This window comes from Astyanax mexicanus, chromosome 16 (assembly GCF_023375975.1).
Source record: "Astyanax mexicanus isolate ESR-SI-001 chromosome 16, AstMex3_surface, whole genome shotgun sequence".
Lineage (NCBI taxonomy): Eukaryota > Metazoa > Chordata > Actinopteri > Characiformes > Acestrorhamphidae > Astyanax > Astyanax mexicanus.
Window position 1 is genome coordinate 10,609,768 of NC_064423.1, and position 269,040 is coordinate 10,878,807.

Below are 269,040 nucleotides of genomic sequence, written 5' to 3' on the forward strand. Positions count from 1 at the left end.
CTCTTAATTAACCATGGGTTTGTTTTAGGCATAGCGTGAAATAAACCAATCAGTGTGTCACCTGCCTCACATTCCCTTTAAGAGTCAGGTGAGCTCTGACTTTGGCGCATTCGTATCTTAACAGAGCGACACTTTGTGCTTCTCAGCAGAGGATTCTTGACAGGGTGTAAGGTAGCAAAGAGCATCAGGACGCACATTGCACAGGGTGTACGATAGGACCCTAAGACTTTCATAATTTCATAATTTATTTCTAATTTATTTCAGTCACCAGATATTTCCCCCACGGTTACGGTTTCCCCCATCCTACCTACTCATGCTTACCAGTCAACTTATCGAGACTCAAAGTGTGGAGCTACTTAGAGTTTGTTAATGGTGTAAAAATTAGTATTATTATTATTTTTTTGCATGGGCAACGCTATGCCCCTATGACTAGCATTGTAAGCCTGTTGGAAGCATCGGCTAAAAGCGCTGTATTTCGGAAAGCCGATGGAGGATGGGTTATTCAACAAAAGTTTATATCCGTTGTCATGTTTCACTACAACACAAGTCCATTTCACACTTTAAGACGAATTTCTCCTTTAAGATGTTTTGCTACCAATCAAAGACTTAAAAAAAAAGATGGATGCCGTGTCGCCTTTCCCATTCATTCAGTGAAAATGAAGCCAAAATCTTCCGCCATGTTGGCGATCCCGAAACCCGAGTCTGCGCAGTAGAGACCAGAGGAGAGAGAAAGACTGTGGAGAGACAGCCTACTCATTTAAATAACCCCGCCCCTGAGGGCTGCCTCCACAGAGCTCACACAGTCTATGGTCCCGCCCATACAGTCATTGGTCCCACCCCGGCTAGGTGTAACCCTTCCCTTTTACACACCAATAACCACACCTTTTAGAATAGAGCTGAATAACGCTTTAAAAAACGAATCCTATGGGGATATAAAAAATGTAACAATATAAGCAGAGGTTACACTAGCTGCTGCATTTAAATAATGGAGGTAGAATTACAGTATACTGGGGAAAAAAAACGTGATTGAAAGTTGTCCGTTTTGCCATTGAAGCCTATAGGGATGGGTGGGGTTACACAGCTTTCTCATCATCATCATCATCATCATTTATTTATTCACACACACATGTTCAGAACAACAAGGCAAACTTCAACATTTATATCATGTGAAAAGGGACACCCTAGGAAGCTCAGGAGCTTTTGAATGGGGCCCAAACACAGAGATACATGTAACCCCCCAAACCCCACCCCTCCCCCCTGAAACCGAACAGCAGGGGGCGCCCGACCTGTGTTGGCTTCACTTTTGAGAGACGATGCTCTGTGCAGCTATACACAATCTATGCTACCAATTAAGACATAAAACAAAGAGAGCCTTAAACTCACCATTATCTTTATTAGGCATAAGAACACACAGGCGAAATGTAGCACGATTGCAGTTTTCAATCAGACAAGGCGCGTTTTTTTTTAATCTGCTGCTTCGTCCTTGATTGTGTGCTACTGTTCACTTGTAAAAACTGGAGAAAAAAACAGAAGCAATTCAAGACTATCTTTGTGATTTCAGCTGAGGCACTTGATAACATGCAGGTTAGATTATAATTCTCTGCAGGTACATACGCTCATACACTAACCGGCACATGGCTGAAGGACAACAGAGGACCAAGAAAGTGGCTGATTGTTCGAGCTAATGCAAAAAAGAGCAAATTTAAAGGATTAGTTTTTAAAAGAAACGAAAGGCAGAAAGAAATGAGCTTTTAACTCCCCCCTTTGGATGTAGTTAATCACCTTTGATGACTTATACAGCTCTGAAAAGAAATTAGAGACCACTTAAAAGTAATTCTTTCAAGTTTCTTTGATTTTACCAAATTGAAAACCTCTGGAATATAATCAAGAGGAAGATGGATGATCACAAGCCATCAAACCAAGCTGATGACCTGCTTGAATCTTTGCACCAGGTGTGGCATAAAGCTATCCAAAAACACGGTTATTCCTTTAAATATTGATTTGCATTATTTGAGGTCTGAAAACTTTGCATCTTTTTTGTAATTTCAGCCATTTCTCATTTTCTGCATATAAATGCTCTAAATGACAGTATTTTTATTTGGAATTTGGGAGAAATGTTGTTTGTAGTTTATAGAATAAAACAAAAATGTTACTGAATTTTAGTCAAACATATACCTATAATTAGCAAACTTAGAGAAACTGATTTAGAAACTGAAGTGGTCTCTTAATTTTTTTTTTCAAAGCTGTATTTGATGACTTAAGTCTGCTTTCTTAGTTTTACACTGGAGCTATGAGGCTAATGTTGCTAGCTAACACGTCAAGGAAAAGCTTATGACCTAGCTAGTTTGTGCTAGTTATGCTTGTTTGCTGCTACTGTTTTTTTTTTTTTAGCTGTGTGCTGTTCTTTAGTCCACATTTATGGACGAACAAGGTGTCAAACTGTATCAAAAAACATATAAACAGGTTTATTATCAGAGAGTACCGAAAAGGTTGACATGATATGAGGCACAAGTTTACAGATGTTTAGTTTAGTCATGCGGTTTAGCACTGTGCTAACCTCTATTTCTTCATTCCAGTCTACATTAGCCTTTTAGCTCCAATGCTAAGCTAAAGAAAAACAAACTTCAGACTCTAGACATGTTATTTGTTGTCGTGTGTTTTGTAATGTATTAAAATGTTTTTCTTTGCCAAACTAGTCCATTAAAGGGTAAAGGGAAGGCGAATTTAACTTCGAAGCTCAGCTAAGAGAGTCCTGCTCTGGAGTTTGTGGAGTTTCCTGTAAAGGACCCTCCGCCATTTTTCCTGAATTGCATTCTACCAGAGCTACTATTGTCTCCTCGTCGTAAACAGGCATGAACTGCCTCTATTTCTAGGCGTAAGGAGGAGTTCCTCGTACGAGGCTGCCTTTGTCAGCATGCCTCCGAGCTAGGCTTCGCTCCGGTGCACAGCACACTCGATATTTGTGCAGTCCATCCATCATGATTATTAGAAAAATGTAGAAAAGCAAAAGGTGCCCTCAGAAGATAAATGAAAAGTCACGCAGGCATGCTGTAGCGCTCACTCTTCCTCATTGCACTTGGTGTTGTTTAAGTGTGCGGGATGATTCGTGGGCTTTCCTCTTGTCGATAGCTGCTCTGAGAACAGCCTCTCAAGTGGGCTGCGTGGTATTGGATTGTTCTGGTTGGCCTGGAACCCAGCTTTGAGGCTGTAGGTAGTTTCAGAGTTCGGAGAGAACGTAGATGGTGTGCTTTCAGTGGATGGACCTGTACCCTTCGTCCAGGCGAAGGTGCTCCTAGAAGACAAAAAGACAATACTGAAGAGGTGAAGGATGTTTTTAAGTAGTTGTAAAACCTCCCAATGATAACAGTAATAAAAAAAACTCAAAATGCACAGTTCCACATTATTAAGCAGGCCACAGGTTTCAAGCAATATGGAAAAGGTTCTCTCTGCCGCTAAAAAGCATGTAATAGTGCAGTGACTTGGAAAAATTATGAAAACTTTAGATACTTATTTCACAAAAACTGAAGTGTGATCACTTAACAGTGTTTTAAGGAATCCAATCAAAATATGCTTTTTTTATATACTTTTTATGTCCTGGGTTATAACTGTTAGCATTGCCCCATATTAGCACTGTTAGCAATACTGGTTTGATTATTTAAACACTATGGAAACATGTCCACAGACAAAACTTGAGGAGCAAATAAATGTGGCAATTAACATTTTAATTCTTCTGCTTTTACTACTGGTGCAACCATCTTGGACTGCATCTTGGGCAGCATTTAATCGTTATCAGGAGATCCTGATCCTTCAAGTCCTTAAGGTTTTGAGGTTGGGCCTGTTTTAGCATCCATGATACCCTGACCTTGTCTTTTGGTGTTTTTTGATTGTAGCATCTCAGTAATACCCCATGCTTGTCTAACCATTTCCGTTTAGCTGTGGACATTTAAATGGCTTTTAAATCTCATGTTTAGCTGTTTTTCTGAGATGGAGGACGTGGCAGAAATTATCGTTGACTAATCGACTAATCGAAAAAATGATCATCAGATTAGTCGACTACCAAAATAGTCATTAGTTGCAGCCCTACTATATTTACTATATAATACTTGCTCCTGCACCAGACTACTCTGGCCAATCAGAGGAGACTTATTGTGCTCAAGTGGTTTATTGGTGCGCTATTTGGTGCATTCAGGTTTGTGCTTGTGTGAAACCAAACCAAACAGAGGGAGAAAAACCCTAAAACTCTAAGATTATTTTGTTTGTCCATTTTTCCTGCTTCCAATACATCAACTTCAAGAACTGCTTGTTCACTTGGTATTTTATTGCCTATTTTGTATCTCCTATCCCTTAAAAGGTGCCATTGTGACCAGATCCCCATGACCTTCACTTCTCCCATCAGTTAGCTTAATGTTATCACTGAGTTTCATGATTTCCACAGGGAATTTTGAGGGTTTCAGTGTTTCCAAAGATTTCCGATATGTGCATGCACCTGCTTCTGCTAATCGTCTAGATGCTGCTCCTCCCAGGTGGAGGTGGGGATGGCGCTGTAGGGGTCCATGATGACTTTGGCACAGCGGATGATCATGGCCACCAGCAGCAGGCAGAGGAAGGCGATGCATGCCAGAGTCAGACCCTGATCCACGTCCACAAAGGCTGGGTCCGGCGTAGTCTCCTCCATCTCTTCGATCTGTCCACATCGATCCGGACTGCTGCTACCATCCTGATTGCTTATCTGCTAGAGACAGAACGAGGGAGAGAATGATATATCTCCATATATCCACCGTAATGTCCTGTGTGTAAATGGCCAGTAATGACGGCAGCAGTGCTACCAAGTGCTGACCTATTATCCGTTTATTTCCCCAAGGCCATTATGGCCGGCATAGGTCAATACCATCCATACTTCCTGTTTATGAGTGTGAGTGTTAAAGATTATTTTCAGGTCAGAGTGTAATCTATCTCTCTTTGCACAGCATAAATGAAACCTTCCACTGTCCAATGATTGTCCAACACACACTCCTCACACACACTCCTCACACACCAAATGTAATCAGAAAGCCAAGACAAGTTTGGCTTCTACTTGTATTCATTACATTATCAGACAAAAGTTTAGGGACACAACTTAAATTCAGTGTTTTTCTTTGTGTAAGTGTTTTTTTTTATTATAGATTAATACAAAAACATATGGACTTATTTAGTAAACAAAAATGAGATTATGTTTTAGATTTTAGACAGCTGTGCACATTTTGGCTGGATTTTCTCAGTTTTATGAGGTGGAGTCACCTGGAATGGGTTTCAGTTAACAGCTGTGCTGAACTTAAAAAGAGTTGTTTACTTAAATTTCTTGACCTCTTAATGTGTTTCAGCGCATCAGTTATTATGGCAAAAACTAATCAACTAAGTAAAGAAACAAATACTTTGAAAATGAAGGCTAGTCAATTTTCGAAAATTCAAGAACTTTAAAAGTTTCCTCAAGTGCTTCAAAGATCATCAAAAAGTTTTGAAAGAACTGGTTCTCATCAGGACCACCCCAGGAAAGGAAGAGCAAGAGTTTCCTCTGTTGCACCCTGTTGCAACTGCAAGTTAACAGCACCCCAAATAAGAGCACCTAGAGTATTATGGTTTGTTTAAGATTTTAAGTTACTACATCATTCCTTATGTGTTCCTTCATAATATGGATGACTTTAGTATATAGTAGTTAGTATTTATCTGGTATTTACAGTACAATATAAATACAATACAAAAAAAAACATTAAATTAGAAGGTGTGTCCAACCTATGGTTAGGATTTTGCTACATACTGTCCTTTTAAGTGCAGGAAATGTACTTGTAAACAAAGTCGAGTCAGTTCATTCGCCCACCAAACTTGCAATGAAATTGGGCGGTTATTTCTCGGCAATGGAAAACCAGCCTTATATCTGTAAGGAAAGATAAGAGACAAACTGCAGGTCAGATCAGTGTTTCAGTAACTGATTAAAGCCCTTGAACCACTTAAACCATTTGCATCATCAGCTATCAAAGTAGGGCATCCTACAGCCAGTAACAGCCAGTAGCATTGAGTGTGTTTTTGCAGGATTAACTGTGGATTTTGCTGTATAATATATGATCTATAAAGGTTATTGTGTGGTATATATGTGCTACATTAGCTGATGTATTGGATTTATCTTTTACGTGCTGTGGACATTACAGTAAGTAAGCGAGACACTATAAGGATTGTAAGACTTCAGTTTAGTGAAGCACGCGTCTGCGCTGTACTGGTTTCCACCCCAAAGAAATACTTGACCCCCCCCCCCCCCCCCCCCCAATTATCATTGTATAATTCTTACCCTGAGTTTACCCCACCAACAATTTATGCCCACCCATTTACTCTGAAGTTATAAGGACTGTAGATGTAAAGATAAATTATGATTGTACTTAGTTAGATTGTATCAAACAATGCAATTAAGCCAGTTAAAATAAGCAAAACTCATAAGAGTTCTGCATCCTGACTACTAATCTATAAAGCTAGTGATCCACACTTGGCTGGAAGTGGTGATAGACTTGGCAGAGGAACTCAAACACAGGGTGAGAGCCAGATTCTGGAACGGACACAATGGGAACACGCTGCCCTCTCACTGAGGCCAGCAGGACCAGAGTTATGAAAGAGAATAGGTCAGTTATTAAAGCCTGACTCAGGCTGTAAAACATTCAGCAGAGGTGAAGCAGTGGAAGAGTCTCTACAGTCAACGCTGTGGATATAGTTCTCACTGTGTTGTGTACAGTGCTGTTATCAATACTTCAGCAGTAACCTCCAGAACCCAACAGCGTTCAGTGCATTCAGATATTAGGCTCTACTACGACCCATTCAGAACCCACTACGAATTCTTCAGTATCTGCTATGAATTATTCTGTATTTACTAACAATGATTCAGTATCTACTACTAATAATTCTGTAACTACTATGAACTATTCAGTCTCTGCTCTGCCATATTCAATATTCAATATGTAGTATAGCATTTAATTTTTCAGTATTTTTATGAAATCTTTCAGTAACTTTATTTAGTATAAAAATGTAGTATCTACTATGAATGATTCAGTATCTACTATAAGTGATGCAGTATCTACTATAGATGACTCAATATCTACTACTAATTATTCAGTATCTACTATGAATGATTCAGTATTAATTATGAATCACTCAGTATCTACTACTAATAATTCAGTATCTACTACTAATTATTCAGTATCTACTAATAACTATTCAGTATCTACTACTAATTATTCAGTATCTACTAATAACTATTCAGTATCTACTACTAATTATTCAGTATCTACTTAGAATGATTCAGTATTAATTATGATTGATTCACTCAGTATTTATTACTAATAATTCAGTATCTACTACTAATTATTCAGTATCTACTACTACTAATTCAGTATCTACTACTAATTATTATTTAGTATCTACTAATAACTATTCAGTATCTACTATTGATGATTCAGTGTTAATTATGAATGATTCAATATATCTTCTATAAATGATTCAGTATCTACTACTAATTATTAAGTATCTACTAATAACTATTCAGTATCTACTATGAATGATTCAATATATCTACTATGGATGGTTCAGTATCTACTACTAATTAATTAGTATCTACTATAGATGATTCAGTATTTATTATGAATGACTCAGTATCTACTACTAATTATTCAGTATCTATTACTAATTATTCAGTATCTTCTATGAATGACTCAGTATATACTAATAATTATTCAGTACTAATTATTAGTATATACTGAATCATTCATAGTAGATATTAATCATTGGTAGTAGATACTGAATAATCCATAGTAGGATGGATTATTCAGTATCTACTACCAATTGTTTAGTATCTAATATGAATGATTCAGTATATACTAATAATTATACAGAATCTACTATAGATCATTCAGTACCTACTACCAATTATTTAGTATCTACTATGAATGATTCAGTAAATACTAATAATTATTCAGTATCTACTTTATTCTGTATTTGCTTAGAAAGATGCAGTATCTACTACTAATGAGTCTGTAACTACTATGAACTATTCATTTTAAATGATTTGGTATATCATTACATTATTCAGTATTTTATGAACTCTTTCAGTAAGTAAGAAATATTGAGTATTAACTATTATTGACTCAGAATCTACTAGTAATTATATAGTAATTACTATGGAATATTTAGTATAAATTATGAATGACTCAGTACTACTAATTATCCAGTATCTATTATAAATGATTCATTATTAACTATGAATGACTCAGTACTACTAATTATCCAGTATCTATTATAAATGATTCATTATTAACTATGAATGACTCAGTGTCTACTGCTAATAATTCAGTATCTATTATAAATGAGTCATTATTAATTAACCCTGTGCCTACTACTAATGATCCAGTATCTCCTGTCAATTATTCAGTATTAACTATGAATAATTCGTTACAGCTGTTATAGCTTTATGAAGCATATTTGTCTTTTATTTTGAGTTTGTGAAACTGATGGATATTCAGGGCAGTTGAACTGCTGAATATGGTAATGAGTATTAAAGTAAATGAGAGGACATGATCAGTTTATCAATTACTCTTGTTCACAGGCAGAGATACCAGTGTTAGTTACACAACAGAAAAGAGATTCAGCAGCTTCAGCAGTTTTTCTAATGTTTGGTGCTATGATGAAATGAAGGAACTTTTGGACAAAGCTCACCCTGATATTAAATAAAGACAGACAGGAAATTTGACTCATCCTGACCTCAAACTGTCAATAACACTGTCCACAACACGGCGCTTCAAAACCAAGGCCTGGAAATACATCAGAGTGCCAGTGGATCATGAACAGCCTCTGCTGACTGAAAAGGACGCGAACAAATGTACACTGTAAAAAATGATTTTTTGACTTTGTAAATACAACAAGGACAATTAAAGTAATTTCTACATGAAAACATCAATTCTGAGAATTACTCAAAAATGTAATGTATAATTCAGTGTAATACTTGGAGTTTCTGCGTAATTGTGTGTCTTCCCATTTAGTTAAATACATTCAGTAAATTTAACTGTAGTAACTGTAGTAAAAATTACTGAAATGTTGTCATCATTACATTAACTAAAGAAATTCAAGTAAAATGTTGCCAAAAGAACGCTCGTGTGACGTCAGACGTTAGACACGCCCCAACTTAATGCGGGGCGCTAGAGTGTGGCTCTGGGATAACAGGTACTGCCTGTCAGATGATTGCTGAACGCGTCTTTCTTCATCCTTTTATCCAGGTGGGAAATAAGTAAATGTTGAAGTGTATAATGTGATATGGGTATAAGAGTGTTGATATGGGTATAAGTGTGTTGTGTGTAATATGAGCCGCCCCGGTATCGTGTTAGCGTTAGCTACCGCGGCTAATTAACTCGGCGCCTGGCCACCGCTATTGTTTGCTAATTTCTCCGGATAGCATTTAGCTAACCCCCCAGCTTTATGACAAAGTGCCCTAGTCTATTCTCCCGCTAGCATTAGCTACCTCCTCTCAGTTACCATGAGGCTAGCCATGTTTACTGTGTATTATATGACTCCCGTTAGCATTTGCTAACTCCTCAGTTACCACGAGGCTAGCCGAGCTTACTGTGTAGTCTATGGCCCTCACTAGCATTAACTGCTTGCCTCAGTTACCACGAGGCTAGCCGAGCTTACTGTGTAGTCTATGGCCCTCACTAGAATTAGCTACTTGGCTCAGTTACCACGAGGCTAGCCGAGCTAGTATATGGCCCTCACTAGCATTAGCTACTTGGCTCAGTTACCACGAGGCTAGCCGAGCTTACTGTGTAGTATATGGCCCTCACTAGCATTAACTGCTTGCCTCAGTTACCACGAGGCTAGCCGAGCTTACTGTGTAGTATATGGCCCTCACTAGCATTAACTGCTTGCCTCAGTTACCACGAGGCTAGCCGAGCTTACTGTGTAGTATATGGCCCTCACTAGAATTAGCTACTTGGCTCAGTTACCACGAGGCTAGCCGAGCTAGTATATGGCCCTCACTAGCATTAGCTACTTGGCTCAGTTACCACGAGGCTAGCCGAGCTTACTGTGTAGTATATGGCCCTCACTAGCATTAACTGCTTGCCTCAGTTACCACGAGGCTAGCCGAGCTTACTGTGTAGTATATGGCCCTCACTAGCATTAACTGCTTGCCTCAGTTACCACGAGGCTAGCCGAGCTTACTGTGTAGTCTATGGCCCTCACTAGAATTAGCTACTTGGCTCAGTTACCACGAGGCTAGCCGAGCTTACTGTGTAGTATATGGCCCTCACTAGCATTAGCTACTTGCCTCAGTAACTATGCCCTTGGCCAGCGCACACACGAGCAGATTCTTTGACATAAATTGACCCAAAAAATGATTCTGAATCTCTGGTCTGAAGAAAGCAGTGTTCCTCATATGTGGTTGAATATTGTCTCGTGAGATGTTTGAGTTCATTTTATATCATTCTGTGATCAATTGTTTCTGGATTACTTCTCTTAATTGTATAGAGCAAGAGCTAAGCTAAATTGGGATAGAAGATAAAACTAAGACAGGTCAAGTGGACATTTGTTAAGCAGTTAACCAGTTAAGCAGTACTCTTACAAAATGCCCATAATTTTTCTGTGTGTTTTGTGTTTAAAAATAAAATTATATTTTGTGGATATTGTGTGTCTTCATTTTTCAGGGAGGTGTTTTAAGCAGTGCCCATTATTAACAAAATACTTGGAGTTTTTAGTGTAATGTGTACTAGTTTTTTACCAGAAATTTTAATCAAAATGTAACTAAGTAAAAAAATACTTGCTTTCAGTGGTAAATATTACTTTGGTATTACTAATAAAAACTGTAAGGAGATGCAAGTAAATTTTACTTAAAAAAATGCTATGTTAAATTTACTTAGTATTTCTGTGTGTAAAACGTGTACAAGGTTTTTACTAGTAATTTTTAATCAAAATATAACTAAGTAAAAAATACTTGCTTTCAGTAGTAAATTTTACTTTGGTATTACTAATAAAAACTGTAAGGAGATGCAAGTAAATTTTACTTAAAAAAATGCTGTGTTAAATTTACTTAGTATTTCTGTGTGTAAAACGTGTACAAGGTTTTTTTAAGTAAATCCTACTCCACATTTTTTTCAGTGTACTAACACTAATATTTTGTTTCATAAAACAAGACTCTCACTGTAAAAATGATTTTTTTAATGTAAGAACTTTGAGTAAAACTGTAAAAGTGATTTTTACAGAGTTTTCTGACACAGCATTATACGGCATTATAAATCCCATGTCTGTAGTAGTGGAGAATGTTCTAGAGGTACAGAAAAAGATATTAAAAACAGTATGTGTGTAATTCTAACTCATTTTATCACTATGTTTAATCATGTTTGTTTTTAAGTTTTATAGAGTAGTAGATTTAAACTACAAAAAAAAAAACATTTGCAAAAATGTTTTCCAAAATACATCTTTGGAAAAAATAAGAGAGCACTTAAAAATTGGAATATAATCAAGAGGAAGATGGATGATCACAAGCCATCAAACCAAGCTGAACTGCTTGGATTTTTGCACCAGGAGTAAAGGCATACATTTATCCAAGAGCAGTGTGTAAGACTGGTGGAGGAAAACATGCCATAATGCATGAAAACTGATTAAAAACCAGGGTTATTCCACCAAATATTGATTTCTGAACTCTTAAAACTTTATGAATATTAACTTATTTTCTTTGCATTCTTTGAGGTCTGAAAGCTCTGCTATCTTTTTTTGTTATTTTAGACATTTCTCATTTCTCAATTGATTCAGAAACTGAAGTCTTTTAGTTTTTTTTCTAGAGCTGTATGTGTAAATTGAGATCTATTTGTTTATATTAAGCAACACAAATCTGAAAATGGAGTAAGCAATTTCTTCTTAGTAAGATTTCCTAAAATAAGCAATAACAAAGTATTCAAATGAGTGAAGTAAGACTTAAATCAAGCATAAATTGCAGATTTTATTGCTTAAATTTGGACACTGGTGCCAAATTCAGCGCCACCGCCAAGAAAAGCATCCACTCTCGGGAGCGCACACCCACGTCTTCTTGGCGTGGAGTTATGTATCATAACTAAATTTTGGGAGTGAACCACGCCCTCACTCCTCCCACTTCCTTTCCTATTTAATCCGTCACTTCCTCTCTACCTGCTCATTGAACAAACCTCAGTAGTGTCTAAATCTGCACCCCCGCTATGAAAAGCACCCCCTCTTGGGAGTGGCTGCAGGTGACATTTTGTTCTTGTGGAGATAAAAGTGGAGATAATTGCTTTAATTAAATAGAAACTTGAGTTAGAAATGCGCTCCCAAGAGGGGGTGCTTTTCATGGCGGGGGTGCAGATTTCTGATATTGCCATCCCCCTCCTCCGGTTCCTACGCCAATGTTTGGAGCACTTCCATTGGTTGGGTCTTCAGGAGCAATACTAAAGGCCACATGAAGTGATTAAAGTATGATTTTTAATGGATGGGGTCTAGTTTATGAGACAATTCATCAATAAAAAGCCCAAAACATATTCAAGCAAGGATAAAATATGAATCCAATACAATGCTCTGTAAAATGCAGAGCAGTTCTGCTGTGATTCTGTTGTTACACAGACTCCATGTGCATTGGTTAAAACATTCAGTGCTTGGGGGGACGATGAAGACCATAACAGTGGACTACAAAATAGCATGCTGGTGGTACAAGATAACTTGGCTTACCCCTGCGGTGATGCTCAGGTAGCAGCTCGCACTTGCGTTGCGTTAGGAAATGAATCATAGCACATTTATTTATGCAACTATGTGTGAAATTTAGTCTGCCTTCCAAAGAGCTCAAAGTGTCTGCATTCACGTCATTGTGTGAATTTAGCTTCAGGCCTATGTCTTCTCAAAAATCCTACAAACATAACTGGTTGTAAATAAGAGAGGCAATCTAACCAATGGGTTTTAGGCATTTAGAAGTTGTGTTTACAGGCTTTTACACCCTTCAGAACAGCATTAGGTAATAACTGGTATTTTTGCTACACATATGGAATGTAATTACTTTGGTATTAACCTTTACTTACTTTATTACTACAAATACAAATCATTCTTTGAACTCCCCACCCTCACAGACAGCTGTACACATGCATTTTAGGACAAGCTGAAAATAACAGAAGTGGCCCCTGAAGCTGAGTTGTGGAGCAGTGTAACTGTGTTCTCTGGAATAATGAATGGTGCTCCATTCATTAGTTTTGGAATGAATTTGGGGGGTTAGGAAGAAAGTGGGGTGGTGATCATCCAACATCCTTCTTTTCTTTGGGATTAGAGACAGTTACTCCAACAAAAGTAGGATAAGCTCCTTTTTAGAACCTTCGGTTTCAGAAAAAAACACACTGACATCACTCCCTCACGCAATTACATGTTTCGGCACACGGCACCTCCAAGAAGTCAATCACCGGAATATTGATTTCACCTGTTCATGCCCATATATACAGCTCTGAAAAAGTTTCTGAATCCGTTTCTCTGATTTTGCTATTTATAGGTATATGTTTAAGTAAAATGAACATTGTTGTTTTATTCTTTAAACTACAGACAACATTTCTCCCAAATTCCAAATAAAAATATTGTCATTTACAGCATTAATTTGCAGAAAATGAGAAATGGCTGAAAAAAACAAAAAGAAGCAGAGCTTTCAGACCTCAAATAATGCAATGAAATCAAGTTCATATTCACAAAGTTTTAAGAGTTCAGAAATCAATATTTGGTGGAATAACCCTGGTTTTTATTCACAGTTTTTATGCATCTTGGCATCATGTTCTCCTCCACCAGTCTTACACACTGCTTTTGGATAACTTTATGCCACTCCTGGTGCAAAAGTTCAAGCAGTTCAGTTTGGTTTGATTGCTTGTGATCATTCATCTTCCTCTTGATTATATTCCAGAGGTTTTCAATTTGGTAAAATCAAAGAAACTCATCATTTTTGAGTGTATCAGCTTTTTTTCCCCAGAGCTGTATATATACACTCTTACTTCACACACATCTCGCACATATATTGTTGGTTTTGTATATACAATGCATTTATCCTGCTACCTGTGTTACCCTCTCATGTAAGATATTGTTTTGTTTTTTTTTCAACTTTCCCTTCTGCTTACCCTCTGATACCTCTTGCCGATGTATGTTCTTGTTTTGTTTTTTCAACTACGCTTTCTCCTGCTTGTTTGTCACCTCTGGACTAAATCTTGTTTATGGTATGTTTGCTCTCTATTGCTGCTGCATACTGATACTTGACCCTGAACATTTTGACTATCCCCTCTACCACTACTTTCTTTAGTAAACCATCTTATTTGTATCTGAGAATCCCATAGTGACTTTTAAAAATAAAGATGCTACGAAGGGTTATTTGACTGATGCCATAAAATAACCATATTTGATTTTAGAAATAATACGTTTATAAAAAGTTGTGTGTGAAGAACCTTTTAAAGGATGTAAAGAGGTGGAAATAAAGGTTCTTTATTTATATGAATGTGCTTTACGCTCACATCTCTTTTCCCAGGTAGGACACTTGGGAATTCTAGCATCTTAACATCTTCAACTGGGCAGACATTATAGACAGGTTTAAATAGAGTTAAATGAGAAACAGGTGACAATAATCAGTACTCAGGAGATGATGAGAGGGAGAACACCTCCTGATTGATGGCAGTTTGTGTAACACTCGGACCAGGTATTGGAACGCAAAGCAGAGAATCTTATTTGATTCCAGAAATATTTAATTAATAAAAAGTTGTGTGAGAAGAACCTTTTAAAGGATCTAAATACATAGAAGTAAAGGTTCTTTACTAATGTAAATGTGATTCACATCCACAACTGTTTTGCAAAAAAAATGCTGTTTATAGAACCACAAATGTGAGTGTGTGTGTTGTGTAGACTGTAACTCGCTGCTTTTGCCAGGTCACACTGTGCACACAGAGGAAACTCTGAGCTAAACAGAGCTCCTCACTCTGAGAGAACCACAGCTCATAATGCATGGAGAGCATTATGAATTCATTAAAGCTGGTTATTTGGATCTGAGTGGGCTTTATAAATTTACAGCTCTGTGATCTGAGATTCTAGAAAATTTTCTAAATAAGTGAAGCAAGTGATCCGTCAACAGCAGAATCGTGAGGAAACTGCAAAGCAGGATTTGGCCTTTTCTATCAAAAGCAGATGTGACCAGAAAGTAGTTTCATTTCATGCATACAGTACTTTCTGTATCCAGATTTTTACATACATAAATAGGTCTTTTCAAGCCACACCTTATTGCAAAAGTGAACTCAATGTGAAGCAAATAAATGAAAATAAAAATAAATAGTAAAGAGAGAGAGATTGTTTCACAAAAGCTGCACCTAGAAGTTGACAATACAGTTCTAGATAAAAGCCACTTTTCCACTGTAGGGCGAAGCACAAAGAGTAACCTCTCTGGTGGCTTTCCCACACAGAAACGTTAAATAACAACGTTGAATGATGTTGGAAGTAATGTGTAAAAAGTTTCTCCAGACTACCCAGGTAGGACCCTTGGAAATTCAAGCATCTTACTTAATGTCACGAATGACCCAGGCAGGGAGACGAGGAGGCGGACACAGGTGCAGGTAAGGGCGATATAAATACATTTATTAAATAAATAACAAAGAAAGACAAAGAAACAAGTAAACATGTAACAAAGATAATAAACCAAAATACTAACAAACAAGGAACTAAAACAAGACAGGATTAACTAAACTGGGCAAGGGAAATATATACAATGGAATAAACTAATAAACTTCAAGCAGGGGTATATACAAGGAACTAGGGAACACGTAAGTAAACAAGAAACTAGAAACATTAAACAAGATATAAACGAGAAACACGGGACTAAGGCTTAGGAGACAAGAAAACACTGAGAGAGACTATTAAACGGAGAGAAAGACAAAACGACATGGGAAGGTGCAGAGCTACAAATGAGACACAGGTGGAAATCTACTAAGACGGGAGACACAGGGGAGCACAGGTCACGTGGGGAAGACACACAGAGACACGAGACAGGGCTAAGACCTGACACTTAAACTGAGCAGACATTATATACAGGTTTAAATCAAGTTAAATGGGAAACAGGTGACAATAATCAGTACTCAGGAGATGATGAGTGGCATTTGAAAAAACAGGCAAAGAGTCAAAACTCCGGAATAAATAAACGCAGGGAAAAGAACGCTCAATAATGACACACAGTGGCAATATCTCACAGGGAACCATAATTAGCAGGTGAGCACCAGTTAAGAGCCTCTCAATAGTCTGGAGAGGCTGATCTCAGGACAGTGGAACGGTGGCTAGGTGTGACAGTTTGACTATTTGGTTTTCTGTCAATTCAGGCTCTTTATTACTGTAAATACATAAATATTGCTGTAAATATAGATTAGTATATATTTATGTAAGTTATTGGGCCCTATTTTAGTGATCTATAGGTGAGCCTTCAACCACACACTGCAAAGCTTGATTTAGGGCGTGTCAGTGTGTTTTTGCTGTTATAACGACAGGAAAAGTATGCCTTGTCAAAAGGCATGTACTAATGGTGCATGATAAGGTAATTTACAAGTACAAAAATGTTATGGTATTGTGTATTCTGTTTATTGTTGATATAAATGCTGGGTTTGTGCACTGCTGCATGTGTGTGTGTGTGTGTGTGTGTGTGTGTGTGTGTGTGTGTGTAACAAACAGGAGTCTATGAACGCTAAGAGTGTGTGGCGGGCCAGTCTTGCCAAGATAGCAATGAATGCCGGGCGATTACCTGTTGTCTAGGTTGTTTTTAGACAGTGGTGCACCTGTGTTTTCCGTGGCCAAGATAGCAATACACCAGAAATTAACCTGAACACACCTAACCTTTAGACCACCACACCCATCAGTGTAGATACAGCTCTGGAAAAAAATAAGAGACCGCAAATTTTCTATTTATAGGTATATATTTGAGTAAAATGAACATTGTTGTTTTATTCTATAAACTACAGACAACATTTCTCCTAAATTCCAAATAAAAATATTGTTATTTATAGCATTTATTTGCAGAAAATGAGAAATGGCTGATATAACAAAAAATATGCAGAGCTTTCAGACCTCAAATAAGGCAAAGAAAAAATAAGTTCATATTCATAAAGATTTAAAAGATTTTTAATCACAGTTTTCATGCATCTTGGCATGTTCTCCTTCACCAGTCTTGCACACTGCTTTTGGATAAATTTATACCTTCACTCCTGCTGCAAAAAGTCAAGCATTTTCATTTGGTTTGATGGTTTGTGATCATCCATCTTCAATTTGGTAAATTCAAAGAAACTCATCACTTTTAATTTATTTTTAGAGCTGTATATATTCGTAAGCTTCACTATTTAAAAGGCACAGTTTGCAGTGTGCGAGATAGCAATGAGCATCACAATGCCTAATGTTCAAATCATTAAACCACACAAACACATGTTCGTGTTCCTACTAAAACTTTAAACCCCCAGCCAAAATATTCCAACCAGATGCCCAAAGTCCGGTTTGGTCACACTAATTTAGACTACATTCACACTGTCACAGAGGTACAAATCCAATTTCTTGCCTGATGTTTTGAAAGTAGTGTGGACATATAAATCTTACCTGTTCAAATAATAAGATCTCAGCCACTCATTGCACTCTTGACCCTCAACAGCTTTAAGTTTTAACAACCCTGTCACCTGAAAACATGACCAGAATTGCTGAAGTGATCTGAGCAAAGAGACGCTGAGCTGGTGAATCCCAGCTGGAGTAAAGGCATTCTTATGTCTGTAGAATAATAAGTGCAGTAAAAGTAAAGGTACCTTCCCAAAGGAGCAACTCCTAGAAACTTCCAGAAATCCATTAGAACTTTACGTTTCTGTTCAGCCATGTTTGGGGTTTGTTTCTGGAGTGTCTGAAGAACCCTACCACCTGAATACACCATTCTGCCATAACATTAGCACCACTGACAGGTGAATTGGAGGCATTAACTAAAGTAGAATCTGTCATGGGGTGGATTTATAAATTAGGCTGCAAAGGAACAGTCAGTTATTCAAGACATGTAAGAATCTGAGACACTTTGACAAGAACCAAACAACAAATTCTAGATGACTGGATCAGAACTTCAAGCAGGTCTTGTATGGCATTGTATGGCGTCTGGTGTGCAGTGGTCAATACCTACCTAAAAGCTCTAACCAAGAGACAACCATTGGACCAACAGCAGGGTAATGGAAAACCAAGGCTAATACAAGGCTAATACAGGTGCTAATACAGTATTATGGCTAATTAGTATGCATGACTAGAATAAACCTTGGGATTAGTTTCTCAGGGGGACATCTGTGAAAAATATTTCACACTTCTACTCAGTGATTAAAACTCTTGCATCCGGACTGCAATCGAAAAAACAGGAGGACCAGTGAGTTCTTTGGCTTTCTCTGTCACATGACATCGCGTTCAGTAGCTGCTCCATTTCCAATCCCTGTTGTGTTTACGTAAATCTCCGTAAAAACGTGAGCCCAAAGTGTAATTACGGAGTGTAGCAGTGGACAAATAGCTACTTTATTAAAAGCGAGGAGACGAAACTAAAATGAGACTAAAATTACCAGAGGACCACAGAGTTCAGCGAAAAACAGTAGATAATTCAGCCTGTAATTTTCTCAGAGGACGTCTGAAAAAAACACATACATGGTCGTTCCAGAATGGAATAAAATCACAGAGGACCCCCCATTAAAAAGAAAATTACCCCAGCACCCCTTAAGTCATTAAAGTGTGAGTTACAGAAACAGTACAACTAACTATACACTGTAAAAACATCTGTAACAAGGTTTTATTTCGGCAGTAGAGGTGCCAGAATGATAAATTTCCCTAAATTACAAAAAGTTAATTAATGCTATTTTTTTATGTTGCCAAAAAAATTTCAATATTTGTCCCTCTCATTCAATCTCATTTCCCGTTAGAATAAAAGAAGAATAAATCCTGGGTGTGTTTTGTGCGTAACTTAAAAATAAGTCAATTAGTGTGTCACTTGCCATTGCCTTTAAGAGTGTTTATGCTGTGAAGTTACACCAGCCGCTCATTTAAAGAAACAGCAGTGTTATTTTATTCTTTATTCTCTTTGTTGTTATTGAAAACATTGGGTTTGCGCTCTGCATATATTTATCCGTAAACTGCAGCTTCATCGCTCTCCGGTAAGGATCTGTGATTCATTTTGGTAAATAATAATAATCTCTCCTTTTCTTCTGTGACTCGTTTAGTGTGTCATTTCTACATTTTTTGTTCAGTCACAAACCCGCATTCTGAAGTATACTCCAGTGTCCAGTGATATACTCCAGTGAGTTCACGCAACCCAAGGCGCCTGAACACCAAACAGAAAATATATTTATTATATTTGCAAATCAGATTTTTTGTAAAAAAAAAAATGTTTTTTTTTATTTTAGGCCGTAATCGCCCAACACTAGGTCCTAGCATTTAAAAGTGTACCAAATAAGTTAATAACTTGTTAATAACTATGAGAAAACCGTGTGTCTAATCAAAAAGCTGTTCATACCAAACAGTCTGGAACAGTTGAGTGTTGATACAATATACTGCCAAAAGTATTCGCTCACCCATCCAAATCAGTGAACTCAGGTGTTCAATCATAGACTACTTCTACAAACAACATTAGTGAAAGAATTGGTTGCTCTCAGGAGCTCAGTGAACTCCAGGGTGGAAATGTGATAGGATGCAGCACCAGTGCAACAAATCCAGTCTTGAAATGTTCTCACTGTTAAATATCCTAAAGCCATCCATTAGTGATATTATAACAAAGTGAAATTGACTGTGAACAAAATCAACCTCTGTTGATGTAAATGGATGCTGAGGAGCATACACAGTAAAATGCACAGTGTTAAAATCACAGTGTAAAACAACCCTCATGGATAAACAATCCACAGAGTTGGTGTTATTATTCAGAGTTCAATTCAACTCTCTGTGTGTGTGTGTGTGTGTGTGTGTGTGTGTGTGTGTGTGTGTGTAATATGTGTTTGTGGGTAAATGGGATTTAGTTGCAGTGGTTTTCCCTGATGGAGCGTTATTCACTCTCTTGGTGTTGGGTTGGATGGTGGATAAGGGTCTACACCCAAGAGTTATTGTGTTATAGGAGAACCACTGCTTTTTTGGCAGCTATTAATGGTCTCTCTTGTTCTAAATAAAGCTTAGATAGAATAAAAAAGTAATTTATTTTGTGATATAGCTCACATTTTATTATGTTTCATAGATACTCTGGTATATGGTATATTTTGGGTTCAGAAGTTCAGAAAATATTCAAAAAAACAAAATAAAATAGAATTAACATTTTTGAGAGTTGTTTTAACCTGTGGGGTAAAATGTGTTCACACTGATGATACAGTGCTACAAAGATTAAATATATGAATCCATATGGTGTTAAGTTAACTCAATAACTCTTGTGGTTGAGTTATTTTAACACTATAGTATAGACCATATGTTATCTAGGACGGTGTTTAAATGAACTCTTAAAAAATTCAATTAAAATGGTAAATTTTGTTGTGAAGTGCTCAGAGCTCACCAACTTGAATTGGGTTTCCATGGCTGAGCAACTCCATCCATGCCTCACATCACCAATGGCAATGTGGTTTATCTTCAAAGTGTGGTATAAGTTACATGGTTACAAATAGAAGACGTACATGAATATAAATCATATAACAATAATAACCATAACCGTAATAACTGATTTGTCTTTAAGTTTAATGTCTCTACGCAACAACCATCCTTCCATATATTTTATTAATGTGAGAATGATGCACACAACACTGCAGACATTTGAATCTAGTAAATCCAGCACGTTTCTTTTTTTTTCAGGGTGCTTACAGACCACAGAGAAAGAGCTTAAGGTGAATGATGGAGCTGAGGCAGATTGAAGTGAGGGTTATGAAAAGCCCACTCTGGTCAATCTCTCTGCACGAATGAAAGTAAAGTAATAAATAAACTCTTTATTAGCTTTAGTGGAGTTGCCATATGGCTGTGTAATATGCTGCAGGCAGGCCGGTTGAGTTATGTATCTGGAGAGGGAAAATAAGAGCCTGGCTCCACGGCACAGTAAAATAAATGGCTACAGATTGAACCTGGGAATTTGAAGAAGGGCTGGAGTGATGTGAGTAAAGACGTGTCGAGCAGCCGAAAACTATTCTCGAGTTCAGATACTGTGATGTGGACGTGCCACCCTGCAAAAATACATTTCAGGGTTTTTTTTTACCAAGCCAACCCTCACATCATCTCCACCATAACCATATATTATTCTGATTATTCAACAGAATCTACTTCCTGCGCAGTCTAAGGAAAGCACATCTTCCACCTCCAATCCTCGCCATGTTCTACAGAGGGACTGTAAAAAGCATCCTGAGCACCTGCATTACCATCTGTTTTGGGAACTGCAACATCTCAGACCGCAAGACCCTACAGCGGATAGTGAGGACAGCTGAGAAGATCATCAGAGTCTCTTTATCCTCCATCACAGACATCTACACCACATGCTGCATCTGCAAAGCCACCAGCATTGTGGACGACCCCACCCACCCCTCACAGGGACTCATCACTCTGATGCCATCCTGCATAAGATACAGGAGCATCCGAGGCTCCACTAGCAGACTCTGCAACAGCTTCATCCACCAGGCAATCAGACTCCTCAACACACAGAGACAGAGCTGAATCTCTATCTGGTCTCAGTCATCATGAAGGATGTTAATTGATTAGCAGAGTTTTATTAAAAGGGAAAAAAACATCCAAACCAGTGTTTGCCTCCAAAACATCTCACTCTTGGTGACAACAACTGCAATCAAGCTTTACTGATAACTGACAATAAGTCTTTCACATCTCTGTGGAGGAATTATGGTTCACTCTTCTTTACAGAATTATTTTAATTCAGCCATATTGGAGGATTTCCCAGCATTAACTGTTTTCTTAAGTCATTCAGAGGTGGACTTGTTTGTTTGCTTTGGATCATTGTCCTGCTACAAAACCCAAGTATGCCTGAGCTCAAGGTCGCAAACAGATGGTTGGACATTCTCCTTCAGGATTGTCTGTTAAACAGCAGAACTCCTGTTTTCATCTATTACAGCAAGTTGTCCAGACCCTGAAGCAGCAAAGCAGCCCCATCATACTACCACCACCAGGTTTCACATTCAGTATGATGTTCTTTTTCTGAAATTATGTGTAAGTTTTACGCCAGATGTAACGGGACACACGCCTTCCAAAAAGTTACACTTTTGTCACGTTAGTCTAAAGAATATTTACCCAAGTTCTGGAGATCATTAAGATGTTTGTTGGTAAATGTTAGATGGGCTGTTTTGTTCTTTTAGGTCAGCAGTGTTTTTTCTTGGAACTCTTCCATGGAGGCCATTGTGAAGCAGTCTCTTTCTTGTTATTAAATATTTAACACTGACCTTGACTGAGGCAAGTGAGGCATGTAGTTCTTTAAATGTTGTTCTGGGTTCTTTTGTGACCTCCTGGATGAGTTGTCCATGCCCTTTTAAAATCATTTTGGTCGGCCGATACATTTAAAGTATATTGTGAATGTACTACTTTGTGTATTGATGCACATATTGTGTACACATTAAATGCTACTAAAAAAGAGTATTTATTGCCACTATATACTTTTTTTCTATCAACACAATGTATAATTTAAAGCGTGGCTTAAAAATACATTTTATAGAAATACAGTGAAAGTATTTTTAATGTATTTTCATAAAGTATATTAAATTGAAAATGTACTTTTAGTATTCTTTACCTAATTTGAACACACTTTTAATGCTCTTAAGTATACTCCCTTTTTTCACAAGGGTACACTAAGTTGGGTTAACCTTTAAGACTATTTGTTACTGTTACATAATTTATTAATTTATTAATTTATTATTATTATTAAGCCCCTTTTTTAGACCACTGTCTCTGGTCAGTCAGTCTGTTTGTCTACCTTGGCCCACTTTCTTTGTCCGGTCAGTTCCACAACACATCAGTTCCGCTGGTGATCAGGAGGCATTATGTAACGGCAGTGTGAATGACAGTGAGCGGAGTGAGTGTGCTCTGATTGATGACAGTGCACTGAAGAGGCTTTTACTGTCAGATGAGCAGCAATCATGCTTGTTTATTTGATGTCCCGCTCTGCCCATCCCACAGCAACACTAAATGCACACCACGGTGATGCTGCAGATACAGTGTAGAGATATTTATCTGTAGTGAGACACTGTACTGTTGTGATGGTGTAAATACTGTTCCGACATCAGCTTTAACACGTGTTTTTTTTTTACTGATTTTTTTTCCATTTTACAAATTTTAATTTAAATGGTAGAGTTGGTAAAGGTTTAGCATTTTTTAATCAGTATTTAGTGATGTACATACAGCATCTCTACTTCTAAGTTCGAAAGGTAGACTACTTTTTTATATATTTTGATTTAATTGTATATCGTCGTTGGCAAAAGAAAAACACTTATCTCCATTTTTGTCAATTTTGACAAACTGTTTCTTATTTGTGCCAAAATTTCTTGATGAACGGACCGATAGAAACTCTTTAAAATGACCTGAAATAAACTCTTTTTACATTGAATTCCATTGAAAGATTACAAGGTTTTTTCTCTCTCCTATAAAGTTGCTGTTTTGGAGATAAGTGTTTTTCACTGGACTGCGTCGATATATAATCTTCTAACTAATTCTTACTCTTCACTTATACCACTCTTAACTTTAAAAAAAGGCTCCTTTATAAGGGGTTTATAAATAGTTTATAAAGGAGTTTATTAATGGTTACAAATTAAGTTATAAATATTTTAAAAACATTAATAAACAAGAACACATAAATAGAAAGAACAACAGTGACAATGACATTTTAACATATGTAATAAAATAATGCAGGAAGTCAGTTTAGTCATTTAATATGTTATTGTAGTTAAATTAATAAAGTTATTGACAGAAATGTTAATGCTGACTGATAGAAAAAAGATAAGAAAAAAGTAAGATAAGTATCTAGTAAGATCTGAGGTTTAACAGTATGAACGGATGTGGAATCACATTATCACTATTTGGTAAACGACAAGCCACTGCTGCCCTTTCTATTTATGTGTTGTAACTGCTTATTAATGGGTTATAACCTAATTAATAACCATTGATAAACTCCTTTAGGAACTATTTATAAATCCTTTTTAAGGGAGCCTTATTTTAAAGTGGTACCCTAAACTTATACCTCACGTCTCTTTCTCCCTCTCTCTCTCTCTCTCTCTCTTTCTCTCTCTTTCTGGGCAAGATGCGTCACAATGCTCATTGCTATCTTACACTCCGTCAACAGTCTATTTTCAAGCCTTGTGCCCACCCCATTAAAATAGTGTCAGAGTTTAGAAATAAATCTGCACTGATGGGTGTGATGGTCTACAAGTAAGGTGTGTTCAGGTAAATATCTGGCGTGTTTTTATCTTGACGGCAGGAAATACAGGTGTGCTACTGACTGATTAAAACCCTGACAACAGTCAACAGTCAGCTGCTCAGTGCATGTTAACCCCTGCTTGTTACACTTAAATATATGCACTGCAGTGCATAAATCCAGCTTTTACATAAAATAACGTTGCTGTTCCCTTAAATGAGCTGCTGGTGCACCTCCGCAGTGTGAACGCACAGATCAGTACACTCTGTTGAGACACGCAAAAACGATGCACTGTTAAGATACGAACGCGCCAAAGTCAGAGCTCACCTGCCTCTTAAAGGGAATGACCACAGGTACACTAATTGGTTTATTTCATGTTACGCTTAAAACACACCCATTATTAATTAATAGAATTAATACATACCTTTTTGAGTTTCGAGCTGCGCAAGGCATACTCTTTGCGCCCTGCCCCTAGTTTTTTTTTCCCACCAAAAAAAGGCACTTGTATTAAAGCTTAGATTTTCTCTTTTTTTGCATTGTTGTCCTTATTTATATATTTTTAAATAATTTATTAGAAGCCAAAGACACTTCTTAAGGGGCATTGTATAATCAGTTTCAGTTGAATGGCGGTTCTTGTTGCAGTGCCATCTAAGGGCTCAGAGATCAGTTTAGGCTTGTGCATTTTCTCTTTACACACTGAAATATCTACTGATTTCTTAAATAGTTTAATGATATTATGCATTGTAGAGGATATTATGCATTTGTTACAAACTGCAGATCTTTCGCCAATCTTTGTATCTCAAAATCTCTGTCTTTTGTGCATACTGTTTTGTACAAAACCATGATTACAATCACCTTTTGTGATTTACATTTACATTTTTTTTTACCTTATTACTAAACATAAAGTGCATCTTCCATATTATTATTGTGTACTATTACTTTTTCTTATTGAGGTTAAATTTCAGAACTTATTTTTTGCCCAGCAGTGTATCAGACACACTCCAGTAAGATTAGTATGCTTCACTGATCTATGTGTGAAACTGAATGTTTCTTCTGCTCTCATTACTCATCTGCCTAATGCCCTGCTTTCATTTATTTTATTCATTAGACTACATCATTTCTCACGTTTTGACAAGAGGCATTAATATCTGAGGTGCAGAAAAACTAATGTGAAAAAATAAGCATATGACTATAAGATTAAAACTTGCCAACTGGTTGTAAATCCTTCTGAATTGATTAGGTCTCATTATATCACTTATCATAAAAACACTCTAACGTATAGCATGGAAGTCTTGGGGTTTGGCCTGTTTCAAAAGACGCACTGCCATCCTTAGTCTAATCTACTGTATCATTGTAAGGTGGGCTTATAACTTCAGTGAACTGCCCTTCGTTAAAGGAAGTGGCAAAAAGTTATCCAAAAGCAGTGTGTAAGACTGGTGGAGGAGAACATGATGCCAAGATGCATGAAAATTCTGATTAAAAACCTGGATTATTCCACCAAATATTGATTTCTGAACTCTTAAAACTTTATGAATATGAACTTGTTTTCTTTGCATTATTTGAGGTCTGAAAGCTCTACATCTTTTTTATTTCAGCCATTTCTCATTTTCTGTAAATAAATGCTGTAAATGACAATATTGTTATTTGGAATTTGGGAGAAATGTTGTCTGTAGTTTATAGAATAAAACAACAATGTTCAGTTTACTCAAATATATACCTATAAATAGCAGAATCAGAGAGACTCAAAGAAATTCAGAATCTCTTTTTTTTTTTTTTTTGTACAAAAGTTAAAATAGGTCTATGGGCTATACAAAACATGTTCCTGAAATTCTTTGCAAAAAATCTCTCTCAGCTGCTCTATTCTTGCTAGTTTCTTAATTATTACTTATTAAGTAATTAGTTAAGTAATTACTCATAAAATCGACTAAATTACAGTAACATGAGTAATTATTAATTATTAATGTAATTCGTTACTTTCCACCTCTGCCTACTAGGAAAATGGGGAGAGTCTGACCAAACATTTCAATCGATTTTTTTACACATCTTTGCTCATCGAAGATTTCGCCTTTTGTGGATACTGCTTCCGTACTAAATCATGATTCCAATCAGTTTGTATGTTTAAAATCACATTATTGAAGTATTTTCTTTACAATTGCCTCCAGCTACCATACAAGTCCACCTAAATCAACAGTCTATCACACTTTGTCCTGAACCACTGGGTCGTCCTTTCATTTCCACCCCTCGAGGGAATCCCAGCAACCCTTTTTTTCCCCTTGAACTGAAACTTCTGCTGGCAGTTGTGTCCTTCTTTCTCTTGACTCCCCACATCCTCCACCACCCCGATCATCTGACATGTTCAAAGCCTGGACCCTCGGGGCCAGTAACGAATAAATCAGCTTCAATAATGCAACGGTTCCACTATCAGACACCGCTTTGATAGTTCACCTCAGAGAGCAGGACATTCTTTATGCTCAGCAGTTTCTGGGATTTACCTCACCTGTGTTCGGCTCAAACGCCCTTTGCTGCTGACCTGTCCCATCTGGACCCTTTATTTCTAGGACAATGCTTCGATTTTTATTGTTGCATTGATCAAAAGGTGATAATACAATTACTTTGATTGACTGACCTGGTTTTTAGGTTAAGGTGGTTTTATTCAAATTCACAATTGGGCTTTAATTATGGACAGGTCTTGAACAAAAAGCATTGTTTGAATGAGCACTTATAGATTCCTATCATACACCCTGCGCAAGGAACGTAACAATGCTCATTGCTATCTTACACCCAGTCAACAGTCATTTTCATGCCTTGCAACCGCACCATTAAAATAGCATCAGAGTTTAGGAATAAATCTACACTGATGGGTGTGGTGGTCTAGAGGTGAGGTGTGTTCAGGGAAATTTCTTCTGGTCGGAAATACAGTTGCGCCACTGACTCATTAAAACCCTGACAACAGTCAACAAGTGTAAGATAGGAATGAGCATCTCGATGCGCCTTGCGCAGGGTGTACAATAGGGCCCATTGAGTCCTTAATTTAGGATTTTATAGTATTGAGTGAAGGTAAGATATCCACACTGCTACTGCTTTATTACTGATTGCTGGCGCAGGAGCTTATAGCAGCAGTACCCATACCTCAGTTTATTGGGGAACTACTGCTGACTCTGTCATGCAAAGAGGAGGCGAAGTTAAGCTTTTATCTCTGAGTGAACCCTACACTACCCTCATCACTCTGTATGAGATAGCATCTCAATCATGTAGCGAAAAGGAGGAGAACACTGTTCTGTGCAGGGAAAGCTCTCTGTAAAAAGTCAGTATTTCCCCCAAGAGATCTCCTAATAAATCTAAACAAATGATATTTCCTAATGCAAGGTTTGCACTTTTGTACCAGGTTTGTAATCAGGTTTCAGTGGTCACTGTTCCTATTATCAAGCATGGGCTAGAAGGCTAAAAAGCAGGCCTGTTGCAACAGGACAGGCAAACTAAGCAATTGCCTGGCAAACTGTGTGAGAGGCCGTTTAAATTCTTTGGTGGACAATGCAGGAAAGTACAACCACACTGTTATCAGAATTAGAGCTTAGATCGGCCCAAAAAAATCCGGCCCAACCCGGCCCAAGCCTGTGCACATTCTGCCCGAGCCCAACCCTCCCATAATCAGCGCAAAACACAAAAAACAACAATAAGGCTAACCTGTGGAATTTTTCTTAAAAAAAACACAGCTTTATATTAAATAAAAATAGCATTAAAAAACAGAGGCTGACCCGAGTCGGCCCAATCAAAGTGGTGGGAAATCTTGGCCCGACCCGGCCCGAGTTCAGGTTCGGGCAGAAAATCTACGCTCTAATCAGAATTGCCCTTAAAGAGGCCCCTCCCAACAGTTACTAACAGTAGAATATAACCAGACTGGAACATGTTCAGCAGTTTCCATGCACACCAGCTGTTCACTGTCTTTAACACTATAATGGATAAAGCTACTGTCTAACTGACTTTATGTAAAATTATGTAAAACAACACACCAAACTCTCAATCTATTCTTTATATATTTGATAATATTTAATTTACTTTACATGTCCTTACTCACCTTAAGTTTACTTACCTGAACTGAGTTTTATTTGGTTGCATTTGTAGCTGCACTTTTGGCTAAACTCAGATGATGGTACAGTATGTGATGGGGTCCAATTAGCTTGGGGCCCCCAAATGCCTTGAAACAGCCTTGGAAAAAGGCCTTCAGCACTGGGCAGTGGTGCACTGGAACTGTGATACTGACCTCAATCTTGGGTTACCATGTGAACATGAATGACAATGTTTTAATAACTAGGAAAGGTAAAATAAATTTCTTTTTTTGAAAAAGTGTATTTTGAATCAGGTTGACTTTAAACGTAAAGCTCAGTAAGAAGCCAGAGAGAAAGGAGCTGAACATGGCAGGTTTAACCCTTTGAACCCTAGGCGTTTTTGTCAGTTTCTCTTTCAGGTCTTATAACACAGTAATTATATCAGACAGACACATGCCCTGATCTCTTTTACTCCAGAAGCCATACGGCTGCTCAAAAATATAATCATTTAAAATGTAAAAGGAAGCAGAATTGTTATATTTTCCTGGAACTGGCCGTGTTTTGGTAAAAAAGATTTTACGTATGTTTGGATGTATAGACTTTAAATATATTCAAACCTAAGATATATTTTAAAAAATGGTTAGAATAGAGTGTTTATGAGGTAAAAGCTCTGCCCTTTCGAACCATATATGGATTATGTTTATGTGTGAAGGGATTCCTGAGTAATTAAGCTGAGAACACAAGGTGTCATTTTGGACGGAAAATCTGTCCGTAGGGTTCTAAGGGTTGAGCCTGAAACACGAAGCCAGCTGGACCCCCTCAGCACCTCTGGTATGAGCTGAAGCTCTGGAGCTCTGAAACTCGTGGACTCTCTCCTGAGGTTGCCACTAAATGCCAGCTTAGAGAGACAGTGGCTTCCAGCTTCGTCACTGTGTGTGTTGGGGATCTGCAGAATGCTGTGTGTGACGTATTCAAAACACCACAGTCTACCCACATCTCTCTCTCTCTCTCTCTCTCTCTCTCTCTCTCTCTCTCTCCGAGAACCACAATGTATCATCAGCATATTAAATATAAGAAGTTAATTGTTATTATTATTTTTATTATTAGAAAAAATATTTTTATTATTAGAAAAAGAGTGAGACAGTCAGAGAGAGTGAGCGAGGGAGAAAAAGAGAGAGAGCGAGCGAGAGACAGAGAAAAAAAAGAGAGATAGTCAGAGAGAGAGATTAAGCGAGCAAGGGAGGGAGAGAGAGACAGTATGAGCGCTGGACCCTGTGTGCACTCTCCGGTGCACTGTTTGAAGTCGCCCATGTGCTCAGAGCTAAACCACGCAGAGAAAGGAGTGTGGCCGCTTTCTTTCTATATTCTGATTGGTTCAGTCCACTGTCTATTTTAAATATTGGCCAATGGGTCGCCCCCTCTAACTTGTGGGCCGGTCACTTAGCAAAAAAAGGAAGAGGAAAAATCAGCATCGGCCCCTGAGGACTGTTGGCCCACCGGCATTTGCTCAGTACGCCAGATTACCAGTCCAGCCCTGGTCAATACACACTAAAATGTGCCTCAGGGCCCAATTTTAGCGATCTCTATATTCAAATTTAGTCTGAAACAGTCAGAAAAGTGAACTGATAAAATTTACACTGACCATGCACTATAGTGAAAAATGTATTCGCTCATCTGCTTATGCACTCATATGAACTTGTGTGATTGAGAGATGATACGTTTTTTCTGTTTGCGAATGGCAGAAACAAAAATCTAAATACTGAAAAAGGAATAAATAATTTTTTTCTTCACCAAAGTAAATGAAAAAAAAAAAAATAATGATATAATGAAGTTTTATACACAAATTTCTATGTTCAAATGTAGATAGATAGATAGATAGATAGATAGATAGATAGATAGATAGATAGATAGATAGATAGATAGATAGATAGATAGAGCTTCCAACAACAGGTCTAAAACTTGTTAATGTACTTAGCAACTATGCTTTTGAGATTTTTGCTTTGGTTTATATGCTCAGACATATCATTAAATAAGCACAATAAAATGACCACTCAGCTTTAAGGTTCCACAACCACACTTCTTACATCACCAGCTCTTGTGAGCTACGTTTTTAACTGCTCCAGAAAACGTTCAGCATTTTTAGAAATTGAAACAAAAAAAAGGGTGGAAAGGGTTAATGTGAGCAGTCAGTGTAACAATGTTAAGTGCACCAGAAGAGAGAATATCAGGTTTAGTTTAGGTGTGTTTGGTGTATGGGTTCTTTAATGGTGCAGGTCTGGTCAGCCTGTTCTCTGCTGAGGGAGATAAACGCTCCTCAGCACCGTTATCATTTAAGCTCTAATACTGGACGACACTTTCACTATTTTCATAATTGCCTGCTGTGATGAACGGCCCAATCACAGCCTCCGCATCCGGGACCGCTCGAACTGGCTCAGGAGATAACAATGTGCTGCAGTGTGCAGTGTGTGTGTGTGTGTGTGTGTGTGAAAGAGAGTGTAAGGAAGTATGTAAGCTAAATGCAGTGATAGATTGAATTGTGATTGTGTGTGTGTGTGTGTGTGTGTATGAGAATGTGTGTGTGTGTGTGTAAGGAAGTATATGAGCAACAGTTCTCTCCAAAACTAATGAAACACCCTTTGGCACACCCAGCGAAAGGCCTGTCGTGATGCTCGTTGCTATCTTACACCTCATCAACAGTCTATTTTTATGCCTTGAACAAGCATCATTAAAATAACATTGGAGTTTAGGAATATATTAACGCTGATGGGCGTGGTGGTCTGGAAGTGAGGTGTGTTCAGGTACATTTCTGGCATGTTTCTATCTTGGTGGTGAAAAATAGATCTGCGCTACTGACCATGTTAAACCACAGCAAAAGCTCAATCATGACTGCCCTGGTGAAAAAATATATACTTTATTGTACTTAAAACATATTGAGAAATGTCTAAGTGTGCTAAAAATATACAAACAGATTTATTTACGTATATAAAATATATTAGAAGTACATTAATATCATGCTTTCATCAAATGTTTAAAAGTAAACTTTGTATAGTATATGGTGTATTTAAAAAAAATAGACTACTATGCCACTTTTTTCGTTTAATGTAATTCAATATACACAAAAGCGCTGCACTGTTAAGATACGAACAGGCCAAAGTCAGAGCACACCTGCCTCTTAAAGGGAATGACAACTGGCTCACTGATTGGTTTATTTCACGCTACGCCCAAAATTAACCACACCCATGATTAATTAAGAGAATTAGTGCACACGTTTTGAGCTGCACAAGGCATATTTTTTGCACCCTCATGATACCAGATCGCTAGAATATGGCCCAAAATGTTCCTGTACACTTAATTTTCTGAGTTTAATTTACATCAATAAAGAATAATGAGCCCGTCCCAGAATAAGCCATGCAACCTTAAACCATGACACTACCTCCACTCTGTTTTACAGATGAGCTGGTGTGTTTGAGATCATGAGCAGTTCCTTTCTTTCTCTAAACTTTAGCCCTTCTATCACATGGTAAATATGAATATTTGTCTCAACAGTCTATAATCAGTCCACAGGCTTTTCTCTGTATTTCTTGGTAAAAGCAAGCCTGATCTTCCTGTTCAGCTCATGAAGCTTCTGTACTTTTGTTTATGAAGTCTTCTGTGAACAGTAGATTGTGATTCCTTCACTTCTGTTCTCTGGAGGTTGTTGCTGATGCACTAGCAGTTGTTTTAGGGTTTTTATTTATAGCACTCACAGTCATTCTGTCATCAACTGCTGTGGAATTACTTGTTTTACCTGTTCTTTACCTGTTATTTACAGTAGTACACCAGTGACGACTTTCTTCTTCAGGACATTCTAAACAGTAGTTCTGGCTATGGACATTATTTGAGCTCTAATGTTTCTGATACACCTGAGCAACAAAACACACCTGACAGTCACATGTTCCAATACTCATTAGAAAAATGGTGGGTTCAGGCAGAAGGTGCATAATTTTCTGAACTGTGTTTCAGATCCAGATATTCACGTTTTAATTGTAAAATTTGATGATTTGAGATTCTGTGTGTGTGTGTGTGTTTGTGTGTGTGTGTGTGTGTGTGTGTGTGTGTGTGTGATGTCACTGATCACAGCCCATCTGCCACCCAGTGAAGGGGTCTAAAGAAAGAGCATCTGCTGAAACCACTTCAGCGATGGGTACACACACACACACACACACACGCACACACACACACACACACGCACACACACACACACGCACACACGCACACACACACACACACACAGCACAGTGTTTCCATAAGGAGAGCAGAGCTCTGTCTGGGTGAGATCTCCAGACTGGACCCTTTTGTTTCTATGTTTACACTTCACTGCAGGGAACAGACTCTCACTTTCTATCTCTCTCTCTCTCTCTCTCTCTCTTTCGGTCTCTATGTCCATTTCTTCCTCTCTCCCCCTTTCTTTTCCAAGATATTTCTTTATCTATATTTTTATATTTACTCTCTCTTTTTTACTTTTTTCACTCTCGCTTTCCTTTCCAGTTCTATCTTTCTTCTCTCCTCCCTTACTGTAACATAATTTCCCTTAGTCTCTTATATCTCTTTTCTGTTTCATTCTCTCTCTCTCTCTTTCTTTCTCTCAAATTTAATTTCGTGATACAGAACTGTAAATAGCAAATTATGGAACAAATAATATTGCATACATAATATAACAACATTTCTAAATAAAGTTCTTATATAGATTCATACCCACTTTTTCACACCTTGTATACTAAAAGACATATACAGCTCTGAGAAAAAAAAATAAGAGACCACTTAAAAATTATGATTTTCTTTTATTTTCCCAAATTGAAAACCTCTGGAATATAATCAAGAGGAAGATGGATGATCACAAGCCATCAAACCAAACTGAACTGCTTGAATAATTTTTGCACCAGGAGTAAAGCAGCATAAAGTTATCCAAAAGCAGTGTGTAAGACTGGTGGAGAAGAACATGACAAGATGTATGAAAACTGTGATTAAAAACCAGGTTTATTATACCAAATACTGATTTCTGACTCATACTCTTTATGTGTATGAACTTGTTTTCTTTGCATTATTTGAGGTCTAAAAGCTGATTTAGTGCAAATAAATGCTCTAAATGACAATATTTTTATTTGGAATTTGGGAGAAATGTTTTCTGTAGTTTATAGAATAGTATGTTTTTTGTATAAGTGCTGGTTAGGAAGGTAGCATGGGGGAAAGACAACACAGCGATGTGAGTGAGGAGGAGAAGACATGTTCAGTAATGTGTGATATGTACTCATCAAGCTTGCATCACCAAGCCACAAAAATGCACCAGAAAGGCACCAAAAATGCTGTCTGGGGACTGTATTGGTCAAGACCTGGATAACTAGCTGGCTTACTTTATGAAATAGGTTTTTGAAAAGGTTTTTGTCTGGTTGATCAGCTTATAAACCACCATGACCATCAAATACCAGCTTGGATCATCTACTGTAAAACCAGATGTTAGCAAAAACACTCTTAAGCTGTACTTTTTAGCAGGGTTCCTATTCAAGAACTAATTAGTATTAGTAATAAGTACACACCTCAGTGTCCCTAAAAATCCTTAACTACAAAACAGCGCAGACAATCAGGATGACAGCCCCCTGCTGCTGCTGCGGGAGATAGCTGGCCTGGTGGTCTTCATTGTTCTGTGACCTTTTCAGCGGGACGGTCAGCAGGATATTCAGATGAGTCGCACTTCTTCTGTCTCCCCTTTCTTCCTCTCTCTCTCTCTCTCTCTCTCTCTCTCTCTGCAGCAGACTGCTTTCTACAGGGAATTATACGGGTGAAAGTGATGAAAGTGAAAGTGACTGGCCTTCCAAAATTACTCCAAAAAGGGCATGAACAACTCATCCAGGAGGTCACAAAATAACCCAGAACAACATTTAAAAACCTGCTGGTCTCACTTGCCTCATATAAGGTCAGTTTTAATGATTCAATAATATTAAAGTGAGTGAAAAAAGAGACTGGGTTCCAAAAACACTGCTGACCAAAAAGAACACAATGGCTCATCTTACATTTGCCAAAAAATATCTTGATAATAACCAGGAATTTAGGTAAACTTTTTAATACCCCTGATTTAGGACGAAACAATGAATGAGCCATGGCCTCAATACTTTTTTCCTTTTAGTGTAAAGACTTCCAAGAACAGCCAAAACTGTAACAGCAGCAGCTCCCAATTAATACCACTGATTTCAGAAAAAACACCGTCCATCAGTTTAACAGGGCTAAAGATCCAGAAAAGACAAGTTTGAGCGTTTTTCACTTTATCGTTCGCCCCCAAAACTCCATTACCTGCCTGTTAGTCCTCTTATTGGTCACCTTTCTCTGAATCATAGCAATATTTAATCCCAGCCTCTCTGCAGTGATCATAGGTGTGGTTAAGAGTGGATGTTCAGAGCCGACTGGGCCACAGGCCAAAGAGTTTCATTACCGTCATATTCTCCTCTCGCCTCAGCCTGCCCTCAGTGTATCCCTGCCAACACAGCCTATACTGATACACCTAATCATCTCCTAATAGCCAATACATCCCCATACCCATCTATACTCCAGATCCTGCCAGACCATAATGTCTGCCTGCCCTCCTTCTTCTCTCTCTCTCAGTGCATTTCAGGTCAGTTCTGCTCCAGATAGCATTATTAGCATAACAATGTCGCCACAGCATTATTACAACAATGGCAGCATCAACATTGACAACAAAAATGGCAGCAGTAGTAAAACAACAAGTACAGCTGTATTGCAGTACACTGATAAAAGTAATATTTTTTAGACTTAAAGGTCTCATTCTGCTAAAATCCATTTTTTCTTTCTTGCATGCTGCATATGAAACTGTTCCTCAACCTCCAATGTCTGCAGTAGCAAGTAAATCCTAGAAAATCCTCAGAAATACGAGTTGATCAGAGAGACGTTAGGTTGTCTACGTCAGCCAGTGACTTCATGGCCTCCCCCACCTCGGCTCAGGACCGTCCACAGGAAGCGCTGAACCTCGACTTACAGCTTCTGTTTCTTGTGTAAGTAAATATAGGTTTAAATCGGATCTCCGGTTGATTCCGCATTTAACAGAGACCTGAAATATACACTAGGGAAGCACGGTTTGACAAGGCAGCACAACTCGACAAAACATCAATCAAAGTGAGCGCCGTTCACGTCGGTACGATATAGAGCTCTATAGACTCTGGGTCTTCGACGTGGTGAAACTGCCCAAGCACCCAATCACCAAATCTGATGTAAAAGTTTAGTAGCGTTAGTTTAGCTGGAAGAAATTATTTCAATGCCGGTGGGGGGAGTTTAAGGATTAACTTTACCTAGAACTCAGTGCTTTATCTTCTCATTTAAAACATTTAATCCTTTGAGTTTTAGAGCTGTAAAATTGACTGTGGGGGGAAGGCAGGTAGGTGTTCTCTGCTGCAGTGCTGTTAGCCAATCAGAGGTGATATATTTGCATGTATGAATATGCATGAGCAAGAGCCAAATCCTGTCTTTCTTCAGAGACCTCTAATTCAGTGATCTAAAGCAGGGCTAAACAGAAACCTCAGAGCACTTTTTTTTTTTTTACAAAAAAACAGCTCACATGGCATTCCTTCATTCTAGGGACCAAAACTAGATATTTTAAAATGAATGAAAAAACAATGGAACAAGACCTTTAAACTTAACATGATTTTAAACAAAGGACTAGATGAAGGACTAGAAAATGACCAACACAATGAGCTTTTGTCTCTGACTTCACTTCTACATTGTGGTATATCTATTTTACATCTACAGTTAGGTAGGAGTGGACAGTGAGTCAATACAGTGTTTAAAAACACCAGTTAATTCACTGAGGTCCATCCATTATTTCTGCTGTAGACTGAAAACATTTGAATTTGACATTAAAGGACTAGTAGGAGACAAAAGCTTAACATTTTATCTTTTATCATCCAGATATTTACATCTGGATCTGATACACAGGTCAGAAGATTCATCAGCTTCTGTCTGAACCCACCCATTTTTCGGTACCACTTTAAAATAAGACTACCTTTATAAAGGGGTTATAAATGGTTTACAATTAGTTTATTAATGGTTACTAATTAGGTTGTAAATGCCTTAAAATCATTAATAACCAGTTATAACACATAATTAGAAAGGGCAACAGTATAGATGGCTGTGGGTTCACTATTTGACAAACAACAGGTCATTGTTGCCCTTTCTACGTATGTGTTATAACTGATTATTAATGATTTTTAAGGCATTTACAACCTAATTAGTAACCATTAATAAACTCATTGTAAAACATCTATAAACCCTTTATGAAGGTAGTCTTATTTTAAAGTGATACCCATTTTTCTTATGAGCAAAAGTATTGGAATATGTGACTGTCAGATGTGTCCTGATACATTAATTATTCAAACAATAAACAGTGCCCAGTTTCAGATTTGGGTTTTATCTGTTCAGACTGTGCATTATTTATAGTTAGAGGAGTAAAACCAACATGAAAACCAGAGAGCTATACGAGTCTATGGGTGAAAAACAAGCAACTGTGAAGCTGGAAGAGAGAAAATCAGTCAGAACCATTAGAGCACAAATATTGTTCACAGCCAGAACAACACTTTGGAATGTCCTGAAGAAGGAAGTCGTCACTGGTGTACTACTGTAAATAACAGGTGATGAACAGGTAGACAGGTAGAGGTTACAGTACAACCTCCAGAGGGCAGGACTGAAGGAATCACAATCTACTGTTCACAGAAGAAAGACTGTGACAAAACAAAAGTATAAAAAGTACAGAGGATTCACCAGAAGATGAAAACCACTAATAACAAGGTAAATGCAGAAGTACAGAAATACAGAGAAAAGCCTGTGGACTGATTATAGACTGATGAGGCAAAGATTAACCTTTACTAATGTGATGGAAAGGCTAAATTATGGAGAAAGAAAGGATCTGCTCATGCTTCCAAACATACCAGCTCATCTGTGAAACAGAGTGGAGGTAGTGTCATGCCTTAAGATTGCATGGCTTCTTCTAATTCATCAAGTTTGCACTGCCAAGCCCCAGAGAGATGCGCTTAGTTCCTAAACAGATATAAAAAAAGACACAGCACATCACCATGAAAACATCATCCCAACTGTAAAGCATGGTGGAGGAAACATCATGATTTGGGCATGCATTGCTGCGCTAGGTCTTGCGAGCTCTGTGTTTGTCCTAAGGAGTCCTAACAACCACAACAACATAATGTTGTGTGCAGTGCAATATTATGAGTAAAACTGTGCTCTTACCCTGCTGATTGAACCTTCACACTCTGCTCTTACTGGTGCAATGTGCAATTAATGAAGATTGGCCACCAGGCTGCTCCAATTTAGCCATGAAACCTGCCACACTAAAATGACAGGTGTTTCAGTTTTATTGTCCAACCCTGTATATATATAAAATTAAGAAATATTTACATAAGAGTACAAATATACGTCTTGTTCCTGTCTTTTGTAAGTAGCACACTTCTAGTATCTAGTATACTTTGTTGGGTATGTAAATATATATATATATATATATATATATAAAATATATTGTCCTACAATTTTCAGCGTGTTACAAATTTATTTTAATTTAATTTACTTTCTAAAAAGTTATAGGATGCATTGTACTTGTAGTAAGTGAACTACTGTAACAGGAGTTTTTAGCACACTTTGCTAAAAATGAACAAAAATATAATTGGAAATTTATTTTTAGAAGTATTTTAGAAGTATATTGAATTACGTTGAACTAAAAGTGTACTTCATAGTAATCTATTTATTTAATATACTCTATATTATACTTTTTAGTATGATCTAAGTTTACTTTCTTAGTTTACTTGATGAAAGCATAATTTAATGTACTGTTAAATCTTTTAGTATATTTACAGCTGTTACACCTTAGCCTGTGTCTGTCCAGTGTCTTTCCTTTTTTGGTTCCTTCCTGCTCCTGTCCTCTGTTCTCGTGTTTTGTTTACCTGTCATGTTTCCCAGCCATGTGCTACTGTGTTTTGGTCATGTCTCCGCCTTAGCCCCGCCTTGTCATCTGTAACCCCTCCTGTCTCCTTTGTAACCCCGCCCCCTCATTACCTCCACAGGTGTCCCTAGTGTGTGCCTGTGTATAAATACCCCATGTGCTCCTTTGTAGTTTGTCGCATCTTTTGTCTCTATTTGTCATGTTACTCTGTCCAGATTGTGTTCATCTGTTTTGTTTAGCCACAGACCTGCTGTGTTGTTTGTCCTCAGTGTTTTAGGTTTGCTTTATTTAGTTTGTTTCTTTGTTTGCGTAGCTTGCTTGTTTGGTTCAGTATTTTAGTTTATCCTCTGTTTCATAGTGTTTTGTTTTAGTTACCTTTTCTTTTTATATTCCCTAGTGTTCTTTTCTTTGTTAGTTTAAATATGGAAAATAAAAAAGACTTGCGTTTACATCCTGCCTCCTCCTCGTTACATAAGATGCGACCCACTGAGGATGTAGCAAGTCTTTATTCGGCGATGCAGGAACAGCAGGAGTTTTTGGAGAGCCTTGTTTCCATGCTTCAAGATGGACAGCCGCTGGTATTACCCTCATTGATGTCTTCCCCCGGTGAATATGATGGGGAACACGGGACCTGTGAGGGCTTCATCATGCAGTGCTCCCTCTACCTCGACCATTTGTTGTGCCCTACCCTTCCAGAACTTATAAAGGTACTTTTTATCAAGACTTTACTGAGGGGTAGGGCTTCACAATGGGCGGACATTGTGTCGGACCAAAGGCCTGAAAAGGCAAAGACGGTGGAGGGACTCTTTGAGCTACTGAAGCTCAGATTTTCAAGAGCACCAGCCGCTCCCGCTGCTCCAGCCTCAGCTCCAACTCCAGCACCTGCTGCCCCAGCTCCAGCACCTGCTGCCTCAGCCTCAGCTCCAGCACCTACTGCCTCAGCCTCAGCTCCAGCACCTACTGCCTCAGCCTCAGCTCCAGCACCTGCTGCCCCAGCTCCAGCTCCAGCACCTGCTGCCCCAGCTCCAGCTCCAGCACCTGCTGCCCCAGCTCCAGCTCCAGCACCTGCTGCCCCAGCTCCAGCTCCAGCACCTGCTGCCCCAGCTCCAGCTCCAGCACCTGCTGCCCCAGCTCCAGCACCTGCTGCCCCAGCTCCAGCTCCAGCACCTGCTGCCCCAGCTCCAGCTCCAGCACCTGCTGCCCCAGCTCCAGCTCCAGCACCTGCTGCCCCAGCTCCAGCTCCAGCACCTGCTGCCCCAGCTCCAGCTCCAGCACCTGCTGCCTCAGCTCCAGCTCCAGCACCTGCTGCCTCAGCTCCAGCTCCAGCACCTGCTGCCTCAGCTCCAGCTCCAGCACCTGCTGCCTCAGCTCCAGCTCCAGCACCTGCTGCCTCAGCTCCAGCTCCAGCACCTGCTGCCTCAGCTCCAGCTCCAGCACCTGCTGCCTCAGCTCCAGCTCCAGCACCTGCTGCCTCAGCTCCAGCTCCAGCACCTGCTGCCTCAGCTCCAGCTCCAGCACCTGCTGCCTCAGCTCCAGCTCCAGCACCTGCTGCCTCAGCTCCAGCTCCAGCACCTGCTGCCTCAGCTCCAGCTCCAGCACCTGCTGCCTCAGCTCCAGCACCTGCTGCCTCAGCTCCAGCTCCAGCACCTGCTGCCCCAGCTCCAGCACCAGCAGCTCCCGCTGCTCCAGCCTCAGCTCCAGCAGCTCCCGCTGCTCCAGCCTCAGCTCCAGCTCCAGCAGCTCCCACTGCTCCAGCCTCAGCTCCAGCACCAGCCGTGCCTGCCGCCCACGTGGTACCCACTGCCTCTGACCCTGTGCCCGCGGCTCCGGCCGCCTCTGACCCTGTGCCCGCGGCTCCGGCCGCCTCTGACCCTGTGCCCGCGGCTCCGGCCGCCTCTGACCCTGTGCCCGCGGCTCCGGCCGCCTCTGACCCTGTGCCCGCGGCTCCGGCCGCCTCTGACCCTGTGCCCGCGGCTCCGGCCGCCTCTGACCCTGTGCCCGCGGCTCCGGCCGCCTCTGACCCTGTGCCCGCGGCTCCGGCCGCCTCTGACCCTGTGCCCGCGGCTCCGGCCGCCTCTGACCCTGTGCCCGCGGCTCCGGCCGCCTCTGACCCTGTGCCCGCGGCTCCGGCCGCCTCTGACCCTGTGCCCGCGGCTCCGGCCGCCTCTGACCCTGTGCCCGCGGCTCCGGCCGCGGCTCCGGCCGCCTCTGACCCTGTGCCCACTCCCAGAACTTTGTATGCCCCCAGGCCTATCCCCAGGCCTGCTCCCAGGTCACGGGCTCCTAGGCCCGCCCCAAGGCCCCCGGACCTCTTCCCAAGAACTGTGCCCAGGCTGGCCCCTCTAACTACCCCACAGACTTTAGCCAGTCCTGGGCATCCCCAAGTTTTGTTTGTTCCTGTATCTCTCCCAGTTGTGGTTCCTGTGTCCGTCTGTGTCCCTGTGCCCTTGTCTAGTTGTGTTTCTGTTCCTGTCCCAGTCACTGTATTGGTTTCTGTCCCCATCCGAGTTATGGTCCCTGTTCCTTTATCTAATTTTGCCCCGTCAACTGCCCAGTCTTTTGCTCGGTCCCCTGTTCAGTCCCCATATGCATCCCTGGTCCAGTCTGTTTCAACCCCTGGTTCTGTGTTCGGCCCTGTTCCACCTTTGTTTCAGCCTCCTGTCCAGTCTTCGTCTATGTTAAGTGTCCAGCCCCTAGTTCAGTCTTTCGTCCAGTCTAAGTCCCCTGTCCAGTCTCAGCCCTCTGTCCAGTCTTTTGTCCAGTCTAAGTCCCCCGTCCTGTCTCAGCCCTCTGTCCAGTCCTTGTCCCCTGTCCAGTCTAAGCCCCCTGTCCAGTCTTTGTTCATGTCCCCTGACCTGTCTGCATCCCTGCCCAACGTCCAGCCCCCTGTACAGTCTGCATCCTTGTCCAATGTCCAGCCACATGTCCAGTCTCTAGTTCAGCCCCCTGTCCAGTCTGTGTCCTTGTCCAATGTACAACCCTCTGTCCAGTCTCTGTTTCTACCACCTGTCCAGTCTCCGTTCCAGTCCAAATTAGTACCCCCTGTCTAGTTTCCTGACTCTGTTCCAGCCCCTGTGTTCGTCCCCAGGTCTTGTCTAGCCCTGTCTTTTGTTTTTCTGTTCCCTCTCTCTCGGCGCCTCTGGTAGTGGCGCCGTTGAGGGGGGGTAATGTTACACCTTAGCCTGTGTCTGTCCAGTGTCTTTCCTTTTTTGGTTCCTTCCTGCTCCTGTCCTCTGTTCTCGTGTTTTGTTTACCTGTCATGTTTCCCAGCCATGTGCTACTGTGTTTTGGTCATGTCTCCGCCTTAGCCCCGCCTTGTCATCTGTAACCCCTCCTGTCTCCTTTGTAACCCCGCCCCCTCATTACCTCCACAGGTGTCCCTAGTGTGTGCCTGTGTATAAATACCCCATGTGCTCCTTTGTAGTTTGTCGCATCTTTTGTCTCTATTTGTCATGTTACTCTGTCCAGATTGTGTTCATCTGTTTTGTTTAGCCACAGACCTGCTGTGTTGTTTGTCCTCAGTGTTTTAGGTTTGCTTTATTTAGTTTGTTTCTTTGTTTGCGTAGCTTGCTTGTTTGGTTCAGTATTTTAGTTTATCCTCTGTTTCATAGTGTTTTGTTTTAGTTACCTTTTCTTTTTATATTCCCTAGTGTTCTTTTCTTTGTTAGTTTAAATATGGAAAATAAAAAAGACTTGCGTTTACATCCTGCCTCCTCCTCGTTACAACAGCCTACTTAGACATTTCTTAATATTTTAAGTACACCTAAGAATACCGTATTTTTCGGACTATAAGGCGCACTTAAAAACTTTTAATTTTCACAAAAATTGACAGTGCGTCTTATAATACGGTGCGCCTTTTGTATGGATTTTACTCGTCAGGTTGTAAGGAGCAGTAAACACACACTCCGTGCAGCGTTATAGAGAGTTTCAGTGCTATACAGAGTCCAGAGCCGTGCAGCTCCGAGGCTGAGCAGCAATAGCATTAGCTAGATGCTAACCGCTAAGCTAGCTAGCTTATTCACTGAGATCAGTATTATCTAAATTTTACTCGTCAGGTTGTAAGGAGCAGTAAACACACACTCCGTGCAGCGTTATACAGAGTTTCAGTGCTATACAGAGTCCAGAGCCGTGCAGCTCCGAGGCTGGAGCAGCAAATAGCATTAGCTAGCTTATTCACTGTTCAGAGATCAGTATTATCTAAATTTTACCCGTCAGGTGTAAGGAGCAGTAAACACACACTCCGTGCAGAGCAGCAATAGCATTAGCTAGATGCTAACCGCTTAGCTAGCTAGCTTTTTCACTGTTCAGAGATCAGTATTTTCTAAATATACTGCTGGAGCAGTATTATTAGAGTTAGATGCTAATCGCTAAGCGTTCACCGTTCAGAGGTGAGTTATCGGCCTGTAAGTCTGTGCTGCTTTGCCTGGCTAGCATTAGCTAGATGCTAAGCGCTAACTCTCTCAGAGGTGAGTTTTATCAGCCTGTAGTCTGCTTGTTTACAGTGTTAAAACAAGCTACGGGGGACAAATCGCTAGCTAATATCTCACTGTCTTACCAGAACACGCAGGATTACTCAGTGTAACGCTGTCGTTTAAGTTTGGGTTAACTTTACTAGTTTAGGTGACTAGCTAGCGTGCTAGCGGATAGCTATGCTAACGCTGGTGCAGCAAGCCTTAGTGGACATCTGGAAATCTAAGCTTACTGTAAATAAACTGAAGCACGTTACTCACCCAAATAAACAGTTTTCAGGAGAGGAATCTGTGTAGATTAATATCCAGCACTCGTTTGACTTTGAAAGAGCTAGATTTATATATACTGAGACGCTCCACCGGCAAGCGACCACCCCCGGTGGGGGGAAGGGAAACATGGCGCCACCCCTGTTCACTTTGATATAGGCACCCTTTCTAGTGTCACTTAACGCGCCTTATAATGCGATGCGCCCTATGTATGGAAAAATAGCAGAAAATAGGCGTTCTTTGATAGTGCGTCTTATAATACGGTGCGCCTTATAGTCCGAAAAATACGGTATATATATATAATTTTTTTTTTCACCAGAGTGATTAGTGTCTAGATCAATATTTGGTCCATCATTCTACACATCCAACACTGAACCTCTGATTTTTGGCTGTATTGTAGAGATGGCGCTTCAACACAATCTGAACAAATTCCCTGAATACGGTTCAATTTTGTCCCATTTATTTCTCCCATATCAGCTGCCAAAGTTGAAGCCGTTTGTCACCGGAGAGAAGCCCCTCAGAATATAAATGAGTGAATTAACGTGTCCGGAGTGATGGGCAGCATGCTGGACTAAATCTCTTTCAATTCCTTTTTTAAGGCAGTCTGGGCAGAAATTGGTTTACTGGGGGAGGATTTAGTCATTGGGAGGCCAGTATTGTCCTTTAAAGTGGGATAATTTAACTTATGTTTTTAATAAATGTTTAATAAACAGTAATCTTAGTGTTGAGCACATGAATCAGGATTACTGTTATAATATAATAATAATTATGTATATGATCAGTTTCAGTGACCACTGGTAGGTCACTGTTATTCCATTCACTCTTGGAACTTGCAAGGGTGACAGTTTAGACCTTGGCTCATGGTTTTAACCAATGAACCAAAAAAGAACCAGTATTGGAACAGTGGGGTCAATCCGATTATTTCTGGTGCAGACTGAAAATATTTGAATTTGACATTAAAGGGTTAATATGAGACAAAATATCAACATTTCAGCTTTTATTTCCAGGTATGTATATCTGGATCTGATGCACAGTTCAGAAGAATCAGCACCTTCTGCCTGAACCCACCCATTTTTCTTATGAGCAAATGTATTGGAACATGTGACAACATGTGGAACATTAATAACAATAAACAGCGCTGAATCTCTACACACAGTTTCAGATTTGGGTTTTATCTGTGCAGACTGAGCATTATTTATAGTTAGAGGAGTATAACCAACATGACAACCAGAGAGCTTGACGAGTCTATGAATAAAAAACAAGCAACTGTGAAGCTGGAAGAGAGCAGATAGAAAATCAATCAGAACCATTAGAGCACAAATATTGTTCACAGCCAGAAATACTGTTTGACATGTCCGCAAGAAGAAAGTCGTCACTGGTGTACTGAAAAACAGGTGATGACTAAGGTAAATCCCATTACAGAAAGATAACAGAAAGAGTGAAGGTATCGCAATCTAATGTTCACGAAAGACTTTATGAACAAAAGTACAGAAGCTTCACCAGAAAGATTAAAAACCACTATTAGCAAGTTGAACAGGAAGACCAGGCTGGAATTTACCAAGAAGTACAGAGAAAAGCCTGTGGACTGATTATGGACTGATGAGAAAAAGATTAACTTTGATTTAGCAGTGTGATGGAAGGGCTAAAGTTTCGAGAAAGAAAGGATCTGCTCTTGATCTCAAATATACCAGCTCATCTGTGAAACACAGTGGTGGTAGTGTCTTGATTATTCTTCACTGATGTTTCATTAATGAGCTTAGGAGAAACATTTTGTCTGCACTGCAAAAAAATCCATTGGCAAAAACTAGACATAAAAATGTATGCAAATTAAGACAAATATATGTATATTAAGCAAAAAAATCTGCCAATGGGTTAAGCAACATTTTCTTAGTAAGATTTCTTAAAAAAAGAAGTCTCAAAATGAGTGAAGTAACACTTAAATCAAGCAAAAAAGTCACTGTTTTTGGACACAAGAATCAGAATAATTTGATTGCTGCTTGATTGTGCTTATTTTGAGTTCACATTACTTAAAATAAGGTACAAATTCTAAGTAAGAATGATTAAGATAATTATCCCTAAAATAAGCAAAATAATCTAACACTTACACAATGCTTAGTAAGACAAAAAGTCTTATCAGAGAAGAAATTAAGATTTATTGCCTTAAATTTTGAAAATTCAACTTGCTAAGGTTTAGTTTTTTGCAGTGTGTTAATTTAAAAAAAAGATGAACTCAAACTGATTGGGAGATCCTTCTTAAAGAAGTAAGATAATGACCCTAAACCCACTGCAGCCTGGAAAAGCACCACAGAAGAAGAAGAATGCAGAAGTTTAGTGATGTCAGTGGATCACAGACATGATGTTGTTATTGCAAGCGAAGGATTTGCAACTAAATATTAAGTCTTATTCACTTTAATTTACTTTAAGTTGATCAGTTCCAATAATTTTCCTCATAAGAAAAATGGGTGGGTTCAGACAGAAGGTGCTGAATCTTCTGAACTGTGTTTCAGATTCAGATTTAAATACTTGGAAATAAAAGCTGAAATGTTGGTCGTTTGTCTCATAATTATCTTTTAATCTCAAACTCAAATGTTTTGAGTCTACAGCAGAAATGATGGGAATGGCATCACTGTTCCAACAATCCAGTAATCCTCAAAACAATGCTCTAGCTTTTCATGTACAGTTGAAACAGTCACTTCAGTAACTGAACATTAGATGTTTAGATGATTAGATGAATTTATAAAGTCTATGTGTGTAAATTCGATATCAGCTTAGATCAGCTGAGCTTTCTTCCTCACTGCTACATAATGTTCTGTGATGGATTTGGTTTTCAGTCTGTCTCAAACATCCACGTTTGTTTTCCCACAAATGATCCGACATCAGACCGGCTTCATCTTCCCCACAGCAAACAAAACAAGCCCCGACAGCCGGCTTTATTTACTGCACAACTCCTGCAGACACCAGAACATCAGCAGGACAGTCACAGACAGATAAACACAGACACTAATGTTCTCTCTCAGAGTCTGCACTTCAGCGCTTCATCTCCAGTCTCCACTTTCTGTTCTTCAGACAGTGACCTGCAGCCGACAGATTTACTGCTCTACTGCAAATACTGAATTATGATCAAATATTACATACCATATTCTCCTCTTTTCTCAGTCTTCTCTGCTCAAATCCTTACTTTTCCAAAGTTGTGCTGACTTCTTAAATCTTCTCTTCTATAAAATTTTCTGTTTTCAAATTTATCTTCTTTTTTTTCTCATATATCAAGATTTTTTTCTACTGAGTCTTCTCTTTTTGAAGCTTCTCTTCTTAAATCTTTTCAAATCTATGTTTCTCTTTTTTAAATCTTCTTGAAACTTTACTTTATTTTTTCTTCTCAAATATTTTCTTTCTTCTTTAATTTCTGCTTCTCTACTCAAATATGATCAAATCTTTGCTTCTCTTCTCAAATCCTATAGAATCTTTTCCTTTCTTCTAAAATCTTCTTGAATCTTTGATTCTCTTCTCAATTTATTTTGAATATTTGGTTCTCTTCTTAAATCTTTGATTCTCTTTTTAAATCTTCTCAAATATTTGATTGTATTATCAAATCTACTTAAATCTTTGATTCTATTACCAAATCTACTTAAATCTTTGATTCTATTACCAAATCTACTTGAATCTTTGATTCTCTTCTTAAATCTTATTAAATCTTTGCTTTTCTTCTTAAATCCTCTTAAATCTTTGATTCACTTTTTAAATCTTATTAAATCTTTGATTCTCTTCTCAAATCTTATTGAATCTTTGTTTTTTTCTTAAATCTTGTTAAATTTTTGTTTCTCTCAAATCTTCTTGAATCTTTGATTCTCTTCTAAAATCGTTTTGAATCTTTGAATCTCTTCTCAAATCTTCTCAAATATTTGCTTCTCTTCTTGAATCTTTGATTATTTTCTTAAATCTTTGGTTCTCTTCTCGAACCTTCAATTCTCTTCTCAAACCTTTGCTTCACTTCTCAAATCTTCGATTTTAAATGTTTGATTTTCTTCTTAAATCTTGCTTCTTCTTCGCTTTTCTCTTGCCATCACTTACCCTCTCTTCTTCAAAATTATTTTCTTATCTAATCTCCTCTCTTTTATACTTTTCTTTGTCTTTTTTGGTCATTTTTTTTCTCATCTATGCTTTTTTGTCTTTGTACTCTTTTCTTTTATTAGCTTTAGTGAAGAGAGTGAAGCTGCTATTTTATGAGCTGTAGGTTTGTATAATAAGATTTTCTGCATTGCAGTAATGAAAACCTCCCTCCTCGTGATAAGCAGTCTTAAAATAATCCTATTCTTCCAATTCAAGGATCAATCTTTATAAATAAATCAAAACTACACCTAAACCTTCTCACTGACTGACATTTCTGAAAGGTACAGTGTAATTTACAGTCCAGAATAATCAGCCAAGTCAAGAGAATGAGCCATACTTTAGCAGTGCATTGTTATTTCTTCAACTAGAGCCGATTTTTCGTTACAGTCAGTCATAAATCTGAGCCTAGGAGCTCTTTATATTAATAATAAATCAGACTTCAGCTCCACCAGTAACACAAACACACAGTAAACTCCACATGTAATAAATCAGCAGGGTTATGGGTTATTTATCATATAATAAACATCAAAAGTGTCAGTACTAGCCTGAGAGAAGCAGTCCATCATATAATAAATACTGTAAATATATATATATATATATATATATATATATATATATATATATATATATATATATATATATATCACAGTTGTGGGTTCAGCTCACAGTTCAGCTCACCACACAATTCATCAGATGCTGTAATTTATTTAAAATTATTTTCTTATCTCATGTCTTCTCTTTTATCCTCTTATTCTAAAATCTTTGAGTCTCTTCTTAAATCTTTGATTCTCTTCTAAAATGGTCAAATCTTTGCGAATCTTTCTTCTCAAAATTGTACTTCTCTTCTCAAATCTTCTCAAACCTTTAATTCTCTTTACAAATCTTTACTTTTCAAATCTTCTTGAATCGTTGATTCACTTCTCGAATCTTTTATTCTTTTTTAAAATCTTTTTAAATCATTGATTTTCTTCTCAAATATTTGCTTCTCTTCTAGAATCTTTTATTCTCCTCTAAAATGGTCTAAAATATTTGATTTTCTTCTAAAACCTTTGATTCTGTTTTTAAGTGTTTCATATTCTTTTTGAATCTTTGCTTCTTGTTTAAAATGTTTGCAATTCTTTGCTTTTCTTCTCAAAATTGTGCTTCTCTTCTTAAATATTCTCAAATCTTTAATTCTCATTTTAAATCTTACTGCTCAAATGTTTTTGAATCGTTAATTCTCTTCTCAAATCTTTGATTCTCTTCTAAAATCTTTTTAAATCATTGATTTTCTTCTCAAATCTTTGATTCTCTTCTTGAAACTTTTAATTTCTTCTAAACTGGTCTAAAATATTTGATTCTCTTCTCAAATCTTCTCAAATATTTGCTTTTCTTTTAAAATCTTTGATTCTCTTTTCAAGTCTTTGATTCTCTTCTAAGTGTCTAAAATGTTTATTTTTTTTCTAAAACATTTGATTCTCTTCTAAAATATTCTAAAATATTTGATTCTCTTCTCAAATCTTTGATTCCCTTCTAAAATCTTCTTGAATTTCTGATTCTCTTCTAAAATCGTCTTAAATATTTGTTTTTCTTCTAAAATCTTTGATTCTCTTTTCAAGTCTTTTATATTCTTTTTGAATCTTTGATTTTCTTCTCAAATTTTGCTTCTCTCAAATGATTGATTGATTGATTCTCTTTTTAAATTTTTGCTTTTCTTCTTAAATCTTCTCAAATCTTTGATTCTCTTATCAATTTTTTTTACGAATCTTTGATTCTCTTCTAAAATCTTCCCAAATTCTAAAATCTTTGATTTTCTTTTCAATTCTTTTATATTCTTTTTAAATATTTGCTTCTCTTCTCAAATTTTATCAAAACTTTTCTCTTTTTGAATTTTCTTCTCCTCTCAAATCTTCTCGAATCTTTGATTCTCTTCTCAAATCTTTGATGCAAGACACTGAGGTGTCACTATTAGACTATTGGAGAATAATCCATGAGCCAGCAGTGTACTGTGAGCAGGATCCTGTGGGTAGCATCTTCTGAGCACTGTTGAAGAACAAGAGTTTGACCAACACAAACTGAGCAGAAACAGATGAGCTTCTGCCTATCCGGTTAGAGCAGCTAGATAGGAGTGTCTAATAGACAATGAGTGAACACAGTGTTTAAAAACTCCAGCAGCACTGCTGTATCAGATCCACCCTTATACCTGCACAACACACACTACTAGCACACCACCACCACCATGTCAGCATCACTACAGTGCTGAGAATAATAACCCACCACCTAAATACTGTAACACATGCTCTGTGATGGTTCTGTGGGGTCCAGCTTATTGGCATGGATAGGATGTTTTAAACAACTGCTGTAGATAAACTCATTTCAGAGCGGCAGCACCACCACAAACCATTAGATGATGCCTCAAGCCATTAAGACTCTAAGGATCCCAAGGAACCCATAGGTTATAAGAGTTCAAATATTCATTCCTCACATTAATAAGTACCTATTTCATAAATGGAAATATCTCATCAGCTCCTTTGTGCATACAGAAGCACTTTGAAGTCTGTAATTATTGGTGACTCCAGACCTTCAGTTTCTTTGCATCATTTTTTATCTTTATCTTTTTTTAACCTTCTTCATTGGTCAGACCACACAGGACCAGTTGTGTGGTTGTGCTGGTATGAGTGGATCAGATACAGCAGTGCTGCTGGTGTTTTTAAACACCTCAGTGTCACTATATCACTGTACCATATCCTAACCATTGCAGAACAGGGCAAAAGGAGGATAGTAAAACATGCAGAGAGAAATAACTACAGGAGGACTACAGTCTGCAATCATACAGCTCAGGAAAAAAAATAAAAGACCACTTAAAAATGATGAGTTTCTTTGATTTTACCAAATTAAAAGCCTCTGGAATATAATCAAGAGGAAGATGCATGATCACAAGCCATCAAACCAAGCTGAACTGCTTGACTTTTTTGCACCAGGAGTAAAGGCATAAAGTCATCCAAAAGCAGTGTGTAAGACTGGTGGAGGAGAACATGCCAAGATGCATGAAAACTGTGATTAAAAACCAGGGTTATTCCACCAAATATTGATTTCTGAACTCTTAAAACTTTATGAATATGAACTTTGCATTGTTTTCCTCGCATTATTTAAGGTCTAAAAGCTCTGCATGTTTTTTTGGTATTTCAGCCATTTCTCATTTTCTGCAAAAATGCCCTAAATATTTTTATTTGGAATTTGGGAGAGATGTTTATAGAAAAAAAACCTAGTATACAGAATAAAACAATAATGTTCATTTCACTCAAACCTATATACCTATAAATATCAGAATTTGAGAAACTGATTCAGAAATTTAAGTAGTCTCTTAATTTTTTTTCAAAGCTGTAGAACTGTAGAACTATCACACAATGTAGAGAATAAGTAAAACGTGTGTATATAAAGTGGGTGTACAGTACAGTATATATTGTAATAAATAGGTAGTCTTGTATTATATACAGTGTATATACAGTATAATGCATTAGTGTGTGGAATAATAAAGCACTTATTCACTTTAATTCACATCAAAATGATTTATAGTTACTTTATCAAAACAAGTGTTACAACTACAATTTAAGTAAATCTGAAATTAATACCAGATTAATGGCAGCTGTTTACCTCCACTCTACTCCACTGTACCCTTTTTTTAATACTGTAAATTCTTTTCTTCACTTAATCACCAATTTAAATATGAAACAATATAAATTTGATTGGGTTTTAAGCCTCAGCTCAGAGTTTAAAGCGTAAATTCATGCGTAACCCAGCATGTGGAGGGAAATCGCCTGTAGCTGAACCCCCCCTCATTCTCATTACCCAGGCAGCAGCAGGATGGCAGATGATGGGTTGCCCCGGTGATGGAGGGATGAGGAGAGAAATGAAGTGTCCTACCTGATCTCACATCCTGTGGAGTAGAAAGTAGTGTGTGCTCCGGTGCTCGCTGCACGGCGGCTGGATCAGGAGCGTTGAGCTGCTGCAGCATCCAGCTCTCAGCACTACTGCAGCAGCCAGAGCGAAAGAGAGAGAGAGAGGGAGGGAGCGCGAGAGACAGAGAGAGAGAGAGAGAGAGGCAGACAGATTCGACTGAGGTGTGAAAGGGGAGGGGTATTTCAGACACATGTGTTTGTACGCTAATGGACCAATAGGATGACGTGTAAGACCCCATTTCATTCAGCCACATGTGAAGACATTATCACATAAAATAAAAAAAAAGATACAGCACCTTGTGGCCTTTATCTTGGTGCAACAGTTTTAACTCCCAAAGTGTTCCAAAGTCTCCAATTTAGCAAATCATTCCATTTAGTCAATTCAAGTCCCTTTTTAATATCTTAAACGATTTAAACCTTGTACTAACACTTCTCAAATATGGACCCACTATTGTGCCAACACCTGGGTATACCTGAGTATAATATCACTGATTATAATCTGCCAAAGCTGTTGTGCCATATAATACCCCGGTTGCCGAGTATAATATGGGAGTCGGCGCAAGTTGCGTTTGCCAACACACCGGTTGCTGAGTATAATATGGGAATCGGTTCAAGATGCTTTTGCCAATTCTCGGGTTGTTAAGTGTAAACCATCAGCCCAATACCAATCTCAGCCAATGCTGCTGATTCTTCACGCTATCTGGGCAGAAGTCAGTTTTGGTTCTAAAGGGGGGCTGAGAGGGCGTTGCCCCCCCCCCCCAAATGTTAGCCACTTTGCCGCTTTGTATATGTGTTTACACACTAAGAAAAGTAAGTACAGATTTGTACTTAAAACAGTACAAAGCTTGTCGCTGGGGCTGTACCTTATATTGAGGTACAAAAAGGTACCTTTCAGTGAAAGTCCTTTTTTGTACCCATGGTTTTTGTGCCAATAAAGATTATAAAGATTATAAACATCATCATCAACTAAATACGGCTCAAAAACTTGATGATCCAAAATTGTCTGTCTTTCAAATAAACAGTGTGCAATTAAAATATATATTGTTTATTAGTACAGTGATACAGAATACTGAATGTACGTTTTGGCTGGTTAAATGGTACAAATTTGTACTTATTGCTGTTAGAAATTCCTTTGTACATCAGAGGGAACAAATCTGATCCTGTAGTAGTTAGTTAGTTAGATAGTAGGGGTGTCACGATTCTCTAAATCCTCGATTCGATTTCATTTTCGATTTGAGGGTCACGATTCGATTCGATTCTCGATTTCCTTTTTTTTTTTCTTGTTATTATTTTATGCCTCATAAAATTTAAATAATATATTTATTATTATTATTATTATAAATATTATAAATATTATTATTATTATTTATTAAGATATATATATGGTAATGCCATCTAGTGACTTTTTTTGGTAGCAACAGTGTGCACTATTAAAACAAGCAGTTTATCAGAGCTGTGTGTGGATGGCTGGTGAAACTGCTCACTTACATGAAGCTGCAGTTCTTCATCCAACCACTAGTCGGAGCTGCAGCAGCAGCACAAGCCCCGCTCTCTTCACTCAGTCACTACTTCAGTACAGCCCAGCCACGGGCTACAGGGCTCAGCCAGTCCGTTTTTACTGTTTCTGTAAACAAATAAAGGTTTTAACCCCACTAACCGGATAATACAGCTCACTACAGTTCATCTTTCAGCCCAAGCAGCTAACAGCAGCAGGTTAGAACAGCCGACACGGAGTCACTGCTCGGATTACATTATAAACAGGTCAGTTAGCGCGCTGCTAACCTCAGGATGTTTATAACTACGGAGTTTAGTGGACACACCACGGCCGCCAGGTAAGTCTTTTAAAGGCTAATGAAGACTATTAAAGGCTATTAGAGGTAATTGAAAGCATTATTGGGGGGCAGAAATCAGTACAGGCTGGTTAGATAAGTGATGTGGTGAAACTGTGACTAGCGCTGTCACAGTGATGTTTATTAACGTCATTAAAACAGATTTTGTCAGGTATTGTCTTATAAATATTTACACATAACTTATATCTCTCCTGAAAAGCTTTTATTTTAGTCAGAAACACGCTTGTGTTTACTTTATCTGAGAGAAAGATGTTTTTTTAATTCAATGGAAAGCAACAGGTGTAGTCAATTATAAGTTTAAGATTTTTAATCCACCTCACTGTGATCTATAGTCAGTGTTCTCAAGTCACACTGACACGCATTTCAGCGAGTTCACACGCTCTCACCTGCGCGCACCCACCCCTCCGTTAGATACAGATACAAAACCTGCGCGCCCAACCCCCGCCCCCCCTCCCCCGTTGGACAGATAAAAAACAGTGATCACACTCCCGCCGACACTCAAAACTTGAGAGCCCTGTCTATATTTCTATAAATCCGTTTTCAGTTTCTCCTCCGTGGTTGAAAGGCAGCTGTCTCTCACACAGCAGAACTGAGGGCGGGGCTGCGCTCATGCAGCGTTTCTCTCTATTTAAATGAATAGGATGCGCTGTGTTGGTGCCGCGCCATTTGCGTAGCGCGCTGCGCTATTTGCGTAGCACGCGCGGGAGGGATCGTCGATCCTCTTTTTGACTTCGATACTCGAGACCATGACCTCATTTCGATTCGATTTCGATAAAATATCGAGATCGTGACACCCCTATTAGATAGTAGTGTAGTAGTTAATTGAAAATAGATACCTGTTTATTTATGTGCACTTGTAATCTGTACATTATTTGTTATACTGTACAAATGTAAAAAAAAAAAAAACTGAATTGTACACGTACATTTTCCATTACATCAACTGGAAAATCCTACAATCCTTAACTAGATTTTTCCATTAAAGTACAGTAGATGTCTTCCTTATTTCTTTTTGTAAATAATTTCTTCCTTTTGTCAGTATTAAAAGAGGTTTATAATGTAAAAACAATCTGTAAAAAGAGAAATTCTGTTGCAATTCAGGTGAAAAATATGTCAGAAAACACATTAATTTACTAATCATACTATACTAATCACTTATTTCTATTTCCACTTTTGAATATTATATTCTCAGCCTATGACTAGACACCTTTTCACATAACAGAGTTGTTCTATCAGTATATTTGTAATTTAACCAAGGTGGGGTATTAAATTTATTACAATTAGATCATCTTTATTAATTTACATAATAAAAGTGTACTCTTCAATTATTTTGCCTGAAGTTTGAAGACATACAGTATAACTATCATGCCCACCCATTATGCTCTAATGCCCACCCAAGCAAAGCAGTTTAGAACTGCTTTATTTATGTAGCTTGCCATCAGCTGCCAAAGCCCTGAGAGAGCACAAGTGGCCTTGCTCTCTCTGGGTGGGTAGATGGAACTCTCTCCCCACATCAGTCCTAGGGTGATGTCGATCAGCACAAAGCGTCTGTGAGCTGATGTATCGGAACCGAGTTGCTGCACTTTCCTCAGACGTGCTGGCTGCTCGGCAGTTCGAAAAGAGGCGGTGGCTGACTTCACATGTGTCGGAGGAGGCATTTGCTAGTCTTCACCCTCCTGAGGTTGGGGCATTACTAGTGATAGGGGGAGTCTTAATGAATGGGTTGGGTAATTGGCCATGTAAATTGGGGAGAAAATGGGATAAAGCCCAGCTAGCATATAGCCACACTAATCAACACATAGTAACTTGCTCTTATAGCCTACAACACTAAGGCCAGGCAGTTATATACCTATTATATAACACATCTTAGCATTCAGCATTCTGTAGCAGATGTAAGGGGTTTGCTGGACCTGGTTGACAATGGCATCAGAAGCAGGGCAGGAGATGGTTTGCTTTCTTTATAAAGGGAACTGAGGTCCCCAGACATACAGACCTAGATCAGGCAATTGCTCCACGATACGAAGAAAAATGCAACAACTGTGGAGTGTTCTCTTCTGCCCTTACCAGAGCCCAGAAACCTCTAATCACTGGTGTCCACAAAGTCCCCAGAGTCATTAATGACATTACGCTGCCTCTCCTCTTTAACACTGTTGCTGTGATCTCAGTACTGAACCTGGACACCTATCAACGGTTCTTCCTGCACAAGCCACTATAAATCGCCCTCCACTACAGAGATCGATATTGTCGGCTCACTCCATCTGCCAGAGAGACATGGCAACAAAGCAGGTCTCAGGTTCAAATACCATGTGACACAGCATGGGGCCTTTACCTTTTCAGTGGTTTGGGTTTTACCCAGCTGGATGCCGTTGGTTCAGAGATTAACTTCACCAGCCCATGGTGAACACAGTGCAATATTCGACCCCTTTGCCATTCTCTTTAAACACTTTGACAGAACCTGTGACATTGATTAGGATTAGGTTGTGATTTCGCTACTGCAGGGGAAGTCTTACCACGGTGCTCTTTGGTGGTTCTGTAAACCACAGTGTCATCAAGATACATGTCTGCACCCAGAATGCCCATGAGGATGGAGGTCACCATCTTCTGAAAAAAGCCAGGGGGCCAAGCTTAGACAAAAAGCAATGCTTTTGTACCTGAAGATCCCGTTTGAGTGATAAAGGCGTTGAGATTGTGATGGCTGTCTGTTTGCAATGCCACCAAAAGGTAGCCTTGGTGGAGATCCAAAGTGGATCTGTGGAACTTGGCATTCCTCTTCAGTCTTCAGGATTAGGTACTTATCAGTTCTTAAGTGCACACAGATGCACTTAAGAGGAGGTTTCTGGGCTCTGGTAGGGGCAGAAGAGAACACCCCACAGTTGTTGCATCTTGAGGCATCATGAAGAAGCAGCAGAATATTCTATTAAACAGGTTGGTTCCTAGCTCATAAAAAAAGTAGAAGAGAACGTGCAAATCTGCGTGCACTTAGGAACTGATAAGTACAGGGGTTGGACAATGAAACTGAAACACCTGGTTTTAGACCATAATAACTTAGTTCTGGTGGAAACAGGAGAGTTGAGGTGAACTGGGCATTCGTGGTTTTATGTTCTTCCTCTTGCATCCACGGTTAATCCTGTTGTATGTGGTTCGTCCTTCTTGGTGGTAAGCTGACATTACCCTGGATACAGTGGCTCTTGATACATCACAAAGACTTGCTGTCTTGGTCTTGCCCACTGTACAGTTTGTAATAGTGATTTTAGCATTGCTCAAGAGGACTAAATGATTGCAAAAGGCATGTTGAGGGAAGTTAATGTGACTACAGTCTGGTCCAAGAAGGTCAGTCTGGTCAGAGTATCTCCTTACCTCAGGGTGAGAGATGAGATCGGTTCTCTTGCTGGAACTGCACCTGCATTGCGTGAGGGCTCTGCACTTTGGTCCCAAATTTGTGGACAGACCTCAAACAAGCTCTGCAACACGACAACCTTAAAATACCTCCGAACCCTGGAGGCCCTCTGCAAAAAAATAATAGGGAATGGGTTGGAGTGCTGAGTGATGGCCTTGGCTTTATCGTTCCAGCAAACGGTGTGAATGTCACTGACTGATGGTAACACTTTGCCTTTGCCACAATCTTTTGTCTGGTAGTTCTGTCATCGCCTGCAGCAAACAGTGAATCTTCTAGTGAGGGTACTTTCTACAAAGCTGTGATGAAAAATAGACCATCCTCTTGCCATGCTATCTTACTCTTACCCCATGACTTGCAGAAAGTCATCGGGTAGCAGTATGTAAATTGATCATGAAGTGTTCCCTCAGGGCTTGCGTTGGAGTCTGGGAGTTCTGCTCATTTTTTTCTCCTCCAGGATCTCACTGTAGATTCTAGAATAAAATGCCTGGCAAGCTCTCAGAGCTCATAGCAAAGTTTCACCACCTGAGGTCAGGAAACCCATTACCGAGTGGCAGATGACACAGCTTAAGCCCAGATTTCTGCATTTAAGGGCAGGAGCAACAGTGTTAAATGCTGAGCTTCCATCTATAAATAGTGTCCTACTGTACGTGTTCTAGGACAGTATATACATCTAGGAATATGGCAGGAATACCATCTAGTGCCCTATTAAGATAGTAGTAAGTGAACTAAAGTGGGTCAGGAGAGTCTGGAGAGAGGAAAGTGCAACTTAAGTACAGTAAGAGGGTAACAGGCTTTTCTAACACTTGTGGTCAATGTACTGTACTAGAGCATCTCAAAAAATAGAACATAGAATATAGATGTGTTACACACAGAGTGATCTATTTTAAGTGTTTAAGTGTGTCTTTTATTGTTGATTGTGGCTTACAGCCAATAAAAACCCAAAAATCAGTGTCTCAGAAAAAATGAATATTATTTAACACCAGTTTAGTAGTGTGGGCAGTGTGCCAAGTCCTGCTGGAAAATGAAATCTGCATCTCCATAAAAGTTGTCAGTAGCAGAGGGAAGCATGAAGTGCTTGATAAAACCCAGTGGATCAACACCAGCAGATGGTGAGACATGTCTCTCCAAACCATCACTGACCATCAGTAAATTTTACATTTCATTTAGAAACCAAGGAAGAATTAAGAGAAATTAGCGGGACATTCTAAGTTTGAAGAATTTAATAGTTTTGACTTTAGTGCTTTAGCCTTTTATTTGGTAAAGAAATAGACAAAAGGTAAAAGAATAGAATATTCCTTGTAGTACTCTGTAGAATACGTTTTTAAAGTATCTTTTTAATAAAATAAAATAAAATATAAAAAAATCATTTTATCCAATTATTCCTATATTTTTGGTCATTTCCAGTTGAAATACAGTAGCTTGGACTAACTCATCACCTCTTCCTCTGAGTCACATGAAGCCAGCCAACTGTTATCATCAAATTACTGCTGATATAACATAATTGCACAACTCAACACCGTTTCAGGAGAGCACTAACCGCCAGTTCTGCTTCTTCTGCTAACAGATGGTCACATTGGGCACTTCCACTGCTGATGAGGGGGCTGGAGAGAGTCCAGAATAGAGGTGATGTTAATGGGGATGAGCAGTTGGTGGAAGCTGCTGGACAGTCTGGCTCTCACTGTGTGTTTTCTCCTCAGAGATGAGTTGTGTTGGTACAGGTGCTGCACTGTCTACTTCTTGTCTCTGAGCTGCCACGTAAATACTCCTCCTAACAAGAACAAACAACAGATATGTCTCCAAACACCACTGAAGCAGAATTGACATTTTCTTTCTTTCTTTCTTTCTTTCTTTCTTTCTTTCTTTCTTTCTTTCTTTCTTTCTTTCTTTCTTTCTTTCTCTCTCTATCAAATCACTGTCAGAATTAGTCACTCTGTAAAAACTGGTTAGACTGTAGATTTATATTGGATTTAAATCACAGCACAGTTACTGTCAGACTGTAAAAACTGCACACTCTGCAGATTCATGCTGGATTGAAACTATTTACAGTTATTAATATGGGACTTTAAAGATTTGCACACTGTAGATTCATACTGGATTAAATCACAGCAGTTTTTTTTCCTTTTACTGCAGATTAATTCTGGGTTTAAGTCAAGTCACAGTTATTACTGTCAGACTGTAAAAACTGCACATTCTGCAGATTCATACTGGATTTAAACTATTCACAGTCCTTAGTATGAGACTTTCAAAATGTGCACACTCTTTGGATTCATACTGGATTAATCACAGCACAGTTATTACTGTTAGACTGTAAAACAAAATGCACACTCTGCAGATTCATACTGGAGTTAAACTTTTCACCATCATTAATATGAGACTTTCAAAATGTGCACACTCTGTAGATTCATACTGGATTAAATCACAGCACAGTTTTTTTCCTTTTACTGCAGATTAATTCTGGGTTTAAAGCCAAGTCAAGTCACAGTTATTACTGTCAGACTGTAAAAACTGCACACTCTATAGATTCATACTGGATTGAAACTATTCACAGTCCTTAATATGAGACTTTTAAAAAATTGTGCCCTCTGCAGATTCATACTGGATTAATCACAGCACAGTTATTACTGTCAGACTGTAAAAAAATGCACACTCTGCAGATTCATACTGGATTAAAACTATTCACACTCATTAATATAAGACTTTCAAAATGTGCACACTCTGTGGATTCATACTGGATTAATCACAGCACAATTATTACTGCCAGACTGTAAAAACTGCACATCCTGCAGATTCATACTGGATTAAACTATTTACAGTTATTAATATGAGACTTTTGCACACTCTGCATACTGAATCTATATAAAACTAATTACAGTCATTAATATGGACCTTTAAAAGCTGAACATCCTGTAGTTTACTCAGTTAACAAATGTTAGGGTCATTGTCTTGCTGTGTGACCCATGTTCTCTTGAGATTCAGCTTACAGACCAGTGGCCTGACATTTTCCTTAAGAATTCTCTAAGCTCTTTGTGTACACATATTGTTCTGTGTGTGATCTTTGTTGGCTGACCACTGCTTTTTTGAATTTCCTCCATTATACACAAACTGTTAGACTGTGGATTGCTGGAGTCCAACTCTTTAGAGATTCATATTGGGTTACATCAACAATAAACCGAATCAAAATCAGGTCACTTATCCTCTGCTGATATGTGCAAAAGCACCACCCTGTTAAAATATCAACACGCCAAAGTCAGAGCGCTCCTGGATTTTAAAGGGAATGACAAATTTCAAACCCAAAACACACCTGTGATTAATTAAGAGAGTTAGAACATGTCTTTTGCACGTTTTGAGCCGGGCAAGGATATTTTTTCGCTCTCACGATACCAAATACACAATGACACGCCCTAAATGAAGCTGCTCTATGCGTAATTGACTAATGCACTATAGATCCTGAAAATCAGGCCTGGGGACTTAATCCCTGTCTGTGAAACCAACTCTGAAGGTCTGTATGTAGGTTTATGTGTAAATTCTTCTACAGAACTTTAATGTTTCAGCAAAAATTTTTAAAAATAATTGCTGGAAAAGCCACATGGCACTGTCCATGGGAGTCATTAAGCTGAAGTTTCTTGGCTGATGCTGCTACGGACCGAAGAACAAGGAGTTATTCAGAAATACAATAGGGATTCATTTAGGAATCTATTTAACCATGACCTCTCTTAAATCTCATTTCAGAGCAATAAGCAAGAAATCTTTCGCTGTATATCATACCCTGTAGATATTGCACGACTTTCAAAAAATGTGATACCTTCAAATTTTGAACCAAAGGATAGATATTGTCTTTACAAGGGAAGAAGCTTTTCAGGTTGACCTCCTGAACCAGCAAGTAAAGAAATAGCACTTAGGTAGCTTCAAACAAGGCATCTAAGGCACCAATGGCCTAATTGCTTGTTGGGTGTTGAGGAAGCTGCCTACAGGCTCTATAGCATGGCGGACCACAAAAAAAAACTGACTAGTAGCTCTCCAGCCCAGAGGGTTGTTAAAACCAATTGAAGAACAGCTTATCTCAAAGCAGGTAAACCCAAGAAGAAAGAAAAAAAATAAAAATCGAAATTCGGGATCGAATCCGTGTTATCAGAGTCCTGGTCCAATACACAATTACTGCCCCGCCTAGTGAATTGGGACATGGCCGGGAAAAATACCCTCAAAATGAGATAGAGAGCCCAAGAACAGGCAGAAAAACGAGAATGGGTGAAAACTAAAGTCACGCCTAGAGCGACAGAGAGACAGGGGAGGAATGTAATCAAAAGTTCTCAATAGAAGCATTTTATTTTATTTTTTCATGATCACCTATTATAGTGCTGGTTCAGTGAAAAACACCACATTTCTTATAAGCTCGAACAGAATTGGTCCAAGAACTTGGCAGAAAGAGCTCAAAAAATTCTTAAGGAAAGTGATTCTCAAGAGAACAAATGTGGGTCACTCAGCAAGACAATGACCCTAAGCCTAAGTGAATAGGCTGTGTTACCAGAGAATGGTTAAAGTATAAGTATTAAGTTTAGGTTTTGGAATAGACATTTCAAAGTCCTGAGTTTAATCAGACTGAAATGTTTACACCAGATACTGAAAGCAGAGTTTTGTGTACTTTTAGTTATGTAAAATTGGATAATTTTAGTCTAATTTCAGTTTTGGTCTCATTTGCTTGATTTGGTTCTTTGTAACTACTTTTAGGACTCAATGACTAAAGGCCCTATTTTAGTGATGTATAGCGCACCGGTCAATTGTGCATTGTGCAGCTGGATTTAGGGGTATAACGGCGTGTCTTTGTTATCGTGAGGGCACCAAAAAAACACCTTGTTCAGCTCAAAATGCACAAAAGGCATGTACTAATTCTCTTAATTAATCATGGGTGTGTTTTGGGCGCAATGTGAAATAAACCGAGCAGTGTGTCACCTGCCATTCCCTTTAGGGGAAGGTACGCTCTGGCTTTGGCGCATTCATATCTTAACAGTGCGGTGCTTTTGTGCATTTTAGAGGATACTGACCTGTGCGTTCAAGCTGTGAAGGTATGCCAGCAGCTCATTTAAGGAAACAGCAGTGTTTTTTTATTCGTTATTCTGTTTATTTATGAGTTAAAAGTTGGGTTTGTGCTCTGCAGCGTGTTTACGAAGTGTGCATGGTGCACCTATCGAAATGGACTTGAATGATGATTGACTGTTGTCTGGGTTCATTTCAGTCAGTGGCGCACCTAGGTTTTCTGCCGCCAAAATACCAACAGCCTGTAAATTTACCTGAACACACCTCACTTCTAGACCACCACGCCCATCAGTGTAGATTTATTCCTCAAACTCTGGCGCTATTGTAAGAGCCTGTGCGTACGGCGTGAAAATAGACTGTTGACAGGGGTGTAAGGTAGCAATGAGCACGCTATAACTCAAGGGTACAAACTTTGTAGAGTCAGTGTAGAAAGTTAAAGAAAGTGACTGACTTAAACATCAGATCAGTTTGCATCAAGAAATATGATCTGGAACAGTCTGAGAAAAAGTAATTTACAACCCAGATGAGTCTGATGAGTTTTTATTAGAGTTAGATCACATTCTGAGGCAGTGAAGGCAGTGTATGCGTGCTGAATGTGAATTCACCCTCATATTTGAGGAAATGTAATGTAGTATGGGAGCACTGTAAAACCCGATAAGTTGACTGAACTCAAAACTTTTGTCGTAACTGATTACCTAATAAATTTTAAGTTCATGTAAAATATTTTTTAAGTACAGTGAACTTAACAAATACATACACAAACATATTTTAAATTAATATTTTCCTGAACTTGTATTTAGTCTTCTTTCTGGTTTCATTCAACTATTTGTTTTAAATACACATAGAAAAGTAGATGAAAGAAAACAGTAAACAACTAAAAGTACTGAGAGCACCGCAAAAACACAGAGTTACTGCAGCTCAGTAAATGATGCTTGTTCTACAGCTACAACACAGAGAGCAAGTATTTAATAATAATCTGTGATCTACAAGTTTACCTAAGGTAGCCCCGGGTGAATCACTACACACTGATGGTGAGTGTCAGTAACTGTTGGACACACCCAGTATGCAAATAGATTGTGACAGAAGCCAATGGAAAAGAAGCTGTTAATGGCAACAGACTAAACTCAGTTATTATAAGTTGGTTCAACTCAAAGATCTCAGTTTTAATGTATATATGTGCCCACAACTCAAAAAAGTTGAGTATTGTTTAGAAATCTCCAATTTTGTGTAAACCAGACTTAATTTATTTGAGTTCAAACAACTTCTGGGTTTACAGTGAGGGAGGAGGGTTTGGATACTGAGCAAAATTATAAATATCTCATGTTTATTCAAGTTGTTCTTGCGCAGTGGATGTGTGGTAATATTTTCCTCCAGATGGAAGCGGAAATATGTAGAAATGTGAGAATCTGGCGGGTCATATGCTGAGCACAGTGGAGGGCTGGCATTGCTCAAAGCATAAAAATCCACTCTGAGAAACAAGACCTCCAGACACTCCTGTTACTAGATGTAAGGGCTGGAGAATAGTTCACTGTAAGCCTTGAATAAGTTGAATTTACATATATTCATTAAGCAAGTTAATTTAACTGTTTTTTTGTAATATCACTTGATTTTAACAAAAAAAATTACTTTTAAGATTTGGGTTTAGCCTTATTTTTGATGTCTAATAAAATATAGATTTAAAATACTCCTAGAAAATTAGATGGAGAAATTAAATGCAATAGAGTGAGTAAGTCTGTTTTATTAAAACGTAAAATGTCGTAACATTAATCAGCTATTTTAACTCAGGTGAAATAGAGTCCGTTTAGATGACTTATATGACCAACATATTGTAAGCGTGCTGGAATGCTAACACCACGTTAGCATGCTGTAATGCTAATACCATGTTAGCGACCCTAGTGAGCAGGCCAGAGTTGGTTTAGATGGCTTAACAAACGTGTTGTTAGCGTGCCATAATGCTAACACCGTGTTAGCAGGCTGTAATGCTAACACCATGTTAGCAACCCTGGTGAGCGGGCTCAGAGTTGGTTTAAATGACTTAACCAACATAGCCTATTGTTAGTGTGCTGTAATGCTAACACTGCATTAGCAGGCTGTAATGATAACTACATCTTAGCGACCCTGCTAAGCTGGTCAGTGTTGGTTTAGCTGGCATAACCAACGTATAGCAAGTGTGCCGTAATGCTAAAACCACATTATTGACCCTGTTGAGCGGCTTAGCTCACTTTACCCAGCGTATTGTTAGCATGCTGTAATGCTAACACCATGTTAGCAACCCAGGTAAGCAGGCCAGAGTCAGTTTAGCTGGCATAACCAACATATTGTTAGTGTGCCAAAATGATAACACCATGTTAGCGACCCTGGTGAGCGGGCCAGAGTTGGTTTAGCTGGCATAACCAACGTATTGTTAGTGTGCCAAAATGATAACACCATGTTAGCGACCCTGGTGAGCGGGCCAGAGTTGGTTTAGCTGGCATAATCCTAACACCATGTTAGCGACCCAGGTAAGCAGGTCAGAGTCAGTTTAGCTGGCATAACCAATGTATAGTAAGTGTGCCATAATGCTAACACCACGTTATCTACCCTGATGAGCGGGCCAGAGTTGCTTTAGCTCACTTTACCCAGCGTATTGTAAGCATGCTGTAATTCTAACACCATGTTAGCGACCCTGGTGAGCAGGCCAGAGTTGCTTTAGCTCACTTTACCTAGCATATTGTTAGCATGCTGTAATGCTAACACCATGTTAGCGACCCTGGTGAGCAGGCCAGAGTCGGTTTAGCTGGCATACCCAACGTATAGTAAGTGTGCCGTAATGCTATCACCACTTTATCTACCCTGATGAGCGGGCCAGAGTTGCTTTAGCTCACTTTACCCAGCGTATTGTAAGCATGCTGTAATGCTAACACCATGTTAGCAACCCTGGTGAGCGAGCCAGAGTTGGTTTAGCTGCCATAACCAACGTATTGTTAGCCTGCCAAAATGCTAGCACCACGTTAGTGACCCTGGTGAGCGGGCCAGAGTTGATTTAGCTGGCATAACCAACATGTTTTATAAAGTGCCGTAGGGCAAACACCACGTTAGCATGTTAGCATGCTGCAATGCTAGCACCACGTTAGCAAAACTCACACATGATTAATTAAGAGAATTAGTTCATGCTTTTTTCATGTTCTGAGCTGCGCAAGGGATATTTATTGCATTCTCACAGTCTCAAAAACACACCAGCACACCCTAAATCAAGCTGCATGATACCTAATTGACCTGTGTCCTACAGATACAATTTATTAACATTATATAGTAATGCAACAAATAGTTTAATTAGATATACAAATCCAGACTAACAGTGTTGGAACTTCTTAAAAAAAAAAAAGGTAACACTTTACTTGGATGGTCCATTTTATGGCCTTGTTGACAGGGCTGCCGCTCTGCATACGCAGACAACGCAGCCAGCGTTAGGCCTCAACCATTTTGCAGTTGCAGGGAGCCAAATTGACTGAGAATGAAATGTGTTGAAATTATGACATTATTAAATTTAAAACCCAATGTGAATTATTTATGATACGCTCATCTTTTTTGTGACCAGTTACCCTGACCAGTTATGCTTAGGGCCTCCAAAACCTTAGCAGCGGCCCTGCTTGTTGATGCTCAACAGACATTCAACTAACACTGAATTGAATGTCCATTAAATTTAACTTAACCCTATGTTGAATGTAAATAATTCAAAATAGAACCTAACCCTACACCTAACCCTAACCTTAACCATTAATCAACCATAAAATCCAACCCTACACCTAACCCTAAGCCTAACCTTAACCCTTAATCAACCATAAAATCTAACCCTACACCTAACCCTAACCCTAACCTTAACCTAAGCTTAAAATCTAACCCTAAACCCAATCCTAAAATATTAAGATAAGCGTTTGGGTTAGAGTTGAATGTAGGGTTATATTCTATAGAGAATCATTTACTTTCACCTTTTAGTTCATTTGCATTTAATACACATGTAGTTGAATGTTAGTTGAATGTCAGTTGAATGTCAGTTGAGCATCAAAGAGGCCATCAAATGGACCATTCAAGTAAAGTGTTACCAAAATAAAAAAGAACATGAAGATGATGATCCAGCATGATGCTCTTAGATCAGTTTATGTGATTTTCAGTTCCTACCATGTGGATAATTGGCAGCCTGACTGCTCTATCAACAGTAATCTCACTGACATTAACATGTAAATCTCTGAGAGGGCTTGAACAGTGCTGGCTTTGAAGTTCTTTGAAGACGGCTCCTTCTGCTGGGCTTTAATCACACTGCCGAAGTGAGACGCCATTCAGCGCTAATCTGAAATCCTCACACCACTGCGCTCTATACAGGACAGTACGGGCTAAAGTGCAGGTGTTGCTGTATTTCTGAAACGCTGGGTGAAACCAGGTCAGAAGAAAAGTTCAGAGGAGCAGGAAGTTCAGAACTGGACCACAGAGCCTTGAGGTCGAAAGTTTCGCTCCAGAAAACAGAGTGATGATTGCGTTTAGTGGGAGTTTGGCTGGGCTCTGAGACACTGGCAAAGAGAGTGGATGTGTTCTCTCCAAATCGACTGGAAGGAAGAATGAATGAAAATTTTACACGACTGCCAAGCCCAGCTCAGTTGCAAGGGGCTAAATGAGTAGACCACATCTCCTAAAACTGCTAACGTAGCTAACGCTGAAAGAAAGTTAAATAAACAGTTCAGCAATCGGTTCAAAACTTTATAAATGTGATGGATCTCTGACACCAGGTTCAGCTGATCTTTCAAAGACGTTGCTATATGGTTGCTATCTCCAGTCATGGCCTTAAATGTTGGCGTCCTTGAAATAATTCCAGAAAATAAAGTATTTCTCCCAGAAAATGATTGCAATTACACATGTTTGTTTTACACATATTTACTTCTTTTGTATGTATTATAACAAGACAAACAAACAAGAATTGTGCCAAAATTGTGCCAATTGTGGCTAAATAACTTAGTTTCAAGCATTTAAAGCTCATTTTAAACTCAATTGTGGCAAGTAACAGGCAAGGCAAAATAAAGGTCACATCTGAAATCAAATAAAAAGGAAAGAATTGATTATTGTTTTGGATTGTGTACGTGTGTGCCACACTAAGCATGGAGAACAGAAAGAAGAGAACCCCCTCCAACCAGATCAGTTGAAGATCTGCCATTTTGTTCATTTCGGTTGAGAGACTTAGACAGTAAACTTCGCCTGACAGGAGGGATCTGTACATCTGTACCTACTGTCTGTAGCAATTCAGTGTCACGGCCTCGCTCTGTTCCCCTGTGTTTCAGCGTTTGCTAGTGTGTTTCCCCGGTATTTTTCTGTCACGTGTCTGTAATTTGTAGCTCCGCCCTTCCCCCAGGTGCTCTTTGTTTCATGTTACTACATTAGTACCTGTTAGTCTATGTTTGCTGTCGGTCTTTGCACCTTCCACTGTCATTTGTCTTGCCACGTTTCTAGTAGTTTTTCTCCACGTCCCATAGTTCTTTGTTTATTAGTTATTCTCTGTTTATTTCTCTAGTTTGTTTCCTTGTTTATTTCTTGTTTATATTTACGTTTATTTTCCTTGTATATATATCTCCAGCCCTGTTTAGTTATTATCTGTCTAGATTTAGTTCTTTGTTTTTTTCCCTGTTTGTTTATGTTTTCATATTTTCTTGTTTATTCCTTATTTGTTTGTTTGTTTATTTGTTATTTAATAAATTCGTCTGTCTTACCCGCTTTTACGTCCGCCTCCTGTCTGCTCCAACGTTACATTCAGCAGATGAGAGAGATAAGTAAGCACTTATATTTTTCTGATTATCAAACAAACTTTAATATCAGACAAAAATAACCTGAGTAAATATATAGACAATTTTTAAACTATAATTCTATTGATTAAAGGAAAAAAAAATCCAAACCAATCTAGCCCTGTGTGAAAGACTGTTTGTCCCTAAAACTAAAAACTTGGTTGTGTCACTCTTGGCGACAACAACTGCAATCAAGCTTTACTGATGACTGGCAACAAGTCTTTCACATCTCTGTGGAGAAATTTTTCTCCACTCTGGAGGGTTTTCCAGCATAAATATCCTGTTTAAGATCATCAACAATATCTCAATCAAACTTTGACTAGCCCACTCCAAAACCTTCATTTAGTTTTATTTTTTAAACCATTCAGAGGTGGACATATTTGTGTGCTTTGGATCATTGTCCTGCTACAGAACCCAAGTACACCTGAGCTTGAGGTCATGAACAGATGGTCAGATATTCTCCTTCAGGATTGTCTGGTAAACAGCAAAATTCCTGGTTCCATCTATTACAGCAAGTTAACCAAACCCTGAAGCAGCAAAGCAGCTCCAGATCATCACACTACCACCACCATGTTTTACATTCAGTATGATGATATTTTTTGTCACATTAGTCCAAATAATATTTACCCAAAGATGTGGGGATTCTCAAGATATTTGTTGGTCGTTGTGTTCTTTTTTTAGTCAGCAGTGTTTTTTGCCTTTGAACTCTCCCATGGAGACCATTTTCAATCAGTTTTTTTTATTATTATTAAATCATTAACACTGACCTTAACTGAGGCAACTGAGGCCTGCAGTTCTTTAAATGGTATTCTGGTTTCTTTTGTGACCTCCTGGATTACTCCTTTTGGAGTAATTTCGGTTGGCCAGCCACTCCTGGGAAGGCTCACCAGTGTTCCGTGTTTTCTCTATTTGTGAATAATAGCTCTCACTGTGGTTCACTGGAGTCCCAAAGCTTTAGAAATAACTTTGTAACCTTTTCTAAACAGAATTTCTTCATAATGTGTTGCTTTTTGAGATCGTTCAGCTGCTTTATGCTGTAAGACAGGTTCTATTTAAGTGATTTCTTGATTCTAGTAGTAAAATTTAACTCAGCTTTCCAGCAAGTAGGATTAATCACAGTTTTATTTAATTAATGGGGGGCGTAAACCTGGCCAAATCTTTCTACCAATAACGGTAGTATCCAGTATCCATGTAGCATTACCTCACTGGACCAAAACCAAGGACCTGTGTAGTTTTTAAAACAAATGACCATATCATGATTGTAGGCCTCATGATTTTAAATGCTAAATGTTCTTTATGCTGAGTCATCTCCAGCAAACACATATGAATTCACTCCATCTTGAAGTGTGAACAGATTTCCCAACCCACCATTAATCAGCTCAAATGGAACTCTACTGCATTAGCAGACCGGAAGCTAAATAAACAAGTCTATCATCTTTTTTATTAAGTGGTGTATTCGCAGCGTTGTGTGATGAGTGTGTTTTGGACTAATGGGGTGCGTATAATCTAATGGGGCAGTACTGCAGTCCTCAAAACACCCACCGTAAAAGAGCTAATAAATGCGACTACCTCCTCCTGTTGGGCTAAACCAAAGGAACTAATGTGAGCCATTAACACTGCAGCAAGCCCGGCTATATGCACTAAAACCATCGCTGTTAAATTAGCTCTGCTACACAGAGCAAGTTTCTCCTCCAGAGTTACATTCCATTAAGCCTGTTCTGAACAGCTATGTAGGAATTAATGCAACATTAAGGCTTTTACTGTGAACAATCCAATGAAGGCGTGGCAGAATTGGATGTAGAGGAGCTAAAAGTACAGAATTAATAGTGGAAAGAGCCTTGTTTTGCAAATAACTCATTTTAAGACTTAATTATTTGTTACATGGATTACATAAGATAAGAAGTAAATACAGTTATATACATCCAGCCAGCATTTCAACATTTTAAAATGTCATTCACAGCTGAATTAATATCATATTAAAGTCAATTCCATGTTGCATTATGTTTTGATTTTGAAATAATAATCAAAGTTGACTTTTGCAACATTGTTTTAATATCTTTTTAACATTACATAGATTGTACAATATACATAGCTATGGAAAAAAATAAGAGACCACTTCAGAGACTTTCTATTTATAGGTATATGTTTGAGTAAAAAGAGTTGAGTTGTTTTATTCTATAAACTATGGACAACATTTCTCCCAAATTCCAAATAAAAATATTGTCATTTACAGAATTAATTTGCAGAAACTGAGAAATAGTAGAAATAAAAATATATATATATTTATAAAGTTTTAAGAGTTCAGAAATCAATATTTGTTGCAATAACCCTGGTTTTAATCACAGTTTTCATGCATCTTGGCATGATCTCCTCCACCAGTCTTACACACTGCTTTTGGATAACTTTATGCCTTTACTCCTGGTGCAAAAACAATCAAGCAGTTCAGTTTGGTTTGATGGCTTGTGATCATCCATCTTCCTCTTGATTATATTCCAGAGGTTTTCAATTTGATAAAATCAAAGAAACTCATCATTTTTAAGTGGTCTCTTTTTTTTCCCAGAACTATATTTATATATAAGCACCAACACAACCACAAACCATATTCAGCTGAAAAGCCTCTTCTTCAGATTAAATCTCAAATTAGTTCACACACTTTACTTTCTCCTTTGTTGTTTTATATTTTTAACACAAAAATATAGATATCTGACATTATCTTATCTAAAGCAAAGTACTAATAAAATAGGGAATAAAATTAAGAATATCCATTTTCTGGGCAATTCAGAGTATCCAATTTGACTGATAGTGTCTTTGGAAACATGTAGAAACGAGGAAAAGATGAAACTCCACCCAGATAGGGACTTGAACCCAGGGCCCAAGTGCTGGAAGGCAGACATGATAACCACTAAGCCGCATGCCACCTGAGAAATAACAAATAGGCAAATCTCATTCAAAATGTATATTAGGAATATTGTCTTACATCATAACTTTTCAGTCATATATTAAGGTTTTTTCATTATTTTAAAATATATCCAAACTATGATATTATGTTTGTAAACAAACATGTTTTATATTTTAGATTCTTCACAATAGCACCCCTTGCTTAGATGACAGCTTTGTGCATATTGGCTGGAATAGCATTCAGTTAACAGCTGTGCTGAACTTATCAAGAGTTGATGACTTGAATTTCTTGTCTCTTAACGTGTTTAATGTTTGACAGCATCAGTTGTAGAGTTGTAAAGAGGTAGAGTTACTGGTATACAGTAAATAGCTCTATTGAAGTAATATTCTAATTTAGATTACGGCAAAAAAAACGTTAAGACTTTAAGAAGTGAGGGTCAGTCAATCCGAAACATTTCAACAACTTTGGAACGTATGCTCGAGCGCAGTCAAAAAGACCATCAGAAACTTTATGATAAAACTGGCTCTCATCAGGAACACCAGAGGGAAGGAAGAATAGAACAAGAGTTACCTCTGTTGCACTGGATAAGTTCACCAGAGTTACCAGCCTTAGACACCACAGTTAGTTAACATCACCCCAGATAAGAGCACCTAAATGCTTAAAAAAATATTAGTTTTTTATATATATATATATTAACAAATATTATCAAGTTCACCAGAAAAAAAACACAACATATCTTTGGTCTATACTTTAGTCTGCAATCCAAAAAAATATGAAGTAAATGTTACAGAAACACTTAGTTTTGCATTTATTATAATGATTCCTGCTTTGGCTTTGAGGTTGTATTATAAAGCACACATTAAAATTTCCACTTTGAAGGTCACTGGGGCATAACGGGGAATGGCAGCCAGTGAGATGTTTCAGTTTATATAGAGCTGACCACAAGCCTGGAACAAACAGCAGACTCTGTAATAAGCACAGAGCAGGACTGTGGTACAGAAGCTGGTCAGACAAACATTTCAGTCATTTATAGAATTTTGGGTTCAATGAGTTTTTTACACCATCAGAAGCCCTTTCCTCTTTCTGTGATGTGGCGTATTAAACATCACACACACGCAGATGCTCTGCTAAACTCGCTGGAAGTAACTAAAAGCAGACTAAAAGAGCGCCTGTGGATTCTGTAGGATAATGACCTCAATAAGGGTCTATTCATGGAATACATCTGACTGGATTACAGCAGCAGATTAATGAGGAAAGCCCTGTGGAAATACAGTTTAAATTGTCTTGGATCAGGTGTCCTTGGCCTCCAAATCCAAAAGAGCCCTCTTCTGTCTGAACTTGATGAGCCTAAAGTGGAGTTTAAGAGTTTAAAACTCTGCTTTAAAGTTTAGCACCATAAATGGTAGAATGAATGTACATTTTAAAATTGGTAACAAACTATCTGCTTATTCTCTACAGTGGTTAATGTTATTATTAGGACCAAGACCAGGACTAGATTTAAGATTTAGATTTAAAAAGGTAAGTTTTAGGTTTGTGTAGAGTTTAAGGTTAAGTTTTGGGGTAATTAACCAAACACAAAGTTTATTAATAAAGAAAACTAACTTACAGGGATAGTCAGAGGAGTAAGAAATAGAGAACTGAGTCTGAAACATAAGTGCAATAAACAAATGAACCACACAGTAGAAGAAATAGAACTAGATTTAATACTGGGCCACAAAGCCAAAGAAACAGAAACAGGGGGGTATTTATACTAATAGGACCAGGTGTGTGTAATTAGAAGCTTGGTGAGTTAGAACGCTGAAACGTCACATGATCAGCAATGTCCAGGAGGTCTAGTCTAGTGTTGGTGGAGTCTTTAGTGTGTGTAATAGAGTTCATTGTGGGCAGACTTTCAAAGTCTGGACTGACAAGACAGCTTGAATCTGAGTTACATGTCAATAACATATACAGTATGCTGAGTAAATAAAATAAAAACAAAAATTTACAGAGAAAATAAAAATGAGCAGAATATAAACACGTGCACATATAAAATATTTTACTTACTAAGTAAATTATAATTGTTTGTAGAAAATAATTTATTTTTATTAAAAACATGCCGTTTTATAAATAAATAACAATTTCGCAATAAATGAATTTAACACATACTGCTAATTAAATTAATAATATTATTTAAAGTTCTCTAAAGTTGCAAATGACAGTGAATTGGCCATCATTTTTTATTAGAAAATGAATAAGTATGGTTTTTACAACTATCACCAAAATAATTCAAGTGTTTGCTTTGTAAATAAAGATTTTGTTTTACTTTAAATTTGCTTATTTCAACCTTTAAAATTCCAAATTGTAAAAAAAAAAAGAAATGGCAACTGTGCTCTAAATGTTGCACTAAAAATTTATTTATATACTTTATATATTAATATAAACCTATATATGCGAGTATTTATTTATCATTTTATAATTAAAAATAATTTGATAGATTTTTGTAAGTGAATGAAAGATTTGTGCTCTAAAAATCATTTAAGTAGTGCTTAGAAAATAAATCATATATCTATGTAAAATAAATTTAATCTAACATTATTGGCGAATTTTGGCTTTTGCTTACTAAATATATAATGCATGTTCATTTTCAGAAGTAAATTAACAATTTTTGACTATGCACTTTTTTCAACACAGAATTAATTTTTCTTGTTTTTTGCTTTGTTAAAAAACAATAATTGTTTGTGAGCAAACATTTTTTTTCTTTAGAATTTGTTTTATTAATTAATTAATATGTGTGCATATGTGTTTTTTTTCAAATTAATTTAATTTTAAAATATATTAAAATTTGATATATTTTTGTAAGTAAATCAATCAGCATTGTAGTAGTGCTGCTAAGCTATAATAGTGGGGCTAAGTATATAAATAGTAGATCTTTGTAAAATAAAATAAAATATTTTTGCTAAATATATATTTTGTGCTACTAAACATATATATTTTTATTTAGATAAAAATATTTTATCAAATTAAAACATATATCAAACATGTTTTCATAAGTAAATAAAAGAAATGTGATCCAAACACGATTGTGTTAATATATTTGTACTTAAACAAAAAAAATCTGATTGAGTGATTTTAGATATATTTATATATTTTTAACACATTCAAACCTACACCAAACCCGTTACCTAATCTTATTTTTGTGTTTTGAACTGTATTAATTAGTAAATTGATTAAAAATGTATTTAACTGTTCTTTCTTACATTCTCTAAAAGCTGCACTATAGCTGTCCCGCGCGGAGCTGCGCGCGCGCGCTTGTGTGTAATGAGCGCATGCCCAGCAGGGCGCGCGGTAATGTATGCAGGCTGAAGTCTCGCGGTGTTTCCGCACCTTTCAGACATCTTGCGTTATTTTTTCTGTAGCGAAGCTCCGCAGCAGCAGAGCCAGGGCTCCGTACAGCAGGGCGGCACGGCCATCAACCCACACAGCCCGCGGTAAACACCCGCCCGCCCCTCCTACACCCTCCGCCCCGCGATCGGGCGGCTCGAGCTGCTGGCCCGGAGCTCGCCACTCGCTGCGTGCGTCACCACCGTCCAGATCCCCGGGCTTACCGACGCCGCCGCCGCTGCTGTTATTATTGTTGTGTCCGTTTTTCTCCGGCGAGCAGCGGAGCATGGCGACCCCCGCCGCGGTGAACCCCTCCGGTAAGTCTGATCTTTGATTATCGAGGGTTTGATCGGGGGAGACTGGCTCCGGTGCTCCTGCGCGAGTGACGTTTTCCCGGTAACAAAAGAAAGGATCGGTGGGTGAAGAGGGAGCATCACCCCTCCTCCTCCTCCTCCTCCTCCTGTTTCTCCTCCTGCTCCTGATCCTTCATCACCTCCTCTTCCTCGCTGTGCCAGCCCTGCTTTAACATCCACACTAACACCAGCTTCAGCTGATCACTGCTCTCACAGGCTCTGAGATGATCTTTAATGGTTGGTAAGCTGATTATCCAGAGGAGAACGTTCCCTGTACTGGTAAGCTTGGCTAGATGGTTAACCAGGTCTGAATTATAATGGTGTGTGATGGGTTTGATGTTTGCCAAGCTGTTGATGCTTGTCGACCATATGTTGCAGTTGATTTTGGTAATGGTTGGTTATAACATGGTCATTTTGGTCTTGGTGGTCATCCAGCATGGTCATCATGTTGGTCTTGTTGGGCAACGAGCATGGGCATGTTGGTTTTGAGGCTCACAACTACCAGATCCAACATGACCATGTTGGTTGCCAAACAAGACCATGCTGGTTGATCATGTTGGGTCTGGTAGTCAAGTTGTACTGCTAGGTCATGATCTTGATGGGCAACCAGCATGGTTTTGTTGGTCCACCAGCTTGGTCATATTGGTCTGGGTGTTCTATTAGCCATCTTGGCTTGCTGGTAATGTTGGTTGACCTGCTTGGTCATATTTGCCAAGCTTGGTCATACTATTTGATTAACGTGGTCTTGATGGTCAGCTAGCTTGGTCATGTTGGCTATGCTGGTCAGTCGAAGGTGTTTTATTTTAGTCATGATTAGGTATTGGTGGTCAACCACTTTGGACTTGGTTGGTATTGCTGGTAATGCTGGTCACCCAACTTTAGTCTAAATGGGCAACCAGCTTGTTTTTTTTTGAAGAACCTGCCTGCATTCATTGTCAAGCTTGGTCATGCTGGTTGCCCACCCTGTTTATGCTGGTCATATAGCTTGGACTTGGTGATCAAGCTTAGTTATACTGGTTCTTCAAATTGGTAATGTTGCTCGTGTTGCTCAACCAGTTTTTGCTGGTTTTGCTGTTTTTACTGGTCATCCAGATTGGTCATGCTTGTTGTCTAGCTTGGTAACATGGATTATGCTAATGAACCAGAAAGCCCAAGCTTCATCATATTTATAGTTGTCTGGATTGGTCTGGTTAAGGCTAAAACATGTTGATCTTGGTGGTCGAAGAACTTGAACATGTTTGTCATGTTTGGACTCATTGCTGAACCAGCATGGTCAAACTTGTTGGTTTAGCTAAATCGTCAAACTCAATAAAGAAATAAAGTAAAACGATTGGGTCTCGATATGTAAAGATATTTTCATTATGGACAGTATTTATGAGATTTTGACATGCACACAAAATGCCGTAGTTACACAGATTTATATGCATATTCCAGTAACGTTTATTACAGTTTGCTACACTTTGCTGTAATCAAATATACAGTCACATGGTGTACTTTTAAGCACTGACAATATACACTATATGCTTGTTAAAGTGTATTGTGTTCTAGGAGTAGGCAATGTGGTCCAAAAATAAATGTATATAAAAAAAATGTCTTTAAAAGTGCACAGGAAATAATAGACAGTTTTCAAGACACAATGTGGTCATTATCACAAGATTTCTGTGTCACAATAAATTGTGTATGAATAGAGTAGAATAAAATCACAATATTATTTGGGTATGTTTGTGATGACTATATTCTTGGCAATATGGCAAAACATTGATTTTTTATTATTTTCAGGAATATTCTACTACATCAAAACAATTTTGTGTAAATGAAAACAGTGTAACAAAAACAAAATATCTACCACAAAACTTCATATTCTACATACACTACAAATACAACACACAGCTCTGGAAAAAATAAGAGGCCACTTAAAATTAAAGATTTTCTTTAATTTTACCAAATTGAAAACCTCTGGAAAATAATCAAGAGGAAGATGGATGATCCCAAGCCATCAAACCAAGCTGAACTGCTTGAATTTTTGCACCAGGAGTAAAGCAGCATAAAGTTATCCAAAAGCAGTGTGCAAGACTGGTGGAGGAGAACATGATGCCAAGATGCATAAAATCTGTAATTAAAAACCAGGGTTGTTCCAACAAATATTGATTTCTGTATTCTTAAAACTTTATTAAATTAAACTTGTTTTATTTGTGTTATTTGAGGTCTGAACGCTTTCTCATTTTCTGTAAAAAAAATGCACTAAATTTATAATATTTTTATTTGGAATTTGGGAGAAAGGTTGTCTACTCAAACATATACCTATAAATAGAAAAATCAGAGAAACTGATTCAAAAACTGAAGTGGTCTCTTATTATTTTTTTTTACAGAGCTGTATTTAGTGCATGTAAACCTGAAACAAACAATTCAAAATAAATACATTAAATATCAAAATAATTACAGAACAAGCTGCTTTTTCTTAAGAAACCTATCGCAATGTCACAATATAGATTTTTTTCATCATGTCAGGATTTTGGGCGATATCATTGCCTATGCGTATGATATGAAATGGCACACACTTATTGTGTTTCATGATTACAAAATGTATCACAATATGTTAAAATATCATTGTATTGCCCACCCACACTTTATGCACTTCAGCTCTGCAGTGCGAGCTGCTCTCTAAAGTCCTCTAATGCAAATCAGGGTCTGAATACATTTACCACAATGCACTACGTGATCAGCTCTGCGCCGCTCTGCTTGGCTCTGCTCGGATCTCCATTATGGTCCAGCTGGTGGCTGGTTTTTGCTTTGTGCCTATAGAAGCCGGAGCTTGGGATTAGCGGGGCTTGCTGGCTGTGCCTGTTGATTCCTGGTGGAAGGTGGTCTTAGGCCTGCCTGCCTGTCTGGAGTATTCGTTTAGTTAAGAACTGCCTGCTTCAGTCTGTCTTGGCCTAAAACTGAGGAAACACATTTACTGTTTGTTTACAGTTGGAGGGGGAGTGCTGGAATGGTCATATTTATTTATCATGGTGAGCGTGCATATACAGCCCTGGAAAAAAATAAGAGGCCACTTAAAAACGACGAGTTTCTTTGATTTTATCAAATTGCAAACCTCTGGAAACCAAGCTGAACTGCTTGAATCCAAAAGCAGTGTGTAAGACTGGTGGAGGAGAACATGATGCCAAGATGCGTGAAAACTGTGATTAAAAAACAGGGTTATTCCACCAAATATTGATTTCTGAACTCTTAAAACTTTATGAATATGAGTATTTTTTTTGGCATTATTTGAGGTCTGATAGCTCTGCACTTTTTTCTTAATTCAGCCATTTCTCATTTTCTGCTAATAAATGCTCTAAATATTTTATTCAGAGTTTGGGAGGAATGTTGTCTGTAGTTTATTGAATAAAATGGCTATGTTCATTTTACTTAAAACAAATACATATAAATAGCAAAATCAGAGAAACTCATTCAGAAGCTGAAGTGGTCTCTTATTTTTTTCCAGAGTTGTATGTGTAATATGTAAAAAGTAAACAAAAGTAAGCAAGAAACATTTGCAGACTGTTAAAGTAGTCAAAAGAATAAGAAAAAGCAAAACAATAAAATGCACTAAGTGCACTAAATGCACCAAATAAGATAAATTGAAAAAATGTATACATTTATACTGTTGTTATAAATGTTGACTTACAGGAGATTTAGGAGATTCAAATAGGAGAACAACTGGCAATTGGCCACCTTAAATACCTTTTCTCATGGTTGGATACACCTGGCTATGAAGTTCAAAGCTCAATGAGGTTACCAAACCAATTTTGTGCTTCAGTGAGTCAGTAAAAAGTAGTTAGGAGTATTCAAATCAATAAAATGATAAGGGTGCCCATACTTTTGCACCGGTCAAATTTTGGTTTAATGCATATTGCACATTTTCTGTTAGTAATATTTCAGGATTGAAATGAGGTTTATTGTACTGTGTCCATCAGTTATTAGTAGGGGTGGGCGATATGGCTCTAAAATAATATCATGATATTTCAGGGTATTTTTGCGATAACGATATACTTGGAGATATAGGAAAACTAAAATAATTCATTCATTTCAGGAATATAGTGTAATAGTATAACAGTATAATCATAATGTGGCAAAATAAATAATATAGCATAAAATAATATAATGCAGCAAATAGGGCTGGCCCGAATAGCGTTTTTTGAGCTCCGGATATTCGGCACTGATTCGAAGCGAATATTCGAATATTCGTTTTTTAAAAAAGAGGTAAAAAAAAAAAAAAAAAAAGCAAATCACGGCCCCTTTAATCCACTGAAAAATGTTCAATTTGCTCTGACCGACGAGACATATTCACCCCGGATTTTTGGTGTTTTTATCCCGGATTTTTGTGTTTTCACCTCATATTTTTTCTGTGTTTTTAGCCCAGATTTCTTTGTGTTTTCATCCCGGAATTTCTGCTGCCCTACACCGCGGCTTATCCGCTGCGTAAGCAGGCTAGGAGGCTGCTGCTGCACGGTTTCTCCGCTGCGCAAGCCAGCCCAGTAAATTGCTGTTTGTGTTTTCACACTTAGGTTATTTGCTTAAAAAAAAACAAACAAAAGAAACGTTTGTTCAGGAAGTATTTTATATTCTTAAACATTGTTGATTATATTAGAGGACAGTCATTGTAAACTGTACTTGGTCTATTTCGGTTAAAGGATCGTGCAGGGCATATTACTGATTTTGTATTTTTGCACTTGGGCTATAAGCTCAATATTAAATATTTTGTTTGTTTAGAAATTATTTTATATTTTTAAACCATGTTAAATTATATTAGAGTAGAGGAAAGTCATTGTTAAGGACGTTATTGTACTTGGTCTATTTCGGTGTTAAATTATATTAGATAAGAGGAAATTCGTTCAGACATCATTTTTGTAGGCCAGGCTTTTGTAACCGATTTAGCCCCTACTGTTGCCACATTACCCCTTACGTTTTATTATATAAATCAGTTTCGAAGAGCCTGCATTTTTTTTTATCATGTCTGCGCGAGACTGATTTTTAAACCCACTCTTCCACGCTCCCGCGTTTCTGTCTCGTTACCGCGCCGCAAAAAAATTGCTTCTTTTAATCCCGCGCCCGCCCGCCACATACACATTTCTGCCGCTCCCGCCCCACGTTCCTAATATAAATTAAATAAACTACATTTAATGCTTCAAATTTACTTATATATTTATTAAAACAGCAGCGCTGAATAGTGTGGTCCCGTTCCTTACCCCAGTCCAAACACCATCGGTGTGTGCGTGTGTGTGTCGGTCCATCCTGCGCGTTGAGAGTTTTCTTTAGGTTTTTTTTTTTTTACAATTATTACAGTTTTCTTAACTATTTATTAATTTGCTCCCGCATCGTCTGGATTAAACTCCCGCTCCAGCCAATAACAGTTCAGTTCTGTCCCGCGCGCAAGATATTCTGACGGGACCCGCGAGAACAGAAGTGGTTAGAGTGAGGTGGAACTCTGGAAAGGAGAAAAAAAACGAATATCCGAATACCAAAATTAAAAACCGAATACCTACTCAACGAACGAATATCCGAATACCCGAATATTCGGGTCCAGCCCTAGCAGCAAATAATGCAGCAGAATATTTAGTGCATGCATATAAACTGCAAACTAAAACAATTATACAATAAATAAACCTAATGCTTCACAGTAAATAATAGACTACTTTTAAGACAGAACAGCCCTATTATCACGATATGGATTTTTAATATCATGATATTTCTGTGTCACGATATATTGTATACGATATAATATTGCCCACCCCTAGTTATTAGATATATCAAACTGAAATGGCTGTTACAAACACCCAAATATTTAGAACTAAGAATGATTAAGATTAATAGGGGTGCCCAAACTTTTTAATATGACTGTATATTTATTTTGTTTAAAGTATGGTGATAAAGTTTGGACCACAAAAGAGGATATGTAAAATTTGGTCCACAATACAGGGTTTGTAACGTTATGAGCTACAGTAAGGGCTTTAACAATAAGGAATTAAACATGGGGTGATGGAAAGTAGGTTGTTGTCAGATTTGCGGCCCAATACACTACCGCTGCCCCGGCTAGTCAAGGGGATAGGAAGCTCAAGTCATGCCAGATATAATCTGTTTCCACCAGAACTGTCCGTCACCACAATAAATTATTGTGGTCTAAAACCAGGTGTTTTAGTTTCATTGTCCAATCACTGTAAGTCACCATGTATCATTTTCGTTCCACTTCACAATGATGTGCTACTTTGTGTTGGTCTATATTAATAAAATCTCAATAAAATCCATTTAGTTTTGTGGTTGTAAGGTGACACAATGGGAAAGCCACGTTTGAAGCCACTGTACAGCTTTTCCTTAGGTAGGCCTATCTCTTTATGTGTCCGTTTCACTTACGTTGTCTTTTTTTTTTTTTTTAATTTTAACAGTATATTGTATTCTAATTCATAGTAATTGAGCTCATTCTATTTGTTTTCAGCACAGTATAAATACTGTTGTATGAATGCACATCCTGTGCTTCTGCTGTCTTGTTCAGGCTGTTAGCATATGTCATGGTAGTCACGATCATGTAGGCGTCTGTTTGGTGCTATTTTGGTCATGTTGAGTGGTCGGCTAGTGAGCAAACAGCTCCTAGGCTATGAAACGATGATCTGATATGATCTTAAATGATCAAAACTTAATGGAAACACTTGTTTATACTAACTTTTTTAATAACCTAATGCAGTTCTTGCATTTGAATACTGTTTAGAACAGGTAAAGGAAAGGAACAGGTGAGGGAATAACGGTGTCAGTCCAAATAGACCTTAAGCTAATTAAAGCTCAGATTAACACTATATGCCCAAATGTTGTGGATAATCCTTCTAATGAATATATTCAGCTACTTTATGTTGCACCCATTTCTGACATGTGCATGCATTTGTAGAGATGTTCTGCCAATAGAATAGAACTCTTTGTAGCATAAAAAACATGATGCTCCATCTAATACTTTTGTGAATTATGGAGTTTAAGACGGGATCTTTTAACATCCTGGACTTTTTTTAATTTGCTTGTCGCTGCAATCAAATTCTTACAGCAATAGTCCGGTTAAAAGCTTTAGAACGCTCCCCTTTTTTCCCCTTTATTTTTGACATTTAAGCTTTGGAAATGGATAAAATATCGTGCCATATCACCCATCCCATTTCCCATTATATATCTACTAGAGATAGATTGTATCTGCCCAGTATCATTTATTTTACTTTAATCCTGGATATATGGAGATATTTGGAGAGCATTATTATTATAATTATCATGACATTCTGGATCATTGACTTCTGTTACAAATCTGATAAAATTCTTGTATTTTTTTTTATGTCTCACTTAGAGGTGTGCAGTATTATATTGTATGTAATAATAAAATATTTTTGTTCTTGATCATTGTTCTATATATGTTCTTGCAGTATATGGTGTATTTTTTTTAAATAATAAAAAAAAAAAAGTTTTGTCATATCGCCAAGAGTATCGCTATCACGAAAATACCAGGAAATATCGTGATATTATTTTAGGGCCATATCGCCCACCCCTAATTACAATGTACAAAACCAAAACTCTTGTCTAGATTCTAGAAAAAGACACAAACACTGATAACTGTAACTATTAAAAGTATTTAAAGTCGTTTCTTCAGAAAAAAAGACAGAGGAAGCCAGAGAGTGTTAAGTAAGTTAAGAAAATTGCAGCTTTTTTCTTGCCTTTTTAAAAGCCATTTAAATGCCTGATAAAAGGCATTACTGTTGTTTTGCTGTTTACCTCTGTTTTTTTTTTATATATATACACTGCTCGGCGCTGACTAAGCTCTTGATCGGTCTGGACGTGAGACAGAGCACGGGTGGGGGTCATGGGCCCTGCATTGTTTAATATCTTAATATTTATTATAGAAAACATTTGCAATGTAAAAAAAAATACTATATTGTGCAGCTGTTGTGGGCATTAAATAGTTCTTAATCCAAAGTGTCAGGAGTATACTGGGAACATATATAGTATAGTATCAACGTTTTACGTTGCGTTACACCAGGGAATCGTGAGGATGTCTGTTCAAGCGTTACATAAAAAGCTTTCCTGTTTGATAAGAACCGTTACTGAGAGCGTAATTGTAATCGAAAAAATATATTTTTAAAAGTTAATCTGCTAATGTCACAATATAATGAGTAAAATCGTAAAATTGACTCTTTTCTGAACATCATTTTAAAATCTATATTTTTCTGAATACAAATCAAACATGTTCTCCAAACCTTTTGTTTCATTATGTGTGTAGTTTTCATGTCTATTTTCAAACCTGCAGAATTTGGGTTTGATTCCTGTTACTGATTTGAAATGATTAGTTACCAGGGATAGAACTAATGTTAGCGTAAAGCTAGTTAACATTAGCGGTCAGTTAGTCAGGGATGCTCAGAATACAGCAGCCAATTGTGCACAGCGTACTCTCAACCGGAACTACCATCCACCTGGAGGACTGCATCCAGCGTGCCAATCCATATCTGGGCATACAGTGATGCACACAAACACCAGGCTATCTGGGCAATTTCTAAGCAAGTTACATTATCCAACATACAAAGGGTTACCGTGGGTCCTCAAAAATTCGTAAAATGTCTTCAATTTAAATCTGGGTAATTAAGGTCATAAATTGTCTTAAATTTATTGTTAAAGTTGTTGTAGGTATTACATTTTCAGATGCTGCGTTTAATGCTGGTAGGAAAACACAGTGGCCCACTGTGAACATGTAATCTCCTGGAAAACAGGCAGCTTCTGTAGGAAATTTCAAAGCCCTCAAATTTTTCAGAATGTTAAGTTATTTTATTGCAGAAAAAGACCTCCAAATTTCATGTGATCTTTAAATTAGCACAAGAACAGTAGAGTGTAGAGAGCTTCTTGGAATGGGTTTCTTCCATGATCAAGCAGCTCCATCCAAGCTTTACGTCACCAAATGCAAGACATTAAATCATGAGACAAACAGCACAGGAAGTGATGTGATATCAAGGGAAAACAGTGACCAGACCACTCCCCTTTTTTGCCTTTAAGCAGAAAACACCCTCCGCCGTGTTCCTGGTGCATCTGCGGTGCTTCCTTCACTTCCACTGACGCTGCTTTCCCCACCGGACGGTTTTCTTCCCTCCTCCACCTCATTGGAAATGCAAATAGGGGGAAGATGAATAAAGAATGCGAGCGTTATTAGCACCTGGTCGAGGCTCCGGGCTGCCGAGCACGATTTAGAATGCGCGAGAGCATTCTGGGAAGAGTCAGCTGTCAGGAGTGGAACTGAAGGACACTTTGTTTAAAAGTCAGAGAAGAAGCTCGCGCTCGGCTAGCTCCTGCAGTCTGCAGACGCGGCGCTTGAGAACTGGAGGGTTGGATGAATTTAATTTAATTAGGCAACATTTTTCCGTTCAGTCTGGTGGCGTAGACTCAGCACATACTCATTTTTAGTACCTCGACATGAAATGCAGCTGCAGTTACTGAGATCATATTTTGAGTGTGTGAGTGTGAGTCAGCCCGGCCCCTCGGCTCGTGTTTTAGAGGGGCTGTGTGTTCTGTTCTGTGGTGAATGTGATACGACTGCGGTTTGAGTGCTGGCCCGTTGGTTTTTGAGATTACAGAGAGGATTGAGCAGCTCCAGTCTGCAAACAATCTGGGTTTGGGCAACTACATGACGTTTTTGTCTCTCACAATGTTCACATTACCAGCCTAAAGTGACGCGAATCTGATTTTTTTTTTTGCTCAGATCTCATTGTTTCATGACTGTGAACGTGGCAAACCAGATTTTTTTTTAAATTCAGATTTGAGTCACTTTCATATGTGTTCCTAAATCAGATATGCATCCAATCCATTGGAATTTATGCGTCTTTTTGCTTTTGTGCATGCGCTATGTGCTTCTCTCTCACACCAACACATCTCTTGGTGCAGCTGTGAGGCTTAGGGCTGGCCTGATTAGTGTTTTTTGAGCTCCCGATATTCGGCACTGATTGGTAGCAAATATTTGAATATTCGTATTTAAAAAGACGAATTAAAAACGGATTAAAGTACGGGAAAAAAAATTGGTGCCGGAAATGATCAGTGATAGGCCGTTTTTTTTTTTTTTTTCTTTCTTTCCCCCCACTCCAGATTTTTTTTGAGCTTTAACCCCTAATTTTCTGCTGCCCCACACCATGGCTTAATGTCAGACAGAAGCAGCTTCATAAAGCTATATTTGCTAGCAGGAATAATCTTGTTTTTTTACATCGTCAAGAAATAATACTTACCGCATTTAGATGGCTCCTCAAGCTTGATGTGCCACCATGATATGCTAGTTGAATATCACATATTTGGCACATATTTGGCCTTTGTCTTGTCTACACTCAATTTGAAATGCTTTCAAATAGCTAAACTTCTCTGAATTTTGCCTCTCTTATATCTTATACCGCTATTAACCTGAACAGAAGTGTGATGTTAGAGTGAGGTGGAGCTCTGAAAAGGAAAGAAAACAAATATCCGAATACCAAAATTAAAAACTGAATACCTACTCAACGAGTGAATATCTGAATACCCGAATATTCGGGTCCAGCACTAGTGTGGCTATAGCTGCAAAAACAGCAAAAGCAAACTGCATGGCCTTTTTTTTGTTTTTCTCCACCTCCTCGACCTGAACATGAACCTCAGACCAGGTATAGGAAAACTAAAATAGTTCATTAATATCGGGAAAATAGTATAATGGTATAATCACAATGTGGCAAAATAAATAATACCGTGTAAAATAATATAATGCAGCAAAAAATATTGCAGAATATTTGGTGCATGCATATCGTCGCTGTCCAATGAAAAACACTTCTCTCCAAAACAGAAAAAACATTGTAATCTTTCAGTGGAAGTCACTGAAAAAAGAGTTTATTTCAGTTCATTTTGAAGAGTTTCTATTGGTCTTTGCATTAAGAAATTTTGACACAGTGTAAGGGACAGTTTGTCTGTTTAAATTATGTAGTAACTAAAAATTAACAAAAATGGAGAAGTGTTTTTCATAGGACAGCGACGATATAAACTGCTAACTAAAAGAATCATACAATAAATACTTAAAAAAAACTTAAAACAGTCAATAATACAGTACTTTTAAGACAGAACATCCGTATTGTCACAATATAGATTTTTAATATCATGATATTTCTGTCACGATATATTGTATACAATATAATATTGCCCACCCCTACCGTCAAGATAGCTAAATCCGATCTGAGCAAAAAAAATCAGATTTGAGGAATGTGGCTTGTAATGTGAACACAGCCTAGGTCAAATTAAGCATCACCAACCAATCATCGTCCACGTCCTTACGTGAGTTTGTCGGATTCTTTTCAGCTCCTCCGTCACGATGACCTACAATCATGGCTATTGGACAGCGCCAGGGAGCATTTCACGGATCATGTCAAACTAGGTCTAATAATACCAGAACTATAGAGTTTTTTTTTTTTTTTATGCCAGGCCTAGTGATTTATATTGGTAGCAGGAATTATATATTCAATTGATATCATGGCTATTGACTTTTGTCTGTTGTTTTGATTCATACAGGCTCTATTGACGTCTGTTTAAAACAAGGACTAATGAGTTCTATTGATACCAGGCTTTGGGAGGTTTGTTGATACTGGGCCTAATGAATTATAATGAAGGCAGGCCAAATGGTGTCTGCTGTTTCCAGGCCTAATGATGTCTTTTGATACCAAGCTTAGTAAATTAGATTTAAATCAGATCTGATGAGCTCAGTTTAAACTAGGCCTAATGATGACTTTTGATACCAAGTCTAGTGAGTTCTATGTAAACTAGGCCTAGAGAGCTTGATTGATTAGTTATCAAATCTACTGAGTTTTATTGGTAACGGCCCTGTTAAGCTCCATTGAAATATAAGGCATAATGTCTATTAAAACAATATACACTCTACAGGGCCATTAAAAAAATTACTTTATTTTAGTAATTCAGTTAAAAATGTGAAACTCATATATTATATAGGTGTATTAAACACAAAATGATCTATTTAGCGTTTATTTTATTTCATTATTGATGATTATGGCTTACAGCCAATGAAACCCAAAAATCAGTGTATCAGAAAATTAGAATATTATTTAAGACCAATTGGTACTTTTATATCAGTGTGGGCAGTGCGTCATAAAATTTGTCAGTAGCAGAAGGAAGCATGAAGTGCTGTAAGATTTTGTGGGAAAACAAAACTGCACTGACTTTAGACTTGATAATAAAACACAGTGGATCAACACCAGCAGATGACAGACATGTCTCTCCAAACCATCACTGATCATCAGTAAATTTTACATTTCATTTGTAAATCAAGGGATCAGAGTCTGGAGGAAGAGTGGAGAGACACAGTTCAAACTGCTTGAGGTCTAGTGTGAAGTTTCCACCAATCAGTGATGGTACTGCAAAACTAATCGACTAATCGAACAATTGAATAATCGAACAAATAATTGGCAGATTAGTCAACTACAAAAATAGTCATTCGTTGCAGCCCTAGCTGTATGTTGCGGAGTAATACCTGGAGAGCTTTGGTTACAGTGCATTACTGGCTGATAATGTCACTCATAAAACGCCTCTCAGCCAATCACGTTGCAGGGTCGGAACTAACTGTGGTATAATTAAGAACAAATGAAGCAGATATTTTGTATAGGATCCTGCATTAGAGCATCAGAGTGAGGAGATGAATGGAGCTTCAGCAGAGACAGTGGTGTGATTTGATTTGATTGAGGAATTTTCTCAGGCAGTCGTCTGGTCCTCCCTGCGGCCTGTGCTTTTCATGCAGAATACACAATGACGCGGATTTGTCGCCGGCGTGTGTTACCGGGAAAAGGGGGGCAGACATGAAAGCTGCGGGCCTGAGGCAGCGGGACCCGTCCCGGCGGCGCGTGGGGCGTTTGGTTTCGGGGATGTGATGAATAGGAAAAGACCTCGGGTCGTTACGACGGCCAGGCTGAGTGGAAAAGCAGCCGCAGAGGCGTGACAGGAGTGACGACGGATAAAGGAGAGAGGGAACGCCGTCCGCACCTTCCCGTCCCTCAGGATGGATTAATGAGTTTGACCTGGGGTCTCTCAATGTGATTATGAAGGCATGGAGCGTATGCAGAGACTGAAAGACACAGAGAAGAGGCAGGAAGAAGATTTCTGATCCACGCTCTGGAGCCCCTGCTGTTTTAGAGATCTGATATATCTTAAGCACAGTTAATCCATGAAGTACAGTTTGATTAATCGGTTAATTTATTTTTTAAATGTAGCTAAAAAAGTATTTATATTCATTTATATTTATGAACTATAGAAGTTTGGTCTAAATTCACCTGGATCAGCATTGCACAGATCTAGCACTTATTTCTATAGGGCTATTAATGCAGTAAAATGAATAAAATCCAGGTATTTTTTCTTTTTTTTTTGTTCTTCATATCTACTCACCAGTAGAAACCAGTATATATTGTAATTTAAACACTGGTGATATGTACCCCAGGCATCAGGCCAAAATATCTCTGCATAATCTCTAAAATGTATGTATATATATCAATATACTGTGTTGAATACATTTAAAATATTTCCCTTCTTTTTTTTCCAAGGTTAGCATTTTTGGCGTTGCCTCAGGTTAGCATTTTTTTTTGTTGTGTCCCTGGTGAGTATTTTTGGCACTGTCCCTGGTTAGCATAATTGGCATTGTCCCAGGCTAGCATTTTTATTTCTGTCAAAGGTTAGCCTTTTTGACATTGCCCCAGGTTAGCATTTTTATTTCTGTCACAGGTTAGCCTTTTTATTTCTGTCACAGGTTAGCCTTTTTATTTCTGTCACAGGTTAGCCTTTTTATTTCTGTCACAGGTTAGCATTTTTGACGTTGCCCCAGGTTAGCATTTATTTCTGTCACAGGTTAGCCTTTTTATTTCTGTCACAGGTTAGCATTTTTGACGTTGCCCCAGGTTAGCATTTATTTCTGTCACAGGTTAGCCTTTTTATTTCTGTCACAGGTTAGCATTTTTGACGTTGCCCCAGGTTAGCATTTTTTTTCTGTCATAGGTTAGCCTTTTTGATGTTGTCCCAGCATAGCATTTTTAGTTCTGTCCCAGGTTAGCATTTTTATTTCTGTCAAAGGTTAGCATTTTTGACGTTGTCCCAGGTTAGCATTTTTATTTCTGTCACAGGTTAGCGTTTTTGACGTTGTCGCAGGTTAACATTTTTAGTTCCAAAAAATTTTGTGACCAAAAATGATATGGCTAATGGTTTATAGTTGCTGGCTTAATGTGGCTCTTGGATGGGTTCTGAGTGACGTGGATTATGACTATGATATTATACTATATGATAAATATTTATATAAAAATATTGTCCAAGCCTATAATAAATTGTATAATATTGCTGATTTTACCACTACTGTTGATGCATGTGAAACGTGTTTTCCCAAGTAGGAACTGGACAGTTTTAAATCAGAGCTTAAATGGAACTAGGGTTTTGAGTTCCTTCCCTGGCCTAATCCAGACCTGATCCCCTACCTGAATTCGGGTCGGGCCGAGATTTCCCACCACTTTTTCCGGGCCCTGTCAGTTTGTGCTCATGGAACCTGGTCTGTGACATGTCTGTGACATAGTCCATAGTCCAGCTGTCGGGCTGGATTTTATTTTTTGTATTTTCTTAATTTTCTCCCTGTTTAGCTAGGCCAATTGTCCCACCAGTTCAGCTCCTATTCAGCTGTATATCCCCCATCACTGATGCAGCATTGCCGAGTAGCATCACAGCGCACTCTGAGGAAAAGTGCAGCGACTCGGTTTCGATACATCAACTCACAGATGCCTTGTGTTGATCAACATCACCCTAGGAGTGATGAGGGGGGGAAGAGCACCACCTACCCACCAGGAGATAGCAAGGCCAATTGTGTGCCCTCTAAGGGCTCCGACAGCTGATGGCAAGCTGCATGACCAGGATTCAAACCAGCGGTTTTCCGATCGTAGTGTCAGGGTTTTTTTTGGGGGGCCTGATCTAAGCTCTAAATTGAACAACCGCTTAAAACCTACTGATAATCCTTGCATGAATTTTTTTTTTTATATATATTTTTGTAAAACACGTTTTGATCCACTTAAACGTGCCTTGATCATCCCAGACATCTTGCTTGTTTATTAATGCATGCTGTGGACGGTAGCATGGCGTGATCGCCGCCCCCCCGCCCTGTCCCGGACCGCCGGGTCTCCTGTGAGAGCCGCAGGAATCGTCTTGTAGTTTACGTTTGAAGTGGAGTTTGTATAAAGACGTACAATATGCTTGTGCTTCACGAATGAATTGATGATAAGGCTGGGCTGCACAGAAGCTCTTTTCTCCTCGAGTCGGAGGAGAGGTGCAGCGCTCTCCACATCAAATATTAACAGCGTTTTGAGTGAGTTTGGACGGGTGGGGTGGGGAGGAGGAGGGGGGGTGTGGAGGTAGTGTTTTAGGGGGGGCTTTTGTTGGGCTTATCAGTTGCAGTTGACTAGAGGCGCTGAAGCGAGCGTGAGCCGGTGTTGTGCACGGCTGGCGTTCGTGTTGCTTTGGGCTGGTAGATGTTTCCTCACCAGGCTCCAGGTCTGTTCTGACCGTGTGTGTGTGTTTAGGCCTGTGTGTAGAGGGTGGGGGTAGGGGATTTGGTGTTAACAGGCAGATTGGGGTGGGGATGTAATGGGGGTCAGGCTGTTGGGTGGAGAAGGTCAGGCTGTAGGTTGTAGGGGGGTTGCGTGCAACAGTGGGGGACCACATGTGTGAATGGTGCCTCCAGAGAGCCTCTATTGCTGAGTGATGTCACACATTTCTAGCATATTAACACTTAAAAGTCGCAGTTGTTGCTGCCGCCATTGAACGCCCATCGCTTCTCACTCACAGCCGGGGGTGGTACCATAGGATAAACATTTAAAGGAGAATGAAAACCCAACGGAAATGACCGTTTCATGATAGAACAGCTGGCGTTTCAAATAATGCATTCATATTCATATTCTGCAAATAAATGCTTTAAATATCTATATTTTTATTTGGAATTTGGGAGAAATGTTGTCCGTAGTTTATAGAATAAAACAACAATGTTCATTTTGCTCAAACATATACCTATAAATTGCAAAATCAGAGAAACTGATTCAGAAACTGAAGTGGTCTCTTAATTTTTATTCAAAAGCTATATATCTGTTTGTGTGCGTTAGCTAGTAATCTAAAAGCAGGAGTGTTCACTCAAATCAGCATATATGCATTTTGTAAACACTCATTTCAATTTTTTGCTAGACTAAAAACATTTAAATTTTACATTAGAAGATTACCATGCGACGAAAGAACAACATTTCAGCTTTTATTTCCAGGTATTTACATCTAGATCTGATGCACAGTTTAGAAGATATAACCTTCTGTCTGAACCCACCCGTTTTTCTTATGAGCAAAAGTATAGAAACAATAAACAGTGCTGAATCTCTACATTCAGTTTCAGATTTGGGTTTTATCTTTGCAGACTGAGCATTATTTATAGTTAGAGCCAGAACAGCCAGAACAGTAGTTTGGAATGTCCTGAAGAAGAAAGTCGTCACTGGTGTACTACTGTAAATAACAGATAATGAACAGGTAAAACAAGTAAAACCACAGCAGTTAGGGACCGAAACATTGTGAGTTCTGTAAAGAAAGATCATAAAACATCTGTTAGAGCATCAGCAACAACCTCCAGAGAGCAGGAGTGAAGTTTTCACAATCTACTGTTTACAGAAGCTTCACCAGAAGAAGAAAACCACTGTTAGCAAGGTGAATAGAAAAACCAGGCTGGAATTTACCAAGAAGTACAGAGAAAAGCCTGTGGACTGATTATAGACTGATGAGACAAAGATTAACCTTGATTTACCAATGTGATGGAAAGGCTAAATTGTGGAGAAGGAAATGAATCTGCTCATGATTCCAAACACACCAGCTCATCTGTGAAATGAATTGCTTGCTTTCATGTTGTCCTTCATTGTGCAGTCGTCTGCCAGTGGTGCTGGCACTAACAGGAAGCCCACAATCGTGGCTGTTTGGTCACACCTGTACAGTCTACGGTTCTTGTAAATGGTGGTTGACCATCTTGGTTATTATATAAGATTATTAGTGAGTTTAGGAGTTTGGTTGATCAGTCTCCCCTACCTCATCCTTAACTCTACAACTCCCAAAACCCAAAAACGTTGAAATTGAGCACAGTCGTTCCAGAGAATACAGTTGCTCTGCTTCACAGCTCAGTACTGGAAGCATTATACCCCTCAAGCAATGTCAAGATGTAATTTGTTCTATTGACAATATTTCTCTACAGGTGTAACTCAATTAATTTATTATAAAAGGGGCATATAGTGAATTTGTGTATCAAATTCTCCATAAAGATCTTTCCCTGAACTTTAACAAAACATGTGAAATACAGAAAACACTGGTTGAGGGCAGAGAAAGCTGGCTGCCCCCCGGAGAATCCCCCCAGAGGGGCAGCTGGAGTGTAAATCATCCAGACACAGTGCAAATATTTAATCAGAAATGTCTGCGCCGCACATTTTTAGATGACTGTAGCTGCGGGGAGTTTCATTCAAAATGCAGAGAGCACTTTTAAAGGGTCTCGTCTCACTGGTGTACAGTAACCTATATATCAGATGTGGTTTTTTTTTTTTCAGTTTGATTTAATAATGAATTTTAATATGTATTATAAGTACATTTAAATATTTAAATTAATATATTAAATAATTTGCACTGTTATTGAATCTAAATCTCTATGAATCTGAATCTGTAGCTTCGCTATGAAGTTCGGAATGGAAACATAACCGAAAAGAGCTGCTTATCCAGTGCAATAAATAAATAAATAAATAAAACATAATTTAATTGCTGTGTTTTTGGTAGGGCTCAAATGTGACACCAAACCATTTTCTGTTGTGTGAATAGAGGTGTTTCATAGCTCTCCTACTTACTTAAAGACGCACTCTTTAGAGGGTTATCTGGTTAGTGTTGTTGAAGTTTTTATTATCCTTCCTCCATGAGGCATGTTAATCTTTCACATTCTACAAATATGAATGGCAGAACTGGTGGAAAAAAACATTCTAAATGTGATTTGTTGGTTTGCAGAGATGGGCACAGATCTACCCGGGCCTGTGACCATGGCAGGAGCTGTGGCAGGACAGGTCAGAATGGCGGGCACTATGCCAGGACGAGGGGGCAAGAGGAGATCATCTGGGTGAGTTCAACATCTCTCTTTCTCTGACTATAATTTATTAGGGGTGTAAAAAAAAAATCATGATTTAATCTAAAGACTTACCTAAAGACTTTCTGCCTTTCTTGCTGTAAATTTCAACCAACTTATTACTTAAGTAGCACTGCTGAGATAAATCTATGATTAGAATAGCACCACTGAATGTTTGATTAAAATTGCATTTTTTGATCTACATTTATGACTACACTAGCATGACTTAGGTAATTTATGACTAAAATAACATGTCTGAGGTACTTTATGGTACTATATTATTATATGAGGTAAGTAAATGGCTAGTCATAAATTAACTCAGTAGTGCAATGTTAAATAGCATGCCTGAGGTAACTTTATGACTAAAATAGCACTGCTGAAATAATTCTATGGCTAAAATTGCACTACTAAGGTAGATTTGTGGGCAAAATTAAACTGCTGAGATAATTGTATGACTAAAGTAACACTGCTGAAGTAAATGTGCAACTAGATTGAATTGCTGATGTACATTTCTGATTACAATAGCACTGCTGTGGTAATATATTACTAACATTGCAGTGCTGAGGTAAATGTATAGGAAATTGCACTACTGGGGTAATTTATAAGTGAATAGCATGAATGAGGTAAATAAATTACTAAAATTGCACTACTGAGGTAATATATGAAGACATAAGATGCCTGAGTTAACTTTATGACTGAAGTAGCACTGCTGAGATAATTGTGTGACTACAATTGCAGTGCTGAGGTACATATGACTAACATATTATGGCTGGGGTAACTTTATGACTAAAATAGCACTGCTGAGATAATTATACGTCTACTGAGGTAGATTTGTGGCCAAAATTGAACTGCTGAGATAATTGTTTGACTAAAATAACAGTGCTGAGGTAAATGTGCAACTAGAATAGCACTGCCAAATTAAATTCATAATTAGTATAGCACTTCTGAGGTAAATGTGTTGTAATTTCTATGTATGTTTGTTGGAATGTGAACATGTTATGTGTTCAAGCAAGACTGATATATTCTTATGTCGTTTCATTTGTACAGTGGTTAGAAAAACTATAAATTTAACAAAATCCTGTGGAAAAAAAAAGATTCAGTAAGCTTTTCTATAATAAGGCACACTTACACTCCAGTCCTCCGTTCTGACTGAATATGTTTACACCTGATCCACTGAAGTGTGCAGTCATAGCTTTGAAAAATCAGTGGAACTCCTCTTTAATCTGGAGGTCTGCCTCGCAGCCGTATATTGTATTGATTGCCCCACTGTGTAATGTTTCATGGGTGAATAAATGTAAATTCTGCAATCAATGGTGTTTTTTTTTTTTTTTTTCTTCCTATATTCTGTTATATGCCCTAAACATATATCAGATTGACTTATGCTCTCTGCCTTCCCCTGGAGAGATGCTCAGAGCCGCTGACATTAATTAATTACACTCATCGCTGTTTGTGCTTTGGATTTCATACAGGAGATGAGCATTTCATCCAACACCTGTATTTACCTCATCCACACTATTCAGTCATAAATTACCTCAGTTGTGCAATTTCTCATACATTCACCTCAACACTGCAATGCTAGTCATATATTAACCTCAGCAGTGCTACTGTAATCAGAAATGTACATCAGCGGTGCCATTCCAATTATGATTTTAATTCAGCAGTTCTATTCTAGTTGCATATTTACCTCTGCAGTGTTACTTTAGTCACACAATTATCTCAACAGTTCAATTTCGGCCAGAAATCTACCTTAGTAGTTAGGGCTGCGAATCTTTGGGAATCCCACACTTCGATTCAGAGTCGATTCTTAGGGTCACAATTTTTTCCGATTCTCTCAAATCGGTTGGATGTCTTTTTTCTTTATTCTCCATACTTTAGTGGCGCCACAACAAACACCGTAACACGACACTGCACGCCCCTTTGTAGCCTAATAGGGAGAGGCAGTAAGAACAAAAACTTTCCCTGTCCTGTTGCTGCTATCTCACAACACTCACCTACTGTCCCGTGAAGCTCAGCTACTGTCCCTCAGATCTCAGCTACTGTCTTGCGGAGCATTTTAACTGTCTCACGGAGCTCACCTACTATCACGCAGAGCTTTTTAACAGTCTTGCAGAGTTCATCTACTGTCCTGCTGAGCTCAGCTACTGTCCTGCAGAGCTCTTTAACAGTTAAAAAAAAAAAAAAAATGCTCCGCGCGACAGTTACAAAAAACACTCCACGCGACAGTTACAAAAAACACTCCACGCGACAGTTACAAAAAACACTCCACGCGACAGTTACAAAAAACACTCCACGCGACAGTTACAAAAAACACTCCACGCGACAGTTACAAAAAAAGCTCCGCGCTACAGTTACAAAAAAAGCTCCGTGCTACAGTTTTAAAAAAAAGCTCCACGCGACAGTAAAAAAAAAAAAGCTCTGCGCGTCAGTTACAAAAAAAGCTCCGCGCGACAGTTAAAAAAAAAAAAGCTCTGCGCGTCAGTTACAAAAAAAGCTCCGCGCGACAGTTAAAAAAAAAAAAAGCTCCGCGTGACAGTAAAAAAAAATAAAAAATAAAAAGCTCCATGCGACAGTAGCTGAGCTCCGTGATACAGTTAAAAAGCTCTGCGCGACAGTAGCTGCACCCACAAAAACAAAAAAGATTTTTTTGAAAATGAGAATCGATTCTGAATGTTAGAAACGTGATTCGATTTTTTTCCTGCACCCCTATTAGTAGTGCAATGTTACTCATATAATTATTTCAGCAGTGTTATTTTTATCATAAAGTTACCCCAGCCATGATGCTTTAGTCATACTGCCTTCCCCCCTGGAGAGACGCTCAGCGCCGCTGACGTTAATTAATTACACTCATCGCTGTTTGCGCTTTGGGTTTGGTACAGGAGACGAGCATTTCCTTCATCACCTCCAGCTCTGGACACCAAAATAAAATAATGCTGCTGTTCCACTTTATTTAACAGCTTTAATTGACTGAAATAGACTGACAGCTGCTTGTTAGTCAGACTCTTAATGTAATCTAAACACACTTCAGTCGTGTGAACTGATGAGCGCTGAGCTGCAGTGTGAGAAGTGAAAACACTGACTTTAGATAAATGAATGGGTGTAATGAATTCTGGGGCTGTCTTTACTAAGTCCACTAATCAGTCTTGCTCGACTAAAACTCAGTCAGTGCACTAATTGTATTTAATTCCTTTCGTTATGTGGTTTTACCTCAGCCTGTGGCGGTAATAGAATCCTGTTATCCAAGTAACCACATGGAAAATAACTCTTTTTAGCTTTTTACTCTCATCTGCTTTACTTTAAATTTCTTATTTCCACGCAGCGTTTACTCTTTTTTTCTTCGGGTAGTTAATGATAATCTCTTAGGATTTCCTTAGGGACTTTTCACAGCAGCACTACTTGGTTCATTTGTAGTCTTTGTGCAGTTCGTTTGGGCAGGTATGAAAACAGTACCGTAATTTCCAGGATATAAGCCGCTTCTTTTTTCACACGCTTTGAACACTGCAGCTTATATATAACGGTGCGGCTAATGCAGTTGCAAGTGTGTGAAAAAAGTATGTGAACCCTTTGGGATTACCTGGATTTAGAAGTCTCAACAATAGACAAACACAGTCTGCTTAAACTAATAACACTCAATGTGTTGGTTAAAGCTGCCCTGCCCTATAAAAAAAGAAAACACACGCACCAGTTTTGAGTTTGCTGTTCTTAAGAAGCATTGCTTGGTGTAAATCACGCCTCGCACAAAAGATCAAGCTCTCAGAAGACCTACGTTCAAGAACTGTTGACTTGCATGAAGCTGGAAAGGGTTATAAAAGTATCTCTAAAAGCCTGGATGTTCATGTGTCCACGGTAAGACAGACAACAGTCTACAAATGGAGAAAGTTCAGCACTGTTGCTACTCTCCCTAGGCGTGGTAAAGTCCTGTAAAGATGACTGCAAGAGCACAGCGCAGAATGATCAATGAGGTGAAGAAGAATCCTAGAGTGTCGGGTGCAGACTTACAGAAATCTCTGGCACATGCTAACATTTTTGTTGACAAATCTACAAAAAGGAAAATATTAAACAAAAATGGAGTTCACATTTAATGACCAATTTATGCAGAAATCCAAGTAATCCCAAAGGGTTCACATACTTTTTCTTGCAACTGTATATAGGAGTCCAGTCTTACAAAAAAATTAAAGTAATAATAATAATAATAAAAATACAGTGATATACTGTAAAACTATAAAAATCTTGGAAAAACAGTTTTGTTGTTAGAATCAAACCTGCAGTGCTCTGGTTATGAAATAAACAGAAGCTTGTGTTTTACTCAGTTTCTGACAGATGATGATGGTATGTGTGTGTGTGTGTGTGTGTGTGTGTGTGTGTGTGTGTGTGTGTGTGTGTGTGTGTGTGTGTTTGTGTGTGTGTGTGTGTTTGTGGTGTAAAAGGAGTATTAAAATGTGAACTGAATTGAGCTCTCATCAGAAAGTTTTAAATGAGCTCAGGGCAGATCAGTCCCTTAAAAGCCATCATTTCGCTCTTCTCTTTACTGGAGTCATTTAAACTTTAATATCAGGTCGTTTGAAGGAGCCGGTGTAGACGCTGATTTTGGAACAGAGGTGTCCAGAGCCACTCTTTCCTGCACTGTACTCTCTGGAGTGTTGTTTCTTTTGGCTGCTTGTTATTTAACTTGATTTTTAGCTGGGGAAATTGAAATGTAATGGATATCATGGTTCCAGATGGTGCCAGTTGGGTGCTTTCAGTGTTTTCACTAGGGCTGTGAATCTTTGCGAATCCCACAATTTGATTTAGAATCGATTCTTGGGGTCACGATTCAATTTTTTTGAATTGTGACCCCAAATCGGTTGGATTTCTTTTTCTTCATCCTCCATACTTTAGCGGTGCAACAACAAACACCGTAACACGACACTACACGCCCCACTGTGGCCTAATAGGGAAAGGCAGTAAGAGCAAAAACTTTCCCTGTCCTGTTGATGCTGTCTCGCGGAGCTTTTTAACTGTCCTGCGGAGCAGAGTTCAGTTTGTTAAGGCTCTAATTGTTCTATTATTTTGTATTTTTTTATTATTTATTTTGTTATGTTGTACAGTGCTGTTTTAATAGTGTACACTGCTGCTACCAAAAAAAGCCACTAGATGGCATTACATTTATATCTTAATTAAATTATTTAAATTTGACCATTAGTGCTTAATGTGGTGTATTACAGATCACTTGTATCACTTTAAAAAAAAAGAAAAAAGAAAATCGAGAATCGAATCGAATCGTGACCCTAAAATCGGAATTAAATCGAATCGAGGATTTAGAGAATTGTGACGCCCCCACTAAATGTTAAATATTCTTTTAGCTTTCTCTTGCTCAAATTCCGATGGTTCACTAAATCTTGCCGTGAGCACATTTGCCATGAGCAAGTGTTCAACCTCAAGATAACTCCTTACAACTTAAACAGGTGTGGGCATTCCCAAGCCCTCTTCTGAGATAACCCTTCATGATCAGTTTACGTACTGCCATCGCACGACTTTGGCATGCTTTGAGATTAACTGTGTAAACTGCGCTTGTTTTATATGAGGGTCTTGTGAGGGCCTTTCTTTATTTTCTCTAAGCTTCTATTAACTTATTTAAATCTGATATATCTGAGCGCCTGCAGGGTCGGCACATCAGAAAGGCTAAGCTTCACTGTGCTGTGATCAGACACCTGCTGTTCCAGCCTCAGGTGAAGTGATTGAGCTCAGAACGTCCTAGTCAGTCAGAACTGTGGCTTTTTAATGACTTATTATCGTCACACACAGAAACACACGTCATACACTAACACTCGTACACACTCGTATACTCGTACGCAGTCCTGTTTCCATTGGTAACGCACTTGTGCTGCCCACTCACTGCTCTTCAGCAGCACCTCTCTTACAGTCTCATCATCCTCACAGCATAATCTCATCTGCAAAGAGACCGAAGTGTTATTACACACCCCTCTATAAGTGTGTCTCAGCAAAACACTCTAGTTTTTAGTTTTATGCCACTGCAATTGCATTGTTATTCGTCAATTAAATTCTGGTGATGACTTGGTAAAAAGAAACAAATGCCAACACTTGCGGATCTCAGTTGAAAAACCTTTGGTAGACCATAAGCTGGACTGCCACACTGAGTTGGCAGAATTTAGCTGGACTATGAGCCATGATTGCCTTGTCGTGGCAACAGAGTTTGGCTGAGATATAATCTGGGAATGTCTCATGAAGCCAACCAAGTTTGGCTGGATTATGAGCCTGGATTGCCTTGTCATGGCAGCAGAGTTTGGCTGAGATACGTATTAGCTAAGAATCTCATCAAGCTAAAAAAAGGACTGCCTAATTAAGCTAGCAGAGTTAGGCTGGACCATAAACCTGGACTGTCTTCTTGTCAAGGTTGAAGGATTTGGTTGGACCATAAGCCTGGATTGCTTTGTTAGACCATAGACCATTGGTTAGACCATAAGCCTGGACTGTCTTTATTAATGAGCAGAGTTTGTCTAGACAGTAAGCTGGACTGTCTTGTCAGGGTTGCAGAGTTTATCTAGATTGTAAGCTGGACTGTCTTTCTGTCAAGGTTGAAGGGTTTGGTTGGACCATAAGCCTGGACTTGGGCTGTCTTGTTAAGATTGCAGAATCCGGTTGGACTATAAACCTGGACTGTCTTTTCAAGGTTGCAGAGTTTGGTTGGACCATAAGCCTTGACTGTATTGTCAAGGTTGCAGAGTTTATCTACACCATAAACCTGAACTACTTTGTAAAGGAGCAGAGTCAGTCAAGTTTTAGCACAACACCAACTCTTTTTTTTTTTTTTCTCTTTTTTTTTCGCTCTACTTTTTTCGTCTGGTTTAAGCCACTACACACTAAACCATATTTTATTAGAAATGTGTTTCTTTGACATAATAAAACATACAGTCCTGCTTAAAATTTGTATAAACCTTTTCTTATCTTTAAAAAAAAACTTTTATTGTGATCATTTCCACCACTGAAGCAGTAGATCCAAGCCAAGACCACTTGTTTGTTGGTCGGACCCAATTTTAGTTGCCTGCTTTTTTGTTTAGGACGCAAATTGAGAAGTCAGAAAGTCCAGACCAGTGTAGCCATGAAAACCTCCTAAATGCAGATGTTTGAATATTTTTTTGTCCACAGCATATTGTGAAGAAAAACAGGTACAGTAAGTTTGATACAGAAATTCTGATTGAAGTCACTTTTATTTTGTATGATTTGCTGACATGGCTGTTCTCAACTGCTTGCATGATTTTGACGAGAATAATTTTGGGAATTTGATTGCATTCAGCGTCAGGAGCAGTAGTGACATTAGGATGTTGTATGATTACTACTCCGTCTCATCTCCAACACCCTTTTCCAAAAGAATCTGATGGATAGTTCTTTCTTCACGCCTCAGAACTACAGGTTTTTAAACTGAAGTTTTACAACTGATCATCCAGTAGCAGTACCTTCACTTATATTACCACTCACTGATAAGTTGAGCTCTAAGTGATGCTGAATGCAATCAGATTACCAATCAATTCACAGCATTTAATCAAGTATAAGTATAAAGTATCAAGTATAAAGCCCTTCTAGAAGAGAAGGGGGTATTATTGCAGAAAAAGAGAGACAAACATTTTGTGTGTTATGTCTCAATTAAAACTGTACTGTATAAATATATAACTACAAGTACATGCCTTTCTCTGCAGGATGGACTTTGACGATGAAGATGGAGAGGGACCAAGCAAATTTTCAAGGTTTGTATTTAGATAAACCTCAACATAATGTTGTTCTTAAAGATCAAAATGGGATATATTTATAAGTAGATATTCAGGTGCATCTCTAAAAATATTAATATAATAAAAAAGTTACTTTATTTCAGTAATTCAGTTTAAAATGTGAAACTTTATTGTTGTTGATTATGCTTATAGCCAATGAAAACCTAAAAATTAGTGTCTCGGAAAATGTTTATATTATTTAAGATCAATTGGTACTTTTGGCAGTGTGGGCAGTGTGCCAAGTCCTGCTGGAAAATGAAATCCACATTTCCATAAAAGTTGTCAGCAGAGGGAAGCATGAAGTGCTGTAATATTGTGTGGGAAAACATTTCACTGCACTGACTTTAGATTTGATATAAAACACAGTGGATCAACACCAGCAGATGACATGTCTCTCCAAACCATCACTGATTGGTGGAAACTTCACACTAGACCTCAAGCAGTTTGGACTGTGTGTCTCTCTGCTCTTCCTTCAGACTCTGCTCCATTGATTTACAAATGAAATGTAAAATTTACTGATGATCAGTGATGGTTTGGGGAGCCATGTCATTTATGGAGATGCCGATTTCATTTTCCAGCAGGATTTGGCACACTGCCCACACTGCCAAAAGTACCAATTGGTTTTATATAATATTCGGATTCTATAAAACACTGATTTTTGCGTTTTTATTGGCTGTAAGCCATAATCATCAAGTTAATTACTGAAATAAAGTAACTTTTTTTCAATTATATTCTATTTTTTTTTTTTAGATGCACTAGTATTTAGAAGTATTTAGATTTAGTATTTATTTATGAATATTCAGCAGTAGCATCACGTCCAGACCATTTAATCACAAGTCATGTATTTTATTCTTTCACTTTTGCATTTGCTGAGCAGTTTTGAGTGTTTTGAGTATTGTGTGTCTCCACGCTGTCTTCCATTTCAGGACATTTTCTCACGTTTCCTTGCTTGTGTGCCTCAACCTGTGGTTTCCTTCCATCAGTCCACGTATTCGTAATCCTCTAGTGCTGGAGAGGAGACACTGCCCTCTGCTGGCCAGAAGAGATCACACCAACACTGTGTCTCCCTGTTACAGCATTACTGCCAGCCTTCATTTATACTGCAGCGCTCCTTCAGTTTATGCAGGATGTAAAACATGTCAGCATTAAAAATGTATCAAAATTAATATTCTTAGATGTTCTGTTCAAATAAACACATTTTAAAACACACACACACACACACATACCACTGGTCAAAGATTTTGAAAAGAAAAGTAAAACCCTATTGTTGATTAGTGTTCAATAGTAATAGTAGTAGTAGCAATGCTGTATGGCCCAGACAAGCTGCTTTTATATTTTGTTTTATTTCTTTATCTCAGCGATCTTAGACTTTATTACTGCTAGTCACTCACTTCACCTATCAGATCTCTAATTCTAATTCTCTTCTCTGCTGAAAATGAGACTTAGTCCCCTAGTTTAGAATGTGTATAATGCACGTTAAGCTAAGCTAAAGGCTAAAGCTGTTGCCATGTGGGTCAGCCAGACGTGACTCTTCCTGTACCAGTTTTCTCCAGTTTCCAAGAGTTTTTAAAGGTGTAGAAAACAGTACTCACTGCTCTCTGGCTTTATCTGTAATTTCTCTTAATTACAAAAAGACTTTTACTTTTAATAGTATAGAACATTGCATTTTTTTTTTGTGAACAATATATCGTCCCAGAAATAAATGGGAAAAATAAATGAAGCTAAGTGGGGTTGTTCTTAAACTTTTGACTGGTAGTGTACATACACTGTATGTCCAAAGGATTGTGAACACACCTTCTCACAGCTTCACAACTTGTCTGGTCTCTGTAGAGAAATACGAATGTTCGGGTCACCTAATGCCATCAGATTCTCACAGTAATGCTCTAAAATTTACTATAAAGCCTTTTCTAAACAGTGTTTTTTTTTTTTTAAATGCCCTTGATTTCTTATTAAAAAAAAAAAAAAAAATAGAAGAATGAAGTAAATGCATGTTTTTTTCTATATTAGTATAATAGTGATGTCAATCAAAAAAAAAAACTAGATTAATCACAACAATGTTCTCTGATTTAAGAAGAACTAGTGCGATTAATTGTTATAAAGTTAGCATATAGTGGATATTTAAATATAAACAAAATAATTAATGTAAGAAATGTAAGACTCAATTTTAATTTTATATTAGTGGTGTCAATTTAAATACTAGTATATACTTTTCTAACTTTTCTAAGTCGCACATCTGCGAGCAGTGAACGCTGCACATTACTGCATATGTAAACAGCATGGAGCAGCAGCAGAGAAATTGTTTGATCAAAGCAGTACATTATCTGGCTAATATATATCAAATTAAACTGTGCCTTATCAGCAGTTTAGCTCTATTAAAAAGGAGTACATTTGATAGATGGGTCAGATCGAGACCAGATCACGTTCTCACCACAAGCGAACCTCTCAAAAAAAAAAAAAAATAAATAAATCTGTGCATTGGGCGGGGGTGGGGCAGATTATGGCAATTCATAAAAATCATGGATAAAATTAAATGAAAAGGTTTAGTAAGTTTATTCTTTATTCTTTATTGCCACCTTCTCATGTTAAACCATTTTATTTAGCTTTATTCTGGTTATTATTGAGTGGAAAATAAAGCATTTTGGTTTTAAAACGATAATCATTGTTTTTTTTGGACTTATTTTATATAATTCTATGATTTTAAAATGTATTTGTAAGCACTGTATATAATGCAGAATTCAAGTATTCAATTGTTCAAAATCTTTTACAGTACTTTAATTATTTACATGTTACTAAGTAAATGGTTAATTATTCAAACCACCACATTTCTTAATGCAAAATTAGCAATTCATTCAATATTCATGATGTACTGTATCTTTAACAAGGTATTAAATAATGATCAATTACTCTTCATATGGGCTTGTTATTTTAAAATGTTGCCAGTTATTCTCACAAAGGAATACAAGCTTATGTTTTGAGTGTAGTTTATGTAGAACATGAATAATCATAAATATTAAATACAAAATTTAATAAAACCGTTAGCAATGTTTGATGTCTCCAGAGTTATGAGCAGAGCTGGAGATGATTCTCAAATTATGCAGTGATGTTGTTGTTATTATTATTATATAGGAAAAAAATATGAGACCACTTCAGTTTCAGAATCAGTTTCTCTGAATTTGCTATTTGTAGGTATATGTTTGAGTAAAATATGTTTGGTGGCTTGTGATCATCCATCTTCCTCTTGATTATATTCTTGAGGTTTTCAATTTGGTAAAATCAAAGAAACTCATTATTTCTAAGTGCTCTCTTATTTTATTTCAGAGCTGTATTTTTGTATTACATATTATACATTATATTATAAATAACTTGGTGGCATAATTAACTTTCGTAAAAATAAAATAATCACGTTACTCATTCTTAACTGATTGTGTGCGTTAACACTTAAACATTGACACACCCTAAATAATAATACATATAATTAATGCATTCAGCAATTTTCAGTTACACCCATAGAATAGGAGATTCTGCAGCAGCTAAACATGAACCTTTTTGCACCATGTCTAATGCCATGCATGAATTAGAATTAGTGTGATGTTTAAAGCCCATATCCAACATTTGACCTCACTTATGCACTTGGTTCTGAATGCAATCAAATCCTCACAACAATGCTCTGTAATCTAGTAGAGACCTTCAGTAAAGAGACAGAGAAGAGTTCAGTATTTCAGATTAGAAACTGTTACTGCAATAAAAGCAGGATAAACACATTTTATATCAATGCCTTTAAGGAGGAAAACGGGAATAAGCAGGTGTCCCAAAACTTTTGCCCATATAGTGTACATGTGTAAGTGTGTGTGTATATATATGTATATGTGAATGCATTTTTGTTGTCTGTTCCGTTTTGTCATCAATCCATTTCTATTACCTTCATTTGATCATTTTGTACATATTCATCCCTAGTCTCATGCTAAAAATATATAGAATTAATAAGGAAATAGGTTAATGTTATCCTGATAGCTCAAAAAAATTCTGTATTATGAGTTAAAGACAGTTTACACTTCAGTCTTTAGCATTATCATTCTGTTCAAAATCTTACAATTTCTCTCTCTTTCTCTTTCTCTCTCTCTCTCTCTGCAGGTATGACGATGATCAAATTCCCGCTGATAAGGAGCGCTATGCCAGGTAGGGCGATCATGCGCCCGTTACACAGGATAACTACACACTGCCCCCTCTACTGGCCCCCACAGCCCACCAGCTGTTGCTGTGTTTAATCTCACTTTAAACACACTTTACATTACAGAGTATTACGTTTAAGGGAGTAATTTCATAAGTTTTAGGTAGAGTTGCTATACAGTGAACAGCCCTATTTAAGTAATGTTCCAGTCTGTATTATGGAAAGCACTAAGTAAAGAAAAAAGAAAATACTTTTAAGAAAGGAAGGTCAGTCACTCTGAAACATTTCAAGAATTTTGACAGTATCCTCAGGTGCAGTCCCAAAGAACGTCATTAACGATATGATGAAACCAAGACCAAGAAGACCAAGAGTTACCAGTCCGAGTCCCTCGCTCCATTACCTTTGCTCTGAAACCCTCGCTCAGAGTTCCTTCTTTAGAGTTCCTAGTTTAGAGTCTCTCGCTTCAAAACCCTCACTCCATGTCCCTCACTTCTAGACCCTTGCTCCGAGACCTTTGCACTGAGACCCCCTTTCTGAGTCCCTTGCTTCATACCCCTTGCTCCAAGTTTCTTTCCTAGAGCCCTTTGTTTAGAGTCTCTTGCTCTAAAACTCTCACTCTGTGTCCCTCACTTATAGACCCTCGGTCAGAGTCCCTCGCTTCATGACCCTTACATTGTGACCCTCACTCCTAGACCCTCGCTCCATGACCCTCCCTCCGAGTCCTTCACCGTTGGACCCTCGCTTTGAGACCTCCCGCACGAGACCCCCATTCCAAATGCCTCGCTTCATGACCCTTGCTCTGTGACCCTCTCTCCGAGTCCCTTGCTTCAAGACGCTTACTTTGTGACCCTCGCCGTGAGACCCTTTCCAGTCCCTCGCTCTGAGACCCTTGCTTCATGACCCTCGCACAAAAACTCACAAAAAAGTCCCCTTGTTAAGAGTCCCCTTGTTAGGAGTCCCCTTGTTAAGAGTCCCCTTGTTAAGAGTCTCTTGCTCCAGAACCCTCACTTCGTTTCCCTCACTTTTAGACCCTCGCTCCGAGACCTTCGCCCTCGGACCTTCCCTCTGAGACCCACGCACAGAGACCATCAGTCCGAGTGCCTTTTTAGAGTTTCCCGGTGCAAAACCCTTGCTCAGTGTCCCTCGCTCCACGTCCCTCGCTCCACGTCCCTCGCTCCACGTCCCTCGCTCCACGTCCCTCGCTCCACGTCCCTCGCTTCACGACCCTCGCTCCAAGACACTTGGAGCCCCCGGAACCTCGCTCTGTCAGAGTCCCTTGCTCTGAGATCTTCGCTCCTAGTCCTTGGGTCCGAGTCCCTCCTTCCCTGACCGTCACTACGAGACCCCAATTCCAAGTCCCTCGTTTAGAAACCCTCACTCCAAGTCCCTTGTTCAGAGTTCTTTGCTCCATGACACCCGCTGCAAGACCCTCCTCGCTCAAAATCCCGAGTCCCAAGTTCCGAGATCCTCGCATAGACTGTGTTTGTCACAAACTCCACACTGTACAGAAGGTTTTGAGAGTGTGTTAGGACCGCCCCGCACTCTCTTCACACTGCTCTATTCCATCACAAACAGAGCGATTGATAAAGTGTGAGATGCTTTGATTAAACACACTTTTGTTCGTTTGGATTATCCGTTATTCAACGTTCTCTCTCTCCATTTATAATTTATAGTGAACTCACAGCAGTGTGTTAACCTGATTTCCACACGCACGGATAATCAGTGCTGTTTCAGCTCTGTAGTTTTGCCTTCTGATGGATAAGTACTGTTAGAATCTACTTCTGCTCTGATGAATATCCAGTAGGAAGTTTTAATATTAATGTATTAGTTTATTTATTACAATATTATCTCAGATTTTATTTTATGTTAGTTTAAGCTGTTCTGTCTTTGGTACTCAAGCATTTTAAGTAAACAAAGAAATATAAAACTGCTGAATAACAACAATACATAATGCATGGAGCAATGTTACATTTTATACCAGCAGTTGCGGTGCAGCTCTCTTCCTGGGGAAACCAGGCTGCGTCCCAAAACCACACACTTGTGTAATTTGCTCACTGAGCACACATCTAATACTGATACACTGTTTTTAACACACTACTTAGTGTGGTTGTGTGTTGTTTTGACACATCCACAATATAAAGTACAGAAAGCCTCATGGATAACCTCCTGAGAATTGGTTATTTTCATTGTTAGTGATGGTCAGCTGCTTAGAGAAGACAATTGCTGGTGATGGTTGGGACCGTGTTTGAGGAGTTTTGCATCACCAGGCAATTAAAAATAAAAAAAGAAATGTGAAACTCATAAATTATATAGATGTATTACACACAGAGTGATCCATTTTAAATTTTAAATTCTTTTATTGTTGATGATTATGGCTTAAAGCCAATAAAAACCCCAAAATGTAGTGCCTCAGAAAAATGTAATATTATATAAGACCAATTGGTAATTTTGCCAGTGTGGGCAGTGTGCCAAATCCTGCTGGAAAATGAAATCCACATCTCAATAAAAGTTGTCATGGCTCTTTAAACCATCACTCATTGGTGGAAACTTCACACTAGAGCTCAAGCAGTTTGGACTGTGTGTCTCTCCACTCTTCCTCCAGACTCTGCTCCCTTCATTTATAAAAGAAATGCAAAATTTACTGATGATCAGTGATGGTTTGGAGACCCATGCCATCTGTTGGTGGACAACTTTTAATGGAGATGCAGATTTTATTTTCCAGCAGGACTTGGCACACTGCCCACACTGCTAAAAGTAAAAATTGGTCTTACATAATATTAAAATATTCTGAGACACTGATTTTTGGGTGTAAGCCATAATCACCACACTGCTAAAAGTATCAATTGGTCTCATATATAATTCTAATTTTCTTAGATGCTGATTTTCATTGGTTGAAAGCTATAATCATCAACAATGAACGAAATAAATGCTTAAAATAGGTCAATCTGTGTGTAATACATCTATATAATATGAGTTTCACATTTTGAAACAAATTACCAAAATATATAATGCAAATAAGATGCATCTATAAATATATATCTCAACCAGACTTTTAATTAAAGCATCTCCTGCTTTAATCAAATCCTCTATAGGATGAGTGAAGTTATCCAGTTAAATGAAGGATATCATCACTCTCTGAATCTGAGTGTAGCTATAGCCGTTAATGTGGTCTTCAATTATCCCTCAGTGATTCGGTCATGTGATATCAAAGCCCGTCGCTTTGAGCTATAGCTCTGAGCACTATTACAACAGCCCTGACACTCCCCATTTATAACATCATTCACTCGTCTCCTCCAGAGCTCACTTCATTATACAACTCTAACAATGTGTGCTCGCTAAAGAACCTGCAGAAGAACAGGAAATTTAAATGCCTGGAAGTGACATCTCTTTGGGATGTGATAGAATTTTGAGCTTATTTATTTTAATAGGGGAAGATAGATACATTTTTTAAAAGGTGTTCTAAATAGAAAACGTTATTTACAGTATCTTGGTGAGTTAATTTATGACATGGAAGGGACAAACTGTGCGCATTTAAACAGTGCTTTTCTTTAAAAAAAAACCTGAACCAAATCAGATCTGAAAAAAGAAAACTGTTGCATTACAGTCTCTGTTCTATTAGTTCATATTAGGGTTGCAAATGTTTTTTTTTTGTTTTTTTTTGTTTTTTTTTTCGGCGATATATATCACAATATTAAACAATGCAGGGCCCATGATGTCACCAGCCCTGCCCCCACCTACGCACTGTCAAAACAACAGTAATCGGCCCTTTTATCAGGCATTTACATGGCTTTTTAAAAGGTAAATAAGAGCGTTTTTTTCTGGGATTAAAAGCGTGAATTCAGCTGTAACTGGAAATATCTGTGCAAAACTGTTTCGGGCAGAGATGCACAGCTTTCCACACCTGCATTTACAAGCATGTGCCCAACCATGTGGATGGATGCCATGTGTTTTCCTCACAAAAAGGACTTTGTTTGTTGCTTTATTAGAAAACAAATTGTGATTTAAGTTTCACTTGTATGTTATACAAGTCTTTATTTGATCTGATTGTAAACAAGTTAAAAATAGAGGGGTTGGACAATGAAACTGAAACACCTGTCATTTTAGTGTGGGAGGTTTCATGGCTAAATTGGAGCAGCCTGGTGGCCAATCTTTAATTGCACATTATTGCACCAGTAAGAGCAGAGTGTGAAGGTTCAGTTAGCAGGGTAAGAGCACAGTTTTGCTCAAAATATTGCAATGCACACAACATTGTGTGACATACCAGAGTTCAAAAGGGGACAAATTGTTGGTGCACGTCTTGCTGGAGCATCTGTGACCAAGACAGCAAGTCTTTGTGATGCATGAAGAGCCACGGTGTCCAGCGTAATGTCAGCATACCACCAAGAAGGACCAACAACATCCAACAGGATTAACTGTGGACGCTGTAAGAGGAAGCTGTCTGAAAGGGTAACATCTTCTGGATTGTATCCAAAAAACATAAAACCACGGCTGCCCAAATCACGGCAGAATTCAATGTGCACCTCAACTCTACTGTTTCCACCAGAACTGTCCGTCGGGACAATAAATTATTGTGCTCTAAAACCAGGTGTTTCAGTTTCATTGTCCAACCCCTGTAGATGTTAAACTCAATAAAACACTTTACTGCAGTTGAGGTTGAATAAGTAAATAACACAACTGTAAGTACAGTGAATAGCATAACCAAGATGAAGCAGTTGGAATGAAATGAAATTTTAACTTTCACCAGTCAGATGTATGTTGGATGTATATTGGACTGTAGTCTCAGCTCAGCTGCTGTTGAACAGATTGGAAATCTAAGTTTACTGTAAATAAATGGAAGGTTTTTTTTCACCCAAATAAACAGTTTTCAGGAGAGAAATTGTGTAGATTGCCATCCAGTGCTCGTTTAACTTTGAAAGAAAGTTCATTATAGTTCAAACAACCTCACGGGCAAGATGTTTCCCTGTTCTAAAAAAATCGTCTTAGATACAGTTATCAATACCAATATTTCCACATTAAACACTAAACCTCAATAACTCTCTGTAAACATTCGCGGAAACACTGTTCACGAAGGCAGTCTTGAATCTCTATAGAGCACTGGAGTCATGTCGTCATTCTGTAGTCGGCGCTATTGTTGTTTATGCCCATATTTGGGGTTCAGTGTCTAAGAGGTTCTGGTCAATTAAAAAAAAATTATTATTATTAAATATTTTTTTTTAACTCTCCTCAAGCACAATTTGCAGGGAGCTGAGTGATACAGCAGGAAAATTAGCTGGACAGAGTTAGCACAAAGCTAACCCAGCTAATTTAAGGAACCATAACGTCTAAAACACTTAATGTAAAAAGGGTTAATGTGTTTTTTTGTTTTGTTTTTTCGCGGAAACCTGTTATAAGGACAAATCTTAACGTGGCTTAATGTACTAAAACATTGAGCCAGAAACACCAAACATCTAAACATGTTGGATCAGCTGTGTGTAATATGCTGTCAACATACAGCCGGAGCTGTCGTCACTGGTGTTGCGCCGAAAAGAGTCCCCTGCCGATCTCTGCAACTGCACTGTAGCATTAGCTTAAAGCTAGCATTTTTCTTTTTGCAACTCTTAAATGATCTCGTGATTCAGAGCATGCAGTGATGTTCAGGAGTAAAATATACTCTAACAATAAAACATACAGGAGTCTGGGTTTTTGAAAACCCTATTCATTTTTCTCATAGGGAAAAAAAGCGCTTAGTCACGGAAGCCGTACAAGGACTACAGAATGACGCAGGACTACAGTGGTCTATAGTGAATCTCAGCATCACTGGCTTGTTACTACATATAAGATTTGTCCGTTTTCAGAGAGAACCACAGTGAGATAGAGCGACGCAGGCGCAACAAGATGACGCAGTACATCACAGAGCTGTCGGATATGGTGCCCACCTGCAGCGCGCTGGCCAGAAAACCAGACAAGCTGACCATCCTGCGCATGGCCGTGTCGCACATGAAGTCCATGAGGGGGACGGGGAACACGTCAACGGATGGAGCCTACAAACCCTCCTTCCTCACCGAGCAGGTACGCTTGCAACACTACTTGCAGAAGTAAAGATTAAGGGGTTAACTTTATCTCACACTCAGTGCTGTATCTTTATAAACTAAGGCTGTATCTCTGAAAACATTTTGTCCTTTTAGTTTTAGAGCTGTAAAATTGACTGTGAGAGGGAAGGCAGTAAGGTGTTCTCTGCAGCAGTGCTGTTAGCCAATCAGAGGTGATTCATGAGCAAGAGCTGAAATCCTGTCTTTCTTCAGAGACCTCTAATTATGAGATCTAAAGCAGGGTTAAATAGAAACACCTGAGCACTATTTTCACAAAAAAAAGTCTCACATGGCATTCATTCATTCATACTAGAGACCACAACTAGACATTTTAAAATAAAATAAAAGAAAAAAATATGGAATGAGACCTTTGACACGTGTTATTTTGTGGTAATAAACAGATCAACACAACTATGTTATAAAAGAAGTGTAGTTTAATACCGATCAAAACAAGTCAAAACACCATTCAGAAAAGTATAAGGAAGCTAACACAGAAAAGACAGAGCTGCCCAAACCAAGCCCTTTGTGGGGGAAAAAAAGTGTAAAAAATGAAAGTAACTGTGATTTATCACACCTTTTTGGAAAACTGCGTTTAATTTCAGTACTATCCACAACCAGGCCTGATTACGGTCAGACCTGTAGAATCAAGAAATCCTTTAAATAGAACCTGTCTGACAACATGAAGCAGCTAAAAGATCTCAACTTGGGTTCTGCAGCAAGACAACGATCCAAAACACACAAACAAGTCCACCTCCTGAATGGTTTAAAAAACAAAATGAAAAAAAAAAAAGGTTTTGTGGTGGACTACTTAAAGTCTGATTAAGATGAATGCTGTGGATGATCTTAAACAGGAGGTTTATGCTAGAAAAAATGGATCTAATGTGGCTTATTTATGGACCAAAATTCCTCCACAGAGATGTGAAAGATTGATTGATTGCCTCACTTACGAGATAACGCCTCACAACTTATACAGGTATCTTGAGTGTCCCCAAGCAATTCTCTGAGGTAAAACTTCTTGATCAGTTTACATGCTGCCATCCCATGATTTTTTGGCATGTCCGGATATAATACAAAGCTTTTCATGTTGACATTTTACAATGAGAATGTCTAAAGCAGCACAAAGCTGGGCAGCTGTTGGGTCAATCTCAAAAATTGGCTAATTTTAAACATGGCAGGGTGCCAGAAATTGTAATAGAATCTGCCAAACACACAGACAGGTCAGTCCACTGCTGCTGGATTATTCCTGAACAGCCTCAGTAATGATCAGAAGGACGGATCAGCTGTAGCGTTAGCATGCTAACAGAATCTGACGGCAGGCTGCGTTCGTTTTCTCTCTGCAGGAACTGAAGCACCTGATCCTGGAGGCGGCTGACGGCTTCCTGTTCGTGGTGGCGGCGGAGACGGGCCGGGTGATCTACGTCTCGGACTCGGTGACGCCCGTCCTGAACCACCCGCAGTCCGAGTGGTTCGGCAGCACCCTGTACGAGCAGGTCCACCCGGACGACGTGGACAAACTGCGGGAGCAGCTCAGCACCTCCGAGAACTCTATGACTGGTGAGCATCATTGTGTGACAACTTTCAATAATCATGAATTATAAGTAATATTTAAAAGCAACAACAATACAGGGTTTTTACAGTCATGAAAAACCTGGAAAAGTCAAGGAATTTTGAAAATGGCAATTTCCAGGCCTGGATAAGTTGAAATAAGTGGAAATTTCATCTACAAAACGTTGTGTTTTCTATTTTGAGCTATCAAATACATCAGCATAGAGTTAATTCAGTAATTTAGCCCTACACACAATAGAGCTCTCAGGATCTGACACACACATTTTATTATTAAAGATTGTGTGTCAACATTTTTATCCGATATTAATTTTAGGCCTATTATAATCAGTTTTGACTATACAGCTCTGAAAAAAAAAATAAGAGACCACTTTAAAATTATGATTTTCTTTTCAATTTTACCATTTTGTAAACCTCTGGAATATAATCAAAAGAAAGATGGATGATCACAAGCCATCAAACCAAGCTGAAATGCTCGAATTTTTGCACCAGGACTAAAGTCATAAAGTTATCCAAAAGCAGTGTGTAAGACTGGTGAAGGAGAACATACCAAGATGCATAAAAACTGTAATTAAAAAACAGGGTTATTCCACCAAATATTGATTTCTGAACTCTTAAAACTTTATGAATATGAACTTGTTTTCTTTGCATTATTTGAGGTCTGAAAGCTCTGCATCTTTTTTGCTATTTCAGACATTTCTCATTTTCTGCAAATAAATGCTCTAAATGACAATATTTTTATTTGGAATTTGGGAGAAATGTTGTCTGTAGTTCACAATTGACTTACACCCTCCTCATAAGCATTAGCTTAGCACACATTAGCTTTTGGCTAACCAAAAAAAAAAATCCTGGATCTTATCATGTTTAGTATGTTCATAAACTTAAAAAAAAATAGGAACGTTCAAGTGTTCAGAAATTCTTTTTTTTTTTTTTTTTTTTTTTTTTTGCTGAAAAACACATAATTTTTGAGACGCTTCTATAACATATTGACTCTACTTGACAATTTTACCAGCCATTACACGCTTTTTTAAGTACATACATAACTCCTGAAGAGCTGTATTATCAAAATATTGACCTTATCTTTATTTTTATGGACTGGAATGAGTTGCAGTTTATTTCTACCTGTACTTTAACAGTTGATTTCTGTTGTTTATTGCCTGAGAATATGAAAATAAATCAATCTGAAATGTGCCTGAAGGATATAAGCAGCCAGACATCGTTCTGACACACTTCAGTGCCTGGATGCTTAAACCCTTCCCCATGACTGCCTCCAGTATTCATATCACTCAGCGCAGCTGCAGGAAATGCAGCAAAAGCCATGCGTTACAGGAATCTTCACTAGAGGGCAGTATAAACCCACCAAATCCCCCCCCCGAGCACTTTCTGCTGTCCCTCTCTCTCTCTCTTTCCTTCTCTCTCTCTCTTTCTCTCTCTTCACCTGCAGACACCTGCACGGATGCATATTTCCCTCTTTACTCTAACGAGGTTATGCTAATATGGTTAACGAATGAAATGAAGTACACATTTGCATTATGCAAATGATGATCCCATGCTCAGCAGCTCCACTGCGGGCTGTGTTTGTGTTGGGTTGTGTTATTGGTTGAAATGGCAGGTGTGGTGTTACAGGGAGGATCCTAAGGGGGTCCAGTTGCACAGGATCAGCGTCATGCTATTACAGTATAAGGGAAGGTCTGACAGTAGAGGAGCTGTATCATACTGTAATGATATTTTATCGTATTGTGCCAATTATTCAACACACTCATCAACACCAGGAAGATGAAGACTAGCACATGCCTCCTCCGATACATGTGAAGTCAGACTCCGCCTCTTATCAAACTGCTGCTGGTGCAGCATTGCAGAATAGCATCACAGCGCACTCGGAGGAAAGCGCAGCGATTCGGTTCTGATACATCAGCTCACAGAGCGACATCATGAGGGAAGAGAGCGCCATCTACCTACCCAGAGAGAGCAAGGCCAATTGTGCTCTCTCAGGGCTCCGGTAGCTGATGGCAAGCTACATGATCCCAGTGTGTGTGAGTAGCCATTCAAAACCACAAGAGAGAAGCAGCCATATTTATTGTAAATGGCTATTTAATGAAGTTAGATGACATTATGTCTGTAGTAGTGATGGGACGATCCACTCCTGATCCGATTCTGATATAAAACTGATATAAACTGCCGATACCGATACAATTACCGATTTATTTATTAATATTTTTATTTAAACCTTTATTTTACCAGACAAATCATTAAGAACAACTTCTTATTTACAATGGCAGCCTGTCAATGTTGAAAAAACATTCAACACACAAACAGCACAGCATAGAGAGAGAGAGAGAAAGAGGAAAGAGAGAGGAAAGAAAAAAATATATTGTTTATTATTAGTACTATAATTAAGGTTACATAATGAGGCTGGAACGGACCAAACAGCCTTTTGAAGAGTATACACAAGTGCATTTTTAATGTAAATGCATTCCATGCAGTCATTTATTTAACACAGTTTATATATAAACACACAATATTTTTCTTTTAAATTAAATATTTTTTTTATTAAATATATATATATTAAATATGTTAAATAGTAAATACAGGGCTCTAGATCTGTGGTTTGATATTTGATGTGGATTATGGCTGTAGGTCACTACATATTATATTAACAATTATTAACAGTAGCAGTATGTACAGCCATTATAAATATTACTACTGTAGCTTGAAGGATGATTTGAATGTATTTGTCAACTGGAGAAAGAAAGGAATTGTGGCTGATTTAAATACTGTAATGCCTCTAATGTCTACAGGAAAAACATATAGTACATTAATATTAAACTTGTATCTAACTTGTGCAATAGAGCTTTTGAGAAAAATCTCTTTGAATACTTAAATACTGAGTATTTTAGATTTGTTTATAGTGTTTATGATACTATTTATTAAAATATTTAATTTTGTAAAGGAAGCCGTGTTAAATATGTTAGTGTATATATATATATATATATATTTTTTTTTTTAAGGTCTATTGTTACATTCTTTAGCTGTATTTTCCTGATAATAAAAAAAGTCTGAGTTCTTCACATATTGTGTAATTTTGTGGGACAAATTAAACCCAATACTAATCAAAGCCTTAATTTTATATTATATTATATGTATATTATATGTGTTTTATATTATATGTACTCCTAACAGAACAGTAACTCAAAAACCTATATTAAATCCTAGTCATGCAAAAAAAAAAAGAAATAATAATAATAATAAAAATAAAAATATTGTGATATTCCGTGAAAAATACTGTGATATGCATTTTTGGCCATACCACCCAGCACTACCCTCCGGTATACCCCACTAGTTTGTACTCCTTATCATGTTTCACTTCAACCCAAGTCCATTTCACACCAAATTTATCTCCTTGTAGTATTTTTTTTTATTAGGCTCTGAAAAACACAGTATTCTTAAAACTTCTGACCAATATGCTATCCAAACTAAAATAGTTATTCTTCTAGGCCTGCTGTGAAGTCTAGAAAACAAACTCCAACTGCACATACACGTTATAAGCAGGGATTCAGGAAATGAGATCAGCTCAAAACCCAATCTAAAACATGGAAAATAATATTGATTAAACTGAATCTGTGGTTTATTGTGACCTTTTTCACAAGCCAATAAAGCAGCATCGGAACGCAGCTGCACTCAGAGCAGGAAGACAAGATATATTAACGCAATAAAACATGATAAAAGCTAACAGTAGCCGCAGGTTCGATCCCTTGTGATGGGACGTCTGGTCCTGACTGGGGGTCCGGGAAAATAGAACTGCCCTCACTCCCTGTATTGATGGGTAGGATGGCCCTCCCCCTCCCCCATCGCTCTGTGTATGTTAGTCACAGAATTAAAAGTGGGGGTTCTCTTCCAAAATTACAGAGCTTTAATGAAAAGATGTAGTTTAGATTCATATGAGTTTGATTGTTGTATTTTTTTGGACTATAAGGCGCAATATCAATGAACTGGTCTATTTTCATACATAAGGCACAACAGATTATAAGGTGCATCACGCGACACTACTAAGTACACTTCTAAGGATGCCTTCATCGAAGTGAACAAGGGTTTTGCCTTGTTTTTGTGATGTTATCAGTGTATGGATTAGGGCTGGACCCGAATATTCGGGTATTCGGATATTCGTTCGTTGAGTAGGTATTCGGTTTTTAATTTTGGTATTCGGATATTCGTTTTTTTTCTACTTTCCAAAGCTCCACCTCACTCTAACCACTTCTGTTCTCGCGGGTCCCGTCAGAATATCTTGCGTGCGGGACAGAACTGAACTGTTATTGGCTGGAGCGGGAGTTTAATCCAGACGACAGTGTTGGGAGTAATGGCGTTAAAATAAACGGCGTTACTAACGCCGTTACTTTTTTCAGTAAGGAGTAATCTAACTAATTACTATGACTGTAACTATAACGCCGTTACCATTTTCGACACTCCGTTACTGCACGTTACTTTAGCAGCTGAATGAACTTTTTTTAAACTTTGCGCATACAGACAAAGAGCCCTATCATACACCCCACGCAAGGCGTGTAGCGTGGCGCTTTGCCACCCGTCAACAGTCTATTTTTAGGCCTTGCACGCGTCCTTAAAATAGCGTTGGACTTTGGAATATATTAACACCGATGGGCGTGGTGGTCTGGAAATGATGTGTGTTGAGGTAAATTTCTGGCGTGTTTCTATCTTGGCGGCGGAAAAAAGCTTAGCGCGATTGCTCACCCTGCGCTCCAAAATACTCCATACCATCACATCTTTACCACATAAAAATAAACCACACCCAGAGCCTTCAGCAATCAACTATGAAAAAATATATATACTTAAAAATCTGCACTGTAACTATAAATTATTATTAGTTATATTTATTTCTGTCAGTTATAAGGATTTATATTTATGTTTAGTACACAGACTAAATAACTGTAACTAGGCATTCTGCTGTTTAAAAATTTCAACAGATGCTTATTCTCACTCAAATGCTGGAGTTTTGAAATGGAAAATTAAAAGAGAAAATAACTTTGACTGAACATAAATTTATTTTAGTTAACTTTGCTATTATTTAACTGAATTTCACTTTTATATCTGAAAAATAAAGCACATTGTCAATCTGGCGCGTGGTGCTGCCCGTCAATTACATAAAACTTAAAACATTTGAAATACACAGAAATATAAAGCTATATGTTAGCATTCGTTTCTTATCACCAGGGCAAATTTATTAAAATATTAAATATATTAATTCATGAATTAAAATCTCGTCCAGCACTCTGAAATGTCAGGCACGCAAAGTGGTGCTTGGCGCAGCGGCGCGGCATTGCGCGCAGAATAACCTCTGTCTTCTAAAAAAAGTTTTTATAAATAAGATCTGACAAGTATACTAAAATTAATGTTATTAAACTTACTAAAGCCAACAAATGTACTGTTAATTAAAATCAGGCAAAATGCGCTGCGCCTCTCTCTCTCTCTCTCTTTCGCAGCGGGAGATGAATTCAGCGCGAGGCTATAAATAATTTACAACTCAGTTCAGTTAAATAAAAATAAGTAAGGACCTGTAAGTTAATCAAATATTGTCAAATATAAAGGATAGGTTGAGGTTTTGGTGAGCTGTTTTCATGATTTGAAACTGAAACTAACCGAAACTTTTATTATTCTGCGCAAAAAGCCTGTGATTGTTTTAAATGAGTTTTTTAATGGATTTAAATGAGTTTTTTTAACGGATTGTTGTTTTTGTCCATTCTTTTGTTTTGTTTATATATACATTTATTTCTTTGAGTGTTGTTTGGTTTGTTTAATTTTTATCCCCAGACGCGTATTTGTTTTTTCCGTTTTTTTTTCAGTATTACATGTCTTAGTAATTTTCTTTGGTCCTGTGGAGTTTTTCGTTTCTTATTTTTTTTTATTCGTTAGACTATATTTTTGTCAACATTTTGGGTTTATTTTTGTTTGTTATTTTTCTAATAATAATAGTAATTACATCATTTATTTTCTTTATTTATTCTTACGCAGCAGATAAGACGCGGTGTGCGGCAGCAGAAATTCCGGGATGAAAACACAAAGAAATCTGGGCTAAAAACACAGAAAAAATATGGGGTGAAAAACAAAAATCCGGGATAAAAACACCAAAAATCCGGGGTGAATATGTCTTAAGGGGGCCGTGATTTTCTTTTTTTTTTTTACCTCTTTTTTTACCTCTTTTTTTAAAAACGAATATTCGAATATTCGCTTCGAATCAGTGCCGAATATCCGGAGCTCAAAAAACGCTATTCGGGCCAGCCCTAGTATGGATGCCCACACAGAACAAATAAGCATAGCGATTCGAAACTTGCATTCTTACACACATTATCAGCCATAAGGTGCACCTAAAATCCTTGAATTTTCTCCAAAAACTTCAGTGTGCCTTATGTATGAATTCTACCAGTCAGGATGTAAGGGGCAGTAAAGCCACTCTGCTAACCTAATTTCCGGGTGCCGCCATCTTTTACCTTTACCTTAAGATGGCAGCGCGCGGAGATTTGGTTAGGGTATAGGTTGTAAACAGCGTTTTTTTTATTAACCTCCTTGTGCACTTTTAAAGTTAGTAATGCCATGTTTTAAATATCAGGGCTGTCCGGATTCTACCAATGAGGTGTGGGGCTACTTTGAGCCTGGATAATAGTGCATCCATGCCCCATATCATCCATGCCCCATATCATCCATTCTAAAGCATGTTTGGACAAACTGTAAAAAAAAATTCTGCATATAAGAAAGCTGCGGGAGAGAGGAGATGAGCTATCCAACAAAGGTTAATACTCATTATCATGTTTTACTACACCAGAAGTCAGTTTTTCCACCAGAGTTCTCCTTTAAAACAAGGAAGATTGGATGAACAGCTAGCTTTCATCACCCTGGCTTACTGGAGCACTCAGGGTTCCTCAGTGTAACACTGTCGGGTGGCATTTACTAGCGCTAACTATGGCTAGTGCTAGTGGGTAGCCACTAATGCTAATGCTGCTGCACCCAGCCTTAGTGGAAATCTGGAAATCTAAGCTTAATGTAAATAAACGGAACGCTTCACTCACCCAAATAAACAGTTTTCAGGAGAGAAGTAGAGTGTGTGTAGATTAATACTCAGCACTCGTTTGACTTTAAAAGAAAATGTTTTTTTTTAAGAATTACACTTTTGTTTACTTAGCTTAGCTTACTTAATTACCCCACCACCATCACCCACCAATTAGAAGAGAAACATGGCGACACCCCTGTTCCTTACTTGTGTCGCATAGTGTGCCTTATAATCCAGTGCACCATATAGTGTGAAAAATACAGTAAATATTATTGGGCTTTCTTGAAGCAAAGGAAGCGCAACACGCAGGCCAATGCAGACACTCCCAACCTGAGTTTTAACTGACTCTTTTATGATTAAAGAAACACAGACGAAAGGACATTTTGATATTCCGCAGCGACAAGACTGCAGAAAATACCCTGCTGTTTGAAGGTCAGCACAGCATGAGGTCAACGCAGGGCGGGAAAACAGAGGTTCCATTAAGAATGAACAGCCTTAGTGTGGGAAAATGCCATAATATGAACACTGCATTTGCATTAGCGTTAGAGAGCGTTCCACTAGGAACACGATGTTCAACACACATGTCTATTCAATACATGACCAAACATACAAAACTCATGTAAATAAATACATTTAAAAATATATTTATTAATTAATTTATTTACAGTTATTTACAGTTTAATTAGTTTGTACTGTATATTGAAATACAGTAGCTGTCAAAAGTTTGGACACACCTCTTCTCATTCAAAGCGTTTTCTTTCTTTGTATAATGTTTTTTTTTTAATTGTAAAAAAAAAAATTGAGAGTGATCGATGACACGAACGGGTGAGATGTGAGAGAGACCATGAGAGTGGATGAGAGAACAGGTGAACAAGAAAGCAAGAGCGAAAGCAGGTAAAAGAGAGAGAGTGAGAGACAGAGCAAAAGTCTTCAGCACAGTGACTGGTTTGTATAGACTGCTTGGTGAAAAAATGAAGCGCGAATGAGAGAGCAGGCGAGAGAGCAAGAGCGGGTGAGAGATGCGAGAAAGAGCGAGAGTCTTCAGCACAGTGACTGGTTTGTATAGACTTCTTGGTGAAAAAATGAAGCACGAATGAGAGAGCAGGCGAGAGAGCAAGAGCGGGTGAGAGATGCGAGAAAGAGCGAGAGTCTTCAGCGCAGTGGTGGTTTGTATAGACTGCTTGATGGAAAAGGAAGCGCGAATGAGAAATCAAGCGAGAGAGCAAGAGCGGGTGAGAGATGCGAGAAAGAGCGAGAGTCTTCAGCACAGTGACTGGTTTGTATAGACTGCTTGATGGAAAAGGAAGCGCGAATGAGAAATCAAGCGAGAGAGCAAGAGCGGGTGAGAGATGCGAGAAAGAGTGAGAGTCTTCAGCACAGTGACTGGTTTGTATAGACTTCTTGGTGAAAAAATGAAGCGCGAATGAGAGAGCAGGCGAGAGAGCAAGAGCGGGTGAGAGATGCGAGAAAGAGCGAGAGTCTTCAGCGCAGTGGTGGTTTGTTGACAGTTTGGAGGAAAATGAAGCGTGGATGAGAGAACAGGTGAGCAAGAAAGCAAGAGCGAAAGCAGGTAAAAGAGAGAGAGTGAGAGAGAGAGCAAAAGTCTTCAACACAGTGACTGGTATGTATAGACTGCTTGGTGGCAAATTAAGCGCAAATGAGAGAGCAGGCGAGAGGTTAAGAGCAGGTAAGAGCGAGAGAGACCGTGAGAGTCTTCAGCACAGTAACTGTTTGTCGACAGTTTAAAGGAATATGAATTGTGGATGAGAGAGCAGGCATGAAAGGGGGAGAGAGAACAAGAACGGATGAGAAAGTGAGAAAGAGAGCGAGAGTCTTCAGCAGTGACCGTTTGGAGGGAAAGCAAGCATAAATGAGAGAGCAGGCAAGCGAGAAAGCAAGAGCAAAGCAGGTGAAAGAGAAAGCGAGAGAGAAATGATTTTTCAGCACAGTGACAGTTTGTCGACAGTTTGGAGGAAAATGAAGCGTAGATGGTAGAGCAGGCGAGCAAGATTGAAAGCGTGTAAGAGAGAAAGAGGGCGTGAGAGAGAGTGAGTCTTCAGCACAGCGACTGTCGACAGTTTAAAAGAAATTAAAGCATGGATGAGAAAGCGAGCGGCAGAGCAAAAATAAGAGAGAGAGAGAGAGAGAGAGAGAGAGAGAGAGAGAGCAAGAGTCTTCAGCCCAGTGATAGGGGTGGGCAATATTATATCGTATACAATATATCGTGACACAGAAATATCATGATATTAAAAATCCATATTGTGAAAATAGGGCTGTTCTGTCTTAAAAGTAATATATTATTTACTGTGAAGCTTTAGGTGTATTTATTGTATAATTGTTTTAGTCTGCAGTTTATATGCATGCACTAAATATTCTGCAATATTATTTGCTGCATTATATTATTTTATGCTATATTATTTATTTTGCCACATTATGATTATACTGTTATACTATTATACTATATTCCTGAAATGAATTATTTTAGTTTTCCTATATCGCCAAGTATATCGTTATCGCAAAAATACCCTGAAATATCGTGATATTATTTTAGAGCCATATCGCCCACCCCTACCCAATGACTGTTTGTCAACAATTTGGAGGAAAATGTAGCGTGGATGAAAGTAGCAGATCTGCCCGTTTCCCTAGCCTACCAGCCACCAGCTCATGGCTCAGCTTACTGCCTCTCACGATGCCTGAACAGTTCTCTCACTCATAGAAATATGACTCATTGGTGATGTGGATCATTTCCACCTGTTTCCCATCCTTTAAAAATTGTGAGATCAACCCTGATTTCATCTGTAGTATTTTATTTATTTTTTAGTGTTTGTATGGAGGCACACAATCACAGTACCTGCTCAAAATTGTTTTTTTATATATATATTTTTTTTAGTAAGGGAACAGGTAGAGCTTTGGCTGTGTACAGTTATCTCAGTATAGTTTTCCTGGCATCGGAGAGAGAGAGAGAGAGAGAGAGAGAGAGAGAGAGAGAGAGAGAGAGAGAGAGAGAATATCTGGGAAGTGTGGTGTAATGTAGAATGCGCAATCTTTGTGATACTAGCCTGAGCATCAGAGATGTCCTGAAATGGCGTGAAGGCTGACTAATTTCATTTGATGCTGAGATTGGAGATGGGCACCCACTGTGAAATTCAATTACTGGAACTGCCTGAAACAAAAGTCAACATGTTTTTTGGCTTCGGTTATGTTTTTTTTTTGACCAGGCTGCGGTGAGTCCGTTCACGTTTCTGAAAATCCTGCCCCTCTGCCAAATGGAAGTGCTCCCATTGTCACAGTTGATTATGTTTGAAGGGGATTGTTTCTGGTGGCCCAGTTGTCGCTGTAAGGTTAAATTAAAATGGGACATGAGAGTAGATGTCCTCCTGTTGCTTTGAGGGTTATCAAATATAATTTTGAATACCAATAACTGATGGTTATGAGTGTGCTTTTTTCCTCAGTTAAAAATGCCATTAAGTGCAAGTTCTGTTTTTTGTCTGGTCTTTTTTTTTCACTTTTATACATGAAGTTTTAAGAGTTCAGTTATTTAAAAAATATATAATCTTGTATAAGTTTTGTCCTGGTCTTTGCCACTTCTTGGTTCTTGCTCTTGACTCATAGTTGACTGCTCAAAGTCTTGGTCTTGACTTGGACTCAGTATTTCTTGGTCTTTACTTGGACTCAATGTGACCTGGTCTTGGTCTTGAATGCGTCCTGGTGTTGGGTGTGTCCTGGCCTTGGTCTTGATTTGAATTTAATGTGACCTGGTCTTGACATGGGCTCAATGTGTCTTGGTCTTGATCTAGACATGAACTTAATGTGACCTGGTCCTGGTCTTGAATGCGTCCTGGTTTTGAATGCGTCCTGGTCTTGAATGTGTCTTGGTCTTGACTTGGACTCATTGTTTCCTGGTCTTGGTCTTGACTTGGACTCATTGTGACCTGGTCTTCACATGGACTTAATGTGACCTGGTCTTGGTTTTAAATGTATCCTGGTCTTTGTCTTGAATCTTTCGTGGTCTTGGTCTTGACTTGGACTCGGTGTGTCCTTGTCTTGGTCTTGACATGGACTCTATGTGACCTGGTCTTGGTCTTGAATGTGACCTGATCTTGTTCTTGACATGGACTCAATGTGTCCTGGTTTTGGTCTTGAATGTGTCCTGGTCTTAAATGTGTCTTGGTCTTGACTTGTCTCAGTGTTTTATACTGTTATATACAGTTGTGGTCAAAAGTTTACATACACTTGTAAAAAAACATAATGTTATGGCTGTCTTGAGTTTTCAATAAGTTCTACAACTCTTATTTTTCTGTGATAGAGTGATCGGAACACATACATGTTTGTCACAAAAAACAGTCATAAAATTTGGTTCTTTCATAAATTTATTATGGGTCTGCTGAAAATGTCACCAAATCTGCTGGGTCAAAAATATACATACAGCAACAAAATTTGTCAATTTTGGTGATGTAGCGAGTTGTGTCAATCAAATTAGCTTCATGTCATGGCCTCTTCACTTCTTGTAAGTGATTCTGATTGACTACAGCTGTTGACTTCTCATGAGCCCATTTAAATAGGGCTCATTTGACCCAGTGATTAGACTCAGCTACAAAAGCTACAATGGGAAAGTCAAAGGAACTCAGTGTGGATCTGAAAAAGCGAATTATTGACTTGAACAAGTCAGGGAAGTCACTTGGAGCCATTTCAAAGCAGCTACAGGTCCCAAGAGCAACTGTGCAGACAATTATACGCAAGTATAAAGTGCATGGAACAGTTGTGTCACTGCCACGATCAGGAAGAAAACGCAAGCTATCACATGCTGCCGAGAGGAGATTGGTCAGGATGGTCAAGAGTCAACCAAGAATCACCAAGAAGCAGGTCTGCAAGGATTTGGAAGCTGATGGAACACAGGTGTCAGTCTCCACAGTCAAGCGTGTTTTACATCGCCATGGACTGAGAGGCTGCCGTGCAAGAAAGAAGCCCTTGCTCCAGAAAAGGCACCTTAAGACTCGGCTGAAGTTTGCTGCTGATCACATGGACAAAGATAAAACCTTCTGGAGGAAAGTTCTCTGGTCAGACGAAACAAAAATGGAGCTGTTTGGCCACAACACCCAGCAATATGTTTGGAGGAGAAAAGGTGAGGCCTTTAATCCCAGGAACACCATGCCTACTGTCAAGCATGGTGGTGGTAGTATTATGCCCTGGGGATGTTTTGCTGCCAGTGGAACTGGTTCTTTGCAGAAAGTAAATGGGATAATGAAGAAGGAGGATTACCTCCAAATTCTGCAGGAAAACTTAAAACCATCAGCCCGAAGGTTGGGTCTTGGGCGCAGTTGGGTGTTCCAACAAGACAATGACCCAAAACACACATCAAAAGTGGTAAAGGAATGGCTAAACCAGGCTAGAATTAAGGTTTTAGAATGGCCTTCCCAAAGTCCTGACTTAAACCCCATTGAGAACATGTGGACAGTGCTAAAGAAACGGGTTCATGCAAGAAAACCATCACATTTAGCTGAACTGCACCAATTCTGTCAAGAAGAGTGGTCAAACATTCGACCTGAAGCTTGCCATGAGCTTGTGGATGGCTACCAAAAGCGCCTAGTTGCCGTGAAAATGGCCAAGGGACATGTAACCAAATACTAATGTTGCTGTATGTATATTTTTGACCCAGCAGATTTGGTGACATTTTCAGCAGACCCATAATAAATTTATGAAAGAACCAAATTTTATGACTGTTTTTTGTGACAAACATGTATGTGTTCCGATCACTCTATCACAGAAAAATAAGAGTTGTAGAACTTATTGAAAACTCAAGACAGCCATAACATTATGTTTTTTTACAAGTGTATGTAAACTTTTGACCACAACTGTACATATCATTATCCAAATTATATTGTATTGACCTAAATATACTGTAATATAGATTTTGCACTTTTTGCCCAGCCCTATTCTGAATCTAATTTTAGATTTTTTGTGTTGTGGGTGTCTCTGGGCTTTCATTCTTTTTAGAAGAATCACTTTTGTTTTCTACACCTTCTGACCAAAACAAACCTACTTATCTGTTAAACATGGTGGTGGGGGAGTTCAAACTAAATCTGCGAGAACATTTTCCCACACCTCCGAAGTTCAGTCTTAGATAGAAGGAAGCAGAAAGCATTTTGCCTTTTTCCAATGTCCTTCCAAACATATTCAATGATGTTGAGGTCTGGATTGTGGGTTGGTCAGTTTTGACCAGGTGTTTTGAGAATGGGGGCAGCTTCTTCAATTTTCTGTTTGATGTGTGTTGCTTTTATCAGTAAGAGCAGCTTCTTGAGCAGCTTAACATCGTTTTAGACTCAGTGTTGAATTGTCTTCTCACAGTAGACTGTTGGTGTTGTGTAAGATAGCAATAAACGTTGCCCCTTGCCCATTGTGTTGAACTTTTGAGCACTTTTTTGATATCCGACATTTTGGAAACTGCTCATATCAATTCTTGTCAAGGAGACACAGCTCTGAAAAAAATAAGAGACCACTTAAAAATGATGAGTTTCTTTGATTTTACCAAATTGAAAACCTCTGGAATATAATCAAGAGGAAGATGGATGATCATAAGCCATCAAACCAAACTGAACTGCTTGAATTTTTGCACCAGGAGTAAAGCAGCATAAAGTTATCCAAAAGCAGTGTATAAGACTGGTGGAGGAGAACATGATGCCACGGTGCATGAAAACTGTGATTTAAAAACCAGAGTTATTCCACCAAATCTTGATTTCTGAACTCTTAAAACTCTTAAAACTTTATGAATTTGTTTTCTTTGCATTATTTGAGGTCTGAAAGCTCTGCATCTTTTTTGTTGTTTCAGCCATTTCTCATTTTCAGCAAATAAATGCTCTAAATGACAATATTTTTATTTGGAATTTGGGAGAAATGTTCTCCGTAGGTTATAGAATAAAACAACAATGTTCATTTTACTCATCTCATCTATCATCTTAAACATATATAACAGAGATATTTCACTTTCCAGCTGAAATGCTTTTAATCAGCTGTAATGGACTTATAAAATCCAAAAAAAAAGAAAAAAATGTGACCTTTCTCATTCCATTTTTCCCAGTCATGCTGTTTCTCTAGTAAGTCCAGATAAAATATTGTAGTGTTCTTGATGAGGTTTTGATAACCTCATATTTTTCCATGATAAAACGAAGCAGCCAAGGGAGTTTTTTTTCCTCTCCTTCTCTTTTGCTAATGTGCCTTCGGTGGGGGAATGTTATGTATTGGCCTTGCATGCATAATTGATTAAGAGTGATTTGGGCCCTCCTGCTAGCTAACGGTACCTTCTCTCCAGCGTGAGGAATGGTGCTGAAATGATCACTGGAGTCTCAGTCATCATCCATCACACCGTACAAATGTCACCTTAATGGTGTACCACCCTATACGTTCATGCCTTCAGCACCTTTTAGGCTTCAGACTCTGAACTGTGGGGCTGAAATGCTGATTACTGTACTTCTAAAGTAGTGTTTCCAGGTATACCGATACTAGAAAAGGGGTACAATACCCCACTTATTTAGTACCTGTACTTTAACCCAGTCATCCCTCCTTCATGAGCCTGGATATTCCCATTCCTATTCATATTTCAAACAGAGACCAGTATAATCATTCATCCACATACAATATTGTTGTCCTGAAAGAGTTCTGTGTTCTATTCTTACCCACTCTTTCCCACTTTCATTTAAAAACAACTGTGAAGTAGGGGTGGGCGATATGGCTCTAAAATAATATCACGATATTTCAGGGTATTTTTGTGATAACGATATACTTGGCGATATAGGAAAACTAAAATAATTCATTCATTTCAGGAATATAGTACAATAGTATAACAGTATAATCATAATGTGGCAAAATAAATAATATATTATAAAATAATAGAATGCAGCAAATAATATTGCAGAATATTTAGTGCATGCATATAAACTGCAAACTAAAATAATTATACAATAAATACACCTAAAGCTTCACAGTAAATAATAGACTACTTTTAAGACAGAACAGCCCTATTATCACGATATGGATTTTTAATATCATGATATTTCTGTGTCACGATATATTGTATACGATATAATATTGCCCACCCCTGCTGTGAAGCATGGTGTTGGGTGGATCTTGTTTTGGGCTAGTCTTGAAGTCAGTGGCAAGCGAATATTTAAGTTATGAAAAAGGGAAAAATTATAATCATAAAAAGTTATTAAAGTAAACTTTTCTGCAATATTTAAAAATCAGTTTGGGAACACTTTCTATGAACGGTACATCTCTCAGACTTTATAAGCATGCTCTTAACTCATTATAATGCGTTTGTAAGGCATTATAAACATGACTATAAATATTTTTTAAAATGTACACTGCCTGTCCAAAGAAAAAAAAAATGTAGTTACTTGGGTTTAAATAAGCAAATGGGTACAAGCCTTCTATTGGATCATTATGTATGGGCGATTATCTTTTAGCTGGCAACAAGTTATTTAACCCCAACTGATGCAATGTGTTGCTTCTCATTTCTTAAACAACCATTTGGAAAGAAACATCCAGTGCATGGCTGTGGACAAAAAGCTATTTTATTAAACGCGAGGTGTCGAAACTCAGTGATGTGAGTGCAGATGGGAATAAAATTACCAGAGGACTACGGAGTCCAGTGAAAAACAATAGGTAATTGAGCCTGTATCTTTTTCGAAGGACGTCTCAGGAGAAAAACTAATACATGGTCGTCCCGGATGGGAACAGTATCACAGAGGACCCCCATAAAAGACAAAATTACCCCAGGACCCCCTGAGAAACTAGTCCCATCCGAATAGAGCTTATGACATTCTTGGTATACGCATGTTGCTGTGGATTAACTAATGGTAAACTTCGGTAGTAAGTATGGGTGTCCTAAAGCCATGACTTTTTTGGCACACCAGTATAGGGGGGAAAAAGTTGGTCCCTCAGACTATTCTCCAGGCACGACTTCTTCTTGTTCTTCTTTGTTCTTTCTAATAAGGAGTTTGTCTTGTTGTGCTGTTGCTTTTTTCAAAAAGGACTTGGCTAATGAAGATGAATCTGATGTATTTTGTTAATTCCCTTCCTCTTTTTTCTTGTTTAGCTTTCCTCCCTTAAAGGATGCTGTTATTCCCCTGTCCTTTCATCTGCTCCTCTCGTGTGGAAGGCGACTGCTGCCTAAATATTTGGCTTGGCCGTTGTTTGGGCCCGGGGATATTTGCTGTTTTCACGGCTCCGGCCCTTTCTTGAATAATAATGATCCACTTGTGCACAGAGCTGGGGAAAGACAATAGAGGCCTGTGTGCCAGTCAAGCGCGGGGTGTCCGCTTGTCCATAAAGATGTCTCGCACATGCCGGGAAGCGCTACTGGAGTGGAGGGTACGCCGCATTTCTGCTGGCGGAGATGCTAATGAGTGGAATAGATGCCTAGCTGCATTCTCGAGTGGCAGAGGTTCCTCTTTCTTCTCAGAAGCCTTGATGGGCTTTGATTGGACATCTTCTCCAGTGCTGGGTCTCGGTCACCTGGGTCTGGCAGGCCTGGCTACATCAGAGTGTTCAAACAAGCTAATAACTGGAGATTCAGAACCAGTCAGGGGCTGCATCAGGCCTCTGATACCCAATTGATGAATGTTAATGCGTTCAATTTTTTTTTCTACTGACTAACCACCAATATGACCAGTGCTTCATGTTTTTTAAACCAATTTTACAGATAAACTTTGGAAGACGTCTGTAAAATCAGGTTTGGACATTATCCAGAGTTGCCTGTGCAGAAATCTCTGGTGTATTGCTATCTTCGCAACGGAAAACACAGGTGTGCCCACGACAGAATACAACCTAGACAGACGTCAGACAACTGTCAGACGTGCATTGATATCTTGGCAGTGAATTGTCAAGACAGGCACAACCCCCCACTTGTTGCACACACATGGACACTCAGCAGTGTACAAACCCATAGTGCATGCTAGTTGTTTTTACGACTATGCAAACTTTTACATCAACAGCGAACGGAATGTACAAGTGTAAATAAGCAGGTCAGTTTTCTCTGCTGAGAAGCATTGGATATGTGCAGGTAGGTGCGCCCTTAAAATAGCAATCCGTCAAAATCAGAGCGTACTAATGGTTCTAATAGGGATAGAACCATCTACCCACACGGAGTGAACAAGGCCAATTGTGCCTCTCTCTGACTCCGGCTGCTGATGGCAAGCAGCATGGCCAACACTCACTTATAGTGCCAACGGTCATCGCAGAATTACAGGCAAGAAATTAAGCAAGATATTTTAAGCTGGACCTGCTACTGATTCATAATAAGGAATTGTCATTATTTCCCCAATAAATATCCAGTATTCTCAGTTACAATTTCTTCAACTTTGGATGGAAATTGGATGCTCATACTGGGTCAGATCATTGCCATCTCTACAAATTCAGGCGAAACCTTTAGAATAAAACTAATCCTGCCGTTTAAAGGCTTAGTAGGTCATGTTTAGCGAGGGTAAAGTTTGCACCTAATCAAGTGTGTGCTCTCTAAAATATCTGAGCATCTCTCAGGAAGGGGTTCTCCGGAAAATTCTGCTTTAATCGTAATCGCTTTGCCTTCAGCCTGTAAAAGGAGCTGGCTTCCTCTGCCAGGCGATCTCTGATCCAGTAACTGGAGAATCTGAAGTGGTCAGGAGGTCACGATGACTGCGTGATGTCCAGCAAGAGGTTGCGCAGGTTCAGCCAATGCCTCGCCTCTCGCTTGTAGTCTTTTCTCCCCCTCTTTCTCACTCCTTCTCCTCGTTTTCCCTCCCTCTCTCTTGCCAGGATCTCTTCTAGCAGGAGGGTTAGAGGGAAGCCACTCCAAAGCAAACTCCACCTGCAGCGACTCTTCCTTGGGAACGGTGTTCTCCGGACGTTCCGACGTGGACTAGGTCCTAAACTAACAAGCTGGCGCGTTGGAATATTGTAAACATGGCCGGCGCTGCTTACTCATCCCACTCCAAACAAAAGGAAGGGGTGAGCGGTGATCGCCCAAATTTACCGTAACTTCCCACGTCATGTTTAATGTTTTCTGCTGCAGTTTAGAGCGACAGTCGACGTTCAGCTCTTGCGGTTTTGCCCATGAGGTCATCCCTAACGAGACAAATGAGGAGACGAGTGGGGAGACGTTAGAGAGCGGTTAGCATTGCACAATAGCAGTTGTTGCAGTTGTTTGTTTATGCTCAACGTCGTCTCATTCATTTGGGGAAATCAACTCCAAACTAAGTCAAAATGTCAAATCGGAGACGTCTGCTTTCGTTTACGGCGAACCCTACGCCCTCTACTTTTCTTCCTGGGCTTCTGGACGTTCCTGGAATTCTTGGGCCTGGTCTCGCTCTGCATGCGGCCCCATCTCCTAAGATAACACGTCCTTTCGTTTCTCTGTGTAACCTGGACGAAAGTCATCTCCAGAGCATTCTCAGAGCAAGGCAGTTTCGCGATAAGCGCTAATGTTTTTGTGTTTATTGAAATCTGCGCAAAAACCACAGCTCAGAAGATCCCAGAAGGTTCGTAACCTGTTGAAGTCAAGTCCAGTTCAGGAACAGAGGAGTGAAGAGGTCAAAGTCATTGGAGTTTGCAGGGTTCACCCAGGGTTTTGAAAAAAATGTTTTGGCAGAATATTGTGGAAAATTCCTTTTTAATCCTATTGGTTTTGCAATAGTCATTGTTTTGTTTTCCCAAAGATGAACTGGAATTGACCATTGTTTTATTAGTGTGTGTTAACTTGACATTGACTGCTTATTATGTACTTTTTCATTGATAAGCAATCCATTTTCTCTCATGGTTTCTGCAAAAAAATTGAATATCATTGAAAGATTACTTTATTTCAGTCATTCTGAAACAACTGAAACTGTTGAAATTGTTGATTATTATGTCTTGCAGACAATCAGACCCAACAATCAGTATCTCAGAATATTAGACTATTATATAAGACCAGTTTGTACTTTTGGCAGCAGTGTGGGCAGTGTGCCAAATCCTGCTGGAAAATGAAATCCGCATCTCCATAAAAGCTGTTAGCAGCAGAGGGAAGCATGAAGTGCTGTAAGATTTTCTGGAAAAACACTGCACTGACTTTGAACTAAATATAGAACACAGTGGATCAACACCAGCAGATGACATGTCTCTCCAAACCATCACTGATCATCAGTAAATTTTGCATTTCATTTGTAAATCAAGGGATCAGAGTCTGGAGGAAGAGTGGAGAGACACACAGTCCAAACTTCTTGAGGTCTAGTGTGAAGTTTCTACAATCAGTGATGGTTTGGAGAGACATGTCATCTGCTGGTGTTGGTCCACTGGTGTTCTATCGAGTCTAAAATCTTACAGCATTTCATGTTTCCCTCTGTTGAAAACTTTAATGGAGAGGCGGATTTCCTTTTCCAGCAGGACTTGGCTAGCATTAGCTTTTTCTTTGGTGGTGCTGTTCTACATGGCGCTCCAAGTCTCAAGGAACTCTCTAGAGTACCCAGGTCTTTACTTCAATTCTAAGCTAAAATGGGGACCATATGGGGGTCTCAGTCTCGGAGGAATGGTTTAAGAGTCATGGCTGTAGCAATGTTTTAAAAAAAATGCAAAAAATAAAATCAGCTCCTTTTTGTCAGTGCTATTGTTCGTCACCATCCATATGCTCCAGATAAGCTCTTTTTTTTTAAATAGTGCAAAAATGTGAAATAAAGAAATAATACCCTTCTATGTAGAGCTGTTTGATGTTCACATCGTTCACATCGATGACTAACGATAAATAAACCACTTAACTGCCGATTTCCCTTCAAATCTGGGTTGTTTTAGCGGGTCATTGACAGGTCGTCACATCGTCATCGTTGGACCAAGTGCTTCCAGAGGTGTTGGCGTCAGTGCTTTAATATGGAAAGACTGTAACGGGGTCTAATGTACCCCCCCGGGGGCTCTGACAGCTGTCTGCAGATCAGTCTCCAGTCCTCTCTTTTTACCACATTCCCTTATTTTGGCCTTTTTAGCTAATTTGTTTATGCACATGACTTTAGGGTTAGATCATCGCTTGCTGCTGCTGTCTTGCAGCTATCTGTATCAGTGATTCACCCTGTGACTGCTGTACTGGCCAGGAGACATGTTGGGCTTTTTAAATGTACTGGAAATGGCTTTAATATGGCTTTAATATGGGATATATTTGATTGTACGAGAAGCTAGTAAAGAACCACAAACCTCAGACATTATGATGTTATGACCGAGACGTGGCTCTTTTATAAGGTTGGCGAAAAACAGAACATATTTGAAGTCATACTTTTTAAAATGCACAATATGGATCATATTATGGTAATGGTTTGTTTTTTTTGTTTTTCTGAAGTTAGCACAGACACGCTACTTTTGAAAATACAATATACCGACTTTAGACTTGATGATAGAACACAGTGGATCAACACCAGCAGATGACATGACTCTCCAAACCATCACTGATTGTAGAAACTTCACACTAGACCTCAAGCAGCTTGGACTGTGTGTCTCTCCACTCTTCCTCCAGACTCTGCTCCCTTGATTTACAAATGAAATGTAAAATTTACTGATGATCAGTGATGGTTTAGAGAGACATGTCATCTGCTGGTGTTGATCCACTTTGTTATATCAAGTCCAAAGTCAAAGTCAGTTGGATTTCATTTTCCAGCAGTATTTGGCACACTGCCCACACTGCCAAAAGTATCAATTGGTCTTATAAAATATTCTAATTTTCTGAGATACTGAGTTTTGGGTTTTCATTAGCTGTAAGCTATAATCACCAACAATAAAATAAATAAACACTTGAAATAGATCACTCTGTGTGTAATACATAATAATATAAAATACAGCTCTGAAAAAAGAGAGACCACTTAAAAACGATGAGTTTCTTTAATTTTACCAAGTTAAAAACCTCTGGAATATAATCAAGAGGAAGATCGAGATGGATGATCACAAGCCATCAAACCAAACTGAACTGCTTAATTTTTTTTCACCAGGAGTAAAGGCATAAAGTTATTCAAAAGCAGTGTGTAAGACTGATGGAGGAGAACATGATGCCAAGATGCATGAAAACTGTGATTAAAAACCAGGGTTATTCCACCAAATTGATTTCTGAACTCTTCTGAACTTGTGTTTTATTTGCGTTATTTAAGGTCTGAATGTTGTCTGTAGTTTATAAAATAAAACAACAATGTCATTTTACTTAAACATATACCTATAAATAGCAAAACCAGAGAAACTGATTCAGACACTAAAGTGATCTCTTATTTTTTTTCCAGTGCTGTATTTATAATATACACATTTTAAACTGAATTACTAAAATAAAGTAACTTTTATATTTATATTTTAATTTTGGAGATGCACTAGTACAGTTCTATTCAATTTTTTAGTGAGGAGCAAATTAATGAATGACATGAATAAATAACTGGTATACACTGTATTACACTGTATTACACTGCTTTTAATTCATATTTGTAAGGTTTCCTGAGTCTTTTGTTTTGTGTGTTTGCACTGTAGGTCGAATCCTGGATCTGAAGACGGGGACGGTGAAGAAGGAGGGGCAGCAGTCCTCTATGAGGATGTGTATGGGCTCCAGGCGCTCCTTCATTTGCAGAATGAGGTACAGTACATTTTTTTTATTTTATCGCTCTATCGTTTAATCACTAAATTGCTAGTTCAATTGGGGAACTATTAAATAAGCACTAAACCCTAAATCATATTTTTCTCTTTAATAGCTGAAATTTGTTTCTTTGACGTTGTGAAACATACCAGTCCTGCATTTCTATAAACTTTTCCTAACCTTTTAAAAACACGTTGATTGTGGTCATTTGCACAGTATGCAAATCAGTCAAACAGTAATCCTGCCCCCTATTGATGTTCAACCACCTGCGTGTCACCGCTACCAGAAGCACACTGCTCAACCCAATAAGCTGTTTCTCATGCCCCACCCCTAAACCTATACATCACCCAGTGCCTCTCTCAAGCTGCCAATAACCATACAGCCCTTTTTTTTTTTTTTTTTTTAAAGCATTTTTCAAATATGAGTTGAGGGTGGAGTCAGCTAAAATCAAGTAAACTTAAAGAACTCAAGTAAAAAAAGTATGTTTTATGCAAAATTGGATATTTCCAAACATTATTCAAATACTTTGAGTTCTGTGAATATTTGTGGCAACATATGCATTCAAACAGTGAGTTTAATCCATTGACCACTTCTTTTCTATTGGCTTCTGGCACAATCGATTTGCATACTGGATGTGTTTTTGAAATTCGTAATTAATTATAACTAAACAATTAAACTACAATTTAAAAATATTTCTATAACTTCATGCATTCTTGACATCACATCTTGGGTTTGTTTTCGCAAGAACCTGGCAATATGATCTCTGTCTCAATACAAAGGTTATGATTTAATATATTGCAATACACAAGAAAGACAATATTTAGTGGGGCTCTTTTTTTTTTTAAACTGATGTCTGTTATTTTTGGGATTTAGAGCCCTCTCTGGTGAGAATGGGTGATTGCACCGAGCGTGCGGAAGAATCATTTTAAACTGGGCGGGTGTGATGCGGTCTCCTTTAAAGCGGATGAATCTGATTCCAGGTTATGTTCACTCTTTCGTTTCTTTGGTTTTAATATGAGTGAATGAGATTCTGAGCTCTGAGTTTCTTCTTCTGAAGTCTCCATTGCTCCACCAGCTGCTCGCGTTCAGTAAAACTGAGCCGGATCCTTCTTCAGAGGCTGTACGTGTGACATAAGTACGTAAAGATGCGTGACACGGCCAGAGGTACTTCTGCGAAAAGGGACCCGACAACCCAGTTTATAGAATGAATATATAAGGCTTAGCAGGGATGGTCGTTCCAGCACACTAGTACCATATTTTACGATATTTTATCCATATTCTTCTCCACTAAGAAATGCTTCTGCTTTCAGTTTAGAAACAAAGTAATAGGAACTGCCGCTGTAATCAAATTTTATAAAAACTCAACCGAATAGTTGTGCCTTTACAGTGGTTTTAGGTAATATACTGATGTTCACTACAAGCTACACTACATGTGTTGCCATGATTACTCATTAGTAACATTTAACAGACTTGCTGATATGTTTTTTTTTGGAACTGTGTGCTACACTCTTATCTTAAAACATGGACTAAAATAGACAAAATTCAGAGTAAAATATGTGGCTCAACCCCAGAATGAGACCTGCATTAAGTGGAATCTGATTCTGGCTTTTTTTTTTCTTTTGGAATCTGCTTGTGCACTTGACATGACTTAAAAATGGTGGAGTCATGTTGAGTTGCATTTCTCAGTTCCTCATCTTTAGGAAAAGATGAGGAACTAGATTCAGAAGTATGTTGAAGATTCTATTTGATGAATCGTTGAGCCTTTTAACCTCAGTTTGAACCTTTGTGTGTGTGTGTTTTCCGAGTATCAATGGATGTTTAGTGCAAGCCAAACACGGCATTTTCGTACAAGAACCCACAGCAGCTTGGAAGATGACTGTGCTTGTTCGATGTGGTTTTTCACCTTATTAGAGAGTGCCTGAGAAATATGTGGAGCATCACACAGCTGAAAGAATTCTGCATAGAGGAGTGGGAAACACTTTTTTAAAGAAGGAGCATCACACAGCTGAGAGAATTCTGCATAGAGGAGTGGGAAACACTTTTTAAAGAAGGAGAATCACACAGCTGAAAGAATTCTGCGTAGAGGAGTGGGAAACACTTTTTAAAGAAGGAGCATCACACAGATGAAAGAATTCTGCGTAGAGGAGTGGGAAACACTTTTTAAAGAAGGAGCATCACACAGTTGAAAGAATTCTGCATAGAGGAGTGGGAAACACTTTTTAAAGAAGGAGCATCACACAGCTGAAAGAATTCTGCATAGAGGAGTGGGAAACACTTTTTAAAGAAATAGAATCACACAGCTGAAAGAATTCTGCATAGAGGAGTGGGAAACACTTTTTAAAGAAGGAGAATCACACAGCTGAAAGAATTCTGCATAGAGGAGTGGGAAACACTTTTTAAAGAAGGAGAATCACACAGCTGAAAGAATTCTGCATAGAGGAGTGTAAAACACTTTTTAAAGAAGGAGCATCACACAGCTGAAAGAAGTGGAAAACACTTTTTAGTCAGTATTTACTCAGTCAGTATTAGAGACTGGTAGATGGTTATAAGTAGGGGGTGGGTTTATCTTCATTTAAGATATTTTATTTCAGTTAAGTACTGCTGGACCTTAATTACCGTATTTTTCACACATAAGGCACACTTAAAATCCTTTCATTTTCACATAAAACATCAGTGTGCCTTATAATCCAGTGCACCTTATGTATGCATTTTACCAGTCAGGATATAAGAAGTGGTAAATCCACTCTATTAAATTTTAGATTTATTCAGTTATTCAGTTTCAGTTTAGTTCTACGGCATCAGGGCTGGAGCAGTGTTAGAATTAGTCGCTAACCGCTATTTCCCCATTCAGAGGGGGGTTGTTATCGGCCTGTAGTCTGCTCCTAACCCCGACTAGTACTACCGGAGTACCATTAGCATTAGCCATTCTCCGCTCTTGCTATTTCCCCATTCAGAGGGGAGTATTATCAGTCCCTAGCCTCCTCCTAACTTTGGCTAGCACTGCTGGAGTAGTATTAGCATTACCCAATGACTGCGATCACTATTTCCTCGTTCACAGGGGAATATTATCGGCCTGTAGCCTGCTTCTAGCCCTAGCTAGCACTGCTGGAGCAGTTAGCCGCTAATGCTAATGCTAATGCTCCACCCTTAGTGCTCTTTACTCATCCAAATAAACAGTTTTCAGAAGAGAAATAAAAATGAGTGCAAATCAACGGATTCAATAACAATAGAAGACAAGACAAAAGCATTTTTTTTCACAGGGCCTAAAGGAGGCCAAAGAAGAATAGTGAGATAAAGGAGGAAAGGAGGCTAGAAGTAGTTAGTTTAGTAGTTAGAGAGGTGTTAGGAGAGTAGGTGCTCTTTGAAGAGCTCTGTCTTCAGGAGTTTATTATTAAAGATGGCGAGAGATTCTCCTGATCTGGTAGTAGAAAGTAGTTAGTTTGTTAGAGGTGTTAGGAGAGTAAGTGCTCTTTGAAGAGCTCTGTCTTCAGGAGTTTATTATTAAAGATGGCGAGAGATTCTCCTGATCTGGTAGTAGAAAGTAGTTAGTTTGTTAGAGGTGTTAGGAGAGTAAGTGCTCTTTGAAGAGCTCTGTCTTCAGGAGTTTATTAAAGATGGCGAGAGATTCTCCTGATCTGGTAGTAGAAAGTAGTTAGTTAGTTAGAGGTGTTAGGAGAGTAAGTGCTCTTTGAAGAGCTCTGTCTTCAGGTGTTTATTAAAGATAGCGAGAGATTCTCCTGATCTGGTAGTGGAAGGTAGTTTGTTCCACCATTGGGGAACTCTGTATGAGAACAGTCTGGATTGCTTTGTGTGAATGTTTGGTAAAGCGAGGCGGCGTTCATTGGAGGAGTGCAGCGGCCGGGAGGTAGCGTAAGCCTTCAGGAGTGAGTGCAGGTAGGAAGGAGCTGTTTGAATTTGATACAAGCAGCAACTGGTAGCCAATGGAGCTCAATGAGCAGCAGAGTGACATGTGCCCGTTGGTTTTGTTTGGTTGAATGCCAGGCTCACTGCTACGTTCTGGACCATCTGAAGTGGATTAAAATAGACTTTTGGTGTAGTGAAACATGATAATGAGTACTATCCTTTGTTGAATAGCCCACCTCTGTTCTCCCACAGCTTTCCGAGATCCAGCAATTTTGTGCAGTTTGTCCAAACGGGCTAGAATGGGTTTTAACGGGGCATATTTTGCCCCTGCAGATAAATCGCTTTTTACACCGTTATCCAGACTCAAAGTAGCTTGAAAAGCTGCTGGAGAGCGGAGGTGTGCTATTTAACAAAATTTAGTACTCTTTATCTTGTTTTACTACACCTAAAGTCAATTTCACACCGGAGTTCTACTTTAACAAAGTGGGCAACGGGAGGCCCATTAGCATTGCATTGCAGTAGTCAAGGCATGAGATGACCACTGCTTGTACCAAGATCAAATGTTCATATTACTATACATGTCCAAAAAGTTTTTTTTTTTAAACATAACAGTATTGAGGTCCAAAGAAATTGCACTTGTGCGTGGCAGCTTTCCTTCATCAGTCATTTTTTTAATAGACCTGCTTACAGTATGTGGTTATTGCAACTGTTGACACTGTGTTATCTTAAAATATATAGACTAGACTTTTGCAAACTCAGAGTGGCTCGTATTTGAGGAACTATTGAGCACTGTAAGAGTTCTGACCCTTTAACCTCTGTTTGAACTTTCTTTTGTGTGTTCCTCAAATAAAGTCAGTAAAGAGGCTTTTACACCTGCTTTGTTGGGTCTGGACTTCTGAATTTTCTAGTTCGTTTAAAACAAAAGTAGCAGGTAAAACTGGGTGATATGGTCTAAAGATATATGGGATTTTTTTCCCCTCTATTAAAAATCTTAACTACAGATGACAAAGAAATGGTTTAAAACCTTTATTTTGCTTTTATTTAAACTTCTCCTTCGGGGTTCAAGTGCAACCAGACGCAAGCTTGTAGATGAGATGACAAACCATACCATTGTAAATAGTGGGAACATAACTTATAGAAATCTTTTAGAATTCAGTTTATGAATCAGTTTCTCTGATTTTGCTATTTATAAGTATATGTTTGCGTAAAATTAACATTGTTTGTTTTATTCTAGAAACTACGGACTACTAAATAAAAATATTGTCATTTAAAACATTTATTTGCAGAAAATGAGAAATGGCTGAAAAAAACAAAAAGATGCAGAGCTTTCAGACCTCAAAAAATGCAAATAAAACTAATTCATATTCATAAAGTTTGGAGAGTTCAAAAAACAATATTTGGATGAATAATCCGTATTTTTTATTAGTTTCCATGCATCTTGCCATGTTCTCCCCCACCAGTCTTACACACTGATTTTGGCTAACTCTGTAAAAACGAGTACAAACTTTTGTCAAAAAGCCCACCACTATTCTTTCCTCCACCACTATTCTGAAATACAGATCCTTTATCCCAAAATCATTTTCTATCAATGTTAAACGAGTGCTGAGTGTTGATCTACACAGAGTTCTCTCGTGAAAACTGTTCTTTTTTTACAGTCTCTGCTGTAAATTAATGGTAGTGCTTTACACACCCAAAAGATCACCTCTCTGCTCTTTCACCTGAACAGGGAAAGAGCTAGTGTTTAAGTGCAATTAGCGGCTAATGCTAATGCTGCTCCAGTAGTGCTAGCCGGAGTTAGCCGCAGACTACAGTCCAATAATGCTCACCTCTGAACAGTAAAAGAGCTTGCTAAACTGAATCTCCTGTATAACGCTGTGCTTCAGTGGAGTAGCTTTACTGCTCCTTAATAGCTGCCTGATAAAATTCATACATAATACACACTGGATTATAAGGCACACTGCCGATTTTTGGGAAAACTAAAGAATTTTAAGTGTGCCTTATAGTTTTAGTTAATAGTGAGAAAAATACGGTACTCAGTATCATGTTTTACTACACTCTAAAAGTCAATTTTACACTGGATTTTCCTTTATTTATATATTATTAAGTTTGATATTTGTGGAATCCCACAAGGCTCTATTTTAGGGCCTGTAAAATTGATGTTAGTCGCAGCAGTTAAAGAAATCCATGAGTTAAGTAGTGTTTTTTCAGTGGATTGAACTTTAGGGTACTCAATACCATGTTTTACTTCACTCCAAAAGTCCATTTTACACTGGATTTTCCTTTTTTTTATATTTGTTTATATATTATTATATTTGATATTTGTGGAATCCCACAAGGCTCTATTTTAGGGCCTGTAAAATTGATGTTAGTCGCAGCAGGTAAAGAAACCCAGGAGTTAAGTTGTGTTTTTTTCAGTGGATTGAACTTTTGTACTGAACTCTGAAACAAAAGAGGTTGTTTTTGTAGCTTTTTCGTCGTTTTGGTCACAGGATGGATCAAATCTGGAGTGAAATTCCTTTTCCAGCCACAAATTAATGCAGAGGTATTTTTAAAATATACAAATCCTTTGAGACGTACTCGACTTTGCTATTGTCATCAGACGAATACACACGCATCGTGAATTCCTCGGTCTGAACAGTCGTTTTTCTGCTGTAGTGATGTCCTGTGATTGAAATTGGACATGTATGTGTGCGTTTTTAGGCTTTTTTTTTTTTTTTTTTTTTTTTCTCCTTTCTCTCCTTCAACTCGCCTCAGCATGAACTAATCGCAGCCGGCAGTGTCAGCCAGGAATGTGCCTGCGTTTGAAGTTTTCTATTTGTGACTGCTTTAGCAAAATCGAAACAGTGTGTCGAAGGTTGACAGCATGCGCGCGCGAGTGTGTGTGTGTGACAGTGTGTGCTGACAAGAAACACACACCCAGGGCAAGTGGAAAAAACACCATCGATTATGTAATCCTTTACCTCTATGCTTTTAGACAACATGACTGGGCTTCAGGGAAACGGAGGGAACACAGCCGTTCCTCTCCTCCTGTTTGTCCTCGTCTTGTGTTACAGAATGTTGCAGAATGCTGAACAACCTCTTTGGATTCACGCTAGGTCATGTTAGAGAAACTTTAACCCACCTAAGCCTTATTTATGCTGACTTAAATTTTGCCTAGTAATTCAGAATATAAAGAAACACATAAGGAATCATGTAGTAAACTTATTTAAACAAACCAAAATACTCTTTTAAGCAACTCTTATATGTGGTGCTGTTAATAGAGCCGGATATTAGTTTTAAAAAAATTAGATACCGATACGATACTTAAACAATACTTTTTTTTTTTTTTTTTTTTTCATTTTCTATCCAATTTACACAGCCAGTAACCCAACTCACTCATTAGGACTCCCCCTATCACTAGTGATGCTTCAACACACCAGGAGGGTGAAGACTAACACATGCCTTTCCCACAAGAAAAGTGCAGCGACTCTGTATTGATACACCAGCTCACAGACGCTCTGTGCTGATCGACATCACCCTTTGAAATGATGAGGGGAGAGAGCGACATCTACCCACCCAGAGAGAGCAAGGCCAATTGTGCTCTCTCAGGGCTCTGGTAGCCAATGGCAAGCTACATGAACAGGATTTGAACCAGCAATCTCCTAATCATAGTGTGAGCGCTTTAGACCACTGCCTAACATTCTTTTTAAGAATTATCAGCATAAGATTAAATTATTATTATTATTTTAGTGGTGTCAATCACTTAAAAATGAATTATGATCATGGAAAATAATAATAGTAATAACAGTGTAGTGAGGTTTACTTCTGCTTTACTTCTGGTAAATTTACTATATTATTATATCTCAGGGTAGAGTGCAATGTTCAGCCACAGCAAAGCCGCCCAGGCAGTTGGAACAAAACCTGTGGTGGATTTTTTTATTTGATTTAATATATATTTTTTAACATAAGTTTACATAGGTTTAAATAGGATCTCCGGTGGATTTCACGTTTTACAGACACTCTAAGACTAGGTCAGTGGCTGAGTTGCACTTAGCAGGGTATTATACATGTTGTAAAGTAACATATGACATTGCAAAGGCTGTTATTGGTGTAGAAATGACGTTTTATTTTAAAATGTTTCTGCTGTTAGCCAATCAGAGGCGATATGTTTGCATGTATGAATATTCAAGAGTAAGAGACAAAATCCTATCTTCCTATTCTAGTGTTCTAGTGAACATTTCTCTCTCTCTCTCTCTCGCTGTTACTCCACCGCTGAGTGGATCTGACGTTTCGCTGATGGCTGGAATTAGCTGGAGTCCGTTTGGATGACTTTACTACGACACTTCAAATCATTAATTTCACATTTGATAGTGGTCTGAGTTCTCTAACGCTTCGTCGCTGAGGTCGAGGATGAGAGCCAAGTTTCTGATACACTTCATCACTGTTGGAACTGATTGTAGGCTGTAATCAGTCAGTTCAGTCCCCTGGTGTTTGGTGTGTGTTTGTGGTCTGGTGGTTTAAAGGGATTTGAGAGTAAAAATAGTTGTAAAGTAAATAACTGTGTTTTTTCTGCTGTTCTCAGGTGCGGCAGTGCTCCACTGGATCACATCTCCCTCAACCGCCTGTCCAACATGAGGAAGAGATACAGGTGAGGTTTAAAAAAAAAAAAAAAACACACACACACACACAGTGGCTTGCAAAAGTATTCACACCCCTTGCACTTTTTCACACTTTATCACTTGTGTCAACCACAAACTTGTAAAAATGTATTTTATTGAGATTTTAAGTGAGAAAACAAGACAAATGAATGGAGTGAAATGGAAATGATGCATGGTTTAAAAAAAAAGAAAAAAAAAGTGTGACGTCTAAAAGTATTCAGCTGCCTTTACTGTATTTTTCACCCTATTTTTCTGTGAACGTCTATTTTTTTGGTCTATTTTCATACATAAGGCGCACCGGATTAAAAGGCACATGTTAAGAGACACTATAAGGAGCTTCTAATTCAGCAGGTCTCACCACTGGGTGGTGGTGGTGAGGGGTTAGCTAACTAAATTAAGTAAAGCTAAGCTAAGTAAACACTTGTAATAAACTGTAATTCCAAAAAAAAAAAAATCCAGAAAACTGTTTATTTGGGTGAGTAAAGCTTAAGTAAGCTTCCTGACAGTAAATTCCTGAATTTCTCCTGCACTAAGGCTGAAGCTTTAGCATTAACATTAGCGGCTAACCTCTCCAACAGTGCTAGCTAGGGTTAGGAGCAGGCTAAAGGCCGATAATACTCTCCTCTGATCGGGCCCAACAAATCCGACCAACCCAGCCCAAGCCCGTGCACATTCTGCCCAAGCCCCACCCGACCTGCATTATAAACTGTCAATCTGAGCCCAAACCTGATTTAAACCCCACATTTTTTTTTTGAGTAAGTAGAGCGTAAAACTAAGCTTTTTAAAAACATTTTGGGGCTGTTTGAAAGAGCGAAATCTGTTCAGAATGATGTTAATTTACATTGCAACACTGAAGAAGCATAGGCCATTTATTTAATAAAAATGCTTATTAAGACAAGTCAAGTGCATAATACGAACAATTGGAGGAGCTCACGTGTGCCCCCCAGAGCTGCATGATTGACAAGTTTGATTTGTTACTTTTGTGTATATAAATAGGTATATATGTGATTATCACGCCATAGCTTTATATTAAATAAAAATAGCATTAAAAACAGACGCCTACATCACAGACTATTTTCTTCAGCCCAACCTGACCCGGCCGGAAGTAAAGGCATTCAATCTATTTTCCAGCCAATCTTTTGATGCCTAGAAAGCATGGCTGTCGCATCATAGCGTAAACGCATTCGATTAATCTGGAATCAGTAATGCGTAATTTTTTTGTGTTTTTAGCCCAAATGAATTATGCCACCAAGGTTGACCCCAACTTCCACCAACGGATTAAAGCACAGTTTAATCTGATATATGAGCCAGATAATGTACTGCTACAAACAATCACTGTCTCCGCTGCTCCATACTGTTTACATGCTCAGTATGTGCAGCGTTCACTGCTCACATATGCACTGTATTTACCATTGACTCAACTACTAGAAATGCAAGTATAATTAATTTTTGTTTACCTTAAATATGTAAGCAGGTCAGTATTTAAATAAATTCAGCTTTTTTCCCAAATACGAGACTTTACAGTGGGGCACTGGCATATTTTCATAATTTATGCATGGCTGGTAACCACATATCAGTTCAAACAGTAAGTCAACAGAAGGTTTGGAACAGTGTGTGCTGTGTACATGCTGAACCTGGTTTTATTAATGCATGCATTTCATATGTATGTGTGCTAAAATGACTTATTAAAGTGTATAAAATGCCTTATATCAACAGAGTTAGAGCCAAAAGTAAATACGCCAAAGAGAAAAATGGTGTTGATGTAAATGTAACGCAGCACTGTATCACACCATGAACCAGACTGAATAATATTAATGTGATTATGCTGATAATGATCATACAGTTGTGTAAATGACTGACTGGCTTGATTACCATAATCTGATTAGGGTCATAATTGGAATAGGCATAATCACATTACCACACCTAGAGTCCTGATATTTTATTCAGTTTATTTAGTCCTGGAAATTGGGACGATTTCCTCCCAGGGAGAGCCTTAATGAGACAAATCAAGCTTGATGAAAATAAGCCTAGGAAAAAAAAACGTAGTAATGTATTTAAATCATAGCATGACTTCAGCAGTCGTTTTTTTATTATTATTTTTATTTTTTTTATTTTTTTTATGAATTAAAGCAGAATTTTTTCTTTAGTGCTGTTTCTGTCTGATGTTCTTAGCAATTCTGTTTTTGCTGCATCTCCATACAGTTGGAATGTGGTGTCTATCTATGGTTGGCAACAGTAACTAGGCACTTGTGGGATGGACCTGTGGGATGAATGTATTGTCTAAGTGTCCCTGTTTTTAAATATATTTGTGCAAATCGCTGTTTTCATGGAGATTTAACCTTCTTGAAAACAATTAAATGTCCATATCAGTTCAGGTTACTTTAGCTTTCTATAAAGTATCCATAGCGACAAAGCAGGAGGCTGGGAAAACTCCGCCCACCCACACCAGCATGCTGGTAATGAGTTGCTACAAATTCTTCTCTCTGGACAACTAGTCTATTAAATGTCTGGAAGAACAGATTATATGATTATAATGATGATATGCAGATACATTTAGACACCTTTTTATTCAATGTTTTAATTTTTTTATGCTTCTCCTTCATTGTAAATTAATACTGAAGTCATAGAGATTATGAAGAAACACATAAGGAATAATGTAGTAACCTAAAAGTGATAAAAAAATATATATCCTGTAAAGCATTTAATTGATCTTATCTGCAGAACAGTAAACTTAACTATCTTTCTTTCCTGGGGCTGTCCTGATGAGTGCCAGTTTTATCATTACATTTTTTTTATGTTTCGGATTCACTGATCTTCAAGTCTTTTTTTTTTTGTTCATTACTTAGTTAAGTAGTTCTTGCCATAATATGGATTAGAACCTTACTTAAATAGGACTATTCACTGTATACCTGTAACTCTACCTCTTAACATCTTTACAACTGATGCTCTCAAACACATTAAGATAGCAAGTAATTAAGTAATTAACTCTTGAGGTAACTCACATGGCTACAAAATCACTGAGCATGTCCCTGAGTGTCCCTCTTATTACTACTAGGGGTGACTGACTGTTGTATTCATCTATCTATCTAACGCTGCATTTTTTTTCTGCAGACATAATTCTGTTACTGACTTTTTGGTTAATCCCTATAAAAAAGATTTAAAAACTTGTAATAAATAAATATAGTACTGTTTTTTTCTTATTTAGCAGGTTTCACCACTGGGTGTGGTGGTGGGTGGTAACTAAGTTCAGTAAAGCTAAGCTAAGTAAACAAAAATGTAATTCTGAATGTTAATCTACACAGATTTCTCTCCTCTAATTGGGTGAGTAAAGTGCGTCCGTTTATCTACAGTAAACTTAGATTTCCAGATTTCCACTAAGGCTGGGTACAGCAGGATTAGCATTAGCGGCTAACTGCTAGTGCTAGCTGCAGTTAGTGCTAGTAAATGCTGCACGACAGAGCTAAACTGAGGAACCTTGAGTGTTCCAGAAAGCCAGGGTGGTAGGAGCTAGAGGTTCGTCCCACGTAGCTTGTTTTAACACGGTAAACACGCAGACTACAGTCCGATATACTCACCTCTGAATGGCGGTTAGCGGCTAATGCTAATGCTGCTCCAGCAGTGCTAGCCAGGGTTAGCAGCAGGCTAGAGGCCGATGATACTCACTTTTGAACGACCAAAGAGCTAGTGTTCAGCACGATTGATGGCTGAAGCTAATGCTGCTCCAGCAGTGCTAGCCAGGGTTAGCAGCAGGCTAGAGGCCGATAATACTCACTTCTGAACGGCGGAAGAGCTAGCATTTAGCACTAGCATTTAGTGGCTAGTGCTTATACTGCTCCAGCGGTGCTTTACTCTAGCTTTACTGCTTACCTTACAATCTGTATGGTAGAATTCATAGATAAAGTGCACCAGATTATAAGGCGCACTGGTGATTTTTGGGAAAATTAAACTATTTTAAGTGTACCTTATTATTGTTTGTAGCATTTATTGTCATTACAAGTTCAAACTGACCTGAACAGTGTGTGTAATATGAATGTGACACAGTTGTAAACACATTAAACTATTTTCATTTTCCATCTTCCACTTGTTTATTACACTAATTAAACCCAGCAGAAAAGACTTCATGCTCCAAATGTGATTCCAAATATTTGTCATGTATTTTTAAACAGTGAAATGGGTCAAATTGACCCGCAACCCAACAGAAAGGTTAAGTGGGCTTTTTTGCCAGTGTCTGATTTCCTGGAACGCTGTTCTTGAGAACAGAACGGCGGGGGATTTGTACTTGTCTTCTCTAAATTTGCCCTTTTAACCCTCGTATTCCATCCTCTGTATGTCTCCCAGGCTGAACACATGGAATCGTGATTTTGAAGTTTAAAGTCCGTGGCAGCTGAGGAATGCTGGGTTAACTGGTTTTCCAGTGGTTCCTCAGGATAGAGCTGTTTTAATAAAGACCTTCCACTGACCACACATTCTTTACCACAGTTCCATAGCTTAAAGCTATAATCAGCAGGCTTTTAGAGCCTAAATGAAACGTAAATTGAATTTTAGGGGTGTATGGATGTTATGTCAGTTTAGATATATACCAGCAGGACTTCTCTGAAAATATGAATAATTGAGTAATGAATTATTGATGAATAATGGATATGCTGGCAGAAACAAATTAAAGCGCATATTGGGCGAAAAAATCTAATTTGCACTGTTTTTCACTTTTTTCTCCAAACTAGAGTCAGTTACTAAGGTCCAGCTTAGTGTCGGAAGTTTGCTTATGTGCTGCCTGATGCTCACACTCAATATGACATTTAAAAATGATGAGTTTCTTTGATTTGACCAAATTGAAAACCTCTGAAGACCTATATATTCAAGAGAAAGATGGATGATCACAAGCCATCAAACCAAACTGAACTGCTTGAATTTTTGCACCAGGAGTAAAGCAGCATAAAGTTATCCAAAAGCAGTGTGCAAGACTGGTGGAGGAGAACATGCTGAAATGCATTAAAAACTGTGATTAAAAACCAGAGTTATTCCACCAAATATTGATTTCTGAACTCTTAAAACTTTATGAATATGAACTATGCATTCTATGCATTATTTGAGGTCTGAAAGCTCTGCATCTTTTTTTTCTGTTATTTCAGACATTTCTCATTTTCTGCAGCAAATAAATGCTCTAAATGACAATATTTGTATTTGGAATTTAAGAGAAATGTTGTTTATAGTTTATAGAATCAAACAACAATGTTCACTTTACTCAAACATAAACCTATGAATAGCTAAATCAGAGTAACTTATTCAGAAACTGAAGCGGTCTCTTAATTATTTCCAGAGCTGTATGTGTCAATAGCATAACCTGCATTTTGTGTGGCAACAGTGGCATGAAAAAACGTCCTTATACAAAAGAGAGTAAAACCTTAGAAGGTACCCATCCTCCTTTGGTCTACATTGTTTTAGGAATTTTTATGTTAGCCTAACTTAAAAAATAGTTCATTTAATAAACATCTTGAAATAATGTCACAAATCTAAAATAGTAAAGCCATAAAAATATGTAATTGGCATAAACTCATACAAACTGAATGACTAAAATGTGACTAAAACTTTTTGTGCACCTCACAGATGGATTTAAGTCGTATCTGTATGTTTCTGGTATCAGGAGAGTGCAGAAAATGCCTCGCGCAGCTCGAAAAGCACAAAAGGCATAAACCAATTCTCTTAATTAATCATAGAGGTGTTTTAGGCATAGCATGAAATAAACTTGTCGCTCGCCATTCTCTTTAAAAGCCAGGTGTGCTGTGACTTTGGCACGTTCATATATTAACAGCGTGGGGCTTTTTGCATTGTCTGGGTATATTTCAGGCAGTGGTGCACCTGTGTTTTTTGCTGCCAAGATAGCAAAACACCCGAAAATTCACATTTAAAAAAAAAATGTCCAAATGAACATTGCCACAAAGCAGCTATTATTTGGGTAATGAGCCATTCTCAGCACTGCACTTGGCATAGATGTGGCATTATGGGATGTAGCAGGAATACATCGTAGGCTAGATTCTAGATTCTAGCTAGAATTGTCCGTGCGGTCAGACAAGTAATTCTAGCATAAAATTAAATTGCATCCACATGTACCACATGAGCCTTTAATATTGTATATATTTTTTTGCTCTTATCTGTGTTTTTCAGTGTTGTAATAATGGAGCATCATATTTTTTGAGGGTAATAACGTTTGACGTAAGCTGAAAATTGTGTACATTCTATCTTCTGTCCAACTATCTCTTTAAATGTGACTTTTCTTCCTGTAATGGAGCTCCTCCTGTATGATCCAGCTCTGCCGTGAGAAATGTGAATTATCTTTTCTCGCTTTAAGAGGGTTAAATGGTCTTAATTCAAACATGTTCCCTTCTCGTCTCCCAGATATTGCAGTTTTAAAACCAGGACTGGCGTACATTATCGCATTATCGCTTTAATCCGTGTACATAAAGAGCCGCCATGTCTTGGAGTAGATGCGGCCCGCTGGATGAGGCGGAATAGGTTTTCCACTTTCTGCGACTTCATAAATATGATGTATTGGCTTGACAGGTGGGCTCCCGCGCTGTGTTGTGTGGTACGGGGCTGTGGAATGAAGCGGGGAGGATGGATTGAGAGCTTTTTGTGGAACGGTGTTTCTCTGAAAGATAAAGCGCTTCAGGGAGAACCGTCTGAACGCGTGTTGCTCTCTTCTGAGGCTGTTTGAGGCACGCTCGATTTCAAAATGGAGTTTTTCGAGAAAGGGTAATCCTCCGGTGACCTATATGATGTCTAACTAATATCTGTGTTTGTGTCTTTGTGTGTGTGTGTGTGTTTGGCTGCTTCAGGAACGGTCTGGGCCCGTCTAAAGAAGGAGAAGCGCAGTATTCTGTGGTGCACTGCACTGGATACATCAAGGCTTGGCCACCAGCAGGTATTTACCACACAAATTACCACAGACAGACACTCAGCAGCCCACTTTACAATATAATTTACTCGTTCTGATCACAATTATTGATAGCAACTGCATGCGTTCCTCTTTAAATTTAAGATAATTTAACCTTAATCAATACATTTTAGTTCTTTTACCTTTACCTCAATGGATTTACAGTTAAAAGTAAGGTTTTTATATCATCAAGACAAAATTCAAATAGAAACACTTTATATAATGTCAAATGTCATGGTATTACAATTCATAAACTGATTTGGAGACAGCTTGGGAACACCTACGCTTGTTTAAGTTGTGAGTTTGAACACTGGCCACTGTGCTCATGGCAAGGCAGATAGTGGGTACACATGGTTCTCAAAATTTCTAAAGTGCAGGCGTTAACGTTTCATGTTCCGCAGTGACACATGTACTGGTAATACATCACAGAAGGCATTACCACCCACAGTGGACAGTGCAGTTTGTTTTATGTGATTAGTTGTGTTAGACAAGGCAACCATATATAATGTACACTCAAAAGACACACTTTTGTATATATGCATTCCCGGAGTGGCGAGCAGCTATTGCTGAGGTGCCTGGGGAGCAGTGAGGGTTACCATTGGTGACCAGTGATGTCAGTAACGCATTACTTAGCAACGCCTTACTCTAATCTGACCCTTTTTTTCAGTAACGAGTAATCAACGCGTTACTATTTCCAATGCAGTAATCAGATTAAAGTTACCTATCCAAGTCACTGTGCGTTACTCTCTCTCTCTCCACCTTACTCTCTCACACACACACACACACACACAGACACACACACACACCGCTCCCTTTCCTGTCACCTTTACAGTCCTCCCCAGTCTCTCTCTCGCGCTCGGCGTGTCTTTAGTTTCCGCCTGTTCTCATTTTTCCGCCAGTTCTCGGGCTCCCTAACTCTTTATAAAGGCGTTTTTTCCCGGCCGCGTCCCAATTCACTAGCCAGGGCAGTGGTCTGCACAGATCTGATTGGCAGAGGAGAGCGTTTGAAGATTTTGTGCCGCAGAGCGCGTATACCATAAAGACAAGAAAAGTTCTGACGCTTTAAATGAACGCTGTCAAAATTAAATCCTTCTCAGTAGTTTATCGGTTTGGGTCCGCACTGGACAACGTCTGGGTCCGGACCTGGACCGCAGTCCGCATATATGTGATCCCTGGCCTCGACCATATACACGGTTCTGTTTTATAAAACCACTCCTTGCTGCCCTGCAGAGAACAACAGGTATAATGTTAAGATTTACAGTGTTAAATATTTCAGGTCAAGAAAGACTTTCTTTATTTTTCTTTTTTATAAAAAAACAAGTATTTATGTTAAGTGAAATCAAGAAAGACCATATTTTATTTTTTATAAAAAAAATAATTTATGTTAAGTTAATTCAAGAGAAATGGTCTTTTATTTTTATTAAAAAACTTATTTTTTCAGGAAATAGTTCAACTTTAAATGTCTAGAGATACATTGATGCTGTTAAAAATGCATTTTCCAATAAAGGGAGTATTGGTAAAACTGGTTATAATTTTTATGTTAAGGCGGCGGGACGTGGTGTCTGCAGCTGCTGAAAGTAACTAATAAAGTACAGTAACTTAGTTACTTTTAAAATCAAGTAATCCATAAAGTTACTTTTTAAAGGAGTAATCAGTAATCGGATTACTTTTTTTAAAGTAACTATACCATCACTGTTGGTGACCCATCAAATCCAGGTATCAAACCCACAACCTTGTCATCGATGGCCCAGTACTGTAACCACTAAGACACCACTTAATCGATAAATAGGCACAATAATCACCATATTCTTCGCACTGTAAGGCGTACCTAAAATCCTTTAATTGTCCCAAACATCGACACTGCACCTCATAATCCGGTGCGCCATATGTATGAATTTTACCAGTCAGGTTGTAAGAAACAGTAAAGCCACTCCACTGAAGTACAGCGTTATACAGGAGTTTCAGTGAATTTTCCCCAGCACAGAGGCTGGAGCAGTATTAGCATTAGCCGCTAACTGCAGCACTAGCTCTTTTGCCATTCAGAGGTAAGGTATATCGGACTGTAGTCTGTGTGTTTACCGTGTTGAAGCAAGCTACATGGGACAAATAGATAATACGTAAGACGGTAGCTAATAGTGCCCTGGGTTACCAGAACACTCAGGGTTCCTCAATCTAGCATTATTGGCGGACATTTACTAACGCTGTTTTTAACCAAGCTAAAATATTGGAAATCTAAGCTTACTGTAAGTAAACAGAAGCACTTTACTTACCCAAATAAACAGTTTTCAGGAGAGAAATTTGTGTAGATTAACATACAGCACTCATTTGACTTAAATATATATATATATATATATATATATATATATATTAAGAATTACAGTTTTGTTTCCTTACGTCATACTTATGTATGAGAATGGACCAGAAAATAGAGGGTCATTGATAGTTTGCCTTATAATACTGTGAACCTTTTTTTAAAAACCGTAATATTGCTTATTGTGTTTATTTAATAAGTTTTATTTATTTAGTATATTAAAAAAAAAAACTGAATATTTTTAATAATTAAAATGTCTTTGCTTTTTAAATGAGTGTAATTGCATTATTGTTATATAAGAGACATTTACTTTTGATTATCAAATTTATTTGTGGGACAATATATCCATCACAAATATTGTTGTTGTGACCAGCCTACCCCTAAATATTCGCCAACTCTGGACGTGAGTGTGACACAGTTGGTCGCGGAACTAAATCTGAAAACAGTCTGGCTTTTACAGCAGGACTGTAATGTTTACACCTTTGTGTCCAGAGTTTTGTCTGAATACACGACTATAAATAGGGCATTTGCATCTCTGTGCTGCAATAAAAGCCTAAACTCTTCTGGGAGGGCTTTACACTAGATGTTGCAACATGGCTATGTTGATTGTGTTCTGCTCTGACAACATTAGTTAGGTCAGGTGCGGATGTTTTATTGGCTGGAGCTGCATCATCGCTCCAGAGAATGCACTTCCCCTGCCCCACATCCCGCTTCCCACCCGCCGGTCTGGCTTTGTGAGTGTTTCTGTGAATGGACGACGGATCTTGCTCATCTGCCAGCAGCGAGGAATTCGCCGTTAAATTTGTTGGGACCGCTGTGGCCGCGGGGCAGGCTGCAACCTCGGATGACTCCCGTATCTCGGAGTTCATTGAGACGTTTTAAGGCCCCTGCTGGCCTGGAATTCCCATCAGCGCTGCAGCAGGTGCATTGCAGAGGCCCGAGGGGGAGGTTTAAAGGTTTAAACTAAAGCTCGGAGGCAATGAAACCGAGTCTGTTGCTTTGTGTCTGTGCTGGAAGAGCTCCAGGTATAAACGGGTCAGCCATGTGCGAGTGTGTGAGCTTCTTTTAGATTAATCACACATGCTGCTTTTCCTGTTTGTGATCTGACCTAAAAATAGCAAATTCTTCCACCGCGCTGTCATTCGCTTGTGATGTCCACTGGAACGAAATGTTCACAGTGTGGAAAGCAGTGTGGACACGTTTCCCCAAACTGTCCCAAATCTTGCTTTTCCTACATGCGCTATTTATTAATGGTTAGAGATTGTTTAGATGGAGCTCGGCCACGCTCAATTACCAGCTTGAATTCAGACATCGGAAGTTTGCAGTTTGTGTGTTTTCTGTTCAGTGTAATTTAGAACGTGACTAATGACTGCATTTTGGGAAATGGAGGGCATTCAGAATTGCAGGCTATTTGCGTGGGTGTGGCATTCCCTCAGTAATAAATGAGGTAGCAATTAGCCTGGTTTCGCAACTAAACAAAACAGTTCAGACCAATGACTGTATATAATTGATAAATTACTAGCAATTTTTAAGCTTTTTATGAACAAAAAGGCCATTATACATTGAAATTGCATTGTACAGGTCTCCAAATGGTCACCTGGACTAAAGAGTTGCCAGTGTAAAGTGAGGGTCGCTGGTTTGAAACCCAGATTGTGCTGCTTGCCATCAGCAGCCGGAGTCTGAGAGAGGACGGTATCCACTCTCCAAGTGGGTAGATTGCACACTCTCCCCATATCATTTCTATTGTAATGTCGCTCAGCTCAGGCAATTGTTACCTGATGTATCAAAACTGGGTCAATGCTCTATAAGAACAAGAATGAAGATGCCTCATCCCTAGGTGTGCACGTGAAAATTGTAGGGTTAGGCTTAATAAGTGATGAGTGTTGAAACATCATGTTTATTGGACAAAATGGGTATCCAGGGGGAACATTTTGAGTTTTGCTTTTGGTTCGTTAACCTAGCATCTAAGCCTAAGGATCTAAGGGACTGAGTAGACCAATATGGCTCTACCTGGCCTCTATTACTCAAGTTTCAAATTTAACAACAAGTTGGACAACAAATTTAGCTTCATAACAAACTGCATGCCTAAATCATCACCCACATGATGACTCAAGCATCTTATGCCAGGACTAAACTACACAATTCTAGTCCTGAACCTCAAGACAAATCAACGTTCGCTTGGTCACTATGTTGAAACTTGCCAAGTGACCCCTAATGCCTCATATTTGGACCTGTGTTTTCTGGAATGATGAGGCTTCATCCAATATTTTGAGATGAGTTGTTTGTTGGGATCATCCAACATTCTAATATATACATTCTAAATATAGTTGTCGCTAAAGGCAATCAAAAGATCACAGTAGATCTTGAGCGAAATCAAGTAGAAAGCATTTCACAGACTGTAGAGACAGTTACTCCAACAAAAGCAGGTTAAACTATTTTTAAAACCCTTGATTTTGGAGGAAACAGTGAATGTCATTGTAGTGACAGCCCACTGATCACTGTATGAATGGGATTTTCTCGTAACTCAAATCATGGTGCCTGTTTAAAGATAAAGACCCGCCCTTTAGCGAAAAGAGCCAATCAGCTTGCGTTCTGGTGGGAAAGTCCCCCTCGCTGTGGAGATAGGTGCAAGAGAAGTAGCCATAACAAGCCAGAAAATCGAGTGTATGAATGGGATTTCTCGTAATGCTAATCATGGCACCTATTCAAGGATTTCAGCAAAATAGCTTTCCTTGCAATGGAGATGGGTGCAAGCGAAGTAGCCATAACAAGCCAAAAAATTGAGGGGAATTAATGGGATTTCTCGTAATGCTAGATGTGTGCAGGCACAGTAGGCATGACAAGCCAAAAAATGTAGTTCTTTGTGCATTATTGAGTTGAAACCGTTCATGAGGTATCAGATTTTTGTTGGTGATTTAGTTTCCAATATTTTGGTCTCTCTTTATTGGAACAAATGGAAGGCTGGTTTTAAATGACTGGAAATCTCTCAGCTCTCAGTGTTGTCACAGTAATAGTTGCCAAGGGAATTAACTTGCTTATAGGGATTTTGTTAATACCTAGTAGATGGATAGTAAGGGATCAGAAATTGACCACATCAAACCATCCCCCTCAATGGATGCACTTGACCGTGCCGTGAACCCTGTGTCCATTTAAGGCGGAAAACTCTATTTCCAGTGTAGCATGAGTCTTTGAACTAGGAAAAGGACATAGAAAGCAGCAATTAAAATCAGGGGAAGAACTCCTAGGTTTTACTACAGGTGACTAACGATCAGTAATGCATTACAGAGACATTAGAGATCAACACAGTAATAAAATTCACCTTAAGCTCATTGAGCCACATTTAAACCCAGGTTAAGCCTCATCGAGCTGTGGAGACAGTCGGTCCAGGGCAGATGGTGCTGAATCTCATTGCTATTCCAGCCTGCCAAACATCTGACACCGACTCTGAATAAACACACGTTTAATGTTCCCCCTTACGACTGCCGTTTGACCGAGCGGTCCCGGCCTGTTTGTGTTTTGTGCCACCGAAACGCTTTCTCACGTTGGACAGCGCACAAATCGACCTGTTTATGAAATTGTCCGCGTTTTTATGTATGTCATCTGTCTATCCAATAGTCCAAATGTTTTGCATCCATCATATGTGGCCAGCTGCAATCTATCAGCCGCCTCTGGCCATCCTGAGGGGTCTGGCTTTTGCCGTCTAGAAGCTCATCGCTTTGTTGACAGTGCTTTACTATACGCTCCAGTCATTTCAACACCCATTCAATCAGCTTTACATGTCTTTATCATTATGGTTAGACTAGAATCACCCTCTGTTTCTCTTTCAATCTGCTCTAATGTTTGTTTCACTGTCGTCTACAAACGTCCCTGAGCCTTTCTGATCTTCATGTCACAGCTATGGCCAGCGATAATGAAGCATGTTGAAACTTTAGAATCATTGGCTTTTGGAAGCTCTTGGAAAGTGCAGATTCTGAACTTTGGAATAGAGATTTTGGCATTGAAACGGACAGAAAAAGTGCATTCCTGAACCTGCTGATAGAGAATGTCAATTAAATATACAATTTTCATTTAGAAAAAAGTTGGGAGAGCATGAAAAAACACGAACAATAAATGTTTCCTATGTGTTCGTTAATTTTTATTTAAATTACTTTGTGTAGTATTTGTTATAATAAGAACCTTATTAAGGACCATCATTCAACAGTAGCTGATACAGTGGGGAAAATAAGTTTTGATACTTTGCCAACTTTGCAACTTTTCCCACCTACAAATTAATTAACATTTTATTGCATGAAATAAGTATTTGATCACAGACCAACCATCAAAAATTCTGTCTCTCACAGTCCTGTTAGTTTCTCTTTAAGAAGCCCTCTTATTTTGCACTTTGGGGCTGGTATGGATGATTCCCCCAAGAATACCGTCCCAACTGTGAAGCATGGGGGTGGAAACATCATACTTTGGCGGTGCTTTTCTGCAAAGGGGACAGGACAACTGCACCCTACTGAAGGGAGAATAGATGGGGTCCTATATTGTAAGAATTTGGCAGACCTGTTAGTTTTTCTCAAAGAAGCCCTTCTATTCTGCACTCTGGGGTTGGTATGGATGATTCCCCCAAGAATACCGTCCCATTTGTGAAGCATGGGGGTGGAAACATCGTTCTTTGGGGATGCTTTTCTGAAAAAGAGAAAGGGTGACTACACCGTATTGAAAGGAGGGTGGATGGGGTCATATATATCGCAAGAATTTAGGAAGCAACCTCCTTCCCTTAGTCAGCATTGAAGCATTGAAGAGATGAGTGATGGCTGGGTCTTCCAGCATGACAATGACCAGAAACGCACAGCCTGGGCAACTAAGGAAGGGCACCCTAAGAAGCATTTTAAGGTAATGGAGTGGCCTAACCAGTCTCCGGACCTGAACCCAATAGAAAATCTTTGGAGGGGGCTCAAAGTCTGTGTTTCTCAGTGACATCCCTGAACCCTGAAAGATCTGGAGAAGATCTGCATGGATTTTTGGGCCAAAATTGTTGTGGGATGAACCATCAGTAGAACCATGTATTGTGGTCAGATGAATCTGTAGTTCAGGGGGAAAGGACTATCCAGACCATCTCAGCAACAAGTCTAAAATCCAGGTTCTGTCATGGCATGAATTTTTGTCAGCGGTAATGCAGAAAGAAACATTGAGATCATCAAGCAAAACGTCTTGTCCAGGCATCTCTATGCATTTTACTACAGGACAATGCAAAACCACATGCTGCGCACATTGCAAAGACATGGAAAGATGATGCTGAACAATGCAGAAGCCCTGTACGATGATGCATTACCAAGTTTGACTGGAAACGTTAGTGTGTCATCCAGCCCCAACCTCGATCAGCACAGTCAATCAAAAAATCGTACACTGATTAGTACATGTGCCCTAATTGCATTTAGGCAATGTAGCAGAACAGCAGTGATCACTATAGTGTTTTAAGGGTTCTCGATGATCACATCTTCAGAGTGTTTGCTTTGAGTTGGTGCACTCGAGGTGTTCTGGTGTGTGTGAAGTAGAGATGAGGAGATTGACAGCAGTATCTGGAGGGTTTATCTGTGTAGTTCATCGAACACTCATTACGAAGTGTGTTATAATCGTGCCCTTTGGCGCAGGGACTGTGTTTCACCTCAAATCTATCAACCTAATTAAAATGAGATTAAAAATTACTTCCTGACATTCGCCCACGCTGACACGGATGCACGCTGGGACAGATATCAACACGTTTCTCTTTCATTAGCTGCGTTAATATGCATACAGTAGCCTGCATCAGTTCTTGCAAAGTCTGAGGAACTGAACTGGATCAGCTATAACATTAAAACTACTGACAGATGAAGAGAATATAATTGTCCTGTACCTGTCAAAAGGTGTCTATACATTACCATTCAAAAGTTTTTTCCTACATTGTAAATGAATACTGTCATTCAAACTATGTAGGAACGCATGTAGTAAACTTAAGTGTTTAGATGGCACTGTTCCATCCATCCATCCATCCATCCTTCCATTTTCTTCCGCTTATCCGGGGTCGGGTCGCGGGGCAGCAGCCTAAGCAGGGAAACCCAGACTTCCCTCTCCCCAGCCACTTGGGCCAGCTCGTTCGGGGGAATCCCGAGGCGTTCCCAGGCCACCTGAAAGACATAGTCCCTCCAGCTTGTCCTGGGTCTTTCCCTGGGCCTCCTCCTGGTGGGACATGCCCGGAACACCTCACCAGGGAGGCATCCAGGAGGCATCCTAATCAGATGCCCAAGCCACCTCAAATGGCTTCTCTCGATGTGGAGAAGCAGTGGCTCTACTCCTGGATGACTGAGCTTCTCACACTATCTCTAAGGGAGAGCCCAGAAACCCTGCGGAGGAAACTCCTTTCGGCCGTTTGTATCCGTGATCTCGCTCTTTCTAGCTCATGACCATAGATGTGGGTCGGAACGTAGATCGACCGGTAAATCGAGAGCTTTGCTTTCTGGCTCAGCTCTCTCTTCACCACGACGGATCTGTACAGCGCCCGCATCACTGCTGACGCAGCACCGATCCGTCTATCGATCTTCCGCTCCTTCTTCCCCTCATGGCACTATTCCAACAAAACTATACTGCTGCAGTCTCAAGTGCTTGTCTTGACGTCACAGTTGCTATATTGTGGCCAGCCTCCTCACCAGATCTAATTCCCAAAACATCATGCAAGTCTAGTGGGAATGTTTCTAGAATGCATGCGCTAAAGACAGGACAACCAGTAAACAGGTAACAGGTAGGGAAAGGGTCTTGGACATTCATTGGCTTATTGATGTTAATAGAGGCCCCACCTCTTAAGTCACAGCTAACAGAACGCAAAGGATCTGTTCTGCTGCTAATGATAGTCTTGGTGCCAGAGGCCCACAGGACACTTTCAGAGGTGATGTGGAGTCCATAACCTGATGGGACAGAGCTGTTTTAAGGCACTTCCACTATAATCGGGAGATCGCTGGTTTGAATCCTGATCATGCAGCTTGCCATTAGCTGCCTGAGAGTCATTAGAGAGCACAATTGACCTTGCTCTCTCTCTGGGTGGGTAGATGGCACTGTGACCCCTCATTACTCCTAGGGTGATGTCGATCAGCACAAGGCTGCATCTGTGAGCTGATGTATAGGAACCGAGTCGCTGCGCTTTCCTCCGGGTGCGCTGTGATGCTACTCGGCAATGCTGCATCAGCAGCAGTTTAAAAAGAGGTGGTGGCTGACTTTTACACATGTATCGGAGGAGGTAGGTGCTAATCTTCACCCTCCTTGTGTTGAGGGGGGTATTCAGCTTAGTAGCAGCAGTAGGATTTGTGTCTATGCGTAGGATTTGCTACATATGCTATAGCATAGATTCGTAAAGATGCAGTAGCATAAATTGGATTTTGTGGATTTCGTCCCTCATTGGGTCAGTCGTTTGTTTTTGTTTTTTGACATGAGCAAAAAAAATATCTGAGAGGTGTTTTTAATATTACTGGTGTGCAAGTAAACAAAGTTATTTTCCTGTCATGTACGGATTATGCCCAGCATTTATTTGTTTATTCCAACAAAAAAAAAAAAGAACAGCATATTTCCCAGAGAAGTTGATTGCATTACCAGGTTTTCTCACGGACATGTGGTCTGTTATGCATCCTAACATTCCTGCGTAATAGAGAAAAGGTAGGCCCAAGATGAAGCAGATGGCTTTTGCAGCAACAAGGACATCAATCCTTTTGATAGAAAATCAAAACAGATTCTTGAATGAAACTGATTTGGGTCCATTTGGTTGCTGTTTATGATGGTAATGGCAGTTTTGGCACAACCAAGCAGGAGCAAGTGTGCGACTGAGAAATGTCATTAGAATTCACCATATGCTGACCGTCTCTTGCCTCTTTTCCTATGAAGTAGCATGTGTTCACGTATGAACGTGGCGTAATTAACATATTTGTCTTTTGGAATTGGTTTGTTTTTCAGGAATGACGATCCCCGAGGAGGACACCGAAGCCGGGCAGACCAGCAAATACTGCCTGGTGGCCATTGGAAGACTGCAGGTAGGCACAGATAGAGTTTATGTGTTTGTCTTTGTGTTTAAAATGCCTTGTTTTCCTTTAAAGTTGAAATTATGTTGTTGCTTTTCATTAATTAAATAGGCAAAACTGCCTGCATAATTAGAAAACTGCTATTTTTTGTCATATTCCAACCAAAGATTTGCGTCTTGTGTGTTACATCTACACAGAATACAATACAACACGTGTATTTAAAATTTAACTGTTACTAGAAGTAACTTGGTTTACCTCTCAGTCAGCCTTTATGCAAACATTTGCACATGTTAATGGTATACAGTGGCGTGAAAAAGAATTTGCCACTTACAGATTTTTATTTGTTTTTGCATTCTTGTCCTACTAATATTATTCTAATTATCAGACAAATATAACCTGAGTAAATATAGAAAGCACTTTTTTATAATAATTTAATAATTAATGAATTTACTTGTCTGTAAGCCATAATCTTCAACAATAAAAGAAATAAACGATTAAAATAGATCACTCTGTGTGTAATACATTTATATATTATGTATTTTACACTTTGAACTAAATTACTAAAATTAAGTAACTTCTCAATGAGATTCCAATTTTTTGAGATGCATCTGTTGTTCATTAAACAAACAGCTCTGGAAAAAAAATGATGAGTTTCTTTGATTTTACCAAATTAAAAACCTCTGGGCATTTCTCCCAAATTCTGAATAAAAAAAGAAATTTCGAGCATTTATTTGCAGAAAATGAGAAATGGCTGAAATAACAAAAAAGATGCAGAGCTTTCAGACCTCAAATAATGCAAAAAACAAGTTTATATTAATAAAGTTCAGAGTTCAGAAGAGTTCAGAAATCAATATTTGGTGGAATAACCCTGGTTTTTAATCTCAGCTTTCATGCATCTTGGCATGTTCTCCTCCACCAGTCTTACACACTGCTTTTGGTTAACTTTTATGCCTTTACTCCTAGTGCAAAAATTCAAGCAGTTCAGCTTGGTTTGATGGCTTGTGATCAGCCAAATTCCTTTTGATTTCCAGAGCTGTATATCAATTGCTGCTGTTATTATTGTATGAAAATTTAATTTATAGTGATTTTGATCTCTTTCTCTCTCTCTCTCTCTCTTTCTCTTTCTCTCAGGTGACCAGTTCTCCAGTTTCAATGGACATGAATGGGCTCTCAGTGCCGACAGAATTTCTGTCCCGCCACAACTCGGATGGCATCATCACCTTTGTGGACCCCCGCTGCATCAACGTGATTGGCTACCAGCCTCAGGTAGGAATCATGTAGTACATTTAAATGTATTAAACAAACTACATACTCTGTGAAGCATTTAGGTGGCTCTTGTCTGGGGGGCTGGTTACTCAGAGGAACAGAGGAATTTCTTGGACTTCCTTTCCTGGGGTGGTCCTGATGAGTGCCAGTTTCATCATAATGTTTTTGATTGTCTTTGCGATTGTACTTGAGGATACTTTAAAAGTTTTGAAATTGTTTGGGTTGACTGACCTTCATTTCGTAAAGTAAGGGACCACTGTATATGCAGCTACACTAGTGTTTATTTCCTCCATTACAGATCTATTAAACTCAGTATCTCAGTACAATATTATGGTATTCTCATTGTAAAAATCAGTATAGTATTTCAGTAAAAAAACTCTACACTATTATTACTGTCTCCCTCCCTAAAACACAGAACTACCAGCATAAAAAAAAGATTCATAATCCTAAATATGATAATAGAATTCTTGTTGTGTGACATTTGTTGTTTGTTAATTTAAGAAAAGATGCATATTTACATGGAAATCATTGGTATTTCTATTTAGTACTTGTTTATTTTGTGCTAAAAATGGTCATTTTTGTTATCGTTGTTTCAATAATAATTAAAAAATATGTAAACCTTTTCTAATGCATATTCGGTGTGTTGTACATTGTAATACTGATTTAATTGAAACCTGATTTGTTTTTTCCCCGTTTTTGTAGAAAAGTGTTATACAGTATTAGAAGCTACTTTACCTGATAGTAAATTCGTAGATTTATTTTTTTTTTTTTGACGAACAGAAGCTGAGAAATTCCAGTCTCTTAGTTTGTTTGGAATGGAGATCTGCGCTGCTGTAATTTAGCATTTTATCAGGAATTTTTTTTTTTGACTGTCTAGTTCAGTTAGTTCAAATCTAGTTCATCAGGTAATAAACTGTAACTTAGTGCAGACGTTTTGTATTACTGCCTATCAAACCATTTTAATGAAATGCACTCTGGGTAAAAACTGCAGCAAATGTCATCTTGATCCTTGGGGTTATGTTTTTTTTTTTTTCCTGTGAAAAAAAAGTCCATCAGATCTGCTCTGACCTTCAGGATTCAGTGTCCCAGTGCTGGAGGTCTACTTTCACTAACGGATGGCTTTTAGATTTTTCTCCAGCTAATATCCAATATCTGATGTCCAATAAAATGAAGCTTTAATGATTGAGAGAAATTCCAGCAAACAGTTGTTTATGTGTCTGAAAACTATGTTGTCTATACTTTTAAATATGTTATATAGTATATAAAAATATCATTTTTATACTTAAATTTCCATGCATTTATCAGTGACAGGTAAGGAAATCTACTAGGCTGTAAATCAGATTTTCTACCTCAACTCAGTGTTCCCCACACTCTTCCTCACTGCAATCATTTCACTGCCTGCTAATGTCTCCGTGTGGTTAACTGAATGATTCATTAAGTGTGTTGTTTTTTGTTTTTGTTTTTTCTCGTAGGACCTGCTTGGTAAAGACATTCTGGAGTTCTGCCATCCTGAGGATCAAAGCCACCTGAGAGAAAGCTTCCAGCAGGTACAGAAATGCCTCTTAGGTACACTTTTTAGATGAAAACATGTCAAGGAGTTTGATTGTAACCAACTGCTCCCAAACCTACACATTTTCCCACCCACCAGCCTAATCATCCAACCGGTCCAACTCTGTCTTACCACCCACTTACACAGCCTTACTCACTGAAAACGAGAAAACAGGAACCCGATTCTCCACACTTTATTTATCTGTTGAAAACCCTCCAAACTTTCTCATCCAATGACCCACTCATTCTCCAAACCAATTCTACCTACTAAATCAAACCTTCCTGCCCACCAAACTTTCTCATCTAATGACCCACTCATCCTCCAAACCAATTCTACCTACTAAATCAAACCTTCCCATGCAAAGACCCATCAAACCTTCCTACCCACCAACAAACCACCAAACCTTCCTACCCACCAACCAATCCACCATCCAAATCTTCTCACCCACCAAACAAACCTTCTCATAAAACCAAGCACCAAACCAAGCCTTGCTACCGACCAAACCTTCTCATCCAACGACCCATCAAACTTTCTCATCCAGCGACCCACCAAACCTTCTCATCCAACGACCCACTCATCCTCCAAATCAAACCTTCCTACACAACAAACCTTCTCATCCAACGACCCACCAAACCTTCTCATCCAACGACCCACTCATCCTCAAAACCATATCCATTATCTAAACCAATCCCATCCTCCAAACCAATCCCACCCACTTAATCAAACATTCCTACCCACCAAACCTTCTCATCCAATGACCCACTCATCCTCCAAACCAATCCCATGCACCAAATCAAACCTTTCTAGCCAACAAACCTTCTCATCCAACGACCATCCAAACCTTCTCATCCAATGACCCACTCATTCTCAAAACCATTTCCATTATCCAAACCAATCCCATCCTCCAAACCAATCCCACCCACTAAGTCAACGTTCCTACCCACCAAACCTTCTCATCCAATGACCCACTCATCCTCCAAACCAATCCCATCCTTCAAATCAAACCTTTCTACCCAACAAACCTCATCCAAATGACCCTTCCAAACCATTTCCATCCTCCAATTGCAATATTTTTATTTGGAATTTGGGAAAAATGTTCATTTTACTCAAACATATACCTATAAATAAAAAAAACTGATTATTTTTGAAATGGTCTCTTAATTATTTCCAGAGCATTACTCTTTAAAAGCAAGTAAAATGGAACCTCAATCTCCATACTTAATTCAGCATTAGCATTCAGCACCTTCATATAACAAATAAGCCATCTAGCCGTTCTTCAGTTCTTAATATTAAATTATCTATGATGATGATGACAGGTGTTGGTTCATCTACAGCCACTGGTATTTATGTATCTTCTATTAATTGCATCCTTTTCAAAAATCTTTAAACCCTCATACTCCCTCCCCTGCTCCACCTGCTCAGTCGCTCTCGGCTGGAGTATATCAGTTAGCTGTGGACTTGGCTTCATCACTGTCTTCTGTGAAGCTGAAGCTCATTACTGTCTGAGAGAGCGAGTGAACGCTAACCGTGCTGCAGTGAGATGCAGATCAATAAGTGTGCGAGGCTCATGCCCAGCTCAGTTTGAGGGGGAGCATCGTGTGGCGAGTGTGAGAAGGTGCTTTGTCATTGTGGAAGCCCGGTCTGAAACGTGATTAAAAAAAAAAAAACTCTGTGTCCCGGCCTCTTTTTCTTTTTGTTTTATCATCCTTGTTATCTCTGTTCCTGACTCGCTCTCCAGGTGCTAATTAAACCTTCATGCTTTGTCACAAACTCAGCTTGATCTTCTGTTTTCTTTTGCTGTCAATCTTTTTTTTCTGTCCTCCTTCTTTTTACTCAGCAAACTTTATTCCTTATTCTTGTTCTGCATTACTGGGAACTTTTTCACCCACATTTCCTTTTGGATTTGCACTGATTCTGGCTGTTGAAATATATACACACTGACAGATAAAAATAATGCACTCATTATATGTTCGAATGTAATGATCATAAATTCATTGAGCAAAGATGTACAATAGTTAGGAGGCTCTAGTACCTTGCATAGGAGTCTCTAGCCTTGAAACAAGATGAGAAACGGTTGGGTATGGAAGCATAAAGGTTCTGTATGGCATCCTGTGACGCATTTGCCCATAGATGCCCGTGAAGCCGGGCCTGTTGATCCTACACACTCAGTTGCCAAAGCAGACATCCAAACTGATACCATAAATGCTTTTTTTGGCAATAAATCTGGTGACTGCATGGGCCAAGGAAGTATTGCATTCTGGAAACTTTGCCATAAGAGCCAACACATGTGGCTGCAGAATGCCCCTTATTCCATATCTCATTTCACTAAGCTTTAATGTCCCTCGTATCACAACTAGGTGTGACCGACTGACTGTCATATGCAATGGCTTTCCAGATCTTCACACCAGCAGTTGGAGCAGTGTGTCACTTCACAGCAAAGTCAAGATTGAAGCATTCACCGTGCGTGCTTTGTACTTGAACCTCACCATTTTTGGGCCCATACAGAACATGGATTCTAGGCAAAAGACGATTCCACAGTTCCTGCCCATAGCAGTCAAGGTTTCTTTTTCTTAACACCACTGCAAGTGAAGGTGAGAGATGGGTGATAGATGGCCTAAATGGCAGTCATGACCATCCAGCGTCTTTCTTTCATGTCCAAATTTTGCCTCTTCTCAGAGGTTCTCACCAAGAGGAACACTTCCCAATGGCAGCATCTGAAGGCCTGTTTAAAGAGTAGTAAGGGAAGCAAATTATGCCCTCTTGTGACAAGAAATAGTTTCTAGTCAAACCACACTTCACAATGCAATCATTTACCAATGCACCTCAGAGCAATTGCATGCCAAGTTGCAGCAATCTAGTGTATGTTGTCATTACGCAATTTGACAGATTTGAACAGAGAAAATGACAGGACTTGAATATGCACATTCCGAAGACTCTTAAAGAACTTTCGCTCTACTTAACAAGGCACCCAGATTTGACCTGCCTATTGTGATTTTAGACAGAGCTCGGCAACCGTTTTTTACTTTTCAATCCTTTCCAGTGCTTGTCTGTCGACTGCTGATAAAGACCTTCATGGCTGGTGTCCAGAAATGCCCTTGTGATAACTGTACCGCTCCGAAACCTGAGACCACACTCTCGTACAATCCTTAGCTGAGCACGTACACCTGCTCTAATACTTCAACAGCTCTTGCACTTCCCTGCATTATGACACCAGCTAAAATATGAGCTGACAGTTAATGAAGAAGACGAGATACGTTTTTTTTTTTTTCCCTTGGCCTAGGAGGAGTTTCATTCCAAGTCCCGTCATCTCTTACAGTTGAAGACTTTCTGTGGACTTCTGTGACAGGATAGCCGTAAATCGTTAGAAGTTGGCAACTCCGCTGGAAGCCCTTAACAGCCTTCCGTTGATTGGTTCGATTACAGGAAGATTAATAAAGGAGCCACTCTTTCATTTTGAGCCGAGAAAGATAGGATTACAGAGATAAAGATCTAGCACCTTGAACTCCATCAAAACTCCAATGTTCTCTTGCTTCTCAAGAGTTGCCATTTCATTCCTGTTTTGACCACCAACACAATCTGTTTTTAGGGTCTTACTTCAGAGGGAAGCAAGACTTGGCTGTAGCCTTCTTTCTTGGCCTTACTGGGGAATGTTTCCTCCCAAATAGCGGTCATGCTGGGTTGTTTGCAAACATATTAAAGCCCCTTTTACACATGTATGGCAACCCAGAACTTTTCTAGATATTTTCTGAATACAGAGATACAAGCATAACAGTGTCTCTATATTATCTTATTAGCTCTACTCATTTGGGTACGTTTAAATACAGTAATCACACTTTGATGTGGACCAAAATGCAACTGCAACAAGACCCTTGAGAGGAGGTGGTACTGGTCCGGTCCCAAGCAAACTCTAAGCCATTTTGTTTGTGGTGGAAAAAAAGTGATCCAACTTCAATCCAACCAAACTATCAGGTGTACTCTACAAGGTTGAGTCAAATGGCACAATGCAAGTGAGGTTTAACCTGGTATATTAACTAAAAATATGCACTAGTCCGGAACACAAAGCATTTTCCTGTATTTATTTCATTGATTCTGCCACAGACAGGTCTGACTGCTAAGCAAAAATAATGGTAAAGAGTGATAAAGCAGTTATTATTTTCAAATGGTTAGAAGAACATTGCTTAGACAACTTCAGGTTGTATTCAGGGTTGGAATGTGCCAGACAGAGCATGAGTGCAGAGAGTCATAATGCCAGAAACAAGAGTCTTGAAATGAAGAAATCGATCTTTGGACGGCGTTTAAAGACAGTTGAGGAACTCTGCTTTTCGTCTTTGTGACTTGAAGAATGGTAGGTCAAGTGGTGTTGTACTTGAAAGGGGAAGTCAATGAAAAACAGGCATCAAGTGCATGTCAGATGGGCACAAGGGCAATGCTAAGACCAACCAAGGTTCACTTGAAAGGATCTGAAGGGTTGGAATGTGCCAGAGTCAGCAGGAGTTCATGGAGTCGTTCTGCCAGAAACAAGAGTCTCAAAATGAAGAAATTGGTCTTTGGATGACATTTGAAGACCTTTTGACGACTCTTCTTGTTGTCCATGTACCTTGAAGAATGGCGGGTCAAGCTGAGCCGTGCTTGCAACTCGTGAGTAGAGGTCAATGAAAAAAGCAGGCTTCAAACATGGATCTAAAGGGTCAGAATGTACCAGATTCAGCATGAGTTCATGGAGCCATTCTGACAGAAACAAGAAAAAAATCTTGAAATGAAGAAATTGGTCTTTGGATGACGTTTGAAGACAGTTGTGGGTCTCTGGTTGTCTCGTATGTGCCTTGAAGGATGGCAGGTTAAGGGAAGTCATACTTAACCTTTTACGGTGAAGTTAATAAAAAACAGGTGTCAAGCTATTTCAGATGGTCATGAGAATATTGCTAAGATAAACTCAGGTTAAGTTAGCATGAGTTCAAAGAGCCATACTGCCAAAAACCTCTTCAGTCTTCAAATTAAGAAATCTTCTTTGGATGGTCTTTGAATAAAGAAATCAGTCTTTGACTTCTGTGTGAGCGGAAGGTTCAAGGGCAGTTGTACTTGCAGCTAGGTGAACAGGCATCAAGTGCTTTTCCAGTGGGCACAAGAACATTAAAACCAGGCTGAAAAATAGTTGCTTGCTTAGACTTACTTAGGTTCCTTTGAATTCCAGGATCTGAAGAATTGGAATGTGCCAGAGTCAGCATGAGTTCATGCAACCACGCTGCGGGGAATGATCTCTGGCACGAATTAGGATCCTTGGTACCCACTGAAGAGTGTCTGAACAGCTCAGCAGATCTGAGCATCATTACTGACAAAGTTTACCCCGTTCATGGGATACCGATCCAGCATGAAAATCAACCATGTCGCAATGCACAGCTTACTGAACAATTCCAGGAACTTTCAAAGCTTTCAAATTGTCTGTACCTGGACCTTGGCACGTTCTAGTGTTCTTCTTGGAATTATTTTGAAAGAACTTTTTCAAACATGGCACAGGATTCCTGCACAACTGTTGTCTTGTTGAATCCATGTGCGTTTATTATGTTTGATGATATGATGAAGGCCATATTTGTTCTATGTGCTGTTTGTCAGCTGCTAGTCAGCTGTATAACTCCCCAAGTAGTGATGCCACAACACAAGGAGGGTAAAGACTAGCACATGCCTCCTCAAACACATGTGGAGTCAGCCACTCGGACACTTTTCGAGGCAGAGTAGCATCACAGAGCGCTACATCAGCCGATACATCATCTCACAGATGGCTAGTGCTGATCAGCATCACCCTAGGAGTTATCGGTGAAAGAGCGCCATCTACCCACTCAGAGAGAGTAAGGCTAATTGTGCTCTCTCTTAGGACTCTGGCAGCTGATGTCAAGCTACATGACTGGGATGACGGCGAACCAGTGATCTCCTGATCATAGTGGCAGAGGTTTAGATCGCTGGACCATTCGGTGCCCACTGTTGCCCTTTTTAAGGTGGAATAAAGAGTTTGTGATTATCCCATTTCCCTTCTTGCCCCTTTTACTTTCTAGGGATAGGATGTCCTAATTCTTTTTTTGTTTGTTTATTCTTTTAGAGGGTTAGGATGAACTATTGGTGCTGCATGACCCTCCAAACATTGCATTTTTCAGAGGTGCACTCCAAGTGAGAAATCACCCTCTAGATGGTGATAACCATTATGAAAACCATTGCATTGTCTTTAGTTTAGTTTAATGTAGTTTCGAACATGTAAAATCACTAGAAACTAGCTTGTCTTAAATGATGCAATGGTTACATTCTAGCACAATTGGATGCTGCATCTTTTAAGGTGGAAGTGGGAAATTTAAACTAGAACTAAGCTAAGCTAGTGAGTCACATCTTCTGGATCATATCAGGACATCCTTAAACCATTGATTAGAGTATTAGTGTCAGTAGTAACAGTTCATACTCAATCTCTCCTTCATCTGGGGACGTTGGTAACTGCACTCTTACGCTCTTTTTTCCCATGAAACTTCCACCGTCCAGTTTGTTTAAAGTAGCCATTTATTTAAATCTTGACTTGTCTTATTTTGATGAAGGCATTTCAATTGCCACCACACACTCACTTACTCCCTCGCTCAGTCCCTTGTTCTCCTGTTAATGGAAAAAAATCACTGTCTTGTCATCTTTTCTTTTATTTAAGTTCAGTTTTTCTGCCTCAGGTGGGAAATATAAGGCTCTTTGATTGGCGCATGAGGTTATAGTATGGAAAGTATGCAGATATTAAATCGGCTGTAAGGTGGAATATAGGGACGGTGAGGTCTAAACTTGGCTCGGCTAGCTGGACTAGTTAATTCAGGTTATTGGAGAGACACTGAGGAGGTGGGGGGGGAGTCATCCAGAGTGAGAACGAGGACACTAAGGCAGACATAGTGTAAGAGTGGGAAAAAGCCTTATCCAATGGAAGTGGCGGCGCTGCACTCCCAGGTGGCATTGATATTGTTTCTTTCAGCTAAACTAAAGCTACTTAACTCCTACCTCAGACTTAGTGACTGGTTGCTTGGGCAGTTTCAACTGCTCTTTAACCGGTATTCTGTTAAGTTGTGTTACCTTGTCAAACTGTGCTTCCCTACTGTATATTTAGGGTCTCGATAAAACGCAGAATCAACCGGAGATCCGATGTAAATCTACCGTTACTTACACAAGATAGCTAACATTAGCTAGCGGTTATAAACAGAGTTGTAACCTCTTTGGTTGACAAGACAGTGTTGGCTTTGCTGCAGCCCAGGTTTTAGCTCCGAATGTAAGCGGTCCTGAGCCAATGTGGGCGAGGCAATGAATACTGTATTACAGAAATTTCCTTTCCTTAGCTACTGCAGACAATAGAGTTTAAGGAAGAATTTCATATGCAGCATGGATATACAACTCAAAAAGACTTATTGTATTTCACAAAGAACAAGAAAAAGTGGATTTTAGCAGAAGGAGACCTTTAACACGTTACCACCCATTGACTTAACTGTGGATGGTAATGCCTTATATGACATATATCCTGGAACATATTCTGCGACACTGAATGAAATAATGTTAAACAGGACACATTATACCTCTTTTTACACAAGGTAGAATAGGCACAACTCATTATTTAAAGGTTTGTGTTTATCTGTTCACTTGCCACAGACAGAAGGTACAGATCCCTCTCTCAGATGAAGTCTCCTGGCTCTGAGTTTCTTAACCAGCAGCTCGAAGTGGCAGATAATTCAGCTGATCTAGTGGGTGAGGGGTGGGGCCAGGGTGGTTCTGTGCAGGTTTGCTTATTGTGACATCGCAATAAGGTTCAGTGGTTTATTTTGGTGCTTATATCAACCGGATATCAACAGAGATCAGACTGGGAACAGTCTAAACTGTTCACAGTGTTTGTTAGAAACATTAGCCTAGCCTCTACTCTTCTAATCTAAAGCATCACACGTCAGATACCAAACCTGGCTAAAGGACAGAATGTGGGCTCAGTAATCGATCATGATCACAGATTTTTCTCTGCATTAACTGTATAATAATCTGATTAGTATGGAAATGACGGTGATGTGTCTGCATTGTGTGTGTTGTCAGGTGGTGAAGCTGAAAGGTCAGGTGCTGTCAGTGATGTATCGGTTCCGGATGAAGAACCGCGAGTGGATGCTGATCAGAACCAGCAGCTTCACCTTCCAGAACCCGTATTCTGACGAGATCGAGTACATCATCTGCACCAACACCAACGTCAAGTACGTACACTCACTCTGACATCTCATATTTCTCTCTCTATATCTCTTTCAATATCTCTCTCACTCTTTTTATATCTCTCCAAGTCTTTCTCTCTCTCTGTTTATCTTTAGTTCTCTCTAGCTTTCTTTCTCTCTCTCACTCTTTCATTTGTCTCCCTGTTTCTTTTTAGTTTTTTATTGCTTTCACACTCTCATTCTTTCTTTATCTCTCTCTATTTCTCCTTAGTTCTTTCTCTCTCACTTGTTCTTTATCTCTCTCTCTGTTACCTTTAGTTCCTTCTCACATTCTCTCTCATTCTTTCTTTATCACTCTTTCTTTCTTTAGTTCTCTCTCACTTTCTATCTATTACATTTCATTTCTGTCTCTCTTTTTCTCTTTAGTTCTTTCTTACTTTCTCTCTCACTCTTTATCTCTGTCTCTCTCTCTTTCGTTTTTGTTCTCTCTCGCTTTCTCTTTCTCACTCTTTTTTCATCTGTCTGTTTTTGTTTTATTCTTTCTCGCTTTTTCTTCCTCACTCTTTCTTCACCGGTCTCTTTCATTTTTGTTCTCTCTCGCTTTCACTCTCACTCTTTTCTTTTGTCTGTTTCTCTTTTGTTCTATCTCGCTTTCTCTCTATCTGTTTCTCTTTAGTTGTCTCTTTCTCTCTCATTCTTTTTTCATCTGTTTCCTTTGTTCTCTCTTGCTTTCTCTTTCTCACTCTTTTTTTCTGTCTGTTGCTTTTTTGTTCGCTCTCATTTTCTCCCTCTCTCATTCTTTACTTATTACTCTTTAATTCTCTCTCGCGTTCTCTCTTTCTCTCTCTCTTTCTTCACACGTCTCTCTCTGTTTCTCTTTAGTTCTCTCTTGTTTTCTCTTTCTATTACTCTTTCCTCATCTGTCTTTGTTACATTTAGTTCCTTCTTGCATTCTCTCTCTTACTTTCTCTCTCTTTTACTCTTTTCTTCATCTGTCTCCCTGTTTCTCTTTAGTTCTTTCTTGCTTTCTCTCTCAATCATTATTAGTCTCTGTTTCTCTCTCGCTTTTTCTCTCTTATTCTTTCATCTGTCTCCCTGTTTCTCTTTAGTTCTTTCTTGCTTTCTCTCACTCTTTCTTCATATCTGTCTGTTTCTCTTTAGTTCTCACTTTCTCTCGCTCACTCTTTCATCATCTCTGTCTCTCTGTTTCTCTTTTATTCTCTCTTGCTTCCTCTTTCACTCTTTCTTTATCTGACTTCCTCTGCTTCTTGTTATCCCCTACTCTTTCTTTATTTCTGTCTCTCTGTTTCTCACTTTCTCTCACTCTTTCTTTATATCAGTCTCTCTGTTTTCTCTTTATCTAATTGCCTTTCTGTCTCTTAAGTTCTCTTTCATGATCTCTCACTTCCTCTGTCTTTCCCTGTTTTTTTTTCTTTCTATCTAGTTGTCTCACTCTCTTTCACATACTTTCTCTATCTCTTTCTCTTTAGGTTCCTCTCTTTTTCTCACTGCAATAATAGAGCACTCTGTTTTTTATGTCTCTCTAATCTTCTATTTTCTCTTTCACTTTTTTCTTTATTTATTTCTCCCTCTAATTAGTATCATTGTTTTCATCTTGCAGAAAAAAAACAATGAACAGGAAAAAGAAAGAATAATAATGGGAAGGAAATAAGACCACATGACAGAATGACAGTTGTTTACAACATAATTACTTGAATCATTTTAATAATTGAATAATGTTGGTGAATAATTGAATCATTAATTAAATATTAGTCCTGCTCTCTAATTCACACTGTTCAGTTCTGTAACATTATTAATACTGACAACAGCACTGTAACAACAATAAACATATACAGTAGCATCAACTTTATTCATAATCATATACCATACATCTACCATTTCTCACTTTCATTCTTTCTCATCATCTCCATCCTACACTCCTTTCTTTCTCTTACTCTTTTTTCTCTTTGTTGTCTTTCTTTCTCCTCTTGCACTCTTTATCTCTCTTTTCGTCTCTTATACTTGGTCTCTCATTTTTGTCTCTTTTTGTCTATTAGTCTCTGTCTCATTATTTTTATTTATCTCTCTCTGTCTCACTCTCACTCTTTTTTCCTCCTGTCTTTCTCTCCCCAAACTCCTTTGTCTCTTTCTCAAACACTTTATCTATCTCTCTTGCTCTCTATTACTCTCCCTCTCCATTTCCCTATTTTTCTTCTCTCTTGCTCTTTTTCTCTTTCTGTTACTCTCTCTCTCTCTCTCTCTCTGTTTCTCTTGTTCACTTTTGTTCCCTCTCTCCTTCTCTATTTCACTCTCTCTTACTAGTTCTCTTTCTATGTTTCTCCCTGTTTCTCTCTTTCTCAATTTCAATCCCTCTCTTTCTCTATTTCACTCTCTTGTTCTCTATTTCTTTACTTTTTCTTTCTCTCTCTTTATCTATTTTTCTCTCTCTATATTTTTCTCTCCCTTTTTTCTCTTGCTTGCTCTGTATTTCTCTCTTTCTCTCTCTATTTCTCCCCACTCTATTTTACCCTCTTCTGCTCTCTATTTCTCTTGCTGTTTGTCTCTGTTTCTCTCGTTCACTATTTCATTCCTTCCCTCTTTCTCTATTTCTGTCTCTCTATGACTCTCTTGGTCTCTATTTCGTTCTCTCTTTCTCCGTTTTTTTCTCTCTCTTGCTGTCTTTCTTTTCCTCTCCTTCTTGCTCTCTATTTCTTCCATTCTTTCTTTTGTTTCCTCTCTCTTTTTCCATTTCTCTCCCTCTCTATGTCTCTCTCTCTTGTTCTCTCTATTTCTCTCTTTCTCTCTTTATTTCTCTCATGCTCTAATTCTATATTATCTATAAATGCAAACACTTATATTTACACTCGTAAGTGTATCTTTCTCTCTCTCTCTCTCTCTCTCTCTCCCTCCCTCTCTTTCTCTCTCTCTCTCTCCCTCTCTCCCTCTCTCTCTCCCTCTCTTTCTCTCTCTCTCTCTCTCTCATGCTCTCTCTCTCTCTCTCTTTCTCTCTCCCTCCCTCTCTTTCTCTCTCTCTCTCTCTCCCTCCCTCTCTTTCTCTCTCTCTCTCTCTCTCTCTCCCTCTCTCTCTCTCTCTCTCTCTCTCATGCTCTCTCTCTCTCTTTCTCTCTCTCTCTCTCTCTCTCTCTCTCTCTCTCTCTCTCTCTCTCTCTCTCTCTCTCTCTCTGCTGCTCCTGAGTGAAATAGTGTTGCCGCTTTACTCGGACTTTCTCTAAACATCCTGGTCCGGCGTGTGGGATATATTTCTGGAAGTTTTCTGTAATTAACGCCGCTCGGCTGCAGAGAGAGAGAGAGAGAGCGGTTCAGTGCGCTCTGCACGCAGACCGGCTGCATAATGTTCAATAATATTTATCCCAGCTCAGCGGAGGTGATGCCAGGTGAGGGGGGAGGGGTGGGGGGTAAATGCCCGCCCTCGTTTCCCCTCACAGCCTGGCAGTCGCTCGCACCACTCCGTGTTTGCTTTGGTCCCTCGGGCCCCTCGCTGGATGGGTGCAGCAGCAGGACTTAATGATTGCGTCAGAAGGGGATATGCTGGATATTGGGATTTACTATCAATACAGGTGTACATCATACACCAGTTAGCCATTACATTAAAACCACTTCCAGGTGATGTGAATTGAAGTAAAATGATATTAAGTCTTAGTTATGAAGCCTATAATAGCAGGTTGGGCAGCTGGCCCTGGCTAGGTTGTAGTGGTTTAGCCACAGTGCAAACTGTTTTTCCCAGCTGGATTGCTTGCTGATGGTTGATGACAGGCTGAATGTGTTAGATAGGATACAGTAAGTATAGATCAGTCTATAGTCACGTCAGTAGGTTGGCTCTGAACCTGAGTTATGAAACCTAGAATAGCAGGTTAGCCACAATGCTGGACAACAACTAGGCTCAGCTGGGTTTAAAAGGGGACATGATAGAAACAGATACAGTAACCTGCCTTGACAGGGTTGGAGCAGGTTAGACTTGGTGCTAACTGATTTTCTGAGCTGGATTACTCACTGATTACAGTTGATAACAGGCTGTCTAAGGAGAGGTAGATAGAGCCAGCCTAGAGTTACATAAGACATATCGTAAGTCATGTCTGTAGGTTACTCTGAACATGATTTATTAACTCTGATTTAGTGGATGGTTATTTCCCATAGATCGGACTAATTATCCGATTTCAGATCCAGCTTTTTTTTTTCTTCATACTCTTTTCGGTCAATGTATGTTTATGTACACATGTCCTGAATGACTGATCCAAGAGTTTTTTTATTTATTTATTTATTTTTTTAATAAATGAGTGTTTTTTACCTGTTTTTCTCAGCTGGATTACTTTCTGATAGTTGTAGACACCATGCTGGTTATATAGGGAAAGTCTTGCTTTTGATATGTGGATTACGTCAGTAGGTTATTCCAGTATACATTTTTAATTCATTGATTTGTTTTGGTGGCAAGAGGGGGACCTATATAATAATGGCAGGTGGTTTTAAAGTTATGGCTGATTTGTGGGGCTGTGTCCCATTCAGACATATGTAGACTTTGTTGACCCACTTTCCCTGCTCATTTCCTCCCTTGATTCTCCAAGGCACCCTCCATATCACACATGGTTCAGTTTAACAAGCTGTACAGACAAAATATTTACAATTTCTGAGTGTGTGTGTGTGTGTGTGTGTGTGTGTGTTCACCCAGGGATTAGGAATTTTTGAGAATGTATGTGTGTGTGATGTATTTACGGTATGCTTGAGTTTTAATGTGTGTGTGTGTGTTTGTGTGTGTACACAATGACATCATTGGCTAGGATGCCAGGATGTGTATGTTTTCTCTCTGTATCTTGTCATGTTCTGTATATGTGTGTGTATTTGTGTTTGTGAGTGTCTGTCTGTGTGTGTGTTCTTCCCTGTGTTTCCCATTATCCTCTCAGTAGGAAATGAGCGCAGGAGAGGAAATAGGGAAGCAGCAGTGGTAGAGTGCATGGCACAGGAAGTGGACTCACACAGAGCGTGAATGCTGTCCAACCTGGGGTGGCCATTAAGGCCACCGGACACACTGTGGCGCGTCACGCAGCGTTCAAAAATGTGAAACTGTTGTTTTTAATGAAGGTGCAAACACCGGCGTTCAGCGGCATCGTGCGCAGCGTCTCTGCTGCTTTCTCAACTTCTTAGTTCCTTAGAGAACTTCAGCATTGTGACTGCATTCAATTAAACCCAGAACCAGGCCTCGAAAAGCATTAATAGATGGCATATACCAACATTTTCGTACATTACTTTTTAATTTTTATTTGATTGAGGACATTGTGAACCCAAGATATTTCATGTTTTGTCTGCTCAACTAATGAATCATTTAATCATTAGTTTATTTTTTGCACTGTACGGTGCACCAGATTATAAGGCGCACTATCAATAATTTTCTGGTCTATTTTGATACATAAGGCTCACTGGATTATAAGGCGCATTATGTGACACTAGTAAGGAACAGAGGTGTCCCCATGGTTTTTTGTTTGTTTGTTTGTTTTTTTTCTTTTTTCCTAGTTCAGCAGTTCTCACCGCTAGGTGGCGAGACCTGTAAAGCTAAGCTAAGTAAACAAAACTGTAATAAAAAAAATAAAAAAACGAATATTTCAAAGTCAAATGAGTGCTGGATGTTAATCTACACAGATTTCTTTCCTGAAAAACTGTTTATTTAGGTGAGTAAAGTGCTGCTGTTTATTTATAGTAAGCTTAGATTTCCAATATTTTGACTGAAATGGCCGAAATTAGAGTCAAGTATGTTGTTAAACTTTAAAATCTGCTGATATTTCATGAATTATAATCTAATCTGTGTGATGTTTGGATGCTTTGAGGAATTTAAATGAAGGGTTGAGTGTAGAGTTGATTCAGATTGAGTGACTTGGTTGACCTGCAGTTCTTTAAATGTTCTTGGTTTTTCTGGGACCTCCTGGATGAGTTGTCCATGCCCTTTTGGAATAATTCTGGTCGGCTGGTCACTCCTGGGAGGGTTTCACCATGTTTTCTCAGTTTGTAAATAATAAATATGACTTTGTAACAAACATCTTTAGTTGGAGCCCCCCCCTCCCCCCCCCTTCAGGCTTTGCAGTGCTTCTCTTCGTCTTTTTTGTCTTATCAAAAAATTTTAAGACATTTGCCAAATCAGATATTGAAAAGTAGATAACATCTACTTTTGTAGATGTCCCATCGCAGCCCTTCAGGAAGCCGTGGCAGGTCTAGAACATCTCCATTGTTTCAACAACCTATATCAAAGCTGTTTTATTTAAAAGGCTTATTAAATGCTGTAGCTAACTGGCGGGTTGGGCAAGTTTAAGATCACACAAATGAACTTGTGGGCTTGTAGACGTCCCAGTTTGCCCTCAGACCTGTCAGACAGTGTCCATACTGTGATGAGTCACTCAGGTTAATGGGGGAGTATTATTACTGGCTGCAGCCGAGGGGAACAGGTACCACTTTTATATTGTTTGCCCTCAGCTGCCTCGTGTTTACTGTCTACTGATGGGGTCAGAGGAGGTCTGGTGTTATGGAGTGAGGGGCCGTGGAGTCACAAGATTAGCACTTTAGAACAGTGTTTGTGCTGTAATAATGTCTTTCCACACCAGTTTAAGTGAAGACATTTTCCACCAGAGTAGTGAAAAAGGCTAATTTACAATGGTATGAAAACGTTTGAGCACCGCTGATAATTTTCATGATTTTCTTTATAAATCATTGGTTGTTTGGATCAGCAATTTCAGTTAAATATATCATAAAGCAGATGAACACAGTGATATTTGAGAAGTGAAATGAAGTTTATAGGATTCACAGAAAGTGAGCAATAGCTCTTGAAACTATATAAGGCAAGGGGAGTAAATTTGGGCACCTTTTTCTGTGTTTTATTGATTTGAATACATTTGGCACTAATTATTGGAACACAAAATTAGACTGGTAAGCTCATTGACCCTTGACCTGCGAACACAGGTGAATCCAATTATGAGAAAGGGTTTAAAGTGCAAAAATGCAAGTTTTTCTCCTCTTTGCATCTTCTCTAAAGAATGGCAAAATGGGAGCTTCATAACGAAACTCTCAAATGACCTGAAAACAAAGATTGTTCAACATCATTGTTTAGAAGAAGGACATAAAAACACAGTTCTAGTTAAAACCAAGAAAAATCTCAGATAAGCAGAGGACAAGGATGGTGAGAACAGTCATAGTCAACCACCATATTCACAGATCAGCTCCAAAGACCTACATCATCATCTTGCTGCAGATGGAGTCACTGTGCTTCGTTCAACTATTCACTATTCAGTGCACTTTACACAAAGAGAGGCTGTATGGGAGAGTAATTAATGCAGAAGAAGCCTTTTCTGAGCACACGCCACAAACAGAGTCACTTGAGGTATGCTAAAGCTGAAGCACATTTCGACAAGTCAGCTTCATTTTGAATAAGAATAAGGTGCTGTGGACTGATGAATCTAAAATTTTAAAAGAGTTATATGGAGGGCGGTTATTTATGCATGGAGGAAAAAGAACACAGGATTCCAAGATAAACACTTTACTGCTCCCCACAGTAAAATGTGGTTGAGTTCATCATGCTGTGGGGCTATGTGATCAGTGCAGGTACTGGGAATCTTGTTAAAGTTGAGGATTAATCACATGGATTTCAGTCAATATCAGCAGATTCTTGAGAACAATGTTCAAGAATCAGTGAGAAAGTTGAAGTTAAAGTTGTGCCAGGTCTGGATACTTCAACAAGACAACGACCCTAAACACTAAACTCTGCTCTAAATCTACTAAAGCATTCATGCAGAGGAACAAGTACAACATTCTGGAATGATCATCTCAGTCCTCAATTCAGACCTGAATATTATTAAAAGCTGTGGTATGATTTAATGCAGGCTGTTCATGATCAGAAACCTGAATCAAACCTGACTGGGCTGGAGATGTTTTATAAAGAAGAATATGATCTAAAATACCTTCAACCAGAAGCCAGACTCTCATTGGAAGAAGCTATAGGAAGAGTTTAGAGGCTGTTATTTCTGCAAAAGGAGGATCTACTAAATATTTATGTTCCTGCCTAATTTTGTTTAAAGAATTATCACACACTTTCTGTAAATCCTATAAACTTCATTCATTTCACTGTTCAAATATCGCTGTGTTCGTCTGCTATATGATATATTAAACTAATTGTTTATAAAACAGTGACTATCAGATTGATTGATTGATCGGTTGTGTCCAGGCAACTCTCTCCAAACTTTTTTTGTCCAGCGTCAGGTAGAGGAAATCTCCTCGTCTTTGTGGTGAAAGGAGGGAATATCTGGGCCGTGTTCCAAAACCCCACACAAAGTTTCAGCTCCTGAGTGAGGATCCATAACTCTCTGCTCTACTTTCACTTTTTTTCTGACATAGAAAGATGAGTGACAGTCTAGTTTTTGAGGAGCATATGTCATCTGAAGACATTCTGCCAGTTTTTCCCTGCTTTTTCCCTCCCTGTGGAACAGTTCCAGGTGGCACAAGTGTCTAAAATCAGTGGGCGTGGCCCATGCAGCATGCGACGGGTGCACTGCGACTTTACTGTATTTATTACAGTATTTTTTTTTTTTATGTACAGGGGTTGGACAATGAAACAAACACCTGGTTTTAAACCACAATAATTTATTGTCCCGACGGACAGTTCTGGTGGAAACAGGAGAGTTGAGGTGCACATTGAATTCTGCGTCATTTAGGCAGCCGTGGTTTTGTTTTTTTTGTTTTTTTTTATATATATACAATCCGGATTAGCACCCGGACATCACTTTCAGACAGCTTCCTCTTACAGCGTCCACAGTTAATCCTGTTGGATGTGGTTGGTCCTTCTTGGTGGTATGCTGACATTACCCTGGATACCGTGGCTCTTGATGCATCACAAAGACTTGCTGTCTTGGTCACAGATGCGCCAGCAAGACATGCACCAACAATTTGTCCTCTTTTGAACTCTGGTATGTCACCCATAATGTTGTGTGCATTGCAATATTTTGAGCAAAACTGTGCTCTTACTCTGCTAATTGAACCTTCACACACTGCTCTTACTGGTGCAATGTGCAATTAATAAAGATTGGCCACCAGGCTGCTCCAATTTAGCCATGAAACCTCCCACACTAAAACCCCTGTATAAGGCCCACTTAAAATCATTAAATTTTTAAAAAAATTGCCAGTTCCCCTTATAATCCGATATAATCCAAATTTTACCAGTCAGGTTTTAAGGAGCAGTAAAGCCACTCCGCTGAAATACAGTGAGTTTTCAGTGAAGTTTCTCCAGCACTAAGGCTGGATGCAGCCGCATTAGCATTAGCATTACCCGCTAACCGCAGCGCAAGCTCTTTTGCCATTCAGAGGCGAGTATATTGTGCTATAGTCTGTGTGGGACTGACTGGTTCCTCAGTCTAGCGCTATCAGGCAGGTTTTGGATATCTAAGGTAGCCTGTTTGTTGTGTACCTATTTAAAAACAATAATTTGATAACGGGTGGTGTCCCATTTTCATTTTTTTATTTCTGAAATGAAATCAAAAGGCCAAAATATACACTGACTCCAAAAATGTGGCCAAGTTTGAGCAACCAAAGTTTATGTACCCTGTCAGGGCAGTTAACTGAGCTGTAGTCCACTGCTATGGTGATCTGCACTCCTTCTCTATTTGTCGTTTATTATTTCATTCCTTTATTATTCATTCCCCATAGCCACCAAACTGCTTTCTGGGAAAATGAACAAATTCTCTTTGCGTCTCATAGCCGATTACAGTGAGACAGACGCCTGATCAGCAGACGACGCAGACGCTGAGCAGACAGGCCGCAGATCTGTACGTGTCTGACTTGTTCTGTTTTATTGAGGCTTAGATTTGCTTTGGAATTATGATGACTTTGAACATTTGTACTGCATTACATGCATAAAAGGATTTATCATCAGCAGAGTTTGCTGCTCTTTGTACTTCTCTTTGATCTGTTCGGAGAAGAGCCGGGCGGGTGCTGGTCAGGTAGCGGGAGGATAAGGCTGTGGGTTTTGCTGAGGCCGCAGCGGGGCGGAAGAGGGGAAATTGAAGTTTGCTGACAGGTTACACACTCCGCAGTGTGTATATGTGTGTGTGTGTGTGTGTGTGTAGCAGGAGGGCAGCGGTGATGCTAAATGACAGTCTGTCTGGAGTTGAGGCAGCAGAGTCAGGCTGAGAGGGAGATGGAGCTACAAGTGTGTGTGTGAGTGTGTGTGTGTGTGTGAGTGTGTGTGTGTGTGTGTGTGTGTGTGTTTGTGTGTGCTGTCTGACAGCAGCATCACGCTGTGACCTGCTTACTGGCGCTCAGCATGACACAAACTCATACACACACACTATATACACACCATTAGTCATCATCAGCGCACACTGTCCTGCTCTACCCATCTCTCTCTCTCTCTCTCTATCTCTCTATCTTTCTCACTTTTTCTTCTATCTTCTTTTCCCCCATCTCTCCATCTGTCTGTCTGCAGTGGCGTGAAAAAGTATTTGCCCCCATTTTTCCAATTCTCAAAAAATTTATATCAGACAAAGATAATCTGCGTAAATATAAAATATAAATTATAATTTTATTTATTAAAGGAAAAAAAAACTCTCCAAACCAATGTAGTCCTGTATGAAAGTGTTTTTTTGTTTTCCTAAAATCAATAACTTGGTTGTAAACAAGCTTTAACGATAACTGGCAATTAATCTTTCACACCTCTGTGTAGGAATACTCATCCACATACTGCCGCAGTCTCAAGAGATTATACCCAAATTACTCCAAAAAGGGCATTGACAACTCATCCAGGAGGTCACAAAAGAACCCAGAACAACATTAAAAGAACTGCAGGTCTCACTTCCCTCAGTTAGAGTCAGTTTTAAAGATTCAATAATAATAAATGAACAGGTCAAAAAAAAAAGTCTCAATGGGAGACAAAGGCCTGTCTCACATTTGCCCAAAAACATTCTTTGCACTGATGTGATAATAAATAATAATAATAATAATAATAATAATAATAATAATAATAATAATAATAAATTGACCAATTGGTTTCCTTGTTTAGATTTTTAAATTCACAACATACATTTCCGAATTGCAAATACAAATGCATTAAATACATTAATTACATTACTTTCAAATTTGGATTTCTTGTAAGTGTCAAATATATTGTATTAATCAACTAAAAAGCCATAATCATTGGTTTTATGTTGTGCATCTTAGCTTTTCAACAGCAGAGACATTGTCAGTTCTGCCAGTGTTGGATAAGTGCTGCGGTTCTCCAAAATATATCAGGAATATATTTGTTTATTTACATTTTAGACTACTTGGGTCTAATTACATCACTAAGACTAACCCTGCGTTCACACTGGAATGCGACAAAGCGACCATTCATTTCCTATGGCAGGGCACGATTTGTCGCCGCGACACGCGAGAGGCGACAAGCGACAAAGCGACACAGAGATGAATTTCTCTCAACTTTATGCAAAAGAATTATGACGCGGTGAAGCGACATTCTAACCCGATTGGCTCCTAGCTTTTCTTTGGACCAATCACAAACAAGGCGATTCGACGTCCTCAAGCTCCTGCTCTCTGAATTTCTAGTTTCTTTCCCGGTTCATTCTGTTGAACGGGGTGGACCCACATCAACGCAGGGTTAGAAATCTGCAGGAACTGTGTGAGAGTGTTCGAGCTGCATGGGATGGATTATTGTAGGATTGTAGGACACCACTAACCACTAAGAACCTCTACCACTCGCCTGGCTGGTAGAGTTCCTCATTTTACACACTGCTTCTGTATATGCAGCTCAATAAATAAGATTAAGAGTTCTCCATACCACTCTGAAGTATGTATCATTTACTGTACTCGGTAACTTTTATCTTCCTTCTGAATAATGAATCAATCAGACACTTCCTTCTGGGTGCAACTATTTATTTATATTTTTTTAATGGCAAGCGTATATATATATATATATATATATATATATATATATATATATATATATATATATATATATATATATATATATATACACACACACACAGACAGACAGACGTAAACACGACAGTAAATGCACAGGTGCCCGTCTCCATTCTGGTGCTTTATTGCCCGCTCTGTTTCCATAGCAACCCAATACTGTCCCCATCATATAGTTCATCACGGATCTTTATGATGAGTTTTGTCTGCCACTCTGACACTCACTGTGTATCATTTTTATAGCACATGATCATATCTACAGCGTCTGATGCAGACACACACACACACACACACACACACATACACACACACACACAGATACAAGGGTTAGACAATGAAACTGAAACACCTGTCATTTTAGTGTGGGAGGTTTCATGGCTAAATTGGAGCAGCCTGGTGGCCAATCTTCATTAATTGCACATTATTGCACCAGTAAGAGCAGTAAGAGTGTGAAGGTTCAATTAGCAGGGTAAGAGCACAGTTTTACTCAGAATATTGCAATGCACACAACATTATGGGTGACATACCAGAGTTCAAAAGAGGACAAATTCTTGCTGGCACATCTGTGACCGAGACAGCAAGTCTTTGTGATGTATCAAGAGCCACGGTATCCAGGGTAATGTCAGCATACCACCAAGAAGGACAAACCACATCTAACAGGATTAACTGTGGATGCTGTAAGAGGAAGCTGTCTGAAAGGGATGTTCGGGCGCTAACCCGGATTGTATCCAAAGAACATAAAACCACGGCTTCTCAAATCATGGCAGAATTCAATGTGCACCTCAACTCTCCTGTGTGTTTATGTGTGTGTGTGTGTGTGTGTGTTTTTGTTCGTTTGGGTGGTAATTTTTCATACACAGAGATTAGTCAGTTGCCTGTTAGTGGAAGCGGAGAGCAGAGAGTTTCCTGTGGAAAGTTGGATGTGTGGATTGTTTTTCCTTTTGCTCTTTCTCTCTCTCTCTCTCTCTCTCTCTCTCTCTTTTCTCCCTCTTTAATTTCTCCTCCTGGGGTTCATGTGCGGTTCAGTGTGTTGGTTGCTGTCCATGTCATTCCACTGTCGGTCCAGGTGACCCAGCATGCTCCTGGTCTTCTGCTTTGTTCTGTTTTGGTGTGTGTGTGTGTTGGGGATGGTTCAGTTGGTAACTGGTTCACACTCTTGACTACTGAAAGCTACAAAATGCTAGTTCTGTATCATAAGAGCAAGAAAAAAAATAAATTATGTAATTATTTTAGGTTCCTAAAATAATTTTTAAGCCTGAAATGTGGCAAAAGGTTTACTAAAAGTTCAAAGGGGCCAAATATTTCTGCAAGACTCTGTAAATATTCCATAAAGTGTAAGTAAAGTAAAAAGTTAGTGTTTTTGTTAGTGTAACTGTCTCTTCTTTCCATGGAAGGCTTTCTATGACTGTTCTAGGATTTTTTTTATAGCATGGATGACCCTGTGCTCTATATCTGCAAAGTCTCAGTTTCAGTCTGATTCAGAAAATGAATCATTTAAATCTAATTTTGCTCTTTAAAATATCAGTAACATATGGAAACTGCAGGAATAGCAGTATGTAAGCTGATCATGAAGTGTTTCCTCAGGAGAAAACATATGTTGGTCTCATATGGCGTCATGCCGTATCCTTGAAGTCTCATTATGCTGGAAGTGCTTGGACCCCGGTAATTATCACTTGACACTGTATGTAGTCCTTTATAGAATCTGTTAGAAATGAATCTGTACAGCAATAGAAATGGTACTTTTGGACAAAAGTATTGAGACACCTGCTCATTCATGGTTTCTCCTGAAATCAAGTGTATTTAAAGGGATTCGTCCTGCATTTTTTGGATTAACTGTCTTTTCTGTTCATGAAAAATGATTCTGGAGCATTGCTGTGAGGCAATTTGATTGCATTCAGCAACAAGGGCATTAGTAAGGAGGACCTCTCCAACTGGTCCCAAAAGTATTGAGCGATGGAGCCAAGCCTGATTAACATTTTCATTGCATCTACAATACATTACAATTAGTGGTGCCAATCAATTAGAAAAATTTATCTGATTAATCACAGCAATATTCAGGGATTAACTGCAATTACTGGAGAGAGCGCCATCTACCCCTCCCTCTGAGCGCAGGCAGCTTGACGGCAAGGCTGCATCAGCGGGGGTTCGAACCTGCGACCTCCCGCTCATAGTGGCAGCACCGCTTTAGACCACTGGACCACTCAGCGCCCCCACCACCAGCAGTTCTATTAGAAACCGCTTGTTCGAAACCGATTGTTCTCCTAAGAAGTTCATGTTTGGGTTCTTGTCCGTCATCTGCCGCACTTGAGCTGCTAAACCACTACTTGAAGTTTTTGGGGTTTTGGAACTTTTTGGAACTGCAGTTTTCCACTGGTTTGGAATATTTGACTTGTTTTAGCTCCTCATCCAGTGTATCCAGTGATTGCCTGTTTAGATTGAGCCCAAGCGTCAGATTAGCCATAAAGCCCCAGTTTGTTGGTGTGTGTTGGTACGTGTTGGTAGGTGTTGTGTATGTTTGTCTGTCACTGGTTTGATAGTGAAAAGTTCAGTGTAAGCACAGCCAGCTACAGGTTTACTCCATAAAAACCACTGTGTTTCTATTGACTGAGTCAGTAGACCTCCCATACTGAGGCCTGTACGGCACTGTGTCCAAATACTTCCTTAAAATTTCCACAATGACCTTCATGATTTTTGAGCTGGAGGATTGTTCTGGAGGTGAGATGGGGACAGCAGTGTGTGTGTATGTGTGTTGGGGTGTAGAGGAGGTGGGGTGGTGGGGTTCTTGTTTTCCAGTGTGTAAGGGATACTCTGTTCGAGGACAGTGCTGTATTCTTCTCCCACCAGATAAACAAATACCACCCTCACCTTTCATCAGCGGGGTGTTTCAAATCCCAGGAGCCCGGGGGCCGAGCGAGAGCTTATCTTTGATATTTTCACTATTCCCCACTGTTTCACAGGAGTGAAGCAGGAAGAGTTTAATCTGTCTCTGTTGTATGTTTGGATAGTATCTGGAATATGACTTACGAAAAAAATATAGGGGTAGATGAAAATATCAAGACATTTGAATAAGTAATATCTCGATATTATGTTTGCCAATACTGTATTATTCTCAAACATTTTACTGGCTGTAAGTTTCGAGTGGTCCATCAGACTAAAGGCCGGTCTGGGCGGGATTAGTTTCTCAGGGGGCCGTCTGTAAAAAGTATTTCACTCTTCTACTCAGTGATAAAATTCCTGCATCCTGACTACAGTTAAAAAAACAGGAGGACCAGTGAGTTTTTAGGCTTTCTAAGTCACATGACATCCTGTTCAGTAGCTCCTCCATTTCCACACGCTGTTGTTTTACATGGATCTCCATGGAAACGTGCACGCAAAGTGTAATTACAGTGCGTAGCAGTAGACAACGTGAGGTGGCGAAAGTTAGAGATGTGAGTCCCGACGGTATTAAAATTACTGGAGGACTACAGAGTTTAGGGAAAAAAGTAGGTAATAAATCAGCCTGAAATTTTCTCAAGGGACGTCTGTTAAAAACACATACATGGTCGTTCCTGGCGGAAATATAATCACTATCATAATCATATATTCTCTTTCTGGGAGGGTAGATGGACTCGTTTGTGAAAAGACAAATTTGGACAAAATTTGGACATTCGCTGTTTCTTCCAAATCAAGTGTCTTCTAAAGGGTTTGTCCTGCATTGTTTGAGTAACGGCCTTAACTGTTCAGGAAAGGTTTGTGGAGCATTGCTGTGAGAATTTGATTGCATGAGGACAGGATATTGAACTATTCAACTCACCCCAAAAGTATTGAGGGATTTCAGAGAACACAGTTCCACTCACTACCACAAATAAGAAGATCACTGGTTTGAATCCATGTCATGCAGCGTACCATCAGTAGCTAGAGTCCAAGACAATGCACAAGCACAAATGGCCATGCTTTTTCTGGGAGGGTAGATGGCGCTGTCTCCCCACATCACTCCCAATCGGTCAGCACAGGCATCTGTTGGCAGATGTATCGGACCTAAGTCGCTTCGCTTTCCTCCAACCGCGCTGTGATGCTCAGTGTAGGTGTGTGCTAGTCTTCACCTTCCTGGTGTTGGGTGGCCATTGCTAGTGATGGGGAAAGTCCTGCTGAGTGGGTTGAGTAATTTGTCTTCCAAATTAGGGAGAAAAATGGGTTAAAACTAGAAACAAAAGAGAAATACTTTATTGTTTTTAGTGATGGAGGCTCCTGACTGGGTTATAAACCCTGAATATTATTTTCTTCTGCTTTGTCTCATGTCGAGAGTCGCTCTCCAAACCCCGATTTACCTCAGATGAACTCACCTCCCTTTGAGCCGCGTTTATTGCTGTGGTTACTGTTAGCTGTTTCAGGCTAACTGGCTGTGGTCAGATTGTGTGTGTGTGATTTATCCCTTTCAGACAGCTGAAGTTGTGGATAAATCTGGGGCGAACGCGCTACGTCAGCATCCAGGTCCCACACTGCTGATCTGGCTCTAATCCCTGAGGGGCTAAACCACAGCACACTAACCTTAAACACACTCTGATAAATGAAAGTTCTGTCACTGCACCGAAATAACGACCCAAGTTCAAGTAAAGGTAACAGAGCCGCCCCAAAAAAAGAAGATAAACACAGCACTGCAGTGGAAATCATCATTATTTGTAATGAACTCTCCTGTATTCCTCTAGATGTCTCACTAGAGCACCATCACCACAAACCAAAACTTCAAATTTCATGCCCAGCTGCTATGTCTGTTAGCATAACGGTTCTAACCCTATGAGCTGGCTTTTAGCATTTAGTGAATAACTTGCTTAGACCTTGCTAAGCACAGCATCAGTCAAATTAGCTCTTGTTCCACACCTCCAAACTAGCATGACCATAGACTGTGTATATCTGGACAGAGCATCGTCTCTCAAAAGTGAAGCCACCACAGGTCGGGCGCCCCCTGCTGTTCGGTTGCAGAAAGCTGTGTAACCCCACCCATCCCCATAGGTTTCAGACCAGATAAAACGAACAACTTTCAATCACATTTTTTTCTAATATACTGTAATTCTACCTCCATTATTTAAATGCAGCAGTTAGTGTAACCTCTGCTTATATTGTTCAATTATTATATCCCCACAGAATTCGTTTTTTAAAACATTATTCAGCTCTATTCAAAAAGGTGTGATTATTGTAAAAGGGCTGGTTATGGGCGGGACCAATAACAGACCATCAGCTCCGCTCCGCTTTGCAGCCTGTGACCTCGAGGCAGTCCTCAGGGGCGGGGTTATTTAAATGAGTAGGCTGTCTCTCCACAGTCTCTCTCCCTCCTCTGGTCTCTACTGCGCAGACTCGGGTTTCAGGATCGCCAACATGGTGGAAGATTTTGGCTTCATTTTCATTGAATGAATAGTAACGGCGACATGGCGTCCATCTTTTTTACAGTCTCTGAGCATGACTAACAAGATCCCTGATCCTTTTCATGATTTTCTTTTATAGATCATTGGTTGTTTTAATCAGCAAATTTTAATTTTAGTTAAATATATCATATAGCAGACGAACAACACAGTGATATTTGAAAAGTGAAATGAGTCAAGTTTATAGGATTTACAGAAAGTGTGCAATAATTCTTTAAACAAAATTAATTAGGTGCATAAATTTAAGCACCTCAAAAGAAATAAAATGACATCAATATTTAGTAGATCCTCCTTTTACAGAAATAACAGCCTCTAAACTCTTCCTATAGCTTCCAATGAGAGTCTGGCTTCTGGTTGAAGGTATTTTGGATCATTCTTCTTTACAAAAAATCTCCAGTTCAGTCAGGTTTGATTCAGGTTTCTGATCATGAACAGCCCGCTTTAAATCACACCACAGCTTTTAATAATATTCAGGTCTGGGGACTGAGATGATCATTCCAGAACGTTGTACTTGTTCCTCTGCATGAATGCTTTAGTAGATTTTGAGCAGAGTTTAGTGTTTTTGGGTCGTTGTCTTGTTGAAGTATCCAGCCCCGGCACAACTTTAACTCTAACTTTAACTTTCTCACTGATTCTTAAAAAAACATTGTTCTCAAGAATCTGCTGATATTGACTGAAACCCATGAGACCCTCAACTTTAACTTTATTAAGGTTCCCAGTACCTGCAATGATCACACAGCCCCACAGCATGAAGAACCACCACCAGATTTTACTGTGGGGAGCAGTAAAGTGTTTATCTTGGAATGCTGTGTTTTTGTTTTTCCTCCATGCATAAATAACTGCCCTCCAAATAACTCTAATAAGTTTAGCTTCATCAGTCCACAGAATCTTATTCCAAAATGAAGCCGACTTGCCCAAATGTGCTTTAGCTTTAGCATACCTCAAGCGACTCTGTTTGTGGCGTGTGCTCAGAATAGTTGAACGATGCACAGTGACTCCATCTGCAGCAAGATAATTTTGTAGGTTATTTTTATTTTGTATAAAGATTACTTTTATATATCGCAAGGTCTGATCCCCTAATTTCTACAATAATATGAATTAGGGGTGTGCCATATTGTATCGTACTGTAACTTTTTTGAATATCTTGAACGATATTATATCCTAAAATATCGTGCCCAAATATCACCCACCCCTAATTATTACATAAGGGTACTACTTTTTTTTTTTTTTTTTGCTGTTTTTAGCAAAAGGAAGATTCACACTTCTCATTTCCCATTAAATCTCTTTAATTGAATACCATGGAATATTGTGATATTATTTTAGGGCCATATCGCCCACCCCTAACATGAATAAATACCAATCAGCCACCCCCGACTCCGTTTAGGTCCAGCTGGGTCCGGCGTTTAACGGATACGCCGCTAATGGAGCAGATTAAACGTGTAAAAGAGAAGGTGACTCAGGAGGAGGAATGAACAGAGTCGTGTACAGTGAGAGCGGACAGGTTGTCAGCGTGGGAAGAGCGTGTGCGTGTGACAGAGCTGATTCATTTAGATGATGTCAGGATGAATCCCGCTTTTGTTTTGTTTTGAGTTACATAATTAACATGCCGTCGTACAGATAGCAGATGTGGAGGACTTAAATTAGCAGCGCAGTCTTCTGGTGCACATTAGGCAGGGAACAAGTGAGTGCTGGGTAATTTATGATCCTCAATCAAGAGCGTAAACATGCTTCAGAGGTGTTATTCATTATTTGAACTCCTACGGTTCAGTGTTGTGTTGCTGAAAATAGCAAAAACAAGGCATTGCTTGAGTTATATTGTTTTTTCGTTTTACTGTTTTAATTTTCTGGCAAAAGTTTGCTTCATGGCTCCACATGACCTGAAGTTTGTGAGATATTAGCAGTGTTGCAAATTAAGTCTGAATTAAGTGTGATTCTTCTATACAGTTTTTTTTTTCCTGCACAGCAAAAACGGGAGAGTTGAAATTTCAGAGTTAAATAGCTGAGTTGATTTTCACTCTCAAAGTGTAATTTTAACTCTTTCAGATTTAAATTTTGTTCAGGGTTGGAGTTATTTGACAGAGTTGAATATTTCAGTGTTAATCCCAATAAACCCTATAAATACTGGCCAACTCCACAGAGATTTAATTAAACTCCGCCCAGTTAAACACGTCATTTGCATAATGGGTGTGTCCCCAGATCCCAACTTACCATCAGTGTGAAATCTTGCCCACCAGGGCTACCTTCCATTGGGTATTGTGTTATATTTTGTTTATTGGTTGTTTGGCTAGCCTGGATGGATGCCTGGATGCCTGGATGCCTGGATGCCTGGATGCCTGGATGCCTGGATGCCTGGATGGATGGATGGATGGATGGATGGATGGATGGATGGATGGATGGATGGATGGATGGATGGATGGATGGATGGATGGATAAACATTTAACCAATGGACAATACACAAAAAAAATCACACATGACCTGAAAGTTGATTTCAGCAGTGAGTATTGTGAGTTTAAGGCCATGAAACTCCAGATATAGTTTTTTACTCATGAAATCAGTCTGTGCTGAGATAATAAACAGCCCATGGTATTGGGTTTGGGGCTCAGTCCTGCAGTTTTGATAGTCACAGTTATAGTTTCACTCTGAACTTTGATGAGGTACTGTGGAAGCAGTAAGTTGAGCTATGGGGGAATTGTGGAGAATCCCACTGGAGCACATTTGGCCCCCTGCTCATCACGCCCTGTCCGTGTGTAGTGTGTTGGAGCCTCCTCGTCGCCGCACTCTGAGGCTGATATGCACTCGGTGGAAAGGGTTTGGGTAGTTTGGGCTCCTCTCGGGGGTTCAGCGCTGAATTGCTTGTGAGCAGCTGGGAGCTCTGAGAGCTGAAATCACTTTGGGCTCAGAGTGTGTGGAGCTCTACACCCAGCTCCCCATCACACTAATGACATATACCTGACTAACAGCAAGGAGCAGGGCTACAGGAGACCATGGGCTACTGACTACACTACTTTTTTTTCTTTTTTTTTCTTCACAACTACAAGGGGATGGACAATGAAAGTGAAACACCTGTCATTTGACCAAGACAGCAAGTCTTTGTGATGTATCAAGAGCCACGGTATCCAGGGTAATGTCAGCATACCACCAAGAAGGACCAAGCACATCCAACAGGATTAACTGTGGACGCTGTAAGAGGAAGCTGTCTGAAAGGGATGTTCGGGTGCTAACCCGGATTGTATCCAAAAAACATAAAACTGTCCATCGAGACAACAAATTATTGTGGTCTAAATCCAGGTGTTTCAGTTTTTTTTACTTTCAGTAAACAGCTGTGCTGAATTTGCTAATAAATTAAATTTTAAGTTGTGAAGAGGTAGAGTGGCTATACAGTAAATAGCCCTATTTGAGTAAAAAAAAAAAAAAAAGAAATGAAGGTCAGTCAGTCCAAAACATTTTAAGAACTTTGAAAGTATCCTCAAGTGCAGTAGTCAAAAAGGCCATCAAAAACGTTATGATGAAATTGGCCCTTATCAGGAACGCCCCAGGAAAGGAAGAGCAAGAGTTTCCTCTGTTGCACAGGATAATAAGTTCATCAGAGTTACCAGCCTCAGAAACCACAAGTGTTTTGTATCACTTTTAAGTTACTACATGATTCCATACGTGTTCCTTCATGGTCTTGATGACTTTATTATTAATTTACAATGTAGGAAAAAATAAACAGAATGTGTGAAAATCAATGTTTCTACAGCAAACCAAGCATTTACACCAAATCTCCACATTTTCCCTGGATCTGGGGACTAATTATTAACAGAGAAAGTTCATTATAAGCATTATTATGATCTCTCCACAACTTTCTATACATTTTATAAACAGAAAAATCACAATATATTTCTGTGTGTTTTGTTTTTTTTTATAGGCAGCTTCAGCAGCAGCAGCAGGCGGAGCTGGAGGTGCATCAGAGGGACGGACTGACAGCATATGATTTGTCACAGGTAAATATATACAGTATATTTATACACACACGCACACACACACACTGTCTCTCTCTCTCTCTCTCTCTCTCTCTCTCTCTCTCTCTCTCTCTCTCTCTCACAAACACACACACACACACTCTGTGTGCTCACAGGCTGTAAACACTTCAATTTCACACATATTTCACTTTTATATGCTCCATATTGGTATGGAATAGAGAGATATATATATTCCCCGTCTCCTGCACGTTGTGGATGGAAGAGAGCTATTAAATTGACACAGATAGAAAGTGGGAAATGCTTTCTGCTGCACTGAGGAGAAAAACAGTGTGGGTTAGGTTACGGTACAGTACATGTGTTCACACTGAACTGTCATGGAACAGACTTCTCGGTTTGCTGCATATATATATATATATATATATATATATATATATATATATATATATATATATATATATACACATTATGCATAGCCATAAATATATATACAGTACCAGTCAAAGGTTTGGACACACCTCTAATCATTTAATGTGTGCTCTTTTATTTGATACGTTTTTTATTTTTTATTGTAAATGTAATAATATTGAAGACTATATTTAAGCTATACAGAAACACATGCAGATTTTTTTTTGCTGGAGCAATATTAGCGTTAGCCGCTAAACAAAAACTAGACGTTTGCTCTTTCTCCGTTCAGAGGGGAGTATTATCGGCTGTAGCCTGCTGATAACCCCGGCTAGCGCTGCTGGAGCAGTATTAGCATTAGCCACTAACCACGCTAAGCTCAAGCTCTTTCGCCGTTTTGAACTCTCAGTACTCTCAGTCTCTCAGTGAAGCATTTTACTCACCCAAATAAACAGTTTTCAGGAGAGAAATCTGTGTAGATTAACATCCAGCGCTCGTTTGACTTTAAAATATATATATGTTTTTCTTTGTTTCCTTAACTTAGATTAGCTTTACAGGTTTCCCCAACCCAGCGGCAAGACCTGCTGAATTAGATGGAAAACATGGCAACACCACTGTTCCTTACTAGTGGCGCATATAATGCACCTTATATCCTAATGCGCTTTATGTATAAAATTAGACTAGAAAATAGACGTTTATTGATAGTGCACCTTATAGTGCGAAACTTATTGGAATACAATACAAGTATGGGTGTTCTCAGTTCTTAGTTATAGGAGTTTTAGTAAGTGGGTGGCTTAATTGTCTCAGAAACTTTGGGTTTAAAAATAGTTTTTGTTGCTTTTTTTTTTTTCATCGATCTATTAAACTCATACCAAACAGTGACGTCCACACCGTGGTGTGAACTGAACCAAGGCCTCTGTGTTCTGTTACACCCCCGAAAACACTAACATATAAAAGCATTATAGCATATTGCATCCCTCTCTGTGTGTAACTGTAGCAATTAGTGACCCAATTTAGCAATTTTAGCTCTACTCTCCACTAAAGTTAATCATTGTCTTTATGACAAATCAGCTGATTTTTTTAACTTATAGACCTTAGAGAAGACATCTCTAATAACCCTGTGATGCCTCCCCAAATATAGACTGCTGTTTCAGCCTGTTTCACCCCTCCGATTCCAAGCCACCCACTTGCAGGATTTGCTTTTCTGCATGTTAAGAGTATTCCTCTAAAGTTGCGTAACCCCTTCCACGCTACGGAGGATGCAGTCTAATTTGAAACGCCCCCTCAGGCTGTATCTTCAGCTAGCTCTCCGCGGTTCCGTGCACCGAAATTAGGGCATAGCTGTGGCGTGAAGTCACGCATAGCTGTGTGTGGTGGTAATCCGCTCTCATGTGGAACGCTGCCTCAGGCACCAGTCCACTTTTTACTCCGTTTAATGCTCACTTTTCCTAATTCTCACAAGGAGGTGTTAATGCATTATTTATAATTGCTTTATTGCTGTTAAATAAGAAAAAAACTATAAATCTCCACTTTCCCAGCTGGAATTCTCCTGATCAGACAATGCTACTACCAGCACCGGGGAGCTAGCACTATTTAAAGAAGCGCCACACCATCTGGAACAGCTTCAACACGCTTTCAGGAGAATGCTAACTACTGTATTTTTTGCACTATAAGGTGCACCGGATTATAAGGCGCATTATGCGACACTAGTAAAGAACAGGGGTGTCGCCATGTTTTCCTTCTAATTTCTGGGTGGAGAGACGTTTAAAGCTAAGCTAAGCTAAGTAAACAAAACTGTAATTCTTTAAAAATATATATATATTTCTTTACTTCTAAAAAACTTTTTTTTGTTTATGTGAGTGAGTAAAGCACTTCTGTTTATTTAGAGTAAGCTTAGAATTACAGCCCTACACTGAGGAACCTTGAGTGTTCTAGTAAGCCAGGGCGATACTAGCTAGCGGCTCGTCCCACATAGCTTGTTTTAACAGAGTAAACACACAGACTAGCAGACTTCAGTCTGATAATACTCACCTCAGAGCAGCAGAAGAGCTAACGCTTAGCGCAGTTAGTGGCTTTTGCTAATGCTGCTCCAGTAGTTCTAGCTAGGGTAAGCAGCAGGCTATAGACCGATAATACTTAACTCTGAACGGCGAAAGAACTAGCGCTTAGGACGGTTAGCGGCTAATGCTAATACTGTTTCAGTCTCAGTGCTGGAGAACTAAACTGAGTGGCTTAACTGCTCCTTAATATCAACATAAACACACATATATCAACATAACACAAATATTTAAATGGGTAACGCTATGCTCCTATCACTAGCATTATAAGCCTGTTGGGAGCATCAGTTAAAAGTGCTGTATTTCAGAAAGTTGGGGGGAAATTGGAGGTGGGCTATTTGACAAAAGTTCATACTCGTTATCATGTTTCACTACAACCCAAGTTCATTTCACACCGGATTTCTTTTTTTAGGTCTGTAGGTTTAGCTTCATTAGTGCTGTATTGGATCAGAAAGCGTGTAAAGGCGTAAGATGTAATGGAAGTCTAAAAGTCTTTATTATGTGGTTTTTTGACACTGTAAGACTCTCATAGCTCATGTTCTTTGCCTGTATGTATATGTTAGCAGGTACCAGTGGGCGGCGTGCCAGGTGGCGTCCATGAGGCCAGCAAGACCATCGACAAGACGGAGACCCTTTTCTCTCAGGAGAGAGACCCGCGCTTCAGCGACATGTACACAGGCATCTCCGGCTGTACGTATCGCTCAGATATCGTCTACCTTCTACTAGGGGTGGGCGATATGGCTCTAAAATAATATCATGATATTTCAGGGTATTTTTGTGATAACGATATACTTGACGATATAGGAAAACAGAAAAATAATTAATAAATTTCAGAAATATAGTATAATAGTATAACAGCATAATCATAATGTGGCAAAATAAATAATATAGCATAAAATAATATAATGCAGCAAAAAAATATTGCAGAATATTTAGTGCATGCATATAAACTGCAGACTAAAACAATTATACAATAAATACACCTAAAGCTTCACAGTAAATAATAGACTAATTTTAAGACAGAACATCTCTATTATCACGATATGGATTTTTAATATCATGATATTTCTGTGTCACGATATACTGTATACGATATAATATTGCCCACCCCTACCTTCTACACTGTCTTCAGCTTAAATCTAAAGTAATATCAGTTATGATAGCATATGGACCTATTCATGTTTCAGCTTAACTTTGAAACCTTGAAAAGTAAACGAATATGATACACAAATCTAACAGAGCCAATATAATTATATTTAATATAAAAAAAATAAGCGATGCTCCAAGTGGTCCATCCAGCTAAGTTCGCCGGTTCGAATCCTGTTCATCTTATCTGTGAGCTGATGTATCAGAACCGAGTCGCTGCGCTTTCCTCCGAGCACACTGTGATGCTACTCGGCAAGACTGCATAAGCAGCAGTTGGAAAAGAGGCGGAGTCTGACTTCACATGTATCGGAGGAGGCATGTGCTAGTCTTCACCCTCCTGGTGTTGGGGCATCACTAGCGAGAGGTGTCCAAGTAAATTGGGGAAAAAATAAAATAAAATAATTGGAAATAATAGTGCCGGGCAGTAGGGGTGGGCAATATTATATCGTATACAATATATTGTGACACAGAAATATCATGATATTAAAAATCCATATCGTGATAATAGGGCTGTTCTGTCTTAAAAGTAGTCTATTATTTACTGTGAAGCTTTAGGTGTATTTATTGTATAATTGTTTTAGTTTGCAGTTTATATGCATGCACTAAATATTCTGCAATATTATTTGCTGCATTATATTATTTTATGCTATATTATTTATTTTGCCACATTATGATTATACTGTTATACTATTATACTATATTCCTGAAATTAGTGAATTATTTTAAGTTTTCCTATATCGCCAAGTATATCGTTATCGCAAAAATACCCTGAAATATCGTGATATTATTTTAGAGCCATATCGCCCACCCCTACCGGGCAGTATGAACAAAATTGTATATCATGGTATTTTTATTATTATTATTATTATTATTATTATTTATTTATTATTATTTTTTTTATTATTATTATTTTTTTTTTTTTTTTTTGCATGACTGGGCTGCACCCCTAAGTAAACCCCTAAGGGTATACTGTGTGGTGTGGAACAGAGCACTCCCACCATCATGTTTAACAGATTTGGGAGCTGTAATAAAGGTAGTAAAGAGCTCTAAACATCTGATATTAGATTTAGATTTATAAGTCATTTTCTAGGATGTTTTCAAGGATTCAAGGAGATTTTATTGTCATTCGCATCACATGTGGTACATGAGGTGGAACGAAATTGTGATCTCACGATCCAGTTTTACACCCAAAGAGCTGTTATTAATAGATATATAGATAAAAAAGAATACAATAAAAGAAATAGAATATACAAAATAGATAGATAAATATCCCAAAGAATAAAAAAATAAATAGAGAGTAGAAGGTTCAGCAGCATGAAGTCCAGAGTGCAAGTGTGCTATTGCAGCATGATAATATGAATTAGAGCAGTGGAGATAAAGTGTCTCAGTGCAAGTAAAGTGACCATGTTGGTAAACAGTAAACAGTAATTTGTCCTTGGTGTCAGTGCAGTGTGTTGTTAAGTGGAGTTTAAGAGTCTTACAGCTTCCGGAATGAAGCTGTTTCTGAGTCTTGTTGTTTTGCACTTAATGCTCCGCAGCCTCCGGCCTGAGGGGAGTGGGACAAAAAGTGCGTGTGCTGGGTGGGTGGGATCCTTCCTGATGCAGGTGGCCCTTTTCCTGCACCTGGAGGTGTAAATGTCTGTGGTGCTGGGGAAGCTAACTCCAACAATCCTCTGTGCAGCCTTCACCACCCTCTGCAGTGCTTTCCTGTCTGCAGCAGAGCAGCTTCCATGCCACACATTGATGCTGGAGCACACAACGCTCTCCACCACACATCTGTAGAAGGAGGTGAGGACTGCGCTCCCGAGTCCAGCTCGTCTCAGCCTCCTGAGGAAGTAGAGCCGCTGATGTGCCTTCCTGACCAGAGTGGAAGTGTTGTTGCTCCAGGTGAGGTTGCTGGTCAGGTGCACACCCAAGTACCTGTAGCTGTCAACCACTTCCACCGCAGATCCTCCAATGTGCAGGGGGAGGTGGGCATGCTTGCCCCTTCTGCAGTCCACAATCATCTCCTTTGTCTTTTTTACATTGATGCAGAGGTTGTTTTCTCTGCACCAATCCTCCAGGTGTTCCACCTCCTGCCTGTAGCTGGACTCATCTCTGTTTGTGATGCATCCAACCACTGCCGTGTCGTCTGCAAACTTCACAATATGACAGCCTGGATGGAGAGGTGAGCAGTCATATGTGAGCAGTGTGAACAGGAGGGGGCTCAGCACACAGCCCTGAGGGGAGCCAGTGCTGAGGATTATGGAGGGGGAGGAGATGTTGTGAATCCTCACAGACTGCGGCCTGTTGGTCAGGAAGTCTAGGACCCAGTTGCACAGGGAAGAGCTCAGTCCAAGTGAGGAGAGTTTGGTTATCAGTGTCTGAGGAATCATGGTGTTGAAAGCAGATGTGAAGTCCACAAAGAGCATCCGAACGTAGGAATCCTTCTGCTCCAGGTGGGTGAGGGCAGTGTGGACCACGGAGGAAATGGCATCCTCTGTGGATCGGTTCTTCCTGTATGCATACTGGTGTGGATCCACAGTGATGTTGATGGTGGCTTTGATGTGGGTCTGAACCAGTCTTTCAAAGCACTTTGTGACTATCGGAGTGAGGGCTACTGGCCGGTAGTCATTCAGACCTGTCACTGTGGAGCTCTTGGGGACCGGGATGATGGTGGCGGTCTTCAGGCAAGTGGGGACAGCTGCCTGGATGAGGGACGCGTTGAAAATGTCGGCCAGGACGTCCGAGAGCTGGTCTGCGCAGTCTTTTAGCGCCTGTCCGGGGATGCTGTCCGGGCCGGCAGCTTTCCGGGTGTTAATCCTCCTCAGCGTCCTCCTTACTTCTGCTGGGGTCACGCTGAGGGGCTCCTCTCCTGGTGAGTGTGGGAGTCTGGTGCTGGGGGGTGTGTCAGGGTTCTCAAAGCGGGCGTAGAACGTGTTGAGAGCCTCAGGCAGGGATGGGTCTTTGGAGCTTTGTGCAACGTTAGATTTGTAGTCTGTGATGCACTTGATGCCCCTCCACATGCTCTGTGGATCCTGGGAGGAAAAGTTTCCCTGGATTTTCTGAGCATATGCAGCTTTTGCCCTCTTAACTCCAGCAGTCAGCTCTCTTCTAGCCCTCCTGAGTTCATCCGAGTCTCCAGATCTGAAGGCAGCATCCCTGGCTTTCAGCAGGGAACGCACCTCTGCGTTCAGCCAGGGCTTCTGGTTCGGGTAGCAAGTCACAGTCTTGGTAGTAGTGACATCCTCCACACACTTGCTGATGTACCCGAGAACAGCAGATGTGTATTCCTCCAGATCCAGCTCCCCCTCACACTCAGCAGCCTCCCTGAAGACCTGCCAGTCTGTGCAGCCGAAGCAGTCCTGCAGCACAGCGGCGCCGTCACTGGGCCACACCGTGATGGTTTTCTGTGTGGGTTTTGAGCGTCGCAGTGGGGGGTGGTATGCGGGGACCAGCATGATGGAGATGTGGTCCGATAGCCCAAGGTGGGGGCGGGGGAAGGCTTTGTAAGCGTCTTTCACAGAGGAATAAACACGGTCCAGCGTGTTATTACCTCGCGTTGGAATGTTCACGTGTTGGTAAAACCTCGGCAGCGTGTTCTTCAGTTCTACGTGGTTAAAATCCCCCGCTACCACGTAGAACGCGTCCGGATGCTTGTTCTGAAGCGAGCTGATGTTGTCATAAAGCTCCTTCAGCGCGTTGTTAGCATTAGCATCCGGTGCTATGTAAACCGCAATCACGAACACCGCCGAAAACTCACGAGGTAGATAGTGAGGACGACACTTCACAGTCAGCTGTTCTGTCGCCTCGGAGCAGTGGCTGTTGTGGAGCAACACGCAGTTTGTGCACCAATCTTTGTTTATGTAGACGCACAAGCCGCCCCCCCGGGCTTTCCCGGATAGCTGGCTGCGGTCCGCTCGGAAGAGCTGCCGGCCGGCGAGCTGGAAGGCTGAGTCCGGCATGGTCTGGTTCAGCCAGGTTTTCGTGAGACAAATCACAGCGCAGTTCCTCATCTCCTCAGAAACATTCATCCTCAGCCGCAGCAGGTCCAGCTTGTTTTCCAAAGAGCGGACGTTAGAGAGGAAAAGCAACGGAATCGGGGGTCGGTTAGCATTAGCCTTTAGCCTGGCTAGCACCCCAGCGCGTTTTCCTCTCTTCTGACGCCGCTCGCACCGCCTCCTCCTCTTGCCCTTTGTCTGCAGCGATCTGCTCCCCCACGCCGGAGCGCGGAGGAGCTGCAGCTCGCCCAGCGTAGCTCGGATATTATTGTCCATAGTTGCTGTTTTACTGACCAAACTGTCCTTAATCCTCAGAAGTTCAGTTCTGCTGTAACTCACATGCGTGGGGCACGTAAAGTTGGGTTCAGAACCGACGTAAAAACAGCTCAAAATAGGGTGTTCGCTAGGAGCGTGAGAAGCCACTGCACTACTGCGCGCCGCCATCCATATTTTTGAATGGACAAAAATATAAATAAACATTACCTGTGCTTTACAATATTGTACATTTAAACTAGTAAATCATTAGCATATATCGCATATTGTCCACCCTTAAGTTCCTTTGTATTATTAACTGTCTCCAAAATCCAAAAATTCCAAAAATGCATCAGAGAAGAAGCATTTTAAAGTTGTAGCTTTTATCAAAAACTTCACAGCTACTTTTAGCATCTTCATCCTTTTCTGCCTTTAGGAACCAGTTAAGTGGCTTAGCAATGACTGTACACATTTCACTATATTGAAAACTCAAGTCTCGCGTAATGTAGTTTGACAGTGGCGTGACTGATGTAGCGTGGAGTTTAACCACGTTTGGAGCGCATATGGAAGAGGTTAATGGAATATTCAGGGGAAAAAAAAAATCTAGGTTCATATGACACTGTTTATTCTGACACTGTAGAGCTCACTGATATCAATAAACATGGACTAAAGTATGGACTAAGTGGACCTTTAATCCAGTTATTAACCTCCATTAATAGGCCTGTCACAATAATTACGTTATTGTCGACTTAATGGACATGACCTCAGTCATTTTAATAATCGTGATATCGTCCATTGTGTTTGCACTTGCAAAATGCACTTGCGTATATTGTGACAGAAGCACAGAGAGACACAGACACAGGGAGTAAATAAACTCAAAAAGTACCTTTATTGAAAAAAATAAAAAAGGAAAAATCAGCACCCAAAACAAATAAAAAACATAGTTCCACTCCGGCTTTAGCTACTTTAACTTTAGTGTCACTTAGGTTCGTGTTTATGTTGGTCCAACGCATTCCAGCTGGGACAGACCGGGGCTGTCATTCCTCTGCCTCCACTCTTTGCAATGTGTGTGTGTCTGTGTGTGTATATATATATATATACACTACCGTTCAAAAGTTTGGGGTCACATTGAAACGTCCTTATTTTTGAAGGAAAAGCACTGTACTTTTCAATGAAGATAACTTTAAACTAGTCCTAACTTTAAACAAATACACTCTGTACATTGCTAATGTGGTAAATGACTATTCTAGCTGCAAATGTCTGGTTTTGGTGCAATATCTACATAGGTGTATAGAGGCCCATTTCCAGCAACTATCACTCCAGTGTTCTAATGGCACAATGTGTTTGCTCATTGGCTCAGGAGGCTAATTGATGATTAGAAAACCCTTGTGCAATCATGTTCACACACCTGAAAACAGTCTAGCTCATTACAGAGGCTACAAAACTGACCTTCCTTTGAGCAGATTGAGTTTCTGGAGCATCACATTTGTGGGGTCAATTAAACGCTCAAAATGGCCAGAAAAAGAGAACTTTCATCTGAAACTCGACAGTCTGTTCTTGTTCTTAGAAATGAAGGCTATTCCATGCGAGAAATTGCTAAGAAATTGAAGATTTCCTACAACGGTGTGTACTACTCCCTTCAGAGGACAGCACAAACAGGCTCTAACCAGAGTAGAAAAAGAAGTGGGAGGCCGTGTTGCACAACTAAGCAAGAAGATAAGTACATAAGAGTCTCTAGTTTGAGAAACAGACGCCTCACAGGTCCCCAACTGGCATCTTCATTAAATAGTACCCGCAAAACACCAGTGTCAACATCTACAGTGAAGAGGCGGCTGCGGGATTTTGGGCTTCAGGGCAGAGTGGCAAAGAAAAAGCCATATCTGAGACTGGCTAATAAAAGAAAAAGATTAAGATGGGCAAAAGAACACAGACATTGGACAGAAGAAGACTGGAAAAAAGTGTTGTGGACGGATGAATCCAAGTTTGAGGTGTTTTGATCACAAAGAAGAACGTTTGTGAGACGCAGAACAAATGAAAAGATGCTGGAAGAATGCCTGATGCCATCTGTTAAGCATGGTGGAGGTAATGTGATGGTCTGGGGTTGCTTTGGTGCTGGTAAGGTGGGAGATTTGTACAGGGTAAAAGGGATTCTGAATAAGGAAGGCTATCACTCCATTTTGCAACGCCATGCCATACCCAGTGGACAGCGCCTGATCGGAGCCAATTTCGTCCTACAACAGGACAATGACCCTAAACACACCTCCAAATTGTGCAAGAACTATTTACAGCAGAAGCAGGCAGCTGGTATTCTATTGGTAATGGAGTGGCCAGCGCAGTCACCAGATCTGAACCCCATTGAGCTGTTGTGGGAGCAGCTTGACCGTATGGTACGCCAGAAGTGCCCATCCAACCAATCCAACTTGTGGGAGCTGCTTCTAGAAGCGTGGGGTGCAATTTCTCCAGCTTACCTCAACAAATTAACAGCTAGAATGCCAAAGGTGTGCAATGCTGTAATTGCTGCAAATGGAGGATTCTTTGATGAAAGCAAAGTTTGATGTAAAAACAATGTTATTTCAAATACAAATCATTATTTCTAACCTTGTCAATGTCTTGACTCTATTTTCTATTCATTTCACAACGTATGGTGGTGAATAAAAAAAAATTGTTTGAGTGACCCCAAACTTTTGAACGGTAGTGTATGTAGGGTTTAGTCATAAATAATATATATAGAGAGAATATATAGAGAACATATTATTACGAAAGATGTTATTGAACAGGTTTTTGACATTCCACGCCTAATTTAAAATAGATCACTCTGTATGTAATTCATCTACATAATAAATGAGTTTCACATTTTCAACTGAATTACTGAAATAAAGTAACTTTTTAATAATATTCCCATTTTTGTTTAGATGCACTAATACTTTTGCAAGCTACTGTAAATGTGCATCCACAGTGCTTTTACAGTACTTTTTGTTTAAAGCTTCTAAATGCTGTGTTTATTCAGCTGAGATGACTTTCTTACTCTCCAGCATTCCTGATAAACACCAGTCACTCCCTAACAAAAGCCTCTGTGCTCTTATTACTTCCCCTTTAAAATGAGCCTGGTTTATCTGCTCTTCCTGCAGCCTGCTCGGCTGCTCCACCGCTGCTATGTGATACATCAGAACCGCTGCTGCTGCTGCTGCTGCTGCTGGTGATACAGATTGGATATGATTGTGCTGCTCGGGCTGTGATGCATTAACTCACTTATGAGCCGTGATCCGTGTTCTGTTCTGTAAAGCTGATAAGCCAGTGTTTAGGTTGTAAGTTGTAATATGGCAGAGGGGTTCAGGTTCATATATTCACTTGTTGTGTCTTGTGTGTGTGTGTGTGTGTTTTGTGTGTGTGTGTGTAGCTGATAAGAAGATGATGGTACCCTCATCCACTGCTGGGGGTCAGCAGCTATATTCCCAGGGCAGTCCTTTCCAACCCGGCCATTCAGGCAAAAGTTTCAGGTGAGCATAATATTGTACTTGTTTCACTGTGTTTTATATGTTTTTGTTCATTTTAAGGATTAAAAGACTCTTACTGGTACTTGTATACTTGTGTAATACATATGAGTGATATTATTATATATATTTTATATACACTATATTGGCAAAACTATATTTATTATGGTGCTCCACAATCACTTTTTATGGTCACAGGTGTAAAAAAAAGCAAACAAGCATGCAGACTGTTTCTACAAACAAAGCAAAAGTATGGGTGGGTCTCAGGAGCTCAGGAGTTAGTTACTGACGTATATACAGCTTTGGACAAAAGAAGAGAATTTATAGGTAAATGTCTATAAACTACGACCAACATTTCTCCCAAGTTCCAAATAAAAATATTGTCATTTAAAGCATTTATTTGCAGAAAATGACTGCAAGAAATGGCTGAAATAACAAAAAAGACGCAGAGCTTTCAGACCTTAAATAATACAAAGAAAACACGTTCACACTCAAACAGTTTTAAGAGATCAATCAGAAATCAATGGTTTTTAATCACAGTTTTCATGCATCTTGGCATGTTTTTTCTCCACCAGTCTTACACACTGCTTTTGGATAACTTTATGCCTGTAACTCCTGGTGCAAACATTTAAGCAGTTCAGCTTGATTTGAGGGCTTGTGATCATCCATCTTCCTCTTGATTATTTTAGAGATTTTCAATTTGGTAAAATCAAAGAAACTCATCATTTTTTAAGTCGTCTCTTTTTTTTCAGAGCTGTATATGTATAATTCATGAAAACATTTGCAAGCTATAATTACATTAATTGAATTGCGTGCAGTACATATGGGAGATATTGCAGGTATTTATGTATATATTTATAATACCTATAGCAATATGTAATGCTTTTTGTGCATGTAATTACACAAGTACATGCACAATACATATGGGGTTGTTATTATTATTATTATTATTATTATTATAGTAGCTTACATATATATATATATATATATATATATATATATATATATATATATATACATTTATAAGGTGCAATATAAAGACCCATATGTAATACAGATGTTATTAATAGTTGTAGAGATACTAACCTCTAATACATATGGGGCATATTATTGTTACATACTGATGTTTACAGATATAATACATATGGGGCACATGTGTAACCTTATGAACTGATATTGCATAACATAGTGTGTGTGTGTGTGTGTGTGTGTGTGTGTGTGTGTGTGTGTGTGTGTGAGAGAGAGAGAATATGATATGAGTGTGAGTGAGTGTGGAATGTCTTGTCTGCTCTAACACTTTCCAGACTGAATTCTTTGTTGGTTTGAACTCGTGTGCACCGGGGTTGTTTGCTCTGTCTTAGTCTTAAATGCACGTATTACGCCTTTTTATTATTCTAGCACATTCCGTTCACTGTATACAGATTCTATAATTAATCCCTCTGTTAAACCGTCCAGCTGGGGAATTCCTTGGTTTTGAGCCTCTTCAAAGAAACAGATGCACAGTAAAAAATCCCTATAGATAAATTCACCCCAGCAGAGTTCACACCAACCCCAGACCCGGCACAACCACTGCGTGATGTAGGATTCAGCGGGGATTTATTTAGCTATGCTGAGTCTGTCTAAACACAGGGAGTGTAATGGATGGATTTGAATCTTTTGGAACTCTTCTACGCGCTTCAGTACTGAGAACTTAACTGCAGAGTGAACCCACTGACCCACAAACACCTATACTGTGTCATTTTAATTCTTTTTGATCTGGACTTAGTTTGGGCCCAAACTACAAAACAAGTAGCAGGTTTAAAAGTGTCAGCAAACCATGGACTGGATTTATCTACAGTGTGAAAGCACTTTTCTACATGATTCAGACTTTTAATAAAGTTTCTCCAGCACTAAGGCTAGGTGCAGCAGCATTACCATTAGCTCAGAGGCGAGTATACTGGGCTGTAGTCTGCGAGTTTGTCATGTTAAAACAAGCTATGTGGGACGAACGGCTAGCTAATAGCACCCTGGGTTCCTCAGTCTAGCACTATCGGGTGGCATTCACGCCCCGCTAGCGCAGCAGTTAGTAGCTAATGGTAATGCTGCTTGCTGCACCTAGCCTTAGTGATAAAAGTCACCCTTAGATAAATATTGGAGTTCTGAGCTTACTGTAAATAAACAGAAGCGTTTTAATCACTAGATTAACATACAGCACTCTTTTGACTTTAAAAGAAAATGTTTTTTAAAGAGTTACAGTTTTGTTTACTAAGATGTTTCCCCCAGCTTCCCTATTAGAAGGAATACATGGCGACACCCTTGCTCACTTCGATGTAGGCATCCTTACAAGTGTCGCTTATTGCGCCTTAAAATCTTATGTGTAAAATAGACCAGAAAGTAGATGTTCATTCAAACCAGTGGTTAAAAGAATTGGTGTTGTGCCAAAATCCGATTCTTCTTTGCTGGCAAGCGCATCATGCAGCAGTATGAGCACAAAGGTTTTAGGTTTTGGGCGGTATTTCGCTTCATACGGTATACCGCCATTTGCCTTAAGGGCATGGAAATGTCATGAAAAAATCATTGGGATGTATTGGTTAAAAAGTGTATGAACCCTGATATATATAAAACACATGAACCTTGATTCAGACTGTGATGTGTGTTAATGTTCCTAAATGTGAGTTAATGTTAATTTGTGTTAATGTTAATGTGTTAATGTGTGTGTTTTCAGCTCATCAGTGATCCACGTTCCCGGAGTGAATGATATCCAGTCCTCAGCCGGAACAGCTGGTCAGAACCTGGCCCAGATCTCCAGACAGCTTAACCCAGGTCAGGTGTCCTGGACAGGCAGCAGACCACCCTTCTCCGGACAGGTGAGAGAGAACCTTACCCTCCCTGATTAAAGTGATAGTTCACCAAATCCTAAACCAACAAGGATCTTCCTGCTTATTTTCAAAAAAAAAAAACGTACCAAATTCTGTATAACAGTAATCACTGTACCTAGATAGAGTTAAAGAGTTTCACTTTTTGATGTAAAAGCCCCTCAACAGGCCTTATCTTCTCAGCTTAATACGCTAGAGCTCTGGAAAAAATTAAGAGACCACTTCAGTTTCTGAATCAGTTTCTCTGATTGACAGAATGACGGCAAAGAATGGCTGAAATAGCAAAAAAAGATGCAGAGCTTTCAGACCTTAAATAATGCAAAGAAAACAAGTTCATCTTCATAAAGTTTTAAGAGTTCAGAAATCAATATTTGGTGGAATAACCCTGGTTTTTAATCAGTTTTCATGCATCTCGCAATCATGTTCTCCTCCACCAGTCTTACACACTGCTTTTGGATAACTTCATGCCTGCACTCCTGGTGCAAAAATTCAAGCAGTTCAGCTTGATTTGATGGCTTGTGATCATCCATCTTCCTCTTGATTATAGTCAAGAGGTTTACAATTTGATAAAATCAAAGAAACTCATCACTTTTAAGTGGTCTCTTATTTTTTTCCAGAGCTGTATATCTAGAAAGAGCAAAGTAACTTCCTGTGAATCGTGTACTGCTTTATTTCTCAGTTTTCAGTCATAAAACCTGATTTCCATTCTGAGAAACTGTTCTGATGTATAATCCAGTGTCTGAGAAAAGCTCTGTGTCGTCTCTGTGTTTCCCTGTGGTCGTGTATCAACCAGTGGGCTTGTAAACATTGTTTTGAGTCATTAATTCGAATTTGTTCTCGATTCGTAAACCAATTCACACAGTGAGTCAACTCTAACTCAACCCAATTTAAAACATATTATGTTCTTACTTTAAAAATGAAGAATAATTCTATTAATTTAAAATCGTAATAAAATGTTGAGTTCCATGTTTTATCTATTATTCTCCATTTGTTTTTGATGTTTTAGGTTTTTGTCGTGGTATCGTTTCTAACTAATCGGATTAGTTTCTCATTTCTTAGTCTGTAAAGAATGTTTCACACTTTTCTACTCGGTGCGTCCAGACTGCAATTGAAAAAACAGGAGAACCATTGAGGTTTTTTTTTTTTTTTTTTTCATTTCTAAGTCACGTCACGTTCAGTAGCATCTCCATTTCCACTCGCTGTTGTGTTTAAGTGGATCTCCGTGAAAACGCGCGTCCAAAGTGTAATTACAGTTAAAAAAAATTCTGCGAATGCCGTGGGTAATTCAGCCTGTAATTTTCTCAGAGGACGTCTTAGAAAAAAGAAACACGTACATGGGCGTTCCGGACAGGAATAAAATCAAAGAAGACCCCAATAAAAGAGAAAATGAATTATTAAATTAAGAGAAACTAATCCTATCCGGATAGGGCTTAAGTTCTGTTCACTGGAAATAAGAGAATGTACCATAGAAGGCATTACCACTCTCAGTAGACAGTGCAGTGGGTGGAAAATGATCGTGAGCAGCTGTGTCTGGCTCAGACTGTCCGCGCCAACTGTGCCGACAAGCGAGTCAAACGAGCCGAAATCACATCCGTATTTAGTGTAGGAGACCTTACAAAAAACGAGACAAATAGGCTAAATAATTTACTAAATAATGGAAAACTTTAGAATAATAGTAGTGCTGCAGCTATCGATTATTTTAGTAATCGATTACTGTTTACTGGAAATAAGAGAAAGTGCCGTAGAAGGCATTACTTCTCTCATTAGACAGTGCAGGGCCTGGAAATGATCATGACTGGCTGCGTCTGGCTTAGACAGTCCGTGCCAACTGTGGCGACAAGCGAGTCAGACGAGCCGAAATCGCATCCGTATTTAGTGTAGGAGGACTTACAAAAAAGACAAAAATAAATAAATAAACTATTAAATAATGGAAAACTTGAGATTAATAATAGGCTAAACTCAAGATGCTTTCAGCATTAACACAAAGACTCTCCACACACACACACACATACACACACACACACACTCTGCCTCCGTGAGTCTAATCAGCGTGTATCCGAGCGTTACGTTAATTGCCCTGCGTGCCTCCGGTATTGGATCCAGATTGGCGTGGGCAGCGGACGACAGCTGATTGGTCTGTTTGAGCGGGTTGTCAGGGTTACGGGGAAGCTCGCGTGTGGCGGATTGGAGCGGCGTGTTTTCTCCCTGAACGGACTCAGCTGTGCGGAGGGATACGGTTTCACATTTTTGTTCTTTACTCTAATGTACTGTAATGGGGTGACCTGGGGAGTGATGCTAACAGATTCCATCCGCGTGCCCGGGACCCTTTTAGTCACGCAGTGTTTATCTGCGCCGAGCTGTGTTTCCGCCATGCGTTACGTCAAGTCCAGTTTACGGAAAATAAAGGAGGATCAGATCATTGCTTCATAGCTTCATAGCTTCTAGCTGTTAATTAGCTGATTGCAGTGTTCCAGCCACAGCTCAATGCAGCCAGCAAATCGATTGCCTTGTTTGACATGACTATATTATTTACTGTGAGTCTACTGGACTTAGTTTGTTTAGCTTGTTGTTGTTTTTGTTTTTGCCTCTATTTTATTTCAGATTTAGCACGCCAGAAATAACTTTTATACGGTTACAAATATGAAAGAAATGTTTGAAAAGATTCCATCAGCTAAAATACTTTTAAAATACTTAATTTTCTTAAAGTCCTTCATATGAAGAAACTGATTTAGGTCTGTGATGCTCAAGTCACGAACTATGTGATGCATAAAATAGCCAATATTAGGGCTGCATGATATTGGATCATTTTTACATTGCAAATGTTCTTTTTTCGACAATATATTGCAAAATGTTCTTTTTTCGAAAATATATATCACAATATGAAACAGTGCAGGACCCATGACACTCAAAACTCGAGAAAAACAGCAATCAGCTCTTTAACCAGGCATTTTAATGGCTTTTTAAAAGTTAAACAAGAGCGTTTTCTGGGATTAAAAGCCTGAATTCAGCTGTAACTGGAAATATTTGAGCTAAACTGTGCTGGACTGAGGTGCACAGCTTTCAGATATGTGTGCAGCTGTGCAGATACTGAAACATGAATACAGTGGCTTAAGTGTATTTTACTGAGATTTTCAGTGATAGACCATCACAAAGTAGCACCTGATTAATGCGAGACTCGTACGATCAAGAAATCACTAGAACCTGACAACATGAAGCAGCTAAAAGAGCTCAAAAAGCAACACATTATACCCTGTTCTGAACAATTACTAAGACTTTGGGACTCCAGCAGACCACAGTGAGAGCTATTATTATGGAGAAATTGAGAAAACATGGAACACTGGTGAACCTTCCTGGAGTAACCGACTGACCAAAATTACTCCAAAAGGGCATGAACAACTCATCCAGGAGGTAAAAAGGAAACCAGAACTACATTTAAAGAACTGCAGGTCTCACTTGCCTCAGTTAGGGCAGTGTTAATGATTTAATAATTTCCATGGGAGAGTTCCATGGCAAAAAAAAAAAAACTTATTCGGTTCTGCAGCAGGACAATGATCCGAAGCACGCAATTCGTAAAGAAGAGTGGAACAAAATTTCTCCACAGAGATGTAAAATACTCGTTGTCAGTTATCAGTAAAGCTTGATTGCAGTTGTTGCCGTCAAGAGTGGCACAACCAAGTTATTTGGTTTAGGGGCAAACAATTTTTCACACAGGGCTAGATTGGTATGGATATTTTTTTTCCCTTAACAAATAAAATCAGCATTTAATTTTCTATATATTTTTTATTTTTATATCTATCCAGATTCTCTTTATCTCATATTAAATGTCTTTGTTATTCTGAAATATTTAAGTATGATTTAAAGAACAAAGACAAAAACAAAAGTAATCTGCAAGGAGGTTAATATTTTTAATTTCAATGCTCTTCAAAGAAGGTCTTCAGTGTGTTTTTAACTATCTATCTGTTATCTCTTGACCCGCAGCAGCAGCTCCCAGCTCAGTCCAGCAAAGCCCAGTCGTCTCCCTTCGGCATCGGCTCCAGCCACAGCTATCAGGCCGACCCGTCCTCATACAGCCCACTGTCCAGCCCAGCCACTTCCTCCCCCAGCGGCAACGCCTACTCCAACCTGGCCAATCGCAGCACTGCTTTCGGTAAGAACTGACCTAATTTGTCTCGGCAGTTAAATATCACTGCTTTTAACGGGAGTTGTCTGCGGTATCGGGTTGTTTTACCTAAATGCAGCAGCTGAGTGAGTTAAAACTGCTTTAGGCAACAATAAAAGAAATAACCCCCTAAAATATATCACTCTGTGTAATACATCTACAGGGGTTGGACAATAAAAGTGAAACACCTGTCATTTTAATGTGGGAGGTTTTTTAACGGCAAAATTGGAGCATCCTGGTGGCCAATCTTCATTAACTGCACATTGCACCAGTAAGAGCAGAGTGTGAAGGTTCAATTAGCAGGGTAAGAGCACAGTTTTACTCAGAATACTGCAATGCACACAACATTATGGGTGACATACCAGAGTTCAAAAGAGGGCAAATTGTTGGTGCACGTCTTGCTGCCACATCTGTGACCAAGACAGCAAGTCTTTGTGATGTATGAAGAGCCACGGTATCCAGGGTAATGTCAGCATACCACCAAGAAGGGTGAACCACATCCAACAGGATTAACTGTGGACGCTGTAAGAGGAAGCTGTCTGAAAGGGATGTTCGGGTGCTAACCCGGATTGTATTAAAAAACATAAACCCACGGCTGCCCAAATCAAGGCAGAATTCAGTGTGCACCTCAACTCTCCTGTTACCACTAGAAATGTCCGTCAGGACGATAAATTATTGTGGTCTAAAACTAGTTGTTTCAGTTTCATTGTCCAACCCCTGTATATAATATATAGAGTTTCACATTTTGAACTAAATTACTGAAATAAAGTAACTTCTCATTGATAAATCTATATTTTTTGAGATGCACGTAGTGTAATCATTCGCGTTTAGGTTGTGTTAGAACATTTGGCTTTAGAATACTGTTAAGCATGGTGGTGGTAGTAAGCATTTGGCTAAAAGTAAACAGTATATTCCAGACTTTTTTATTTTAGATTTATTTCAGAAAGCAGATCCTTAATTATGTCTACGTTTTTTTTAATCTGCCTTTCAAATATATATATATATATATATATATATATATATATATATATATATATATATATATATATATATATATATATATATATATATATGTGTGTATATATATATATATATATATATATATATATACATACATATATATACGTTATGTATAATAGACTTATTCATTTGGTTTCTGACATTGTATGATTTTCTATTTTCTGAAAATACAGAGTTAAAGTACAGTTAAAATTCTGGTTAAATATTTCTGAAAAGCTTGTGATAATATAAGCTGCTGTTAGCGGTTAGCCCTGCTTAGCTCTGTAGATCCAGAGCAAATCTAAAAACCCAAACCTCAGATCTCCAGCGCTCCTCCACTGTAATAAAAGGGATAAGAGGGATTTTTTACTGCTCTGGCGCTTGGTAACTTGGAGACACTTTCCACACACACACGCTCTGGTGCTTTACACTGAGTGTGGGGTTAGCAGGTGTGCAGCATGCGTGTGGAGATTAGGAGATTAGGGATTACGGAGCTGCTGGGAGATGGAATCTCTCGTGAGTCTGCTCTCAGGTGTCTCTGAGCACTAATCAAACTGTCTGTCAAACACAGACACGCTGATTTATGGGCCGAAGCTGCGAACTCACACTTTCCGTATCATCTGAGTGATGCATGATATGGATATTCAGGTTATGCCTCAAAATCTGAGCTGCAGACGGGGGGAGATTCTAAATGAATTCCTCAAAATGTGTTTATTTATATGTATTTACAGCTCTGGGAAAAAAAATTAAGACACCACTCCATTTTCTGAATCAGTTTCTCTGATTTTGCTATTTACAGGTTTATGTTTGAGTAAAAAGAACATTGTTTTTTAATTCTATAAACTACAGACAACATTTCTCCCATTAAAAAATATATATATATCTTCATTTAGAGCATTTATTTGCAGAAAATGAGAAATAGCTGAAATAACAAAAAAACAAAAAAAGATGCAGAGCTTTCAGACCTCAAATAATGCAAAAAAAAAAACAAAAAAAAAAAACAAGTTCATATTCCTAAACTTTTAAAAGTTCAGAAATCAATATTTGGTGGAATAACCCTAGTTTTAATCACAGTTTTCATGCAGCTTAGCATGTTCTCCTCCACCACTCTTACACACTACTTTTGGTGCACAAATTCAAGCAGTTCAGTTTGGTTTGATGGCTTGTGATCATCTATCTTCTTCTTGATTATTGATCGATACTCTGCTGCTGCACTGTTTTTCACAGCAGCTTTTCACACTGGTACCAAACCCGCGGGGAAAGCGCACCAAAGTACTTTCCCAGCTGATCCTGAACCTGTATACCAGTTCATCCTATATTCGAGACTTTATGTATGTCTGTTTTTATATCTTCTTCACAGTTAGAGTTAGTTCCAGTCCATCTGGTCATAAAGTGCTGGTGAAACTTTGCTGCATTGAGTTCCACCACAGTGTCGAGTTGAGTTAAATCGAATTTAAATATAATTAAAGCACGCCTGCACATACTTAACATGACATCACCATAACAATCCCCATAACAATCACATCTTAATGAGTCTGAAACCTGGAACGACACATGTGTTCTAAACATAAAGAGTTTATATGATCTACAAATAAAGCGTGGAATTAAAACAACGACCCTTTTAGATGCTTCAGTCTGATTAAAGGCGTGCAGCTGATCTGATTTACTCTGATCGCTTGTGATTTATTCGGATCACTCGCTAAAGACGCTAAAAGATCTGCTTTAGTGCCAGTTCCATCGGTCCACTGATGCATCTAAAAATATAGATATGGATGCTGATAACCTACAAACGCTGCATCAACAGCATCAAACAGATCAGTAGCTATAAAATAGTGCCGGTTTAATCCACTTATAGCAGATAGATCAGCTATAAATATACACGCACTGTTTGCAGGTACCGTCCTGACTCTAGCTCCTGTGATGTCTGGCTGCTGTATATGAAGTTTGACAGCCCGCAGGTGGTTGGAATAAGTGCGTTGGGAGGAAATCTGGTTTTCATACGTTTCTAACACGCTAAAAAGCTTTGGAATTTCCCCGCCAGGACGTGGCAGCCAAGCGCGAGCTCCCAGTTCAGACGCAATTATGCAGCTTTTCCGAATTCCTTGCCCAGAGGCGGAACAGAGTGAACAGCAGAGTGGGAAGAGGGGTGTTATCGATTTGAGCAGGTAGGGCTGCAGGTTATATCGTTTCAGCATAGTCATCGCAAGTTGTTTGTGCAGTAGTCGCACCACAGAACATGTGCAGCCTCGCACGAGGCAAATAGAAAATCGTCTCAAAAACACATCATGCTACAGTTAGCTTGATGCAAAAGGAAAATCTATACTGTACGTATTTACCAGAGGAAGATGTTGGGCACCGTCTTGCACCCTGTGCAACGTGCATTGCGATGCTCATTGCTATCTTCACACCTTTTCACAGCTGCATTGTTTAAATGGCAACAGCGCTTGTGAATATATATCTACATATTTTGTTCAGATAAATTTCTTGCGTATTGCTGTTTATCTTGGCAATGGAAAACACAGGAGCTCCACTGACTGAAACAGCCTAGACAGACGTCAACAGTCACAGGTTCATTGCTATCTTGGCAGTGAATTGTCAACACAGGCTCATCCCCAAAACTTTTTTTATTTTAGCTGAATAAGTAATGCTAGGTTCACAATACACAACTGGTTGTGCTAAAGTCGTTGAGTTGTTAAGACTTTCACGCTATACGACTTACGCTTTTTTTACTGTGGGAAATCACCAGTCTACCTGGCTGCTCTCCAGAAACACGTATATCTCACGAGAACACATCAGAACTAAACACATGAGAGAACTAGTGATGCCATGCCAGAAAATTCTCTATAGAGGTGAATATGCACTTAAAGTGAGTCTAACTAATTAATGGGTTCATATGAGGCAACTTAGAATCAAAATCTCAAAAAGTTATATATATATATATATATATATATATATATATATATATATATATAATATATATATATATATATATATGTCTGATCAGTTTTTTTATGTACTTATGTCCTCAACACATGTCAAATATCAAACTATATCAAATGTTTCAGCACTGCAGACATAATTTTCTTTTTCTATAGATAAACTGAAATATACAGGCATGCGTTCATTGCTTTTTTTTTGTAAAATACATTATTCTACTTTCTATCATTAAAGAAATACTCAGAACAAACAGTTTTTATTTTTATTAATTTAAAGATTTTAGCTTTTAGATACATTCACCCCCATTCACAGTCACTCGCTGCTCCCTCTGGAGTTTAACAGGCATTTCATGATATAACAGGGGGACAGAAAGTGGTCAGACTCTCCATAAACGGTTCTAGTAATGTTAGGGATGTGTACCCGAGGTTCTCTCTCTTTCTCTATAATACCGTTGGCTGTATGTAGCCACTGCTCATGACTCCCAGTCGCAGACTGTGTCAGATATCTAGCATGCCAAATATTTGCCGGGCGTCTGTGACTGGTCGGAGATCAGTCAGTGATGAATCGGCAAGCGACTTTTAGTAGTGCACACTACGCGACTAAGCGAGCGCCGAGTGATCCCAGATTTGTTTCCGAGCTTCAAGTTTTGTTTGTCGGTTTGTCAGCATTTTTAAAATGGGACTAAAATCGTGTTAATAGTGTAAAATAATTTCTATAAAAATATATTGTGCATTGTAGGTGTGTCAAAATGTTTTCCACAGGGAGTAAGCAGATTAAGGCGCTACCACAATGATTCGGAGATCGCTGGTTCGAATCCCTGTCATGCAGCTTGCCATCAGCTGCCGGAGCCCTGAGAGAGCACTACTGCCCTTACTCTCTCTGGGTGGATAGAGGGCGCTCTTTCTCTTCGTCACTCCAAAGGGTGATGTCGATCAGCACAAGGCTGCATCTGTGAGCTGATGTATCGGAACCATGTCGCTGCGTTTTCCTCCGAGAACACTGTGATGCTCCTTAGCAGTTTTGTATTAGGAGGAGTTGGAAAAGAGGTGCTGGCTGACTTCACATGTATTGAAGGAGGCATGTGCTAGTCTTCTTCAACCTTCCTTGTGTCGAGGCATCATTAGTAGCAGCTCAACGGTGGGACAACTGCCCTAGCTAAATTGGGAGAAAAATTTGAGAAAATTATAAATAAAAAAAAATATTATTATTATTGTGAATCCAGAATCATGAAACTGGATCAAATCATGAGCAGAGTGCATCGTTACACCTCTACTAAAATGTTATTTGGCGATGGCATCCCTGGAGCAAAAGATACACAGTTAGTTAAGTCTATTGTCTTGCCTTGAACCCACAACCCCCTGTGATCAGTAACTCAGTGCTGTAACCACTAACACAGGTATTCCTGGTATGGACCATTTAGTTTAAAACAAAACTTAAGCATCAAATGTATCTGACGACTAGCCGTTTCCTCCTCTCACATTCTCGCTACTCCCCCTCCTCCATGTGATTAGCATGTGATTTACCTTCAGAACGAGGGGCATTAACATTCCACTTAGATGTGAAGTGTGGCCCATATCTGCCTCTGCAAAAGCCCCCTGAAGGCCTACTTGAAAATGAGTCCATTAGGCTGGCCGTGTCCAGATAATTCTCTTTTAATGTGTTTGTCACAAAGCGAGGCGGAGCGCTAACTCTCCCGGCTCACCGGGATCCCGATCCCGACACGTCAGCGAGGGAACTCGGAGCGTTTCCTCTCTCAGTGACGGGATTATAAAGCCGTTTTTGTTCTGCTCAGCTGAGATATTCATTTGCTTTGCTTTAAAATTGATTATTGATGATTTTTCCCCTTCAGGGAGCAGTGTGAGTGGTGCTGCCCACCTACTAACATTAGGTTTTTTAGAGTTATGAATGTTTAGTTAATAATATAAGGGATTCGCAGAAACTTTAGCACCCTATAATATTTGTCTAAAAGCAGAACCAAAAAAAACATGCACCTTCAATAATTTACTGGAGAGAGACGAAAGGAAGCTGGCAAGCAGTCGACAAAGTAAATTCTGAAGTAAATTCATGATTTGAATAGCAATACTGTGTTACATTTATGACTAAAATAGCACTTCTGAAGTAAATTCATGATTTGAATAGCAATACTGTGTTACATTTATGACTAAAATAGCACTTCTGAAGTAAATTCATGATTTGAATAGCAATACTGTGTTACATTTATGACTAAAATAGCACTTCTGAAGTAAATTTATGATTAAAATATCAATACTGAAGTACATTTATTACTAAAATAGTACAACTGAAGTAAGTTAATGAGTAGTATAGCAATACCGAGGTACATTTATAACTAAAATTGCACTTTTGAAGTAAATTCACAATTAGAATAGCAATACTAAGGTACACTTTTAACAAAAATTGCATTTCTGATCTAAATAAATGAATAGAATAGCAATACCGAGGTATATGTATAACTAAAATAGCACTTCTAAAGTAAAAGCATGATTAGTAATGCAACACTGTAGTACATTTTAAATTGTAATTGCACTGTTGAAGTAAATTAATGATTTCAATAGCAATACTGAGGTACATTTGAACTAAAATAACACTGATGTAGTAAATTCCTGATTAGAATAACAATACTGAGGTATGTTTTAACTAAAATAGCAATGCTGAAGTAAATTCATGATTAGAATAGCAATACTGAGGTACATTTATAACTAAAATTGCACTGCTGAAGTAAATGTATGATTAGAATAGCAATACTGAGGTACATTTCTGACTAAAATAGCATTGCTGAAGTAATTTCATGATTAGAATAGCAATACTGTTGTGATGAACTGCTCCTGTTTGTATGGACGAGTGATGGCTGGCCGTCTGTACTTTCATGTACTTTAGAAAGCCAGTTGTTTGACCGAGAGTGGGCAGACAAAGTGGCAATATGGGCACTTCTCTGTCTCCCTCCATCTCTCACACTCTCTCGTTCTTTCTCTCGCTCTCTCGCTCTCTATCGCTGCTTCCCTTTCTCTCTCGTTCTTGGCGGAAATGAAGGATGAAGATAGATGATTGAGGCAGGCGGAGGAGAGGAGATTGAGGCAGTGAGAGCGAACCGCAGAGAAAAATTACAATGAGGTGCATCAGCATATTATAGAGAGAGAGAGAGAGAGAGAGAGAGAGAGAGATGTATAAGGAATCAGGGAAAGAGTGAGTGAATGGGTGAGCGAGAGAGGAAACAAGACAGAGAGAGAAAGTGGGAGAGAGACCAATCAGACAATTTAAGAGAGAGAGAAATAAGGAGAGACAAATTCAGAGAGAAGAAGGGATACATTGGCAAAAAAATGACAGAAGAGAGAAAAATGACAGAAAAAATTAGGACAGAGACAGACAAAGATGGAGAGAGAGAAGCTGATTAAGAGAAGAGAGACATATTTTTTTTGGAAGAGAGGGAGGTAGAAGAAAAGAAAGTGAGACAAATCGACAGAGAATGAGGGAGAGAGACAAATCAAGAAAGAAAGAGGTTAAGAGACAAATAGAGAGAGACTGAGGAAAAGGGACAAACCAAGAGAGAATGAAGAGAAAAGACTAATCAAAAAAGAAAAAGGATGATAGACAAATTTAGAGAGAATGGGGAAAAGAGACACATAAATAAAGAAAGAGAGGGGATTAGAGACAAATTGAGAGAGAAAGAGAAGAGACGAAACAAGAAAGAATGAGGATGAGACAAATTGAGAGAGAATGAGGAGAAGAGACAAATCAAGAAAGAAAGAAAGAAAGAAAGAAAGAAAGAAAGAAAGAAAGAAAGAAGATAAGAGACAAATTGAAAGAGGATGAAGAGAAGAGACAAATCAAGAGAGAAAGAAGATGATAGACAAATTTAGAGAAAATGGGGAAAAGGGATACATAAATAAAGAAAGATAGAGGATTAGAGACAAATTGAGAGAGAATGAGAAAAAGGGACCAAGAAAGAAAGAGGATGATAGACAAATTGAAAGAGAAAGAGGGACCAAAAAGACAGTTTAGGACAGAAAGAGATACAAAGGGATAGAGAGACAATACAGGACAGAGAGAGAAAGAAGAAAGGGCAGAGAGAACATTTAGGGCATAAAGAGAGAATGAGGGAACAAAGATTAGTTTAGGACAAAGTGAAAAGAAGATTAGGAGGGATAGACAGACAATTCAGGACAAAGAGAGAGAGAGAGAAAAAATTAGGACTAAAAGAGACAGACAGAGACAAAGGGAGAGAAAAAAATTGAGATAATTAGGGACAAAAATGATTACGGACAGAGAGGGAAAAGAAACAAATCAAGCAAGCAGAGATGAGAAGGGATAGAGAAAAATCAGAGAGCGAGAGAAAAGATAGGGCAGAGAGACATAAACAGAGAAGAAGAGAAGCAAAGAAACAAATCAAGAGAAAAGAAGGGATAGAGAGAGTTCTGGACATAAAAAACATAAGGGACAGAGAGATATTTTAGGACATTAAGTGAAAAGAAGAAAAAAGACAGAGAAGAAGGTAAAAAACGATTTAGGACAGAGAGACAAAACAATTAAAAGAAGAACGGACAATTCAGCACAGAGAGTGGTAGACAAAGACAAACTGCGAGATAAAAAGACTAATGGAAGACAGAGACAAGAGAGGGGGAAAGAGGGACAGAGAGACCGGTTAGGAAAGAAAAGGAAAAGGATGGGCAGAGACTGTTTGAGACAGAGAAATACAGGACAGAAAGACAATTTAGGATTGAGAGAGAGAGGAGAGAGCATGACAAATCTAGAGAGAAAAAGAGAAAAGAAGTAAGCAAGACATACATAAGGAGGGAGTGAGACAATTAATCAGAGAGAGAGAGAGAGACATACATAAGGAGGGAGTGAGACAATTAATCAGAAAGAGAGAGACATACATAAGGAGGGAGTGAGACAATTAATCAGAGAGAGAGAGACATACATAAGGAGGGAGTGAGACAATTAATCAGAGAGAGAGAGAGACATACATAAGGAGGGAGTGAGACAATTAATCAGAGAGAGAGAGACATACATAAGGAGGGAGTGAGACAATCAGAGAGAGAGAGATAGACATACATAAGGAGGGAGTGAGACAATTAATCAGAGAGAGAAAGAGAGACATACATAAGGAGGGAGTGAGACAATTCATTAGAGAGAGAGAAAAACGTACATTAGGAGGGAGTGAGACAATTCACCAGAGAGCGAGAGAAAGAGAGAGAGAGAGACATACATAAAGAGGGAGTGAGACAATTCATCAGAGAGAGAGAGAGAGAGACGTACATAAGGAGGGAGTGAGACAATTCGTCAAAGAGAGAGAGAGATGTACATATGGAGGGAGTGAGACAATTAATCAAAGTGAGAGAGAGAGAGCCATACATAAGGTGGGAGTGAGACAATTCATCAGAGAGAGAGAGAGACATATATAAGAAGGGTGTGAGACAATTTGTCAAAGAGAGAGAGACAGACAGAAAGAGAGAGGCATAATAGGACTCCATCATGTCTTGTAGCAGGACACTTTCAGCTACTGCCGCAGAAAAATGAAAAAGTCGACCTTACATCACTCTCATCAATGCAGAACATGGGAAGTGTCCTGCGCACACACACACACACACTTACACACACACACACACACACACACACACACACTCACACACTCACACACTCACATCATCCATCAGTCAATTCTCTCTCTCTCTCTCTCTCTCTCTCATTCTGCCGCCTCAGGCGCCCAACATGAGGCTGAAAATGATGTACACGCATAAACGATTCTGTCAGCTGGAGGAAAAACATCTCCAGTGTTGACTGGTACAGAAAGACACCCTCGCATTTACATATTTCCTGTGAAATTAAGCCGATAGACGGCTGGAAACTCTGGAACCCTGGCTCTCCGGCTCAGCCCCGGGGAACCGGCGCATTCTCCTCTTCGCTAATATCCCATTAAATGCATACCTCATGTTGCTAGCCACCCGTGACCTCATTTCCCCTTCTGCCAAGGTGGGATTTTTTTTTCTTTTTTCTTTTTTTCTTTTCTAGAGAGAGGTGACAAACAAAATATTCAAATTGTGCTCTACAGTACCTGTGCAGTAGTTTTTTCTCCCTTCAGAAGAAATCTTTTGGGGGCAGTCTAGGGCTACAGGCCCGGCCCGTCCGGTACTTTATCACATTTTTGGTAATAGTAGTAGCCCTGGGTGATGTATGGGTTTAGGGGAAGAGCAGAAGAGAAAGCTGATTGAGCTGGTTGAGCAGTGTCTCTGATAGTAATGGGACCCAGAAAGTTGGACGTCACCAGGGGGCGGCATTATCAATTGATTTGTGATGTGTCTGCGTGCCAAAGTACCGCAGCTTTAAAAGCGCTTTTAAAGGTAATGAAATGTATATAATTTTTTAAAAAAGGGGCACTAAACTCACTGATCAGCTCAAACTAGAAAAAAGGCTTTAAAATGGGAGGGGTAGAGCTGGGCGATTTTTTTTTTAAATCCGATTTTCGATTTAAATCGATTTTTTTTCCCCTACTAAAATCTCCTAAAAGTCAAATTATGCCTAATTTACATAATACCTGTTTTTGAAGCTGTAAAGGATTAACATTGTGAGAGAGAAAAAAGTGAGTAAAAAACACTCTAAATATGTTAGAAATGATACAAATGAACTCCAACAAATAAAATAACTTTATTTTTACGTAAATTACATAAATCAGTTTTTTTGCCGTGTTGTTAAATGTTATTATAAGAGCAGTTTTTTATTGTATTAATTAAAAGGGGGCGGAGAAAATTGATTTTCTGAGAAAATCGATTTTCATTAAACACATCGTCCTTAACTGTAAATTCGAATTAATCGATAAAATCGATTAATCGCCCAGCTCTAGGGAGGTGTAGTTTGGGAGGGGCGCTGGGTGATGTATGGGTTTAGTGTGCCTCTGATAGCAGTGAGAGGCAGATGGTTAGACATCCCCGGGGTGGAATTATTTGTTGACCGATTTGCATATTGTGAATGTCCATGTGTTTGTGTGTGTGTGGCATTGTTACAAGTGTACAAAGTTTGTTTACCACATAAAGGTCAGTCCACCACTTTAAGATATCCAACCAAGAGTGGGTCTGTGGTCAGAAACTGTTGTTGAAGCTGTAGAGCAGGGGTGTCCAAACTTTTTTTGTTGGGGGCCAGAAGGAGAAATATATTTGAAGTCACGGGCCACACTCTGTAATAAAACAAATAATGAAATATACCACTTTAAATAATACTTTTTTCCTGATTATTTCATTTACACACCATTTTACTTGACTTACTATCTTTAATGTAAACTAAGATTTTTCAAATTGATGTTTCATTTAATGATGTCTCCTAATATTAAACTCCTTAATTACGGCAACTTTAAGACTCATTTGCCCTTTTTTGCGCTAGAAATGCGCACACTCTCCGCTTTTAGACTCTTTGCCCCTTTTTTCTGCGCTAAACTGTGCACACTCTCTCTGCTTTTAGACTCTTTGGCCCGTTTTTCTGCGCTAGAAATGCGCACCCTCTCCGCTTTTAGACTCTTTGGCCCGTTTTTCTGCGCTAGAAATGCGCACCCTCTCCGCTTTTAGACTCTTTTGTCCCGTTTTTCTGCGCTAGAAATGCGCACCCTCTCAGCTTTTAGACTCTTCAGGCTGTTTTTTTGCGCTAGAAATGCACACTCTTGCCGCTTTTAGACTCTTTTGTCCCGTTTTTCTGCGCTAGAAATGCGCACCCTCTCCGCTTTTAGACTCTTTGGCCCGTTTTTCTGCGCAAGAAACGCGCACCCTCTTCGCTTTTAGACTCTTTGGCCCATTTTTCTGCGCTAGAAATGCGCACCCTCTCCGCTTTTAGACTCTTTAGCCTGTTTTTCTGCGCTAGAAATGCACACTCTCGCCGCTTTTAGACTCTTTGGCCCGTTTCTGACACCTAGCGTTCAAACTTTGAATCTTACATTGTAAAAACCTGCTTAACAGCGGGCCAACTTTCATTCTATTTCTAAAATACCTCGCGGGTCGCTCCAAAAAAGGAAACCTGCCGCAAATGGCCCGCGGGCCGTAGTTTGGACACCGCTGCTGTAGAACAATCTCTAACTCCACACCAGCAAGGCTGAGCATATATCTGAGTCTGTTTCTGATGTGTGTTTTCAGATGTGTCCGGGGAGAGCAGTCAGAGTGGTGGTCAGTTCCAGGGCCGGCCGTCTGAAGTGTGGTCTCAGTGGCAGAGTCAGCATCACAGCCAGCAAACCGGAGAACAGCACACACACACCCAGCCCAGCCAATCCGAGGTGTTCCAGGTAACGCTCTGCTCCGTGATGCGTACATGAACACACACACACACATCCATTTTTAGACTGTCAGTTTACTGGTAAACTGGTTCAAATTGATTTCAAATAATATGCAAAAAGCATGTATATATAATAATAATATGATGTACAAGATGGATAGATTTATTGGTGCGTGAACACATGGATGGCTAGGTAGAGAGATGTATAGATAGAGGCAGATGAATGTATGGATAGGTCACTGGGTAGAAAATGGTAGAGATGGATGGATGGATGGATGGATGGATGGATCAGTAGCTGGGATAGTGAATGAATATATAGGTTGGTTGTGGGCAGGTAAATAGATGCATAGCTGGGTGGATTAATAGCTAGGTGGGTGGGTGGATGGATAGAGTGGCGAGTGGATGGATAAGTAAATGGATGGATGGATAGGTAGGTGGGAGGGTGGATGAACAGGTAGGTTGGTTGTGGGCAGGTAAATGGATGCATAGCTGAGTGGATTAATAGCTGAGTGGATTAATAGCTGGGTGGGTGGGTTGATGGATAGATGGGCGAGTGGATGGAAAAGTGAATGGATGGATGGATGGATGGATGGATGGATGGATGGATGGATGGGTAGGTGGGTGGATGGGTAGGTGGGTGGGAGGGAGGGTGGATGGATAGGTAGGTTAGTTGTTGGCAGGTAAATGGATGCATAGCTGGGTGGATTAATAGCTAGGTAGGTGGGTGGATGGATAGAGTAGCGAGTGGATGGATAAGTGAATGGATGGATAGGTAGGTGGGTGGGAGGGTGGATAAATAGGTAGGTTGGTTGTTGGCAGGTAAATGGATGCATAGCTGGGTGGATTAATGGCTAGGTGGGTGTATGAATGGAAAAGTGAATGGATGGATGATGGATAGCTAGCTAGGTGGGTGGGTGGATGGATGATGGATAGCTAGGTGGGTGGGTGGATGGATGATGGATAGCTAGGTGGGTGGGTGGCTGTATAGATGGGTGAGTGGATGGAAATGTGAATGGATGGATGATGGATAGTTAGGTGGGTGGGTGGATGGATAGATGGGCGAGTGGATGGAAAAGTGAATTAATGGATGATGTATAGGTAGGTGGGAGGGTGGCTGGATAGATGGGCGAGTGGATGGTAAAGTAGATAGATAGATAGATAGATAGATAGATAGATAGATAGATAGATAGATAGATAGACAGACAGACAGACAGACAGACAGACAGACAGACAGATAGATAGATAGATATGCATGTCTGTCCAAGACCATCTAGTATTAAATCTTGTTGGTCTTAATTACACAGCCATTCAACCAGCCACCTAGTGGCTTGCCATCAGCGGCCAGAGCCCTGAGAGAGCACATTTCACTTTGCTCTCTCTGGGTGGGTACAGTAGATGGTGCTCTTTCCCCACATCGCTCCAAAGAGTGATGACGATCAGCACGAGGCGTCTGTGAGCTGATGTATCAGAACCGAGTCGCTGCGCTTTCCTCAGAGTGCGCTGTATATTGGGGAGAAAATGGGATTAAAAAAAAAATAAATAAATAAATAATAGTACTTTAGGTTTAATACAGTAAACTCGGTCTAAAACATCTCCTCTTATTTGGTTGCAGGATATGCTGCCCATGGCTGGTGACCCCACCCAGGGAACGGCCAACTACAACATCGAGGACTTCGCCGACCTCGGCATGTTCCCGCCGTTTTCCGAGTAAACTGGCTTGGATCTTTTTTTTTTTTTTTTTTTTTTGAAGGGTGATCTGTTTTTTTTTTTTTTTTTTTCTTCCACAATACTGCAGTATTGTCGTCGTTATGATCTTCATTGATTCCCCCGCCATCATCATGAGCAGCATCATCATCAGCATCATCATCAGTATCATCATCAGTATCATCAGTTGCACTCAATGCACATCGGCAGTCCTGCATAGATGTTTGGAATGCACACAGTTCGTACTTTGGACCTTGTTGACTGGTTATCCACCACACACACACACACACACACACACACACACACACACACTCTTTCTCCCATATCCAAACAGTCCTTCTGTCAGGGCTGGTTTTGCACAGATAGGTGAGTATCCTGCGAGAGGATACGACGTGGACTGTCTGTTTCGACACGTTACCGTGTTTTTCCCGGAACGAGAAGAGATGTTTAATGGTTCAGCATGTGTGAGTGTGTGCGGACCCCCCCAACCCCCCTCCTCGACTCACTAACTGACGGAGGAACCTCGTTGAGAACTCCGAGAACTGACCTGCCGAGATCATTGCACCAGCATAACCCGATGCAGCATTTCGCTTACTGTGAAAAGTATAGTCTATGTAGTGATGTCCATAATGATATTAGCTAATGAACTAATAATACTAGTGGTAGATTGATATATATATATATGTATATATATATATAAACATATGAAAAAAAAAAGTGTTATGTTGAATTTTTGATTTTCACACATTTTTGTTCGTTTTTTTTTTTTTTTTTTTTTTTTTGGCGAACCGTTCAGGCTTCAAGTGCTCTTCATTAACAAAAGCTAAGCTATCATCACCAGCCTCGTGGCAGCAGCATTGGCAGCAGCAGTGAAGGGGTAGAGCATTGCGGTGTGTGATCTGTTGATCTGTCATAGACTTTGTAATCCTTTGAATTCTATTTTTTTGTTTTTTTGGAACTAACGACGAGGACTTTTGAGGTCTAGATCTTTTACACGATTAAGAAACGGTGTATCGAAATGAAGGACTGATAGGAAAACTTAAAGACTTAAAACGAATGAAGAAAAACCCCTTTTTGCTAAATCGACGTGGATGTTTTAATGTAAATAATGTGATTTTTATGTGGGATGGTGTGTTTCGTCGTCGTCGTCTTCTTCTTCTTCTTCTTGTTTTCACCTCCGCCGCGACATGCGTCCTTGTGTAGGTTTAATATCGTCCATGGTGTGCAATGTGGGTACGTATTTAACTCTGGGTATTTAGTTAGCCTGTTAACTGTACGATGAGTTTAGACTTGTATAAATCGTGTACGTGTGTTCCATTATTTTTGTGATGACAGACAGTGCTCGTGACAATAAACTCTCATCCAATCAAACGGATCTGTGTGTTTGTTGTGTCGACTTATTCCCGTTTCTTTCCTTTAAATGCTAATCTTTTTCCACCTTTTTTTATAACGGCGAATAAATGTTAGAATTCACCCCAAAATGTAACTAAATCATTACTTTTTTTACACTATAAGACGCATTATGTGACAATAATAAGGCACAGGGGTGTTGTCATGGTTCACTTCTAATAGTTCTCACAACTGGGTGGTGAGACCTGTAAGACTAAGCTAAACAAAAGTAAACAAAAATGTAATTCTGTAATAAGTCAAACGAGTGCTGGATGTTATTCTACACAGATTTCTCCCCTCTAAAACTGGCTTTAAACTAAGGCTGGGTGCAGCAACTGTGCAGCTCTTTGTATTCCATGTGTGAACAGAGTAAAAGAAAAAGAAAATCTGATTTTCGAATTGATCTGATGTGTGAATGAAACAGTATAGTGATCTATTCTCAAAGACTCCAAGCTTACGGTCAAATTACCCAAGATTTATGCTAATGTCAGGTTTGAAGTGGTCTATAAATCAGATAAAATAGTCTGATTTGGTTGCATGAAGTAAAGCCTCTCCAAAACTGAATTCATATTTGTAGGCCACACTTATAACTAGTTGATCCAAAAAGATCTCAAAAAGCAACACATTATGCTCCAATCTGAAAAATTCAAGACAAAGCAAAGTCATTGATCATCTATCAGTCTGAAAAAGGTTATAAAGTCGTTTCTAATGCTTTGGGACCTCAGTGAAACACAGTGAGAGCTATTATTCACAAATGAAGAAAACATGGAACACTGGTGAACCTTCCCAGGAGTGACCGGCTGACCGAAATTATTATAAAATGTAATAGGTGGAACTAGGTGGAACTAGGAATTTTGCTCTCACCCAGAAAATCCTAAAGAAGTTTGTGACCTCAAGCTCAGGTGTACTTGGGTTCTGCAGCAGGACAATGACCCAAAGCAAACAAACAAGTTCACCTCTGAATGACTTAAAAAAACTAAATGAAGGTTTTAGAGTGGCCTAGTTAAAGTCTGATTGAGACGCTGTGGCTGATCTTAAACAGGAAGTTTATGATGGAAAATCCTCCAATGTGTCTGAATTAAAACTATTCTGTAAAGAAGAGTGACACAAAATTCCTCCACAGAGATGTTAAAGAGCCATTGTCAGTTATCAGTAACCAGTAAAGCTTGATTGCAGTTGTTACCACTAAGAGTGGCACAACCAACCAAGTTAGAATGGTATGGATAGTTTTGTTTCCCTTAATAAATGAAATCCTCATTTAAAAAATAAAAAAAGCTTTTTATATTTTTTTTATATTCAGGTTATATTTAGCTGATATTTTAAAGTTGTGACAATCTCTCTTGTTCAAATGTGGCTTTCAGTTAAAAGGGCCTGTGTCCACTGTGCTGGATTAATTTGCTTTTGTGTCTTCTTTCCTTTACACTGCAGTCCTTTTCTTATTTTTCTCTTTTATTAACAATGAACGAATGATAGCAGACACCACAGGGATTAGAGAACAAAGACAAGATGACATGTTTCTACAGAAATGATTAAAAGTGCTCTTGCTCTACCAATGACAGGGTCCTGTCTCCCCTGAGGATCCACCGCTACAGAGTGATGGAGCTGCAGGAATGAAAAATCATAAAGATGATTGGAAGCTGTGTTGAATCAAGTGTGAACCAATTGACTTTTAAGAGACGTTTGCCAATAGAATAGAATAGAATAGGACCATATGGAACCAATAAACATTAACCTATTGGCATCATGCCTAATGTCAGACATGGTGCCAATAGGATATCACTGAAAAGTTACTTTATTTCAGTAATTCAGTTGAAAAAGTGAAACGAATAGATGTAATAGATGTATTACACACAGAGTGATCTATTTTAACCATTTACTTTTCTTTTATTGTTGATGATTATGGCTTACAGCCAATGGAAACCCAAAAATCAGTGTCTCAGAAAATTAGAATATTGTATAAGACCAATTGGTACTTGTGGCAGTGTGGGCACTTGGGTGCCAAGTCCTGCTGAAAAATGAAATCTGCATCTCTATAAAAGTTGTCAGTAGCAGAGGGAAGCATGAAGTGCTGTAAGATTTTGTGGGAAAACATTTCACTGCACTGACTTTAGACTTGATACTAAAACACAGTGGATCAACACCAGCAGATGACATGTCTTTTTATCCAAACCATCACTGATTGGTGGAAACTTCACACTAGACCTCAAGCAGCTTGGACTGTGTGTCTCTCCACTCTTCCTCCAGACTCTGCTCCCTTGATTTACAAATGAAATGCAAAATTTACTGATGGTCAGTGATGGTTTAGAGAGACATGTCTGTCATCTGCTGGTGTTGATCCACTGTGTTTTATTAGCAAGCCCAAAGTCAGTGCAGTTTTGTTTTCCCACAAAATCTTACAGCACTTCATGCTTCCCTCTGCTGAGATGTGGATTTCATTTTCCAGCAGGACTTGGCACACTGCCCACACTGCCAAAAGTACCAATTGCCAGTGATTAAACTCAGCATGTTTCTTTAATTTTTGATGATGAGAAATAACAAAAAAAAAAGCCAGTTCTTTAGTCACTTACTCAGACAGTCAGACAGTAAATGAAACTCTGACATCTTCTGAAGTAGCTAGGCGGTCCAGTAAAAAGTATCTCAGTCCTCTTTTGGGCTGCAGAGCTTCTAACATTCTGTTTTTCACTGAACTCTCAGTTTCATCTGAATTCCACACCAATAGCATTTAAACTCCTGGGTTTTCTTTCAGGTTCTTACCAGACCAGGGACATTTCTACTCCTGTATTTGGAGAGGGGAGTGTGTAGCTGTGCAAGAGATTGTGTGTGTGTGTGTGTTTTTGTGTGTGGATTGGTTGTTATGCTTGCTCAGTGTCAGCCTCCTTGTGGACACTCTTCACACATCCATGCTGGCTCAGAATCACCAATAAAAAAGCTAAAATATTAATAAATGTGGGGATTTTTTTTCTTCATGTTGTCTTTGCAGTCGGGCCTCAGATGATCGGAGTAAAATCAAAGTTTCTTGCTCTGCCAAGTTTAAAATGGACCCACAAACTTTATCCAATTTTATTTAAGGATCAGCGATTTTTTTTTTTTGTGTTATAAATATATTTTGTCAAGATTTTAATCTTAAAATATTTACAGTCAGGACACTAAGTGGTCCAATGCCTAAAGGGCTGCCACTACGGAGACTGCCGGTTCAAATCCTGGTCATGCAGCTTGCTATCAGCTCAGTCAGAGCCCTGAGAGAGCACAATTGGCCTTGCTCTGATGCTGTGATCATCAGCAGCAGTTGGAAAAGAGGTGGTGGCTGACTTCACATGTATCAGAGGAGGTCTTCACCCTCCTTGTGTTGTGGCATCACCAGTGATGGGGGATGTACAGCTGAGTAGCTGCTGAATGGGTGGGGAAAAATATATATTAAAATATATATATATATACAGGAGTTGGACAATGATACTGAAACGCCTGGTTTTACACCACAATAATTTATTGTGGTGATGGACAGTTCTGGTGGAAACAGGAGAGTTAAGGTTCACATTGAATTCTGCCGTGATTTGAGCAGCCGTGGTTTAATGTTTTTTAATACAATCCGGGTTAGCACCCGAACATCCCTTTCAGACAGCTTCCTCTTATAGCGTCCACAGTTAATCCTGTTGGATGTGGTTGGTCCTTCTTGGTGGTATGCTGACATTACCCTGGACACCGTGGCTCTTGATGCATCACAAAGACTTGCTGTCTTGGTCACAGATGCGCCAGCAAGACGTGCGCCAACAATTTGTCCTCTTTTGAACTCTGGTATGTCACCCATAATGTTGTGTGCAGTGCAATATTTAGAGCAGAACTTTGCTCTTACGCTGCTAATTGAACCTTCACACTCTGCTCTTACTGGTGCAATGTGCAATTAATGAAGATTGGCCACCAGGCTGCTCCAATTTAGCCATGATGAAACCTCCCACACTAAAATGACAGGTGTTTCAGTTTCATTGTCCAACCCCTGTATATAATATATATATATATAAAACTTTCTGAATAAATTGATCTAATATAGCTCTGAAATGGGTCTGGGCTCTTATGTGTTAAATGGTTAAAGAGAGGAGATGGGGCGGTGGAGGTATTCCGAAACCTTTATAGGATGTTGGCCTGGAAGAAGGAGGTGCTTCAGGCATGTTCCTCCTCCCAATATTTTTCATTTCATAACACTTACTCTTACTCTTACCACTGTTTATCTTCCAAAATATATATTTCCCTACCTCAGGCCTAAAAAGATTTTTTCCCAATAAAATGTGATGGGGTGGTAAATTTCATCCTATAAAGTGGACACAGTTCTTCATGTGGCTGAGATCCCGGCTGAGAACACACGCCAATCAATTTTGCATGACAGGGTGGGATGGTTGGGCGTAACGGACCCTGGCTAATGTGAAAAAGCAACATATAAACAACAGGCATGTAGGTCAGAACCTGCCTTTTTTCCTGGCTACTCCAGTGGCTACATTGATGTCATTTCCACTATGTGGTATTTATAACGCTGCATTTCATTATTTATACCAAAAAAAAAAGAACAAGTTGTGGGATGCAAACAGGTTGTCAAATTTGAGGTTTTAAATAAATGTCTTACGTAACCAGGAAGACTCAAAAACAATCCACAACAGAAAATGTATTAATCCTCCAAAAATATATAAATATATATTTTTTAGTTTTTAATGCATCTTACAGTTTTCATGCATCTTGGCATCATGTTCTCCTCCACCAGTCTTACACACTGCTTTTGGATAGCTTTATGCCTGTTACTCCTGGTGCAAAAATTCAAGCAGTTCAGCTTGGTTTGATGGCTTGTGATCATCCATCTTCCTCCTGATTATATTCCAGAGGTTTTCAATTTGGTTTTCGATTTGACCCCCCCCCCCCCCCCCCCCCCCCAAAATGATACTGCTGAAAAAGCAGAAATTGTTTTAAAATAAACTTTTATTTTGAAAGCACGGCAGAATCTGCACCCCTGCCATGAGAAGCATCCTCTTTTGGGAGTGTGGTTCTAAAGCAATTATCTCAGCTTTTATCATGAAGATGGTGCGAACGTGCAGCCGGGAGGAGGTGCTTTTCCTGGCAGGGGTGCAGATTTAGGCTACAACTATTGTGCTGAATTCAGCAACCCTGCCAGAAAAAGCACCTCCTCTCAGGTAAGGCTGCAGGTGATGTTACTTTTTTTCTTATTTCTTATAAATCAGCATAGATTAGGTTTGGGTTAATTAACATTTATATTAAATTCTGCCAAAAATCTCGAAGAAATGTAAAATTACATTCTTTTAATAAAAGGACACCAAGTGCTTTCAGTAGACAAAATTAAAAACTCGGGACACAACGCTACTTTTTAAAAAAAAGTGTGAAGAAAATGTAAGTATACAACAGAATTGACATGCCAATTACTACTACTACTAATAATAACATTAATAACAATAATAATAATGAAATATTTTATATTATTATAAATATTAGGTGATAGAGAAAAGCAACATTAAAGAAGCTCAGAACTTTTCTTTGTAGGAAATGATTAAAACTATGTTTTAAACGTTTAATATGAGTATACTAGATGGAAATTATGGCATTTTGTTCAGACATTTGGAAATTAATTTAATGTACTAATGAATTGTACTAAATAGTACTCTTTGCTACTCTTTGAAGAATAATATTTTCTCATGTATCATTGTTAACAACAGTGATTCTAATACAACACAAATGTAAAACACACTTAAATTTTTTTTTTTTTTAGCACACAAAAGGCACTCATTTTCAAAGACCGATTCAGTGGTATGCAATACCGATTTTTTTTTCCCTTTTCCTCACAATGGCTACTGTACACACCTCCAGCAAACGGCAGACTATTATAATTGCATTTTCAAGGACCTCATTCATTTGTTCCATCAGAGAGAAGTGTGGCGTGACACGACTCGCTCGCAGCGTAAACCAGGGGTCAATGAAATGGGCTTTGCTGTGAGCATACACTTTGCTTCACAGAAAGTAAATTTATGAGACGTTGCCTGCAATCCTCCCCAGGTTGATGAGGTCTTCGATTACGCTGCTCAAATTTGCAGATGACATTTGCCGAGCTCCACAGTGCTGCTGACAGCCTGACTGCTCTTTAAGAGGTTCCAAGCAAAAAATGTAATTTACAGTTACATAAATCCTCATTTGTGGCAGTTCTGGCGGGGGGCTATGAGGACAACAAGCCCTACAATCCCCTAAACTAGGCGTGTATCTCTTCTGTTCCGCAAGCATGTGACAACAAAGTGGCACACTAATGTAAATACTAACTTTCCAATCGAGCAGCTGTGATTAGTCTGTTGAGCCGATTTAAACTGCAGAGTGACGTAGACATGTGGAAGCAAATGTATACATGGTATAAAATGTTTCCATTAAATACAAAATGAATGTAATAAAAAATAATAACGGCAAGGATCATCCCAACATAACCGATGCCTTGGATAGAGTGTTTGATTGAGCGTCTAGGAAAAGCTCAATACATCAGCACCCTGGGTTTGAGTATGGACTATTGGCAAGTACACCTGGCAAAACTTCTGTCCAGACACAGGTTTCTGCCCAGCCACAGACCTCTTCCCAGCCACAGGTTTCTGCCCAGCCACAGACCTCTTCCCAGCCACAGGTTTCTGCCCAGCCACAGACCTGTTCCCAGCCACAGGCTTCTGTCCAGCCACAGACCTCTTCCCAGCCACAGGCTTCTGCCCAGCCATAGGCTTCTGTCCATTCACAGGTTTCTTCCCATTCACAGGTTTCTACCCAGCCACAGGATTCTGCCCAGACACAGACCTATGCCCATTCACAGGCTTCTGCCCAGCCACAGGACTCTGTTCAGACACAGGCTTCTGCTCTGCAACAGGTTTCTTCCCATTCACAGGCTTCTGCCCATTCACAGGCTTCTACCCATTCGCAGGTTTCTTTCCATTCCCAGGCCTTTGTCCAGCTACAGGCTTCTGCCCATTCACAGGCTTCTGGCCAGCTACAGGCTTCTGCCCATTCACAGGCTTCTACCCATTCACAGGTTTCTTTCCATTCCCAGGCCTTTGTCCAGCTACAGGCTTCTGCCCATTCACAGGCTTCTGGCCAGCTACAGGCTTCTGCCCATTCACAGGCTTCTGCCCAGCTATAGGCTTCTGCCCATTCACAGGCTTCTGACCAGCTACAGGCTTTTGCCCATTCACAGGCTTCTGGCCAGGTACAGGCTTCTGCCCATTCACAGGCTTCTGGCCAGGTACAGGCTTCTGCCCATTCACAGGCTTCTGCCCATTCACAGGTTTCTGCCCAGCTACAGGCTTCTGACCATTCACAGGCTTCTGACCATTCACAGGCTTCTGCCCAGCTACAGGCTTTTGCCCAGCAACAGGATTTTGCCCATTCACCGGCTTCTGCCCAGCTACAGGCTTCTGCCCAGCTACAGGCTTCTGCCAATTCACAGGCTTCTGCCCAGCTACAGGCTTCTGCCCAGCTACAGGCTTCTGTCCATTTACAGGCTTCTGTCCATTTACAGGCTTCTGACCAGCTACAAGCTTCTGCCCAGCTACAGGCTTCTGTCCATTTACAGGCTTCTGTCCATTTACAGGCTTCTGACCAGCTACAAGCTTCTGCCCAGCTACAGGCTTCTGCCCATTCACAGGCTTCTGCCCAGCTACAGGCTTCTGCCCATTCACAGGCTTCTGCCCATTCACAGGCTTCTGCCCAGCTACAGGCTTCTGCCCAGCTACAGGCTTCTGCCCATTCACAGGCTTCTGCCCAGGTACAGGCTTCTGCCCATTCACAGGCTTCTGCCCAGCTACAGGCTTCTGCCCATTCACAGGCTTCTGCCCAGCTACAGTTTTCTGCCCAGGTACAGGCTTCTGTCCATTCACAGGCTTCTGCCCAGCTACAGGCTTCTGCCCATTCACAGGCTTCTGCCCATTCACAGGCTTCTGCCCAGCTACAGGCTTCTGCCCAGCTACAGGCTTCTGCCCATTCACAGGCTTCTGCCCAACTACAGGCTTTTGCCCATTCACAGGCTTCTGGCCAGGTACAGGCTTCTGCCCATTCACAGGCTTCTGGCCAGGTACAGGCTTCTGCCCATTCACAGGCTTCTGCCCAGTCACAGGTTTCTGCCCAGCTACAGGCTTCTGACCATTCACAGGCTTCTGCCCATTCACAGGCTTCTGCCCAGCTACAGGCTTCTGCCCAGCTACAGGCTTCTGCCAATTCACAGGCTTCTGCCCAGCTACAGGCTTCTGCCCAGCTACAGGCTTCTGTCCATTTACAGGCTTCTGTCCATTTACAGGCTTCTGCCCAGCTACAGGCTTCTGCCCATTCACAGGCTTCTGCCCAGCTACAGGCTTCTGCACAGCTACAGGCTTCTGCCCATTCACAGGCTTCTGCCCAGGTACAGGCTTCTGGCCATTCACAGGCTTCTGCCCAGCTACAGGCTTCTGCCCATTCACAGGCTTCTGCCCAGCTACAGTTTTCTGCCCAGGTACAGGCTTCTGTCCATTCACAGGCTTCTGCCCAGCTACAGGCTTCTGCCCAGCTACAGGCTTCTGCCCATTTACAGGCTTCTGCCCAGCTACAGGCTTCTGCCCAGCAACAGGTTTCTGCCCATTCACAGGCTTCTGCCCATTCACAGGCTTCTACCCATTCACAGGTTTCTTTCCAGCTACAGGCTTCTGCCCATTCACAGGCTTCTGCCCAGCTATAGGCTTCTGCCCATTCACAGGCTTCTGACCAGCTACAGGCTTTTGCCCATTCACAGGCTTCTGGCCAGGTACAGGCTTCTGCCCATTCACAGGCTTCTGCCCATTCACAGGCTTCTGGCCAGGTACAGGCTTCTGCCCATTCACAGGTTTCTGCCCAGCTACAGGCTTCTGACCATTCACAGGCTTCTGCCCAGCTACAGGCTTTTGCCCAGCAACAGGATTGTGCCCATTCACCGGCTTCTGCCCAGCTACAGGCTTCTGCCCAGCTACAGGCTTCTGCCAATTCACAGGCTTCTGCCCAGCTACAGGCTTCTGCCCAGCTACAGGCTTCTGTCCATTTACAGGCTTCTGTCCATTTACAGGCTTCTGACCAGGTACAAGCTTCTGCCCAGCTACAGGATTCTGCCCATTCACAGGCTTCTGCCCAGCTACAGGCTTCTGCCCATTCACAGGCTTCTGCCCATTCACAGGCTTCTGCCCAGCTACAGGCTTCTGCACAGCTACAGGCTTCTGCCCATTCACAGGCTTCTGCCCAGGTACAGGCTTCTGCCCATTCACAGGCTTCTGCCCAGCTACAGGCTTCTGCCCATTCACTGGCTTCTGCCCAGCTACAGTTTTCTGCCCAGGTACAGGCTTCTGTCCATTCACAGGCTTCTGCCCAGCTACAGGCTTCTGCCCAGCTACAGGCTTCTGCCCATTCACAGGCTTCTGCCCAGCTACAGGCTTCTGCCCATTCACAGGCTTCTGCCCATTCACAGGCTTCTGCCCAGCTACAGTTTTCTGCCCAGGTACAGGCTTCTGTCCATTCACAGGCTTCTGCCCAGCTACAGGCTTCTGCCCAGCTAGAGGCTTCTGCCCATTCACAGGCTTCTGCCCAGCTACAGGCTTCTGCCCATTCACAGGCTTCTGCCCATTCACAGGCTTCTGCCCAGCTACAGGCTTCTGCACAGCTACAGGCTTCTGCCCATTCACAGGCTTCTGCCCAGGTACAGGCTTCTGCCCATTCACAGGCTTCTGCCCATTCACAGGCTTCTGCCCAGCTACAGTTTTCTGTCCAGGTACAGGCTTCTGTCCATTCACAGGCTTCTGCCCAGCTACAGGCTTCTGCCCAGCTACAGGCTTCTGCACATTCACAGGCTTCTGCCCAGCTACAGGCTTTTGCCCATTCACAGGCTTCTGGCCAGGTACATGCTTCTGCCCATTCACAGGCTTCTGGCCAGGTACAGGCTTCTGCCCATTCACAGGCGTCTGCCCAGTCATAGGTTTCTGCCCAGCTACAGGCTTCTGATCATTCACAGGCTTCTGCCCATTCACAGGCTTCTGCCCAGCTACAGGCTTCTGCCAATTCACAGGCTTCTGCCCAGCTACAGGCTTCTGCCCAGCTACAGGCTTCTGTCCATTTACAGGCTTCTGTCCATTTACAGGCTTCTGCCCAGCTACAGGCTTCTGCCCATTCACAGGCTTCTGCCCAGCTACAGGCTTCTGCACAGCTACAGGCTTCTGCCCAGCTACAGTTTTCTGCCCAGGTACAGGCTTCTGGCCATTCACAGGCTTCTGTCCAGCTACAGGCTTCTGCCCATTCACAGGCTTCTGCCCAGCTACAGTTTTCTGCCCAGGTACAGGCTTCTGTCCATTCACAGGCTTCTGCCCAGCTACAGGCTTCTGCCCAGCTACAGGTTTCTGCCCATTCACAGGCTTCTGCCCATTCACAGGCTTCTACCCATTCACAGGTTTCTTTCCAGCTACAGGCTTCTGCCCATTCACAGGCTTCTGCCCAGCTATAGGCTTCTGCCCATTCACAGGCTTCTGCCAAGCTACAGGCTTCTGTCCAGGTACAGGCTTCTGCCCATTCACAGGCTTCTGCCCAGCTACAGGCTTCTGCCCAGCTACAGTTTTCTGCCCAGGTACAGGCTTCTGGCCATTCACAGGCTTCTGTCCAGCTACAGGCTTCTGCCCATTCACAGGCTTCTGCCAAGCTACAGGCTTCTGTCCAGGTACAGGCTTCTGCCCATTCACAGGCTTCTGACCAGCTACAGTCTTCTGCCCAGCTACAGGTTTCTGCCCATTCACAGGCTTCTGCCCATTCACAGGCTTCTACCCATTCACAGGTTTCTTTCCAGCTACAGGCTTCTGCCCATTCACAGGCTTCTGCCCAGCTATAGGCTTCTGCCCATTCACAGGCTTCTGACCAGCTACAGGCTTTTGCCCATTCACAGGCTTCTGGCCAGGTACAGGCTTCTGCCCATTCACAGGCTTCTGGCCAGGTACAGGCTTCTGCCCATTCACAGGCTTCTGCCCATTCACAGGTTTCTGCCCAGCTACAGGCTTCTGACCATTCACAGGCTTCTGACCATTCACAGGCTTCTGACCATTCACAGGCTTCTGCCCAGCTACAGGCTTTTGCCCAGCAACAGGATTGTGCCCATTCACCGGCTTCTGCCCAGCTACAGGCTTCTGCCCAGCTACAGGCTTCTGCCAATTCACAGGCTTCTGCCCAGCTACAGGCTTCTGTCCATTTACAGGCTTCTGTCCATTTACAGGCTTCTGACCAGCTACAAGCTTCTGCCCAGCTATAGGCTTCTGCCCATTCACAGGCTTCTGCCCAGCTACAGGCTTCTGCCCATTCACAGGCTTCTGCCCATTCACAGGCTTCTGCCCAGCTACAGGCTTCTGCCCAGCTACAGGCTTCTGCCCATTCACAGGCTTCTGCCCAGCTACAGGCTTCTTCCCAGCTACAGGCTTCTGCCCATTCACAGGCTTCTGCCCAGCTACAGGCTTCTGCCCAGCTACAGGCTTCTGCCCATTCACAGGCTTCTGCCCAGCTACAGGCTTCTGCCCAGCTACAGGCTTTTGCCCATTCACAGGCTTCTGGCCAGGTACAGGCTTCTGCCCATTCACAGGCTTCCGCCCATTCACAGGCTTCTGGCCAGGTACAGGCTTCTGCCCATTCACAGGCTTCTGCCCATTCACAGGTTTCTGCCCAGCTACAGGCTTCTGACCATTCACAGGCTTCTGCCCAGCTACAGGCTTTTGCCCAGCAACAGGATTGTGCCCATTCACCGGCTTCTGCCCAGCTACAGGCTTCTGCCCAGCTACAGGCTTCTGCCAATTCACAGGCTTCTGCCCAGCTACAGGCTTCTGCCCAGCTACAGGCTTCTGTCCATTTACAGGCTTCTGTCCATTTACAGGCTTCTGACCAGCTACAAGCTTCTGCCCAGCTACAGGATTCTGCCCATTCACAGGCTTCTGCCCAGCTACAGGCTTCTGCCCATTCACAGGCTTCTGCCCATTCACAGGCTTCTGCCCAGCTACAGGCTTCTGCACAGCTACAGGCTTCTGCCCATTCACAGGCTTCTGCCCAGGTACAGGCTTCTGCCCATTCACAGGCTTCTGCCCAGCTACAGGCTTCTGCCCATTCACAGGCTTCTGCCCAGCTACAGTTTTCTGCCCAGGTACAGGCTTCTGTCCATTCACAGGCTTCTGCCCAGCTACAGGCTTCTGCCCAGCTACAGGCTTCTGCCCATTCACAGGCTTCTGCCCAGCTACAGGCTTCTGCCCATTCACAGGCTTCTGCCCATTCACAGGCTTCTGCCCAGCTACAGTTTTCTGCCCAGGTACAGGCTTCTGTCCATTCACAGGCTTCTGCCCAGCTACAGGCTTCTGCCCAGCTAGAGGCTTCTGCCCATTCACAGGCTTCTGCCCAGCTACAGGCTTCTGCCCATTCACAGGCTTCTGCCCATTCACAGGCTTCTGCCCAGCTACAGGCTTCTGCACAGCTACAGGCTTCTGCCCATTCACAGGCTTCTGCCCAGGTACAGGCTTCTGCCCATTCACAGGCTTCTGTCCATTCACAGGCTTCTGCCCAGCTACAGTTTTCTGTCCAGGTACAGGCTTCTGTCCATTCACAGGCTTCTGTCCATTCACAGGCTTCTGCCCAGCTACAGGCTTCTGGCCAGGTACATGCTTCTGCCCATTCACAGGCTTCTGGCCAGGTACAGGCTTCTGCCCATTCACAGGCGTCTGCCCAGTCATAGGTTTCTGCCCAGCTACAGGCTTCTGATCATTCACAGGCTTCTGCCCATTCACAGGCTTCTGGCCAGGTACAGGCTTCTGCCCATTCACAGGCTTCTGCCCAGTCACAGGTTTCTGCCCAGCTACAGGCTTCTGACCATTCACAGGCTTCTGTCCAGCTACAGGCTTCTGCCCAGCTACAGGCTTCTGCCAATTCACAGGCTTCTGCCCAGCTACAGGCTTCTGCCCAGCTACAGGCTTCTGCCCATTCACAGGCTTCTGTCCATTTACAGGCTTCTGTCCATTTACAGGCTTCTGCCCTTTCACAGGCTTCTGCCCAGCTACAGTTTTCTGCCCAGGTACAGGCTTCTGTCCATTCACAGGCTTCTGCCCAGCTACAGGCTTCTGCCCAGGTACAGGCTTCTGCCCATTCACAGGCTTCTGCCCATTCACAGGCTTCTGCCCAGGTACAGGCTTCTGTCCATTCACAGGCTTCTGCCCATTCACAGGCTTCTGCCCAGGTACAGGCTTCTGTCCATTCACAGGCTTCTGCCCAGCTACAGGCTTCTGGCCAGCTACAGGCTTCTGCCCATCCACAGGCTTCTGCCCAGCTATAGGCTTCTGCCCATTCACAGGCTTCTGACCAGCTACAGGCTTTTGCCCATTCACAGGCTTCTGGCCAGGTACAGGCTTCTGCCCATTCACAGGCTTCTGCCCATTCACAGGTTTCTGCCCAGCTACAGGCTTCTGACCATTCACAGGCTTCTGACCATTCACAGGCTTCTGCCCAGCTACAGGCTTTTGCCCAGCAACAGGATTTTGCCCATTCACCGGCTTCTGCCCAGCTACAGGCTTCTGCCCAGCTACAGGCTTCTGCCAATTCACAGGCTTCTGCCCAGCTACAGGCTTCTGCCCAGCTACAGGCTTCTGTCCATCTACAGGCTTCTGTCCATTTACAGGCTTCTGACCAGCTACAAGCTTCTGCCCAGCTACAGGCTTCTGCCCATTCACAGGCTTCTGCCCAGCTACAGGCTTCTGCCCATTCACAGGCTTCTGCCCATTCACAGGCTTCTGCCCAGCTACAGGCTTCTGCACAGCTACAGGCTTCTTCCCAGGTACAGGCTTCTGCCCATTCACAGGCTTCTGCCCAGCTACAGGCTTCTGCCCATTCACAGGCTTCTGCCCAGCTACAGTTTTCTGCCCAGGTACAGGCTTCTGTCCATTCACAGGCTTCTGCCCAGCTACAGGCTTCTGCCCATTCACAGGCTTCTGCCCAGCTACAGGCTTCTGCCCAGCTACAGGCTTCTGCCCATCCACAGGCTTCTGCCCAGCTACAGGCTTTTGCCCATTCACAGGCTTCTGGCCAGGTACAGGCTTCTGCCCATTCACAGGCTTCTGGCCAGGTACAGGCTTCTGCCCATTCACAGGCTTCTGCCCAGTCACAGGTTTCTGCCCAGCTATAGGCTTCTGACCATTCACAGGCTTCTGCCAATTCACAGGCTTCTGCCCAGCTACAGGCTTCTGCCCAGGTACAGGCTTCTGCCCATTCACAGGCTTCTGCCCAGCTACAGGCTTCTGCCCATTCACAGGCTTCTGACCAGCTACAGGCTTTTGCCCATTCACAGGCTTCTGGCCAGGTACAGGCTTCTGCCCATTCACAGGCTTCTGCCCATTCACAGGTTTCTGCCCAGCTACAGGCTTCTGACCATTCACAGGCTTCTGACCATTCACAGGCTTCTGACCATTCACAGGCTTCTGCCCAGCTACAGGCTTTTGCCCAGCAACAGGATTGTGCCCATTCACCGTCTTCTGCCCATTCACAGGCTTCTGCCCAGCTACAGGCTTTTGCCCATTCACAGGCTTCTGGCCAGGTACAGGCTTCTGCCCATTCACAGGCTTCTGGCCAGGTACAGGCTTCTGCCCATTCACAGGCTTCTGGCCAGGTACAGGCTTCTGCCCATTCACAGGCTTCTGCCCAGTCACAGGTTTCTGCTCAGCTACAGGCTTCTGACCATTCACAGGCTTCTGCCCATTCACAGGCTTCTGCCCAGCTACAGGCTTCTGCCCAGGTACAGGCTTCTGCCCATTCACAGGCTTCTGCCCAGCTACAGGCTTCTGCCCAGCTACAGGCTTCTGCCCAGCTACAGGTTTCTGCCCATTCACAGGCTTCTGCCCATTCACAGGCTTCTACCCATTCACAGGTTTCTTTCCAGCTACAGGCTTCTGCCCATTCACAGGCTTCTGCACAGCTATAGGCTTCTGCCCATTCACAGGCTTCTGACCAGCTACAGGCTTTTGCCCATTCACAGGCTTCTGGCCAGGTACAGGCTTCTGCCCATTCACAGGCTTCTGCCCATTCACAGGTTTCTGCCCAGCTACAGGCTTCTGACCATTCACAGGCTTCTGACCATTCACAGGCTTCTGACCATTCACAGGCTTCTGCCCAGCTACAGGCTTTTGCCCAGCAACAGGATTGTGCCCATTCACCGGCTTCTGCCCATTCACAGGCTTCTGCCCAGCTACAGGCTTTTGCCCATTCACAGGCTTCTGGCCAGGTACAGGCTTCTGCCCATTCACAGGCTTCTGGCCAGGTACAGGCTTCTGCCCATTCACAGGCTTCTGCCCAGTCACAGGTTTCTGCCCAGCTACAGGCTTCTGACCATTCACAGGCTTCTGCCCATTCACAGGCTTCTGCCCAGCTACAGGCTTCTGCCAATTCACAGGCTTCTGCCCAGCTACAGGCTTCTGCCCAGCTACAGGCTTCTGTCTATTTACAGGCTTCTGTCCATTTACAGGCTTCTGCCCAGCTACAGGCTTCTGCCCATTCACAGGCTTCTGCCCAGCTACAGGCTTCTGCACAGCTACAGGCTTCTGCCCATTCACAGGCTTCTGCCCAGCTACAGGCTTCTGCACAGCTACAGGCTTCTGCCCATTCACAGGCTTCTGCCCAGGTACAGGCTTCTGGCCATTCACAGGCTTCTGTCCAGCTACAGGTTTCTGCCCATTCACAGGCTTCTGCCCAGCTACAGTTTTCTGCCCAGGTACAGGCTTCTGTCCATTCACAGGCTTCTGTCCATTCACAGGCTTCTGCCCAGCTACAGGCTTCTGCCCAGCTACAGGCTTCTGCCCAGCTACAGTTTTCTGCCCAGGTACAGGCTTCTGTCCAGGTACAGGCTTCTGTCCATTCACAGGCTTCTGCCCAGCTACAGGCTTCTGCCCAGCTACAGGCTTCTGCCCATTCACAGGCTTCTGCCCAGCTACAGGCTTCTGCCCAGCTACAGGCTTCTGCCCAGCTACAGGCTTCTGCCCATTCACAGGCTTCTGCCCATTCACAGGCTTCTGCCCAACTACAGTTTTCTGCCCAGGTACAGGCTTCTGTCCATTCACAGGCTTCTGCCCAGCTACAGGCTTCTGCCCAGCTACAGGCTTCTGCCCATTCACAGGCTTCTGCCCAGCTACAGGCTTCTGCCCATTCACAGGCTTCTGCCCATTCACAGGCTTCTGCCCAGCTACAGGCTTTTGCCCATTCACAGGCTTCTGGCCAGGTACAGGCTTCTGCCCATTCACAGGCTTCTGGCCAGGTACAGGCTTCTGCCCATTCACAGGCTTCTGCCCAGTCACAGGTTTCTGCCCAGCTACAGGCTTCTGACCATTCACAGGCTTCTGCCCATTCACAGGCTTCTGCCCAGCTACAGGCTTCTGCCAATTCACAGGCTTCTGCCCAGCTACAGGCTTCTGCCCAGCTACAGGCTTCTGTCCATTTACAGGCTTCTGTCCATTTACAGGCTTCTGCCCAGCTACAGGCTTCTGCCCATTCACAGGCTTCTGCCCATTCACAGGCTTCTGCACAGCTACAGGCTTCTGCCCATTCACAGGCTTCTGCCCAGGTACAGGCTTCTGGCCATTCACAGGCTTCTGCCCAGCTACAGTTTTCTGCCCAGGTACAGGCTTCTGTCCATTCACAGGCTTCTGCCCAGCTACAGGCTTCTGCCCATTCACAGGCTTCTGCCCAGCTACAGGCTTCTGCCCATTCACAGGCTTCTGCCCAGCTACAGTTTTCTGCCCAGGTACAGGCTTCTGTCCATTCACAGGCTTCTGCCCAGCTACAGGCTTCTGCCCAGCTACAGGCTTCTGCCCATTCACATGCTTCTGCCCAGCTACAGGCTTCTGCCCATTCACAGGCTTCTGCCCAGCTACAGGCTTTTGCCAATTCACAGGCTTCTGGCCAGGTACAGGCTTCTGCCCATTCACAGGCTTCTGGCCAGGTACAGGCTTCTGCCCATTCTCAGGCTTCTGCCCAGTCACAGGTTTCTGCCCAGCTACAGGCTTCTGACCATTCACAGGCTTCTGCCCATTCACAGGCTTCTGCCCAGCTACAGGCTTCTGCCCAGCTACAAGCTTCTGCCCAGCTACAGGCTTCTGCCCATTCACAGGCTTCTGCCCAGCTACAGGCTTCTGCCCATTCACAGGCTTCTGCCCATTCAGAGGCTTCTGCCCAGCTACAGGCTTCTGCACAGCTACAGGCTTCTGCCCATTCACAGGCTTCTGCCCAGGTACAGGCTTCTGCCCATTCACAGGCTTCTGCCCAGCTACAGGCTTCTGCCCATTCACAGGCTTCTGCCCAACTACAGTTTTCTGCCCAGGTACAGGCTTCTGTCCATTCACAGGCTTCTGCCCAGCTACAGGCTTCTGCCCAGCTACAGGCTTCTGCCCATTCACAGGCTTCTGCCCAGCTACAGGCTTCTGCCCATTCACAGGCTTCTGCCCATTCACAGGCTTCTGCCCATTCACAGGCTTCTGGCCAGGTACAGGCTTCTGCCCATTCACAGGCTTCTGCCCAGCTACAGGCTTCTGCCCAGCTACAGTTTTCTGCCCAGGTACAGGCTTCTGTCCAGATACAGGCTTCTGTCCATTCACAGGCTTCTGCCCAGCTACAGGCTTCTGCCCAGCTACAGGCTTCTGCCCATTCACAGGCTTCTGCCCAGCTACAGGCTTCTGCCCAGCTACAGGCTTCTGCCCAGCTACAGGCTTCTGCCCATTCACAGGCTTCTGCCCATTCACAGGCTTCTGCCCAACTACAGTTTTCTGCCCAGGTACAGGCTTCTGTCCATTCACAGGCTTCTGCCCAGCTACAGGCTTCTGCCCAGCTACAGGCTTCTGCCCATTCACAGGCTTCTGCCCAGCTACAGGCTTCTGCCCATTCACAGGCTTCTGCCCATTCACAGGCTTCTGCCCAGCTACAGGCTTTTGCCCATTCACAGGCTTCTGGCCAGGTACAGGCTTCTGCCCATTCACAGGCTTCTGGCCAGGTACAGGCTTCTGCCCATTCACAGGCTTCTGCCCAGTCACAGGTTTCTGCCCAGCTACAGGCTTCTGACCATTCACAGGCTTCTGCCCATTCACAGGCTTCTGCCCAGCTACAGGCTTCTGCCAATTCACAGGCTTCTGCCCAGCTACAGGCTTCTGCCCAGCTACAGGCTTCTGTCCATTTACAGGCTTCTGTCCATTTACAGGCTTCTGCCCAGCTACAGGCTTCTGCCCATTCACAGGCTTCTGCCCATTCACAGGCTTCTGCACAGCTACAGGCTTCTGCCCATTCACAGGCTTCTGCCCAGGTACAGGCTTCTGGCCATTCACAGGCTTCTGCCCAGCTACAGTTTTCTGCCCAGGTACAGGCTTCTGTCCATTCACAGGCTTCTGCCCAGCTACAGGCTTCTGCCCATTCACAGGCTTCTGCCCAGCTACAGGCTTCTGCCCATTCACAGGCTTCTGCCCAGCTACAGTTTTCTGCCCAGGTACAGGCTTCTGTCCATTCACAGGCTTCTGCCCAGCTACAGGCTTCTGCCCAGCTACAGGCTTCTGCCCATTCACATGCTTCTGCCCAGCTACAGGCTTCTGCCCATTCACAGGCTTCTGCCCAGCTACAGGCTTTTGCCAATTCACAGGCTTCTGGCCAGGTACAGGCTTCTGCCCATTCACAGGCTTCTGGCCAGGTACAGGCTTCTGCCCATTCTCAGGCTTCTGCCCAGTCACAGGTTTCTGCCCAGCTACAGGCTTCTGACCATTCACAGGCTTCTGCCCATTCACAGGCTTCTGCCCAGCTACAGGCTTCTGCCCAGCTACAAGCTTCTGCCCAGCTACAGGCTTCTGCCCATTCACAGGCTTCTGCCCAGCTACAGGCTTCTGCCCATTCACAGGCTTCTGCCCATTCAGAGGCTTCTGCCCAGCTACAGGCTTCTGCACAGCTACAGGCTTCTGCCCATTCACAGGCTTCTGCCCAGGTACAGGCTTCTGCCCATTCACAGGCTTCTGCCCAGCTACAGGCTTCTGCCCATTCACAGGCTTCTGCCCAACTACAGTTTTCTGCCCAGGTACAGGCTTCTGTCCATTCACAGGCTTCTGCCCAGCTACAGGCTTCTGCCCAGCTACAGGCTTCTGCCCATTCACAGGCTTCTGCCCAGCTACAGGCTTCTGCCCATTCACAGGCTTCTGCCCATTCACAGGCTTCTGCCCATTCACAGGCTTCTGGCCAGGTACAGGCTTCTGCCCATTCACAGGCTTCTGGCCAGGTACAGGCTTCTGCCCATTCACAGGCTTCTGCCCAGTCACAGGTTTCTGCCCAGCTACAGGCTTCTGACCATTCACAGGCTTCTGCCCATTCACAGGCTTCTGCCCAGCTACAGGCTTCTGCCAATTCACAGGCTTCTGCCCAGCTACAGGCTTCTGCCCAGCTACAGGCTTCTGTCCATTTACAGGCTTCTGTCCATTTACAGGCTTCTGTCCATTTACAGGCTTCTGCCCAGCTACAGGCTTCTGCCCATTCACAGGCTTCTGCCCAGCTACAGGCTTCTGCACAGCTACAGGCTTCTGCCCATTCACAGGCTTCTGCCCAGGTACAGGCTTCTGGCCATTCACAGGCTTCTGTCCAGCTACAGGCTTCTGCCCATTCACAGGCTTCTGCCCAGCTACAGTTTTCTGCCCAGGTACAGGCTTCTGTCCATTCACAGGCTTCTGCCCAGCTACAGGCTTCTGCCCAGCTACAGGCTTCTGCCCAGCTACAGGCTTCTGCCCATTCACAGGCTTCTGCCCAGCTACAGAATTCTGCCCAGCTACAGGCTTCTGCCCAGCTACAGGTTTCTGCCCATTCACAGGCTTCTGCCCATTCACAGGCTTCTGCCCATTCACAGGCTTCTGCCCAGGTACAGGCTTCTGGCCATTCACAGGCTTCTGTCCAGCTACAGGCTTCTGCCCATTCACAGGCTTCTGCCCAGCTACAGTTTTCTGCCCAGGTACAGGCTTCTGTCCATTCACAGGCTTCTGCCCAGCTACAGGCTTCTGCCCAGCTACAGGCTTCTGCCCAGCTACAGGCTTCTGCCCATTCACAGGCTTCTGCCCAGCTACAGGCTTCTGTCCATTTACAGGCTTCTGTCCATTTACAGGCTTCTGCCCAGCTACAGGCTTCTGCCCATTCACAGGCTTCTGCCCAGCTACAGGCTTCTGCACAGCTACAGGCTTCTGCCCATTCACAGGCTTCTGCCCAGGTACAGGCTTCTGCCCATTCACAGGCTTCTGCCCAGCTACAGGCTTCTGCCCAGCTACAGGCTTCTGCCCATTCACAGGCTTCTGCCCAGCTACAGGCTTCTGTCCAGGTACAGGCTTCTGTCCATTCACAGGCTTCTGCCCAGCTACAGGCTTCTGCCCAGCTACAGGCTTCTGCCCATTCACAGGCTTCTGCCCATTCACAGGCTTCTGCCCAGCTACAGACTTCTGCCCAGCTACAGGTTTCTGCCCATTCACAGGCTTCTGCCCATTCACAGGCTTCTACCCATTCACAGGTTTCTTTCCAGCTACAGGCTTCTGCCCATTCACAGGCTTCTGCCCAGCTATAGGCTTCTGCCCATTCACAGGCTTCTGCCCAGCTACAGGCTTCTGCCAATTCACAGGCTTCTGCCCAGCTACAGGCTTCTGTCCATTTACAGGCTTCTGTCCATTTACAGGCTTCTGACCAGCTACAAGCTTCTGCCCAGCTACAGGCTTCTGTCCATTCACAGGCTTCTGCCCAGCTACAGGCTTCTGCCCATTCACAGGCTTCTGCCCATTCACAGGCTTCTGCCCAGCTACAGGCTTCTGCACAGCTACAGGCTTCTGCCCATTCACAGGCTTCTGCCCAGGTACAGGCTTCTGCCCAGGTACAGGCTTCTGCCCATTCACAGGCTTCTGCCCAGCTACAGTTTTCTGCCCAGGTACAGGCTTCTGTCCATTCACAGGCTTCTGCCCAGCTACAGGCTTCTGCCAATTCACAGGCTTCTGCCCAGCTACAGGCTTCTGCCCAGCTACAGGCTTCTGCCCATTGACAGGCTTCTGCCCATTCACAGGCTTCTGCCCAGCTACAGGCTTTTGCCAATTCACAGGCTTCTGGCCAGGTACAGGCTTCTGCCCATTCACAGGCTTCTGGCCAGGTACAGGCTTCTGCCCATTCACAGGCTTCTGCCCAGTCACAGGTTTCTGCCCAGCTACAGGCTTCTGACCATTCACAGGCTTCTGCCCATTCACAGGCTTCTGCCCAGCTACAGGCTTCTGCCCAGCTACAAGCTTCTGCCCATTCACAGGCTTCTGCCCAACTACAGTTTTCTGCCCAGGTACAGGCTTCTGTCCATTCACAGGCTTCTGCCCAGCTACAGGCTTCTGCCCAGCTACAGGCTTCTGCCCATTCACAGGCTTCTGCCCAGCTACAGGCTTCTGCCCATTCACAGGCTTCTGCCCAGCTACAGGCTTCTGCCCATTCACAGGCTTCTGCCCATTCACAGGCTTCTGCCCATTCACAGGCTTCTGGCCAGGTACAGGCTTCTGCCCATTCACAGGCTTCTGCCCAGTCACAGGTTTCTGCCCAGCTACAGGCTTCTGACCATTCACAGGCTTCTGCCCATTCACAGGCTTCTGCCCAGCTACAGGCTTCTGCCAATTCACAGGCTTCTGCCCAGCTACAGGCTTCTGCCCAGCTACAGGCTTCTGCCCAGCTACAGGCTTCTGCCCAGCTACAGGTTTCTGCCCAGCTACAGGTTTCTGCCCATTCACAGGCTTCTGCCCATTCACAGGCTTCTACCCATTCACAGGTTTCTTTCCAGCTACAGGCTTCTGCCCATTCACAGGCTTCTGCCCAGCTATAGGCTTCTGCCCATTCACAGGCTTCTGCCCAGCTACAGGCTTCTGCCAATTCACAGGCTTCTGCCCAGCTACAGGCTTCTGTCCATTTACAGGCTTCTGTCCATTTACAGGCTTCTGACCAGCTACAAGCTTCTGCCCAGCTACAGGCTTCTGCCCATTCACAGGCTTCTGCCCAGCTACAGGCTTCTGCCCATTCACAGGCTTCTGCCCATTCACAGGCTTCTGCCCAGCTACAGGCTTCTGCACAGCTACAGGCTTCTGCCCATTCACAGGCTTCTGCCCAGGTACAGGCTTCTGCCCAGGTACAGGCTTCTGCCCATTCACAGGCTTCTGCCCAGCTACAGTTTTCTGCCCAGGTACAGGCTTCTGTCCATTCACAGGCTTCTGCCCAGCTACAGGCTTCTGCCCAGCTACAGGCTTCTGCCCATTCACAGGCTTCTGCCCAGCTACAGGCTTCTGCCCAGCTACAGGCTTCTGCCCATTCACAGGCTTCTGCCCATTCACAGGCTTCTGCCCATTCACAGGCTTCTGCCCAGCTACAGGCTTTTGCCCATTCACAGGCTTCTGCCCAGCTACAGGCTTCTGCCCATTCACAGGCTTCTGCCCAGCTACAGGCTTCTGCCCAGCTACAGGCTTCTGTCCAGCTACAGGCTTCTGCCCATTCACAGGCTTCTGCCCATTCACAGGCTTCTGCCCATTCACAGGCTTCTGCCCAGCTACAGGCTTCTGCCCATTCACAGGCTTCTGTCCAGCCACTAAAAAATAAAGTTTGAATTCACAAGCCACTTTTAGGAACAAGAGACTTTTAGAGTGATCTCAGTTCTCAGCTGATTTGTTTGTGTGTTCAGAAGTCACAGTCCATGTCCACAGGATTCACCAGTGTTGAGTTTCTATACACTATAGAGATGCAAGTTTAGCCTCCCACACTTTAAAGTGAATTGGCTCAGTGTCTGTGGTGAACAATTTCCCCAAATCAGTGGGTTCAGTTTGCTGCATGCAGAACTGTTCATGGTTCACAGGTCTTGGCTTGGCTTACCATCCAGTGGACTCACAGAAATGCAAGGTACAAAACCTCATCTCTTTGTTTTTGGACACTGTTCTGTTCTATCAGCAAAGCTTAGCCAAAAGTTTTGGACTTTGCTCTACCCAGCCACAGGATTCTGCCCATTCACAGGCCTCTGCCCGTTCACAGGCTTCTGCCCATTCACAGGCTTCTGCCCAGCTACAGGCTTCTGCCCATTCACAGGCTTCTGCCCAGCTACAGGCTTCTGCCCAGCTACAGGCTTCTGCCCATTCACAGGCTTCTGCCCATTCACAGGCTTCTGCCCATTCACAGGTCTTGGCTTGGCTTACCATCCAGTGGACTCACCTCATCTCTTTCGGCTCTTTCAGACAAAGCTTAGCCAAAAGTTTTTGGACTTTATCATTTAGCCAAAAGTTTTTGGACGCTGCTCTATCAGCCGTGTAGCTCTGCCGTGTAGCTCAAAATTGGCCTTGCTCCCTCCGGGTGGGTAGATGGCGCTCTCTCCCCATCATTCTTAAAGGTTGCGCTGGGCAGCACGAGGCGTCTGTGAGCGCATGTATCGAAACCTAGCCGCTGTGCTTTCCTCTGAGCGCTCTAGCCGCTCAGGCAATGATTCATTCAGCAGCAGCTTGAAAAAAGGGGTGACTGACTTCACACATGTCAGAGGAGGCGTGTGCTCGACCGCATCCTTCTAGGGTCGCGGAAGCCACTGGTGATGGTGACGCACAAAAGGGGAGGATAATCAAATTGGGAGAAAAAATGGATAAAAATCAGAAAAAAACTAATATTTCTCTGTCAACCAAAGCTTGGCCAAAAGTTTTTGAAATTTCTCAATTAGCCAAAGTGTTCCACCCTTCAGCCAAACATTTTGGACTTTAGCATTTAGCCAAAAGTTTTTGGACATTGCTATATCACACAAAAGTATTGGTATTTTATCATGAGCCAATGGTTTTTGGACACTTCTCTATTATCCATTGTTTAGCCAAAAAGCATTTAACCAAAAAATTCTGGATTTAAGCATTTAACCAAAATTTTACAGCATAGCAACTACTCTTCAAACTTCTCAGATAGAAACAGCTTAGCAACCATTTTATAATTTCAATGTTAGTTGTTATATGTTAATGCACTTTTCCCAAATCCCAAACCCTGGACTGCCCCTAATCCCCACCACCTTCCCGGTTGAAAAAGTCTAGAATTGCTAGAAGTGCCAATGCTTTTTATCCTAAATGTTGTCAGTTGATTAGCCCAGGCATGAAACACTGTTTTGTTTTTTTATTTGATTGCATTTTCCGGACTGATCCAACTTTCTGTGACATCACCTATCCAGCATTTTTCTCCTTTTTTTTCTGCCTGATTGCTTCAGTACAAAAATCATGAAGTAAACATGTCCTGGCTGATTGACTACATTTGGTGTGAGGGTGGAAACTGGGTACATTATGAAGCCAAACCTGGGTGGAGAGAGGAAGATGCTGACTGAACGCTGCGCTCAAGGCCTCAATCCTCTGCTGCTACATGTTGTTTGGCTTGTTTTTCACATTCTGCCGGCATGCCATGTCATCTCTGATTGCCTTTAACGCCGTGTTTACCGCAGTGATTCAGGCTGAAACATCGCAGGGAGCGCCGGGAAGACATCGGGGTCGGCCTGGCGCTTCTTCGCCCGGAGCCGTGTGGGGTTTTATTGTCGTAGTTGAAGTGCGCTGGCATCGTTCGGCGGGTGCAGCTCGTCTCCAGTTTGACAGGCTTTAGTCGAGCCCACTTGGTGCTTTCACACAAACCGTCTCTAAACAAAACACACTGTACTGGCAGCCTATCATTAACGAGTTTCTGATGGGCGCAAACAAGCCGTAACGGCGCTGGCCTGTGTTTTCTTTCCCTCCCGCTTTTTGTTTTGTGTGGTAAGGTAGGGCATTTGGAGGACATGGGCTGCTTTGGCTGTCTCTGCTCGTTTCATATTTAGCGAGACACATTAATCATTATTCCGCCTGCATGCTGTGCAGGGCTGCGGCCGGCCGAGTGTCACGGAATCGGCCATCGATCACGCTCGAGGCGCACTTTTCCACACTAGCATCAGCGCTAATAGACACATCAGATCAGCTAATCCATGGCCTCGTTTTTTTTTTTAAAAAGGAACATCTCTGGCCTGGTGTTAAGCTGCGCTCTTTTAAACTATTCAAAACTACAGCCAGACTACAGACTCAACCTTTCCTTTTCCACAGAAGAAGAAGAAGAAGAAGAAGAAGAAGAAGAAGAAACGAGAAGCAATGAAGGACGTGAGCTGCCAGACTTCGATATCCTTTTGACACCTTTATTCCTCCCCGGTGATGAAGGCCGCAATAATAGTTTCACACACTGTTCAGATATTAGACTGCTTATCTCTTAGAAGACTTCAATTCCCAGAAGCAAATGACTTTGGAGGCCTACGGACTTCTTTCACTGATGCAAAGACACGAGAATTTAGAGACCACTTCAGTTTCTGAATCAGTTTCTCTGATTTTGCTATTTTTAGTTACATGTTTGAGTAAAATGAACATTGTTGTTTTATTCTGTAAACTACGGACAACATTTCTCCCAAATTCCAAATGAAAATTACTATTGACATTTAGAGCATTTATTTGCAAAACATGAGAAATGTCAAAAATAACAAAAAAGATTCAGAGCTTTCAGACCTCAAATAATGTAAAGAAAACAAGTTCATATTCATAGTTTTCAAGTTTTAAGAGTTGAGAAATCAATATTTGGTGGAATAATCCTGTTTTTTAATCACAGTTTTTTATGCATCTTGGCATCTTGGCAGGAGATCCCTCTCACCCACTACACAGCTTCTTCAGCCTGCTGCCATCAGGGAGGAGACTGCGGAGTCTCGGGGCGAGGACCAGCAGACTGCGAGACAGCCCCATCCATCAGGCTGTGAGGATGCTGAACTCTCTTCCTGCTCTACCCCCATCCCAATCCTGCCCCCAGCACACACTCACTCAGCATCCTGACCCCCCCACTAATAAAGTACTGAAACTCTGCACTACAATGCACAAAGTACTGGTCCCTTCCAAACGGACTTGCACTACACAACACCTGCACTACTGATATACTTGCACTGTCAATACGCACTTTAATTCCACTTAATTAAACTGTGAACTTTAAGGACTTACGCACCCATTCACTTTACCAGCCTTAAGCTATATACCATATACCGTATTTGCACTACTGTTATTTACTATTTTTACTGTCATTCCATCTCAATCACCATCAATATTGCACTATTGTCTTACGTATGTTTATTGTGTCTTGTTGTATTGTACATATAGTGTCTCCCACTCTTTTATATTATATATCTATTTTTTTTACTTATATTTATATATCTATTCCTCCCCCACACCACTGCACCTTGTTTCTGTCTCATGTATGTCTATTTGTGTCCCTGCTGTATTGTACTCAGTGTCTCCCATTCTCCTTTATTATATCTATTATCTGTACTTGCTGTAAAATTGGGAAGGAGAGTAACGTAATTTCAATTCTCTGTATGTCCTGTACATATGCAGTATTGACAATAAAACTACTTGACTTGACTTGATGTTCTCCTCCACCAGTCTTACGCACTGTTTTGGATAACTTTATGCCACTCTTGGTGCAAAAATTCAAGCAGTTCAGTTTGGTTTGATGGCTTGTGATCATCCATCTCACTCTTGGTTATATTCCAGAGATTTTCAATTTGGTAAAATCAAAGAAACTCATGAGAAACATGCTTTGATGCTAATCGGTAATGTTGCATCAGCAGTAGTAAGAAAATAGGTGGTGGCTGACTTCACATGTATCGGAGGAGGCATGTGCTTGTTTTCACCCTCCTAGAGTTTTGGCATTAGTATTGATGAGGGATATACAGCTGACTAACAGCTGAATGGATGGGACAGTTAGGAGAAAAATGGGAGAAATTTTGAAATAAATCTTTAAAAAGACCATGAAAACTTTTCAAACAGTTGCTAGGATTTGTTGTGAAGCTGTTTTTAAAATGTAAAGAGTAGATAATTCCGATAATTGTGTGACAATGTAAGGAGTAGAAGTAAAAAAGTAAATAAATAACTCCAGTAAAAGATAGATAACCAACATTTCAATTAATTGTGTTCTCTCAGACTCTGGCTGCTGATGGCAACCAGCACATAATTACAGTGCCTTCCAAAAATATTGGAACAGTGAGGTCAATCCCTTTATTATGACATTAAAAGATCAATATGAAATAAAATATGGAATAAGCTGGAATGTTTGAGATCATGAGCAGATCCTTTCTTTCTCCAAACTTTAGCCTTTCCATCACACTGGTAAAGGTTAATTTTTGTCTAATCATTCCATAATCAGTCTAAAGACTTCTCTCTGTACTTCTTGGTAAATTTCAGCCTGGTATTTTCTATTCACCTTGCAAATAGTGTTTTTTATCTTCTGCTGAAGCCTCTGTACTTTTGTTCATGAAGTCTTCAGTAGTGAACAATAGATTGTGATTCCTTCACTCCTGCTTTCTGGAGTTGTTTAGGGTTTTTCTTTACAGAACTCACAATGTTTCTGTCATCAACTGCTGTGGATTTCCTTGTTTTACCTGTTCATCACCTGTTATTTACAGTAGTACACCAGTGACGACTTTCTTCTTCAGGACATTCTAAACAGTAGTTCTGGCTGTGGACAATATTTGTGCTCTGATGCACTGCAAAAAATCCATTGTCAAAAACTAGACAAAATAAGACAAATATATGTATATTAAGCAAACAAATCTTCCAAAGTGGTAAGCAATTTTTTTTAGTAAGACTTCTTCCAAAAAGCAATGGCAAAGTCTCAAAATGAGTGAATTAACACTTAAATCAAGCAAAAAAATCTTTGTTTTTGGACACAAGAATCAGAATAATTTGATTGCTGCTTGATTGTGCTTATTTTGAGTTCACATTACTTAAAATAAGGTACAAATTCTAAGTAAGAATGATTAAGATAATTATCCCTAAAATAAGCAAAATAATCTAACACTTACACAATGCTTAGTAAGACAAAAAGTCTTATCAGAGAAGAAATTAAGATTTATTGCCTTAAATTTAGAAAATTCAACTTGCTAAGATTTAGTTTTTTTGCAGTGTGGTTCTGATTGATTTTCCATCTTCTCTCTTCCAGCTTCACAGTTGCTTGTTTTTCACCCATATACTCGTAAAACTCTCTGGTTTTCATGTTGGTTTTACTCCTCTAACTATAAATAATGCTCAGTCTGCACAGATAAAACCCAAATCTGAAACTGAGTGTAGAGATTCAGCGCTGTTTATTGTTATTAATTTGAATAATTAATGTATCAGGAAACACCTGAGCAACAAAACACACCTGACAGTAACAAGTTCCAATACTTTTACTCACAAGAAAAACGGGTGGGTTCAGACAGAAGGTGCTGAATCTTCTGAACTGTGAATAAGATCCAGATATACAGTAAATACCTGGAAATAAAAGTTGAAATGTTGATCTTTTGTATTGTATATTAATCGTTAATGTTCAATTCAAATGTTTTCAGTCTACAGCAGAAATTAAGGGATTGTCTTCACTGTTCCAATACTTTTCTAACAATCTAAAGAACAGCTTTCAAAAAGATCTAAACGTGCCTGATGCATGCTGTGGACAGATTAATGTAAAACAAAAATGAATTAATTAAAAAAAGTGAATTATGAAAAAGAAGAACATTATGAGTTTTCTGATCTCAACAGCTAGTCCTCAGAACACATCAGCTTCAGTTACCTGTGTTCCTTTACTGCACTCATTAAACACCTGACAGTTTAATTTACAGGAGATGTTCCGACAGAAGCTTAATCACAGCGTTTTGTTTTTATTCCGATTTTGACATGTAATTTGCATCATTATGATTATGGGCTGAGTTTCACTTCTTGTTAGTAAGAGTTTCCAAGCTTAGTGAGAAAATTCTGAAGCTGTGTGAAAAAAGGGAAAGATATCGCTGATATTAATAACCACTTGCTAATTAATGTGATGGATCCTGAATGGAGTTAAAGTCGCTCTGAATAAGGATGTTAAATGACTTAAATGTACAGTAGATGTGAACGCCAGGCTGGTCCCCTGTGGTGTTCCTGGTATGGACTTTTGGATTCTACCAAACATGGATCAAATAATATATATATCAATGTGAAAAGCCCTATCTGGGGGGCCTGGGTTAATTTTCTCTTTTATGCGGGGTCCTCTGTGATTTTATTCCTGTCTGAAACGACCATGTATGTGTTTTTTTTTTTTTTCTCAGACGTCCTCTAAGAAAATTACAGGCTGAATTATTTACAATTTTAGTCTCGTCCGGACTCACATCTCTGAGTTTCATCACCTCACATTTGATAAAATAGCTATTTGTCCACTGCCGCACACCGTAATTACACTTAGAGCGAGTGTTTTCAAGGAGATCCACATAAAAAACACAACAGCGAGTGGAAATGGAGGAGCTACTGAACGCGATGTCGTGTGACAGAGAAATCCCAAAAACTCACTGGTCCTCCGTTTTTTTTCAACTGCAGTCCGGATGCAAGAGTTGAAGTGTGATTTTTTTTTCACAGACTTCCCCCTAAAGGCCCTGTCCCACTGCGATTGCGTCTAAATATCCACTAAAGTACGTCCAAATTTCAGTGGACGCAGTTTAATGGATATTTAGTGGATATTTAGACGCAATCTGGACGTACTTTAGTGGATATTTGGATGGCACCGTCCAAGTGGACGTAGCTTAGACGTTGCCGTCCACTTTAGACGTGAAAAAGTGGTTTTGGTACCTCCCAAAATTTTCGGAATAGACGGCGACTAATATGGACGTAATTTAGTGGATATTTAGACGCAGTACGGACGTATTTTAGTGGATATTTGGACGGCACGTACAGGTGGACGTCGACGTCCATAAAAATATTTTTCTGGCGTCCATCGCTTTTCCACACTTGCCAGCCAAGAGGTGTCCATTTGGACGCAGTGCGTCTATATTTTGGACGCAGCGCGTTCACTCAGTGGACGCAGTGTTTTCTGATGAATTTGGACGTACTGTAGTGGATATTTAGACGCAATCACAGTCGGACAGGGCCTTAAGTAAACTAATGCCATCCAGATAGGGCTTATGGCTACAGACAAAAGAAAATAAAAAAATGGTGTGGCGTTGCATAAAAGTGTCAGATCCCTTAAACAGCTCATTCTGAAAAAGACTGAAACTAGCAAGAATTGAGCTGAGCTGAGATATCTTTATGCAAGAGTGATTTTTTAAATAACTTCATGAAAATGTTTTTTTATATCCCGTAGACCTATTCCAACTTATGTTAAAACAGATATAATATATATATATCCCCTTTAATAGCTGCAACACATTCAAAGATGGGAAATTTGGGAAATTCTTTAGTTCCTAAAGTTACCATTCCTTCTCACAACATTTAAAAGACATTTTTGCACCAAAAATACCAAGCAATAAGTGTTATTTTAACCCATTCCTCCTGCAAACAAGTCTTAGGGCCCTATCATAGACCCTGTGCAAGGGGCATGATGATGCTCCTTGCTATCTTACACCCATCAACAACAGTCTTACAACAGTCTATTTGCGCACTTCTGCCCGCGCTGCTAAAATAGTGTCCGAGTTTAGGAATAAATCTACACTGGTGGGTGTGGTGGTCTGGAAGTGAGGTGTGTTCAGAAAAATATATGCTGTGTTTTTACCTTGGTGGCAGAAAATACGTAAATCGCTCTGGATAAATACCTTAAATGTAAATGTAAATGTAGATTGTTAAAACAGGGTCCAACCTATTTTTAAACCTCATTATTAGCCCTAAACTGCCTCCTGTCTCAACTTCTTTTTTTGGATTGAGTTGCATATTGTGTTGATTGTATATTAATAAGCACCATTTGTGCCTCCTAATTCAGCAAAGATTAATTCACATTCAGACTCTGAATGTATTTATTTGCATATAAATACATCTCCATCTGTTCAGTGAAAAAAAAAGCTTCTTATCTTTTACCTCTCTCTACAAAAGACACTCAGAAGCATGGACACCAGTGTTTATAGAGTTTGCTCGTGGTTTACGTTGTATCTGACCCAGATAACGTTGCAGTCGAACATTAATATCATCTCCAACAATGTGTCAGAGCAATAAATCAAACAAGCGGTTTGGAACGTTTCGCCAGCGAAATAAAAACCTCAATGATAGCTTTTGTCTCAAGTTGTTGCCAGTAATGCGTTCGCTCGCCCCAGCAGGCTCGCTTTAAAAGGTCTTCATCCCAACTAGCAAAACAAAGGTGCCTTTGACACTTTTATTCGGCCTAGTTTTTTTTTGGACAGGGCTATTTATCTGTCTATGGCTACCATACTGAGAGATGGGCTTCGGCACTGGTCTAAGAACAGTGCTGTTGGTATGGAATGGTAGGACCCTGGTAAAAAAAAAAAAGTAAATTAAAGTATACTAAGCATTATTATGCAATAGTGCACTAAATGTACTTGTAGCCACTTTATTATTAATCAGTATATTTAAAGAGTGCTAAAATGAAACAAAATTTTTTGTACTTATTATACTTTTATAACTTTTATTTTATTAAGAAATTGTGAGCAGGAATTCAAGAAATCGAGAGCACGAATTAAAAAAATTGTTTGCATGAATTAAAAAAAATTATTTGCTTAAAGTAAAGAAATTGTTTGCATAAATGAAAGAAATCATGAGCACAAATTAAAGAAATTGCGAGCACGAATTAAAGAAATCGTGAGCACAAATTAAAGAAATTGTTTGCATGAATTAAAAAAAATCATTTGCTTAAAGTAAAGAAATTGTTTGCACAAATTAAAGAAATTGCGAGCAGAAATTAAAGAAATTGCGAGCACGAATTAAAGAAAAGTTTGAGCACAAATTAAATAAATCGTTTGAACTAAAGAAATTGTGAGCACGAATTAAAAAAATAGTTTGCATGAATTTAAAAATATCATTCGCCTAAAGTAAAGAAATAGTTTGCATAAATTAAACAAATCATGAGCACAAAGTAAAGAAATTGCGAGCACGAATTAAAGAAATCAAACAGAAATTGAACAGGTATGAACAACTGTATTATTATTTTTATTTGGTCTGCAGGAAAGATCATTGCTGTTTTCCAGCCCATTTGCCTATATGGGCGAATTGCACAAATATTGGCTACAGCAGAAGAAGAAGAAGAAAGTCGTCACTGGTGTACTGGTGAGTAAGTAGCATATGTTGGATTTCTCCTAAATTCCAAATAAAAATATTGTAATTTAGAGCATTTATTTGTAGAAAATTAAAAATGCTGAAATAATAAAAAAGAAGCAGAGCTTTCAGATCTCAAATAATGCAAATAAAACAAGTTCATATTCATAAAGTTTTAAGAGTTTAGAAATCAATATTTGGTGGAATAACTCTGGTTTTTAATCACAGTTTTCCTGCATCTTGTCATGTTCTCCTCCACCAGTCTTACACACTGCTTTTGGATAACTTTACGCCTTTACTCCTGGTGCAAAAATGCAAGCAGTTCAGCTTGATTTGATGGCTTGTGATCATCCATCTTCCTCTTGATTATATTGATTTTTAATTTGGTAAACTCATCATTTTTAAGTGGTCTCTTTTTTTTCCAGAGCTTTATTACCAGTTCATACATGATACTGTGGATCAAGATATGATGAACAATTTTTTTCAGAAAATTTCAGAAATGGAATGTCCTATCCATCTCGCACTCACTGTAAGACGTTGCTTAAACTAGTTTCTTAAATAATTCATGTCGTCTTGCCATGAGCATGCTGGCACTTTTACAACAGCACTGACAAGATAATACCTATATACAGGTATGGACATCCTCAAGCTGTCCCATTAAAATAACACTAAACCCTAAAAAAATGTATTTTATTTATTAATAGCTGAACTGTGATCCTTTGAAATAATGAAGCATACCTGTCCTGCTTAAATGTTTTTTAGAAGCTTTCCTAATCTTTAAAAAATGCTTTTATTGTAGTCATTTCTACCTCTGTAGCGCCCTCTCTGGTTCAACTGTGCTAAAGGCGAGGCTGATGTTACAGTGGACATTGTTACACGGCTACTTCCAATATGCAAATCAGTCAATCACTAATACCACAAAGGTGACATCCATCCACTGTCTGCGTATCATCAGAGGCACACTGCTCAGCCCAATCGGCTCTTTCTTCTACCCAGCCTCTAAACCCATACATCACCCAGTGCACAAACTAGTCCATTATTTTTTAGCATTTTTTTTATTTAAGTAGAGGGTGGAGTTAAAGGCTACGTCCAGAAACTTTTGCTACTCCTCCTCTCCTAATCCTCCTTTCCTTCTCCTCCTCTCCTACCCCAGAAGAAGGAGGAGGAATCGAGCAGAGGAGAGGAGAGGAGGAGGAGGAATGGAGGGAAGGAGCTGTAATTGGGGAAATGGGACAGCTGATCCCTTTTAGATAGGATGTTGACTACCGATGAACTGAGCCAATCACAACGCTCACTTTCAGCACATGCCGGATACTGCGTAGCCAATCACAGCTTCTGGAACGAGCTCCGCATACAAAAATAAAAACGAGAAATCATTAAACACAATTCCAAATTTTAGAGATCATAACTTTGATAAGCATATTAAGCTTCAAAGTACAGCCTGATTTGCTATTGATGAAGGTTGCATATGTAAATTATTTAAATAGTGAAATACGATTTCATTGAATGTAATAAAACAAAAAACAAATATTAATAAATAATAAATATAATAATAAATATTATATTTTGCATACATGTTGAAGTGATGTGTACATGTACAACAACATGTTACAAATATAGGGTCATTAATATAGTTTTACTGAATATACAGCTTACCTTAACTATAAATCATATTACTGCTTTACTGGCTGTTTAATTAGATAAGGAACATTGTTAATTAATATGCTTAGATGTATATTTGGGCGTTGCCTTCTCCATTCCCGCATGCTCTGTGGGCGTGGATGCAGTGATGTCATTAGAAAATCCCTAAAAGTCTTCCGGAGTAGGATGCTTTGATGTATCCTCCGTTGGAAGCCTATTCAAGGAGGATTTTAAGCGTCTTCTTTCGTCTCCTACGGTATTCGGACAGGCGGCAAGATGGCGTCACGAAATCAGTTTCCGGGTCACGGAGGAGAGGAGGAGGATCGGTAGGAAAAAGGAGACACTTTCGGGGTTTCTGGACGTGGCCAAAGACTTTAGTTACCATTTAATATAACACTCCACTCCATGATCAATTGAACATACTGCCATTTCAGTTTAACTTTTACTCTTTACATCCTGTGAAAATCTCACAGACCTTTCCAGGGAATCTCCAATAAATAAAATAAATACTTTAAAATATGTTTAATTGATGGTTAAGCGTTTTAAACATGAGGATGATGAAGCTAACATTAGTCAGGCCACAGGCGAGTTGAGTTTTGGATGGATGACAGCTGGATGTGGATGAAACTTTAAGTAAGTTAGGCAGTTTGGATTCGTATTCTGAACGCATTCTCCCTGATTCAGAGACGTGCTGCTTCACGAAGGTGGCTGAGCTTCAGTGATAAGCTCACTAAACTCGTCTGAAGATGCAGGCGGTGGTGTAATAATGACATTTCCATTATGAGATCAGGCCACGATTAAACGCAAAAGCCATATTTACCACTGGAAGCGCAGGAGAGTTCCGCTGTCCGAGAGATGAAATCTGCATATATGAACCTACAGGTTGTACAGAGTTCACTCAGCATTCTCCTCCAGCCTTCCTGACGGAGTGTGGGGGGGCTGAGTTTGAAAAGATGCTATGATGGGTTTCACACATTGGTAGGAAACATGTTTGAGCCTTTCAGAGATGGTTGTGTAGAGTTGTGTAGATGTGTAGATTCACTTCACTGCAGAAAAGAAGCAATGATTTTAACAAAGAAACTAGCTGAATTTTGCAACATTCTGAAGGTCCTCGCAAAAACCTAAATATTGTTGCAATCAGCTGAGAGCTAATTTGACTGAGACACGAATGATTTAAATGTATTTTAAAATATTAGCTGGAATCTATTTTGGAAAAAATCCCACATAGCCGATAATTACTTTCTTGAAGCCTAATTGGTTAGCCTGTGATTGGACAAACTGAAATTTGTTAGTCTCTGACTGGTTAGATGGTAATAAGACCGGCAGTATCTAGTTGGGAAATACACTGCGCAACTTACTGATTAAAACCATGACAACAGTCAACAGTCAATATTTGCACTACTGAACTTTAAGCACTTTTTTTTCATATTCCAATGTACTTACTTGTAAATAATATCCATAACACATTACTGTTATCTTGTACATATTTCTATCCTGGATGTAAATTTAACACCAATTTAATATTTATATTCAGTTAGTTTGTTATTTATTTCTTTTTGTATAGTTTTTACTTCTATTTTTATTTTTTAGGAGCAGCGTGCGCACTGTGCGAGTACGAGTGTGAGTACACCCCACTCGTTCAACACACACACTTCACAATGTATCTTCACAACGTAAACACACAGGTCAGTATCCTCTGCTGAGATGCACAAAGCGCTGCGCTGTTAACCCTTAGAACCCTTCGGACGGATTTTACGTCCAAAAAATCGCATCTTATGTTCTCAGCTTAATTACTCAGAAATACCTTCACACATAAATATAATCCATATATGGTTAGAAAGGGCGGAACTTATTCTTTCTAAACATAGTGATGACATCCCAGTGCGTTAAAGCAAGAATCTACAAGAAACCCATTGAGAAAAACACCTAAAAAAGTGAGATCTCCTTCCCCAACCAATGTTATTTACCTTTAGTGCTTCAAACATATTTATATGATGTTTCAAACCAAATAATATCAGTAAATATCAGACTCAAAAGTTTCCACAGTGTGAAACTACCTGCTTTACTCAAACTAAAGCTAGGTATGGCACTACTTCATATAGTTTTTATTTTACTCGCACATTTTTACTAAGTAGTTATTTTGCACTAATCATTTAATTTATTTAGACTAAAACGTTTACATTTTTGTATATAATTTTCTTTATAAAATACTTAAAGGCATAGGCTGCTCTGAGTGTCAGGTGTTTAGTATCTACATGTATCCTATAGGTGTGATTATCAAGAACAATAAGTTCGTCTGATGCTGTTTCTCCATGTATATTGTCAAAGTAATAATTAATACGCCATGTAATGAACTACCATCAATATTCTTATGCTTTCAGCTTATAAACACTCTAGTCTAACCATTTAAAAATATATATCTTATGTGTGAACATATTTAAATTCTATACATTCAAAAATAAGTAAAAAAAAAAAAAAAAAACAGGTGCTTGGTAAAATGTTGACCAAAACACGGCCCGTTCCAGGAAAATACAACAATTCTGCTTCCTTTTACATTTTAAATGATTAAATTTTTGAGCAGCTGTATGTCTTCTGGAGTAAAAGAGCTTTTGGCTCATGAGTCTGTCTGATATAATTAAGACCTGTGTTTTAAGACCTGAAAGAGAAACTGACAAAAACAAACAAGGGTTACGATACGAACGCGCCAAAGTCAGAGCTCACCTGGCTCTTAAAGGGAATGAAAACTGGCTCACTGATTTCACGTTTATTTCACGTTATGCCCAAAATACACTCATGATTAATTAAGGTAAATAGTACATGCCTTTTGTGCTATTCGAGCCGCGCAAGGCGTATTTAAAGGTATATTGCACCCTCACGATACCAAAGACACGATGACACGCCCTAAATCCAGCTGCGCCATGTGCAATCGACCAGTGCGCTATAGCCCGGAACAGAAAGGACCATAAAAAAAGAAGAAAACAAAACAGACAAGGGGTAAGGCTTGAAAGTATTATCCTTTAGTCTCCATCCACAACATTTCTCCCAAACAAAAAACAACAATATTTTACGGAAAAGCAAATTAGTGCTTCTCTAAAGAGTCATCTCTAAAGCATCTTACTGTTTCCAATCATCTTCTGCAAACAACAGCATCTATCCAAAGACTTTAACAGCTGGAGTCACTGCTCACCCTTCACATAAACACTTTTATTGAGTCAAAACAGCCATGATATGCTAAAGTATTCAACAATGCCATTGATTGTAAATGTGTGTCAGACGTTAGTTATTTTTTGTTCCCAAAAGCACTGAGTCCTTCAGATGGGGCTGGCCCAGGTTGGCTAATCTTGCTGAAGGGATCCCTCAAGTTTTGCTTTGAGTTAAACCTCCAGAAGGTCTTTTGTCAGCGTTGTAGCATTGCTCTCTGACACCGTTTGGCAGGAACCCCTGAGTATTCCGGTCATTGTTAGCGTAAGCTCCCGGGCAACTGCTCTTCATTTTGCGTAAGGCCATTTTATTAACCATCTGGAGAACTCTCTCACTGTCTTGTGATGCTAATGCAATAAACAATAGTACAAAAGGAATGAAAAAAAAAAAACAGTTGTGGTCTTCGATGACGGATAAGGACAGTGTTGCAGGGGGGATCTGAGCTATTGCGTCAGGTTCTAATAGGCAGGGGCAGGTAGAGTAGCCCTTCTTTTGAGATCACTTTGGTAATATATAAAATAGAAATCTAAAGCTCCAGAGAGAGCCCAGGCCTCTCGCAAAACTCTGAATGCTTTTCTTTACCTTTTGTCTGTGAGGAACCATATGCTTGTGCATAAGACCTGCTTATGCTGGATGTGCTTGAACCCCTGTGATTGTCATTTTACACTGTATATATACAGGAGCATTTCAAAAAATGAGAAAATCATTGCAGACTTACTTTATTTCAGTAATTCAGTTCAAAATGTAAAACTTATATATTAGATACATATAGATGTATTACACACAGGGTGATCTATTTTAAGTGTTTATTTATTTTATTGTTGATGATTATGGCTCACAGCCAATGAAAACCAAAAATCAGTGTCTCAGAAATGTTGAATATTTTGAATAAGACCAATAGGTACTTTTATATCAGTGTGGGCAGTGTGCCAAGTCCTGCTGGAAAATGAAATCTGCATCTCTACAAAAGTTGTCAGTAGCAGAGGGAAGCATGAAGTGCTGTAAGATTTGTCAGGAAAACAAAACTGCACTGACTTTAGACTTTATATAGAACACAGTGGATCAACACCAGCAGATGGTGAGACATGTCTCTCTAAACCATCACTGATCATCAGTAAATTTTACATTTCATTTGGAAATCAAGGGATCAGAGTCTGGAGGAAGAGTGGAGAGACACACAGTCTAAGCTGCTTGAGGTCTAGTGTGAAGTTTGTGAACCCTTTGGAATTTTCTATATATTTTTGCATAAATATGACCTAAAACATCATCAGATTTTCCTAAAGTAGAAGCAGATGCAGCAAAACAGGCCCAAACCATGATACTACCACCACCATGTGTCATAGATGGAATAAGGTTCTAATGCTGGAATATGATGTTAATCTTTCTCCAAACATAATGCTGTAAATGTAAACAAAATAATAATAATTTGGTCTCATCCATGCACAAAAAAAATGTTTTTAATAGCCTTCTAGTTTGTGCACATAGTCTATAGCAAACTGCAGAAAAGCAGCAATGTTCATCTTAGAGAGCAGTAGATTTCTCCTTGGAACATTAGCCAATGTTAGAGAGGCCTTCAGTTGCTTAGAAGTTACCTTGGGGTCCTTTGACTCTGGTCCGTTGATTTCCAAACGAAATGTAAAATTTACTGATGGTCAGTGATGGTTTGGAGAGACATGTCATCTGCTGGTGTTGATCCACTGTGTTTTATTATCAAGTCTAAAGTCAGTGCAGTGAAATGTTTTCCCACAAAATCTTACAGCACTTCAAGCTTCCCTCTGCTGACACGGATTTCATTTTCCAGCAGGAATCTTTTTTTTTTACCTTTAATTTAACCAGGCAAGTCGTTAAGAACATATTCTCACTTAAAATAACAATCTATCTACACTGCCAAAAGTACCAATTGGTCTATATATTTTAATATTCTACTTTTCTGAGACACTGATTGTTGGGTTTTCATTGGCTGTAAGCCATAGTCATCAACAATAAAAAAATATATACACTTAAAATAGATCACTCCGTGTGTAACACATCTTTATGTATCTAATATATGAGTTTCACATTTTGAACTGAATTACTAAAATTAATGTAACTTTTCAATGATATTCAATTTTTTTAAGGTGCATTAGTATATGTGGCCACAAACTCTAAATAGCTGAGTAATGTTGGAATGTGGAAATGAAAATATCCAGGTTCACGTAAAACAGACTCCCACAGTGTGGGAGCGCAGCATGGAAGGTGAATCAGTGGCGATAAGTGACGTTTTTCTCCCATAATGTCCTGGTGTGCCATGTCCAGTCATTAAACCTTGATGAATTAAGACTGGTTTAGTGACCTTTCCATTGGTGACGTCTGAGAGCAACCAGAAGAATAGTATATGCTCCAGTGGTCTCTACTCCTCTCTACTGATGGTGGAAGGAATTTTTGAAAACCTGCTTCAGACTGGAGTCTTGGAAGCTGGCCTTTTCAAATGCTAATGCTAGTTTAGCCATTTTTATTAGCATACATATCAGAGGGAAACCAGAACCCACCCCGGAAACCTGCCAGGTTACTTTGGCTTCCACACCAGCAAAATGCAGCAAAAACAGTGTTTTCTAACCTGCAACCTAGCATGCCCTCATTCACCTGCATTTATTTTCATAAATCATAATATGAATGTTAATGAGCTTGGGCAATTCCCACAGTACCAGTCAAAATTTGGACGTACCTTAAACTTTTTAATTATTTTAAAATGTTCTGCATTGTAGATTAATACTAAAGTCCAATACTAATCCAAACTATGAAGAAAAACATTATTTATCATTGTTTAGTAAACAGCCATTTATAAAACAAAAAGTATGTTTTATATATTATATTCTTCAAAGTAGCAACCTTTGTTTAGATGACAGCTTTGGATTTTCTCAGTCAGTTTTATGAGGTAGAGTCACCTGGAATGATGAGCTTTCAGTTAACAGCTGTGCTGAACTTGTCAAGAGTTAATTTGTCATGAATGGACAGGACTCAGACACACGGAGATGCAAATTAGTGAGTAGTCAAAATGAGCAGTGTCAATAGATATATATATGAAAAAAAAAAACGGTCGTAACAGGAGGGTTAACACAGGCACTTAAAGGCACTTAAAACACTTAAAGAGGATGTAGAGAGGATAACCATCAATACTAGGTGTATGTATAGGGGGGTGAACAGGTGTAACCAATATTCAGGTGATTAACTGCCTGTGCAATGTCATGTAATCACGAACAGATTGATGTCAGTGTGAGATGTGGGAGAGACAATAAAGAGGTAAAGTTAGTATACAGTGAATAGCCTTATTTGAGTAATGTTCTAATACATATGATGGCAAGAATTATTCAAATAAGTAAAGAAAAGAAACTGCTTTAAGAAATGAAGGTCAGTCAATCAAAAAAACAGGGTCGTAACAGAAGAGTTAACACAGGCAAGAAATAAATACTTTGTAGAGAGGACAACAATTAATACTCAGCGAGGAGTGAGTGAAGTGAAGGTGTATTTATAGGGAGGTAAACAGGTGTAACCAATATTCAGGTGATGCACTTCCTGGTAGTGCCGTGTGAAGTGTCATGTGATCTTGAACAGGAGTGATATCAGTGTGAGGTGCATTCTGGGTATTGTAGTCTAGATACAGGAGTTTGCAGGTTGCAGGCTCTCATCTGGCTCTCATCTTGCAGGTGAAACAAAAAACAGGGTCTAATCACAAAAACAGGGTCGTAACAGAAGAGTTAACACATGCAAGGAATAAACACTTTGTAGAGAGGATAACCATCAATACTCTGAAAGGAGTGAGCGGAGTGAAGGTATATTTATAAGGGGGTAAACAGGTGTAACCAATATTCAGGTGATGAACTCCCTGGTAGTGCTGTGTGCAGTGTCATAAGATCTTGAACAGGAGTGATGTCAGTGTAAGGGGCATTCTGGGTACCGTAGTCCGGATACTCTAATCAGAAATGCCCCTGGAAGAAAAGACCAAGAGTTTACTCTGTTGTAAAAAAAAAAAGTTCACAGGTATAACCAATATTCAGGTGATGAACTCCCTGGTAGTGCCGTGTGAAGTGTCATGGGATCTTGAACAGGAGCGATGTCAGTGTGAGGTGAATTCAGGGTATCGTAGTCTAGATACAGGAGTTTGCTGGTAAAACTGGCTCTCACCAGGCTTTCATCTGGCTCTTATCTTGCAGGTGAAACTAGCTTTAATCACTAAAACAGGGTCGTAATAGGAGAGTTAACACAAGCAAGCATTAAACACTTTGTGGAGAGGATAACCATCAATACTCTGCGAGGAGTGAGCGGAGTGAAGGTGTATTTATAAGGGGGTAAACAGGTGTAACCAATATTCAGGTGATGAACTCCCTGGTAGTGCTGTGTGCAGTGTCATAAGATCTTGAACAGGAGTCAGTGTAAGGTGCATTCTGGGTATCGTAGTCCAGATACAGGAGTTTGCAGGTGCCGCCCCTGGAAAGGAAGACCAAGAGTTCCCTCTGCTGCACAGGATAACTTCATCAGAGTTACCAGCCTCAGAAACTGCAAGTTAACAGCTAAAAAGCAGGTAAAAGGAACTAAATGCTTTACAGAGCACACATTTTATGTTTTTAGTTTCCTTTTAAATTTTTTAATTTTAAATTCCTTATGTGTTCGATATTCATTTACAATGTAGAACAAAAAAACATTGAATTAGAGGACCCAGGGGAACAGGGAAAACATGGAAACATTTTTGTACTCAGGGCTGGATTGGTTTGGATCGTTTTTTTTTTCCCCTTAATAAATTAAATCATCATTTAAAAAGTGCTTTTTATATTTACTCAGGTTATCATTGTTTGATATTAAAGTTAGTTTGAATTAAAAAATGTAAGTATGACAAAAATTCCCAAATTTACTGTGCAAATACTTTTTCACACCACTGTACATTAAATATGCATCGTTTTTTTTTTTTGCAGAAATCCTTTAAGGAAACATTTAATTTATATTTAGAACAGTTTATTTTGTTTAGATTACTAAAATATGTAGACATTATCATTATTTTTGCATGTGCACTACAGAGATTTAAAAAAAAAACACACCAGCTGACACCTAGATATCAAATCTTAATTTATTCTCAGCAGACATGTGCAGAACAGAAGTGCTGAAGCAGCACATTATACAAACATTATAATCCAACGTGTTATAAAAGAGCATCTGTTCCAAGTTAAATGAAAAAAAAAATGTGTTACATCTGAAATACTGACTAAACAGGACTGTTCCTTTTTGATTTTGTAAGCTGGAAACATTTTGCTTGGAGTTCTCACACACACAACACACCAGCACAATGTGGACGGAGATAAGGTACGGAGCAGCACAGAGTGAAGTGGGTGAAACCGGCTGAGTTTGTCTGCAGGGTGTTTGCTGTTACAGCAGATATCCAGGCCTTTCTTTCAGTGGACTGAAGCATCTGCAGCTTTCTCAGGCTGTATTATTAGGGGGGAACAGAATGTTCTTTGGCCTGTTTGAAGACTGAAAGTAGGGCTGTCACTGCACTGCCGGAAAGATGGTGCGCTTTCTTTCTTTTTTTTTTTTTTTGTCTCACAAAGTACAAACAATGTGAATGTTCCTTCAAAGACACAACAGTGGTCCAGTTGTGTAGACCTAATGATGGAGAACCAACAACTAATGCCGGCCTTACACCTAATGATTTACAAGTGATTTCTCTGTCGCAGACAAATTTCCAGAGTCGGTATAAAATCACGAGAGTCTGGTTAGAGTCGAGCTGCAGTCGAGTTGCGGTCGCGTCATCTGGATCGTTCAGTGTAAGCTGGTTACGACTGAAGGTTTTAGTCAGTCGGGTTCGCTTCCTCGCGCTCCGATAAAATCAACCCTGTTTAATATAATATTTATCGCAAGTCTCGAGACTCGACTTATGCAAATAGTGACGTGAACGAGGTCAACAACCAATAGAAGAAAAGCTACGGAAAGAGGCCAGACTATGTTTCACTTCACTGTTCACATACAAACTGTTTTAAAAAGATTTTAACACATTTTGCAGTTAATAGGTCTTATATGGTTCTTACTTTAATATGTACAGTATTTTAAACACAGGTAGCACTTTAAAGTCATTGTATTTAAAGTTATTTTATTTTGCGCTACTTTGTCTTATTGTGCAGTGTTAGTTTTAATACAAACAAGTTTAATAAACACACATTTACTGAATTCTTAATTCAAAAAAGGGGGGATGATAAGCGTATAGACAGAGTTGAACACAAAATGTATTCTATTAAAAAATATCAAGAACAAACAGTGTGGCAGAACAAAATAAACTGATGGGGACAAATGTGGTGAAATCACAGTATTGACTGTAATTTAATTACTTGTAATTTAATATCTAATATGTATTGTATGTAAACTCATATAATCTCAGAAAGAATCTAGTTGCAGTCTTGCAGTTAGTGACCTCCAGTCTTTGTAAAATCTTATCCTGTGACCATTCTGTGAGTAAAAAGTCTGTGACTGGTCTTTAGATGTGAGAGGGTGTGAAAGTTCAGTCTGTTAAAAGTTGTGTAGTGTATGGACAGCTTAACACTGAAAACACAGGGGCTTAAATACACATGGAAGGAGCAGAAAACAGGGAGCACCTGGGGACAGGTAATGAGGGGGCGGAGCTACAAATGAACACAGGTGGGAGCACTGAAGACAGGGGCGTAGACAAGGAGTCCACAGAGAGGGCCATGTGCTTAGAAAAGGTAAATAAACAAACAGGAGGGCAGGAAAAAACAGATCGTGACACATTTGTGTCCTGTTTATCTGCTTTTTAATCAAAAGCAGTAAAAGACTGTGAGTTTTGGGGATTTAGAGACCTCTCTGGTAAAAATGTGTAATTGCACAAAGCTTGCTGAAGAGTACTTTTAATGAAGTAAATTCATTTCTGTGACTGAAATTCTGTGTTGTTTTGTTTGTATGTTTATTTATAAGTGCTGTCAAAATGTCTAGAGCAATTGCAGTGGTATGAAAAAGTGTTTTGCCCATTTATGATTTCTTATTTTTCGCATATTTGCCACTCTTAAATGTTTCAGATCATCAAATCAAATCAA

The 269,040-nt window shown here is 40.1% G+C and overlaps 2 protein-coding genes across 6 annotated transcripts; one reads left to right on the forward strand and one right to left on the reverse strand.

Moving 5' to 3' along the window:
* Positions 1-1,401: 1,401 nt before the first annotated feature.
* Positions 1,402-51,277, reverse strand: LOC111192561 (cortexin domain-containing 1). Its single transcript, XM_022670135.2, has 3 exons — positions 51,187-51,277; positions 4,487-4,729; positions 1,402-3,292 (listed from the first exon to the last, which is right to left on the reverse strand). Exon 2 carries the CDS (start codon positions 4,673-4,675, stop codon positions 4,496-4,498), a length of 180 nt encoding a protein of 59 aa, XP_022525856.1. The 5' UTR covers positions 4,676-4,729; positions 51,187-51,277; the 3' UTR covers positions 1,402-3,292; positions 4,487-4,495.
* Positions 51,278-73,555: 22,278 nt separating this feature from the next.
* arnt2 (aryl-hydrocarbon receptor nuclear translocator 2) lies at positions 73,556-225,015 on the forward strand. 5 transcript variants are annotated; one of them, XM_022669504.2, is made up of 20 exons: positions 73,556-73,876; positions 91,994-92,102; positions 99,800-99,847; positions 104,000-104,044; positions 109,871-110,084; positions 111,445-111,658; positions 133,212-133,314; positions 141,740-141,805; positions 148,649-148,734; positions 159,017-159,093; positions 160,213-160,347; positions 161,820-161,894; positions 169,976-170,127; positions 191,339-191,414; positions 194,416-194,542; positions 202,628-202,727; positions 205,426-205,567; positions 209,558-209,723; positions 221,801-221,946; positions 223,549-225,015. In XM_022669504.2, the coding sequence occupies exons 1-20, from the start codon at positions 73,846-73,848 to the stop codon at positions 223,645-223,647; spliced, it is 2,211 nt and encodes a 736-aa protein (XP_022525225.2). In that variant the 5' UTR covers positions 73,556-73,845; the 3' UTR covers positions 223,648-225,015. The 5 variants fall into 5 exon arrangements, with proteins under 5 accessions (XP_022525225.2, XP_022525224.2, XP_022525228.2 ...); XM_022669503.2 differs by having other exon boundaries at positions 73,557-73,876; positions 209,555-209,723; XM_022669506.2 differs by lacking the exon at positions 73,556-73,876 and adding an exon at positions 74,085-74,191 and having other exon boundaries at positions 209,555-209,723.
* Positions 225,016-269,040: the final 44,025 nt, after the last annotated feature.

Excerpts from the sequence above, each read along its gene's own strand:
- arnt2 (XM_022669503.2), top strand. The coding sequence starts at position 73,846 with ATGGCGACCCCCGCCGCGGTGAACCCCTCCG. Across the intron at positions 104,045-109,870 it reads GATAAGGAGCGCTATGCCAG|AGAGAACCACAGTGAGATAG; the intron begins GTAGGGCGATCA and ends GTCCGTTTTCAG. Across the intron at positions 148,735-159,016 it reads CAAGGCTTGGCCACCAGCAG|GAATGACGATCCCCGAGGAG; the intron begins GTATTTACCACA and ends TTTGTTTTTCAG.
- LOC111192561 (XM_022670135.2), bottom strand. The coding sequence starts at position 4,675 with ATGGAGGAGACTACGCCGGACCCAGCCTTTGTGGACGTGGATCAGGGT.